Source organism: Patella vulgata, chromosome 3 (assembly GCF_932274485.2).
Source record: "Patella vulgata chromosome 3, xgPatVulg1.2, whole genome shotgun sequence".
Lineage (NCBI taxonomy): Eukaryota > Metazoa > Mollusca > Gastropoda > Patellidae > Patella > Patella vulgata.
Window position 1 is genome coordinate 58,419,026 of NC_065881.2, and position 267,721 is coordinate 58,686,746.

Below are 267,721 nucleotides of genomic sequence, written 5' to 3' on the forward strand. Positions count from 1 at the left end.
TCGAAAGGAACCAAGATCTGTGGGTAATAAAAAATGCATTTCCAGTTTCATCAAAATTGGGTGAAAATTGTGACCTCTAGCGTGCCCACAACATGATTTTTCGTACAATCAGGGGCCATAATCCATGAAGTTATGGTCCGATACATGCCTATATTTGTGACCTGTAGAGTGTCCACAAACAAATTGTGGACGGATGGGGCGACGGCATAATATGTCCACATGAAAATGTGGTTGAAACTGATGTTTTTTTGATATTGTATTCTATAAATTATTGTATATCACATGAAAATTTAGGCGTATAAAAACTGATATGAATTCATCTGCTGTGTTTTTAATACTAAAATACCAAACATAATTCGTCTAGAGCTGCTTGATAATAGATAAATAAAAGAATATAGTAATCAATTGTTTTATTCCATCTCATTATACACAACTTTCTTTCTATTCACAACTTCAATTGCAAAATACACTACATGGATTTTAAAAATTATGATTCATGGAAAAAAAGATTAGGAAAGAAAAGATGTTTTCTGGTTTATCAATTAATTTTAGTTACTGTTTAGACTATGAGAAATAACAGAAATAAACAATTTTAAGTTAAATCAAAAAAAAAAAAATCTGGGGGTGTTACTCTGTACAGAATTATATACAAAACTAAAATAATAAATTTTCTATCTACATCCAGATGATTAATTATCTGTTATATAGTATGAAACAAATTATCATGTAAATAAAAGCTATAATGGCAATTTTTTGGACTTGGGGTAAAACTAATAATATTGAAATATGTACTGGTATGCTTTCATTACAATGTAACATACAACTTAAATCTCCCATGCACAAAAAAGAAAAGAAAACCTAACAGAATATCAATAAAAGTGACTGATATAAATATATTTATAACTTGATGCAAATAATATATCAAGTATTAATAATTGCATACACAATTCAAGCAAAGAAGAAAGATAGGAGATCAATCTACAATCAGACTTAGCTCCCCTTTGTTAGCACTTTCCCACAATATTTTATCCTTACTCATAAACATTTGAATTTCTAATTTCCAATAGGTATTGCACTAATTTTCTTTTTTAAAGGGAGAAATTGTATTGTACAAAAGCTAAGCATTTGGTGTTGAGGAATTGTATTCCAAAGCAACTGACTGAAATTGATGTGAACAAATAAATTCTCGAACTAGACATTTACAGATTTGAAAGTTTTCAACATACAAATCCTATAGGTCAACCAAGAGTAAAAAATACAACTGGATGCTAATTAATTTACCTAACACTAAATGCTATATAACTATTTAAACAGGAAATTCAAATAAGTTATCGGTTAAAATTATTAACTTTTCAGAATTCATACAACCAATATTTCCCGTTCTTCCATTATTAATTTTTATTGTTTCTTTTTTCAATTAAACGACTGATATACAATTACTCTATAATTCTGAAGAGATAAAAAAAAAAAGCATTTATTTATTATCAATGAAAGCCAAAACACATTAAGTAGTGAAAATATTTCAATGACAACAAACTTTGGGCATGTTTGATTGATCTGTATTTAATCAGGATTCCCTTATTTATGGAAAAATATTTCATCTAAAGCGTTTAACCTCATATGCTATTATTGAAAAAGGGATTGGATTTCAAGTTTTATTCGAAAAAAATTAAACCTCTTAATTTATATCAGATTCACTATAATCAAACACACCCTGAATGTAAAAGGAGAAAGAAGACCATAAATTTCCAAAAAAATATAAAGCTTATGAAAAATTACAATATCACGAAATAAATAAGATTGAAGACTAAAAATATCTGTAAATAATAACATTTGTATTGTTATACTTATCATGGTATTCATACTGTCCTATCACAATAATCGCTCAGTTCATCATTCATAGGGAAACAGACTTTTCTTGTTAAACTTACATAAATTTAGAAAATAGGATTAACATTTAGTAAGATAAATGCAAAGCATATGATCATCTTTTATCTACATTATTCTTTCTGTTTTAATACCGGGCTGTTATAAGGGAATTAGGATCCATTTCATTGTATATACACTCAACTGTACAAACTTATTTTAATCAAGTAGTTCACATTTTAACATCTATTCATCTTTTGAAAGCAATTAGTGATTGTGATTTCTTAAACATTGGTTTGTTAAAAAGAGGTGTATGTCTGACAAAGGCAATGCATATATGATATTGGTCATTTTATAATAAGAAACCAGGTTATTCATACTGCCTGTTATCAATATGTATAACACTATTATACATTACAGTCTACATATTACAAGATTCATCATGTCAATATACAGTCTCTAAGGGAACTAATAAACTCCTGCTGTCAAGTTTCATTCAGGGCATAATATTTGTCGAAAATAATTTAATTAACACTCAATATGGAAGTAAAATATATATTGATAAATCAAAACGTTACGTTCATATCAAAGTTTGTTTACATATATTTTCATCTCTTTTCTTTTAGTTTTATGTTGTATTCTTCCTGATCCTAAATACCTCAATCTTCAATATCCCATGAATTCACATAAAGGGAAGTAACCCTCAAGTCTATAAATTAACTTCCCTAATACAGTATGCTAATAATTGTGTTGAAGATTAAAGAACCAATTTGCCAATCAGTAAGCCTAAAATAAGTGCTGCGATTAAATACACCATAGGAGGCAGCACCAATCCTGTAGCTTGCGCTGATTTAGTAGGAGTTGTTGAAATTGGGGTTGAATGCACTGTTTCTGAAACTGCAACTTTCCTTAGGCGTACACCCTCTTCCTGAAAAAAGTAAGTTTATCTTTCTATTAAATAAATCATAATTCACTAGGATTCTTTGTTTCAATAACCTGAATAATGAATATACATTTGAAAATACTATAACTTTGACATTCACAAAATGCATCATTTTAGCACAATAGGAATGCCTAGCAAACTAAAATATTGTGAAAGAAGAATTTCTAATAAGATCATCAGTCACTAAACGGCTCATCTAATAAGTAAAGGCTGTAGATAAGTGAACCGTGTGTTGATTTTTCAACGTATCTCGGGAAAGTGAACGGCTCGTCTAATAAGTAAATGCCATGGATAGGTGAATGGGGGGGGGGGGCGTCCATCTATAAACGCATCTCGGAGAAACTAAACCCGTTACCATTAAACTAAGCCATAGTACTAACTAAACCATTTTTGTAATTCTTAAACGATTTTATCAATTATCGAACAATGTTTTGAAAGTAAACTATACACATACTTTCCAGCGTCAAAAACCCCGTTCTAAACGATACCATATCTCCAGTGTAACAAGCCAACAGTGAGGCTGATGTCCCCCGCCGAAATCCCCAAATAAATAGATGACACATATTAATTAATCACACATTTATTTTATTCAAAAGTATCAAGCAATCAAACTGATTATCAACCATACACTAAGTTTCATCACTCTCTATCAGATAGAATAAAAGTTATCTTGTCTCAAAGCATCGACCAATAAAATTGCTTAGCTCCGCTTAGCTTTAGGTCGAAATGTTAATCATTGAACTCAGTCAAGACATTCCCCTAATGAACATCTACACCAAGTTTAAACATTCTACCTCACTATTACGTTCCAAAGTCTTGACCAATCAAATTGCTTATCATTCCTTTAATAGCCTAAGCAGAAAATTCTCATCATCGAACACAGTCAAGGTAATGATATAATGAATCTATACTCAGAGTTTCATCACTCTCACTTAATTATATAACCAAAGTTATCGAGCCCCAAGGCATCAACCAATCAGATTACTTAGCTCTGCTTACAGTAAGCAGACAATGTTTATCATCAAACTCCATCAAGGCATTCACCTAATGAATGCCTATACCAAGTTTGAACATTCTACCTCAATTAGAAAGAGAATTATTGTGTTCCAAAGTCACAACCAATCAAATTGCTTATCGCTCTGCTTACCCTGAACAGAAAATGCTCATTATCGAACTTAGTCAAGGTATTGATGTGATAAAACTATACACCAAGTGTCCTCACTCTGACTTAATTAGAACTCAAGTTATCGTGTCCCAAAGCATCAACCAATCAAATTGCTTATCTCTGCTTACCCTAAGCAGAAAATTCTCATCTTCGAACTGCATCAAGGCATTGACCTAATAAACACCTATGTAAAGTGTGAACATTCTAGCTCAATTAGAATGAGAGTTATTGTGTTCCAAAGTCTCGACCAATCAAATTGCTTATCGCTCTACTTACCCTGAGCAGAAAATGCTCATTATCGAACATAGTCAAGGTATTGATGTAATAAAACTATACACCAAATTTCATCACTCTCCTTAATTAGAACTAAAGTTATCGTGTCCCAAAGCATCAACCAATCAAATTGCTTATCTCTGCTTACCCTAAGCAGAAAAAACTCATATTCAAACTCCATCAGGCACTGACCTAATAACACCTACACCAAGTTTGAACATTCAGCTCAATTAGAAGAGTTATTGTGTCCCAAAGAGTGTGATGGACAGACAGACGGACAGACAGACGGACAGACAGAGAAAATCGGATCAGAATTGTGGCCTCTAGATGGTCCACAACCTTGATGTACATATTTACACTATCTGCGTACAAGAGGTGGCCATTTTGTACGGCAGTTTTGGTCGGATTTGCACGAAATTTGAACTTAACCATCATTAGGGTGTGACAGTGATATATTCAAACACTTTTTTTTACATAAAAATGGTGACCTCTAGAGGAACCACAAGCTATAAACGGGATTTTTCGTGTAATGAAGGGCCATAATTCAGGAAGTTACGATCCAATTTGCGCGAATATATCGAGCGGAACCAAGATCTTTGGGTTATAAACATGTATTGCAAGTTTCATTAAAATCGGATCACAATTGTGGCCTCTAGAGGGTCCACAACCTTCATATATCACATATTTACACTATTTGCGAACAAGGGGCGGCCATTTTGTCTGGCAGTTTTGGTCTGATTTTCACGAAATTCGAACTCAACCATATTACGGTGTATCAGTGACCTATTCCGATGTTGTTGTTTTTTTTAATTCAGGAAGTTACGATCCGATATGCACAAATATCGAAAGGAACCAAGATCTTTGGGTTATAAACATGCGTTTCAAGTTTCATCAAAATCAGATGAAAATTGTGACCTCTAGAGTGTCCACAAGCTAAAAAGGTAATTTTTTGTACAATCTGGGTCCATAATCCATGAAGTTTCGATCCGATACATACCAATATCGAAAGGAACCCAAATCTTTTGGAGATAAACCTATATTTGAAATTTTGTCAAAATTGGATAAGAATTGTGACCTGTAGTTCACAAACAAATTGTGGACGGACAGATGGATGTTTGGACGGACAGGGGTGATTCTATCCCTTTTTTTTTGTTAAGAAAATCTAAGAATCATTGTCAAAACATGTCCACGAAAAAAAAATACTGACTTTAAAGTGGTCACTTGTTAGCAAAATAAACAGTGACCCCAAAAAAGTTAGTCTCTGTCATGCAGAAAAATATTCTACGATGGGTCGTCAACATTTGAAAAAAATAGGTCACTGGCTAGATTATCCAGCCTTTTACATTATCATACACAGCGTCTAAGGGAGGTAACTTGTCCTAAACAAGATGATGACGCCCATGAAATTAATTTAAGAATGCCATTTCAAATAATCCATTTGATTGCATGCCAGTTCAATATCCAACACTCTTAATTTTTTTTTTTATTGTAAAATTTCTCTCTTCATGGTCCATGTTTTTAAAATTAATTCTAATTCGTCGTCACGATTCATGTTTGTTTATATTAATACAAGAATTATGGAATTTATTGCGGGAAGGGCGCAATTCTTACTTGACTTGGCCAAAGATACTGGAAAATCAAGCACATTTAAAACCAAACTCCAGGCTACGCATGGGCAATGGACTTTACGTCAAATATTGACAACAGTCCCAGACCCTCAGTAAGTTGAAGACTAGGAGGTTCTGGGTGACTGAGAGTAAAAAAAAATTTCCTTCTTTTTGGATGAGCTCAGAACGATCTTTTCTGATTCTTGATAGCTTTCCACTACTTTTGTTGATGTTCACTTTTCATGGGCGAAAATAACAAATGTCAACTGACCAACAAGCATATACTAAGCAGCAAAAGAAACGTCAGGTTGGTATGTTACTCTGAATAGACGCATTGCATAAAACTTGCCAAATATTTTTATTGTACATTTGTGACCACATCTCCAACTTTACCTGAGCAATAAGCCTCCTTCCCAAACACAGAATTGAACCCAGGAAATGTTCTCAAAAACGCAACCGGACTTCTGAGATGGTAATGTGTTCTCTATGATTTTCATGTAACTCATGCTGCACGTGCTGTTCACCAGGACCAGCCCTATAAAATGCACCCCCATACCTGGTTGAATCATTCACAATACAACGTCGGCAGCATGCTACGACAGCTCAGAGGTACCAGGCGCTTGGAAGACTCGACGCTGGCTACACTGCCCAAGCCGTTGCCATTCACTTCCAGGTCAATGTTTTTACCATCTACAGGCTTCAGCAACGCTTTCAGGCCACCATCACCATGGATGATCGCCCCTGAAGGGGTGGACCAAAGGTTACCACAAGGCGACAAGACCGCCATGTTGTGCAACAGCACGTGCAGAATCCCTTCACACAGGTATCTGAGACAGCACAGCGGACAGTGGGAACACACGGAAGACCCATCAGTACCGATACAGTGCACTGACGTCTCACCAGAGAGAACATCCATTGCTGTAGACCCTAAAGTTGACTGATCCTCACCCCTCGCAATCGACGTGAACGTCTATAGTTTGCCCAACAACACCAGAACTGGCGACACAGGCAATGGAGAACTATTCTGTTCACAGATGAGAGTCGGTATTGCATATCAACTACAGATGGCAGGACTCGAATATGGCATCGACGTGGCCAGCGTTATTCTGACCAATGTGTCATGGAACGAGACTCATGGGGAGGTCCAAGCATAATAGATTGGGGTGGAATTGGCCAGAACCAGAGAGTGGAGGCTGTGGTGTTCCAAAATCTTGGCGGCGGCATCACAGCAGTGCGCTACATCGATCAACCTCTCAGACCACACATTATACCACATTTCGCACGTCATCGAAACAACGTTTTCCAGCATGATAACGCACGTGCCCACACAGCCAGAGTTACTCTGGACTTTCTACAGATGAACGGTGTCAATGTTATGCTGTTATAGACACGCACGGTGGACACACCAGATACTGATGTATAGACTGTGTACAGACTCTAAACCTGCTTGTAATGTCTTGGAAGTGTGATGAATTAATCACTAATGTGTCAACATACTGTTCACAAAAAATTGCTTTGATCCATTTAGTAAGTCATTTTCTAGAATGATTTGATTAAAGTGTCTCTCTGATTTTGAAATTGTACTGACGTTTTTTTGCTGTTTAGTATATTTTTAGGAGTCTGAAGGCTGGATTTTTTATAAAAAAAATGTGTGTGTTTTTTTTTTTTCATACATCACAGTATAGCAAGTATGCCGATAGAGGCATCGTTAGCCCACAGCCGGTGCATGATACAGCACTAAACTTGACTTCATTTCAAATTATCAAACAATATACATACTCTGTTTCAATGGCATTTAGTAATTGAACTAGAGTATACAGGTCACAATTCTATGGAATACAATTACTGCTTTTTACTGAGCAACGTTTCGACTAGGCTTCTCTAGTCATTATCAAGCTATGATAAAAAATGAAAATATGACAGGACAATATATACATGTACACCACAATGCTAAGTTAATGATGACAAACCAGGGATGTAACTTAATTACGTGTACCTAATGGTAATCTGATTTAATTGTACGCTAATAAGTAATAATACCAATTAACCTAAAAAATTGACTAATTGATTAATGGATAAGTTGTTGTGGAGTATACACAATGATTAGTGGGTTTTAATAATACAAACGTTGCAAGAAAATGAAAATTGATGAAATGTTATCAACGACCCCTTTCACTGAAATAAATACAAATGGTAAAAGGATAGATTGTTGTGGAGTATTTACAACGATTTGATGAGGTCTTGATAATGACAACATCCCACGAAGATGAGATTTGATTTGTGTTATGACCAAAATAATTGATATGTGGATGTTGATGCGAGTGATTACACTGATATACGAAAAACCCTTAGAACAATGACTGCACAAATGATCAATAGTCCCCTGAAGGCTGACAATTTAAAATATTGAGTGGTACTTCACTGGATGTTATGGTGATGTAGAAAAGCAGGGTTAGAAATATTGAGTGCATTAAATTACAATAACCGCAGGCCTGAAAAGCAGAAATGCCTGAAAAGCAAAAATAGTTGGGAATTATTAGTTGTCATTTTTGCATATTATGATGGTTATTACAAACTTAAAGTTGTTACTGGAATATTGATAAGTATTAAATATGATAAAAAAGAAAAAAGTAGAATTATGCTTAGCCTTGATTATGTGATAAGAATATCATACGCCCTGGGAAGGAACAATCCTTGATCTCTGTTCATCGTTGGTTTGTGTCGTCGTATATGAATGGCTTCATGTAATCGGCGCGCTCTCTTGTTGCTTATATTCTTGCATAGTGGTTTTACGTTGGACCATTGGACTCTGTGGCGAGGGTTGGAGTTCAAATGTTCAGCTACAGCTGAGTTGTTGGTTGCTGCTTTCGACTTGTGGTCATCTATCCTTTTATTTAATGGTCGCTTTGTCTCCCCGATGTATGCAATCCCACAATTGCATACTATTTGATAAACACATCCCTTTGGTTGTGGTGGTTGTGTAGGATTTTGTTTACCATTGGCTCTTAATATATCTTTAGTGCTGTAGCTTTTTGTGAAAGTTACATCTATTTCTGGTTGTTGCATTAGTAGCCGTTTGATTTGGTAGGAGACTTTGCCGTTGAAAGGAAGGAAGATTCTGACTGGGGCAGTCGGGGTTTTTGGTTTAGCTGCACTCGCCGACAGGGTCTTGTTGATGGCGTTTGTCACAAACTTCCCTGGATAGCCGTTGAAATTTGTGAAGACATGTTTGAGATGATCAATTTCCTTGGAGAGGCTCTCAGGATCACATATCTTTTTCGCACGGTTCACCAGAGTTGAAATTGTGGCCGATTTGACGCTGTTCGGGTGATTAGATTTGAAGTGAATGTATTGGTCGGTGTGAGTTGGTTTCCTATAGACACTGGTGCGGATCGAGTTGTTGGTTTTAGATACACAAACATCGAGGAAAGGTAGTTGGTTATCATTTTCGGTTTCCATTGTGAATTTTATACGTGGGTGTTGCCTGTTGAGGTGTTGTAACAGTGTTTCTGGATCATCTTGTTGATTGATAATAACAAAGGTATCATCCACTTGTATTATTAAAACCCACTAATCATTGTGTATACTCCACAACAACTTATCCATTAATCAATTAGTCAATTTTTTAGGTTAATTGGTATTATTACTTATTAGCGTACAATTAAATCAGATTACCATTAGGTACACGTAATTAAGTTACATCCCTGGTTTGTCATCATTAACTTAGCATTGTGGTGTACATGTATATATTGTCCTGTCATATTTTCATTTTTTATCATAGCTTGATAATGACTAGAGAAGCCTAGTCGAAACGTCGCTCAGTAAAAAGCAGTAATTGTATTCCATAGAATTGTGACCTGTATAATATACATACTCGTAATTGGTTATTTTCTGTTTTTAGCTGACTTAATTCAGACTGTAATTTCTTGTAATCTTCCATAACTTTCTTCACTTCATTGTCACCCCCTGAACTCTGCTAAATAAAATTCATATCATATCAGCAACTGAATTCCGAGCTCTCATGTCATCACAGAACTGATAGCGATTCCACTAACTGTTAATTCATTCATCACATGATCAACAAATCGGAGAATACCGTAGAAGAAGCACCCAAAAGGCATGGTTGGTCTTGTCACAATTCTATTACTACATTATTTATTGTCAACATCATCGACATTCGTAAAGTGGATGCCTGCATTCGCTTCCATTTGTGAATTTATAAAGTTACATGACATGTCTCCTATCATGTGAAGTTATTTCCATGGAAACAAGTTGACACCAGTTGTAAGAGAGTTCATGTAAAAGGCAACTAGTTGCCTCGAGTTGCAGAAAGTGAATCATTGGCCACTGGCTTCAACTGACTGGAAGAAGATGCTTTGAGTAGTAAGAGGCGCTCAAGTCAACCTTTATCAGTTCCATTCAGTTGAAGCCAGTTACCAAAACTCCAGTTGCTCTCAGTTGTAAGGTCAACATATAAGTCTTGCTTTACATGTTCACTGTAAGTGTTAAATATGTTATCTATGCAAGTCATAGGCTCAATCCCAGGTTTTACCTTTTTTTCCAGTTGTTAGTCCTAAAAACCCGATTTCTTGTCGGCTCCCCAGCAGCAGTTATTCGTGCTAGCTCTATCATAAAGATCACAAGAGGAACTTTGTTGAGAGAGATCCTACGTGTGCCATAAAGAAAAGCAAACAAATTTAGTTTTCAACAGATAAGAAGAAAAACAAGCGGCTGCAAGAGATAGATAGAGAACAAGCTAAACAAAAAACGATTTTTCATACAATCAAGGGCCATAATTTAGGAAGTTACGATCCGATATGCACGAATTTTGAAAGTAACCAAGATGTTTGGGTTATAAACATGTATGTCAAGTTTCATCAAAATCGGATTAAAATTATGATATACCATATTTTTTACACTATTTGGGTACGAGGGGCGGCCGTTTTGTCCGGCAGTTTTCGAACTCAAGCATCATTACAGTGCAACGGTGATATTTTCAAACGTTTTTTTAAATCAGATAATAATTGTGACCTCTAGAGAGACAAGCTAAAAACGCAATTTTTCGTACAATCAGGGACCATAATTCAGGAAGTTACGATCCGATATGCGAAAGGAACCAAGATCTTTGGGTTATAAACATTCATTTCAAGTTTCATCAAAATCAGATGAAAATTGTGACCTCTAGAGTTTCCACAAGCTAAAAACGTGATTTTTCGTACAATCGGGGGCCATAATCCATGCAGTTATTGTCCGATATATGCCAATATCGAAAGGAAATGAGAGCTTTGGGAGATAGACACATTTTTTAAGTTTCATCAAAATCAAATAAAAATTGTGACCTGTAAAGTGTTCACAAACAAACTGTGGACGGACGTAAAGGGGCGATGACAATATACGTCCACACAAAAATGTGGGCGTATAAAAATCCCAAAACTTACTTTTGTTGTTTCAACAGGTTTAGTAACTTTTGCTTCAATATGATCCTAAAAGATAATTTGGTTAGTTTAATTAAAGCTCCAAAGCATTAAACATGTTGAAACATTGTATATCAAAGATAGGTAATAAATCTGTTAAGGTTGCCTTCAAACTGTTTGATGCAATGATTATCCCAATATTAACATATGGAGCAGAAATATGGGGTACATGTCCCAGAGAAAGCATTGAGACTGTCCAAAATAAACTGTGCAAGTGGATTCTTAATTTAGGAAATAAAACTCCAAATATCTTGGCAAGACAAGAATGTGGGAGACATGAATTGCATGTAATATATATGGCTAAACCAATAATCTATTTCTTAAAAATCCAAGAAATGCATGAAGATAGACTTCCTAGGCATTGTTATAATATGTTATACAGTTTAGATGAAGCTGGGCGTAAAACCTGGTGTACCAATGTTCGCTCACTATTGTATGAGATAGGTTTTGGTTATGTTTGGGAAGCTCAAGGGGTGGGAAGTATTAAGGCCTTTAGAGTGATCCTTAAGCAAAGACTAAGAGATATTAATATACAAGAAGTGAGTGCAAATTTACAAAAATCAAACAAATATAGATTTTATACCCAAATTAATGACAGGGGTATAAGAGTTGCAGAATATTTGTCTGTTGTGCCCCAATATCTGCGATTCTATTTATCTATACTAAGGTGTTCAACCCACAACCTAGAGGTTGAAGTTGGGAGAAGAAGTGGTGTAGAATATAAAGATAGGGTTTGTAAAATCTGTAATTTAAGACAGGTTGAGGATGAATACCACTTTATTATGATATGCCCTATGTTAGCAGATATTAGGAACAATTTTCTACCTCATAGCCTAGTCCCAAAATCCATCATTAGAAAATATGGTGTGTCTATTTAATGATATGTCCTGTCAAAGTAGTCTAGCATTATACATAAAGAAAGCACTACTGTATAGGTGTGAAATGTTAACTTTGTAAGTCTTCCTATGTATGGCACAAGCCATGTTATTGTTTATGTATTTGTTTACCATATTTAGCAGTATACATGTTCAATGAAATTAATTTTTACAATGTACAATGGGCTGAAGGCCTCAAAGTATGAATAAATTATTATTATTATTATTATTATTATTAAAAGATAAATCAAAATGTATACTTTTAACTATTTAAATACAGATCAACATTATAAAATAATAATTCTTTTATACCAAGGCCTATAAGGATATTTCATCTGTTAAATTTTTATGAAAATCCAAGCTTTGAGGATGTAATAAATAATTATCTTTATTATCTATTGAAATTCTGTATACACTAAAGCATACTAACAAGAAAATATTAACGGGCAGATTGTGGACAATATTTTTGAAAATTACAATAAATATCAACATACTGATTCTGGCATCTCAAAAACGCACTTCAGTTTAGAATCCATCAAATTTTCTGGTAAGACTTCCTTCCACTGAAAAAAATATAACATTGAAAGTCAAAAGAGCCATAGCAATAAACCATATCATTATTGGTTTTCTGCTTTCATAGACATTGATATTGGTATCACTGCCCCCTCCCCTAACTTCTATTTACATGTAACAGCTAAACAGCCTTTTGAGAGCAAACTGAATGATGAATATAAGCCAGTTAATAAAGAACTTCTGAATAGATGCAAAGTTTTTTTTTAAAAAAAGCTTCTTCCACACTGCAGACTTCTTCCAAATTTAACAAGAGTTTACAGAAAGGTCAAGCTATGTACCACCCATTCACCCGGTTTCAATTGTCTACTAGATCAGTTATTAATAATGGTACTTGGATATTCATTTATAAAACGCATCCCTTTTTTGTTCTGTTTATCAAAATTACTATATAAATTATTAGTGCAACACACTGAAATAATGCCAGCATTTTGCATGTAAGTATTCATTCAACAGATTCCAGGCTACATTCATTACTACAGTATCCACATTTTACTACAGCCATACATTTTCAATAATTTCACAATTCTTTTATTTTTAATTTCTTACTTTGTGTATTTAATTCATTCCATTTTTTTAAACACTTAATAGTACATTGCCAACATGAAGTGGGCTTCTTTTGAAAGCTTGGATGTCAAATCCATTGAGAGTACACAAGAGTACAAAGTTACTTGTTATTTACAGACCTGTGCCCCTAACCCACATCAAACTGGTCAGATTATACACATTAATTAAAGTTAAAATGAACATTTTCTCTCAGGCCATGGTAGCAGTTATTGATGATCCAATTATTGGTTCAGTGTTTGTCTGAGTTCTAAATGAACTTTGGTATTTCTTAAGGTTTGTCTGATCAATACAACAGTTGACATTAACTAAATAAAATCAAACAGAATGTCTAAAGTCTAAACCAACAGATGCTTCAGAAGTGACATCTCTGGAAAATGTACATTACAATGTACATGTACATTTTTTTCCTTCATTTTGTAGTATATGCTTACAATTAAGATTTTTCGAGTGACGTTTAGTTATTGGAGAATAACATACTGACACAGTAATATATAATAACAATTACTGGGTTATCAACAGTTAACATGCACTGTTTCGATGATGGTCCACTATCTATGGATCTTATTCTGTAGTACAGATGTTACTTTCTTTATAAATTTAAATTTAATAATCATTAAAGGGGCATGTTGGGCGATTAGATAAGAGTTGACTGTTCTCGCTATATTAGTTTAAAAATAGACAAATTAAATAGAAAATGCTGAAAACTTCAGTCAAATCTCTTCACTCTCAACTGAGATATTAGCTTTTGAATTTTAGACTAGCTTCAATCATCATTACTAAAGACGGTACGATAATAAGCAAAGTTTCGATTATCCATTTATCGATTTAATTATTTTTCAAAAAAATGTATTCCAATCCACTAAATATTGCAGGTTAGCAATGGCATCGAGAGTTGATCATGGTCTGGATAAGTTAATTAATGTCTAATTAATAACTTAGATAACATTTCACGGCTGAAGAAAGATCTGCAATAGGCAGATTTGGCTCTTGCATAATATAGTACTTGTACATTTATCTTTTTGCCAATCTCTACTTAGTCTAAGCAGAAAATCCTCATTATGGAATTTAGTCAAGATACTGATGTAAGGAACTATACATCAAATTTTGCCACACTCCCTCAATTAGAATCAAAGCTATAAATCTTTCCAGGCAATCTATTATTTTTTTTAAAAATAAAAGTGCACTACAAATTTGAGAAAATTTACAAATCAGTTATATTCTCACTTTATCCTATAGAATAGCCAATACTATAGAATTATCTAATCATATAATATAAATGTCTAATTATGCATCTTGAGCATACATTTGTGGACGGATTTACAAATATACATTATTATTATTAGTAGTATTAATCCTCCTTTATGCAAAAATGAATTAACATCCATCAACTTGGAAATATGCTTTCCTTATTGGAAATGGTCCCCAGAAAGGTTGTCCTTCTCTCCCCATCCCTTCTCAAGGGATCCTCCTAATATAGGTTCAGGTTACATTGATTAAACGAATTCTTCAGACGTAACAATCAAATAACAAGACAATTATTATACAAAAGGATAGAATGAGACTATTGACAAATCTTGGCAGCAAAACTGGGGATAGGAAGGGTCCATTTTAAGGATGCAAAATAGGTAATAATATTGAGGAATAGTGATTTTCCAATTATCGGTAATTGGCCAAAATGTGGCCTATATAACAGTAGAAATCAGTATTGGCCGATATTCAGCAATTTTCCTGATACAGGAGTAACTAAAACCCAATCAAAAGACAATGAGTAAATACCTTTAAAATAGCATCTGAGTTGGGAATAAGTCATTCTCTCATGTTTGAACTATTGTATCAGTATCGGCCGATATGATTTGTTCTCAGCATATATGTTGGTAAAACCGACAGTAACCATATTGGCAGATCACTAATGCAGAATAAACTGATTTGCAAGTTGGAGCAAGATTTCAATGTTCATAGACTGGAAGCTCATATCAAGAAAATAACCACACATTTTGCCGAAAATTTGAATGGATTTCTGATTGTAAGCTTAAACTACCAAACTTCATTCTCCGAAACCAACAAACTGTAAATAAGCTTACCAATTGTTCTTGATTAATAGGTCCATCTGGAGCAAAGAGTGTTTGAACCATGAACTTATGTTTGTTTGATTTTTCAGTCGCATCATATTCAAATGGCTGCAGCATAACTGTAAAATAGTGATATTTTTCTAAAATGTTTTAAGTGAGTATTATCGCTTGATTTGATAGTTGTCTATTGACTTACAATGACCATGTTTTGTCGCATGGGTCTCCAGTATGGTTTTCTGTTCTGTGTCCACTGTGTGTGGAACAGTCCCACAGGTCAGACTACTTCATGTGACTGATACCATGTACAGTATGGCAATTACTTTACATGCCTGTATTTTGACAATATTTTCTAAATTTGTAAACACCAGGACTGATTTTAACTAGAGAAAATCTAACACTAGCATTAATTTCAATTAGAGACATTTAGAGTATCGGTACAGACACAGTTTTGCAAGCTTACAAATCAATGTCAGAAATTCGATGGAATTCATTTACTATTCCATTACTTTAATCATTATATCTAAACAAGACAACATTTTATAGATTACCTGCTACAGTTATATGTGCTTTAGGTTCCAGAACACCACTGTTTGGTCTGACACAATATCTCTTGGGAGCTGTTGTTTTCACTTTGAAACATACTCGTTTGTCTGAAGGATTTGTCAATTTTAGATCTGCAGAAATAACATCAGTGAAAGGTCCTGAAATCACAAAAGATAAAATGTTAGATAACTAAAAGATAGTATTCCCACAGCAGCTAAGTCATCCGGACGGTCAACCAGAGTTGTTGCATATTTTTTCTTTTGTCAGTAATAAGAACATTTACAACACATGAAAATCTGATTAAGAGTAATAATCTATTAAGTAATTATCAGAAATCATTAGAATTTGTTTCGATTGTTTGTTTCGTGACCCTAAACAATTTACATTAACTTTAGCCTCTAGAGTGTCCACAAGATTTTTCAAAGTGATCAAGGGCCATAGCTCTGGCAGTAATTATCGGAAATTGTTGAAAATGAATAGGATTCTTCGTTTCATGACCTCAGAAACTGTGTGAGTATAAATTTAAAGTCAATCGGATATTAACTTTGCCCTCCAGAGTGTCCATAAGATATTTCAAACGGTTTCAAACGGATCAGGGGCCATAAATTTAAAGATGGGTTCCCGTGTACAAACTGGGTGATTTAATGGTATATATGGACCAAAAACATATTCAAACTAATTAATTTGTCATAATCATGCTTCAAATCCTTCTCAAACATTGTAATTACGAAGGAATGCCCTGCTATTAAAATTCGATCAAACCAGGTCATGTTTACGTCACGTCTTGGGAGTCAGAGGAGAATTCATTGCATACATAAGACGATGTTGTCTTTAATCGCTTACTATTTATTACAAATATCGAATCCTAATTAAATTCTCGGATTATCCACTACCTGCGTCTTTTTTATCTCAGAAAGTATTGTACGCCTAACTCTTCATAAAGTTTATCAACTTGTACATCAGGCGCTCAATGTTCGCGTGTGACCTTTGATATCAAGCGTGCAGAAGTTCCTAATCGTAGTGCTGTTGATTAGGGGAAGCCTTACATTTTTGTCCTGTATACGCCCCATGAGTGTTTTTCGGGGAATCCAGTATTTTTCTAGTAAGATTGGATATCTCTACTTTCCATATATACCAAAATTGCCATACTTTTATTGGAAATAACAACCCGATAAATACTTTTCTGGGAACCCATCTTTAAAGTCAATTGGATATTCGCTTTAGCTTCTAAAGCGTTCACAAGATTTTTCAAAGTGATCAAGGGCCATAACTCGGGCAGTAATTATCGGAAATCATTGAAAATCAATAGGCATCTTCATCTCATGACCAAATTTAAAGTCAATCAGATGTTAACTTGTAGAGCGTAAACAAGATTTTTCAAAGTGATCAAAGGCCATAACCCTGGCAGTAATTAACGGATGACCTTAAACACTGTGCATAAATTTGAAGTCTAGAGCGTCCACAAGATTTTTCAAAGTGATCAAGGGCCACAACTCTGGCAGTAATTATCGGAAATAGGTGAAAATCAATAGGCTTCTTTATCTCATGACCTTAAACACTGTGTATAAATTAAAATTAAATCGGATATTTACTTTAGCCTCTAGAGCAACCACAAGATTTTTCAAAGTGATGGAAATCGATGAAAATCAATCGACTTCTTCGTCTCATGACCTTAAACACTATGTATCAATTTAAAGTCAATTGGATATTAACTTGAGCCTCTAGAGTGTCCACAAGCAATTGTGGATGCCGGACGCGGGCGACAACAATATACGACCACATTTCAATGTATGTGGGCGTATAAAAGCACAAATATAATGTATAGTCTACAATGTATCTGGCATTTAATTAGGATAAATTTTGTACAGTACAAAAAACTTTAAACATACATTATGCAAGAGCTAAATCTGCCTATTGCAGGTCTTTCTTTAGGCCTGAAATGTTATCTAAATTATTAATTAGACATTAATTAACTTATCCAGACCATAATCAACTCTCGATGTCATCGCTAGCCTAAGACATTTACTGGATTAGGATCCGAGCTGCTGCTCTACGCTCATTTATGATTAAATCAAGAAATGGACAATCGAGACTATGTATTTTATCGTACCGACTTTAGTAATGATGATTGAGGCTAGGTCCAAAATTCAATCGCTAAATTCTCGGTTCAAACTGGATCAATTTGACTGAAATTTTCAGCAAATTCCCTTTACATTATCTAGTTTTTAACTATTATAGTGAGAACTGCCAGCTCTTTATCTAAACTCCCATAATGTATCTTTAAATTATATTATATAGGAATCTGAATAATAATACAATATTTATGTTATTGGGTAGGTACAATGACACCTTTAATATTTATTTAGCCCATTTGAAGTTTGAGGATAACTGAATTGTGCAGAAATACTCATTATAGGTAAATGTACATGCACAAAGAACTGGTGTTACGCTTGTCCATTGTCAACATTATTTGCAAGTAATCATAATAATCTAATATCTTTGTATAGATGTTGATTTTAGATAAATATTAATAAATTCATTTCAGTTTCTACATATATTGAAGGCATTGATTTTCTAATGTACATGTACCACTCAAACCTTTAATATAGTTCTGCTTTGATTGAATAGCAAAAATAACAAACACAAAAAATAAATTTCATCAATGAATTATGCCTGAAAAATTAAAAAGTACTATGCATAATTTCATTGAACCAGTATTAATTATAGTACTACTATAAATTACAGTAAGACTAAGAGTATGAAGAACCACTATTTTTGTCTATAAATTGTATGAGGCATGAGTCATTATGTTACTAAATGCATTGTTACCTACCAGCTGGTGCTTTCTAGCAATAGAAACTCATATGAACTATATTTATACCCTACCCAGTGCCACAGTAATAAGTGTAACCCAGATTAACCCATCTAGTACTATGACTGTACAAGCTGCTCAAATACCTTGTGTGTATGCATAAATTATATTACATACAAGAGCTTCCTAATTTCAGAATGGAGAGAGAAATCGGGTTTAACGTCCACTCGACACAAACTAGGTCTTTTTGGGACTAACATGTTTTTATTTTATTTCAATAATTTGCTTGCGTGTAGGGGTCTTTAGCAGTGGGAGGAAACCGGGGGACCCAGAGAAAACCCATGAGGTTGGACAGGCGACCCTACTCCTTGTCACGTACAACCGGGGAATCAAAACCACGCCAGTTGACTCAATGACAGACTTTATGGTACAGCGCGCACATGCTAACCATTCAGCCATCCAACCCCCCATTTCAGAATGGAAATTCATTTCCTTACTTTTACATTAGTCTAAAATGCATTTTATACATCAACACAAATTATACATGTATGTGTTATCAAAATATATATATAAATAGATATAATTGATAATAAACCAGCAGCTGCCAGGCAGGATATGCCCACATTTTGCAAGAGATGGATAGAGAACAGGCTAAAAACAAACAGGATTTTTTGTACAATCAGGGGCAATAATCCAGAAAGTTATGGTCTGAAATGCGCAAATATCAAAAGGGACTGAGATCTTTGGGATCTTCATATTGCATACCTTTACACAATTTGCATACAAAGAGCGGCCATTTTGTCAGGCAGTTTCATTTCGATTTTCCCGAAATTCGAATTCACCCTTCATTATGGTGGCATGGTGATATATTTAAACATTTTTTTAAAATCGGAAAAAAAAATTGTGCAAGCTAAAAATGCGATTTTTCGAACAATCAGGAGCCATAATCCAGGAAGTTATGTTCAGATATGCGCGATTATCAAAAGGAACCAAGATCTTAGTGTGTAATGGTGATATATTCACATGGTCTTTTTTTTAATCGGATAATAATTGTGACCTCTAGAGGGACCACAAGATAAAAAGTGATTTTTCATACAACCTGGGGCCATAATTCAGGAAGTTATCATCTGATATGCCCCGATGTGGAAAGGATCCAAGATCATTGGGTTATAAACATGCATTTCAAGTTTCATCAAAATCAGATCAAAATTGTGACCTCGAGAGGGTCTACAACTTTGATATACCAGATGTTTAGACTAATTGTGTCCGAGGCAGAGGTCGCAGTGGATCAATTTCGAGTTGCGTAAAAATACGCAGACATTCCAAAATTTTGCGTTTTTGCCCTCTACATCTGCGTGTCTTAGAGCCTCTCAAAATACTTAATATAGAAGCATGTAAAGTTGTTTTGTGAACAACCCTATTTTAAGCGTCCTTATTTCATTAATAGGCCTACAGTATTTAGTCTAATGACGACTGGAGGTTAACGGCATGTCTATGGTTGACGGCACAGTCATTTCAATCTTTCACTTCGACAGGACGTAAAGAGAAAACTATCGCTATGAAAGTCAACATTTGATTGGCTGAATGTAAACAGTATATGGTGTTCTAGCCAATCCCAAGTCTTGTATGAAATGCACTTATTGCTTCCAATAGGATAGCTACGTAGGCTTACTGCCATGAACTTATGAATGAAATAAGAGGAAATATAAAAAAACTACGGAGACTACAGTATGTGCAGTAGAGGTGTGTAAATGCCAGGTGAAGCACATAAATTGTACAAACTATGACATAGAATAATCTAATGTAAATTACGCAGCGTCCGGCAATATTTGCGTTTATTTTGAAAAATATGTGTGAAATACGCAGATTTTTGCGTGACTGCGACCTATGGTCCAAGGGGCGGCCATTTTGTCCGACAATTTTCGTCCGATTTTCACGAACTTCGAACTTACGAAATTCACTCAATCATCTTTAGGGTGATATATTCAAACGTTTTTTTAAATTGGATAATAATTGTGACCTCTAGAGGAACCTCAAGCTAAAAACGCGATTTTACGTACAGTCAGGGGCCATTATTCAGGAAGTTACCATCCGAGCTGCGCGAATATGGAAAGGAACCGAGATCTTTGGGTTATAAACTTACATTTCAAGTTTCAACAAAATCGGATAAAAATTGTGACCTGTATAGGGTCCACAAGCTAAAAACGTGATTTTTCGTAGTCAGGGGCCATAATCCATGAAGTTAAGGTCCGATATATGTCAATATCGAAAGGAACCAAGATCTTAGGGATATAAACCTATATTTCAAGTTTCGTTGAAATCGGATAAAAATTGTGACCTGCAGAGTGTTCACAAATCGACGGACGTGTAAAAATTGAGAGAGAAATGGGGTTTAACGTCCACTTAACAGAAACTAGGTCATTTCAGGACTAACATTTTATTTCAATAATTCGCTTGCAGGTAGGGGTCTTTAGCATTGGGAGGAAACCAGAGGACCCAGAGAAAACCCACGAGGTTGGACAGACAACCCTACTCCTTGTCACGTATAACCAGGGAATCGAAACCATGACGCTTGACTCAATGACAGGTCTTATGGTACTGTGCGTACGCCCTAACCATTCGGCAATCCAATCCACTATTAAAAAAATATTCTTTTGCGATTTAAAGCACATATGAATTGTCATTTTTATCATTAGAATGTCAGAGTCGGCTGGCCATTTAATTGAGGAAAACTTTAAAGATACATTATGGGAGTTTAGATAAAGAGCTGGCAGTTCTCACTATAATAGTTAAAAATAAGATAATATAAAGGGAATTTGCTGAAAATTTCATTTAAATTGATCCACTCTGAACTGAGATTTTAGCGATTGAATTTTCTGCCTAAAGTCGATACGATAAAAAACATACTCTCGAATATCCATTTCATGATCAAATTATGAATGGAAGTCGAACAGGAAATCGGAAACTAATCCAATAAAAATCGCAGACTAGCGATGCCATCGAGAGTTGATTATGGTCTGGATAAGTTAATTAATGTCTACTAATTAATAATTTAGATAACATTTCAGGTCTAAAGAAAGACCTGCAATATGCCAATAGGCAGATTTAGCTCTTGCATAATGTATGTTTAAACAAGGGCCATAATTTGGTGTATGTATACACCATGCAAGATAGCCATGCAAGATACATGTACACCCACCTTTTGCAAGTGATGGACAGAGAACAAGCCTAATAAAACGGATTTTTCGTACAATCAGGGGCTATAATCAAGAAAGTTATGGTCTGATACATTCAAGTGTCAACAGGAACTCAGATCTTTGGGATATAAACATATATATTTTAAGTTTCATCAAAATCAGATAAAAAGTCTGAGAGCAAGCGGGTCGCCAAGCTTGGACACTATTTGCGTAAATAAGGGGCGGACTCAACCTACCATTAAAAGGTGCAACGGTGATATATTTAAGTGATTTTTAAAATCTGGTAAAATTTGTTACCTCTAGAGGTTTCACCAGCTAAAATCATGATTTTTTCGTACAATCAAGGACCATAATCCATGAAGTTATGGTCCGATAAGCACGAATATCGAAAGGAACAGAGATCTTTGGGATATAAAGATATATTTTAAATTTCATCAAATTGGATAAAGATTGTGACCTCTAGAGGGTCCACAACCTTGTTACTACAATACATGTATTTACATATGAGGACTGGCTGAACTCAGCAATCATTATGATGTAACAGAGATATATATATTAGAATGTTTTTTTAAAATTGGATTAAAATTGTGACCTCTAGAGGGAGCACAAGCTAAAAACTTGATTTTTCGCACAATCAGGAAAGATACAGTCAAATATGCGCAAATATCGAAAAGAAGCGAGATCTTTGGGATAAAAATCATCTAAGGGTGTGACGACTAAGCAAAACTTGAACCGGTTCGGTTTAGTCGGTAATGAAAACTAACTGAAAAATATTAGTCTTCCATAGTCTACAATACACGCTAATATACTGGCCTTATATACTGACATTAAAACTGTAATGGCGACATACATACAGTTCTATGTTTTATGTGTCCAGTACATTAAAAAATTTGGTTTTGTTTGTACTATGTAGTTTGTTCAAATCTCCTGTTTAACCTTTTTAATAAAGGTAATAAATACAACATATAAAAAACTTCAAACAATGACATATTGATCAATAATATTAGTGATAAACCGACGAGAAAGCGTATCTGGGCATCAGCTCAGTGCGCATGCCTATTGACCTAACCTGGAGGATTGCTTGTTTCTGATTGGGCACTTCAACCATTGACCTTAGCGACCGACCAATCAAATAACGTATTCTTAAATTAACTTCATTAGGTATGCATAAACACACTCGCTTGTAATCGCGAGAATATTACGGAATATAGTATATACTGTCTCGTTATTATTATTGTCGACCATTTATCAATGATGTAGCTTATTGCTTATTCGCCCCCATAATTGTCGATCGTTAATACATGTATCTTTTTTTAAAAAAACTTGAACCGGTTTGTAGGTAAAACCGAACCGACTCTGACTAAACCGACTAATCGTCACACCCTTAAAATCATCTAAAGATTGTGACTTATATGGAGTGCCGACAAGCTAGTAGAACTGTGATTTATCGTACAAGTACAATCACGGGCCATATTTCATAAAGTTACGGTCGATACATGACAATATTTGTCGAAAAGAACCAAGACCTTTGGGATATAAACCTATATTTCAGGTTAAAAATGGGATAAAAATTGTGACCTGTAGAGGGTATACAAATATATGAATGGACGGATGTCCAGGGGCAACAACAATATACGTCCACATGAAAATAAAAAAAGAACAAGATTATGATATAACAGCACGGCTAGTCAATTTTGTTGAAGTCTCCAAGTCTTATCCATTAAATAGTACATAATTTTAAGCTTATACTGATATTAACAAGCCAACAGTGAGGCTGATGTCCCCCACCGAAATTCCAAAATAAATAGATGACACATTAATTAATCGCACATTTTTTTTTTAAAAAAGTTTCATCACTCTCTATCAGATAGAATCAAAGTTATCTTGTCCCAAGGCATCAACCAATAAAATTTCTTAGCTCTGCTTAGCTTTTGCTCAAAATGTTAATCATTGAACTCAGTCAAGACATTCACCTAATGAACATCTACATCAAATTCAAACATTCTACCTCAATTAAAAGCAGGCTTAGTCTAAGCAGAAAATTATCATCGAATTTAGTCAAGGTACATGTGATGATATAATGAATCTATACTCAGAATTTCATCACTCTCACTTAATTAAAACCAAAGTTATCGTGTCCCAGAGCCAAATAATCAACCAATCAGACTGCTTATCTCTGCTTGCCGTAAGCAGACAAGGAATTCACCCAATGAACGCCTACACCAAGTTTGAACATTCTAGCTCAATTAGGAGAGTTATTGTGTTCCGAAATCTCGACCAATCAAATTGCTTATTGCTCTGCTTATCCTGAGTAGAAAAGGCTCATTATCGAATTTAGTCAAGGTTTTGATGTAATAAAACTATACACCAAATTTCATCACTCTCACTTAATTAGAACTAAAGTCATCGTGTCCCAAAGCATCAACCAATCAAATTGCTCATCTCTGTTTATCCTAAGCAGAAAATGTTCATCTTCGAACTCCATCAAGGCATTGACCTAATAAACACCTACACCAAGTTTGAACTATCTAGCTCAATTCGAAGAAGAGTTATGTGTTCCAAAGTCTCGGCCAATCAAATTACTTATCGCTCTGCTTACCCTGAGCAGAAAATGCTCATTATCAAACTTAGTCAAGGTATTGATGTAATTTAACTATAATACACCAAGTGTCCCAAAGCATCAACCAATCAAATTGCTTATCTCTGCTTAACCTGGGCAGAAAATGCTCATCTGCGAACTCCATCAAGGCTTTGACCTAATGAACACCTACACCAAGTTGGAACATTCTAGATCAATTAGAAAAAGATTTATTGTGTCCCAAAAAGTGTGATGGACAGACTGACAGACAGACATACGCACGGACGAACCCATTTTAATAGTCCTCTGCTTTCTTTGAAAGGCGGGGGACAACAAACCTGAAAAGTTGTAAATCAGAATAACAATACTGAGTGAAAATGTAATGGTGACTGGCTATAGCTAAAGGAGACATGGTCGAAAAATCAAACTATTCTTCTACATTAAGGGTTGTTATGATCTCAATCAATATAATTGGCATTTTCACAGAAATATTGATTTAATATTATGATGTAGGCCTATCATTTACTACTATCAACTAAATCATGAACATCAAGTCTAATAAATTTTGTAACTTCAACTTGCTGTTTGTGTATGTAAATAAATTCTAATTTATTCATTTAACTAACATATCAATACACGAAATGACGTGTTTTTTTGATAATTTACAAATCATTTTCATTTTTTGGTAGATCAGAAATAAAAGAATGATAAACCGTGATTGTGTATAGATCTAAATGTGTGGTCAAGAGTGAAGAAGCCTGATATTTTTGAGGATGGGGCGAGAAGACATTCCGGTAAATCAAATTTACGCGTCCCGACTGAATATAAGAGCAATTACCTCTGAAGCGAAGCTCAGTAGACGGCTCCAGTTGCAATACTTGTTCATTCTTAGCCATTTCTTTTACTTATTAGTGCGAAATAACACCCTTTTTATGGAAATAAATACATTAAATCTTGCATCTGCTGTTCTGGAATCGTGGATTGCACATGCGCAATACATTCATTCTAAAACCGAGACGGTACATGTAAAATTTCATCTCGACGAATGCATAAAGCAAAACGCATTATATTTATCTAATATCAAAAAGTTATATATGACAACTCGTTTCTAATGTTTTTTTATGAAACCTTTGATTGAAGTTAGCAAATGTAACCCAGGATTTAATATTTGCCATGAAATTACACAAAATAACTCGACTTCGTTTCAGCATGGTTTATTAAATATTTTAGGACCTTAGCCTACCTAGCGATGTAAATAATAAATAATGTGATGCTGTTTTGTTTTATTTACAGGCCTACTTGGTGAACAGCCTTAGACATTATTATCAAAACAGCAAAACTCTTCAAGCTGAAGAATGGCAGATGATCTTGACGATTTGCTGGATGAAGTTGAAACAAAATTTTGTGTTAAAAAGAAATCAGAAACTTCGGCATTAAATTTGGATAGAAGAAAGGGAAAGAATGAATTTGTTCATGTTGACCAGAAACAGAATCAAAGGAAACATCAAAGGTTATAATATTCTGAGAGGCGCTCATGAGAACTCCAAGCTTGTAATATCGCAGACAAATCAGTAGCATACGACAGTTTTATTTTTTAACAAACCATATGTAGGCCTAGTTCAGCTCTGAACGTAGGTCTCATTACACTCGGCCTCTACGTTCAGGGACTCTTCTATTGAATTCAGGGACTCTTCTATTGAATCCTTGTCGACAAGATTTGGTTTCCCAGTCAATTTTACTGGGCAACTTTTTACTGCTAAACGGTCGCGTGTCAGTCTCTGTGAATGCCTGAACAATATAAATGAACATCTTAGTGAGAAAATAAGACCTTGCTTACCTCGCTAGAGTCAGTATGAGTTCGTAACTTTGTGCATTACCCTTTCAATGATGTCCGCCAAGTCGGTTAGAGGACGGAAACATATTTTTTAACAGCGTGTACTTTATTGTCAAAGGGTTGAAAATTAGGCCGGGAGGCCTGTCTTACATTTTTCCCTTTATAACAGAAGTTAAAAGAAGTTAACAATAAAATTTGAATATGGAAGAGAAATATTTACAAAAGAATATTAACAAAATCACAACTGAATATAATAATTACAATCACAATATAATAAAGTTGTCACACACGAATCATATAATTATCATCTAATAATATGCTTAAGGTACATGTAAATAGAACAAACTAATTAATGAAAATGACCATAATATATTTCTTATGACCGCTCCCAATGTATATAAGTACTACTACAAAGAAGACTATACTGGGTCTCTATGTAGTTACAAATTTAAATAATCGCCATCGAAATGAATAATATGATTTACAATTTTTATGTAGATCCATCAAATTAAAAAGGCATTAGTAACTTTTGGAGATGTTTGCTATCGGTTGTGAATTTTTCTTCCTTTTGACACAATTTGACTACACAATTACATAGGGCATGTTCATATTAGATTGAATACCAGTAGAGTTGACTTTCAGTTGTACAAAAAAGTGTCAACTAAATTTTAAATGATTTATGATAACAAGAGGTGTGTTGTTTGATTCTAAATACGTTGTATGTATCAAAACATATTTACAGGGTAAGAAGTAAACTAGAGGAAGATGTTGATGATATTTTAGGTTTGGATGTAGATCTAGAAATTTCAGAAGATGGCCAAGAAAAGGTATAATTGAAACTAGACCAAAACAATCACAAACATTGAAAAAAGCTACCTTATTTGACCGATATTGGTTTCCCATGTGACTGACAATGGTTTCACAAAATCCCCATAGGCATAAGTGGGATCTGCAGCTCGCTTAAAATGCATTTTTTTTTATAATGTGGTATAAATGCTAACTACAATAATATAAGGTGTTAGTTTAATTTGCGATTTCAGAATTGCTATGGTGTGACGCAGAATCTGGTTTTGTCCTGCATCAATAAGTGGAATAGCTGAACATAGTGTAGCCTACTTTATCTCATGTTGTTGAAAGGAATAATATGATTATCCAGTATCATTTATGATTGTTATTAGTATTTATTAGGGTATCATAAATGAAAAATGAGGCTATGCCACATTTCTGGATTCAGTCAATGTTTTTTTTTACAGAGCTTTAAGATATTTATGTGCTTTAATTAACGAGACTGTTTATATTTTTTAAAAATAGAAACTTGTCATGTAAGCCTTTTTATACGCCCACATTGAAATGTGGTCGTATATTGTCGTTGCCCCCGTCTGTCCGTCCGGCGTCCACAATTGCTTGTGGACGCGCTAGAGGCTAAAGTTAATATCCGATTGACTTTAAATTTATATACAGTGTTTAAGGCCATGAAACGAAGAAGCCTATTGATTTTCAGCGATTTCCAATAATTACTGCCAGAGTAACGGCCCTTGATCACTTCAAAAAATCTTGTGGACGCTCTAGAGGCTAAAGTTAATATCCGATTGACTTTAAATTTATACACAGTGTTTAAGGTCATGAAGCGAAGAAGCCTATTGATTTTCAGCGATTTCCGATAATTACTGCCAGAGTTATGGCCCTTGACCACTTCAAAAAATCTTGTGGACGCTCTAGAGGTCAAAGTTAATATCCAATTGATGTTAAATTTATACACAGTGTTTAAGGTCATGAGACGAAGAAGCCTATTGATTTTCAGAGATTTTCAATAATTGGAGGCAGACCACCATTAAATTTCATCATCTCGGTACCCACGAATTGTAGTTCGTCTATTTATAGCAATTCTCTCTCTCTCTCTTTTCTCCCCTTTTGCATGCCCATTTGTGTTGATTTTTTGGTCTAGAATGGAAGAAGAGGGTTTGAATTAACATTTTCTGCCAGGTTTTGGTAAATATTCATGATTTTGAGGCTGAAGGATAAGAGGGTTATCAGGTTAGCTACGGCGATATGTACGGCAACTAGTTACATGTTTTTAGTATGCTTCTTCAAGTTTGTGTATCTCAAAATTTTGGTGGTCAACCTCATACAAATTTTAGTGCAAAGACATGACCATTTGTTCCTCTGTCTGTAGTGAAAAGCATTCAGCCCAACGAAAATTTGGGGAAAAGTTGGAGGTGGGCAAAGAGGCCAGAATTAACATTGAAGTCAATGGGGAAATTAATGGTGGTCTGCCTCCTATATGAAAACAACCTGACAGTGGATGAAAGGCCTAAATTTGATGATATGATCTCCAAATTGTCAGAAAATGTGATATATGGCATTTTGATAGTAAAAAATGTGAAATGGTAAAATTTCAAAAATATTTGACAAATTTGGGAGGGGAAATTTTGATTTTAGTCAAAATTTGGTGATTTTCAGTGTTTATTTACTTTTCAAAATTAGTGGAAAATATTTTAATGTATGATTTTTACTTTTCTGCATTATAATTGTTAAACGGGAAGAAAGTATCATAATTTCACTCAATTTTGCCTAAAAATCATGATAAATTGTCTGAAATTCTTCAGATTACCCCAATATTGCTGTCAAAATTTTAATTATTCATCTGTTGTAAAATGAACCAAAATGTCTTGCATGTCTTTATTTTCATTGTTAAATAACTTGGCAAGGATCCATGTGTTTGTCAGATATTGAAAAAGTATTCATGTGTTTGTCAAAAATTTAAAAATTAAGAAATTTAGTCATAATTATGTTCTGCTTAGGTGTGTTAGAATTTTCAAAACATGAGTGAACTGCATTTTGCTGCTGTTTTCCTCAGGCTTAACACAATTTTAATCTTTCAAAACCTGAAATTGTTGCATTTCCCTTCTCGAGAAAGTAAAATCTATGTGTTTGCAGGGAAATTTCTCTGTCTTCATTTCATTTAGACTGGCTCACCCTCCCCACCCCACCCCTTTTCTTGAAGATGATATTTGGATATTCAATTGAACATTTGTTGACTCCAAATTAGCAGTAATCTGATTTTGTGCTTGAATTGTAACCGAGCATTTTATTTGACACAAACAAATAGTTACATATAAGATTTCAAGGATTTCTAAGACTTTTTGTTTATGGTCAAACATGTAATCCTATGACATTTCTTCCAAATGAGTCCACACCCCAAAATGGATATGTTGTAGATGTGTTTTTTGCAGCTTAATGTTTTACATTTTGAATGTAAATCTATTATTTGTGGTGATCTTTGAAAATGTGGCACTTACAGGGCAATAAAATATTAATTAATAGCCTTTTCATACCCCTTTTATGCTTTGAATTATGTCAGAACTCCCTTTTTCCATCTCATTTTGTCAGGACATTGATGTAAAGATTAAAACAACTTGCTTCCACATAATATTTACACTATGTAATTTCAAGGATACCTCTGATTGTTAAAGTATTTTAAAAACTGAAATATTCCCATTTTTAAAAAAAAAAAATAGTGCTTTGCGACCCTTTTATTAGAGTGGCTGGTTGTCACCTAAATACAGCATTTATTTTACATTTATCAATCCATATTTTAATAAATAATTCATACTTCTTATAACAAACTGTGTTTATATGTATGTATATAAGCCAGGGATAGAAGTATTACTTATGTGGACACAAGTGGGATTTGTTACCACACCAACATTTTTAGGGGGTGGGCTTACAGGTTTCACTATAGTTCCTTACAGTTACCTTCAATGCAACAAATTTGAAGCTTGTCTTCCTGTATACCGGCCCAGGTTTCTAGAAATAAATGCTTTTCATCTCAGACTTTCCCAGAAATAGGGAAATATTAGCATTTTGAGGCATACAAAGTGTCAAAAATGGACCATTTTGTAGAAAAAGGTAAAAGAAAGTCAATTTTTGAAAAATATTCCAATATTTTGAATATTTTTGATGTGACTTGTCTGGAACTCTTTAAATCTTTTCGCAGAACTCACATTTCGACAAAATTAAGAAAGAATCTTCAATTCTAGAACAAAAGGCCCATGGACCTGAGCTGCAATCCGGTATACAAAACACTACATAACTTTAAAGGGTCACCATTTCTGCAGTAATTATTTTTTTCTGATTCTGTATTACAATAATGTTGCAAAAATAAATGTGAAGCTATAAAGAAAAGAATTTTGATGATATATGAACTTATAAAACCATATAGGAGGCAGACCACCATTAAATTTCATCATCTCGGTACCCACGAATTGTAGTTCGTCTATTTATAGCAATTCTCTCTCTCTCTCTTTTCTCCCCTTTGCATGCCCATTTGTGTTGATTTTTTGGTCTAGAATGGACGGAGAGGGTTTGAATTAACATTTTCTGCCAGGTTTTGGTAAATATTCATGATTTTGAGGTGGAAGGATAAGAGGGTTATCAGGTTAGCTACGGCGATATGTACGGCAACTAGTTACATGATTTTAGTATGCTTCTTCAAGTTTGTGTATCTCAAAATTTTGGTGGTCAACCTCATACAAATTTTAGTGCAAAGACATGACCATTTGTTCCTTTGTCTGTAGTGAAAAGCATTCAGCCCAACGAAAATTTGGGGAAAAGTTGGAGGTGGGCAAAGAGGCCAGAATTAACATTGAAGTCAATGGGGAAATTAATGGTGGTCTGCCTCCTATATGAAAACAACCTGACAGTGGATGAAAGGCCTAAATTTGATGATATGATCTCCAAATTGTCAGACAAGAGGCCAGAATTAACATTGAAGTCAATGGGGAAATTAATGGTGGTCTGCCTCCAATTACTGCCAGAGTTATGGCCCTTGATCACTTCAAAAAATCTTGTGGACGCTCTTAAGGCCAAAGTTAATATCCGATTGACTTTAAATTTATACACAGTGTTTAAGGTCATGAGTCGAAGAAGCCTATTGATTTTCAGCGATTTCCGATAATTACTGCCAGAGTTATGGCCCTTGATCACTTCAAATATCTTGTGGACGCTCTAGAGGCCAAAGTTAATATCCGATTGACTTTAAATTTATACACTGTGTTTAAGGTCATGAGTCGAAGAAGCCTATTGATTTTCAGCGATTTCCGATAATTACTGCCAGAGTTATGGCCCTTGATCACTTCAAAAAATCTTGTGGATGCTCTAGAGGCCAAAGTTAATATCCGATTGACTTTAAATTTATACACAGTGTTTAGGGTCATGAGACGAAGAAGCCTATTGATTTTCAGCAATTTCTGATAATTACTGCCAGAGTTATGGCCCTTGATCACTTCAAAATATCTTGTGGACGCTCTAGAGGCCAAAGTTAATATCCGATTGACTTAAAAGTTATACACTGTGTTTAAGGTCATGAGACGAAGAAGCCTATTGATTTTCAGTGATTTCTGATAATTACTACCAGAGTTATGGCCCTTGATCACTTCAAAAAATCTTATGGACGCTCTAGAGGTCAAAGTTAATATCCGATTGAGTTTAAATTTATACACAGTGTTTAAGGTCATGAGACGAAGAAGTTTATTCATATTCAGCCATTTTCGATAATTACTGCCAGTGTTATGGCCCTTGATCACTTCAAAAAATCTTGTAAATGCTCTAGAGGCTGAAGTTAATATCCGATTGACTTTAAATTTATACACAGTGTTAAAGGTCATTAGACGAAGAAGCCTATTGATTTTCAGCGATTTCCGATAATTACTGCCAGAGTTATGACCCTTGATCACTTTGAAAAATCTTGTGGACGCTCTAGAGGCTAAAGTTAATATCCGATTGAGTTTAAATTTATACACAGTGTTTAAGGTCATGAGACGAAGAAGTTGATTCATTTACAGCGATTTTCGATAATTACTGCCAGAGTTATGGCCCTTGATCACTTCAAAAAATCTTTTAAATGCTCTAGAGGCTAAAGTTAATATCCGATTGACTTTAAATTGATACAGAGTGTTTGAGGTCATGAGACGAAGTTATGACCCTTGATCACTTTTAAAAACCTTGTGACCCTCTAGAAGCTAAAGTTATCATCCGATTGACTTCAGATTCATACACAGAATGTAAGGTCTTGAGACAAACAAGTATATTGATTTTCAATGAATTTTTATGACTTGAACAGCTAAATCCATGATGTTAAAAGTTTCCTATACTAAACGTTTAGCATGGGGCAAAACTTTATAAAAACCAAACAAATTCTAATGGTTTTCTGATAATTACTTAATGAGTTGTTACTCTTAATCAGATTTTAATGTATTATAAATGTTTCATTACCGAAAAAAGTAAAAATATGTGACAACTCTTGTTGACTGCCCGGACGAGTTAGCTGCTGTGGGCGTATGTTTCGTTACCTGGCAACCTATCTTCAGTGATTTTCGATATTTACTGCCACAGTTATGGCCCTTGATCACTTTGAAAAATCTTGTGGACGCACTAGAGGCCAAAGTCAATATATATGTTGTTTGATAATCTTTTCAGCCATGTGAAAATAAGTCTTCTACTTCTAGTATACAGTCAAACACTCCATTCACTATTCCTGCCAAAAAGTGAGTAAAATATACTTATTAGGAACCTTTCGCATCGGTACAAAAACGAATACGAAAACGAAAGCGTCATTGATTCGTGTGTACTTGTGACGTCAATCCGTAATGGATGTTCGGCCAGTGAAAAACGTTAGGCGTATGGAGCTGGATTTACGTAGGTATGCAAACGAATATGTTTCTTGTCTCATATATTGAATTTTCCACCATTTTTCGAGGCTTTGTGTATATTGTTCCTTTTTTATCTACGTAGAATGTGCTCAACAGCAATATTCTGTTTGATTTGTTGTACATCTGCCAAAAAATCGATTGAAAACTTTGCCTTGGCCGAGAAGTTCATGGAGTGGAAATTAACGCCATTTAGCCATTATCGTACATCGGATTGTGAAACCGCGTGTAAGAGGATATGAAAACGAAAACGAACATATGTTCGTTTTGGTGTTCGTTTTCGTACTGATGCGAAAGGTCCCTATTGTATTATCTTGCAACTTTCAGAAATAAAGATAACACATTAATTAAAGCTAAATAAGAAAACCCAAAGCAATATTTTGAAACATAATTTTATCAAAAAAATGTTTGACATCTGTCAGAATCAATGGGTAAGAAATTATATCTTGATTACGTGTGTTACTTTACATTATTTTGTCTGATGTGTCTAAATGAAAAGTTCTGTCGACTTTAAGCATTTTCTGATACATGTAATTACTTATATAATTATTGTTCTTGATAATACCAATGATATTATACAGTATAAAGGCTTGTACGACATAGCTCATGTTTAGTTGCCTGGCAACCTAGCTTTGTTGTGATCTCTTAGGTACCAAAGAACACTTTTCTGCTCATAATTTTTGCTAAATTTAAATGAGCTAAATGTTTGTTTTCATTCTAGCACTTTTTATTGTAACTCAATACTTTTTAGCCCTTATTTGTGAACAATTCTACTAATGCAAGTTTTAGTGGTCTGCTGATATGCTTGCCTTTTTATATGCCCACACTGAAATGTGGGCATATATTGTCATTGCCCCTGTCTGTCCGTCGGTCTGGTGTCCACAAGCAATTTTGAGAAACTTCCGATCTATAGAAACAGGTAACACAAACCAATTACAGATGGTTGTTTGATGGGATCAATTTCAATTTTGACTAAGTCAAAATGATGCATTTGATGTTTTTTTGAAATTGTAGTCTATTAATTATTGTACACAAGTAATTGTGGGCACTCTAGAGGCTAAAGTTAATATCATGTTGACTTTAAATTTATACAGTGTTTAAAGGGACAATAACACTCTTGCTGGCTTGAAAGCTCCAGAAAATAATTAATATCTCTATCTAAGTACTAGATGTTTAAGTGTCCTACCTGTTGTGTAAATTATCCATTACATCCTATTTTACTTGTCCAGAGGGTTCAAAAATATTTTTAAATCGAAGTTTCATTTGAAAAGGTTTACGTTAGATGTTTCAAACCATTATGTTGAATTTTTCAAAATTTTTAAATAAGGTGTGTTAAGATGAAATTTGTATTATCAATTAATTGAAATATTCTAAAATAGTACAATTTGTTGACCAGAATAAAGATTGGGACATATTATTCAGTTACAACAAGAGTGGTATTGAGCCTTTAAGGTCATGAGATGAAGAAGTCTATTGATTTTCAATGATTTCAACTTGAACAGCTAAATCCATGATATTAAAGGTTTTGTATACTAGACGTTAACATGTTGCAGAACTAGAAGCCAAACAAATTCTAAAGATTTCTGATAATTACTTAATGGGTTTTACTCTTAGTCAGATTTTAGTGTGCTGTAAATGTTGGTTTTTTTACCAACAAAAGAAAAAATATGTGACACTGACATCCCTTGTTGACTGCCCAGACGACTTTGCTGCTGTGGGTGTATGGTTCGTTGCCTGGCAATCTCTCATTGATAATATAAATTATTGACGTTTTTTTCTATGGGCAGCTAATTATCTTAATTAATATTAAATATTCTTCATTTTTTCCAGATGTTTCCCTATATATTTTGGAGGAACATTGTGTGACCAGGGCTTGGGAAGTAGTGTAAATAAAAGGTAATAACACTTAGGAAGAGGGGATTTTTGTAAACTAAATGTATTTATTAGATTTACACATAAGAACTAACTACTAAATTTGCAAAAATTAAACAGATTCTTAATTTATGGAGCAAAGAGAATTTAATCCCCAGACTTTGATTATTGTGTTTGATTACATCTCGATTCTACTCACATCATATCTGTTATTGAAACTGACAGAATTATAATAAAACTCAATTCTGTGTCACTCCATTAGGGTTCTTTTCCCAAATCATAATTGAGAACCCCAAATTTTGATGTTTAAAGTTGTAATACAATCCCTAGTATGTGCATTAATTAGTGTTCATTCCAAGAGGAAGGTTGATTATAATATTTGTTAGTTTGTTAAGTTATGCGTCCTTTAAATATTCACTTTTCTTATTTACAGGATATGTGATAAATTACGCTGTACTTCATGTGATTTTAAAGTGGCTATATTCTCTGACTATGAATGGAATCCAAAAACAGATTATCTTTTTCTACGTAATAATGCTCCAGATTTTCAAAAATTGAAATCTAATCTCAAAAGAAAGAAAGGTAAAAGTATAGTAGTATACCAGCATTATCAAGGTCTCCCAATATTTTGATAGTTAAATCAGTACAGTTTTAATATATTTTTACTAGTATGATTAATAATATAATTGATAGTTAAAGATACATTATGGGAGATTTTTATAGAGAGTTGGCCATTCTTGCTATAACAGTTCAAAAGTAGATGATGAAAGAAGAATATATTGAAAATTTCAGTCAAATTACTTTATTCTGAACATAGTTATCATTGTTGTAATATTTGATTAGAAATGGTAGTGAAATGTGCCTTCACCTTGGCCGATCGTTTGATTGACAGGCGTTAACTCCACCTACATATCTCGATTATCAAGTAAAGTTTTCAATGGCATGTGGAAACGCTTTACAGCGGCCTCGCTAAGTACACTCTATCATTTAGCCTCGATCTAACTGACGTATTCTAATCAGGGTGTGCCATATTTGAATTTATCAATAAGTGAAATCCTATTTCAATCCGAGCTGTAGCCGAGTCATCCGTGGGTCTACAGAGTTGATTTTGGGCTTGTTGTTTAAATAAAGATCTAATTTATAATTTCTATAACATCTGAAGCCTAAATTAAGACTTGCAATAATCAGATTTTGCTCTTGCATAATGTATGTTTAAGTAAGTACAGAAATAATAATTACATATTTGATAGTGCAATGAATAATAATATAATTGATATTTAAATAAGAACAGTAATATTATATTTGATAGTTAAATGATTAATAATATAATTGATAGCAAAATAAATACAGTAATAATATAGTTGATAGTTAAATGATTAATAATATAATTGATAACTAAATAAGTAATGATGAATTTCATAAGTCAAACGAGTACCAGTGATGAAAACTTTGGTAAAGCAATGAAGAAAGTAAATTGACACAAAACTGTTAAATTTGATGGATCTTTTGATATATGTAAGCTTATATTGCTGTACAGAGTTATCTAAACATGAACTATATTTAGCTGCACTCAGGTGAAGGTTAACAGTAAAAACACCACTTGTCTGACAGCAGTCCAAGTTCTGTATGTGAAAGCCTTTCATCTGTTCAACTTGAGAGAGAGAGAGAGAGAAATGGGTTTTTACATCCACTCGACACAAACTAGGTCATTTCGGGACTAACATATGGTTTAATTTTATTTCAATAATTCGCTTGCGCATAGGGGTCTTTAGCAGTGGGAGGAAACCCACAAGGTTGGACAGGCTACCCTACTCCTTGTCACATACAACCGTGGATTCGAAACCACGCCAGTCGACTCAATGACAGACTTTATGATACAGTGCGCGCACGCTAACCATTCAGCCATCCAACCCCCCTGTTGAACTTGAAGTTGGGTCATTTCAGATTGCGTATTCATGGCTTGCTTATCATTAATTATTAGAATTTGAATGATTTATTTGTAAGATTAACTACCATAAAGATCTCTAGGCATTGTATTTGTATCAATATTAGCATTTTTATATAAGAAAATAACCAAATATAATTTATTAATTTTGTCAATATCCTTTTGTCATGCAAAGGGGGGTTGGATGGCTGAATGGTTAGCACATGCACTGTATCCTAAGGTCTGTCATTGAGTCAATTGGGGTGGTTTCGAATCCCCGGATGTACATGACAAGGAGTAGGATTGCCTGTCCAACCTCGTGGGTTTTCTCCTGGTCCTCTGGTTTCCTCCCACTGCTAAAGACCCCTATGCGCAAGCGAATTTTTGAAATGAAATTGAACCGAACCATGTGTTAGTCCTGAAATGACCTCGTTGGTGTCGAGTGGAAATTAAACCCCATTTCTCTCTCTCTAATTCTCTCTTTCATGCAAAATGTGTTACATGAATTTACATGTAATGCTAAATTCTTATTAGTTTATTTAAATCTCTCCTTTTGTAATTAATGCTAATTTTAATGACTATTGTTATATTGAATGTATTTTAGGGAGTTGTGCTTATAGTTGTCAGTGTAGTTGGCAAAATGTTCACGAACTTACAGAACTGAAAGATCCAAAGTTAAAGTGGGTGTGTGGAAAACATTGATGAAATTGTTTGTAAAGAAAGAAAAAATTGCAGTCAAACACCAGAAATATATACTTTTCAAAAAAAGTAGAGGATATTCAGAAACAATACAAAACTGCAGAAATGCACTGCTGTTTTTATTTTAGATAACCAGTGTATGTTAATAACAGGCCAATTGCCTACACATGAACATAAACAGTTCATATGCGCGGCTTATCTGACGGCCCCTCCCACGTGTACCGCCCTATTGCGTGTCGCACGTACAGCTCAGTGGTTCTGTTGGGGTGTTAAGTTCTTCGTCTGTGAACATACTCTCAAACCATGTCAAATGTCCATGGCTATTTATCATATCGCAACCTGCATAGGTATTTGCATTTCGGTATCCCCTACTTTTTTTTGAAGAGTATATTATAATATAGTCTTACTATATAGTTTTAAACCGTCCATACTTTACAACTGTGAAACCCTCTCTACTTCCAATGGGCACACTTTCTAATTTGATCTTTATTTCATTTATATACTTATGTAAAGTCTGATTTGAGATTTGAGTCATTGTGATTGGCTAAAACAATATTTGCAAAATAAAAAGCATCTCTTCATTGGCTAAATGAGAGGTTATGTCAGCTTAATCCAACTAAACTTCTGAAGATTGTTAGATTATATTGCAGCCAGAATGTTAACCCACATACCGGTAATTTAAAGATAGTCATCCAGGCAGTCAACAAATATTGTCGCATATTTTTTCTTTTGTCAGTAATGAGAACATTTACAACACATGTAAATCTGATGACGAGTAATAACCCATCTAGTAATTAAATCATAAGAATGTGTTTCAATTGTTTGTTTCATGACCCTAAACAATTTATATTAACTTTAGCCTCTAGAGTGAATGAATGAATGAAATGGGAGTTTTAGCCTCTAGAGCGACCACAAGATTTTTCAAAGTGATCAAGGGCTTTAACTCTGGCAGTAATTATCTGAAATCATTGAAAATTAGTAGGATTCTGTGTATAAGTTTAAAGTCAATCAGATATTAACTTTAGCCTCAAGAGCTTCTACAAGATTTTTCAAAGTCATCAAGGGCCATAACTCTGGCAGTAATTATCGGAAAGCGGTGAAAATCAATAGGCTTCTTCGTCTCATGACCTTAAACACTGGGTATAAATTTAAAGTCAATCGCATATTAACTTGAGCCTCTAGAGCCAGTAATCAAGGGCCATAACTCTGGCAGTAATTAATGAAAATCGCTGCAAATCAATAGGCTTCTTCATCTCATGACCTTAAACACTACGTATAAATTTTAAGTCAATCGGATGTTAACTTTAGCCTCTAGAGTGTCCACAACGAATGGGGGCGACAACAATATATGACCTCATTTCAATGTGTCCGTATAAAAAGAAATAAAATTGACCTACTAGTATATGGTTGAGATTTTAGATGAGATCATCCTCAAATGATATTTGACATATCATGCACAATGTAGAAATTGATTGTAATGTAACCGCAAATTAATTTCAACATAAAATACTGATATTATTACTATGTGTTGGTATTATTATATAGATAATACATTAAGCTTAATTGTAGGCCCGACAAAATAGAGATTTATACATATCACAATACTCCTCTCAGTGTTTTGTTTAATTAGACCTAATCCCACTTAACACTGCCTTAATGAAAGGAAATTTCTGTTCCAAATTATGATTGGTCAATAGTCCCATTAACAACCAATAACTAACTGCGTAAAAATATCATTCAAGTTTAAACAGAGCTCCAAATATGTTTACATAACATTATGTCATGACTCACGAAATTTATTATGCCCAATTAACCATTGCATAAAAACTAATTGCGTGACAAACGAGGCTATTAAAACGGCTACAATGTAAACAATACTGTTTGGAGACGAACAATACTGTCCAAATTTTTAGGGAAGACCTCAGATTAAACAAAGGGCTGTCATGTTGCTGTACTTAGGAGAGATTTGACTGAACGGGAAGAATAGGCACACTCCCTCAAAAACTCAAGTATCAGAAGTCAATTCAGTAATGGCCAAAGAGGGATTTCATGGGCCATTGCTTCAGGAATATGACATATCATTATATTCACAATCTTTTTCTCATTCAGCACCTACAGTCATTGAAAAATAAATTATTCCCCTTTTATAAAGAATACTGTAGAGCATGTTTTGTTTCCAAATATTAAATTGCCACATAATCTTCCAAAAGTAGCAATAGTAACAGTTACAAATAGATCATGATATGAAAAGTTGAATGTATTTTGTATGGTATTAGTAACAGTGAGTATGAATGTAATCTCAAATACAAGTATAAATGTAATAATATCAAATGTAAAATAAATAAATGTAATATGAAATATGTCTGAATATAACATCAAGTACATGCACGAATGTAATAACAAATACATACATGTATGTGATATTGTATCGCACAGTATGATGACTGCCAAAACATCTCATCTTATATTTCGCACCTACGCAGTTCCTTCTTCCTTCATGTGGAACATATTTGATAACATCTTTATTTTATCATGTTAATCATCTGGAACACTAAGCACTATAACTTTGACAAAGTATCTCATTACTTATGATAAATGTAAAGAATTAGGATAGAGATAAAAGTTCTGTTTGTTTAGTTTGTTGTTGTAGGAAGTCATAGATCACAATATTTATATTTAGTACTTGTATATAGTGTAACATTAATTATCATTCATAATGCATTGCATGCTAATTTCTATTCATAAGATTTCTAATTGATTTTGTACCGAGGTGGTTCACCCCATATTTTTGTTTTTAATTATCTAAGATGTTCAACCTAATTTTATGAAGCATAATTCATTTATGTGGCTGGCATGCTTAGATATGTAATGTTTAATAAAATTTAAAATTATTGTTGAGGTTATATTAGGTTTGTTTTAACATTGGAATATACATGTATGTTTTAGTAAAAAATGTCCCATCTAATAACTAAGACAATTGTAATGGGATCCCTGTATAATTATAAATTGTAATATTCTTTTAGAAAGTACAATATTAACATCATTGAACTTTTACACAATGAGAATAGATTGTGTAAGGTTCGAATACACTGAGCTGTATTTCTTTTCGTCCGTTTGACGTTTTTTGAGTTAGTGAGTAAAAGGGAACATAGACCAGCAGATCCCAGATTTTCTTGTGTCAATCCCCCTCTCAATGGTGCAGGAAGAGGTAAAAAATGAACAAGCGGTTGTCATGCAAGATACGCCCACATTTTGCAAAAGATGGACAGTAAACAAGCTAAGAAAAAAAAGCAATTTTTCGTAAAATCTGGGGACATAATCCAGAAAGTTGTGGTTCAATGAGCGCGAATATCAAAAGGAATCGAAATCTCTGGGATATAAACATATATTTTAAGTGTCATCAAAATCAGATAACCAGCGGCTGCCAGGCAGGATACGCCCACATTTTCGAGAGATAGAGAACAAGCTAAAAAGAAAGTGATTTTCCTACAATCAAGGGCCATAATTCAAGAAATTACAATTCGGTATGCGCAAATATCGAAAGGAACCGAGATCTTTGGGTTATAAACTTACATTTCAAGTTTCAACAAAATCGGATAAAAATTGTGACCTCTATAGGGTCCACAACCTTGATATACCATATTTTTACGCCATTTGAGAACGAAGTGCGGGCATTTTGTCTTTCAGTTTTGGGCCGATTTTCACGAAATTCGAACTTAGCCATCCTTAGGGTGTAACGGTGATATAATAATACGTTTTTTTTAAATCGGATAAAAATTATGACCTCTATAGGGTCCACAAGCTAAAAACGTGATTTTTCGTACAATCAGGGGCTATAATTCATGAAGTTACGGTCCCATATGCCCAAATATCGAAAGGAACCGAGATCTTTGGGTTATAAGCATACATTTCAAGTTTAAACCAAATCGGATAAAAATTATGACCTCTACAGTGTTCACAAGCTAAAAACATGATTTTTCGTACAATCCGGGGGCCATAATCCATGAAGTTAGAGTTAGATACATGCCAATATCGAAAGGAACCAATATCTTAGTGTGATAAACCTATATTTCAAGTTTCGTTGAAATCGGATAAAAATTGTGCCCTGTAGACTGTACACAAACAGCGGCGACGACGACAATAAACGTCCACATGAAAATTTGGGCGTATAAAAATTCTGACCTCTAGAGGTTCCACAACCTTGGTATTACATACATTTACACTATTTTCGTACAAGGAGCGGCCCTTTTGTCGGACAGTTTCAGTCTGATTTTCACAGAATTTGAACTCAACCATTATTAGGTTGTAACACTGATATATTTAAACATTTTTTTAAAAATCGGATAAAAATTGTGCAATCAGGGGCCATAATCCTGGAAGATACAATCCGTTGTGCGTGAATATCAAAAGGAACTGAGATTTTGGGAATATAAACATATATATTAAGTTTCATCAAAATCGGACAAAAATTGTGACCTTGATATTACATTTGTGTTCAAGGAGCAGCCATTTAGTAAGGCAGTTTCGGTCCGATTTTTACTAAACCATTATTAGGGTGTAAACGGTGATGCATTTAAAAGATTTTTAAAATCGGATAAAAATTGTGACCTATAGAGGGTCCACAAGCTAAAATCACAATTTTTGAGTACACTCAGGGGCCATAATCCAGGAACTTAAGGTTTGATATGCACGAATATTGAAAGCAACCGAGATCTTTGGGTCATAAACACATGTTTTAAGGTTCATCAAAATTGGATCAATATTGTGACCTCTAGAGGGTCCAAAAACTTGATATTACATACTAATTGCATACATAGAGCGGTTTTTCAAATCAGATAACAATTGTGACGTCTAGTGGGACCACAAGCTAAAAACGTGAGTTTTCATACAATCGGGGGCCATAATCCAGGAAGTTGCGGTCCGATATGCGCAAATATTGAAAGGAACCAAGATCTTTGGGTTATTATATACTTAGATTTCAAGGTTCATCTAAACTGGATAAAAATTGTGACCTCTAGAATGTCCACAAGCTAAAAACGTGATTTTTCGAACCACCAGGGGCCATGATCCATGAAGTTTTGATCCCATTCATGCCAATATCGATAAGAATTGTGACCTCGAGAATGTCCACAAACAAATTATGTCTGGATGGGAAATATACCTCCACATGAAGATGTGGGCGTATAAAAACCAAGTTCTCATTGGCGTACATGTAAAAGAACACCTGGCAGTTGAAATTAGCAGAGATTAAAATCTAATATACAAAAAAATTTCAATAGTATGGATTTTATTGTACTGAATACACATTTTACAATAACAATGTGTATTTCATTTAAGAATTTTTATTATTTGGTGGATTTGAGCTATTTACAAGGTACACCACCTACTAATTATTACATTTGTCTTTTTAAATTGAAATTTTATAAAGACAATAATATACACTATTTTTCTGAATATTTAGTCTATTTCTTACTAATGACTTCCCATAGTAAATTTTGAAGATGAATAGTTTCTTTAATTCTGTTAACCATAGAATCTATAGGCTATATTACTCTAAATGCATTTTGGTAAATATTTTTCAAAATTTACTATGAGTAAAGTAAATTTAAATGAAAATATACACAACAATGATTTTTTTTAATGGTGATGATTGAATGAATAATTCTCAGTATTCTCAGTCTCTCATCCACTGCCTTTTCTCTACTATGAATATTTTATCTTTTGTAGTAGCACTGATATTATTTAACCATTTTTCTTCTTTAAAATTATGTCAAACTGAAAAATAGATAAGAAAGGATTAAATTACTATACTAGGTTTGTGAACTGTTGATAATTTACATCAATGGAAAATTCTTTGGGTGCACTCAGGGTTGTTCAGCAATAGAAGTAGCATGAATCTTCTGGTTCGTTCCTGGACTTATAGTTATTTTTGATTTGTCGGTCATATACAGGTAGAAAAATGTTTGAGGGAATTTTTCACCCCTCTCACTAGCATGACACAAGCATATAATTTCTCTTTTAATAATACTTTGTGGTGTTATATATCTGAGTTAGTCTACTTTCTGTTAGTTTTGCCACTGTGACCCAGAAAACTATGACTACTCCACTATGTGTAAGCAAACAATAATGGTCATTGTCGATTGATGCATTCCAGATTATTGCTCACCTTTTGAAAAGTTAAGAATGGTATGACTGAATTATAAAACAATCCAAATTTCCAAATGTGTCCCAGTAAGTGTATTCTGCAATGGAAGCACTCTAAATTCCTAATCAACTGTAAGATCGGAAAATTCCTAGAAAATGGTTACACAGAAGATTTGGGCTCTGGTTGGGAACAAACTTAAGAATTCTTGAAGACATCCTAGGATTAGTAGGCAGACCTAATCCCTGTTAAGTGTGGTCATAGGACTGACAAGTTTGCAATTTAAAAAGCAACACTTTAGATCATTAGGTTCTTAACATCCCAATTTGTATATGTGATATGAATATTTAATTGGACAGTATATAGTTGCTCAAGAAATGTTCCTCATCATGCCACGACTGTTACTTACCTATCTAATAAGGCATCTCTCATATCTGTTTGTATTTGTGAAGGTTGATTATCACCTAACTTAAACACACTTTCTACAACTGATACTTCTGTAGATGTTGTATCTAAACCACAAAATGCTATCCAATCATTGACAACCATACCACCACCTATCACATCACTACCTCTATTTACTGTACCAGCCTAAATAATATTTAATATAATTAATACATTTCAAATAACAATAATATACAAGTTGATGCATGTTCAATTACTTGTGTTAATCACAAGCATTTTTAATCTACATCTTGGAACATATATTTTCTGTCAAACCATTCATCTCAATAATTTACTCTCGAACTGATTGTTAGTCAGAATGAATACTCACTGGTTTACAATAACTTAATCAGTTCAAAAAATTTGTGTAGTCTTGTACGTCTACATTGAAAATTATGAATTAAGTTATTTCTCATGTCATTTCGTGTTACACACACTGTCATATCTACCTTACCATGGTTGTAAAATCTCTAGTGACTGGATTTCCCAGGTTTAGGTCAATAGCCTCCCTTGACATTTACAATATTATTTTCAAATCATGAAGTACTCTGAGTCTTGTTCAGGTACTGTAATTCATTAATAAATGTTAGCCTCACTTTCAGAGATAGACATTAAGACATCGATATAAACTAGTATGACTGGGAGGCTATATTTTTTTTCCTTAATTTACCACCAACATGTGAGACACAATATAGGAGTTAATTTGCTTATCTGTCAGTAAAACAATTTTAAAAAAAAGTGATAGGTCTGAATGTCAATAGTAGAAGAACTTACAACTAAAGGAACTTGTAATAATGAAGACAGTTCATCTTGATCTGCTATTGATGTTTTAGGATGTACCTTCAAAAATAAAAATTTATGTTTTAAAAACTATCCATGGTTGAAAGGATAAACTTCAAATGTCCTTTTTCATAAACAGTATGGCCTAGCACTTTTGGGCTGACAGGTCATTTAAGACTAACATTATTATGGTATATCTCTATTTTCATAATTCAATTTTGTGCAGGGGTCCGAGGTTAGGTAGGTGACCTATTTGTGTCACAAACAAACATGTGATTAATTCCAAGAAACTTGAATCATGACAGACCTTATGATCTAAAGTTTATGCATTACACCACTCAGCCACCAAACCAATCTAATATATAATGGCCATCCCATATCTGCACACAAAGTAAAAGTTGTTTTAACTTACCAGACCCCCTTGATTACTAAATGTACTGTAACTTCCTACTAAAACATTTCCTGCTACTGTTTGTCTGAACACTTCCACTTTTAAAACATCAGCAATTATCTCTTCTGTTTCCTAAAAAAAAAATAACACAACCAACATGTACAACTTTCACAAGGACAAACATTTTTTAAGTTGGCCAAATTCACGGGCCTGAACAGATGCAAGAACAAATCTGTGAATCTGTCATTGGTGAATTCTGTATGTTTTGCTCAATCAATGATAAAGACTGAAGATAATCTGAAATTGTAAGATCATAAAACCAAATCTCAGTCTTCCAAAAAAAAACTAATAATGATTTATTCCACTGAAACAGTACAGACATCTCATTCACAAATCTCACGCATAGAAGAATTATAAAGAAACAAAAGGATTTATCTTACTCTGTCTAAATCTGGGTGAACAAGAGCAACATAATCATTACAGGCTATCACATTTCCAAGGGCAGATAATCTTTCCTCTACTCTCTGAACTTTAACAGAATCAGGTAAGGAATTTCGTATGTGTTGTAATTCTTGATCTGTGGTTGTGTTTGGTACTAAGAGACCATTGCGGTTTCCTGTAAAATTAAAATAGGTAGTTTGTCAAATCTGTTATAATGGTGCTTTCCTTACTGAAAATAGCCAGTTGTCCATGTTCTCTACCAAACACAATAAATACATAGTTTTTCTCAATAGCCCTGACAACACTTATCATATGTAATTTTATATTAAAGATACATTATGGGAGATTTTTATAGAGAGTTGGACATTCTTGCTATAACAGTTCAAAAGTAGATGATGAAAGAAGAATATATTGAAAAATTCATTCAAATTACTTTATTCTGAACATAGTTATCATCGTTGTAATATTTGCCTAGAAATGGTAGCGAAATGTGTCTTCACCTTCGTCGATCGTTTGATTGACAGGCGTTAACTCCACCTACATATCTCGATTATCAAGTAAAGTTTTCAATGGCATACGGAAACGCTTTATAGCGGCCTCGCTAAGTACACTCTATCATTTAGCCTCGATCTAACTGACGTATTTTCATCAGGTTAGTGAAATCCTATTTAAATCCGAGCTGTAGCCGAGCCATCTGTGAGTCTACAGAGTTGATTTGGGTCTTGTTTAAATAAAGATCTAATTTATAATTTCTATAACGTCTGAAGCCTAAATTAAGACTTGCAATAATCAGATTTAGCTCTTGCATAATGCATGTTTAAGTCTCTGCATCATTTGCATTTTTTCGGATATCAGATTTCGATCTGCTTAATCCATGGTAATATGTACTTAGATTAATTGTTTAAAATTTAATCAAGAAAATAAAATCAAAATATCACCAGTAGATCCCGGCTTGGACTTAATAGGATTCAAAAGAGGCTCATCAAAAGATTTTCGTGAAGATTATAGGTGAACATATCTTGTATTCTCTGCAGTGAATTCCGAATGTTGACAAATTTTCATTTCATTCACATCTTTGTAAATACTGTACGGAATTGAACTGTTTGTGGACTGTATTTCTTTTACAGAATCAACTTTCATAATATTCTAATTTGAAACGGTTTACTCAATCCCTCAAATGACGTTCAGAGACTTCATGAATAAATTTCACTGACCAAAAAAATTAAAGAAAAGGGTGTCTTGCTTACCAACTGTGAGACGACCTATGATACGACATCCTGCTATACTGGCATGCACTACTGGTATAGTTTCACCCAATTCACCCTCAAATATACTGAAAATAACATCATATTTAATTATCATCAAATTAATAAATATTACAAAAAGAGTATAGTAGTATTAAGCTGCTACATTATAGATACATGAATGTCTAAGTTTGTCAAAACCTTCTGACACATACTAATAGAAGCTGTCATGTATCATTATGTCAATATAATAATAAGCAATATGATAATATAAAGCCTCTATTATAATTAATGAAGCCTGAGTCTGCTATCTAAAAGAATTCAATTTAAATTATAATGTTGGCATACCTATGGAAATTTTCTGAACTACCTATTCCAATAAGACAGAAAGCATTGGTTAATTTAGCAAAGTTACCAATCTCTGCTGATCCGTTAAAATGTAAACGCAGTGCCATAGCCACAATACGTCTTATGATTATAAGTTAGTCCTTTATATATGCACAGAAAAGAATAAAATAATTTTACCACATTGTGAAATGGAAACCTATATATAGGCCTAATAAGAATTGCACAACAACATGAAATAGAAGTGTCATATCATAATCTTAAATGTAGGCTATACTGTTCCATAATAAAACATTACATATATTCTAAGGATTAATCAAATTGTAGGGATCTTTAGTTTAGCTAAAGAGACTATTAATTGGACATTTTTTTTTTTTATCATCATTTTATGCATTCGCAATATTGATCTTCCATTAGTAGATTAGGCCTGTTGAATTATTGTAGGTCTGATTCACTCATCATATAAATAGTGTCATTTTACACTGTAGTCGGCTGAACTTAACCCTTGAAAGAGAGATTGATTTATATCAACGTATTCTTTTTTTTATATATATTAATTCGTTTGATTTAGTCACAGTCTTCTAAAATGTAAATAAAACTTGAATTCGTCAACACTGGAACACGTGCAACATTTCATTTTCAGTACCTGTAAAAATTTTCTGATCCGCCAATTGCAACCAAACAATAGGCGTTTGTTAGCTTTGAAAAGACACCGATTTCATTATTTCCCTCAAACTGGGCACGGACAGCCATTTTTTATTTGTGATTTATAACTATGTGATAATTCAATAACGTTATTTTCCTGAGGTTTTCTAAGAAAATTACAAAACAAGCATGGCACAATGTATGAAACGTCACTGTTATCTGTGCAATACGTCACATTTAAGTCTGGGAGATCTTACACAAAAATTAAGAACCAAAACAGAGTAACCTACCTTCAACTACCAGATTAAAGTGGTAAGTGAAAGTAGTTGTTAGAGATGGTTTTCTTATTTTCTAAAATAAACCTACTCCTATCCTCAAACACAAATCTGTAAGATTTGAGGCATAACATAACCCCAGGTTACTTTTATTTATATCCTTTTTTTCCCTTGAAAAATTTGCTAAGCCCCTAGAGTCTAACTCAATATAATATCTCCAAAGTAAGTCTTCGACATTGCTGCATTGAAAACACGAATTATTTGTCAATTTAAATCAACATTGGTGTTGTGATCTTACTGGGAAAAGATGGGCTTCTGATATCCAATATGTAAGACAAAATAAACATTTTACCATTAGTACACAAATCGTTTGACGTATTTGTAGGTAAAAATTATTTCCTATTTAGTGTAAATGGGTTTTAAAATGAGTAAAAGACACCATTCTGCCCGAACCAGTAACCTCTTATGTAAACAATGCACGCACCATTGAGCCAATGATTGATGCCGCATGATGAGAGGTCACGTGTTGAAGGTAGTCATCTTTTACAGAGATATTAGAAGACTTTCGTAATCCTCTGTGAAACAGATTGGAACAAGGCTAGACATATTTCACAAGTCATGTCAAACGGTGACACCATATTTTTTATCAATTATCTGGAGAGCATACGCAATAAATACTATCGGTGTAGACTTGAATAACCAGACGCTAGAGAATGCCATTCGATTGAGACGTCTGGCATATTTCGACGAACATTACTGCTTTGAAATTAAAGTAGAAATCAGAACGATTGAATGTAAACCAGTTTATATACATTCATATTAGTAGTACATTATTATATGAGTTGCGACCCATTTGTGTCAATTTCTAGGTCCCAAATATTGGCGATTTTGCTCCTTTAAGGCACCCAAACTGACCAAACTGGTTTCTAAGTACCGTACCATAGTGTAGCACATTGAAAAACCATATGATTGAGCATATAAAAAAGAAATTTGCAGAAATAAATGTGTTCTGATCTTATTGTTCTATCTAACCTGTACATAAAACACTTATCCATCCATGCATATATCATGATCGCATGATGACGGAGGTGTTGGGTGGCCAAGTGATCTAATGCGCGTCATGGTGTAGATGATCAGTCCTGTTATGCTTGTCATGGGTTTGATCCAACACTTGTACGTGACAAGGAGTAAGTATAGGGTCGCCCGTCTTATGTCATGGGGTTTCTTCAGTTTCCTTCCACATAAGTGACACTTAAAAGTCCCTGATTGTCATTTGAGGGTTTTTTAAGTTTAACCATATTTGCGAAAGTTGAATGTTTAAATGGACTATTAGTCCAAGACCTGGTAACTATAATGCTTATAATGGTTTTGATCCCAGTTTTGTGGGTTACATGACAAGGTAGTAGGGTTTCTTCCCACTCGTATAATTGACCTTTAAAGGATCTGAACCAGGGATTCCAATTCAAAATAATAGACAAAAACTTTGCAAATTACATTCATTTTCATGTGAATTCAAGTGTCTTTACCACTTTGTCAGTATGGTGTACACAAAATTTTATATATTGGACTAAGAAACAAAATCTTAATTAAACTTAGTATAATCATTTTATATTAAACATACATTATGCAAGAGCTAAATCTGCCTATTGCAGTTCTTTCTTTAGGCCTGAAATGTTATTTTAATTATTAATTAGACGTTAATTAACTTATCCAGACCATAACCAACGCTCGATGTCATTGCTAACCTGTGATATTTATTGGATTAGGATCCGATCTGCTGCTTAATGCTCATTCATAATTAAATAAAGAAATGGATAATCAAGACTATGTTTTTTATAGTACTGACTTTAGTAATGATGATCGACGCTAGGCCCAAAATTCAATCGCTAAATTCTCTGTTCAGAGTGGATCAATTTGAAATTTTCTGCAAATTCCCTTTACATAATCTATTTTTATACGCCCACATTTTCATGTGGACGTATTATGCCGTCGCCCCTGTCCGTCCGTCCGTCCGTCCGTCCACAATTTGTTTGTGGACACTCTAGAGGTCACAATTCTTATCCGATTTTGACGAAACTTGAAATATAGGTTTATCTCCAAAAGATCTCGGCTGCTTTCGATATTGGCATGTATCGGATCGAAACTTCATGGATTATGGCCCCTGTTTGTACGAAAAATCACGTTTTTAGCTTGTGGACCCTATAGAGGTCACAATTTTTATCCGATTTTGTTGAAACTTGAAATGTAAGTTTATAACCCAAAGATCTCGGTTCCTTTCGATATTCGCGTATATCGGACCATAATTTCCTGAATTATGGCCCCTGATTGCACGAAAAATCGCGTTTTTAGCTTGTGGACCCTATAGAAGTCATAATTTTTATCCGATTTAAAAACCCGTACTATTATATCCCCGTTACACCCTAAGGACGAGTAAGTTCGAATTTCGTGAAAATCGGCCCAAAATTGACAGACAAAATGGCCGCCGTTCGTTCTCAAATAGCGTAAGAATATGGTATATCAAGGTTGTGGACCCTATAGAGGTCACAATTTTTATCCGATTTTGTTGAAACTTGAAATGTAAGTTTATAACCCAAAGATTTCAGTTCCTTTCGATATTCGCGCATATCGGACCATAACTTCCTGAATTATGGCCCCTGATTGTACGGAAAAATCTTGTTTTTAGCTTGTGGACCCTATACAAGTCATAATTTTTATCCGATTTAAAAACCCGTACTATTATATCCCCGTTACACCCTAAGGACGAGTGAGTTCGAATTTCGTGAAAATCGGCCCAAAATTGACAGACAAAATGGCCGCCGTTCGTTCTCAAATAGCGTAAGAATATGGTATATCAAGGTTGTGGACCCTATAGAGGTCACAATTTTTATCCGATTTTGTTGAAACTTGAAATGTAAGTTTATAACCCAAAGATCTCAGTTCTTTTCGATATTCCCGCATATCGGACCGTAACTTCGATTTTGTTGAAACTTGAAATGTAAGTTTATAACCCAAAGATCTGGGTTCCTTTCGATATTCGCGCATATTGGACCGTAACTTCCTGAATTATAGCCCCTGATTGTTCGAAAAATCGTGTTTTTAGCTTGTGGACCCTATAGAGGTAATAATTTTTATCCGATTTAAAAAAACATATTATTATATCACTGTTACACCCTAAGTATGGCTGAGTTCAAATTTCGTGAAAATCGGCCCAAAACTGACAGACAAAATGGACGTCATTCGTTCTCAAATTGTGTAAAAATATGGTATATCAAGGTTGTGGACCCTATAGAAGTCACAATTTTTATCCGATTTTGTTGAAACTTGAAATGTAAGTTTATAACCCAAAGATCTCGGTTCCTTTCGATATTTGCGCATATCGAATTGTAATTTCCTGAATTATGGCCCTTGTAGGAAAAATCACTTTCGTTTAATCTTGTTTTCTATCTATCCTGCCTGGCAGCCGCTGGTTGGGTATTTAAATACCGTAGCTTTTATTGGTTAAAGGAAAATAAAGAGCTGATTGTCATTTAAGGGGTTGTTAATCGCTTGTGAAATATTGTGAAAGTTTTATCTCTAAATGGAAAATCAGTCCAAAAATAGTTCAATTCTGTTCAATATTTACAAAGATATCATGAATTGAAAACTTTCACAACATTTGGCATCATCTGCAGATGACAAAAACTGGAAATGGTCAAAATGGACATAAACCAAAACAGCCAAAATTCACCGTAGTCAAAAACCAAAATTTTTTAAAATATATATTACCAGCTCTTTCTGGATTCTTCTTAAATAATAAATATCATGTTTATTGTTCTGATCTGTTTATGGCCATAATGACCAATCTATGGTCATTTTAACCAATAGTTAAATGTCAGTTTTGACCAAACGTTGGGGCTGTTTGGTTTAAGGCAGCTTTTCTATGACCCTTTTAAACAAGACGGCACCATCTTTAAGTTTTTGCACAAGTCTTTTGAAGGACCTCTTTTTAATCTGATTGAATCAAAGCTGGGAGATTATTTGCTCTTGATAATATTTCTGAACTAAATGTTGAATAATTTATTTTAGTGTCAAATAAGTAAGTGGTGGTAAATTTGATATTTTCCAAAATATTCAAATGATGCACTGATGCTATAAAGCCACTGAACCTGATATTAGAAATATATAAATCTCTTGCAAACTACAATATTGTAAAAGATGAATTTTTAATAGGAATATCAAGTAGAATTACAAGTCTGTTTATTGTCGGATGACATCACGATATTATGACACACCCTCCACCCTTAACATGATTGATAAGTCTAATTGATGGACTTGTTTTTAAGCCGATTGATCTCAAGCTGGGAGATTATCTAGCATTGATAATTGATTTTTTTGATTTACTATGGATTAGGCAGTGATAAATTTGATATTTGTTGACAGAATGCAAATCACACAGTTACTTTTTTTTCATTATTGAATTACAAATAAAATCATGAGGTAGTCTCAAAATGACCTGGTTCATATTTTGTAAATGTTAACACCTCTCTCTCTCTCTCTGCGGGGTTAGATGGCCGAATGGTTTAACACATGCATGTTAGAATCTAACATTGTTAGATCATAAGGTGGCTTGATTTCAATTCTCCACTTGTATATTAATTTAGTGATTCTCAACCAGTAGCGGTAGTAAAATTTAACCATATCTCAATGTAAAACATTGAATGTGGTATTGGAGGGTTTTTTTAAAGGACCTGCAATACATTATTTTCTGTATTAAAGAGCTTGTCTAATAGAAGACTGGGTTGCAGTTTTTTAAAGTGAGATATTGTGTTTTACAGGTTCAAACATTGATTGATCTGCCTTTGAAGTGACACAGCATGGAAGCTGCCCACTTAGCCCGCCTTCGTGAAGAACAAGACAAGGCTATCCTAGAGACAGATCAGAGAATAGCACAATGGTTAGTCCAATCTTACATGCACCCTGTAGTGCTTAAGTTATATAAAATAAAACATTAACTGGTTCTGGCCCAAAGACCTACTTTAGCTTCCATAAAGAGGATCAAAGCTGTAATTAAAGTTACCAGTACTTAAATTTCTAACTCTTTTACTGAAGTATTTTATTATCCCTGGTAAAATTAAGTCTGAGACATGACTGATGACTATCATGGGGGCTGTGAGACATTGGGTGCCCCCTGCCCTTTTTACAATATATGTTTTCAATGTCCAATGTCACTTTGGGGGATCCAAGTGCATTATGGACCATAAATTGCCACATTAATTTACACAAACCTTCTCACTGCTGCAGTTTTAGTTAACCTAAATTAAAATCTGATGATTTAGTACTGAATTTGTAAAACAACTTATAAGACATTTGAATTTGGAGGCTTTTTGTGGGTCTTCATTAATGAAAACTGCTTCTGGGTTCAGTCATGCTATGGTATGCTAACTGGCAAACTGTTAAAGAGAATTTCATCACCATTATTCCTTTATTCAAATATATCCATAAATACATTTGAAATAAACATTAATCCAAATCTGTTAGTAAAAGCAAAATATAGGGAAGTGATGGTTTTGTAGATTTGAATACAAATATATCAGTTCTGGATAAACATAATTTCAAAATGGCTTTGAAATTAAAAATCCATCACACTTTTCAGAATTATTTATTTAAAAAAAAAAAACTTAATGAGATCATTAAACAACCATAAAGACTTTCGAACAGGTTTTTAAACAGGAGTAAGATAAATGTTTGACAACACATCAAGTGTTAATAATTATAAATGTCCATCATCAAACAACAAGAAATATTATTCAAGTTGAGGATGCTGCTTGATTAATCTTTCGATGTCTGCTAAAGATCATTACAACTGCGTTGAGTTTAAAAGACAATAGTTTGATGGTGATGAATGCCATATCTCCTAATGTGTTGTGGTCAAACAAGTCAACAGAATCCTTTCACACCCCCCAAAAATTACTGGATTATTTTTCAGATGCAATGGGTCATTAATCAAAATTAGGCCAGTCATAGGTCAATAGAAGCAGATATCATAATGGAAGACAAATGCAATACTTGTACAACTATTGTCACCTGTGTCATGATCAAAAGATTCATTGATGTAACACTTAAAACATGATTCCATTTACTCTTTTACAATCTATTTTACAAATAACAAAACACAGAATTATAGTCCGTAACAATGAATCATTTTAAAGATACCTTAGGAAAATTCAAAAGATACCTTTGAATTGGGCATACTATTTGGACAGTTCTGAGACAAAGTGATCTAACATTAGTTTTGCATATTCGCATTACCTTGACTTTTTGAGCAATTCTTTCATCATTAAAGGAACAGCCACAATTTGAAAGTCATATTATATGTCTTTCAACTGTAATGGTTTGTATTCTTGTATCAATTTGGAATTAGACTTATCTGAAAGTCATTGTCTAAGAATGCATTGTTACCTAAAGAAGATAAAATGAGGCAACCCCAGTATGCATTAAAACTGAAAAAGCTGGTTAAGTCTGTTTTATTATTGGGGGGATTTAAAAGTTACTACTTGAATTAAAGACGGAAGAATGGGTAAATGGTGTTTGCAATAAGATTTTATCTAGATCCTGTTGATCAAGCATTTAAAATCTCATTCAATTAGTACCAGAATTATAGGCAGGTGGTTGCTATTACATCATTAATGGCTTTTCAAAAACAGCCTGCCAATGGTTCTGATTTCTTGAATTTTCTTGAAAGTGTTTTATTGCAGGTGATCTATTATGGTCGATTACGACATTGTAGATTTTTACCTTTACTTGCATCTTATCTTATTGCAGGGAGGAGATGAAGTCCAATTACAAAGCCCTGCAGGATAGGCTTAACTCCCTGTCACATAAAACATCCCATGATATAATGGTAAGTGCTTGCCCTCCTTCCTATCAAAAATACTAGTTTCTGTCTAGCTCTAGTGATCTTAAACATAGCAGTTCAATGATCATCTAAATAGTTACATCATTCCAAACATCCCAAATGACTTCTTTCTTGACTTTTCATGGTTTTTCAAAAAAATCTAAATTACTTTTCTTCTATTGAATCTTGTCAATCTGGTTACGGAAGGTTTCAATTATCTTACGTCATAATATGTGATTAAGTAGGTTTTTTTACTCTATGTTGCTTTCTTCTGCCTGGGGCACTCATCTCATCATTTCCCCCCCACCCAATCCAACCCCTTGTCAGGCCATGACCCTATATCGTTTCCCGTACATAGGTGTTAGTTTTATAACCAGACAGAAACATAGTGGACAATGGTCAGGAAGTTGTAATAATGGTCACAAGAAAATCCTTGGACCAAAACTTCTGGCTTTGTCTTGGCCGTATATTTAACCTACCATTAGCCCAGCAGACACACAATAACATCAAGGCTATTTTTTTCTGTGCTAGTTTCTTTCTGCTCTGATAATAAGGATTAGCGTTTTGACATACACACCTATGGGACTTAAAGTGTCCATAGCCCTTTCTCTCCTGATTAGTACATCAGCTTCACACAGTGAATAAAAAAATGTTCTTTTGAAAGAAGGTTTCATTGAAGGGGGGAACTTATAGAATGCATGTAGCCTGTGTTATTTATATGTATTGTATTAAGTTAGTAAGTCAGTTCAAATGATAATTTATTGTAAATATTTATTTGCTGTAGAACCTTTCTTTAGTTTTTGGTTTATTTTTCTTAAAAATTTTAGACATGATTGACAAGACATCTGCTCAAATTGTTTGTTTCTGCCATTTTGATTTTCATGGCAAAAATATACACCAAAACTACACATTGGATAATTCATAACAATTTGTGAAAAATAGTAAAATTAAATTCTCTGCAGGAATTTTGAATTAGAATAAAATGACAGCATCTGGTAGAAAAGTACATATGTTAAATAACATTAGTATTTTGATGATTTTGATTAGTGTCATGTCCTGGTGGTTACCTACTTTATCTATTAATGGTTTTTTTTTGACATGATGACATGCAGACCAACATGGCATAAGTATAGTATAATATTCCACAATAACTGATTCATCAGGGATTGGTGTTCCACATCAATTCCTACTTGTTACACAAACCTCTACACAGAATTTAACTCAATAAAAGTAGTTTTTGGAAACATATATTTTGTACAGAGATTAATACTGTTTAGGTTAGCTTGAAGATCTCATACACATATATTCCATTGTTGATACAGATAAAAAGGAAAATAAAAACTAAATGATTATTTAAATAGTCATTGGAGTGGGCAGTTCCATTAGATTATTTCAAGAAAGAGAGAGAAAGAATTTCCACCCAGCTATGATTATTTTCTTCAAATAATTCATTTTAGCATATAAGTTTGTAGTGGTGTCTTGGGTGGAATGAAACTCACATATAACTAAATAAAATACAAAGAAAATCGTATGCTAGATGGTGTTGAAAACATTTAATGCATAAGTTACTGTATTATACATTCTAAATTTAACCACATAGTTAAAAGTTGCTAGGTGCCATGCATGAAGCAGTATATACTATGCTTACACCTGATACCTGTTCCTACTTGCTTCATCTGATAATGTCTCAGATATTATTAAGTGGCAAGTTCGCTTAAAAGTCATTAACTTGACATTTTATTTTAAGTGACATATTGTGGTATTATTCATTCTCCGGTTTTGTGTTTTGTTGGGTAGTTGAAGTGATGATGCATATTATTAAATAATGATATTAAGATTGGGATATAGGGTATCATGACATGAGTTCTATATTGACATGTTCCATGTATTAAATATTTATAGAATCTATACAAAATCAATAATCATATTTTGACTTGGATTTATTAGTTATTCATGAATTTTTTGACAAATTTATCAAATACATTACATTATATTTATACATAATTGACTAGAATTTCCCCCATTTTCGATGTGAATGCATTCTGCTTTATGAATGATTGATTATTTCATTGTTAAAATATGAGCCGGTGGCTATATATTATAAGAAAATCTTTTATAGAACAATCAAATGAAGAATTTATCTGAATTTATTTATCTTGAAATATTCTTTCATTGTGTGATCCATTCACAAGTTTTAAAGTTTACTTTTTTATCAGGGTATTTTTTCGTTAACTGACATATCGATACATTACCCAAGGCCACTTGTAAGATATCCCATGCATGAAGATTTCAAAGCAAGTATTGTAGGTGTTATTGTAATAGCCTGGGGTTATCTATACTAAACTCAGTAAACTGTAATTTATACCTTTTTTGTCATTTCACAAACATGTTGTTGACATTAAATGACTTCACAAACTTCTTCAAATCATTAATGTTTTACTTACATGGCCAGATGTTATTGAGAATAGGTTCCTACCCTAAAATCCCTATTGTTTTAAATGTCTTTCTGGGGTTTTGACTTTTGAAGTAAGATCATGGTTGGTAGGCTTAACCCTGTGTATACATGTTTGAGCAGACGTAAATGTTTTACTTTCACATCCAGACTATATTAAGAAAGGGTTCTTATTCAAATTCCTACCCTTAAATCCCTTTTGTTTTAATATATTTCTGGGTTTTTGATTTTTAAAGTGAAAACAAGTTGGGTAACTCGAGTGTGTGTTTGATCAGACGTCTCCATTTAATTATCACTGTCACCCCCAGTTACTATATATTTATTTTGTAAGATTAATTAATAGATGTTTGACATGTTTGATAGAACCGTATTGATCCTGGTATAGATAAGACATACTTACCTCTCTGTTATATTATATTAACATCTGTCTCTACCTACAAACAACCTACAATTTAATGTTTTCTTAACTCCTCTCTAATCATAGATTTCATTGAACGGTTTTCAAAATAATCCATTACCCATTAAGTAGTTAAAGAACATGTTTATGTCATGTTATGACATGTAGATTAGAACAGATAAGACTTCAACATCTGGAGACATAGGCCTACATAATTGGACATATCAAAACTTTACTTCTCTTGATCCCCTTGGTCAGATCTTAGAAGAGTCTTATGTTTTTTAGGGCCTTTGAAATAACTTTTACCTAACAATCATGATGTTGTCTTTTTGTATGTCAGTTTGATTTTATCACTTACATTTTTTTAAATGAAATTAGGTTTAAGTCCTACATTTCTGCACCAATTGGGCTAATGATACTGCCAATGGTATATACTGGGCTTTGTTTTTCGTCCCATCTGAATGACTAGAGACTTTTCCTTTCCAGGTTTAAATTCAGATGTCATACATAATCAAAGTACTTTTTATTAAAAAACGGTTTGGTAAAAGAAACTATTTAAACTAATCTTTAACTTGCCATTTAAAGTTTACATCAGTTTTTATTGATCACACCCCACCATTGTTATGTGTCTTACACAAATAAAGGAATAATATTTCTACTATCCGTTTTATGCAACTGTTTTGTTGTACATTTGCACATGATAAATCAATCAATTTATCTATTTGGTAAAACATTTCAGGTACCATTTGGTCCATGTGCTTTTATGCCAGGAAAGATAGTTCATACTAATGAAATAATGGTATTATTAGGTGATAATTGGTTTGTTGAAAGATCATCTAAACAAGCTGCTGAAATAGCTGGTAGACGATTAACAAGTTAGTATAACTTTATCATATCATATTCTTGGAGTATGAAATAATCACCCCAAAGTGGACATCCCTCTGATGCAAACAAACATATATTAATATGGTTAAAATTGCACAGCATTTGACATAAAAATTTGGTGAAGAATAAAGCCATACTGTCTACTGGAATAATTTGTCCCATTTGAAATTGAAAGGTCTTTAAATTATATTTGTGAATATGGTGAATTTATTTACTATAATAGTCTATATTTATATTTCTAGCCATTGATAAATCTATACATGATTTAAATGAGCAGAAAAAACTTTTACAACCTAGAGTAGATGTTACATCTGAACTCCAAAATATATCTCAAGTAAGTATACAGTCATGTTTATTATAAACATTTAGACATCACTAAATATCACAATCTAGATAGTAGATACTGTAAGGGAAGAAATTAATGCCTGATGGAATATATCTTCAGGGGCAACTTTACCCGGACAAACATTTCTGTACCCAAATTATAAGACAAAATCTTACTCAAATCTATATTTAATTACGTAAGGGTTATGCTCTGTTCATAAGAGTAACCTGTTGACCAACAGGTACAAGTATCAAGTTATATGAATAGTACATAAAATATATATCTCATCACCCAGATCTGTATATCCATTCACATCACATATATTGTGACTGATTTTCATATACATCCACCTTTTTATGGTTCATAGGTCAGTCTACAATATTTGAAAATACTCTACAGGTCATTTTGAAATTCAGTCACATAACAATTTGTCGCAGTGTTAGGCATAGTTATTGCCCCTGAAAACTTCCTTCAAAAGGCTGCTAGTGAGTGTGTGTTTGTTGGCTGACAATGTTATGCTTTACAATATTGCAGAGTTTATTCAAGAATGACCTGTATCAAACATCAGTTCTGGATTCAATAGTTTGTTTTTATTTTCAGGAAAAAGATGGTGTAAGAGAAATAGTAGAAAATTATGATTCTGAGGAAGAAAGAATTTGGAAAGGTTTGTAACAATAATATTAATAGTTAACTCAAAATGTATTATATGAAATATCTTTTTATGGCAATGATCAGATTGAGAAAAGACTGCAGCTTTATTTTATTTCAGAAAAACATCGAAAAAACGTGCAACTGCAAAAAAAGAAAGAAAAATTAGAAAGAGAGAAAATAGAAGCAAAGAATGAAAAAAAGAAGGTGTTAACAGATGAAGAATTGTGGGCTAGATTAGATGAATTAGAAGAAATTGAAACAAAAGGAAAAGAATTACAGAGGTTTGTGTCTGTTTGATTTTGATTTGTTTTGATCTTCATTAAATATCAAGACAAATGAAATATTAATTGTAAACTTATTTATTTTGTAAGAGAATATTTTGTTTAGATGACAATATGTAAAAGTCTGTGTCATTTATGGAAATTGTGATTTCAACTCTTCATTACTATGTGTCCATGTTTAAGGTCAATCTAATTAAAACACAGATCCTATTTCGTTTTCTTTTTTATGGTTAAAAATCTTGTTTTACTTGTCTTTACTACACTAGGGTCTGGAAGAGTCGTTATATAACCCGCAGTCTGGCTGATGTGAGTGATTAGCCAATGAAACGGTCTGTTACAGCGAGTTCTTGGCATGCGATGTACGAAAATGTGGGTATCCTACTAGAAACATCAACGCTGATTGGTCAATCAAATGTCTTGACGTCGTAGGGTCAAAAGTCGCTTGTATGACCTTCTAAAACGACCTTCCACTAAAACTAGTCAGATCTTCATGTAGTGTAGGCCATGGAAAGTTTAAAAAATCAAAACGAAATATAGATCTGTATTTTAATCAGATTGGTTTAGGGTCACCTGCTTTACCTTGTGAGATTTTCCAGGTTTTCTGATTTCCTCCCAATTCTCTCTTTTTCTCCCAACTGAAAAAACAAGATTACAAAATACTGAACAAAATTAAAAAAAATATAGAAATAACACAACTTGAAATCTAGATTCAAGTTTACAAAATACTCAACATAAATAAACCTATTAAAAACAAACACACAACTTTGATACTCAGCATGAACATCCACTCGACACAAACTAGGTCATTTCGGGACTAACATATGGTTCAATTTTATTTCCATAATTCGCTTGCACGTAGGGGTCTGTAGCTGTGGGAGGAAACCGGAGAACCCGGAGAAAACCCACGAGGTTGGACAGGCGACCCTAATCCTTGTCGCATACAACCGGGACATCGAAACCCCGCCAGTTGACTCAATGACAGACCGTATGATACCGAGCGCTCGTGCTAACCATTCGGTCATCCCCCCCCCCCCCCCCTTGAACTATGGAACACAAATATACAAAGATAAACATAGAAAACACACAACTTGAGATCAAGATTAGAAAACACTCAATCATGAAAAGAAAAAAAAGGAGCATGATATTTAAATTAGAAAACACCTGAAATATTATAGACAGATGAATTTTTACAAAAATTAAAAAAGAATTTGGGTTTCAAATTGTATGATTGACAGATTGTTTGATAACTTTTCAGATTGAGGGTGGAGGAAGTGCCATCAGTACCAAGTTTTTTACAAACTCAACCAATGTTAGATGAATCAACCAATACACAAACTAGTAAAAAACATATACAATGGCAGGATAATGAATCTGATGATAGTTATGATGAACAATCAGATGATAATGATATAGTCAGTACCTGTTGTACAAACCGTATTACCTTTACTCATACACCTGTACAGGTATGTTCTCTTTTATATCATATTCTTATCCACATATTCCTTTATAACATATTCTATATTCTTTTATAAAATATTCTTTTATACTGAAATTTCATATTAATTTGGTGGATGTTTATGACTTCCGGGTACTTACTGGTGCATTCATTTGGTTTGATAATTTGTTAATTGCTTACTGTTTTTGACTGTGTCTAATCCCAAAGAAGAAAAACTAATATGTGTATGAGTATGACAAGCATTAGTTTCATTTTGTAAGCATTATATTATGGAAGATTGGAACAGCAGTCTAATGTCGGGTAGGTATATTTTGAAGGGGGTCAACTCCCAGCCACAAAAATATCCTATTTTGGAACAGTTATTTGAAATTTTATGGATTTATGCAGTATTCATTCATTTATAGATTCAGATTTAAAACATGTAATTTTGCAAATCTTAAAGGGTTTCAATTGCTTATGTTTTAAATGAGTAGCCTATGACACTTTTGTGCTTTATTAAACATGCATTATGCAAGAGCAAAATCTGCTTATTACAAGTCTTTCGTTAGGCCTGAAATGTTATCTAAATTATCAATTAGACATTAATTAACTTATCCAGACCATAATAAAAACTCTTGATGTCGAGGCTAGCCTTCGATGTTGGCTGGATTAGATTCCTATATGCCGCTTAACGGCCATTGATAATTAAATCAAAACAGTGGATAATCGAGACTATGCTGTTTATATTAATGATTTTAGTAATGATGACCGAGACTATGCGAAAATTTCTCCCGCTTCGTTCTCGGCTCATAGTGGATCAATTTGACTGAAATTTTCAGCAAATTACCTTTACACTATCTAGTTTTTAACTATTATAGCGAGAACTGCCATCTCTTTATCTTATCTCCCATAATGTATCTTTAAAGTATAACCAATACAGCTTGATGTACCACTGTCACTAACTATTAGATATAGGAATTAGTTAGATTGTATTAGATTGATTTGTAACCCATTTCCATTCTTATTTTTAGAATAAATCAGAAAGTAGTGAAGAATGTAATGAGAGTACACCTGAAAATATAACCAGTCCATCTGATGTTTATAAATATTTTGGTCACCTGACTCAACCTAAATCTATTTTAAAGAAAGAAAAGAAACAGTCTGTACGTAAAGCTAGAGAAGCTGAAATAGAAGAAACCAGAAACAGAGCATCTATCAAAAAAATGTCTGATACCGTAAGTTCTTGATACAAAAATATAATATGTCATTCTTTATAGTATGTATCAACACAGGGCAATGACCTATTCTGATGCTCCATTTAGTAGTAAACTGCAACAGAAATAAGGCCATTAAGTTTTGGGGGGGGGGGGGGGGTTGGAACAAAAATGTTTGATTATTACAGCAGCCCTAAAGGACTTGGAATTCCATTGTTAAGTTTTATGAGTGGCTTGGTAATATCAACAACCACTTACAACTATAACATAGCCACATATGTAGACATGACTATCTAGGCACTTGTGAGATCGTGACATTTGGGTATTTATAACATATAGAAACTGAAAGTTTGAATTTCTGTACAGAAGTAACACCAGAATTATGCGGTTTGATTCATTAAAAAATTGATCTGAAATGGCTCCTTTATTCTCTAAACAAAAAAAATTTACTAAAAGTCTCATGGATAACAGGTAGCAGCTCGTTTAACTTTAGTAAATTATAGTTAGAATATTTTCTTACTGAAGCTGGTCTAGCAATAGATTACCAGATTCCAGGCTGTTTTCAAGGTGCATATAAAGAGCATTGTAGGGCTACTTTTAACAAAAAGTCATTCATTTGATAATTACATTGTAATATTGAGGCCAAGGCCCTATTTCAAATTTATTAAATAATCATTATGATAAAGATTAACAGGACTCTGTAAGAAAGTTATACAGTTATATGTTTTCAATATCTACCTGGTACTCATACTATGTTTTTCTGTTTCCATTATTTTTAGGCTTTTACTGGAACAATATTAGAAAAATCAGCTGAAACTTTACCTAAAGTCAAATGTCCAACACCTATGATTCAAACAACAGAAACAAATAAACGTCCAGTTTCCAAGTTCCGTGCTTCTAGACAGAAATAATATATTGATTACGATTTCATCATTTGGTTCAGTATCTTAAGACACAAGATAAACTGACTGTGTGAAAGTTATGATAATGGTTACAAATCATTAGTGATATTTGCTGATATATTGGTGCTACATAGTTTATTTGTGGTGTATTTTAACTTGTTGTTGCGGTTTGTTAATATGTGAAATGAAATGAAATGAAATGTGGTTTAACATCCTACTGTTCTACACCAACCGGTCTAATGAAGACAGGCAAACACCATGCAGTGTGCTATGAAGGAAATTTTGCCTGGTTAGCAGCGCTTTGGCCTACTCTAATTTTAAATTCCATCTGTTTAGGATTCTTTCACACACGACCTCATTTTTCGTCTCATTTAAATGACTCTTAACATGTATTTCGAATTCCATCTGTCAAGTTTTCTTTTACCGGCACGCCTATGTGTACACATGATCTCAGTTTTCCATCCCATTTGAACAACTAGGCACTCTTACATGCCAGTCTGGTTAAAATACAGATCTATATTTCGATTTGTTTTTTTATACTTTCAATGGCCTCTACTACATGAAGGTCTGACGGTTCATTTCAAAATGGATTAAGAACCAGACTCTGACCGGTTGTAGTGGAAGGTCGCGTCAGAGGTCATACGAGCGACTTTTGACCCTATGACATCAGACATTTGATTAACCAATCAGCATTGATGTTTTAAGTGGATTACTCACAGTTCCATGCACTTCACACCAAAAACTGTGTTTTAATCAGATAGTCTTCCATGCCAAGCCTTCCATCTGCACCACAGACAATGGCCAACACAGAGTCCTGTACCTTCTGGTTAGTGAGCTGATGCCAGGCCCCCCCCGTTAGCACTGATAAAATATAAAATGTAATAAACAGTAATTGTATTCTATAGAATTGTGACCTGTGTATTTCAAGTTCAATTATTAAATGCCTTTGAAACAATTTAATCCTGTTTATGTTTGGGTTATTTTCTTCTAAATTATGTTGGCAGAAATATTACAACTTGTTTTACATGTTAATGAAAAATGATATTGTTAGTTTTATAGCCATTGACATGTTATTGTTAGCTTAATGGTTTTTCACTCCAAAAATCAGAAAAACTATAATTAAACTGGAATGAAATAAAGAGATTTTTTAAAATAAAGTTTTATGGTTCATTATTACACTTCATTAATGTTAAATTATTTATTTTATATTCTTGAAAGAGCTGATCTTCAGATCTTATTTGTAAGAATTCTTTAGATTTGGAGAGTTGGCATAGTTTTGAAGTAGATGTGCCATGTTAAAATTAGATCTGGTTCTAGTTGGAATGTTTACCTATGATGGTATTGTCATTACCTTCAAGACTTTATCTCTTTTTTTTCTGTTGACTTTGACAGTGTATCATAGACACCATGTTTCTTCTCTCTTTATCTATTGTTCAAGGTTTAGGTTTCAAATTGACACATACTCCATGTCTAAAAAAAAATGGTGTAAAATGTTTCAAAGTGGCATTTTTATTTGAAATATTTGTCAAATTAGGATTTTAAAATGAGATGGTTGGGTGTCAGTAGTAGTATTACTCAAAACTTACAAATTTTTTGTACCTTATTGGGCAGTTGTCTTTTTATGCAAAAAAACACTCCCAAAATATTGATCTGAGGCCTGATTTTTTAATACTCTTTGAAACAATTGTAATTTAAAGAGAATTAATTTTGAATTTTTTCATGATTCACCATACACTAAGCGTGTTCAAATTAGATTGTATGAAAATCTGAGAGAAATCTGCCACATACATAGTTTGAATGTGATATACAAAATTCATTATATTGAAAATGTGATAACATAGTCATAGATTGTTGTTTCACAACCAACGTAACTGTTTAAGGTAACTTTACCATATTGTGTTAAGATTTGTCAATGGAAACATCATCTAAAATTCCCAGACATTAAATGTTTTATGATGATTCAGATCAAAAACTTTGGTCCCACATTATTACTAACTTTTCTGGCTAAATTTATAATAAATTTAACAGAACAAAGTGCTTGTTTGAGAAATGTGTCAGAATACTTTGCTACAACTATAGTTATAAAACAACACTATGAAGTCATTATGGCTGATTTAATTACTCAGGAAGTGTTTCACACCTTCATGCATATTTTAACATTGAATAATGACAGGGGCCTTTAATCAGGGGAAATAGTTATGTCAGATATCCTGAAAATTTACTCAAATTGCTAACAGGAATCAATGTAAATTGGTTAACAAGGCTTTAATACAGGGGGCTGTATATCACATTGATGGGGGTCTTTGAAATGCGAGTAGTCATGTATTACATCACTATATATCATAGTGTGGTTTAAAATTTAGAGGGAGCCACACACTGATGAAATTTTTATCACACTTTTCTAATTGAAGAGATAAGAATATCAATCTGCAGTGCTTAGTTGCCTTTTAGTATCTTTTAATATCACGGGGATATTTTCTTTAGCAGTGGACCCATGTTGTTTATGAAACAATTGGAGTGTGGGCAATAGATTTATGGCACTATGTTTCAGTACCATATCAATTGATGACCCAATGGTGTGTAACCATGTACACCATATTTTTACTGAATCTGACAACATGTCTCTACTTGATTTATATGTGTCTTTCCCTCCAAGATAACTTCATAAATTGTTTCATTCATTTTCGTTTCGGACTTTGAATCTTTGAAATAATATATGGCTTTACACTGTGATTTCACTATAACACCCACACCAGTGTGGTAAATCTAGCAATATTGTTAAACCATTAGAATTTCTCATATATTTTATTCATTTCTTTTCATTTTTCTTACGTGTTTGAGGCCATGGCATACTTTCAAATAGATCGTGAAACATTATATATACTCTCATTGTGAGCCTGCTGAAATTGAGAGGGACGCAATGACGAGCTTGTGCCATGGTTTTGAGTTTTTGCGCCCCCTCGAAAATGGCAAAAAAAATCACGCGGTTTCAATGCGGTTTTCAACATTATAATCATAATCATAATGCTTAATAATACAGTAGTCTTAATAAAATACAAATCCGTACGAACGTTATGAAAATCATCCAAACGTAAGTTTATAACTAAAATAAACACAACAGTCTTATAACTATCTAAATTCACCTTGATTCTATTGATTCTATGCCATCATTATTAATTTATTGTAATCGTCTGTCGACATCTCAACGATAACTACATTTATAATGTCTTTTCAATAATAATTTACGATTTTGTTTTAATCATCAGAATTACTAAAGAACATTAATTGTCAACGATTGTTTTTGAACCTGACTGAAACTTGTGAAGAAGTATTCAAATTTAGAAGCAGTACAGTATTTGACTGAGCTTTGTGCAATAACCAGAATATTATCACCAGCCTAACTTGAGATAATATGTAAGACAAGCCAACGTCAACTAACTGACGCTTGATAGACTCCTGTGGGGTTAAACAAAGAAGCATTTCACAATTTGTAACAAGTTGATTGAATTTTTTCTAAGTTTAGATGTAAATTAATGAAGTATGTTGCTAAACATTAGATATCCATCCTACATAGGGGTGGTATAAGAATAAAGGCTCTGTCCAGGCTGTTGCATAACCAACATGTCCCCTAAGGTCACATAATTGACAGGTACTGGGACCAATGAAATGTAAGACCTAACTGATTTCAGCTGAATGTAAATTTCAGACACTCTGTGAAGCACTCATCTGTGCCCAATTTAGAATTTCTAGAACCAGATAAAGCTGGCCAAAAAGTATAAACCCATTGTTTTGACACAAAGCCACGGGTTTATTTCTTTTAATATAGAACAATGTTAATTATAATTTAAGAAAGCAACATTTCAACTTATCCAAAATTATGTACTGAACGTTTTGTTCCCAAGTTATCAGATCAAAGTTCATTCTTCATCGGCTATTAGTAATGATGTTATTTCTCTTAATTTCATAAATGGAGGTATTTTATTGCAAAGATTGGCAGCTAACCTTTGTGACATGTTTGGATAGAGTGATATAAAACGGTATAAAAGAAAATATATTTATGTAAAGAGATAAGTAATGTGGGAGGATGAGCTTAAAACTGATCATCATTATATTAAATTACGTGAAATAAACAAATTAACAGAACCCTGAACCTCTCTCAACCTCTTGGAACCTTTTAAAGTCCACTGACAACTTTCATCTCTCAACCCAAAGATGTTTCAAAACAATCTATGGCTTTGCGCAAGAATTTAATCTAATTAATCGACCTTTTTGTTATAAAGTTAGTATAATGCTAACAACAACAACCATGGGTCCTATAAGAGATCTATTTTAGGGTACATGCAAAAACTAAATGAATGAAATAATCGTTAAAAGACACGTGTTGTATACAAAAGCGCGCGAAAATCTGTAGCTCTTTACTCCCCGTTATAGCTCTTCCGCGGCATAGTTCGTATTATGGGAAAATCAATGATTAGGCAAATCGTTATTTTGTGCATGTGGTGCATAGAAGATTATTTGATATTTCTTTATATTTTTGAAAAAGTGGTGTTAAAAATATTCTAATCCAGCTTTGTTTCAAACGTTCATAGGCCTAATTACACCTGAAGCCTGTGTTACTATAACGAGATAGGTCACCTTCTTTTCTTTTTCTTTTTCTTTTTGAATTACAAATGGAGCAAAATGGTAATAATATAAGACAGGGGGTAGCCTAGCTGTTCCCAATTCTGACACAACAAACACAAAGCAGACGTATGTATGATCTGAGGGACGGAGAATAACCTGCCAGTAGTAAAAATATAACAGAAAGTAAAGTTTATTTGTTAACAAGGTGAAAAGTGACTTTTAATGACATAGTATCTAGAAACGAGTAATCCCTACACACCAGTAGTAACCATCTATGGGGAATACTTACTATCTGGCTAGTATAAAGATTATTGTATAGTCACATCATGCTTCAATGAAATCTAATTAAAAACTCTCATTAAGCTGGCCATGTATATCTTTTGATGTATTAAACATTTATTTGAAGACTTATCATGTAGGATTAGAGTGTAAATGGTTTGCAGACATCTAGCAGGTGCTATTAGGGTTGGTGTCAGAATACAGTTGGTAATGTAAGCTGTAGAAGTTTGGGGTTTTTTACGCAGATTTGTGAATATTGTGTGTGTGTAACATATATTTTAATGTTGGATACAAAACTCAATTTGTGTATTATGTGTATGTATGTTTTATAAATAAAGCTTATTTATTTATTATTGTGGGTGGGTGTGTGTGTGTGTGTGTGAAATAGCTTTATTTTACGCCCGCTTCCACTAAAGTGATATTTTATTATAAGCTCTATTATAGTTACGGTGATCTCTTGAAAGGAATGCCAATAGACATTTGGTGTTAATTAGGTGTTTGGAAAATACATATACCTTATGAAATATACAATATTCCTTATGAGATATACAATATATACCTTATCAAATATACACGTATCTTGTGTATACAATGTATATACCTATACTTTATCGAATATACATGTACCTTCCGAAATGCAACTTTTTTTTTATTACATATCAAGAGAAAAGAATAATTGCCTTTATTTGAGTGAAAACCTCAAAGGACTGTAGACAACTGAAACATCTTGGGTTAGGCGGTACAAGTAAAACTAGACCTAATAGAGACTTTTGAAAAGCGTAAATTCCTGGTCCGTATGAGTATCCGCATCGATTTTGCGTGTGACGTCACCGATGTGTGTGTATTTCTCATACGTAAAAGATCCTTATAACATTGTCGTTATTTTACCGTCCTTTTTGCTACTTTTAGACGCTGCAGATGTTGTGCCATAGCGTTTTTATGAATCTATGTGTTTTGATGTGATTTAAACCATTATAAAGACTTGAATTTAATCATTATTTGTCATGAGTTTTTCTCTGAATTTTCATATTTTTCCTGTCTTCATGCTGGTTGATGTAAGTTCCAAATTTAGGGAGGTGTGACCTTTCAAATCAGTAAATGATTTTATTCTATAGCAAAGGGGTATAAACTTCCTGAAATGATACCATAGTGAAACCAAAAATTGCTTTTAATAAGATTCGACATTAAATTTATTTTTAATAGCTCATCGACTGTCGAGCGACTTTACTCCCTCCAAGAATTTGTAGGCTAGGCACTTGACTGCCATCATGCTGTAATAGAACTAAGCTCAGCTCAGCTACTCATACGTACGCGGCGCGAAAATCTGCCAAAACTCTAAAACTACATTGACGCAACGTATCACGCGACGATACGGATGGGAAAAATTCGGCTTGCCAAAAGTCTCCATTGATTTTCAGTTAACGTGTGTTGTTTTTGGGGAGGAAACTCGTATCATTTCTGAATTAAATTCAACTGTAAAGTTGTACCTATCATTTCTAAATTTAAAGTAAACTATAAGTTGTCCTCTATCATTTAGATAGATCATTTAACAGTGTATAGTTAGTCCTATAACATTACATAATACATCTCGCTAGCTGTAACATCAGTTATTATACTGACTAGGTCTTCAGGGAATTGACTTTTTACTTAGTTGTCTATTTTTGTTTATAGTTGGTTTATAAGCCAAGAATAAAGTCTATTGTTATTTCACTTGGCACCTCTACCATGTCATCAAATCTCTTAGATCCCATTGTTATACACATTCTATCATTATCTACTGTTTTTAAACGAAAGACTATTTCCTGAGATTAACTTTTAGACATCTTTTGATTTGGGTTGTAACTGATGTAAGAGGTTTGTCTTTATTAGCATCTAAACACCTCCTTTTCATCCTGGACGTTAAACCCCGTCTTTGTGTGTCCCGTGACGTTAAAAAGATGAATGGTGCCTTCACCTAAAGTTTCATTTATATCTCAAAAGCCTACTTCACTCCATCTAAGTCACTGTTTAGCTACATCTTCAGATTGTATAACTTTACTATTTTCTCAAGTTTAAAATGTTATTTTACAATCTAAATTTGTCCGAAATGTTTCAAGACGAATCTTCTCAATGGTATATTAGCTTTTTCAGAGCTTTTTACATTTAAATATCAATGAAATTCAGATGATAATGTTGTGAAATTCCTCATCAATGTCCAATATTTCATCCTGTTTGAGTGTCAGAGAAGAATACAACGACGAAGGTGATGGTCTGTGTAGTAATTTTCTCATGAAGATTATCGCAATAGTTAATCTTAATCCTTATCTCGGATAGTGTGGTATCAGCTTTATAAAGATTCATTTACATGTGTTATTTAACTTTTAAATTTTGCCCAAGAATAGAGGGCAGGGGGACGTGATACTTTTGTAAATGTGGGTTACCTTTTATTAACCGTGATATGCAGCCTATTTATTGGGTAGTTTGATGATACACTATCCATTTTTCTGAATCGCCATTTTAGCATTCATAGCCCTTCAAGGCTATTCAATCTGACCTTCGATGTTGTGAAAGTTCAGCATAGCCTTCATGGAACTTCTTGGCAGTGAAAGATTATCCAGAACTTATTGGTACTTCCAGGTAGTGAAAGTTAATCTTGACCGCCATTGAACTTCTTGGCAGTGAGAGATCATCTGGAATTTCATGGCACTTCCAGATAATAAATTTTGATCCCCATAGCACTCCCTGACAGCAGTGTTTATCTTGACCATAACAACCAGGGTGTGACAATGATACTATCTGTATACATTTAACTTTCAATAGGTAAAACTTACAGTGGGGATGACTAATTTCCCTATTAGCATAATATTTTATTTATTCTTGATCATTCTTTGAACTTTTAACAGTGTAATGAATATAGCTAGATTATGCACAGTAACTGACATACATGCAGTTACGATTTGTGTGGGATATAAATGAGATATGTATATTTATGAAATACGTGACAGATTTAAATCATCTTAAGTCCATGTGAATAGGTTGAAAAGAAGAAATCTTTTTTAAAAAAAGAAGAAATCTTTTTTAAAAAAAGAATTGTGTCAAGTGAATTATAAAGCTTGAAATTTATTGATACAAAAACACATTCTTCTGTCTTGTGGATTTTTTTCTTGGTTACGATCCCTTTTCCCACAGATGATCACACACCTGATAAATTAGACTATAGCGAACAGATAAATTAAGGGTCAGCCAAGCAGAAAACAATTCAAGGTCCCTTCAATGAAAGACCGGTCGTGGGCGATTGAATCGAGAGCATCTCTAAATACCCATTGGTTGAAGGCTCAAATTGATTGTGATGCTTGACTAGTGGGAGTCAAAGTGAAAATCTCGCCTGATTTCTAACCTTTTCTTGTCGATAGACACAAATATTTTCACAAAGCTGCCCTCATATTAGAAAACAGACATGATTTCTGTATCAAATGTTAACTAATTTGAAAAGGTGACAGTTCACAGGTCGAACTCGCGGTTTGATATCAGTTTTTCTCAGGGTTATCAAATGTTTGAAAACTATAGAAAGTAAAAGAATATGTTATAGACAGTTACGTCACGTTATTTGGGATCATAATTTGATGATAATGTAAATGATGGTATATTATGCGAGAGTCAATGATTCAGTAACACTACATAAACAAAGTAATAGTGTGGTGTTATAGATGATGAGATCATTTAGAAATTGGTTTAAACTCTACCATGATGAGTTTATTGATAATCAGGGCCGGTTTTGGCACATTTGACCAATTTTCCCAAATTGGGTTCCGCACTAGAAAGAGGCCCCGCAGCTCACCAACTTAAAAAAGTTCCAGGTAATCTGGCAGGAGGGCTGCTAGGCGTGGCTATTTCCAGGTATTAATCAATTACTATAAGTAAAGCATAGTTGGCATTGAATATGCATTAATATAGGCCTAGTTAAAGTTAGTGATACCCTGCAATGTATTCATATCCTGTAACGTCGGACCTCCCAAACTTGGTCCCGCATTTTCTACAACTGGCCCTGTTGATGATCCTCCTGTGCACACTTTATCATCTATTAATTTTCTAATTTCAGTTCGTGGAAAACACAGACTTAAAAATCGGGTTCTGTTTTTAATATAGTTAAACACTGATTTCTAATCGCGATTCTTTAAGGTTACTGAAAGGCGAAGTGTTTTATTTTGTACATAATGTAGATTTCGCATTCTATAACGAATAAGTAATAAACTTGAATTTTCCTCACTGAAACTTATCAGTCGATAATTCCTCAGAATTACAGAATTATCAAATTAAGCCAATAACATCAGAATGAGATGTGTTAACAATATTATATAATATTACTATCTATGACAAACACCCAACACATAGTCCAAGAAATCGCCAGTTACCTCCATTTTTCCCCTTTTGTTTGTTCATCTGGGGTGGTTATAGGGGAGTTCATCATTCAGCTTTGTTCTAAGATTAGATGGTTAATAGCATCTAATCTGAACATTAAGATAGACAATTGAAATTGATGCCAGTTTTCTGGTAGTTATAGACCCTGTTCTGATAACAGTCTTGATAATTCTATCTTAGAGGAAGCTCAAGTTTTTTCTGTATTAAGACATAAGCAGATGTAACTTGGCAATAACTTATGTTCTTTAAACGTGTTTGTAAAGATCAACGACCCAAAGAGTATGACAAACTTTGGAATTATGGAAGGGCGTATAATTTTTGTCACAATACATCTACTTGTCTTGTTCTCAAATTATTTTCTTTTTACATTGATGTAAAGAATAAGTTTGTATACGAAGATTCAATGTTGTAATAAAAAAGTCAAACAACCAACCGAGTTAAGGAAGACGGGCATATTATGCCATGGAGTGTTCCGTTTCCACCTGCTCTTCATTGAATTCCAACTGCCGGGGAACAACGACCTTGTGGTACCCCCCCCCCCCCCCCCTTTGAATAACACACGAAATAATGGATTGGGGTTTAAAGTTTGGCATCACAATACTTCCGACATTTTGAGGCTATAAAGCCTATGGTATTTTATTTTTTTATGGTTACGAGTATAACAGTATAGTGCAAGTAAGACCATTTTGCCTAGACCAGCAAAAACTATACTCTTATTGTCAATTTTGTTGGAAGATGTAGGTCAAATCTAAGCTGCACCACTGACATATAGGCAGGGCCCGTGAGAGACACGTATTGGTTCTGATTTTGTTTTATGCATGTTCTGTGGGCCCCCACCCCTTAATTCTAGGAAACTTAACAGCCCGTCGGACATATTTCGGGTACGTGCACGGGAACTGGTGTTTTGCATATAAAGACCAAAATATCTGAGGTTAAGTGGTCTCTAAGACGAACGAGAAAATCGAATCAAGAATTTCTACTGCTTTTAAACTCCCATAGATCAACATTGATTAGCTTCATAAGCCGACAGAACGTAAAACCATGCAGGCAACAATTTTAGTTCCTTTAGCATGTAACATCAACTCATAAAACATGTGACAAGTTTGAAATCACAACTGACCATACACATAAAATATTCTATTTCAAGCGCCCAGATTGTGTAAGGAGGGTTTAATGACTGAAATTCTATTATGACCAACTGGCCACTGGTAACAAAAGCCATGGGGTACCGTACCTTCAGGACTACTGACCAACTGCTCGACCAATTTGTACCAAGGTGTTATTCAAACTGTCATAAAAACAGACGCAACACAGCCTTGTGTTTCACGTTTTACCTTTAAGCTGTCAGTTCAATGTAAATTTTTAAAAAGGGAATCTTATCAGTTTTAACTGGCATCATGAAAATAACCTTCGAAATAAAACGATAAATTTTTTGTTTGGCTGTATGAATTCCCCAAAGAATCAACAGAACTCTGTTGTAAATCCACCAACTTTCATTGCACCTAAACTCACTTCTTGCAAAGACAACAGAAATGTTACCTTTAATCCTTCCCCCATTTTTTATTAAAATTGATAATTGGTATGCAAACACAAATTAGGCCCATGACTTGCTATTGTTTCTGCATATTAAAATGGCAATCTAGATATATCCAGATACATATTTCAAGATATTAGCAAGTTATCTTGAAGCAGCAAATACAGTCTTGAGATCCTGCAGGGCATAGTTTAACATTTTTGTCTTCCATCAAAACCCTTTTGAAAGTGAAATATTTCAATAAGATCTCCATAGATTCGGCATAATTGATGGATTAGATTCAAGTCCCATAAAAAAGCAAACAATGAAATGATTTTTGTAAATTTGGTTGTCATTTTATTTCATTCTATATATTACATTTTTTTGTTGAATAAAAAACATAGTAAAATAACCCATTACAAAAAAAAGATAAATCACTTGTTGCCTTTTTTTTATTTAAAGACATATTGATGTGATTTAATTCTATTGGTGCATTTCATTGATGGTGAATAAAATACCCTCAAAATAATTACAACAGTTGTATAAAAATAGTTTCTTTTTCATAAAATAAGAATAATATCTGGTAACCAAAAACAAAAACTGGTGAGAATATTGGCAGTGTTGAGTTATAGAACACTTTTATAACAATATAAACCAATCATTCACAACTCACAACTAACATTCATAAACATTTAATCACATGTAAAATACAGCAATTTACTAAACTCAAGTCTTAAAGTGACTGTTTATTGTTTTTGTCGATCTTAAACTATATCAAATTTTAAATTCCTTTGTATTAATAAATCTCAAAATAGTAGAATTCATTGATGACAAATGTCAAAAATTTTTAAATTCAATATACTTGAGTTTATCTAATTTTAAATCAAATAACTATTTTTAGTAAATTTCTACCAGGTATTTTGCAACTATTTTACATGGTGCACATTACAATTAATCCTGAAGATGTTAGAATATTGTTATACAGACAGTGACTAGTATGTATATAATGTTAGTAAGAAACATGACAACATATTCTCCAATGTATTAATCATTTATACCAAGGGTCAGGATCTTGTTGGGACACATTTTTTAATTCTTTCAGACAATTTTTAACTTCATACAACTAATGCTGAACAATAATTAAGGCATATAATATGTTATACTTTAATCATTCATATTATAATAATATTCAACATTAAATAGTCGAATTAGCCAATTCAAAAAACCAAAATTATTTGAAGAAACTAGATATTAACTGTAAATTATGTTTCTAAAAAGATTCATTTTATGTATTGTTATTAATGAACCTGTATGAACTCTTTGAATACATATATTATGAAATACAGCGACATTTCTCTCTTCATTCACTCTCCACAACTATTCTACCGTTTATACAAAATACTTTTATATAAATAAGGTGGGCATTAATGTAGGCAGTAGAAAATTCATCTCTGGGTACATGGTGTGTTTTGGCATAATTTTTTTTTTTTGACAATTTTCAAATCTTACAATGATAGATTTAACTATTTTTTTAGGCAATTTTTAAATCCAATTTTTTTTCCTAAACTAAACAGCTGTCTTCAGACATGCGTGTACCTGCATACCATAAGAAATTTTCACCATCAAGCCTAGAATAATTCCTTTAAAGTATTGAACTTAAATAAAAAGATGCAAGAATTCAATGATAGAGGAATTGTAATGTGAGGTAAGAAATAAACCAATAGTCTACTTACTAATACTACTATTGTTGATTCTACAGCTATATAAATACAATCAGTTTTTTTTTACATTTAAAATTAAATTATTATCACTTATGACAGTATAAATAATGAGATTATTACTTATAATTATAATATTGTAAAATTAGTAATGTGATTATTACACTTTTATTAACATAGTGTAACAAGATTCACTCCATTTTTAAAAATTTCTGGTATTAACCAAAAATTGGTTAATTAAACAAGAGGAATTCAGACCAGAACTACGGTGATTTTGCAAGCCACAGGTCCAAAACAATATTTGTTATACATGTTAAATATTATCTTTATTCGGGTCATATCATTCAATGGTCATGAATGTCGGACTAAGATATTGGTCTGAATATCTCTTGATTTAAACACTAGAGCACTGTACAAACTGAACTATATTATTTCTTTATATACACAATAATAACGTTATTATAGTTCAGATCTACTTCTCATCTTAATATATTACTATTAATGTTGAAATTATCTTAATTCTTTTGTAAGATTTGAATCGTGTTAGAATGTTCCATCAACAAATCCTAAACTCGACTCAAATGCAAAATGGTAGTAGTTATTGCACTGACATTTATTGCTAAATGAAAATATTGTATTCGATGTTAGAATATCACAAAGTTTAAAAGAAATCAGACGTGTTATTATATAAATAGTGGAGAATTCATCACATATTTTCATCACAATTTAAATAACTTCTTTAATCTTTAAATTGTACTGATCGTTAATACTTTATGTAAATACAGGGTCTTACAAATTTATTCTCCATACATAAGTTTGTGGAGTTAATAGGCAGCATATTTAGGACACTACTAGAAATATATGATTTACAACCACATATATCAGTTATACAATGTTCAAATATATTATAATATTGCAAAAAGAGACATTGCACATGTCAACATTAATTTTATTTTTTTCGCCATTTTTAAATATATTATGATATAGGTTCAATATATCAATACAAGGTATACAGTGACACACATACATAAATGATTTCATATACACTAAATGTCTCTCACTTCAAATACACAATACAAGTAAGCAATATGGTCATTCAACATCTGTCTAACTTTTTCTTATAAAAAAGTCTTTTCACTGAGATCAAAGATGGCAGTGTAATTTAAATATCTATATTACAATTTTAAAATGTCAAATTGTCTTTTCTTCATTTGTGTCTTTATGGAACAATATCTTCCATTAAAATTCATTTTTAAGAAACCATCTTTAAAAAAACGCTCTCTCCTCCATGTACATTAACTTCACTTCTGTTTTTTTTTGTATTTTTAGTATTTATATAGTCATTGTGGTTTTGATTTTCCCTGCCATTTTGGGAGGTTTTCCCGTCGTTTGAAGCACAAACACAAAAAAACTGTTCAGTCGGAGCAAAGCAGATATCTTTGTACAGCACTGATAACAAAATGTCTTTACCCAACGACTAGGAATAGCACAGAACACGTCCAATCTTCAAGAAGTCCATAATAACACCGGCTGAACAAGGACGATTTGATTTCATGTATTAGGAAGCTTCGTAACCTTGTTTATATGTGTTCGTGGGTAAAGGTTTTTTATCACTCTGTGGAGGTGTTAATAATGTTATAATTCGTGCTGCCACATCAGGATCAGGACTTCTTCTACCACTCTCATTGAGCATTTCTTCTTGGCGGGTTTGAGCTTTTTCCTACAAAACAAAGACCATCATATAAATTAATAAAAGGAGGTGGCTCAGTTCAAAAACGACTTCTTCCAAGCCCATTTTCTGGAAATATTATAGGCTGTATGTTAGGACACCTCATTACTAAATTACTGTCAATTATACTTTTTGTTTACATATAAGCATGCACCACATTGAGACCGACAAAGTCCAAGAATTTGAACTTACCAATAAAGCTACAGTAACAGAATGTGTTTGTATATTGTGACTATCATCAGATGCTACAGTAGAGAAGAACTTAATTTCTAATGGTCCAGCTTCTCTCATTGTTACAGCAAATGGTGCCATCCATTGTACACAAGGTAAAATATCTGGCCACTTGAAACCTAAAATAGAACAATTCAGTTTGAATAAACAAATTAAGACTTGATCTCGATAGTTCCTTCCTCATTTACATCTGAAGACTAATCATTTTTAATACAATGTTATTGTTCTAGATGGGGGTTTCTGTATAATTATGCCAAGGGCTTTTTTGTCGTCCTATCTAAAGAAATTGACAAGTTTCTTTGCAGTTAATACCTCTCCAGCAGTTTGGTACAGGTTATTATCTCTACTTGTAAGTAATCACAAAACCACTTTTAGACCCGTCACGTAAAATTGTATTTAGACCCCTATCTAGATAAATGATTGGTTAAATAACTTAGGCCAAACAAATCTTATATTAATATCAGAATTTCGAGAACATGTAGGTTTTTTTTTTCAATTTCAAAAATTACATATCTAATATAATATGTAAGAGCTTTTGAGAACAATCAACATTTTTTCCAAACAAGTGGAAATATTCAACTGGTGTGATACATGAAATGGTATTATAATATTAGTAGTACAAACCTGATACAGATAAAGCTATTTCTTGTGATGACATATGGTAAAGAGCAGATGCTGCTACAACACTATAGGAAAACTGAAGACATCCAATATCTAACGTACACAAATCAAGCAACTACAACACAGAAATAATAATGGATGATGATTTGTGAAGCATGAAAATACACAGCAACATTTAAACAAAAACACTTGTCCATAAATAAAAATTATGCTTTATATAGTAACAGATTTCACTGAAACATCCATGGATAATCTCTTTTATTATTGGAGTCAAAAATAAAATTTGTCGATTTCATTGAAATTTAGGTATTTATTTGTCTAGTGGGGCGAGCTCTTCGTTGAAAATATTATATCTACACTGGCAATACATTAAAGTAAAATTTTTAACTAAAATCAGCAAACAAGACAGCTGATTCTTAATTTTTCGAAACAACAGTTTAATAGAGCTTGCCACACATCAGATCAAGCCTTATTCAATATTTTATTTTAACTTAAAAACTGTTTAGCTACTGTAAAGTTTCAAGGAAACTTAAAATTAAAATATCAATACACAAACAAACAGTTACAGAGAAAATAAGTACATTTAACATAAGCACTGGCATTCTCAAAATCACATTTAAAAATAATACAACTTACCCTTGCTATCTGTACAAAGGAATGACCAGAAAATTGTGGATAAACAAAACTATGTTCAGTTTCATTAATTTGTTCTAAATTTGAAACTTGTAGATAGATTCCTAACCAGTTATTAACCGTCATAGGTGATAAACCCCACCTTAATGACTGAAAGAAAAACAATAGGCTTTATGAAAAGAAAATCATCAATGCAGTCATTCTAAATAATGGATGATGTTACATATCTTCTCCTTCCTTGCATTGGGACAGAATATATATTTTCTTTATAGTTGACCAACAATCAGTAAATTTAAGAAGTCATTTCCATATTTCAGTACCTACCTTTAACATAACTAATTCTTGATCTAATATTTCATTTTCTGTACAAGCACCATCCGTAACATATGCAAAATCTGTTAACTTAGGTGGATAAATTTCCTAGGGAAAGAAAAGATACAAGAAAATAATTTTTATGACTTTAAACCTTATATAGCCAACAAAATGTAATGAACTTTTTTTTAAAAAAATACATAATCGATTCAGTTATGAATGCAAGTCCTTATCTAGTTCAAACTGTACTTACTTCTAATTTAGCTGCTATAAATAAGGCTGTAATTCCTATTAACTGTAACTGATGTTTAAGAACATTATGTTTCTCAGACATATATCTATCTAGAAAATCCATAGCTAGATAATATGTTTCTCTATGTAACCTATAAACTTCACATACCTGAAAAATACATTGAGATAAGCTTTATGTTTGATTAACATTCTTCAACCAAAAGATTTTAACTCTGTAAAAATGTTTACATCACTACCATAATGTGAAAGGAAACTTGGAACAGAAGTACAGTACTACAATCTTATGAGCCTTTTGAATTGTCAATGCTTATTCAAATTTTAGAGGACAGAGTCAAACTCTTTCTACTGTGTGTATATATATATATATATAGAGAGAGAGAGAGAGAGAGAGAGAGAGAAATAAAAATTAAAGAGTTATCTATTTTCCAGTCACAAAGTTTTTACCAGATACAATAATTCAGAAAACAATCTCCTAATCAAGGAAAACTAAAGTTTAATATTAAGGGAAATAAGATCAGAAATTAAGTGTAGGCATTAATTAGGTGAATAAGATTAATTAAGCAACTTACTTCTATTAACCAGTCTAATAAAATAGTTCTCATTCTACTCTGTAACGCTGGATGTCGATCAAACATATTCGTATCTCGAACATAGAATTCTTCTTTCTTTAACATTAGCTGCCATACTTCTTTAGAATCAGCCCAGCTGAATTTAGGTAGTGGTGAAAACCGTAATGATTTAGGTGTGGTGAAGTAGTTCTGAAAGCGGAACTGTGCACCTTGGAAAAAGTCTTGGGGTGTTGTTTCTTCGACACTACTGTGATATTCTACAGAATCCATGGCAGGAATTATAGAACACGATGTCACAGAAGAATCCTCAGAAATTGGTATCCATTGATTCTGTAAACACAAAACAAAGACCATAAATTTGCCAGAAAACACAAATACATAAAATTTCTTTCAAATGAACTAATAGTACCTTATGATCAGATGGGGGTAAAAAAAGTTTGATAAATCTTATATTAATTAAGAGACTAGGAGTAGGATAGGGTGAGAGACAGGTGTCAATCAGAATAGCATGATCCAACTCAAGTCATCTAAACTGTCTATAAGTCTGTATAGAGTTTACATACATTATGTAATATAGTGTAATACCATGTTATAACAAACTAGTCAACCTGTTTTCACAATCTGATTGATGGACTCCATTAAACTTCAACCAACAAGAAGTATGGCTCATATCAAATCTTACAGTCTACATGCCATCTTCGCTTGACAAATTGAGACAAGTGGCTTCCAATTTAAAACTTAAAGACAAAGTTTGTAATTAATTAATAGGAAAGTTGTGTCATCAATGACATCATATGGTTTTTGTTCAACTTGAGAGTCACTTTTCTGACAGTCACTTTAGACTCATGTTACATTGCTACCTTTGTTTAATTAACTAGTCATTGATCAATATTTCCATTCATTCAATCAATCAATTTAATAGTAAACAGTAAGAGTTTTTACAGGTTAAATAATAGCCACAGGTAGCAATTTTTTTCAAAACTAATTGGTTTCAATCAACATCAGATTTATAAAATGCATATTTTGTGTGATACAAATTGCCTAAAGGAGCACAATCTCAAATATTCTTAATGATAATCTTCATGTTTTGTTTTTTTTACACAAATTCAAAGCACTAAGTTCAGAAGATGTCTATCTTTATGATTAAAGTGTCATGAATTATATTAAGAATGGGATTACTAGTCAACAAGGTTCACTATGTCGCTGTCTTTCACAATACCTATTAGAAAATGACCAGTGCAAATAATATAAATTGATGACCTGATTAGAACCATAATGCAAAAGTCAATGACAAGACACAAACAATGTCAAGTTTGCATATTTTAAAACCCACTCATCCCAAGCATGTCCTAAAATGGCTGAAATGACCCGAAGAGGGCTTTGACCAATACATACCCCTTCAAAGTGGACAACAAGTGGCCAGCTTGCAGGTCAATGTTGTATTTAGTCTATGCATGAAACTGGACAGTGGCCTGAATCCCACATAAAGGGTAGTTAGTGGACAAAACCCTGTGAAACAGTTAAAAGGATAAAATATGGAGGAACAGGTGATGATGTGATCCACCTGTCACCCCAGTTCAACCTGTTCTATGCTCTTAAGCTGATCATAAAACCAGTCACACCTCACCTAACTAATAATTACTCATGTATTAAAACAATCACATAAAACTTCTTGTACCAACGCCACTACAAGTACTAGAATTTTTATAGTTATTGCTTGAAAATAACCAAATTAAACAGTTCAGTGGTTAGGTAATGAGCTATGGAAAACCCCTCTCCCTTTTGAAATCTAAATCGGAAATGAAAAAAAAAAAACCACAATACCTGGAAGTTCTGCAGATTTATCAAATTCTATAGACTCAAAAGAAATTTTTGTGAGCTAAAGCTTTGTCAGTGAATGATAGTGCCAGCATTCCTTTACACTTCAAGCCTTACTAACAGAGCAGACTGGAGATTTTAAAGCTGACACTAATGAGAAGAGATGGGATAAAGTGAGCCATTCAAGCATGACCATTTCCTATCCCAACTGACCATACACTCTCCATCAATCTGACCACTGGCTATTAGCATTACACACTGACCTATACCTTTACATTCAAGACCAGAAACACCCCTTTCTCCCTGCTTTCGGATTATGATTTCCAAAGCCAAATCCTTTAATACAATTTAAGGGATTAACTTTTCTGGGTGGGATCTTGATGGTGTAACATATCTGACAAGATAACTTTACAAGAAATATGCCATCTTTTATCCAACGACACATAATTCATAGTGATAGAAGGTGATAAAAGACACACACCCATCATTTGATTACAATTTCTGGGCATTAAACTGGATGAAACTGATAACAAGGATTAGCAAACCTGTCTCTTCAATGATTTCAAATATGTTTCTGGTCTTACATCATTTTCTCAACACATCAATCTGAATATATCACATGCAGAAATCACCAGAATTATAAGCTTATGTATGATAACTCCTGGTTAACCTCAAAGCTAGAACAGTCAGCAGGTTTATGAGAGCAATAATTACCCTTATTTCAATTATAGAAGAACCAACATCATCTAGTTAAGATCAACTTCTACAAATATTCATCATGATGAAGTGTTTTACTGCTAGTATAATTTTGTGGACAAATATCAAATTTATGTATGTATCTCCCTTAGACAAATGGAACAAGAAAGTCCATAACATACATGTATTATCCCTAAGAACTACTCCCATTTCTAACTGACCCACCTAAAATATAACAGATTTAACACATCTTTTTAGATTAGATTGACTGGATACTATTTTGATTTTTATTTTAGTAAAAAAAAAAGTCAAAAAAAAGCTTTATGGTCCTGGGACCCGAAAGATGGTGAAAACTTACTGACCTATGTAGTATGTTTGTTGTATACAGTGTTCAAGTATCATACTGGTATAATTACTTACTATCTACAGGTATCTGTATTTATCTAATATACCCCTGATACTTACATAATAATACTTATAAATTATAGAGGGATTAAATTAGTATCCTGTATCTTAAGTCTAAGGGTACCCTTCAACTTAAATTTACAACAAACTGTTTGTACTTAAGCTAATGTTAAGTGACCAGTCCTGTACAATCTGGGCAAGGTGTTATTAGCCATCTGACAATAAAACTATTGTTTTACCAACAGCAGGTTTTTAATCCGTATATTGTAACAATTAAATAATACCACCCATGGCTCCTCTCAAATCAAAATGTGTCCCCTTTTGTTTTAGGCTCATTATCAGAAAATCCCCTACCCATTAAAGCCCCAGGGATCCGACACATCTGACCAACATAGAATTTGTAAATAAAAGAGTGTTATTGAGTTTCAGAGGACAGTGAAGGAATCTAGTAGTTGTACATGCAGACCACTTAAACAGAGTGAATACAAGCAAGGGTCACTCACTCTAGACTGTACTGTCCAGCCTAGTAATCTAAAAATAGCTCAGATGCACTTTCAACAGTCCCCATTATATTTCATCAAAGGGATTCTGGAGTAATTGTACAATGATGTGTTAAAGGCTATAAAAAGAAACAATAACATCATTTAAAGCTTTTATCAGGTGGCACCAGAAACTAAAACTCCTGCTTCACAAAGATTTTATATTTATTTTGGGGATTTTATCTGTTTACAACTTTAAAAGACTTAAATCCAATATTTAAATCATGGTCAAACACCACCCAAGCCATAGATCAACATTACTAGAATACTATCCCCACGCTCTATTACTGTTTGAAAAAAGTTCCAAGAACAAAAGAAACGTAAAGTAATAAAGCACACATTACACAGGTTATGTTAACAAGTTATATAATTAAAAAATCTTAATAATCAATCAAGCCGTTCTAATGTCCAACTCTCCTCACCCCTTCATGACCTTTCAAGTGTTACTAAAATTGTTACTTAAACTATAAAACAAATAACTATATTTTTTCTTAATTTTACATTTGTAACATTGACTTGCATTTGCTTGCAACTAGATTAATGAGCCTGAAAAGAAAATTGATGACCATGGAAACTACTTTCACATGTTACAACTAGTGGAATGTCATGGATCTGACCATTCAATGACCTGGTCAAATCCCAGTGGAGGTACTGACCACATCTCATGTCTATATTTTATCTATATGGTCAACTAGTAAATTTGTAGAATGTTCTAGATTTCCAATGTTAATGTTAAATATCTGAGAAATCAAGAGGCTATGAAGGGCATTGCCAATGAATTCAAGATGGCTTCACAACTCATGCTTTATCAGAGTACAGAAATATATTTTTGCAAGTTGGAAGAGAGTCGATTAATTAGTGTTTTAAAGTTTGATTAACTGCATCTAGTAATTGGGAACATAACAATTCTGTTGGACAACAATCACTGGTTTATTATACATATTGATAACATTATCATTAAGCGTAATTTTTTAAAGTTGCCAAATTTATAACTAATTTCCACTTTATACAAAAAAAAAACCACCTAAGCCAAGGAAGACGTTGAGTGACATACAATATCTGAGACAGTATCAGTTCAATTTATTTGCAACAGAAGATAAACTCAGCAATGAAGATGATGACAGACAGTAGTCCGTTTAGCATCACAGTCACAACAATCTTACTCAATTACACACTAACTTAATAACACCATTAAACTAAAAGTAGCTACCTACTTTAATCAAAATCTCATTAATAATTACTTTTAATTACACTTGCCTGAAAGACAGATCTACTAATTTTCCAATTTAATTTAATCTTGTATGGCTTGAATGAGGTAATTGCTATTAATTTGCATGCAGACCAATTTAGAAATTCACATTCTTTTATATACCGTGCTGATAAGATTAAAGAATAAGGATTTCCAAATTAGTCTGCATATAGGACAAGGCCTTTTAATCAAGGACTATTTTCTTTTTCTTTTTTTAATTACTGTGAAAATAAAAGTTTCTAAACCAGACGAAGCTTCAAAAACCTGATGAGACAAATACTATTATGTGAAACAGAATCCAGATGCTTTGTTGCTCATGAATACATTAACTGGACATATTTTGGGTCTCAAATTTTTACGAGCAGATCAAATAGTTGTAAATGAGTAAAGGTTGGAGTAATGACCCAAGCTAGATGGATCCATGCCACAAGATGGCATTATATAAGAATGTATTACCAAAATACAATCCTATAAAACTTCAATCGGAATGTTTTCAATGCGACATGAAATAAGATGTATTGTCTGCTTGGGTCTTAAATTACACCCTGACCAATAAAATAATGTTATAAAATCAACTCATACAAGCGTGCAACAACCAACTTTTTCTTCATTGGACAATTATATGTATGATTCAAATCCATGTCTCCAGACACTTGGACCAGTCTTTTTTTTTTTTACATTTAAAAAGGTGTAGAAAAAACTAATGGACAATTAACACCTTTTGTTTAATTACCACTGTACACTAATTCATTCTTCAAATTGCCAATATAGGTTAGTCTCCTCTCAACAAGCAATAACTTTGCAGTTACAAAAGGTGTTGAGCTTTTAATTATAAATCATTTGCTGTATAAACAATGGATAAGAGTGTATTAAAATAGTTGAAATAGAAGTTTAAGGCCTGGCTAAAAAATAATTACAATTCAGAACTGATGTTTCAATTAACAATTATAGTAAATATAATTTTACCAATAATTTGTAAACCTAACAATGTTGTCCAATATGTTTTTTTGTTTGTTGTTCTTTTATTTATTTTTTTTTTGGGGGGGGGGGGGTATTTTAAATTATAAATTATCTGACCCACATGCAAAAGAACCGCCTCTTTTTATTCCTTTCTTTCATTCAATGTTTACATCTTTCAACTTGGCGCGTGCCAATTTCCCCCAATACGCCATTTCATTGGTCAAAAATCATAACAGAAGCCCAGTTAATGAATATGCATGAGAAACAAACATGGCTGTACCGTTGGCTTTGCAGATTTGATTCAAGTTTGTGAAGAAAACAAGAAATAAAAGTTACAACTATTGCAAATAATATATGCAATAAGCCAACAGTGCTAGAGCAACCGTATACTATGAAATTTAACAGAAAAGCACAATAAATTAAAGTTAATAAATAAATAACCCGCGAAAAATTTCGCGCGAGTGGGAGGTCGGCCATGGCGCGAAGTTCTGCAAAATTACTTCAACTTTAACAATCAACTACTCCAAAATATCTACAAACCTGAATTTTATACTGCTGTCTTCGTTTAGATACAGCCACTTCCATATCTTCTACCTTAAATTATTTAGAAATAGTCTGTAAATATCGTTATAAATTGAACTTAGCATGACCAACAAAGACTCGACATATTCTAGTCAAATATCGAAATAAAATGTCAAAATGACAGTAAACACAAAATCGTACCTCTTCAGCTTTCCGTTTACGATTTATTCTTGTAACCGGTGCATTGTCTGTCTTAGATTTAACTGGATTTCTAGAACTGAAAATACATGAAAAATAAAAACAACTGAGGCTTTACCGGTGCACAAATGAAATGTCAAAATTTGGAGGCATTTCTCGTTCGCCCGGTTCTTTGTCAATAAAACGTATCCCGGTACACTACTTCCTACATAACCAGCATTATACAATCATGTATTTTACAAGAAAAACAAACTTGACAATAACTAATTTGTATAATTTTGAGGCATGGTTAAAAGCTAAAAAGTTCAACTTTAGGCCTACATAAATAAATGACGAATGTGTGACATACCTTTTCCTTGACATATTCCGACTGGCAGTATTTGTCTTATCTGTTGAAATAAAAGAAAGACATTTAGGCCTAAATGCATTGCTAACTATGGAAATAAGAATTCAGTTTACTAAAATAGTCCCAATATGAGGTATTCTTTCATAATTTCCACTTGCAAACTTGATCTAAACAGCCCAGCGTTAAATGATCCGGTTGACTTACTCGATCTCGCAAGAATCTTCACTTGATGGTCCATCCCAATGAAACGAGCTTTGCACAAGAAATAGTTGGATAAAACCAGGTAACGGTTAATATATATACATTCTGACCTTGTATACTTTCATTGAACACTTATCATCACACAAGATAAGCTTCTGAGTAGCTAACAATGAATTAAGAACTATCCCCACAAGCAGTCTATCTCCTATGCCAGCTGTGAACAGACTGAGGTGTCATTGCCTCGTCCCGCCAATTTAGTGTGTCACTACGCATAGCTTTGCGCATGCATTATTTCTGTTAATTTACAGGAGACATGGAAATTAATTTTCAAAATAAATATATTGGAATGGTTTCTTTGATATTTATCTCGATTATTACTAATTTGTTTTTATAATGACAAAAAAAAGCTTTTGATTGTATGCTAGTGTTATCACTTACCCGCTGTATAGTTTTAACTTCCGACGAATGCGGCGCGAAAAACAATTTTTGGCTCGAAATATATGTTACAAATTTATTTTTATATTTGCAAATATTCATAAATGAATGTATGTAGTGTCAGAAATGAAAAAGTTTATTAAAGGTGCGTATATTCGAACTCGAAACAAAACATAATAGATCTGTAGGTAAATCAGATTTTTAACAAAAGCAAATCAAGTCAAGGGTTAAAGAATAATGTTTTTAAAACGTTATTTTTGCACTAAACACATGATGTGGCACCTCAAAATAATCCTTATGAAACGAACTACAACTTTTCATTGATCGGAAGTTCCAATTTGCCTGCAGTTTTACGGATTTTTATAAAACACGATTGTAAACACACTCCATTCATTCAATCCATGTGCTCTTACTATTAACAGATTATACGCATGCTCAGTACAAGTCATTTTCTCATTTGTTAAAATTGACACCGCCCCCTTAAGTCTCGAGTTTTGTCATTTCTCCTCTCAATTGTATTAAATAGGAAATACTAAGACTTGTTGATCGAATCTATAATATTGTCAACATCAACAACAATCATGGCGACTTCCATGGAAAGGTTTATTCACACGTTTAAGCACAAATCTGCTGCAGTTATTGGAATGATACACCTGAAAGCATTACCAGGTATATTTATTTTGTAACATCTGTCTGTAAAATATCTTCATTTCACCTTATTGCATGACACCATGTGTTACAAATCATCACGAAGACTATAGACCCCTTTCACATCTACGTCACGGCGGGTGGCGCACGCATACAGGCAGGCAATATCGCGCAATATTTACAATGTCTGAATACTATAAAGGTCTAACCGACAACGATAAAAAACACGTCCCCTAGAGGGAATCGCCACCTGTCCTACACCACAAATAAAACTATTAATTAATAAATCAGGGTGATAGCGCAAAAATGTCCCCAGAAGAGGGAAACGCTACACACCCTGAAATATTCTTTACACTTTTATTTATTTGACTAAATAAGTATTGATTGTAGATCATATTAAGCCATCATATATGATGTATTATTGTATTTATTAACTCCTAATACATTTTGATTGAATGTATATCATACTAACTTGCCATAAATGCATTTTTTTTTTTTTTTTTTTTTCTTCCTCCAACCCCAGCCCCCCCCCCCCCGAAGCCTTACTAGACGAAATAAAAACAAAACCATCACAAGACCAGCTACTCTTTTTTCTCTAGCTTTCTCTTTTCAGGCGCTGGATTCTTCCTTCAGAGAACCAACAACAAAGGAATGAACAACAGAAATAATGATGAAATCAACCACCATACCGCACAACAAAACCAAATGGAAGGAAGAATGGTCCAGGCCTTACACTCACCAACAAGCCCCAAGGAAGAGTTGCACCACCCTGCCATTCAACCGGACAAATCGACCAGACCGACAAAAATGACCTAAATATATATATATATATGTACATACTATGTCTAAATGTTTGTCTCTGTCCAAATGTTCGTCCACATTCATGTCTGTTTTGTTACAAATTCGTCTGTTTTGTAAACGTCCACTTGCACCTTTTTTTTCATTGCACCTGCTATCTCATGTCTCTTGCTGTTATCTATTGTCTTCTGTACATATATATAAAAACCTAATTATCCTCTTTTTCACTAATCACATTGTAAATTATTGCACCTTGTATACATAACATGTTATTGTCTGCGATATCACCTCGGTGGAAGCGGACTTAAAATACAACTAACTAACAACAACAAACGATAAAAAACAATACGACTATAAATTAACATTAAAAAACGGAACGAAGCTTGACGACCCTTATACTCTTGTTGATGGGTGGCGCGATGACATAAAAAATCTACCTAATATTACGTGGATCAATATTACAAAATATCTAATAGAAACACCAAGTGTGTTTACACACGAGAGCATAAAGGCCTACAAATCATTAGATGGTTATAACTTTTTTAGAGAAGGCCATGTTCAGGATTGTTTTTATCATGAAACATCAACAACAAAATCGTTTTGTTTTATAAAATCAAAGGCAAGATATTGTTAGAATAAACCATTTATTAATTTTATTGTTGTGTGAGATACTCAGGGACAGCAGACTGGGATCAATCACAATGCCATGGCCAAAGCCCCAAGTCTTGTTGAGTAAATCTGACAGCAAGCAATTAATTTTGAATAATTGATGAATTTATTTCCATAAAATAAAAAGCTGGAGATATTTAGACAGAGTTTATTTTTGTTATTGTAATATGTCAGTATTACTTTATTTTGCAGGAACCCCATTAAATAATCATGGTGTTAAAGAAATTATTGATATTGCATGTAATGAAGCTAGAATATATAAAGAGGCTGGGGTAGTAAGTATATAACAATAAAATGTCGAGATTGTTAAAGGTGTTTTTTTTTTCTCTTTTCTTAAAGTATCAATGAAGGGAGTAGATGCTCTTTGCAATTAAATCTAATTAAAAAATAAACAGAAATTTTTCAGAACCATGAATATAATGCTGTAAATTATATTGAATCTGGATTTGTTACACCATATTGATATAATATGAACATGCTTGGTTTAATGATATAATCAAATAATATTGAATCTAGAATATATTTTCACTGATCTGTGATACTATCCCTAAAATATATCAAAGATTTCATTTAACATAAAGGATTAGTTGTAACAATAATTTGTTACCCCCCCCCCCCCCAACACCCCAACCCTTAATATGTGCAGTTTCCAGTATTTATGATTTCAACTATGTTTTATCAGGATGGTGTTATGGTTGAGAATATGCATGATCTACCATATTTACACACTCAAGTTGGTCCAGAAATAACAGCTACTATGGCTATTATATGTTCAGAAGTCAAAAGAGTATTTCAACCAGGTCCTGTTGGAGTTCAAGTTCTTGCTGGAGCTAATAAACATGCTATGGCTATTGCTAATGCTGCAAGTAAATATCATTTTTTTAATATATGTATACCAGTGGTATATATAATACACAATAAGTCGAACTGATGTTTTAGCTAAATCTCTAACAGAAAAATTAAACAACATTGGCAATTGTAAAGGGAAACGTCCTTAAAAAGTAAGCATGCACAGCTACTTACTTGTTATATTTTGATTGTGTCAAATGGCTACGATATAGATTAAGAAAATTAAATGTTAGATATCATCCTGGGTATTTCCAGTGGCAGCGTTCCGTTCTACTCCACGAAGCCCAGGGTCCAGTCACAGGTTTTTCACAAATTCAAATTATCTGCTCTTGATGATTCCATTGGCACGTAGTTTGATTCTTTTTACCAACAGTTTTACATACCAGTCCTAGCGTCATTGTTTATGTTCACTACAATAAAGCATATTGATAGGTCGATAAAAATAGCAAAACAATCAAGGGCAGATAACTTGACCATGTGTCTCCCCCGTGAATAGACCTAGGGGCTAGTAGAGTAGAACGGAACAATATCACTGGGGAGGCTGAGGATGGTTAGATATGTGCAGTAAATATTGCTTGTGATGGAGCATCAAGGGAGATAACTTCGTTCAATCATTGTTGTTTTGCACTAAATGTTTTATTCCCAATGACAATGTGGGAATTAGTATCACACTATAAATATGTCTGTTATAACGATAATGACATAACAGACCATTAGAAAAGTGCTATAAAGCTACACCTGTATCTATGGTAGACCTACATCAAATTGATTATAAACCATATCACTACTGAATCTGCTAATATGAAACTATCCACATTTATTTCTGTTTGTACAACACTAAAGACTTTCCTAAGATTTCCTTTCCCAGCATTATTCCCCCCTCTTTCATATCTGTGTAGGTTTACAATTTTTATATGCTAACATTGAAATGTGATCAAATATTGTTGTCACCACTTCGATGAGTTGTCCACAGTTCTGGTAGATGTTCTAGAATCTAGAGGCTAAGTTATTGCCTGATTGTCTTGAAATTTATGTTCATGTTCAAAGGATGAATAGGTTTATTAATCCTCAACAGACACTCTAAAGACTAATGTTATGATCTGATCGACTTGAAATTTATACACAATTTAGAAGTTCGCTAGACATAGAAACATTAATTTTCAACAATTAATTACCGTCAGATCATCAGATCAGTTTGAAAAAACTTGTATTCGTGTTGTTAAGTGGAGCAGATGGGTTGATTTTCAGATAAAAACACAGTATTAATTTCTAGTAAAAACTCTTTTTATCAATCAATAATACACAGTACAAATCACACAACATGCTGGCTTACTTATGTCATTGTTGAAACTGCTGAATCGTGACCCAACAGTTGATAAAAAGGCTTTAATTAAGGGATATAATAGGTGTCGATGTTAAATTATGATTACATATTTGACAAGCTTAAAGGAGAAGTTCACCCAAGCAGGTTATTTTTCATAATCATAATAAACACACTATTTGAAAAAAACTTCTGTTTTGAAGTATTAATTATTTATGAGATTTTAAAGACTCAAAAGGCTTATTTTATATGATAAAGAATCAATGGATATTGTTTTATAGACTTTGCAACTTCGATTCTTCAAGTAGCTGTTTTTATCGTGTTAAGATGCTGGGTAAGACAGAACCCTGACTTCTAAACCCAAACAAACTTGTTATATGAGAGTTATCTTGGAGGTTAATTCATGTAGTCCTGAAAAATAATTAGGGGTGGGGGGCAAATTTAAGAAGGTGGTGTATCAAGAATATTGGTTGACTGTTAGCTGTCAATTAATTTGGTATCGTTGATATCACATTGCTTTCATTGTTCAATTTTGTCTTTTTTCTGATTGAATTGTCCCAACTGCTTTCCATTATATCTATGTGTATGGTTTTGTTGTAGATTTGCAGTTTATCCGTGCAGAAGGTTTTGTGTTTTCACATGTCGCTGATGAAGGTTTAATGAATGCTTGTGCTGGTGAATTACTTCGATATAGAAAACAAATTGGTGCTGAAAATGTCATGGTATTTACAGATATTAAAAAAAAACATAGGTTGGTAATACATATCTTTATTAATTTTTAAAGTGTTATTCCTGAGGATAGTTAGAGCATATGCAGGATTTTTTGAGGGGCAAAGGGAATGTATTGGCATAAATGAAAAGTACTTTTGAGGTGTGTTTCCTTACTTGAAAAATTAATCTCTGCAATTGTTTTTGTAGGGCATCTGTTAATAAGCTTGCACATCAAACAATATGTTCAGAATTGATTACTAAAATGGTTCAACAGGGTTACTTAGTCATTTTAAGACAATCGTTGTTCATTAATGACCAAAAAATCATGACAATCACTATAAAATTTTCAAGAAGCTTGTATAGACATATGGTCATCTAGGCACTTGTGTAGCATATAATTTGAGGACTGCCCCCATATGAAAACTTTAAAGTTTTGTATTCATAAAAAAAGTGATCACAGAGCTTCAGATAGTTGTAAAGGGCAAGGATATAGGTTTTTAAGGGCGAGACTAAAGTAAGCTACCTGCCTACCACTTTAGTTGCTTTACATGTTATATCTCCTGCTTTATGATCTATTGAAATGAAATGAATGGAGATTCAGTTTGAAACATAAAATGTGACTTCAAGCACTCACAGTATTTTGATTTGTAAGTCTGCACATGAAAATAGCAGTTCCTGTCTTATTCTTTGTTGTATTTCAATCAATACACAATGATTAATTATAGATATAAGATTGCTTCTGAGTTTAATTAGTTTCTACTATCTATTATTGATATCGAGATTAGAGAATTCTACTGGGTATAATAAGGCCTGCAAATCAGTTATGAGTTTTATACCGTTGCCCCTGTCCGTCTGAACGTCCGTCCACAATTTGTTTGTGGATAGTATACAGGCCTATCTCCCTAAGATCTCTGTTCCTTTCGATACCGGCATGTATCGGACCATAACTTCATGGATTATGCCCCCTGATTGTACGAAAAATCATGCTTTTAGCTTGTGGACACTCTAGAGGTCACAATATCGACCCTATTTTGAGAAACTTGAAATACATGTTTATAACCCAAAGATCTTGGTTCCAGTCGATATTCCAGTCGATATTCAGATTGTAGCTTCCTGAATTATGGCCCTTGATTGTACGAAAAATTGTGTTTTTAGCTTGTGGTCCCTCTAGAGGTCACAATTATTATTCGATTTAAAAAAAAATAACACGTTAGAATATATCACTGTTACACTGTAATATTGGTGGAGCAAATTTCGTGAAAATCAGACCAAAAATGCCTTCCCACGTACGCAAATAGTGTTGTGGACTCTCTAGAGGGTCACAATCTTGATCCGATTTTGATGGTTCCTTTCGATAATCTCGCATATCCGAACGTAACTTCCTGGATTATGGCCCCGGATTGTTTGGAAAATCGCATTTTCAGATTGTGGACCTGATAGAAGTCACAATTTGTATACAATTTTAAAAAATTTCACCGGAGCAAATTTCCTGCAAATCGGACCAAAACTGCCTCCCCACTTACGCAAATAGTGTTGTGGCCCCTCTAGAGGGTCACAATTTTGATCCGATTTTAATGGTTCCTTACGATAATCTCGCATATCCGAACGTAACTTCCTGGATTATGGCCCCCGATTGTTTGGAAAATCGCATTTTTAGATTGTGGACCCGATAGAAGTCACAATTTGTATTCAATTTTAAAAAACGTTTAAATATATCACTGTTAAACATCAATGAAGGTTGAGTTTGAATTTCAAAAAAATCTAATCGAAACTATTGGACAAAATGGCAGCTCCTTGTACGCAAATAGTGTAAAAGTATGTAATACCAAAGTTGTGGACACAATTTTTATCCGATTTTGATGAAACTTGAAATCCAAAGATTGTGGTTCCTTTTGATATTTGCGCATTTCGGACTGTAACTTCTAGATTATACTTTATAGCACCTGATTGTACAAAAAAACACATTTTTAGCTTGTGGACACTCTAGAGTTCAAAATTTTTATCCAATTTTAAAAAACATTTAAATTTATCACCATCACACCCTAATGATGGTTAAGTTCCAATTCGTGAAAATCAGACCAAAACTGCCTGACAAAATGGCGGCTCCTTGTACCCAATTAGTGTAAAAGTATGTCGTACCAAGGTTGTGGACTAACAAGATTTTGATGAAGCTTAAAATATTTGTTTATGTACAAAGATCTCGGTTCCTGTCGCTATATGCACATATTAGACTTGTAACTTCCTGGATTTTGGCCCCTGATTTTAAGATAAATCGTGTTTTTAGTTTGTGGATTCTCTAGAGGTCACAATTTTTCATCCGATTTTAAAAAACATTTAAATATATCACAATTCCACAATAATGAAGGTTGGAATCGAATTTTAGGAAAATCAAAACGAAACTTCCCGACAAAATGGCTGCTCTTTGTACGCAAATTGTGTAGAAGTATGTAATACAAAGGTCGTGGACCCTTAAGACATCACAATTTTTATTCGATTTTGATGTAACTTAGAATATATCTTTATATCCCAAAGATCTCAGTCCCTTTGATATTCGTGTATTTCAGACCATAACTTTCTGGATTATGGCCCCTGATTGTACGAAAAATCGATTTTGTTTTTAGCTTATTCTCTATCCATCTCTTGCAAAATGTGGGCGTATCTTGCCTGGTAACCACTGGTTTAAAATGTAGTTATCTCCCTTATAACATGTTTGTTGCACACGATAGCTGCTGACTGAGTCTTGTTTCATCAGTTTTAATCTCCACCAAAAAATGTTTGTTCCTGAGATTTTCTTAACAAAAATCAGTGGCTGTAAATGATTCACTTATTTATTCAATTTAACTTCCTTAATATGAAAAAGAAAAAAAAAATACTCCATATTGTTGGGTGGGGGCCTTAACATATGGATGTGCCCATTGGTGCTAAATATCATTGGGAGCTGTGTTTCTGTAATGAACTTGTCTGGCTTCCCATGACATCATTGAAAATCATATAACATCATTGTCAATGCAATCAGTGCAGTTTACCTATCTGAGTCAAGGCTAGTAAATATATGTTACAGACCATATGCACAGATCATTATATTTAAGTATATGATTTTGGTTGCATAAAATGAATAGCACATGACACAATTATATGGAATACAAGTTACTTGTAGGGTTTTTTTCAGCAATGTTTCGACAAGGGTTCTCCCGTCTTTATCAAGCAAAGAATGACAATCATGGTACAATGAAAATATATATTTATATGTATTCCATATAATTGTGTTATTCTCATCCAGTTACTAAATGCCGCTTAAACAATTTAAAATGAATCGCTTTGCAAGAATCTTTTACTGCACTGGTATCATATCCATTTATACAATTATGTAACTGTGTATTTTGAATTTTGTTTTACCTTGTGTTTCAAGGTCCTTGACTTGTGTTGGATTCATTGATACAATATCAGATGGGTGCTATGCACATGGCAGGGAGTGTGTCCTCTTTTGGAGTACTTGATACCACTTGTCTAGATTCAGTTTATTCTGATATATTGTTTTATGTCAGTCTGAAATTATGTCAATATGTGACATCTATGACTAGTTTATACATATTGTCGGCTCACATCAATGCGATTAAAATGTCCGACCATGGAGAAATCCCAAGGTAAACATGTAGATTAAAATGATAATCACTCTTATTGGATTGATGAAGGGGAAGATTGATGAATTTTCCGACAAAGCATTGAGTCAGTCAATCATGGCAGATTAAGTAGTTAACCAAGGTAGGTGTATAGGAGGTATAACACGATAAATACATTGATCACTTAATTACCTAATCAAACCAACCTATTATCAACGATAATCGGGTTGAGTGGTAGTTATACACTCAGTACACTATATTAATTTTGGAATTTTGAATATTATTCATCATGTCTTGTCCGATTGGGCATCTAGTCGGACAATTTAGGACATTTGGAAAATAGCGTCGGACATGTCCGGAATATACAGGCAAAATCCCATCCTTGGTCTGAATGGTGTTGCCACTCACCTATTACCATTTAGTTGTATGTTCTGTGTCTGTATACTGTTGGGTGTAACAGTGCAGTAATATTGTACTGATCATGGTATCCTTCACACAGATTACATGATAAAAATTTATGACATTGATTTTATGCTCATTTAAACTGTTGTTATAATTACAGTGCTCATGCTATAACCGAAGATGTTAATATAATAGAGACTGCTAAAGCTGCTGAGTTATTTTTAAGTAATGGTGTAATTATAACTGGTACATCTACTGGTCAACCTGCTAGTGTTAAACAAGTTAAAAGTATGTTCATTTTCTTGTAGACTTTTTTTTTACTTTTATGGATTTTAATTATTTGATTAAAAATAAGAACCTTGATTAGAAAGCACACAATCAAAATTCATTCCATGAATAGAAAGCACACTTTGTAGTCATTTATAACAAAATATATGTGGTCAAAACCTTCAAGATTTTTTTATCAAATAATTATAATGACATATTTGACTTTTTGAGGGTAAAAAAAAAATTATTATCCACAGAATGTAACAAAAAAGGCTTAATGTCCATTTACATTAAAAACCCAAGGGGAATGAAATGTGGTGTTGTTCCTGAATTATACGATGACTGTGGTTACCTCCCTTATATTAATTAATTCACACACACCCTCTATAAACAACCCATTCACACAACTGTTAATACATATAGACCTTAGGTCCATCCAATATGTCATGTAGCATACACAGCTTTGAGTAGGCATATATTCCTTCAAATTATTAGCAAAAATAAATATGAAATATAACTATTAGCAAATTAAAATTTCTAGGTGTTTTGGATTCTGTTCATGTTCCTGTGTTGATTGGATCAGGTGTTACTATGGAGAATTTAGATTCTTTTAAAGCAGCACAAGGTCTTATAATTGGTTCCTATTTCAAACGAGATGGTAAATGGACCAATGATATTGATGCTGATAAATTGAAACGATTTATGGAGAAAGTTACAGCAATAAGAACTAATCCTATAAAGGCAACTTATATAATGTAATATTCAGGGGTAGATATAGAGATATAATCTAAAAGTATGAAATGAGATGCATTTATAAATGGTAAACTTTGGCTTGTTTTCAAATCCATTGTATCAGTATTGTATATACTCATGTCGTATTCGAAATAAAATATTATTTAAACCAAGAAAGAAATGATGTTTTTGTATGTTCTCTGTAAGCTATCTTTTACACTTTTCATTATAAAGTAATTTTTAAAAGTGTATATTATTATGAATTACAGTAATTGTAAAACTATATTTGGATAGAAACTCCTAAATGTTTTTTTTTTATACATCTGACTGAATATTTGTTTAATCAGTGATGTATATTTTGTCTTATTCTAGAATGGATATCAATTCCAGTATTGTTGTATACAGTATTAAATTATTTTCAAATTTATAAACATTCAAGGATGTCATTTATAATGGTTGTCAAAAATTTAATGGCAAAAAAATATCCAGTTCATAAGTTATTAATGTTGAGTATCTTAATTAATTTATATGTTTTGTTGTATGTTTCATATTACATTTATATCTTTTCTAAAAACAAAACATAAGTTTTATTATCATTAATGACTTTTATCTGACTTTGTCATTATTACCAATAAGATATTTTTCAGCATTACCAGTTTACCACCCTTTGCTTTGTTTTTACAGGATATTGTCATAACTAACTGTACAAAACTGATATTTAATCACTTTTCAACATGTAAGATTTAGTAGCTTTGACTCATTTATTTACATTCAGTATCTCTCTTGAAAGAAACATAATACATAATTGATGAATAACTGGATTACTTCATGAAGATTGGCCTGTAATTGTTCCAGTTATCATTAGCTTCACAAGAGTAGTTAGTCATCTTTTGTTGGTATTATATGGCAATAGAAGCTGAATATGTGTCCATATATAAACATCCACTAAAAATATTCTTTAACTTTCACCAGCACAATAACTTGTCATATTTTAATCATTCTCCTGCAACAATGCGGTTTGGGGTTAAAGGGGTAAAGTAAAGAATCGTCTTGAAGGAGAACTGATTCCATGCATATTTACTTAGATAACTGACAGTTGATAAAGTTTGTTACACTACATATTGACAAGATTGACATTCATAGACTATTTTTCCTTAGCAACAAGAGAGCCACAGTGGTTAAGTGAGTAAGACGCTGGCTCCTAGTCTGGAGGATGTGTGTTCGATCCCTGCATTGGCAGAGAAAGTTCATCAGGATTCTCAGGCGTGGTTTTGCCTTGTGCAGGAAGAAGGGCCTGACAAGGACAGCTGTCTAGTCATTCGTATGGGACAAAAAACTGAGGTTTTGTGTATGCATTGGGGTGTATGTAAAAGATCACTTGGCAGTTGGAATTCGATATAAGAGTAGGCCATAGTGCCGCTGCCCGGGGAAAAATTTCCTTCAGCATATACTGTATGGCATATGCTGTCTTCATTAGCCCAGTTGGAGCAGAACAGGACATTAAACCCCATTTCATTTCATTTCCTTAGCAACAACTTGCAATACCAGTGCAGGGTTTGATTCTGTAAGTACATGTAATACAAATCAGCAGGTGGCATACTTTCAACCAGATCTCTGGTAAATCCAACACATGGGAAAAAGATACAGGCCTTAGATAATAGAGGACTGATAAAGGAACGGAAATAAAACAAAGTACAAATATATGAAAGGACTTTATACAGTCTAAATAGTTACCTACACCCAAGTTTGTAGTTTTTTTTTTATTTCAAAACAGCCGAGACCATTTTTATATTTATCATGTTATCTTCATGAACTAGTGCTGTTTACACATTTTATAATAAGGTTTTTTTGTTACTTGATCAGTCCAGCTTTTTACAGTTTGGTAAAGTCTATTTTATACCAAACATTGTTATTATTTTTTATTTCAGTTTTACCTAGCAAAAAATGTTCTTTAGGTAGTTTAGATTTCAGGCTGCTGTGTTGATGTTAACTATCTTTTTACTAATTATCACCCATCTGTCAATCTTGGACTGACTTTTTTACGATTTTAAGTAAAGATTAGACTATATCTTTCTGACTTTTCACAGATTGAAATGAGGAAAGATGAATTAATCATGTCATTTGTTTCTAAGTTATATAACATTTTTTCTCTTGTTGTGTTACGGATAAATTTGTACCAGTATATCTACATCTGGGTGCATCACGTTTTTCTTTTTAAAATCAATTATCTTCAGATGATGCATTAGAGTCAAGGGTTTTTTCTTGAACAAAAAATAAAAATTAGTTAGATGTTTTATTTCATCAGATGCCATTGAATATTTTTTTGAATATTTTTCTGAAAGTTAATTAAAATCTTTATATAAATTCATGAGAATTGAGTTCAAGTCGAGCGATAAAAGATATGTTTATATTCAGCAAGTGCTTATTCACGATCTGTGATTTATCATCTTCAAGTTGTCAGTAAAATTTCCTATATCTAGATACAAAGGTTGATAAAACTTTTTATAATTAAACTTGGAGATTTGTGAGATACATCCTGTGTCAGGCATATGTTAATTAAAGTGAGTCCTTATTTCCGATGCTCTTATAAATTAAAATGATGGCAATCACAGGTGGATATTAATTTGTTCATATTTAAAACATTTAGATAATTCTGAACATATCCATAATTGCTGATTAAGGCCCCAGTGGCTCATTGAGTATAGCACTGGCTCACAGATCCCGGGTTCGATCTCAGTGTTGGCCAAGACAGTTTCTTGTGATTTTCCAGCATAGTTTTCTGGATAGAGTGCCTGCCAGAGTATCTAGTCATTTGAATGGGGCAAAAAACTGGGGGCCACTCGAATACTGGTTGACCTACACATACAAGAACATTGACAGTTATTATTTGGGAAACACTGCTTTTCCCATCATAATATTTTTTATAAGTAATTCTACCTAATGTTAATTATTATCCAACTCAACTATTTATATTGTAATTTTACATTGGGTTTTATAGGAACAGTGTGACTGACAACCTTCAGTACATTCATTTAGTAAAGAGCTAATAATGAATGATTGCAGAAGTTAAGTGATTTTAAGATTTCATAGTTATTGGTTCCATTATTTTCTACAAGTGTCATAAATCCTGTATTGTTTTAAATATTTTTTATTCAATTTGATAAAATCATTATTGTATTCAATTTATTCATATAAGAATGTGAACATTTATTTTCCTTTATAAAGCAGGATGTTATGGTTTATAAGTATTCACAAAAATAACAAAAGAAATGTAAATATAGTCATTGTTAATAGGTGCCAGCTGTTATCAGGCATGTATTAAATCAACCAATATTGAAATACAGCCAGAAATTTCATATTCAATAATTATTATACATCCACTGGATGCCCTTGTCAATAAATAATTTATACCTGTGTTTATTTAACAATCATATTTTATTAACTGTATAATATAATCAATTATTCTTTTCTAACTTGTGGACATATGTTACAAAACATAAGTGTCTAGAACTAGTTTCCTTAAGATCATTTGATAGTTTGTGTGACATGTATAATGATTGATAGAAGTTTCTATTAAGAAAAAATGGGAACCTACACATTTATATAACTGCAGTGTATTTGTGACTGTATTGGAATATTCAAGTCATAATTCTGACTGCATTTTCTTGACCCAAAACCTGGCCATTAAAGATATATTTCCTTGTAATTATATATTTTGCAAGCTAATTCAGTTTCAATTCTAAAAATCAGTGCCATTGCAAGTGCAGTCATTAAGCAATAGTTGAATTGTCTGTCTATAATTTTATATTTATAGATCATAAGAAATACCATAATTTTTCAGGTTGCATTACTTGACATGATATACCTTAAGGCAACATTATATATATATATATATATATCTTTATAAAATAGTAAACTTTTTTCTATGAAGTACTGTATTCAGATATTTATTTGTATTGATTTATATTGATAATATATCTAGTCAGTAAAAATTCAGAAATTACTACACAACATGCCCTATGTAACCATTTATTACTCATTCATAATTTGTATATTTAAGTCTTCTTATTCTATTTTAGACTTGCATTCATTACCAGGATTAGGAAGTTGTGTTACAGAATAGTAGACAAATTACCACCCTTTCTTCAAATAAATAATACATTATATCTCATAATTGCCATTGATTTATTGACTGTATGATATATGTTGAGATATTACAATTATCCTGATATTTTAGCACAGCATTGAAAAGTTATAATGCTATTTACCTAATGGTTTATTAAAGATTGATTTTTATTTGTTACACATTATTTTTCTTGTAATCTCATAATAAAGCTTACATAAAATTTAAGGATTTTTAATGTGGTATATACACCTACATACTGTCGTCATACCTGTAAGTCCATTGTTCACCATGGTTTGTGGATCGTATAGAGGCTAAAATTTAAAGTTGTTACCCACTAGACTTAAAAATTCTGTTAATTTTTCCAATTTCAGAACAGCTAAAGTTATGTGATTACAAAATTAAATGAAATGGGGTCTTAATGCCCTACTGTTCTGTACCGACTTGGCTAATGAAGACGGGCATATGAAGGAAATTTTGCCCGGACAGCAATGCTTCGACCTACTCTGATATCAAATTCCAATGCGTACACAGGACCTTGGTTTTTCGTCCCATCTAAACACTTATGTTGACCCTTGCCAGGCCCTCTGTCCTACACCACTGACAAGGGGAAACCATGCTGGAAAATCCTGATGAACGTTCTTGGCCAACGTGGGGATCGAACATGGGACCTCCTGGTTAGCAAGCCACCGTGGCTCCCATCTAATTACCAATGCATGTTTTGTTTATATTAAGGCTAGGAAGAAGCCTATGAAATGTGTGCTCAGGATGGAAGATGATACCAGATTTTAATATTTCACCCACTTTGATAGGCGCAGGATAACATTTTGCCAATGTTCAAAATTATTGTCAAATAGCGATTATTGTGAACTGAATATACAGTTGATCCCCCAATTATTTAGCATAATGTGTACCTCAAGAATTCAAAAGAACAGGCCTCATCATCAAATTAAGATATAAATCACCTGACAAAAGCAATGGAGTAATTTTATTGTATAGACCAATCCTTAATTTGACCGTGTCCAATCACTTGCTGTAAGGGGGCTGTTTCAGTGTAAGTCTTGCAGCATCCTTGCAACTTTTTATTATCACCAAACCCACTTCAATTCTCAATACAAATTCCTTTACAACCGGTATGATGGTATGACTGGTTACCTGGATAGTCTTGGTTCCTTGTGTATGTGACTCAAGTGAAACTGTAACAGCTATTTTGTTCCAGTTTTCTCACTGTCCTTCTGAAAGTGAAACACTCTTAAGCAAGCTTCAACTAGTATACTATAAGTTTAATGGAACCTCTTTTAAAACAACAGTAGAGAATTCATTGACATGTTGCTTCATCATTTTCTTTATAAATGAAACACTGCTAGGGGCTTTTCAACAACTTAACAATGTTATTATAAGTATTGATCTTTGATTTGGGGTTGTAATTATCTATTTACATATTTTTCTTCTTTACATCTTCCTTTCAGATTTAATTAAGTCTGTTGAAAATTTTATCGTATATATTATGCATGCCTACCATTTTACTTGCATGATAAATACCGGTAAGACAGACTTAGGAAATGAAATGAAATGGGGTTGAATGTCCTACTGTTCTGTTCCAACTGGGCTAATGAAGACAGGCATACACCACATAGTGTGCTATGAGGGAAATTTTGCCCGGGCAGCGGCACTATAGCCTACTCTTATATCGAATTCCAACTGCCAAGGGATCTTTTACATGCATGTCAATGTGTACATGGGACCTTAATTTTTCGTCAAATCCAAACGACTAGACAGATGTCCTTGTCAGACGCCCTATCCTGCACCACTGACAAAGGGTCGGAAAATCCTGACGAACTTTCCCGGCCAATGCAGGGATCAAACACGCGACCTCCAGGCTAGCGACCCAACGTCTTACCCGACAATGTAAAATACTAAACTTTCAAGTAGTATTATCAACCATGAAAGCATTTTATTTATTTTACCATCAAGTATGTTTATATTAAATGATATCCACCACTTCAGCCATTTATTAGATTCTATAATATACATTAGTGAGCGAGAAACACAAACTAGGTCATTTTGGGACTAACATATGATCCAATTATATTTCAATAACAAGAGGAGCCAGGGAAAGCTCTCAGGATAGACAGGAAACCCTACTCTTTGTCACATACAAGCTTGAGATCCACTGGACTCAATGCCAGACCTTGTGATCTAAAGTGCATATTTTAGACCATTGTCAGGTGGCTTTCAAGATTCAACAGTAATTACACTAAGGGGTAGTGTCACCAATATCGAAAGTAATCCATGCATGGGCTAATCACAGCTATTTATATTTTTGTCACTAGGTGTCTGAGAGTAACTTTAGACAAACTAGTTCTTTGGTAAGAAAGAAATGAGGTTTTACTTCCTTTTTATGGGACAAAACTAGAGACACCAGGTAAAATCCAAAATTGAAACTAGCAACTCTACCCCCTACATACATTTCTGGGGTCACCCTCTCCAGTCCCCCAGCTCTGTGCCAGTTATGGTACCTTATAATTGTAATTGTGACCAGGGTTCTGTTTGAGAGCTCAAAAGGTGAGGAAGTTGGTGATCCAATTTCACCTTTGTCACTTCAAAGTAGAGCAGAAAGATAAGGATTTGTTTTAAAAGATGAATAATTTAATTCTCTTTATAAGCAAGATAATTTACAAGAAGGCAGTTATATTATATAATCATATATATAATACATACCGCACAATATCGCAGTAAATATTTTGAATTCAATTTATATATATACATAACTTGACCTTTTAAAGGTTCACAGATACACAGAACTAATACTTAAATAAATAAAACAATACCTACATTATAGGCTTTTCTCTAATGATGTATTCAACAATTATTGAACAAAAATGTCACAGCTCATTTGTAAAATCATTTTGGCCCAGATGAAAATCTATAACAAATAAAATCTCCAAATTCCCATTAAATCAACTATAGTTGAGTTAATTATAATTGTTAAATTGTCTAGTAAATAAATTAAAACACATTTTCAATACCCTTAAATATAACTAATAAATAACAAACAAATGAAGGGACTACAAGCTCTATTAAATTTCCAGGTTCCGCTGAAGCCAATTTCATCTGCTTATTTGTGGTCTCCAAGGGTACACTTTAAACATTTTTCATCATAACATTATATTTGGTATTTTAAAGCAGATTAGTGCGATATAACTACCCCATTTCTTCCAAGTTCTGCAACCCTCTAAAATCCTGCATTTTTGTTAAATAAAATCAACAGTTTTGGTCTTAACCATCTAATAATAAAAAGTCTAATACTAATATGGGGATGTGTAAACGACGGATATCATATCATTCAATATTCAGTTATCTTTCGAAATATTCCAATTTATGATGATAAAACTTATTCTTAAAGTGATTTATTTGGAGACCAAAAAAGTGGGAACAAATGGCAATTCTAATCCAAGCCTGTTCTCCCTTTAGTTATACTGCCAGCAAATAATTAATAAATAATGCTTTACAGATTCACAAATAAATATATCAGAATAATATTAATAACTCTAAAATTCTTAAAGGCTCAATACCACTCTTGTTGTAACTGAATAATATGTCCCAATTTTTATTCTGGTCAACAAATTGTACTATTTTAGAATATTTCAATTAATTGATGATACAAATTTCATCTTAACACACCTTATTTAAAAATTTTGAAAAATTCAACATAATGGTTTGAAACGTCTAACGTAAACCTTTTCAAATGAAACATCGATTTAAAAATATTTTCGAACTCTCTGGACAAGTAAAATAGGATGTAATGGATAATTTACACAACAGGTAGGACACTTAAACATGTAGTACTTAGATAGAGATATTATTTATTTTCTGGAGCTTTCAAGCCAGCAAGAGTGTTCCTTTAATAAGTTTAATTCACTAATACTTAGCACAATTCAAACTAAAGTTAAACATTATTGATCTCTTATTAAAAATATATATATAAATACTATATGACAAATGTGATTAGTATTGGTAAGATATTCAGATGTGTTTAAACTAAATTGGTAAGAATGAAAGATTCTGTTAAATTAAATTGGTAAAATGGAGGATACTATTTAAATCAAATTGGTTAAAGATGAAGGAAGTCGTTTAATCAGATAGGAAATATTCCTATTCCTATATTCAATATATTTCCTTGATAGAAAAATTTACCAACTTTAAATCATCAATCCTAGATATAACAGGAAACTAAATGCCAAAATGAGGCCCTGTAGATTAATTACCAGGGTTACGTAATTCATTTAAAGAACTTCATTTTTCAATTGTATAAATGATTTGAAAATTGTGATTATCACTATAATTTCACAGTACATAGACAGCATTTCTTTAATAACAAATACCTCCGAGCTTCAAATTAACCAGTTTTATTCACTAAAATATATCCTTTAATTCATCCCAATATAATCTAACATTTTACCTTACAAATAACATGATCACAGAGCAATTGCACTGATAAATTATAGCAATAGTTTGACATTTTTATCTGCATATTATATCACAGGAAACAAATACTATAATTAGATATTAGTTGTGTGACATTCCATATCTCATTTATATCTTGCCATAGATGTTAAGCATTAGACAAAATTACATTTATATGAGCCAGAAATATTTGAATTTAACAAAACAAAAGTGCCCAATGGCATTCTATTCTTTGGATAGTAATTTAAGATGATTACGTCAAAAAAATAATTATACAAAAATTTAATAATTTATACCTTGTTTCATACTGACAAATAGTTTGGCAAATAGTGTGGGAGGAAATATTCAATTCACCCACTGTTAACTAAAAATGTTTAGATTAAAATACTTTGGGTTATTACTGGCAGAAGGAATAATTCATGTGTATTGGTGGATCACTGGTAGAAGAAATAATTAATGTGTATTTGTGAAGGCCATTCCACGTTTAAATCTACCTGCATGGGTAAGAATGCCACTTTGATAAGGCTACCCCAACCCCCAGGTAATTCTAAATCGAATAGCACTAATATAATCCAATGTGAAAGGAAATTGGATTATAATTTTATATTGCGAGGTACTGTGAAATGTTAATCTCACATTGGCCTGGTTGAATCATTAAATCCATAGATGCAATTCTAGTGGAAGGGTACATGACCACTGCAGCATAACAATTTTGACAATTTTTGTAGCAGATGATGAATTCACAATTCAGTGAACTTTATTTGGCAATGTGAATGCAAAATATTATTCGCACATAAAAGGTGCAGGTCACAAAAAGTTTGGCTAAACATTCGCCAGAAGACTCCACAAAGTCTTAATATTGAAAATTAAAAATAAGAAATGTATTCTTTAATACAACATTCATTCTATGGAATGCATCACATATATATAAAATATATATAATATAATGTTTTATTCAAATTAATCATTATGATTAACTATTTAGTGGCAGCTTAATTGACTGTCAGTTGGTTAATTTCACTGCCAGTCAGTCAAAACTGACAAAATAGGACTGAAATGGGAGCCCTGCAACAAATGCATCAAAATTATTAGCCATTTCCATTTCCCCCAAAATTTCAACATAAAAGACTTAGTCATATTGTCAAATAAAATCTTCAAGGTTTTGGATTTTATAGAATTTAACAAAGCAACATATTCTATAAATATCACTCGATTCTTTACCCTGGTGATTCATTTTGCTTCCAATACAACATTCTCAGACCTCTATTAAGAAAATATATTATAGATCTAAAAGTTACAAATGATCTATTACGAGCATCCTGTGTGAATGCATGTAGTCAAATCAAGTAAAATTGATCACTCTTTCCTCTTTAAACCAATAAACTGGAATCAATATATGACATATCTAACTATTTTCTGTCTACTTGCAATATATGTATTTCTTACAACCAATGATGTATGTGATGTTTTATTTTGAGTGTAACTATGTGTGTGTCATCATGGCAGGCTTATTGTTATCTAAGATTCTGACAAGTAGACTTGTTCTATTCTGTAAAATTGATGACATTTTTTAAATAAAAAAACCATGATTTATAGATTTGTTAAAAACCATACCACATAATTTTATACACAAGGCAGAAAGTCATTCATCTGTTTTTTCACATTAATTCTTGATGGTAAAAAACACTAATAAATTTTGCTGCTATGAGACTTCTTCGATTACATTATTGACAGTTCACATTAATTGAAACAGTCCTTTTTTTTCTTGTTAAAAAGGTGAAATGTTTAAAATGAATAAAACAATATATTTATAAGATCACGTTAAAATATCAACAGTTAGCTGCCTCCACGCGCCCATTTACAGCTAATAACGATGTAGAACTCTGTTCCGGTAACTGTGAGGTATCGTCAGCACCATCTGGTGGAGTTTTATTTAACAGATGTTGATAATGATGAACCTCCACGTTATCTCGCACAGGGTCTAATAATTGTTCATAATTTGAGCAATTTGAAGTGTTTGATATAGAATCATAGTCGTTAGAAGATTTCGGGTTCAGTAAGGAGGGAGAATCTTCAGCACTATTAATGTCTTTTTTCACACCACAGTTATAATAGTTTTTCTCAGTATCTGAGCAAATGTCATCACTTGCGTTTTGTTGTTCCAATATTCTAGCCGTATCAGTTAGAACTTCTTTTACTTGAGTTACATTACTGCCATTGGCATAGTCTATATCCCTGGTAGCAGGGGTAAGCGGGGGAGCCGTAGCATTATTAAAAGGATCGGAGGCTGCCATAAAATCTTGTTGTGCTGCTAATTTTTCTTTTTCTTTGAATATATCGGTATAGCGAGGAACAAGATCTTCCTGGCCCGATTTATCTACTTTACTGTCACCGATCTCTTCATACATGGCTTCACATGGTCTCGAATCATGTTCACCTACGCATATGTCTAATTCTCCTTCACCTTGTGATTCACCTGGGTCATCTACAAAAAAAAAAACAAAACAACAATTTAATAATAGTGTAATAATAAGAATTAAATCAGATACATTTACATTCCTTATTTGTAGGATACATAGAATAAAACATACCTTGTCAGGTCTCCTAATACACCCACTAGAAGCAAAGTCTCCTTAAATTATTTTCACCAAATTTTATAGAGCAATTTTCACAGAATTTTTGAATTATTTGTTGATAATAAATGGTGAGGTGTATATATTTTTTTTTCATTTAAATTACTTTAATTCTTTGCGTCAGTTATTGAACATGTTATTGGATTTCACTTAAAATAAATAGGTTATTTCTTTTCATGAACATGAATATTGTGAATAAATTCAATAGATAAAAGAATTAAAAATAGATTGAGCCTATATAATGACAACACTTGATATTGTCCTTGACCTAGCTTGCTTTTATTTCATTTTAAAAGCTCCAAACATGCTAGAAATATAGAGTTTCACACCATACACAATCAAAAGAACTTATATTCAATATAAAATTGTTCAGAAATTATTAAAATCAGTCTATTCTAAGTTAAGGCCATTTAGAATTAACATTGGTTTCAATTGACTTGACATCACCATCTTAGATAAATATTAGCAATAAGAATTCTGCTATCTCTCTCATAGAAGCTAGCCCATTTATGGTATTCCTGGAATTATTTTGTATGTACATGATGTGCTTAATTACACAACAATCCTCACATTAAAATAATACATAAATTTAACTTCTGAGATAAATGTGAATGATCTGGTTGCCTTGTGCTTTTAATCTGGTTATTCTAAAATAAAACTGCTTTGAAATGTAGCTTGAAGTTCATTAAGAATTTATTTGTTCACTGGTCTATTCCACACCTGTAACTTATTTTCTGATAAACAACTCATTTTGCCATTAAATTAGAAACTTGGGGCTATCTACGTAATGATAACAATATTGATATATGTAGCGCAAAATACATAATAATTAACTTTCTTGCTTAAAATCCTAGACCCCTTTGATTTTTGTAATAAAAGTGTCAAGTTAATTTGCTTTATGAAGTAAACTTTCCATCTGTCTAAATCAAAATAGTACCAAGTTTGATATTTTATTTCAAACAAATGAAACTAAATTTAGTATGCAAGCTGACTTCCACTAAATGTAATCGCATCAATTTTGTCCCATCAATAATAAAAATAAGAATTCAGATAAATCTATTTTGGCCTAAATCAATGTGGTTCAAAAATAAAAACATTGAGAGGGACTTGACAGGACCCCAACTTCACCCACCAGCAGCCAAAACATTGCTGCTAGCAGTAAAATCCTTGTCAATTAATCCTAAAGGGCTAGTTTAAAAGAAAACAGACATTATGAAGTTTGTTTCAAATGACAGACGGATGTGACAACAATACGCATCGCAATATTCTTCTGAGCTACTTTGTTCATTTATACTAAAAAAATCAAAAGCAACATGGTTCTCTCATGTGACATAATAGCGTGAGCCCATCATAAGTTGTAATAAACTTACCGTCTGCTGTCTCATATATGTGACTGTTTTCTTCACAAAATAACGGACATCTGAAAATATACATGTTGATGAGAACCAAAAAATAATACACATAATGCATTAACGGCCACATTATTTGGCAACAGCTTAATGTGCACAACTAGTAGTATTGACTTTTACTGGTGGTAGGTTGACAATAAATAGTCTATACGAGTAATTATAATTCACTAACTCTTTATTTTTCTATTATAAATGAATAACAGTTTGTAGCCTTAGTTACAAAACCACAAGCTAATTATAATAATCTTTAATGTTAACTAAATATAGTTTAAGCAATGTTTGCATTATCACCCCATTAACCAATCAACACATGGCTAATTTCTTAACTAATTAATTATAACTAGACCTGCAAGCAGCACTGAACCGGCTTTCAGGAATCAGACAGGAAGTGTGTCATACATTAATTAGCCCATTAATTGAGCTACCAAACGATACTTTAGTTGTTTTGATTCAGTGACACCCGGCTGAGAAATCGCGATTTTTGCAAAATAAAAGGTGAAACAAATTGAAATTGTACCCAAATACCACATAGAATGGAAAAACGACTTTGGTTGATGCAGTATGAAATGCACAGCGTATACTTTCTTTTGGACATGAGTATATATTGACGCTAGACCACCTTAGGACTCCAAGTAACAGAAGTTTATGAAATGAATTAAGAGTAGTTTGCGAAATAAAAACGTCTGAATAGGCTCCAAAAAGGAAAATAAAAGATTTTCAGCGTCCCATAATGTATTGCCTAACCAGCAAATTTTTACGTCTAAAAAGGCTCCAAAATCGGAAAATACTAGATTTTCGGCGTACCACAATTTATTTTCTAACCATCGAAATCGTCGCATTGAGATGCCATATAATAGTCCATTAATGGGGCTATCCAAAGACACTTTACTTCTTTTGGTCCGGTAAAATCTGACCGAGAAATCCAGCTTTTCGCAAGAGCGACAATTTTTTAACCTTTAACCTTTGGAGATTATTGTCGGAATAGTTTTAATAACCAGTTTGGGCAATTAAATAGCGGCAGGGCTCTGTAATGATATATTACATTATCTGATCAGATAAAATGACCATGAGAAATCCTATGTTCAAAGGTGCCAAAAATGCAAAAATGTCAAAATATCGAAAATTAAATTTCAATAACTCAATACATATTATACATCGTTAGAATCATAATTAGATCAGCTATCCGAATCTGTAATCTTTTTGTAAAAATTTGTTTAAATAATAAAGTAATAGAGCATTTTGCAAAATTTCACGATTTTTCGACTTTTTTCGTTTTTCAGTCCCTTTTTTATCGTATTCCAGACGAAAGTCTGAAAGCCTAACTAGCTTTTTTATTCCTTGTGGACATTTTGTACTGTTGAGAGAGATTATTGTCTGCTGGGCTCAGAAAGAGAAAGAGAGAGAGAGAGAGAAATTGGGTTTCATGTCCACTCGACACAAACTAGGTCATTTCGGGACTAACATATGGTTCAAATTTATTTCAATAATTTTGCTTGCACATCGAGGTCTTTAGCAGTGGGGACACTGAGAAAACCCACGAGGTTGGACAGACCTTGTCATGTACAAGAGGGGAATAATAGATCTTCTGATCCAATGCAAACACTTATAAGTTAACCATTCAGACACCTAATGGTTTTGTTTTTTGTAGCCTACTTTCAGTCATTCTTCTTTATCTGATTTAGTCAAGTGACATGACCGACAACCTGACCCAGTCACTTGTCAGGATATTATCATAACACATAACCTCTACACTCCCTGAGTCCCTGTTATTGCACATTGTCTTAACAAGTAGGTTCTTTTTCACAAGGTACTTGCTGATACAAGTAGGTTTCATTACACAAATATGAAGAAACAGTTAGAAAATTTTAGCTCAAAATATTTAGCAATTTGAATGCGATTGTTAGCTTTGCTTAACCCTTTCACTGCGTATACCCGGTATTACCGTGTACTCAGTAAAGCCCTCGCTAAAATTAGTACCGTAACTGCAAGTGCCATCTATTGTATTTTCTATACACTAGAACATATTTCCACGTGTTTCAAAGCAGCAAACCGTAAAATGGCGGAGTGCATTGTGACAACGTAGACGATGCACTCTCGACGAAGTCGTGAATGACGTCTTGCTGACCAACATGTGGACAATTTCGAGGCGGGTGATACACATAATTCGTTTCCAGTTACTTGATAATGATAGTAGTCAGGACAGTGATTGGTATTATGAAGTGTGTGATTTGTTGCGCGACGTTCCGCCCATGGCTAGCTATGTCTCCCGTGCATGATGAACAAGCCCAATGTGAACACGATAGCCCTGTGTCTGCAGTAGATTCTGACAATAATTCTGATGTTGATAATAATGCTGGCCTGCTGGATCGTAAAATACGTAGGTAATTCCTGATTCCCGAACGTGTAGATCTATTGACTGACTATATTGATAATGATATGGGACTTGGGGATGAAAGTGAAAGTGAAAGTAAAAACAAGGTATTGCAATCCGCACGTGGTCATGGCAGCGGGAGACGTGATGCGCGTGTTCGCGGCGGCATTGCTCATGGCTGCTATTGATATTTTTGTTCATTTTATATATCTTTATCAAAATCCAGTAAAAAAAACAATATCTTTTAAGTATTTCATGGAGAAAAATTCGTTTTCGTGTTAGCTTTAGTGTGAAATGAGAAATCCAAAATGTCCGCCATGACGTCACGTGACTACATTATTATGCAAATTTCCAAAATTCTATTTTTTCCTCTTAGCCCAACCTCATGCCCATCCCAACAGACAAAAAGATTTTTCATAAAAGCTTCCATAAGTACTGCTTGGCATTCAGTTCCAACCTCCCTTTTTTCCTCAAAAAAGGGTCTAGCACAGGCAGTGGATTTACGTCTAGCATTGAAAGGGTTAATGCATTGCATAATTCATTGAAGGTATTTCATAATTCAATTTTGTGGGGCATGATCAACTCAACAATCAATTACCACAATATATATTAGCAAAGCGAATATGAAATGAAATGGGGTTTAATGTTCTACTGTTTTGCTCCCACTGGGCTAATGAAGTCGGTATTAATTAACAAAGCATGCAGACATGGCTATCCCAATACTTGAGAATAATGTGGAATCTACACACTTAATGCCAACTACATACATGAAAACTAAAAGTTTGTATTCTGAGAAAAAGTACCACAGAAATTCAAATAGCTGTTCACATTAAGATAAAGATTTCCAAGTCTTCCACACATAATTAACCCTGTTTGATTCACTTAAATATCAGGAATGGTAATCCTGGTTTTCTCATGTAAAAGTGAAACAGAAGGTGAAATTATAATTGATAAACAGCTGGTTTTGCATCAAGTTAAATATGTTTTTTCCCTCCCAAAAGTCGACTACACTCAGAAATCAATAGTACATGGAAAAGATTGACCCTCTTTAAACATTGACTGATCTGGTAACAAGCATGTGTTCACTAGTTCAATCAACTTTACTCAACATCATTCACAATTACAATCATTGAAAAATAAAATGTTTGAACATTCTCTTTGTCGTGGTACCATCAAAATGAAGAGTTCGAATGATGCCTGAATTCTGTGATTGAATTTGCTATTATTCTCATTCAATTAAAGGTCAAGTAGTGAAACCAGTAAAGTGGAAGCCCACACATACTATTTGATGTACGGCACACACGACTTGTAATATGACAGCATTTCTCTTGACTTACTTATAACATTACAATGTTAAAGAAGTATTGGGGCTTGACACTGGTTGGTAAAAAAAATAATTTTCAATTCGGCAAGATCTGACTAACCAGTTACATTATACACAATGAAATCAGATTGTATGACAAATCAAATAAATCTGCTAAGCAATTATTGCAATTTACACATTTTAAGGAGTCGTCATGGTTTGTAGGCGGGTCAAACGACAGTTAAATTATGTCGTACGTAGAACAAATTGCAACAAAAGGTTTTTTGTTTTCTATTGACTCATTATAATGTCCTAAGTAAGGAAAAGAAAGTTTACCAAAATAAGTCCAAATAAGGACAGGGGCCGATGCCTAATCCAAGATGGTGTCTGTCGATCAAAAATTGCAAATATCTCTAAAACTATTGGATTTAGATGCCATAAATGTATTGCGGACAGATAGGAAGTCGGTACCAGCGAGTTCAAAATTGGCGACGTTATATCTCTACGACGTCATGACGTTACTGTGACGTCACAACGGCATATCAGACGTCGCATTTCTTCCAAAATTAGTCCATTTATGCATGTTAGCACTAGAAACGAATTCTGATTCAGAGAAGAGGATTTGCCCATTATGGGCACAAGAACAATGTGTTACAATAATGTAGAAGGAAGCTAAAAGTATATAAATATGGCTGCATTGTCGAAAGGTGATACTATTACAGTAGCCGATGCAGTGATGGGATTTCAAAATTTTACTTGTCGGACATTTTACCGAAAATAAAGGGGCATAACTCTTATCGTTATTTAAGCAGACGAATTCGTACCACAATTAAAAGTCACATGTCAAAATATTCAAATCCCGTACGTAATAATAATAGGTGAACCTCGCTATTTTTCATATTTAATTCCCGTACAGTATTCAATTCATACCACAATTAAAAAACACATGTCAACAAAATATTCAAATCCTGTACGTAATAAAAATTGGTGACCTCGCTATTTTTCACACTTAATTCCCGTACGGCATTCAAATTTATGTCAGTAAATGTCCTACAAAATTAAGCATTTTCGTGATATGTTAATATGTATCACCCCATTTCATTTCATTTCTTTTTATTGACATCGGCTGCCGATGTCAATAAAAAGAAATGAAATGAAATGGGATGATACATACGTCCTACTGTTCTGCTCCAACTGGGCTCCATCAGTATGCTATGAGGGGAATTTTGCCCTGCAGTGGCGCAAAAACACTCTTATATCGAATTCCAACTGCAAAGGGTTCTTTTACTGGAGAAGTGCATTAAAGGTTGAATGGGCGGGGCTGACTAATTTTCATATTTGGGCCACTCAGAAGTAGGTTAATCCCAAAAATCATCATAAGGATTCATATTTTGACACAGGTGCACTTGAGATGTGTTAGAAAAAAACAAAAAACAATTTTGGCTGTAATGCGAAAAGCGCCCCCTGGTAGTTTTCCTAAAAGCTACACTTAAAAAGTTACGTTTTGGGGGTCCCGTACATGTGGATAGACAGGAAGTCAATACCACAGAGTTCAAAAAGATGAAAACTGGTCTACCCGATTTTTTACGTTTTAGCTGAAAGTCTGTTGGGATGTATGGCTAATGAGCATGGCTAATGGTACTACTCCGGTAGTCAAACACCAGGTTAAGCCGTGCAATGGAAATAAAGCAGGGCCCGTAAGAGGGGTGGGGGGGGAACTGGGACACTTGTCCAGGGGCCCGGAGTCTAGAGGGTCCCAGAGGTATGCCGCGTAATGGTAATGTTTTAAAAAAACATTTGTTAGTGTATAAAGTAATTAAAAAATACACTATTACTTGATCGTAAAGCAGAAGAAAACAGGTAACTTTGCTGAATGTGGGTATCTAGTTCCATTGGTAAGATTAGAATCGGATTCTGTCAGTTCATCTTTTTTAGAAAAATTGGTAAATTTAAAACTATAAGTCACCTGCCCAGGCCTTAGTGTCGTGGAGCCCTGACACGTTCTCGTTCCGTTTGATGTTATCGTCAACGTCAGGGTATCTAATCCAGCATCTGACTATGGTTCTGTAGGAAAGTTTGAGTAGGGAGAATTTTTTTGAAGAAATGTTTAGTGGGTACCGAAGTAAGTATTTTGAACTTGGGTGGACACTCACCACGTGGTAGGTTATTCCACAATGACGTCATCAAATATAGCCACCGATATTATATCAATTTTATCCTACCCGCTCTAGTTTTCCGTCAATTTCTATGAAATAAAGGCCAGAATGAAGCTGTTTATTTGAACTGATTTGAAGAACATGTTTTTAGTAAATTTTTTTATTAATTTTCAATAAAACACATACCAAATTTTTAAGCGAAAACGTGGAAAAAGTTTAAAAAAATATAAGAAAATTTGCACATTTACAATGCTGCAGCAATAAGAATACTTTAATAACACCCAAAAATGAAGTTCTGTCTTTTTATATATAAAGAACTATCTGTGCATACTAATTAATGATGTCAAGCATAGATACCGCAAGATGTGATGTTACAATACATAGTTACCACAAGATGTAGCAGGATGTAGTATCTTCTGACTGTGAAGAAATACACCGAGCGGAATCTCTCACACGAATTCAAAATGAAATTAGCAAACATATACCTAGCGTGAATAAAACCTATATATTTATATGTATCACAATAATAATTGTTACCTTTATAATAGAAGCATCTTAAGACATGTTATTACATACTAAAATATTGCAAACTGGGCCCGCAGTAAAGGGTACGTTCACTTTGCATCAAACAGTATTCAAACCAGCTTTGATGGCAAAATGTTTTTTATTTCTCAGAATCAAGGGATGAATAAACTACAAGATTGCAAAATTTCATAAGCCGCCTATGTTGTATTGTATTCAAGACCAATTTCACACAAAATATTATTTTATATCCATGTGGACCTTCCATCTATCTGCATAATAAGTTTATGAAAAATATGCTTTTAAACAACATTTTGATATTATCTACCACCTGTAGCACTTTCCCCTCGAACTAACAATAAGTTGTTTATTGGAATTTTCTATTAAACGAAAGGTGCTTGTCGCTGTAAACTAGTCGATCAATATACCAAGTGTTAATTTATATAATAATTTAAAGCATACACTATTTAACACCATATCTTTCTGCATGAAATGACAATAAAATGATTTTTGAATAAAATGGAAACATACTTTTCCTTCGTTATTGTAGCTGTAAAATAATATACAAATTATTATTTTATATAGCGTATTTCTACTGATGATTAAAGTAATCAGGTACTGCAGAAATTTGCAACACGTTAAAACATCCCATCTTTCCCCTCCCTTTTTAGGGATGGGTTGGACAAGAGTATAGTAGTTTCAGGGCTCTCAAAACCAGTTTAGGTTCTTTCGTAATTTGGTGTCCCCGTTTAATCATGAATTTATGTCATTTTTGATGAATTGCTAAGGTTGCCGCAAGTTAGATGTGCAGAAGCTAGAAACACCAAGATATACTCTATAAAGCACAATTTACATTAAAATCGAAACTGAAAGCGAAACTTTTACTTTCGTCTTCGTTTTATTAGGCGCTAAAAATCTGGAAGTTTTTCGATATTTTTTGCAATTGCGGACCTTTTACCAACCAATGTGCTTTAGCAAAGTGACTACCAGGCTAGAGACTATGTGTCTTTCAAAACGTTTCGTCGAGTTGCTTGTCCCAGGACCTGGATGTCGCTGTCGCGGGCCATGAAATAAAGTCCAACTAATGTGTTTTGATGGATTATATATCTTTAATATGTGCCAATTCAGAATCTGGATGATGCCAATACAAATTAGTATTCCAATATAACGACTTTAATCAAAATATGGCAACATTATTTTGACGGGAAATTTCGATGTTAGCAATGTTGTGGCATAATACGTCAAATAGTAGGTTTTCGGGGTAAGCAAATTAACATCTGAACCCCAAAATGTGCCATGACCGAACACAGCACCAATATGTTCAGTAGACCATGGAAGAAAATATTACATTTAGCAGTTCAGATATTAATTCGGCGACCTCAAAAACCTCCAGTTTAACGTATTACACCATCACATTACTACAATTAACATTGAAATGTCCCTCTGTCTTCATTATACTAGTTGGGGTAGAACTGTAGGATGTTAAACCCCATCTCATTTCGAAGTGTCCCGCCATTCCTGACCGCCAATGCGAATATAGTGGTCATATTGCATGGAAAATATTTTATGTTAATACCTGAATTAGGAGACCACGAAAAACTATACAGGGGACTTTATGATTTTCTCTCTAAAATGGGTCCCATTTTGAATTTGGCTTCCTAGCGGAATTTGTCGTAACTTTTGTGGGCGGGGGGATGCCCAAGCTCTTTGGATTCAGCGAGTCGTATTCTTATAAAAACCAACCTTCAAACCGACGTCTGAGATAAATAACCAGAAAATGTATGGGGACTAATATTAGAACTTCTTCAAAATGTGGCCTAACATAACTAGTATAAAGACGATATAATCAATTTTAAGGATGAAGCTGAATGAGAGCGACGATGTAGTGGCCAAATAGATAAAAAAAAAGCGACATTAAGGAGCCCAGCGACTCAACGTTTGACACCCATTTTGTGCTTGTACTGTGGAAGTGCATTGAATGTTGCATGGATAGGGTAGACCGATTTTCACCTTTTTGGACTCTCTGGTATTCTGTTCCTATCTGTCCACATGTGATCTGGACCAGTGATGGGATTTTACCCGTATATTCCGGACTTGTCCGAATCTTTTTTCGAAACGCCCAAAATTGTCCGACCGGGAATATGCCCAATCGGACATCAAGACATGGTGAATAATATTCAAATTCCAAAATTAATATAGTGTACTGAGTGTATAACTACCATGCAACCCGATTATCGTTGATAATAGGCTGGATTGATTAGGTAATTAAGTGATCGACTATTTATCGTGTTATGTCGTCTACACACCTACCTTGATTAACTACTATTCTGCCTTGATTGGCTGACTTAATCCTTTGTCGGACAATTCATCAAATCAATCCTGAACAGATGTCATTGCTTCTCCTTTGTCGGACGATATATTAATCCAATAAGAGTGATTATAAACTTAATCTGATTAACCCGTGATTTGTCCATTGTCTCACGTTTTAATCTCCTTTGTGTCGGACAATAACACGTAGAAATTAGTCATATATATATGTCACATATCCTGATAGTATATAACACCTCAAATCAACATACATTGTATGCGATAACTTGTCTGTGATATATTTTCGGTGGAAGCCGAAGTTAAATAAAGATATTTCACACACACATATGGCGCTATAGTTCAGTAATTAAAATGAAAGTACAAATCTCGCGAGACACGTGAAATTAAGAGGTGTATACGTGCCGAATCAAATACGACTGATATCCAGGAAAAGATTCTATTTTGATGGCATATTGTCAGATTTATGATCATATTTTGAATGGGGTTTATGTCTTTAAATAAATAAATAAACACGCTAAGAAATGTTGACGAATATTTCGATTGGAATGACGTAAGTAGTCAATTGTTTTAGACGATAGCCAATGCTACAGTCGAATGCAATTATTTAGCAGTTGGTGTCACACGCTCGTTGTATTAGAGCGTCGTTAACTACAGTTTACGGCCAAATAAATTTTGGGATGTCATTTTTTTACCTTCCGTATATAAATCGAAACGTAGTATCAGACGAATGTCGGACTTTGCTGAAAAATGTACCGACGTATGACCCGAAAAATACGGTAATTTTGGGGGAGTTTGAAACAGATCGGCAGCAGTTGGCACGCTGCCATTCTATATTATTGATGTCATGTAATTTTGTAGGAATATTATTGACATAAATTTGAATACCGTACGGGTTTTAAACATGAAATATAACGAGGTGCACCTATTTTTTTTTACATATGAATTTGAATATATTTTGTTGACACATGATTCTTTATTGTGTTTTGAAAACGTCTGCTTAAATTACGATAAGAGTTATGCCCCTTTATTTTCGGGAAAAAATGTCCGACAATAATTTTTTTGAAATCCCATCACTGATCTGGACCGACAAAACGCCACTATAAAGTAATGCTTTTGTGGACACCACCAGGGGGTGCTGTTCATATTACCGGAAAAGTTGGTTTTGTAACACATCTCGGGTACATCTACGAAACTGGTGTCAAAATATAAATTTTTCTGATGATTTTTGGGGCAAATGTCAAAATTGATCAGCCTCACCCATTCACCTTTTCGTGCACTACTCCAATAAAAGACCTCTTGGCGGATGAAATTTGATATATGAGTAGGTTGTTGCGCCATTGCAGAGCAAATTTTTCCTCATAGCACACTAAGGGAGCCAAATCGGAGCAGAACAATAGGATGTATAACCTCAGTTTATTTCATTTCTGCAACAATTGAAATGAATCCGTCTTCCTGCAGCTACTCTGATAGTATCGCCTATCGGCAATGCAGCAGTAGTTATGCTTTTAGCCCACCCCCCCTCTCCGTAATTGTAACACATTGTTCTTCATTATCAACCCAACATAATGGGCATGCACCCTTTCCTGCATCAGCATTCGTTTCTGCTGTTAAGATGGTGTAAATGGACTAATTTTGGAAGAAATGCGACGTCTGATATGCCGTTGTGACATCGCAGCGACGTCATGACGTCATAGAAACATAACGTCACAATTTTTGGACTCGCTGATACTGACTTCCTATCTGTCCACAATACATTTATGGTGTCTAAATCCAATAGTTTTAGAGATATTTGCAATTTTTGATCGACAGCCGCCATCTTGGATTTGGCCACGCCCTTCGTCCTTATTTGGACTCCGATTTTGGTAAACTTTCTTTTCCTTACTTAGAACATCATAATAAGAAAATAGAAATCAAAAAACCTTTTCTTGCAATTTGTTCTACGTCAAACGTTAGTTTGACCAGCCTATTGTAACAAATTTAAAGGGACTATCCCGATTTTAACTGCGTCTCAAAAATAAAAGTCTGAGTACATATGAAATTTAAACGCCAAAATATAGAGGAATGGTGAATTTACCCCGTCTCAAAATTTTAGCTCAAAATACTGAGTTGTTTGGACGTGAACATCAAAACTGCTTATCCGGGCATGTAACCCTTTTAAGATTTCGGGTCAATTTTTTCGATGGGTGACCTGATAATCGATTCCCGTTCCTTTTGAGGTTTATACAGTGAATGACCCATGTGCTATACTTGATAACGAAAGGTAAATTTCACCGACACATTATTTTTATAAAATAAAAGTCTGGTTTTATCTAGACACCGCATAATACAGCTTGGGACACCGGTCTCCATTTCCAGATGAAGACTGACAGGTTTAAGTTGTTTGAAAACGTATCACGTATATTGAGTTAGTTGCTTGGCCCTAATGTAGAGGATTTTAGGGATTTTAATACAAAATTAAGCAGTTTTATTCTCCAAAATATTATCGGGATTGGCCCTTTAAGTAAAGCGTATGAAAAATACTTTACTCTAAGTTGACCAGTGCTTAGGTTTTTTTATTTAGGTAAATCAAAATAGAAGGAGAGAGGTGAAACCAGAGAAAACCGTATGAGGTTGGGCAGATGACACTACATGCCACTTAACTCAATGACAGACCTTATGATCTAAAGTGCATGTGATAGACCACGCAAACTCCCCACCCCACCTCTCTTACTCTACAGGCAACCTATAGCAAGCTAGGTTAGAGAAATCAAGCACATTATTTATTTTAAATTAATTACAACTTTTTTCCTTGGTGAGAGTGATAATACCTCTTTCACAAGTATTCATTGACAATCAGTTTTCTTTATTTTAGGGTTATGTATTCTTTCAATTCGCATTTAAAAGCTAGAATTTGGTGCAGCAGTCTTTGATAGAATTGAGATCTTCTAAAATAGTCCTCTGATAGACAGTCGTCGTGAGGTATCTCAATTTCATAGAACATTCTTCTTTTGATCGCAAACTCATCAGAATTCTATGGAGAATTAGAAAAGACATTAAAAGCGAAATTCTATTCCAACCAACCATTCCTTGCGCATGTGGACAGTGCCAATATAGAAACTACAGAATTCAACAATTCTTTCAAGTCAGATAACACTACTACAAAAAAGTTTGGTTAGCTGAGAGCTAAATACTGAAGCATTTAACTTTACATTACCATTGGAAATAAAACTGTTTATATTACATCACAACCTAACTGAAAGAATATGCTAGTGATACCCACTGAAAAAAACCGCGTCAAAGCCGAAATTTGTGTTTTGTGTAAATTGTATGAGTGTCTGCCGTGTGCAGACCTGCAGCAACCTGCATATAATCTAAATAAGTGCCAACACCTAGCACATTGTGTGTTATAGATCTACCATCCGTCTAACATTTAGATATTTACGTAGCTGGGCCCTATCAAATACCGTGTATTTATTCACATGACTGACTAGATCTAACATGGAAACAGGGACTGTAAGTAACTAGTAACAGTTGTTGTCCTACACACCCAAATTATACACTAGAGAAATCATTGGTCATCAATGGCTATCATACTTATGGCAAGTGGTGAGCAAAGGTTAGCAAGTTGCTCTCTAACACATTTCATTAATTAAAACAAAAGTAGAATCTATAGCCATATTGTATTATTTAAGTTTATGTGTTAAAATGTTTTTTGTTAAATATTTATGTAAAATCAGGGCAAATGCAAATTGGTTAATAATTCTGACTAATTCTTCCAATTACAGTACAATTGGTGAATTAACTAGCGTATGATCACATATAAGCTATAGGCCAGACTATTCTAAATAGAAAATTATACATTTCTGACATTTTGGAAACTGAATTAATTCAGAATTTTTAAAGTTTTTATATACTGCTCTTGAAGATTTCATCAAATGATTGATTCTAGGAAATGTCCAAATTATTAATAAAACAGTCATTTTTCCAGTTCATATATTTAACTTTCATTTTTGGAAAGGGTTTGAGTATATTATAACTGTAACAGACAGGATTTCCCTTGGAACATTTGAACCACATTATGGTGGGTGAAAAAGGGGACCTATTCACTATTCCTCAAATTTCATGTTTTTTCAAAAACATATTGGGGAGCAGAAACAGGATGTCATAAAATTAATAGTCAAAAGAAAATATTCCTAAAATTTCATAGCATTTCATCTGTGTGCGACTGTGGAAGCAAGTATCACAAGGTATATCTGAAATACATTTGTTTGAATGAAACAATTCTGCTTGCTTTTATCCAAACCTCATCATAGAAACATACTCAAAATATTGTGTATTACATTATAAACGTCTGTGCCATAGCTTTGTGTTATCATTAATTTTGGAAACATATCTTTCGCTAGCTACAGAATATCGTACCTTAATTAATATTTCACAAATAAGATTGCAACAAAGTTAACACATATAAATATTGATTTCAAATGATGAGTTCTATTATAAGACATTCTATGGTTTAAATATTGTTAATGTAAGACAGTCCTTAACACAGTATTAAGCTTTTTTTTTCAAAAACTTTTACAGTATGTCTCAATTTGTGCCTTACAATATTAGTGAACAGAGAGAAATCTTATCAAGAAAATACAGGTCCTGCATTTCTGTATAGAGTGGGGCAGGATTCATAAATATTACCTTTTGGGAATTATTAAAGATGCATTATGTAAGAGCTAAATCTGCCTATTCCATGTCTTTTTTCTGGCTTCAAATGTTATATAAATTATTTAAACATTCATTAACACAACAAGCCCATAATCAATTCTCTTGGCCATCAGATCGCTCTGATTTTAAGTAGATTAGAATTAACAGCACAATAAAATAAATAATTACGACTTAAGTCTCGATTGTCAAGTATCATTGCTATGATAATAAACCATCTGTGCTACACTCATAACTTGGCACAGAATAAAGTAATTTTACTGAAATTTTCAGCATAATCATTTTTTATTATCTATTTTTTAACAATTATAGCTAGAACGACCAGCCCTTTATCTAATTCTTAAAAATGCATCTTTAAAGATAAATTATAAAGATATACTTACTGCAGCCCTCTTCTTTTATGACAAAGACTAATGGTGATCACTATAACCAGTATGATGATGGCAGCTGCTGTAGAGCCTAACACAATGGCCAGAAACTTTTCATCTGAAGTATCAAATCCCGTGGCATGGAGACCTATATCTAATCAGAACATACTGACTTCACATACTCTTGGAAATGCGAAATTTTCTAATAGTATCAATGTGCTAAATTTATCATTTAAAATTATTGTGCTAAATTTATTATTTAAAATCATTGTGCTTCACTGTGCTAAATTTATTATTTAAAATCATAGCCAATGTTTCCTTCTAAGCGCTCTTCAAGACCATTCATAGAGTTGCCGAGAGATCCAATACTGGTATACTATTTTTGCTACATCTTTTGCCTTATTTTACTACCATTACCTAATTTCATCTGCACTTACATTATTTTAAAGTTTTACTATCAAATTTGATTTTATCAATAAATTCCCCTGATATTCTATTTTATTAATGTATATAAATGACAAGCTCTGCAGATTCTATATGATTAATATGTGTCCCACAGTTCTATATTTTCTATAATGTTTAACATAATTTACATATCCTACCCTTCACTTTTATCTATAAATGTTCTATGTTATCAATAACAGTCCTACAGAGAGAGAGAAAAATGGGGTTTAATGTCCACTCAACACAACTAGGTCATTTCGGGACTAACATATGACTCACAACATGGGAGGAAACAAAAGGACGCAGAGAAAACCCACGAGGCTGGACAGATGGCCCTACTCCTTTTCATGTTCAAGCGGGGAATCGAAACCATGCCACTTGACTCAATGACCGACTTTCTGATCCAACGTGCATGCGTTAAACCACTAGACCCCCCCCCCCCTCCCCAACAGTCCTGCAGATTCTATAGTTTATCTATTAATGTTTAAAAGATTAGATTTTGTCTGGACATTTCCTACAGATTGACCCAGATACTAATTTATCGATTAATTTGTTATGAATTCTAATTTATGAATAGATAATACCTTATAGATTCTTTTTTTTTCTGGAAACTTCATATAATTTATATTTTTTTATAAATGTTCTATAGATCATATTTTATTAAATATACTTGTCTAATGTTTTGTGTTTCTTCTTTTATAATTATTTATTTTATTTTAAATAATTTCATCAAACATTTCAGTTAAGGTACTGCTAAATAACTGTTTTATAATCAGTATTACTTATATACATGTATTCTTTTTCTACAACTTAAATATTCTGGAAACTTTTTAATTCAATGCATAAAAATTTTTCTTTGTAAATTAACTATTTCCAATCCTATTGTTAAAAAATATTTAATATAAATTCTCTTTGAATTATTAAATCCAAATCTTTATATAATTTGCTAGGAGATTGAATCATCTTTTTTATTTTACTTTTTCATTAAATTGTTACATAAATTGTAAGTTTAATTTTTTCATCAAATAACAAATCAACATACAATTATTTTATAGTTAATTATCTATCAATTCTAAATTTTATTTTTCTAATATGCAATAAATGTTTATGTCAAAAAAAGGATTGGTTTTTTTTTAGAAGCAGCACGAATGTTTCACTTAATAATTATTGTAAACATGTGCTACACAAATGAAAAAAATAGTCACTTTGATAAATCAAATATTTTTTTTCCCCCGAGTATATGGTAGTTAGTATCATCTAATTTACTTAAGTCCTTTAAAATCTTTTCTAAAAGGAACTGAAATATTTGGTCTACGATGGCAAAAGAAATGCATTTGCAACTACTTTAAATAAATCACAAAGCCATAACTTAATATATGTTAGTTTTTTGTAACATTATACTGAATATTTAATATTACTTTATGTAAATGATGCTATAATTAAATTATGTATGCATTGGAAACAAAAATAAGCAAGAAATTTCTACAAAATTAAAATAGTAAAAAAACTTAAGTAATCACCTTTTTCACAATTAGGATAACCATTACAACATACATATTCCAATTTGTATTTTAGAATTTCTTTTGGTGCAACAGTTACATAATCTAATCTGAAATAAGAGAAACATACATAAATATATACTAAAATACACCTAGTGAACTATATTTATATAATACACAGGGCAAAGCTTCTAATTATTTACCCCATCACCTGACTATGCAGGCTTTCTGAAAAGGGTGGAGCTATCCATTTTTTTAATGACTTGGAATGATACCAAGTTGGGGATGGACTGGAAAGGTCAATCCGCAAAAAGTGATCAGAATTTAGAATCCTACAATTCTTTTATTCAATAGGGTTCTTCCTTTCTTTTAAAAAATATCATATCAAGAACTCTGTCCTATATCAGGGAAATAACTCTGATATTATTTACTCAGAAACTCTGACATTCGATAGTATTCTGCCTTAAGATCTGTCAAGAACCCTGACCTGTAGAGTGTTCACAAGAAATTGTGGATATACGACAGACACAGGTGACAACAATATATGTGCACTTGGCACTACATATTATTGGTGTATAAAAATACATAAATGAATCGATCAATTTTCATATCTTCAATATGATATATATTAATTAAGTATAGGGTGTGTTAATTTAAATGTTGATAAATCAATTAAACATGTAAATAAATTTGAATGACTGGCATAATAGAAGAATGGATGGCTGACTTTTGTAACCTCATTACACCAAAACCGTATATAGATAAAGTTGCGACAACTGTGAAGCCAGAAATTACATATGACGTCATGAAAATATGACGTCAAATGTACAAAGACGCCATCTTGGGTCCCAAGTATCTGTACCTACTCACTATCTACTTTATGCCCTATTATTGTGTCGAAGTTGGCTGCCCCCGACAGGGATGTGGATAGATATGTCATAGAATTCCGCGAAAAAGAATCTATAGGAGATAAAACATAATTTTTTTAAACGAAAGGTATATCTGAATAAACAATTATTATTATTATTATTATACAGCAAAAAGTGTACATTATTGTTATAAGAATATAGCCTAATTCATAAGAAAGTGAAGTGAAAGATACACCAGATACAAGCGCTATAAAATATATTTAACTTGCATACGCTTTTAAAAATCAGATTTTTTGTGCAGGCGGGTAAAGCCAAAAATAAAAATATAATTAATAATTTGGGAGATAAAAACGTTTTGCCTTCTAGCCGGCAAATTAAGCGCCTGAAATTCCATGATTTTATGGTCTGGAGCCATTCCGGAGTGTGTGTCATTTATTGTATCGTCAATTTTTTCGAAAATTGAAATTTCTTTACATTGACTGATGAATAAAACATTTAAAATTAGTGTAACTTAAAATCAGTGTAATTTAAATAAAAGCTGTCTAGCGCCACTCTATGCGGGACATGTGTTTATGGCATATGTTTCATCAGTGTCATGTGATACGAGATATCACTCTCCGAAACTTTCTGGTTTCTTTTGCAATTTGTTTGGGGTAAGACGTTATCACTCCCCGCCTATGTGTATATAATAATATTAATTTGTCTAATATATAAACCGCACAAATTTAACATACAAACGCATGTTATTCCACAGGTAGACAGACAGTGAAGGGGACACACTTAGTTATGTGTTTGTCCGACTCCTTTCGGTATTTGCGCCCCATTTCCAATGAAAAAAATGAAGTTGTTCTGATGCTCAACCAGTATTTGTTACAAATTGCCTCGAGCATTTTCCACACATCTCAACATTTATCGGCTTTTTGTTCATCTTTAAAAGCATACATTCCTACAAAATGTGTTGTTTAGTCAAGTGAAACAAGAAAATTCAAAGGCTTAAAGGAATGCCTAGGTAAGACTGAATAAAAATAAGATATATATTTTTATGATATGATTCAACCGAAAGGTACATACATGTACATGCAACGTAGATGATTAATATCTACATTCAAGTTAAACCAACTGTGTCTATATATTTTTAAGTTTTACGTCAAGCTGAATAAAGTATATTGTCATAAAAACATCTATGGGTGGTTAACATTGTGTACCTAGAATTTTTTACAAGTCTATTGCATCCAGGCATTTGAAGCACGTTAACAATATATTCATTTAAGAGAAACTTTATCATTTTGCGATGAACATATCGTACAATTCATATTCATTTGAAGATCGACCTCCTATTTACAAGACCATGGTTTATCCCAACTACAGTGTAAACATGGTTTAGAGACTCTATCTGAACTACAGGGTACATCATGTTTTAAAGACTATAGACAGGGGGCATGATTTTTTTAGTGACTATCTCCGAACTATTGTTTAGTCAAGTGAAACAAGAAAAGGCTAAATGGAACAACAGAACAAGTATTAGTACACCTTAATGTCAACAAATACCTAAAACTATGAAATAAGATACTTCTATGATATGATTCAACCGAACGGTCCTATATATGCAACATAGATATATAATATCTACATTCAAGTTAAATGAACCGCATCTATTCATGTTTTTCCTTGCGTCGAGCTGAATGAATTATGTGATTTATAACATCTATGGGTGGGTAACAGTGTATAACTAAAAAACTATGATTGGACCTTTATTGCCAACATTTCAATGTGCCTAAAATTTTCTACTCTAAGTCTATTGCATCTTGATGTTTAAAGTCCATTAACAATATACATGTATTCATTTAAGAGCAAGAGAAAGAGAGAAATGGGGTTTAACGTCCACTAGACACAAACTAGGTCATTTCGGGCCTAACATATGGTTCAATTTTATTTCCATAATTCGCTTGCGCATAGGGGTCTTTAACAGCAGGGGAAACCGAAGGACCCATGAGTAAACCCACGAGGTTGGACAGTTAAGAGCAACTATGTCATTTCCTGATTAATATACCACATATTACAAGTCATACCCAACGGAAAGAAATGACGATTAATGAAAATTCCATCATTTTGGATTTCATTTTGCCGGCCATTTTGAATTTCTATCATCAAGAATTTTCGAAATTAAATTTTTGAGATTATCGCTGCCCTTTTATTACCAAATTAATGAGGGGGGGGGGTAATTTTTTTTTTTTTTTTTAATTGTTTTTTCTTTTTTAAATTTGGCAGTCATTTTGAAAGAAATGCCCGCCACCAAATGAAAAATACATTTTTTAATTGATGTTTGTCAAATTCGATAATTCCTGAAGAACGCCAAATTGAATTATGTTAATCATGTCATTTTGCCTTGGCGGATTTTGAGTATGATTTTGTCTGACAAATTATCATTGAACCAAACTGCATTGGTTTCTTTTGCAATTTTTTTAGGATAAAGTGTAGCCCGTAAAACGTTATACCAAGAAAAAAATAAAACGTTTTGTTAAGTAAAGCTATATGACGCAATGACGTCATAGTTTTTATGGCGTCATAGTTGGGACCCAAAATGGCACCTGTAAATGAGTTGTCGTAACTTTCCCTATACAGGGCTTTGCATTACACTATAGGCATAACGGGTAGTGTGATTAAATCATTCATTTCTACTTATAAATTAGTATCTGTGTAATAAATCTATATTAAAAGCTGATATATTGTGGATTACACTAAGTAGAGTAACTTTTATGTATATATTTGATGACAGGTCTGATACTAGTGTGTGCTTGATTTTTATATGCCCACATCTTTGCCGTTTTTTTGTTGGTTTTTTTTAAATCACCGGAATTATTCGTTGGACATACGAAATAACTATCGAAATTAAAAAAATTTGTGGCAAAAATATTGGTGCTATCGACCCATAGCTAGGTCTTTGTATAATACATTTCAACGGTATTAGTTGGCAATGGACTCCTGAAGTTGCAATACAGAAGCTTTTTGATGGTAACATGTTTTATTTCATAAACTGTTTATAAAAAAAAAAGTGTGCATCCATTTGCAATTTCTACAGCAAGTGTTATGGATATTAATTATCTTTTGGAGAAAACTGTAGACAATACTATCAGTTTATTCTGACATGACATTCATTATTTCTCCACCAGAACCATTGTACTGGGAATTATGGCGAGAATTGGACTTTTCCAATTTCCGAGCAGAACTGAATATGTCAGACGCCAGGCCATCATATGAGACAATTTAATTTATATATCACTCTAGTCCGGAAGAAAATCAATAAATCTTAATAAAGTAACTCTTATTAGAAAATACAATTACACGAGTTGGTCATCTTAAAATCATAATTTTAGCTAAATATGATTGCATTAATTACTAATTACATCAAAGTTTTATCATTTAATGACTGGGTAGACATGTTGGAAGACCTCAGTTTTCAGGACAGTTCATATCAATAGCATGAATCTTTAATCATAAACAAGTTTCAAAACATATTATAGTGACTAGCTAAACGAACGAATAGGGGGGAAAAAGACATTTATTATATAACTAGACATTTTATAATAGTTTCTTATTGATTATGTATTTATTACAAAACCAAAGAATATTCTACACAGATTAAATCCTTGATAGAATCATTAATTCCACAAACTGGTGGATCTAATGAGGAAATTCGTTAACACTTCATCAAAACCTCATTACATACACAGCCTCTAGTTTTTAATCAGAGTCCAAACTTCTAGGCAAGATGGCAACATTATTTTTTATATTATCTTCAGTGATTTAATGAGCAGGAAATGATGCAGGTTGATGCTAATAATTAATGACCATGATTTAAAGAATGATAGGATGAATAATTCAAGATAACTTCAAACCACCTTTTCCCCAGAATCCAAACTAAATTAAAATTTCAAAGCATCTCTATTTTTCAACTTAAACTAGAAAAGTATACAAAAGATCTGGGTTGTAATAGTATTTTGTAAATATGCTCTATATTTAGACAATGATGAGACATTAAGATAAATTTCATCTATCTATCTATAGATGTCAATCTATCTATATTTAACTGTGGAAATAAAACTGCCTATAAGAACTTTTTGCTTAAACTGAATGGTGCATGTTAATGTCTTATGAAGCAAGTCATTTTTATATGCCTGCAATAGAAGAGCCTGAAACTTGCAGAGGTTTATAATAAAGATGTACTCTATTTCATAATTATGAGTTATTGACTATTGTACTTTCATAATTTTGTAGAATTAGGATAATTATTGACAGATGTATTGCCATTACTAAAATAAATCAGTTCACCATTTTTTATCTGTTCAAAAACCCCCTTCTTCTAATGGGCATTTTGTTTAGCATTTACTGTATGAACAGAAATACCATCGTTTGACTACCCTTGTCGTTTCTACAAAATTATGAAAGTACAAGTTATAAGCCCAATGGACATTATTCAAGATAACTTCACTTATTCTACAATTTTTGTCAAATTACCAATTAACATAAAATTACTAATGTTTTCCTTGCGTAACATTTCGAATCAATCTACTGTACAAATAATCTCATATAGTAGTCACTTGACCTTTTTGGATTAATCTATCTGCAGTAAGAACATACACAGGAGACATAGACATATCTCTAATAGTAAGTTTAGCAGAATCGCACCACACATAATCTAATAGAAACATAGAAAATAAACCTGCACGCAAGACAAATCACACACTCAAACCAAGTAAGCGGATCCAGTCCAGTGTCTGGTCCACTGTGATGTGCAGTTCCAGGCCTGTAGTATCACAAGTTTCACATAAAATGAAAACAACAACCGAGTTCACCCAAAAATACGCAACCCCACAGAAAGGGATCATTTCCCAATCATTGACAATAGTATGTATAGCCATGGTTAATGGTTTTTAATATCTCCAACCATTGCTTTGGGTATATGACATGCAGTTTGGTGAAACAATTGTTTGGATGAAGAGATTTATATAATTCTCTTATGGTCACACTAACCTTGCAGCGAATTCTACTGAGTGATCTGATGAGACATGATAACCATAAATAGGTTGGAAGCATTATGTTATCATGGCCTTTTTTTTTAATACCAGAAAACTCATTTTAACAAGCCACTATGAAATAGAATGAACTTCAAGCACATCAAAGTGTTGTTTGGAAAAGCTGACATGATAACAAAAGATACCTTCTTGTAGATAGATTTTGAAATTGGTTTTATATAATGCATGCAATGGGTAATCAATATAATATTTATTAAATATGCTGGTTGTCTATATCTGTACAGGTGATTTCTCTTGACAGAGACTACAATACAATAAAAATCAAAACATGTATCCAGAATGATCATTAAAAATAGGTTAGCATGTCAAAAATTATTGAGGACTGCGCTCCTCTAGATTCTCCCTTGCATTATTATTCATTATATTTCTGCTCAGCTGCTTATTACTTTAACATGGTTTCCACAGTAAGCAATAAGCATTCTAATTGCACTATGTTCCGTGGATGGGCCATTCTTCCATTGAGAATTGTTATTTTGTTGAAGAACATTGTCTGTACAATAAATGTATTTCCATGGTAAAGCGTAAGCAAAATAACAGATGAAGGTGGTAACTTGAGTACATTTCAATCTATCACAGCCTTTATTACCCAATCATATTTCAGGTAACATGATTCACCCATAATGTTCTAACAACTTTATTATACATTTCTTATAAGTTATGTTCTGTGCATGAAACCCTGTGGCATTGTTGACTTAAAAAACATACTGCACTAGCTTGATATTTATCTAAACTAACATATAATCTATAATATATTATTTGATGTACAGTAGATAATAAAGAAAACATTCATTATTTTAATAACCTTTTTTTTTTATCATTTTGTTGAATCACATGTAAAGATTTGTATGATGATGTTTCAGTATCTGAATACACCTGATTGATATAGCCAGTGAGTGTTTCACAGGAAAGGTTGAAGATGCAGAGACTTGATTCGGAGGTGGCCCAGAGTACTCAGACATTAGGATGCATTGTTTCAAGGCAACTGTGTTCAGTACTACCTCCACAGCTGATGGGACAGAGTGGATGACAATATGAAATGAAATGAAATGAACGTCCTACTGTTCTGCTCCTATACTGGGCTAATGAAGACAGGCATACGCCATACAGTGTGCTATGAGGGAAATTTTGCCAGGACAGCAGCACTATGGCCTACTATTATATCGAATTCCAACTGTCGAGGGATCTTTTACGTGCACGCCAATGTATACACGGGACCTCGTTTTTTTGTCCCATCTGAACGACTAGACAGCTATCCTTGTCAGGCCCTCCTCCCTGCATCACTGACAAGGGGAACCACGCCGGAAAATCTGGATGAACTTTCTCAGCCAATGCAGGGATCAAACACCCGACCTCCAGGCTAGCGAGCCAGCGCCTTACCCATTTAGCCACCGTGATCCCCAGATGACAATATGATTATGTAGATAAGTCATTTATCTCTCATCATTGAATAAGTTATCTGCAAAAAAACTGCTATGCTAAGTAGTTTATTTAAGGGGAGACTCATGGTTATGAAATGAGAGAAGTTGTCAACACAAACTAAATCATATATTTTATTCCTTCAATAATTCGATGTGTGCAAGGGGTCATTCATTAGTAGTGGAAAACCCATGAGACCAAACTCCTTATTACACATACCAAAGACAGACATGATCTACACCACACATGTTTGACCACTTGGCCACTACCTCTTGTCTTGGTTGTAGTTTCAACATCCAAGCCAAAGACCTGATCTGGCTGTTAGAGACCAACTCTTATTAAATTGGTCTGTTACAAGAGCCAAATTAATTTACTGATACATTAAACATAGCCACATAAAAAGCAATCACAAATTTTCATATCTTTCAGTTGTGCATTAGCAAATAATGAAATCATGTTTGTGATCTTGATGTATTAGTTTTTATAAAACTTGTATTTCCTTCTTGTAATTAGAACATTATCTGTGTAATTGACAAGATAAATGAGCGTACAAGTTTTCTTGCTATAAACTAATGGACTTTCTTCCCATGTCTGTATCAAAATCCATTACATGACTTCAAATGATATCATAGGTTTTCTGGTGAAATCACCTCACAATGATGGACAGATCAGGCAAAGAAATTGATCTCAACGAAAGAAAAATGTTTTAATTCAAGAAATCTGAATGGATTACTAGATAGTAAGTAATGCGTTTCATCTGTTGGAATTTGTCCGACTGCTTGGTTATTTTATTTAATTATGCTCGCAGCTTTTAAAAGGGGGGGAACAGAAACCATAAATCCTCATTACATTGTATTGAACAGCGAGCGGAATTACTCTTTGATCAATGCATTCTTGAGGCAATTTGGCACAAAGTTATTTATTTTACTTCCAGCCAGTTGAAATTAGGTGAATAATAGAACACCAACTGTGGACAAGTTTTATCATGGTGTTTTCACTAGACCACATGAAATCAAATGATGATATAGTGGATATAGCTCCAAAAGTTGGCACTAATAGCTGGCACAGGTTTCAATAATAAAATCATCCAAGTCAAATTAGAATCAACAGTTTCACCCAAAAATATAGTTTTGAGTTTTAAAGGAAATAGTCAGCAGGATACTGGTTGATAGGTATTGACTCTAATGTGTCACATTGAATAATTATAAATATATCTGTGTCATCAACATGGCAAGCATGTTCTGACACTTTTTTTGTGGATTCACCCTTTTCGATAAGGTGAGGTTGGTCAATGTTTACTTGACAACTAACTTGAAACATAACTACGATCACAGGCAGAGTTATTATTCGTGAATCTCATGAGATTCATGATATGGGTAAACTTGGAACATGATATGGGTAAACTTGGATCGGAACATATGAAAGGCACCACTGATTTGACTGAAATTACTGGTAAGACATAATTCAGCTGAAATGTGATTTTTGACATGTAGCACCATGGGTCTTTGGTCAGACGTGAAAAGCGGGCCTTCGACACCCAGATCGCTACATCCTACGTATGCCCAATGCACTTTCTTCTTACTACATATCTTAATAGCCTTGTGATCGTCTAGTATTTGTAATTCTCTTCTTGGATTCCTTTTCATGTTGTGTATTTTCTTCTTACTATCTCCACAGACATTTATCTTCTCGGTAGTCAAGACGTTTGTCCTACCAGAAAAAACAATGCAACAGTTTGTTTCCACATTTTATATAAAGCACTGAGTTACGTATATTACTAGCATTGGTTACAATGCATTATAGATTACATTAGCATACTTAAAATTAACGTCTTTCTCTCAACCCCAACTCCTGTAAAAGTCTAACCAGCATGGCTAGACTCAGAAAACCGCTACATCAAATATTTCAATATATGATTACATATGATTAACAATCTGCTTCAATCTATTTCAAGAATAAAAGTATCAAAGAAAAACACAAATAAACAAAAATCAAAATATAGTTCATCACTGTCCTTCAAAGTCCTATAATAACCCACTTTAACCTAAACACAGAAAAACATAACTCATATCTAAAAGTTTGTTGATTCTGGAAGTATCCTAATTTCAAACAATATAACACTGCACTTCTAATTTATAAAGTTCATTTCTCACTTTAAATTCTGCAATTAATTAATTTGATTGGATAGTTACAGTGTATGATGCAATTAGTAAATTTCCAATCACGTGTTAAACATGATATTCTGATTCCAACGGAACCTGCTATGTTTACCAAATTATAACTATTTTTATGTGTACATCCATCACTCATTATTTGAGTGCATTAAAATTAGGTATGACTTCTGTACAATGTGTGTATGTGAACCCAATAATTAGTTAAAGATACAAGGCCATAGTGAGGTCATCTGTCAGGGCATAGTTGGCGAAAAACAGTGTCACCACCAATGAACCCATGTGACGTCCTGCAGATGATACCAGATAATGTGCTGGTCTTGTCAGGCACTAACATACATTACCGCCCCTGCCATGGAACAATCTCTAATGAACCCTGTCTGCTGGAAACATCAGCCAGTCTCAGAATGTGTGAGACCATCCAACCCTCATGCACTCTTGAATCAATGGAATGATGCTTTCTCAGTGTTCAGGTGCCAACCCTAGACATATCACAGTTTTGTCCACAGACCCATAGGAGTTGCATTGACCCTAGTTTTCTAAATCTCACATTTTATACCCCCATGTCTATTAAATTCGATTTCTTGTGTTTGAGAGATAAGTTTAAGCGATTGTAAAAACATCATAATTATATTATGATTTGATGTTACAAGATTAAATTGTATCTCGTAATTAAACAAGTTTACAATCATCCATATAAAAGAATTGTGTTTTCATTGCATTTCATATTCTTATTTTTCATTTTTAAATACTCATATACCTAAAATAATATGATACATGATTATTGACTAGCATGGTTTATTAGTTTTTATTGATGTATATTGATATACTATTTGTGTTTATGTTTAACATGCCTTGTCTTGAACACCATATGTTTGGTGCAATATAGCCCAGTTGCTGTCAAACACCAATTCATTTAATAAAACAAACCTTAAGATATACTTCTATTTTATTTAGATGGGTAAAAACAAAAACAGCAGGAAGTAGATAATGGGCAATCTTACAAAGAATAGATTTGAACAATTTGGTTGTCCTATGCAAATTAACACAAAAAAACATACTATAAAACTTTATTGTAACATCATGATATCACAAGGTAGTGTAATTCACATAGCTTTCTACCTCCATGAGTCAAGTGACGTGGTTTTGATCCCACACTTGTATGTAACAATTATAAGGAATAGGATCGCCTGTCTAACGTCGTGGGTTTTCTCCAGGTTCTAAAAACTCCTCCCACTGCTAAAGAAAAAACCTACAGGCATTCAAATTACTCTCTCTCTCTCTCTCTCTCTCTCCCCAATATTTCTTTTACAAAAGTGCTATATTTAGTAGGTAATTAATTTGATTTATCGCCTATTTGAAATAGAGTACAAAGTTATCCTCTCCTTCACTCCAAACTCTATTTCTAATTACTGTTACATTACTTTAATGTTAACATTTCTTTAAAATTGTAAATTTTCTGAACATGACTACAATACAGTGAGTACTTAACATTCCTGTGTTTTGTGTGAAGATGATTAAGTGAAAAGGGTTTAAAATTTCTTGAAAAATTCTAAAAACATGTTGGAATGAATTTTGAACCTATGTGAGAAATTGTATATCAACAGGCACAGGTGAACATCAGATGTTGATATGATGTGTATACTATAAGCATACTGGTCTACATTACCTATAAACTCTGATCTGACTTTACCTTTTAATATCACACAGACTTTCCTCTACCAATTACTAACACATTCTTACTGTTTATACTTTCTACTCATATTACATAATATTTAAAACTACCTTTACTTTACAACATTTTACCATATATCAAATAGATACTTTTTACTCTTTTTTTATTGGTTTACTTTTAAATACTTGTTTCAGAAAATAAACTATAAAACATTTTTAGATGAATCATTTGATTTGTCTCTAACTTAAAACTGAAATCAGAATATCACAAACATTTTTCAGGATTTTCTTGATAAAGAGAGGTATCATTCTATTATAAAATAGTTTAGTTTTATTACTAATTAAGAGAGAGAGAGAGGGGGGGGGCCGGATTAACTCCACAGGACAAAAACTATGTCATTTTGCATCCAGAGAAAGGTAACGAGGTTGGGCAGACACCCCCCCTCCCCACTCCTTGTCACATACATTTTTGGGATCAAAAGCATGCATGTTAGACCACCCAAACACCCCTTTTTTCCTTTGAATGCCCTGTGAAGACTACTTATTATTTATTTCATTCTGTTTTGTATTTACATATATACAAGTTAAATAATAATGAAGTGTATATCTTCAACAATATATACAAATTCTCTACATTAATTTTCCAAATAGGCAAACTTTTTCTTTAAAAAAAGTAACATTACAATATGTATTTGTGATCATAGTATGCGGGTTACTTTTTTTAAATCTTATAATAAGCCATGTAGGTAATTTATATTCTTATGTGATGTAGGTAAAGAAGTTAAACTGGTGATGATAGAAGGAATGTAAGTAAAAATGGTTTATATGATAAATAGTCTAGTTTTATCTGTGGTATTATCAGTTTGACAAGGCCCCCCAACGTGTCTTATCCACTATAGTATGAATATGTTAGTAATGTGAATATGGTAGCTAGGAATGATTTCTATACATTTTTACATACACAGACATAATATTATTAAATTACCAAACTAACTTCATACTTATTCAAATTTATACGACTGATCACATTCTACTCATTCTAGTGCTGAAAACAATAAATTAAAAGCAGAGAGTCAGTACATATGTATTGCGAAATGAAATGAAATGGGGTTAAACGTTCTACTCCGACTGGGCTAATGAAGACGGGCATACATCATACAGTGTGCTATGAGGGAAATTTTGCCTGGGCGGCAGCCTACTATTATATCAAATTCCAACTGCCAAGGGATCTTTTACATGCACGCCAATGTACACAGGGGACATTGGTGTTTTGTCCATCCGAATAACTAGATATAAATAAAATAAACATTCTAATGTGTAAGGATAAGATATTGGCCTAATAGTGTGTCCTTTGCGGATCAAAAGCAAGCTTTATATTGCAAAATACAGTCCTAATTATTACTATATCATCTATTTTAATGTCATTATGATCGTAGTACCCTTGCAAATACTGAATGGATCAGGGTTGATGGCGAAGTAATATTAAATTTGTTTGGGCTGTATTTAGTGTCTGTAATTTGTACTCTTCAATAAAAATAAGTTTGGAGAGTTGAACAGATGACCTAATTAAGCTTGAGGGAACATATCTTTAAAAGAACAGTCTATAAATTGGTTTGTATATTATCTATTGTTTTAAAGTAATTAAGTGTCATTAAGTTATACATTTTAATTAAACTGCAGACTGACTGTCAGGTTTCTCAGTGGACATTGGATGCTGAAAGTGAGCCAAGTTATTGCCCTGATTTATACTCCTAGCCAATATATTTTAAACTCTGTGGATGTAAATTAAACTTTATATGTTATAAATACCAGGTTTGTATTGATCAATCAACTGCAAATTTTTGTTTATGATTTGAAACTAGATTTAAAGTGAGTATTGATTTAAATGATAACCTCCTTCCAACAGATAAAATCTGACAAGTAGTTTAATCAATAGTTCCATTAGTTAATAATTTAACACACTTTACATTTTACATCAAACATCATGCACTTATCGTTTATTCAAAGAACGATTTCTACTCCCAAAATACACCCTGAAGAAATGTGGACACTATTTTAAGAAAATCAAAATACTTTTCCTGATGGCATTATCCTTAATTAAAATGATTAATAAATCGATTAAAAGGCTCTGACTTAAAAATATTGCGAACTTGGCAAGACTTTTTCGGTTTTTCAGACAAGAAAATGACAATCTTGAGCTTTATCCCTGTTTAAAGCTTTAATTCTTATTTCATGTAATCTTGCTGACAGGACAATTTTCTGATTGGTCAATTTCTATGCCATTGAGTCTGTGAACAGAAATGAAGATCCCCAGTGTTGAAATTAAACTTGCGAAATGCTCTCGCAACACTGCCCATATCATAGGAAAAACAATATATGTACTGTATACAAAATCTACATTCCATTCTAATAATGACACATGATATCATACAGCTGAAAAAATATCGAACATAGTTCATTTTATTTTCATCAATAAATACCAATTTAGGTTGTTTTTATTGCAACTGTTTCCTGGAGATTGACAAGATTTACTTGTGCACTGATTAAATTCAAGTATTTGCTCATTGACACTCAACAATTTTGTGGATCGGTGGAAGAGCATCCATTTGCTTTTTAATATCAGTAACGAAACTCGAAAACACATCAGACACCTCATATATGGTTACTCTGAATGTCATTTGATTTTGTAGACGAATTTGAAACGACTTTGGTGCCAAGACACCGGAACTAATGTACAATTTCCAATTATATCTTCTACTAGGTATTACGGTCATGCTACGATGTTCACTCAAATAACACGACTGGGCCAAAATGGCAAGAAACTTCGTATTGATTGCTGACGAACTCTTGATAAAATATTGACTAACCCCTAACAGAAAGTGAAAAAGCTGTTAAATATGAGAGTGGGAAATGACAGACGGTCATTTCTAATGTATCATGCTACTGTAATTCTCCTGTTTCTACTAGATTATATTTATCATACCATATACGGTCTTCATCTTTTTGCATGATGGGTAGGTCAATATAGGTCACTAATAATCATTTGTGTAGCTGTTAAGTAAATAATCAATATGAAGCGGTAAGATGGTCTCTTAAGGTATTAATTGATGAAGTAAAACAATTATGTTAGCCCCCTGGTATCTATTATTATCAGTATCTATTTACAAGTGGTATCAATGTTATAGTGAAATATTCCAGTCATGTATAATCAATATATACTCATATTTATTACTCTATAATTCTTATTAATTATCAAAGTGTTTATATAGAATATTATCTTATACATAGATAATAACCACTTGAAAATGATGTCTTTCAATAAGGAAATACTAAATATTATTTATTTACATGTTTACGGATTCAAAAAGTTACTAATCTGGGAAATATTCATTTTCAAATCTATAATTAATTATTCTCAGTGGCATGCAGAGTTTGGAGATGCCAGGGCCAACTTATTGATAGTCTGCCCCCAAGACTCGAGTGGTATAAAGGAAGACATTTTAAATAAACTTTTTATTCAAATTGAAAAGGACAGATTTTGACAACAAAGTTTTAATTTCCCACTTTGATTTGATGCTGTGAGCCCCTCACCCCTTTGCCCCCATGCTACATATTATTCTAAACAGAACTTCCAAGTACTATTGCAGAATTTAAGACCTGATTTTATACCCCCTTTTTCCCATTGCTCACCAATTAAGATTCTAGCCATTCTTCATGAAGCAATGGAATTAAAGAATCTTATGTCAACTGAAGTTCAAGACCTGTTCTAATTTACGAAAAATTATCTTTTGCCTCTCTAGATAATTAAGTAAGAAGAGTCATAATGTCAAGTCCTGTGATGATATAGATGTGCTCTATGTGGCCTTATTTAAATAACTGAGTGATTGGGGGCTGCTCTGGGATGTCAGTGTAGTAACCGATCATGGCTGACAATCTATCATAGAGGTCACTTATATTAAACTATACCTGACATTTGATTCCATTTAGATATTGGTTTCTGATCAAATTCCCTTAAATTCCCATGATTGATGGCATGCTTTACTCCTTGTCTCAATCAAATTCTCTCACAATTAACCAAAAAACCATGGTGGATTGGGAGGTTTACATGACGTTATCGCTCGGCTGACCTGATGAAGCGCTTCCGTAACAAAAAGCCAACCAAATAATCCAATAGACTTGAATTGAATCAAGCCAATATTCACTCTTTTTACAATCACTTAACAAAAGCCATTTGTTTAATCAACACTTGTGACCTAGTGAATCTATTCTTTCAACCAAATTTACCCAAATCAAAGAATCGGTTTCCATTTTTCTCACTCTTCAAATAAACTCCAACAACCTCCTAATCAATGCCTGGCTTTTCTGAATTAATACCCTTCACAAAATTTAATTAATATGATTTACGGCAAAACCCGGTCAAATCTCTATTGGTTAAAAGAGTTAGAAGGAAATGACGTCCACACAGACAAATATTTAGAATACTAATTTGCGTAAGTGTTTAATTTGATGGCCATTGTTTGGCTTTATGCTACTTTAACTCTAGCCTTGGGGAGTTATCAGAGCTTATTTATTCAAGGTATAAATTAAAGTTGACAATGAATATCTACTTCATTGTCTAAGCCATAGATTACAGTGGTCTATTAACCCCTTGGTGCCCACATTTAGTAAATTAGTCAATAAACCAACAAGCTTTTATACTTTAAATTAATCGACTAGGTATGACCTCAGTTATTAGTACTGCTTTGCTTGTCCACTGCAAGAGACATCACATTAAAGTATGTTTGTTCCAGAATGTAACCAAATATTGGCATTATCCACTTTAAAGAAGCCGTCCTAGATGTCACAGGGTACCACCCTATTAAAGTGGGTTTAAACAAAAAAAAACAAGGATTTAACTGGATACGGCTTGACTGAAACTTTTGGCCCAAAATTATGATCCATTTGCAAATGATCATTACAATTACTTAACTTGGTTACATAACATATTGTTCAATTCTATAAAAATCACAACGATCACTTAACACTGTAACTCAGACAAGTACGTAGATATGGCTATCTAGGCACCTGGAGATAGTTTGGAATTTGGAGAAGTTTATGTTTCTACCATATAACTTTAAATAGCCAAGGAGTCTTCCATGCAGAATTCATTAAAGTAAATTTGGTACGGCTCCTTTACACCACTTCAACCTACATTTTATCAAATACTTCTCATAACTCTCCAAAATGCTTCAGTTTTTTCCTTCTTTTTGAGCCAAGAAATTCCAAATGAGATATATCACAATAAAATTGTGTAAACATTGAAAACTTTTGATATATCAGAATAAACAGATTAACAAAGGTATGTATTTCAAAGTATGAATTGAATTTATATTAAAGGGGATCATGTACACTTGAAAATATTACAGTCTTTTGATTTGAATTTCATCACAGACACAGAAGGATCTTTTAGATGGATGGTCAGGTAGCCATTGTCTTACTTATAATTGGTCAATTTGAATGATTTTTGGACCATTATGATTTTTGGTAAGACAACTTTTGCTATATCTATCTATATTTGTTTTTATTGTATTCTGACATGTTGACCGTTTATGCTTTAAATACAGCTCAAATTTCAAAACAGAAAGTTTCTATTGTTTGTCTCCATATCGCTCTTTCAAAATAGCCTTGTAAGTCATGTGAGAAAATTGTTGAGAAAAGTTTACTAATTTAGTGTTTGCTTGATGATATCAATCATCCAATGAAGGAAAATAAAGGCTACAGGTAATTATTGGTCTCTAGAGATATAAGCTTTATGGTAATTCAAATATTGTATAAGGGGGGAGGGATAATCTGTGTATAAAAAATATTGTTCGTTCCATCATCAAAGTAACCAATTAAAAATCATTTTTCCAGTTCTTACCTATATTTTGTTCCGCAATCAACTTTAGTTAACCAGGTCCATGATTTATCCCAATTAGAACAGGCTGCTGGTACACGCTTTAATACATGAACTCTTTTAGCTGGAGTCTGAACCCTGAAAAATACAAGATAAATTACATGTTTGGAGGTAATTTTTTTTTTAACCTATCAACTTAAATAGAAATTTTATGTCTGTCGAAAACATGTAGGGTAGCAATCAGAGGGTATTGTGTCTTTTTGTTATTTAAAGAGCTTTTCAACTGCATCCGACATTATTAAATACAGCAGACACAAATCATATTTATTGACTTTTCTGTCTGCTCAATTCAGAGGGAAAAGAAAAGGTACATATACCCAAAGCCATACAAAAACGCTTAATTTTTCAATTATGTTTTCCAATAAGTTTTCAGGTACTTTGATCACAGTGTGATCGATACAAAGATTATTAATATTTCTCCTCTTTATCTGGTAGTCTTTCTAACTAAATGAACTTGTTGTTAAATCAGTTTTAAAATGATTGGTTTATTTATAGGGATGATATTGATTAAGGACGAAGGGGTAGCCAAGTAAAGAAACAAGTTAGATCACTAAATACAATTACTTCTTGTAATTTCTTAAATTCTTACATGTCAGAACTTCCTGCCTTAATGGTGTTTCTAAGATGGATAAAAATTACTTTCCAGACATGAATGGGGAAAAAAACTCTGTCCAATTTTTATATTGTTGGCGTTGAAGAGGATACGAAGGTAAAGCAAATTATCTTCAACAATAGCGGCATGTACAAACAATAGTCATCAAGAATCTAATGTGTACATATAACTTGAGAAAAAAGTCAATGTCAGAAGGGGTAAAGTGTATTGGAGAAACTGTCTGATTGATTGGACAGACAAATTGCTCTTGAAATTTCTGCTAAAAAATGCAATTGAATTTGAAGGGGTTTTCTCCATATGGATTTTCTGTCGAACAATATTTAAACTTGTCAAAAAGTACAGAAATATGCCTTCCCAAATCTGATTGTGTCTTTAAATTGGATGGGTACAAGTATTTCCTGGGTCTCAAAGGTCCCCAGCACAAATATTTCGAGTACTTCTCAAAACACATTGCTTTCAGACCCTGACAAAATAAAAGTCTTTTTCATTTAGTCAACTTGAGTTCGTTATCAAATTAACTGTCAAAAAGGTTTCTCCTCTCAGGATTACATCCAAGAAATGAAGCAATTGAAGACTTCTTCCAACACACTACTTATGTTGAAGCAAGTACCATGGATGACGTATTCTAGACTTGGCTAACTTTAGTTCAAATGAATCATGGTATAAAGGGTTATTTAGAGAAGCGTTAATAATTTCTAACCGTATACCACTATAGTCTATCTGATGTTTACAGGCCAGACTTCAACAAACATGTATGGTAACCTTCAATATATATATATCTAACTTCTAGAAATTCTTACTGAGCAAAACATAACGATGTATGGTACATTTGCAACAAGAGTAATTGATGCATTGTATATACAATCTATCAGTCTTGATATATCATAGTATGACTATAATCAAAATATTGGTTAATCCCATGCAGAACAGCTAATGTCAAATAATGTACTTTACATTTCGCAATGTTTTAAAATTCTATTGTTTATCTTTGCTCTTGATGTACAATACTAATGGATTATTGATGCCATAGAATGGAATTGAATAAGGCCAGGGCAGCAAAAAAGCTTGCTGAAGAATTTAAAGGCCACAGAATAGCTTGCTGAAGAATTTAAAGGCAAAGGAATAGGCTGCTTTCCTTTTCATCCAATGTCAGATATCAAGGAACTCTTAAGAAATGAGATGGGGTTTAATGTCCTACTGTTCTGTTCCAACTGGGCTATTGAAGACAGGTATATGCCATACAGTGTGCTATGAGGGAAATTTTGCCTGGGTAGTTATATCAAATTACAACTACCAAGGGATTTTTTATGTGCATGCCAATGTATACATGGGACCTCTGCTTTTTGTCCCATCCAGATGACTAGGCAGCTGTCCATGTCAGGCCCTCCGTACTGCACCACTGACAAGGGGAAGACAAGTCAGAAATTCTGATGAACTTTCTCGGCCAATGCAGGGATCAAACACGCCACCTCCAAACTAGCGAGCGAGCTTCTTATCTGCTTAGTCACCATGGCTCTGAACTCTTTAAGAAATTTGGGGGGGGGGGGGGGTGGTGGTGGATGGCTGAATGGTTAGCGTGCACGCGCTGTATCATAAAGTCTGTCATTGAGTCGACTGGCGTGGTTTCGAATCCCCGGGTGTACGTGGCAAGGAGTAGGGTCGCCTGTCCAAGCTCGTGGGTTTTCTCCGGGGCCTCCGATTTCCTCCCACTGCTAAAGACACCTACGCGCAAGCAAATTATATAAATAAAATTAAACCATATGTTAGTCCTGAAATGACCTAGTTTGTGTCAAGTGGAGGTTAAACCCCATTTCTCTCTCTCTCTCTCTTTAAGAAATTTCAGTAGGACGTTAAACCCCATTTCATTTCATTTCTTAAGAAATTTAGGTATGACATGTAAGACTTGCTGCTTAACCTAAACATCGCTTCACCCTAGCACATTATTGAAATAAATATGTACCATATTTTAGTCTCAAAATGTTCTAGTTAGTGTCAAGTGGAGTTAAATCCTCTTTCTGCCTCCCTCCATCTTTGTACAAAGATGAAAATCTATGTATTAAATCACTATGTTCCATCTACTAAACTACATTTATTTTCATGTTTCTTGCTAGCTTCAAATCCTACTTGTGAGAAGTACGAATAGTATGGATTTCCTGGGATCTGCCTCAATTAATGCTAGGTGTAATCTGGCCAACAAGTTTTACAGCTGCCTCTCACCATTCTGTTAGGATCCATACAATGTTGAGCAAGTCTTGCTGCTAATCAATGGTGTGTAATTAAGTTAGTACTACAGTAGTACCACGATGATCTATACATGAAACAAGTAAATGTGTGTACAGTACATGTAGAATGTAAACAAAAAAGACCGGTGTATCCAGCCTTATTGATCTAATTATAAACTCAAACACTTTTGTTGTTCTTCGGAAATTACATGTCAGTTTCCCATTTAGCAGACTTGAAACTCTAATCGAGTACACAGTATGCATAAATGCAACTCTTAATTGTTTTTCATATTGGGAAGAAATTAACCCTTGTTTTATCTAATACAACACTAGGTTCTACTACTCATCTTTGATTTAATGAGTCCTTCAAAGATTCAGATAGGAAACATTTTAATTTTGTTTGATAGCATGTAACATCCAACCTGAAAGTTGAAACTACATGTACATAAATTTATTAAGGCAATCCCTAACATTTTAAACATTAAGTTGCAATGAAGATGTTCAGTGCATGCCCATTACAAAGCACATCATTTTCTTGTACCATCTTAAAAATACCTGGGAGCCACGGCGACTCAGTGAGTAAGACGTTGGCTCGCTAACATGAAGATCCTGTGTTCAATCCCTGCGTTGGCCGAGAAAGTTCATCAGGATCTTTCAATTCATTAAAAGTTGGTTCTTGAAGTACAATTAGTCTAAATAGTTCTTTTCTTCTTTCAGCGTGGCTCAGTGAGTAAGACGTTGCCTAGCTTATCTGGAAGTCCTGTGTTTGATCCCTGCATGGTTCCTCCTTGTCAGTGGGACAATGTATAGTTGTTCGGATGGGACAAAAAAAACGAGGTCCTGTGTATCACTTCCTCAAATGGTAACCGATGAGACCATTTTAAGGAATGGTAGCTGATTATTAAACCCAATTATATCATTTTTTAACAAATGGTAACCGATAAGACCCAATTATATCACAGTAAGGAATGGTAACTGATTAGACCCAATTAAATCACTTCATCGAATGGTAGCTATATATCACCTTAAGAAATGTAACCTATAAGACACAATTATATCATTTTACCGGTTAGACCCAATTACATCACTTCATCGAATGGTAGCTGATTATATCACCTTAAGGAATGCAACCGATAAGACCCAATTATATCATTTTAAGGAATGATAATTGATAAGACCCCATTATATCATTTAAAGGAATGGTAATTGAATATAAATAGTAATTGTAAACATAAAATATACTTACGGAACAGCTTTAGTGCATCGTTCAGCGGCAGAGGTGATTACAAAGATAAGTTGTAATGAAAGAGTATAGAATACTGCACCAATCATACCCTTGTATATAACTGTAAATAACATGTTGTTGGTTAGAAATCACATAACAGTCTCTCTACATCTAAACAGGCTGTAAAATAAAAACATTAACATTTATAACAAATTATTCTCATTCAAATCAAATAGTAATACATTCAAGCGGAAATTGAACAACGTGAATATCATATGTAAACAGTACACTGTGTGAATCATATCATATCCAATACAAAACTGTAAAATGTCAACATTTACATGCACAAATGCTGTAGTATATATGTGTAGACACAGAATCCACTAAATGCTTTTAAAAAAAAAACCCACTGAAATTCTGAATTCATTAACCTTTCAAGCTTGAAAACATTTTCAGCTTACGGTGCTGAAATCATCAATATTCTTGTAAAGGGTACTCTTAAACTTTATTGTTTTGTTTATCCTTGAGATTCTTATCATTATTTTGCATCAATTTGTGCAAACCTAAGCACAAAGTTATGAAAATAATTAGCGGGTACTGGAGCCTGGCCTCCTGAATTCCATTTTTCTGAAAGCAGGTTAAATTTGCATTAAGATACAATTTTGTGTAATTTAGAATAATTTACTGAGAAAATGTGTCAATTTGCCAATTGTTTGACAATAAAGGATAGATTTGGCTCATATTTTCAACTTTTGGGGGAAAATTTATTTGGGCCGACCCTCTTACTGATCTGAAATATATGTATAAAAAACACTTACTAAAGCTACTTTAAGGTGTTATTAACTTATTTCCTAAAAGAACCATAAACTTTTTAATACTAGCACCATAAAATAGCCTAATATTTATTATCATAATAGAAAATTATCAGGTTCTATTGTGTTCATCATAGTTAACACATTATTTAATAACTAAACCTGATAATTTCTAATGTTACACAATATAACTATGTTAAAATTCACTCAAGTTATCAACCAATTATCTCAATTATCATTAATTATATACTGGTACACATATATTCAATGCTAAACATCGTTGTACAATGTATAATTAAATCTCTTGGCGCAGCTGGAACCACCCCTGTGTTTTAGTAGTCATGTAATCAGGAGAATTAGCCTGGTTTCTGCTTGTCAAATCAAACAGTATTTGAGGGAAAGTGCAGCATTTAGAATGATAGTTGTAAATGTCATGAGGTATAATTGTCATGCAATCATCAATAATCAAGTAATAGATGGATGATTGAACAAGAATTATAGTTAATAGTGGCTTTTAATGAATGATTGACAAATTCTACCACATCTTTTCACTGTCGTCAATGAGGTGTGAGTAATCAGCCATATGCTGGAGGTTATTGTCACAGGTATAGACTAAAAGAACTATAGGCTATAGTCTTTGATGTTCATTGACCAAACATTTTTCAAGTAGAAAATACGATGAAAGTCAATTGTTTGTAAGCAATGAATAATTTTACAAAGTAAACACAGCTTCTTTATAAATTTTTCAAATAAATTGTTATAAGTCTCTATCTTGATTGTCAACGAAAATAAAATATAAAGCTTGGTCTCTCCTCAAGCATTGGTTGATTTCAAGACCTCTATCTGGGTATTCTCATTTTCCTATGGCAAGGAGTCAAGAGCTATACGGCAGTCCCACTAATGTGTTGTGGGATATTATCTATGGTCATTTTACATCAGTAATAGGACAAAAGTTAACAGCACACCTAATCATTTTGTATGCTGAGTGGCTACATATTACAACATCTATGTCCTTGTAAGTAGTTGAACCATCAGAATAAATATCAGTTTGATATTAAAGGTGTATAGCTTAGGCAGGGTCAGAGTTTTTTCATTGGTCAAATTTTCAACATTTATGATTATTGCATTACTTGCTGACTATTTGGTCTTGGTGACCCCGACTAATTAATGGTTAATTGGACGTCTTGTTTACCAAGACTAAATTTGGTTCGTAAATGAGATATTTCAGTGAAAGCACCGGGTCTTTATTCATGTGGCACAAAGTACCCAAAGTAAACCCTTGAGGTTAGGCATGAGACCCCTACTCAAAGTCATGTCAAATCCTAGAAAATGAACCTATGACTTGCATAGATAGAAAATCTACTCTGTCTCCCAAGTCCCAATCCTCCATTTGTTAAACTAAAAGAACAAAATGCTTCTATACTGAACGTAAATCTTATAATTAAATTGCTTAAATCTTCCTTTTTTCACATCTCATAAATGTCTTACACAGAGGTAATTAAAAAACGCCCATTAGTTATAATAGATTCCATATAATATAATTATACATTATTATCAAATTATACACCAATCCAACTTTCTATTATCTTAATGGTAATTACCAAAAGATAATTATCACTATTTTCATTACTGCGGAATTTCTTAAAATGAAAGTTCTGTTAGTTCTGATATTTGCAATCACAAAAACTGTTTCCATTCCAAATTTCAAAGTCAAAACTCTGTCTGCTACAAATACTTATAGTTGACACAGATTTGTTAAGTACCAACCAGCAAGATACAAATGGGTGTTATCTTATATGTGCAGAATATAATTAAAATTATGAGATGGCATAGGGTTTAATATCTTGTCAACCCATTAAGTGTGTCATTTTGGGACTAACAAGCTTTGATTTTGAGACTGACATACTTTCATTTTTATCATTCAAAACTAAAACTAGATGATTTTTACTTCCATTTATTCGATTGGTCAATCCATTAACATTTAATTGTTAACATTCTCATTGTACCATTAACCTTGATTAGACAGCCAATCAAATGCCTGGATAATAAAAGCCTTTCAAAAGATTAGTCCCGAAATGACCTAGTTTGTGTCGAGTGGACATTAAACCCCATTTCTCTCTCTCTCTTTCAAAAGATTTGATGGAATTTTCTGCATCACTACTGTTAACTATGGTATATCTGGAGATGACCTATCCCAACCTTTGCATTGCTACCAGTAAATGTACTTTAAAAATAAGTATCTTTAGAACTTGGCTTTAAGAAATCATAAAGTTCTTCTGCACACATATGCTGGGATTAAAATGATGGACATTACGTACTTAAAGAATGCAGTATACTTTTACATTTCCAATCATAAAATAGTTTATTATGATTGCTTTAGAGATTTCTATTCAATATTTGACAAAAGGTTACAAAAAATAAGACAATACATAGCATTTAAGAATAATAAAGTATATCAATCTATACTGCAGACTGTGTTATTGAACTCCCCAGACAAGTTTATTCACACAGCAAATAATAAAATTATATTTGTAATTTATTTAATGAACGGTTTACTTGTACATCAAAGCTGCGTCTAGATGAATCATATTATTGAGTTTCTGATCAGTATCTTAATATGGGCTATAACGTTGATTTGTTCCACTGTAGGTAGTTTATCAACACTGTAATACAACAACTATATCACTGTTGTTCATTTGGTGCAACCTCATTAGAAAATTAATTGTTAATATTTGTTTTTCATCATTACTGAATACTTAAAGTTTCCATTCCCAGAAAAGTATTTATCGGGTGGTTATTTCCTATAAAAGTATGGCAATTTTGGTATATATGGAAAGTAGAAATATCCAATCTTACTAGAAAAATACGGGATTCCCTGAAAAACACCCATGGAGCGCATACAGGACAAAAATGTAAGGGTTTCCCTAATCGGGAGCCTGACGATTAGGAATGTCTGCTAGTGTGACGCCAAAGGTTGCACACGGTGATTGAGCGCTTGATGTACATGTTGATAAACTTTATGAAGAGTTAGACGTACAACACTTTCTGAGATAAAAATCACGGAAAAAGATGTGGGCAGTGTTTAATCCGAGAATTTAATTAGGCTTCGCTATTTATGATAAATGGAAAGCGATTTAAGACAACGTCGTTTTGTGTATGCAATGAATTCTCCTCTGACTTTGCACCCGTTGCTAGGTAGTTCGTCAGCGAAGTCACGTGACACAAACATGGCCTCTTTTAATAGATTTTTTTACAGTGGGGGTATTCCCTCGCGTAAACAGTGTTTTGAGAAGGATTTGAAGCAAAATTTTGATAGATTAATTAGTTTGAATATGTTTTTAGTCCAAATACATCATCAAATCACCCAGTTTGTACACGGGAACATATCTTTAATGTTAAAATATTCACCACCGATTCAGAATTTATAGGACCAATTTACACAAATGTAGAAAGTACAATTCAATAGTGTGCAAAATGAACACTGAAAAAAGACCGGCAACTGCCACCCACACCTCAAATTGGAAGCAGTATTATGTGTTCTGGAAAGAGTTAACATACCCTGCCTCATGTACAACACCCACCACTGCCTGTTCCATAATGGAGAACTAGTGTTGACTTGGAAATTACTTAAAGTTACTGGTTGGAATCTAACTGCAAAACTGGAGCGGCAATACTATATACCGGAAAACACCGGAAAACACCATTTTATACTGAATACCGGAAAACACTCGGAAAACACTGGAAAAACACTAAATACCGGAAAACACACTAAATACCGGAAAACACACTAAATAGGTAATCTGGAGACTGGCACCCTAAATAGGTAACCAGGAGCCTGGTCCTCTGTGTGCCTGGGTTAGGGTTAGGGTTAGTTTCCAGTTTATAGTATAGCCCTTCTCCGGGTTACCTATTTAGGGTGGTTTCCGGTATTTAGTGTTTTTCCGGTGTTTTTCCGGTGTTTTCCGGTATTCAGTATAACATGGTGTCTTCCGGTAGTTTTCCAGTTGTTGTCCGGGTTTTTCCGGGGTGTTTTTCGGTGTTTTCCAGTATATAGTATAGCCCAAACTGGAGTAGTACTAACTTTAATAGTGTAAGTCGGTTCAACTTCTGGAATTTTATCATGGCAAGACCCAGAATTGGTATGGCAAGCGAATAGAATATATTGGTGAGCTAGATCAAGTGTTTATGAGACATACTGTCTTTCCACTGCTTATCTGCATATATAGTTGGCAAGGGTGTTACACATTTTTTCATACATCGGACTAATAATTCCTGCACACAATTTTCCATGACATAAAGGATAATGCTACATGTAATAAAATTAGAAGATATATTCTATTTCTTTGTTGTATAAACGCAACTTTTCTTTGATGCAATAAATCAATATATAGAACATACATGAGCATGTAACTCACCAATTACATGAACAAAAAGACAGATTTCAAGCAAATATCATCAATATTTGAGCTATGCATTAAACAATGGTGAAGTATACAAAATTTGTCTAGAGATTTTGTGTTGAAATCGGTAAAACTCATAAAAGAGTCTTGGCAGTCAAAATTTGAAGAAGAGTAATGAACTCCCTCAATTGAACCTTATCATCATGCACCAATTGTTTTAACTGTTCACTGGCTAGCAAAAACAGTTGCCAGCCATTGGAAGCCTAAATTCAATTCTATAACCACAGTAAATATATTTCATACGTTAGCTAGTTAATAGCAACCCCTCGTCTTGAGATGATGAGGGAAACTAGGCTGTTCGGGCAATATGTTGTTGTTCTTACGTCCACTTCCACCGATGGTGATATCATAAACAGGTTGTCTTATTTTCTTTTTTTATTCTCTTAGGCCATGCGCAGGGGTCTTTCCTGGGGGAGGAAACCAAAGTACCCAGAGTAAACCCATGAGGTGGAGAAGACGCCCCTATCTCCGAGCAACATATGCTCACACTAGGGATCGAAACCACGATGGCAAGCCAAAGGTGACCGGCCAGCTAGAGATCGAAGTGCGACACTCTAGACCACTAGGCCTTCCCAACCCCCGGCAATATTCTTGCATTGTACTCATAAACCCATATTCCAGAATCAATGATCACAAGCCTGGTTATATAGCTTATTAACAATCGCTATACTTCGTATGGTAAAATCACGCTTCTAATTAATTGTCTTCCATTGGATAAACTTCCTATGTCGACTTAGGCTAAAGCTGCTAAACATATAAACAAACTTTCCCTAGGAGTCTAGACCTTGTAACCTGCATATTTTGTTACAATATTTCAACTCACTATTTCTCTCCCAATGCTGTTTGGATTGAAACAAACTATAGATATCCGAAAAGCTTAATCAGTGCCATGCATAAAGGTTATAGGTTAAACCTACAGAGAAGTACAGATATGAAAAAAAAACATCAGAGGATGATGTATCAGAGAAAGAGAAATGGGGTTTAACGTCCACTCGACACAAACTAGGTCATATCGGGACTAACATATGGTTTAATTTTATTTCAATAATTCGCTTGCGCGTAGCGGTCTTTAGCAGTGGGAGGAAACCGGAGGACCCGAAGAAAACCCACGAGGTTGGACAGGCGACCCTACTCCTTGTCACATACAACCGGGGATTCGAAACCATGCCAGTCGACTCAATAACAGACTTTATGATAAAGCGCGCGCACGCTAACCATTCAGCCATCCAACCCCCCATGATGTATCAGCTATTTTGATTAGTCAAGAAACTTAGTCGACCCATGAAAACAACCACCATATAAGTGCTATACAAAATATTCCTAAATATTACTTAAATATGCATTATGCAAAATCTGTCTACTACAGGCATTTATTCTAGCTCCAAATGCTATTTAATTAATTATTTAGACATTTATTCACATCAACTCTATAGACTATAGGATGGCCAAGATATTGAATGGATTAAAACACCAGTGTCATTTAATAATTTAACAATGGATAATCAAGACTTCATATCTTAGCAATGGTACTTAACAATCAAGACTATCTTGTCAAAACTTCAAACAGTAACTTGAATGAAGTATATTGCATGAAATTTTCAATATGTTCATTTCTCATTTCGAACTACATGTATTATAGCAAGAACTGTCCTAAATCTTACATAATGCATCTTTAATCATAAAAAAAATAAAAGTTATAAGTTAGTCTTAAAATGACAACCACATTGCATTGACAAGACTTTAAACCCCATATTTTTACCTTGAGATGAAAATACAGACACAAGAACTAGTTAAACATTAACAAATGGAAGTTAGATTGATCTGATCAGCTGATCATGTTCATTAAAGGCCACTCTTCTGTCTAGTTATAGTATCTTAATGTATCTACTAAATACTATCTCAATCTGCTTAACACATCTAAATTAATTAGATAGCTCACCTTTCTATGTTTTCACTACAGTTTAATACAATACTTGTGAGAAGTTCACGAACTTTTTCACATAAACATTTACCATGATCAGGTCAAAAGAAAGAAAGATTATTCTCTATTGGCCAAACAGTTGCTGAAAGGTATATGGCAAATTACACTTTGAAAGGAATTTTGAAATTATTCAATTTATACCATTGCCCTGAATGAAAAGTTCAACTGAAATGGATAAATAAATGAGAAGTGGCGGGGCCGGCGGAAGCAATTCTTGATTGGGGGGGCTTCCATCCTAGGTCCTTATAGGCAAGGGTCCAGGGGCCGCAATAACCTGGAGAAAAGAATACTTGCGGCCGGGCCTGAGTGGTATCAGGTATTATAAACGAGCAAATATGCTTCTAGTGTTTTAAAATTCAGTATTATTTACACAATTTGAGAATTTTGACAATGTTGAAGTTACTTTTGTTTAAAGATATTTCACGCAAGTTTTATCCTCACCAAACTTATTACATTACAATAATGTATGTCACCAACACAACTTCCAAGTATTTCCTCTTGTCCGCTCTTGCCTCTAAGGCTATCTGAGATAATGAAATGAGAGCAAGCAAAAAAATAAAATCAAAAAACCTCACATAGAATGTATTCGTGCATTTCATGAAGCCTTGCTATTAGGAGATGAGTAAGAACTGATCAAATCAAATAGGTATGAAAATGTCCTGGACTGGGACTTAGGTACATGAATCTGACTGTATAATAATTTTATTGTTCAACACATCTGGTAATTTTATCTACTATATTCCATATGACTTATTGTCTTTTTTTTCATATAAAATAAAATTCATTCTTTGATAGATAAAGAAAAAAAATGTAAATCACTATTTATCAACATTATACAGCTGTCATTTTACAATATTGAATTTTGATAACCAAGCATATTTACATATTTTCGACTAGAAACATTAATTATGTAGCTGTCACAGTCACATATGCCCTATCCAATTCGTAACAACCTAATCATGTACAATATTAAACCTATTCACTATGAAGATATATTTCCTGATTGATTAATATCAGATATCAATTATGCTTATAAGTTATGGAGGGTTGGGTGGGGGGGGGTACTTATTTTCTTTGAAGTGGGTGTTCAGGTCACATGATCTTAAAGACTAATCAAATGGCAGGTGTGCAGGACTTTATTTTGTGGTGCATTATGGGGATTTTAAACTTTTTAATTCTCATGTAGTATTTGCTTGTCTTGTGCGATTGTATATTATACAAAAAACTAAAAACACAGGAATTTCAGCTACTGTTGAACCAAATGTCAGAATTTTAGCAGATTAAAAGTTAATTATTGAACACAAAAAATACATTTAAGTGTAGTAACTCTACAACAATTATAGCATCAACTTGTACAAATATGGTGTTCAAATGCATTGCAAGAACACTGACATCGCTGAAAAAGTTGTCCAACCATGGTGCAGTGTACTGTCAAAAATGTCAAGGTATGCTTGATTGAAGACATATTTAAAAAATAGATAAAAAAGTACCAAATCATTTATTTCTTTTATCTCATTTGTTTAATCACAATGTAAATTTTAAGGCATTTATTTATTCTGTGCTCATAAACATCAACTGTTCACTTTAAATTTAATGGCATTTCCTAATTCTGATAAAAAAAAAAGCACAGTAAAAAGTCCACAATAATCTCAGTTGCATGTAATATTAGATTTTTAGATGATAATAAATGTTAAAACTTGGTGGATGGGAACATTAATATTTTTAATACCAAGATATCATCTATTACAGGTTCTCTGGTGGTCCATCACATTTCGAACAATGGTTATTTAATTTCATAATGGATTTTATATGTTATGTTAATTTTTGACAACAGCAAGCCCTACATAAATAGATAGAATTTCAAATGTTACCAATACTTTTAACACAAAATGTCATTACATTATGTAGAATGAAAAATGACAGTCTAGGGAATTGTTTGACTTAGATTAATAAAATGCAAGCTGAGAAAAATCATTACTTTTGTTATTTTATACCAGTGCCTTACTGTAGTACATGAAATTATTCCAAAGCTCCATGGTGACTAAAACATAGGGAGAAATTATTGTTAGTAACTCAATGTAAGCTAAAATCCTTACTATCAGGATTCCTAAAGAAAGCAGTCAAAGAGTGCACAATTTACACCTTGATACAGGTGTATTTAAATATCCAAATCAAATGCAAAGATATTATTTTCTTTGATTTTATTGAGCTGTTAGAAGTGATCAACCAAAATGTGTAACAGGCTTACATAATCCAGAAGAGGCCTTTATGTTCATTTTTTTTTAGTTTTGACTGGACAGAATTGACAATTAGGTATTCACCCTTCTTTGGAGATAAAACTGAAAAAAAATCTAATGAGATAAAAATTAATTTAACTAAATTCAAATAAATTCCCTAAGGTTAACTTGATCATTGATAAGAATTTCCCTTTAAATGATTTTAAATTTCTGTTAATAAACCAATTTAACAGTATTATTTCAAATTACTCTCAGTGTATATTTCCATTTGATTGTCTATATAATACCAATTAAACCAAAAAAATACATATTGATTGTACAATTAATTATCTTTTACAAGGAATATATATCAATATCATATAAAATGCATTCAATCATTATTGTTTTGTGAAATCACTGTATAAAATATAGGCTATTCTAATAATTCATTTTATTTATTCAATACTATGGATACAGTCAAGTAAGCCATTATTCACATGCTATTATTGCTTATTTCACCTTTTATATTAGATCAATATAGCTCTTATATGTGTATACATTTACATGAGGACTGCTTTTAGAGGCTAATATCAGCTAAATATAATCATTAAATGTGGCAATTTGTTTACATATTTCCTGGTAATAATAGTAATAAACTCACACATAAAAAGGCAGAGGCATAAAGCTTTGAAAACTAAACATAACACAGAGACAAAAGAATTTGGTTGCTGTTTATTTAATCTGAATCCTAAGAATAAAAAAAAAAGAAATTTGAGATTTAATCAGATTTGACTACAAAATTCAAGATAAACATTGGATGAATAGAGGATGAAGAAACATGGCATCAATTCTGAATACACAACTAGTCAAATTACTTTGAATCAGAATTGTTTCTTATGGGTATGTGTGGACCTCTGAATTGCCAATACCTCTTTGTGCTTTTTAAGTTACGCAAACCACAAGAGTAACATATATAAGGTACTTGCAAAAAGTAAATGCAATGGGTGCAGTGGTGTAGCAAGGATTCGTCCAGACTAATATCTGTTGTGGTCCAAGCAGAGACAGTATCGACAGAAAAAAAATCGAGACCATGCCATTGGATTAAAAATATAATGAAACCTCAGATGATATAAAGTGGAGAAATCTATTGTCATCATGATGATGTTGCTGAAAACGAGCCGTAATCAATCGACCAGTTCATATTTTGTCAATCAATATATTTTTTTCAGTGTTTGGAAATTACAGAAAACCCTTCACTGATAGGAAATGGCAATAAAATTATTCTTTGATCATTCTCTGGTTAAGAGATTAAATTAAAACGAAATGCAACCATTGCTCATTAAATTCTAATTTTCTAGTCTTGTTGCTTCTAACGGAATTCTAATGTACAAATCATGATAGTTTGACAATACATTTAATAACGGTCATGGTAAACTGAATTTGATTATAAAGAGTTGTGGTATCAAGAACCGGTCATTTCCACATTTGTATTATGTAAACCATGCAGTGGGGAGAGAACTTGAACTGTGCAGAGGCTTTATCACAAATGTAGTAATGTCAGTTCTAATTGAAATGTTCAGAGCTATTAGTGAGGTTCACCTTACAGGGTAAATTTGAACAATCCACAGGGGCCTTTTTTAACATAGGAAGGGATGTTGGTGATTGGTTGTCAGCCGATCATAGCAGAAAATTTCTCACCATTTTCATGTATTTAAGTGTTTTCATGTGTCGAATATTTATCAAAAATTTTTCTGTTACACCTTGGCTTTATCTTCAAACATATGTTTTTTTTAACCCAGGTTTAGTCATTGGGAATGCTAGTATCATTGAACAAATGACTTTAGGTGGGCAACTACATTAATAATATGTTAGTTATCCTGAAAACTCATTACTCTAACACTTCAAAACAAGAAACTTGACTGGTTACATCTTAACCTTTGACTTAAGGTGAGAATTTACAACTAAACCCTTCTAGAATTAACACCCACTATCTTATTTATATATCTTCCTGAAGTTCCTGTAATTCTGCTTTCTACATTAAAAGTATCTTCTGGTACACATGTAATCCATCATTTCTGATAATAATAATAATAATAATCACTTTAATGTACCTGGACTTGCAAAATTACTGACATTATTTTCATCTGGTGTAAAGAGAACAGGAACATGAATTAAACATTAACTTAGTTTCAAAATTAAATGTCTGAGTAAATGACATTAGATGCAAATGCAAATTCTGCATGAAATAAATACCACAACACTCAGCCATAATCTTCTCCATATTACAACATGTACATTTACAAATAGCCACACACTCTTTACAGCACCAAAAACTTAACCCTGTACAAGCTTTCGGAACCTGGCGTGACAAACCAATTTCTGACTAATTTATAATAATTTGATATCACAACTTAATTCTGAAATAGTATTTTTAAGAAACATTTCAAAAGTCTACTCTTCTCCATATTACAACATTAAGAGGCATACATTTTCCCAATTACCAATAAAATATTATTGAATATTCAATTTCTTCAGATAATTCAGATGAATTATTAATATTGCATATATTATTATTATCTATAAAATATTGTATACATAGGGTGATTGTAAATTATATTGTGTTAATGATTTTATTAATAGTGTATTTGATGAACATAAATGATTTGGGTTATAAATTCATATTTGGTATTTATTATATTCATCAAACTATACATAAAGTTTATGGAATAAATTCAAGTTCTGTAATTGATTTGTATAACACTGGCAAATAACCCATAAATATTTAATATTCATACTTGAATCATGGAGTTGAAGTGATTAGTTGATGGGATGGAGTGCAAACATTAATGCAATCATCAAATTTGAACAGAGCTGTATCAAATAACATAATAAGAGTCCTAGACATCTCTTGACATCAATTTGATGTGTTTTCTTCCATTTGAATGTTCATTTTTCAACCTTGATTTGCCAATTATACCATTTAATCATTAGAATTTTATCGATCATTACATTAAGTTTTCTGATTATTATATCATGTCACTTCAAATGCATGTGGTTGATTGATTTCTAAAAAATGGAGCATTTTGAGCATGGCTTAGTGTTTCAATAATATATAAATACTAAATTCACTCACTTATATAAAGATTAATAACTTTTAAACCTTGATCATACCAAGAAAAGGATTTTAAAATAGTTTGTATGGATTAACTTTCAAGTGGACTTATTTATTAATGCTAAAATTATATTCCAATAACATAATTCGCTAAATTTATATTTTATCAGCATGCTTACTGACTAAATATTCAAATTAAAAAATATAAATTCTAAAGTTTATTTTACAGTAAATATATCTAAGCTTTCAGTTTTTTGGTAGATTTTAAAATTCAAGTGTTCTGTCTACTATAGCTTTAGGTCTACAATCATATACACATTAAAAATACAAACATGTAAAGTAGATTAAGCTGTTGCCAAGAAAATCCATTCAAAATCAAATCAAACTTCATTTTTAATCAAGAAATAATTAGTGTACAAATTCTGAAGTTTCACAATGATGCTATAAGCAATCTGAATAAATTGTAGTATCAATCAAAATTCTTTCATTGTCCAGTGAATGTGCATCTTAGACAATAATTCATTAAAAAAATATTAATGTCATATCTAAAGCCCTATTCATTATCTTGACCAAACAGTTCACAAAGCATAGAACCAAAGTTACCCAAATACAATAATGAGAACTGGCAATCTTAATTTACTTCTGAACATCCCTTTAAATTTTGAAACACTGTAGCACTACTGGCGGAGATAATAGAACTCTACCAGTAAACCTTATCTTCTGAACAACAATGCTGTTAATATAAACTTATTATTTTCTACAACGATAAGCGAAGTGATTATATGGTCCATAATGATTGTCAAGTATTTCATATTATAGGGTACATGATGAATGGAAGGTTATCACACCAATAACAATTTCAACCGTGAAAAAACATTATAGCATTATTTCAATTACTGACGTACAGAGTTGACATGCAGACTGTTAAGTCTTGTTAATATTCTAACTAGTTGTCAGAACATCTCAATCAATTATTGAACGTGAATTCTAAAAATATAACAATAAGCCCCAATAACTTCACCGCTTTGTTTGCTGTCAGAGAAACCGTTATTCCCCAAACTACTCAAACTATATAACTATACCTTTATAAAACGCTATCTGTTAGCTTGCACGAGATAATCGTGTGCGTGCTGTCAAATAGAAGAAAAGGATAAACTGTTACTTCCAAACCATGTATGTCTGGCACAAATTTCTATAAGAAGTCCGACAATGAACACACATCTCTCAAATGGTATGGTAAAATGTACGAACCTTTTGTCTTGTAATCCAAATATCGAATAATGGCACCACCATCAGCTGTCGCGCGCTACTATACACGAACCGCTCTCGAGCCAGAGTAATATCAACCGTACAAGGGAGACAAGCTATTAGAATCGTGTATCGAACACCGCTCACTTTCAGTAACTCATTCAATTTTCTATAGCTTGTTTCTGAAAAGCTTAGCGGAACTTGGTACTTAGTAGGTATGATTCACCCTTTCGTGCTTCGTTCAGAAATCATCCACTAAAAACTAAGAACCATTGGTAGTCTACTTGAGTTTTCTGAAATAAAGTCAAATGGTAACTAGTCAAATAAACATTATTAGGTCAACGGTAAATTGATTTTGGGTAGTTGTGTCAAATAACGATAATTATTGAATCATCGACCCATTTTACTTTTATAGAAAACACTTAATCCCTATAAATTATTGACAACGTTTTGGGAGTTTGTTGGTTTCGAAACAAAAACCTTTCAATATTTATTACGGTGTGTTTTATTTGGAAAGGGTGCGGTAACAGCCCCTCATCCCCAACCTAGGTCATTTTGAGACCATATCGTAGAAAAATTAAATTATTTCTATGATTTTGTGTGCAAAGCCAGGGAGAAGATATTGCCTGGACATCTGAGTTTTCGGCCGTTTTTCTTCAAATTCTATCAGTACTTTCCTAGACAACCCAACAGGCGTTTCTCGTCATCAGTTGGAATTCGTACAAGAGTAGGTGGAAACACCGGTGACAGGCAAACATTCCCTTGCATTGTACTTATTTGTCCTAAGTAAAGTTTTGACGGGACAATCCAACCACGGGATAGATCTTTACAGCATAAATGTTCAGTGTTAAGTGTAAATCTTGACTTGGCGATTTAAGTTTAAGTGATCTAATTAAATAAACAATAGTCATTCTTATATCGCAAACCCTCTTAAAAGATACAGTGATCATCGCCTACTGTCTTTCTTCCGCCGGAGAAAGACTACATGACAATCAGACTTGTAAGTAGCCGTTATACCCATGTTTTAAACTGAAAAACATACATTAAGAAAAGACGCGTGAGTGGAGTCGAGTCGAGTGGATTGGAGTGATGGCACCAGGTGCTTACGGAAGAAGCTGTGGTGTAGATGTAGCCAACAATTAAAACTTAATGCTACATGTATACTTTGGTCAAGAGATATCTATCTTTGTAATTGGTTTGATTTATTAAGGAGGGCCGCAGTTTTAAATCAACAGAATCATCACTCCGATATCTTCTTAATTTCATTCTTCAATGCTTTCGGGATCGTTGTGATTGTGTGGCTAAGATTGTTGTTTCACAAGTAGTATACCTCTAGTTCGATTGTCTTAATGTGGATTTTCCAGGTATTATTCCCATTTGCGCAAAGGGCAAAGAAAGTGCGTCTAATAGTTCGAAAGAGACGAAATTGCAAGTAAAGACCCCTGATTAGGAAATGTCTCTATCTGGCAAAAGTAACCCCATTTCCCCAACTAACGCATTACCATAAAAATATATATAAATGGCAAAGTGACTGAAGTATTGTGTTGACCAGAAGTTAATCTCTCATCCCATTTCTGTCTTTAATTATACTGCCATTCTCATTATATACACGGATAAGGGTATTTTAAACAAACTAACCGAGACTATAAAATATAGAATTAACATTATTAGCTATACTCCGTATATTATTCTTTTGGGCTATGACCGGGTCCATCATATCTGATCTAAGCTGGGTAATCATCCCAGAGCGGTATTGGAAATAGAAACACGAGAATGATACTAAAGTACACACAGGTGGCACCTTTTAATGATATAATAGGATAATGAGCTATAAATCTGTCTTTCTCTTATAAATGATGTCGTGCTATGTGAACCGATATGATGGATAATATTCCTATTTGCATAGTTTCGGTTCTCCGTGGCATAAAATACCACAATATTACAGTTGTTAAGTCATTACAGAAAATACTACTCTCCCCTGTCATAAATATAGGAATACTAAGGGGGTTAAAATAGCATCAATACATTGCACGGGTCATTTTGAGATTAATGATCTATGCGCGCAAGGGAGTTATTGAAATATCCACCTGTCTCTCTCTCAAACTGCTTCTGTTATCTTTAATTCATTAATAATCTACTTTTGGAAAAGAAAAAATCAGACGTCTTTGAAATATTAAAGCAGAGTAAAAAAAAATCAAAACAGAACAAACCCAGGGGCGGATCAAGGAATTTTTGCAGGAGGGGGTTTGCCAAGTACCTGTAAAGGAAATTTGACAGTTGACAATGCATGATGCCATCATCGTCTTCATATTACGTAGGCATGCATACACACTGAGCTTTATAAAAAGAGAAATCCAATACTCCATTTGACGTCAATATTTAGTATGAATTAATAGGATCCGCCCCTGAAATCAATGTCTTTCTTGAAGAAGAAAATTACAAAATGACATACACTACGTATTTTAATGTCCTGTATAAATGTTAATTATACCAAAACAATTCTATAACATTTACAACATGTTAGTAAAAAAACCCCCCAAAACTATCGATTTTTGATGTAATTATTAATGAATAAAAAACTAAAGAAAATAATGTGTAATTGTTTTTCTGGTTAGAAAGCATGGTGGTTATAAGAGGTAATCAAGAGTTGGTTATTACGGTAAACTAAGTAAGATTAGAATGATTAGAAGAGAATATGAATTAAAAGAAAAGTTGGCATTTAATGGACGGGGGATGTTTTAAGACAGATTTAAAGATCAGGAAATTAATCGAACGACCGGTCAAATTAATTAAAGTTAACGTCAGGGACAAAAGGAAGAATTTTCCTGACGTTGCATATGAAGTGCACATTTTGAAGTGTCAGTCAGTGTCATTTTTTGTACAGAAAGCGAAAACACGTGTAACATCATAACGATAGTCATAACAATAACAATAAGTCAACAATCATGAAGAAGAATTGTTCATTTGTTTACATAATCATTTACATGTTAATACTGAGTCAATTACAGGCGACATTTGAAAGTTGCATATCTTATCCTAATATTAATGTAAAGCTAAATGCCATTGAGGTTCAAAATATTCATATTCATAGAGTAGGTCACTCGTACAGGAAATATTTACATACATCATCACCCGCTCTTTCCTGTATCAAGAAGTTTTCCGCTAAATCATTTACATGAAATTTAACAATGAATTACTTGTCGCATCTATACTTATTAAGAATGAAACTTGAGTCATGTAGTCTATGATTATAAACTAGCCGCACTGTTATATACATGCGGCCAGCTATATTATTTTATAAGACAAAGCGACAATAAAAAAGAAAAATCACTAGTCTGAGATTAATGTCCAAAATGGAAATAAATTCACCTTTTCCACTCGAAACCGCGGCTAAAAACACCGGCTTCTTGTTTGTTTTTTTTTTAATTTTCATATTTGTCTAACATTTAGGTGACGTCTCTGAGATTGCATAACACGCAGTTTTAAACTGGTTTTAAAAACTCCGGCAATCTTAAAGCCAGCTTAAATTTCGCGCCTGAATGCAAAGCTGGGCACTAAAGCCAGATACAAAAACGCAGCCCGCTGCCTTTCTTCGAGAAGGGATTTTTATGACTATCTGAACAGATCGGCTTAAAAAAACGCCGACTTCGGTGGGCATTGGGCATGCGCCGGAGAGTGCATATATACCTGATCTACATTTTTGTTTGAATTGTCTTAATTACAGAGAGAAATACGTTCGAGACAAAACCCTGGCAATTAGCAGGGCTATAAACCTTCTTAATAGCGAAACTTTCCCGGCAACCGTAGATGGTCATTATTTTACTGTTACTGCCCTGGCAACCCCAGTCACGGATAACTTTGTGACACCATTCTATAAACCGGTCAATTGTGTACAAGTAGGCTATCTCAGAAATCTACTTTCCTCCTCTAAGCAGAAAGTCGGCACCAGTTTTCGAGTGGGCCCCACACTACTCGTTTCTTTACCTGTTCTTTTATATGGAGACTGGTCCAGGCGACTGTAACAATGTCCTAGTATAATTGGCATGATCGTATCCATATTAAATTTCAAATTTCTATTCTATGATGCCTATTATTTTTATGTCCACACTCTCAATTATAAAATTCGGGAACTGACCATTAGCAAGAGAGGTATATTTCGGGGTATATGTTGAACGAAGAAGGGCGTCTGTCTAAAACGTCTATCTTCATTAGGACGTTAGACTCCATGTCATTCATTGTCTAAAACGTATTAAATACATTCTTCAAGAGATTAAACATAGTTTTAAATACGTTTTATACACTACTTTGACAATGTATGTGGTTATATTGTCCTTATCTTTACACCGCTCTTAGTTTTTACATTACATATTGCAGGAACAACATTTAGGTAATGTTACCTTTGAGGTTCAAGACTTTCCGCATTATACAAATTCAACCTGATTAACTGAAGATCGTGATCTAAAACTATAATAAAGCTATCTAGAGAGAGAAATTTAACGCCAAACTATGAATAATTCATACAGCCGTATATAAATCTGTTCACTTGAGATATTAAGAAATTTACTGCAGCACATGTATAATTGAGACGAAATTTCTCATTCCTGGCAATTCACGGGGGATCCATTTTTGTCCAGGAGCTGTCAATCCCACCTTACAACAGTCCAAGAATTAAGAAAAGGCAATAGAAACAGGAATCATAAAATGTATAGGAAGATGTTATTCTAGAAGATATGGTGCCGTTTATTAATACTCTATGGTACCACGGTATCTTCATATACATCATCTGTAAGCTATTAAATTTTCCTTTCTAGCTGAACCGTCTGTAACTTCTACGTCTTCAGGGAAATACACAGACTTTAGGCAGGCTAATTTAGATAGTGTATCTGTATATACTGTTGCGATGATAAGAATCTTCCCGCGTCGATCTCGCCCCATCTTTATTTTTGAATTAACGTAGCGTTGATTGTAGAGATGTTGTTGATGCCTATTTTATTTTATTATGATAAGACGATTGTTTATTAATATACAAATATAGGAAATTTCCATACGACCAGACAAAGTTCGCCATTCAACATTACAGCTATAACTTTTGTCCGCACTTCCGATCAGTAGGCTGTGTTTAGTCGTCCGATTTAAACCAATATCCCTATAGAGTTGTTGAGATTTTTTTTATCTTTCTAGGCCAATTTATGTTCCAGTGTTTGGATGGCTGAACAGAAGAAAGAATTTATGAGGTAGTTGAATGCAGGAAGGCGACTGTCTGAGTTTGGCATATAGATACAGCCAAAGCTGGTAAACTTTCTGGAAGCTTTCGCTGATTGACAATTGGGTGAATGAATGAAGGAAAGCTTAAGTAATGGACGAATGAACGATTAACAGCGCATGACATATAATAAACATGCGTTAAAATGGCCCGTCACCGGGTCAATATGATTTTTGGCTTGAACCCATTCTCAATAATTTCCTGCTATTCGTACAATTTGCTGAAGTCGACGAGAGTGATTATATAGATATGACGATGGTTTCCAGCCTAGCAACTTCTGGCGTATTTTGCATCATTGCTAGTGCATAAAATATCCCGCTATGTCTTTGATGTATTAGTGTAATAAAATGGAGATTTATTTAGATTGGTACAAATTAAATAACTGCATGCCAAATGGGTAATAATGTGAACACTTGCAGAACACACAGCGACAGTTTATCAGGAGAAAAATAAGATGATATTACAAACATGAATTTCTTATATATACCAGATGGTGAACGAGGCGAAGCTGTTTAATCCCAATATATTTCATATAAACAATATTAAGATCAAGATTTATGAAGATGAAGAGGAAGGTGCATTGCCAGTGTCTAGGATTTTTACTCGAAATTAACGCATTCGTTGGTATCAAACTGAAACCAGGAAAGGCTTTAAATGAAAGTGCTAATGAATATTGCAGCTGAATAAAGCCCTAATGCATGGACGGGGTAAGAGTCGCTTTTTAATCAATAACCCCCTTAAGTTAAGTGTGTTACATTTTGAAATATATTCTGAAAAGTGTTAGATTAAGAGAGTTCACAAAAAAAACGAAAAACTATACTTTTGTGCTTCTTACAGCGGAGAAAATCCATCTGTCAAGAATAGAGCTCCTTGAAAGTATCCCCATAGCTTTTAGGTTGTGAATTTTACCGATAGTCAATAGCACCAGGGGTATAGGTTTTTCTTGAAATAATGATCTTATACACACTGATACCGACTACCATTAACCCACGTAACAGGTAAAAGGCGATGGATATTGAACGGCTTACAAACCATTTAGATCATAATCGATTACATGACGCCTCCCTGTATTCAAACAACAATTGAAATGGCCTGAGTGTAACTACCCATGTATCATCGGTTCCCATGGCGAACAGCACCAATATTCCCTACCCGTCTTAACCCGATAAGTAATTTTCTCACCACGGTAAAACGAGATAGCGAGCGATTGCCAAATTAACTAGCTTTTCAATAAACGTTCATCCACATGGGAGGCTATTGAATTCAGCACATAATAAGAGAAAAACAAATTGTGCTTCTTGATATAACAAATAATAACCTTTTACAAATTTAAAAGAAAGTTTATGGATGTGAAAATAAATGTGTATAACGCTGAGAGGCAAAGTATAAAATATACGAGGTTTTCCGCCAAGTTTATAGATCCGACACACGTATAGTCCCATAAACGCTGTAGGCTAAGCACTTTCTGCTGCGTAAAACACTAACAAAAGAAAAAAAAATCCCTATATGAAACAACCATACTTTATAATATATCTGCAAGATAATAGTCTATGACGAATTCTGTTTCACTTGTTTGATGGCAGAACATATCTCTATACTAGAAATTTATTGGACTGCCGAATGACTTTGGAAGGGAACGAACCCTTTTACAAGCAGAAACGATTAACCATACATGGTACAATTCAACAGGCACAGCAAACAAGAATATATTCGACATAAGTTAGTTTCAAAACCTTAAACTGTGATTGTGTGGATAGGACAATGACCTTATAACGAAAATATCCATGTTTCGAATTTCGGCATGGGCCGAGAAAAGTCATCGGGATTTTTCTATCCCGGTCCTCACTTGTGGTGCGGAAAATTTGAATAGACAAAAAAGAAATTGTAAAAGAAAGATCGAATTCAGAGTTAGCAGAGAAGCCATTTTAAACCTGCACCATACCCACCCTCTCGAATTCCGCACGTTAACCACAGAAAATGACCTAAGTAAACTGTCGATTCCATTCCTCCTCTATTTCTTTTATTTCTAATAACAGCGAACACGAAGAAGTTAATTTGTGCAACGGTAACTGGGATTTCACAACTCGCCATTCTTCTTTCAAATAAACGTGACAGTTGAGGAGCTACTCAATCTGTAATCACAGGGGGCTTTCAGCATGATTCTCAGTGCAACCACCTACCAAGTCATTCGATAATGCACAAAACATCTAATGATTTTTAGCCTTGTGGCCTCCATCTATACACTGAAAGACCGCATTCAATAGATGGGATTTTCATGTTTTGACAGTAAAGAAAAGAGGTTCTGTAGGAAACCTAATTGCAGATTGAATGAACATCACAATTGTGACCCAGTTTATCCGGAATAGTTTAAGGGTCTTTATGTGTAATCAACCATGAAGCAAGCAGAAAATTAAAATGGCTAACGTCATCATCTGAGTTGAGGATTAGAAAACCCCGCTGGTAAAATCAATGTTAAAATTTACTTGTGTGCTTTCAACAGAAACACTGGTGCAATTATTGGGAACAATTACTGTGGAGTAGGGTGGAAAACATATCCAACTAATTGTTATTAAGAAGAGGTTTCGGGTTGCTTCTAAAACACTTTCCGTAGATTGGATTGCCTTAAGGTCACTTCAACAGCTAATAGCTTTTCTTTTACACCTCGTGACTTCTAACAAACACCAAGAAAGGTCAATATCTACATCACGCCATTACTATAACAAATTTCATATAGAAACATTAAGAAAATGTCAGCCAGTATATAGACTACATATTTTGTTATCTGAACTTTTTGTCTGAATTAGTTTATGATCTGGAACATTATTCAGATATTCTGGCACCCAGTGAATGAAGCCCATTTGAGTAAACAATTTTTCAAATAAAAGATTTTAAAATTTACCTCCATCTAAATTGGGTTATCTAGTATGATTTTTTCTTATGTGCCAGGAAAATAATATTGTATTCTGATAGATAGTAAGCTCACAATAAATTAAATAGATTTGAAATTAAATGGGGTTTCAAATTCGTAGCTCGCAACGTGTCTGTTGGCAACAAATGTATTTTCTCGAAAGTTTGGATATGGTTTTGAATAGTATTCAGGGGCTCTCCGATTGCCGTGGAAATATATTTTAAAAAGAACAAGAATTACAAAATCGCTAGTCGAGAATAAGGGTGCACTAATTTCTAATATTCCTATTATGGCAATATTATTTCGAACTATCCATTTTCCACTGGGTATCGTCAAGGAATTAACACTCAAGATAGCAACAATTTCTACGTTTAGGAGCAATAATGAAAACATGAAACATTAAGAGCAAGAGATTACAAGAACGTAATACGAACTGGATTCTAGCATGATCGGCTTAACAACAAATTTACAGACAATCCTACCATGGTTATATTCACTAAAAGGATAAACGAGCAGCAGAACATACAGCAATTATAATACAAAATTCTCAGTTTTCACCAATAGTTAATTAGTGAAAGAGGATCTATCTTTGTCGCATCTGTCGGATTAGAGTTAAGCTGCCTGAAAGTCCGTTACTTATCTATCACGAAACATATTAATCATATATAATTATGCATATGTAATATTAATATACGATGTAGGTATATCTGGCACACGATCAGTTTTCAATAAAAGTAATACAAAGGAACTGAAAAACACGCATCGGAAGATTAATATCAAATTCCCAGTCATCATTATTATTAATTTTTATCAAGGATATTTAATTAATATCATAAGGTTTGCCAACAGTAGAGATAAATTCGGTTTTTGTTACAACCGCTGAGTTGTTAGCATTCTGTTCTTTTGAATATATTGCAATCCTCTAAAAGTGACTAGTTGCCCTAAAAAGGAAATTGTACGGCACAGTGGAGACCTAGTGGCGAAGGTTCTAATTCTATTATATGTACATATGAGTTGCAACTGGCGATAAACCAATTACTGCGCATATTGTCACTGTTTATCTCTGCACCAACCAACTTCCATAACATTGATGCAAATTTATTAAAATATCAAACTACCAAACGCAGTTTCAAATAATATATTTGATTTTGTTCATTAAATCTATTTAATCTGTATATCACAAGTTGAAATACCAGCTCCTATTTCAAATTTTAAATAACGAAATTCTCCAGATTTCAGATAATATTAACGCACACAGCTGAATAAAAGCGGTCTCGTTGTGTTGGTATCAGAGACCCCTTTTGCACATGAAAAGCCGTCTCTAACTTCTATTTCTAAATTGATTCGCTACTTTGAAAAATCATACCTTTACTTTTTTTGGAGGGGACAAAAGACAGAATAAAGAATAAAAGCAGAATATCGTGATGTTTCGTTTCATAGCGTATATTTACAAATATTATTTAACTTATACAAAAGGCTAATATTCTAGTTTCTGTACAAGTATTGCAATCTAAACAGATTAATCATTATTAATTTATAATACCGTAAAGTTGTTTCATATATTTGGACTTCCGGTGTACACAATATGTAACGATACATGATCATTTGAAACCGTGTGTAAGTAACGGCACAGTCAGATTAAAACACAGATCCTATTTCGTTTCGTTTTTTAGAGTTCCAAATTTCGTTTTACTTGTCTTCACAACACTAGGATCTGGAAGAGTTGTTATATAACAGGTGTTCTAGTTAATGTGAAATGGTCTATTACGGCGAGGTTTTGGCGTGCTCTGCACGGAACTGTGGGTAAACCTCTAGAAACATCAACGCTGATTGATTAATCAATATCTGACGTCATAGTGCCAAAAGCCGCTCGTATGACCCCTGAGTGACCCTGACGCGACCCCCAAGTACACACTGGTCAGATCTTCATGGAGTGTAGGCTATCGAAAGTAAAAAAAAAACGAAACGAATTATAGATCTGTAATTTAATCATATTGGTAACGGCAATGACCATCTGAAATTCAGTACACATACAAAGACTCGTGAACTATCTTTGGATGAAAAGATAAAACAACCTCCAGCATTTATCAATATAAAAAAAACCCAAACCGTCGGAAAATCCAAGGTGTTAAACTCATTAAAACCAAAATAATCTCCTAACGAAAATGTTAAACACCTTTATGGTAATGAGAAACAGAGCTCCATACTTCCTTCATCATCATTTCTAGGGGCAGGTGTAAAACATGTAATTGAAAGAACGCAACCCAAATAAATTTAATTACACTGCGCTCAACTCGAGCGTTATAACTGTATTATTAGATCTCAGTAAACGTTCAGACATGCCTTTGTTTCGGCAGTCTATTGTTACAGAAGTTGATATATGTTATTAGCAATGCCATGTGGTAAATCATATATGACTGGTGTTGATTAGGATGTAGTATATCATGGTATAACAAGGTTTGCTTCCCATAAAGATGGTAGACGTGTGATACCTCATTTACAGCATCATCTTGTGCTCTTTTTAATGATAATGTTTCATATTTATAACTGGTTTTTTTGGTTGTCAAAAACGCGATAAATCGATGCGATCGCCTTAGTAGCATGCTAAAATCACGACAAGGGCATTTATTTTTAAGTATGGGGGTTGGGGGGGGGGGGGTGCTAAAAAAATACCCAAGTAGGGCAATACCGATGATGTTGGCAAGAGACAATAACAAACTTTTGGTACTATTTCAGTGTTTGAGAGAAGGTAGCATATTTAGAGAGATCACCTTTGTATACATCTGATCCACTCTAAGGTATGCTGAACATTTCTTGCGCCGGGCAGATTCCTAAAACAAATGCCCTGTTCACGATTATTTAAAATTATTACATCCTTTTGATTTGTTTTTTTTTTAAAAAAAAGGCATTGTCGATTCTATTGGATTTTATACGTTGATTTGTTTTGTTGACTGATTCTTCACTGAAAACTCTGTAACAGAATGTGTATTATTGTCGTCAACAACATGCTAACCACCCAAAATTAACTTAAATTATAGTAAACAAGTTGAATTCCGCATAATGGTTCGAAATCAATATTTAATACTAAAAACTTGCTCTGGCAGTAATCGAAATATAAGTTTAGATCAACCTAATTCAATAATTTAATTTGACTTAAGTCAACGAGTTTATCTCCTTTGGTAGCATGCACGGTATTTAACAGTTTGAAAACTTATCTGATATATAGTATACATGAGTAACATGACAAATGTCCTATTAGGGCATTCCAAGATTTATGGTTAGACTCTTGTCCTGTGACGTTCCTATTATCAGATTGGATTAATGGATAACCCATTCCAATGTTAAACTATAATACTGTGGAACAGCTGGCAGTATTTAATTAGATCTTACAACCATGATTTTAAAATTTGTCTGAAATCCCAATGTATTAAACTATTTTAGATGGAACAGTTTCCGCTATTACTAATAGTTTTGAGGTTTGAAAAGGAACATACAGATGATTCGTGTCGCTGTCAAAGCTAAAGTAACATGTCAAGATATGTATGTATCGATATGAAATGAAATGAAATGAAAAGGGGTTAACGTCCTACTGTTCTGCTCCGACTGGGCTAATCAAGACGGGCATACGCCATACAATGTGCTATGAGGGAAATTTTCTCCAGGCAGCGGCAGTATGGCGTACTCTTATATCGAATTCTAACTGGCAAAGGATCTTTTACGTACACGCCAATGTATACACGGGACCTCGGTTTTTCATCCCATCCGAACGACTAGACAGCTGTCATATTATATGGTGTTGTTAAAGAGCTAAACCTCTTTGATTTAGGTCAAAATAAACTATTCAATTGTGTTGATCTTTTGTTTCGAAAGATTAAGCGGACATCCGCTTGTTTATTAATTTCAGTTTCATATTTGGCTCGTTGTGTCGACAGTGGAACACAAAATCGGTTATATATCTAAAATGACTTTACCAGGCGTGAATACAGATTGTCACCACACAAAATAATTACAATGAAAGATAATGAAACCGACAAATTTATTTTTGGGGCAAAATAGCTCATCAAAGTGCCTATAGGATGAACACCGCCGGGTTTTCTGGATAGGTAATATCAGGCATTCCAGATGCTGTAACAGTTCTGAGACAAGTTTTATCAACATTTACACGTCTTATTTGTCGAGTCGAGTGGTTAACTATGGCTATACAAGTATGCTATCTTTTATATGATGATTATAACCTAATTTCATGATATAATCTATATTAATGGCAGAATATTTATCGACTCTTAGAGGAGTCCCACCTTGGCTCTGGGCTACTACATATGGAACTATAGATTTCCAATTCTTTATCAGTAATAGACAAAGATTATAGTGCTTGTTTCTTTAACTACTAAAATATTTTTGTACGTTTTTCCTTTATAAGAAATTGTTATGGCCACGGGTCTATGGAGACATAGTGTAGACATTTATTGTATAGCCTATATTTTCATCTTGAGAAATTATTATTTTTTACTACCGACCTTCAGCAACCGTAAACACGTTAAACATACAAATATATATCCTAAGATCGAAAATCTTTAATTTGCGCCATATTTTGTGGTGATGAGAAAACATATTCCCAAATTAAGTTTTCTAGGCAAAATGACCACCTTTCTCAGACAGTTTATTTTCATAAAGTAGGAACCAAAATACAAATGACCCTTGTCGTCAATAGCAATTTCCGAAATTGTGATCTTTGGCGGTCATCATCCAGTGAAAAATAACAATTCTCGTCGTTATGATTGAAATTGACAACTTTCCATCCATCGATACACCAGCAAATCCTCTGGAGGCAACGTTGGGCATCAGTCGTCAGATAAAGTTCGGGAAATTGCACGCGCAGAAAACCCAACAGATCAATAAACGGTAGTAAGCACGATTCCACTAAAATGGAAGGATTTTCTGGCATGCTGTTATTAATTTGGCACATTATGTCTAATAGAAGGCAAACGCTTTCTAGAAAGCCCAATGATAAAGGCTTAACAACAGGAGAAACACAGCATTATTTACTCAAGAACTGACGCTTCTTGTCTTCCAAATGAAACTCTTCTCGAAATCAGGAAATTGGGCTTACAAGAGCTCTGCTGGCCAATATAATAATTCCTTGAGAAATACGTCTGGAGTGACATGTAATGCCTCTTGACGGGTCTTACTGGATGAAGTCGAACAGTGGTTCAATAAATAAATAAAAATTTTTTGTACAATTGTACTGAACGATAAAGTTATATTATAATTAGTCGAAACTTCTCATAATGGTGCCACAAAATGGGGAATAGGCTACTTTAAATTTAAAAAAAACCCATCTTTGAAAATGCTTACTCTGGATTCTTTTTATCTGTATTTTTCTCTCAAACATTTGTGATCACGATAATTAAATTTGCCTGTCAAACGTCTATGAAGTGCTGATTTTGACATGTTATTATTTTAAACAGTGTATTTATTATTGGTATTGGATTACGTTCCATGCGTCAAATTACGTAATGATTACAATTTTTTGGCTACGGAGACAAAAATTAAATTACAGACTACTTACCTACAATATCAGCTTTCGTCTTTTAATGCTTCCAGGAGTTGTGTCTCTCGTCAAATTTAATCATTATTGTATTTAATTCAACACTCAACTGAAAAAAATGGAAACACAATTACTTTAGAAAATTAAATAGATAGGCCTAATATTAAAAGCTGTTTAAACCCATGTTAGATTTTGACTAACACGCTGCACGCATGTTAAGTGGTATAAAGTAGAACTTGATTGGTTGTTATTTATGTGGACTTTGAGGAGATATGAATGAACGAGGCCCTGAGTTCTCAGGCTGAAATGTTGGTAGCAGTTGCCACCATTTAGGATGTCTGTACTACAGATCTATGCTTTAATCTGTTCTCTTCACGGAAAGTATTAAACCGAAAAACAGGGCAACACATTCCCCAAAAATATTTACGTATTGAGAAACTGTTTATTTATTTTCAATATTGAACTGAACGAAAGTGAAATGGGGTTTAACACCCTACTTTTTTCGGCACCAACCCGGGTAAATGAAGAAGGCAATAGACCGTGTAGTGCTAAGATGGACAGTCGGTCCGGAGAACGGCGTTTCCATCTGTCAAGGCTATTTTGCGTGCACTTGCAAGGCCCTTCGTCCTGCACCACTGACAAGGTGAAACCACGATGAAAAACCTCGTCCTGCACCACTGACAAGGTGAAACCACGATGAAAAATGCCGAGGTACTTTACAACTTTCTCGGCTAACACCGGAATCGAAGCCTGGAAGCTACCTGGTCATATATAGTGAGCCAGCGTCCAACTCACTGAGCAAAATTCGCTCCAGAAATAACAAAATTAGGATTGTTAGGTTTTCTGTAGGTTTTAACACCATTTCTGTTACACATCCAAACCATATCAGAGCAAATCCTAATTTACGATTTCGTTTTTGAACAGCTTTTATTGGCAAATTTTATGCAAGATAAGACAATAGAATATCCTTACTTGTTGTATTTTAATTATCGTATTGATGTTCCACCAACTATACTTTTTAAATTTTATCGCCAATAAATCAATGGCGAGCTTAAAATCCAACTTTTTTTCGCAAGATTTATTCTCAAGTTTAAATCGTTGTAATGCTTGAATAACAGTGGTCAGAGGTACAAAATATTATCGATAATTAATGCCCGGAACATTTGTGGCTTTGGAGTTTCACAATTGATAACACAGCGATAAATTGGGTAAAAAGATATCTTGGTTTTAGCTCAAGGACGGGTTTCAAATGGTTTGGGCCAGAGGTTCAGCCCGGCCCCTTCCGTGTAAAAAAAAGACAAATCAAAAGTATCTAACCCAAAGGCGGTTCTCAGTGATTCTGGTTAAGTAAACTATTTTGTGACTTAAGACCGACGTGATCAAACGGTAACTGTCTTGAACGATTCTTCTTATATTATACCATGAAAAGGGTTGAAATGACAGAATATGAGGTCAATATTATTAATCTTTCACCGACTTTATGATATCTACAGACCTATTCCGTGAATCGTAACCTATTAAACAAATATACCCTCAATGAGGACAGTCTTTACTCAACTATAGGTCCAGATTGTATTTGCAATTGTCAACCGTGTCTATGGACGACAATCAGACGTGCTAAAGATCAAATTATTCCAAATAAATTCCCTTTCATTGGTCTTCATGGAATGTCAAAAGTGAGTAATGAAAAGTACAGTTTGACGCTTCGCTTAATTAAGCATGGAAAGCCCCATTTTAGCATTGAAAGAGAATTCAGAGTTCTGTATATAAGTTGAATAGTGAGGTCTGACGATTTCTCAAAGCAGTGAGACATTGATTAATTTACTGGTTAGGGGTTAAGTGTTGTTAAACCCAGCTTATTACCTGTCAGACATAGAACGGAGGGATTTTACCGTATTGGATCTCCTGATAACAGGAACCGACGCCATCTTTGGAATGGCGGTCACGTAAGACATATAGCCGTCTGAAGGGATAATATTAAGTAGGACCCGCACTTGTCTATTAAATGGAACTGACCAGACAAAATAATCACTAAAAGAATATAAAACGATGATTCTCTAACATTATGGATTTTTAAATCGACAAAATGACAAATTTGACGAAAGTTAGAAGGTTCATACGGGCTATTGTTCAAAATATAACAAACACATTTATTTGGTTAGCATGTATCTTCGTAACAACCAAAACGCCAGTTCAAAATTACCAATAAATCACACTCTATTGAAGTAAACTTATTCCATAGGATCCAAAAAAATATAGATATTGATGGGTCCAGAAGATTCCGTAATATGAGGAATAGACCCTATGCAAATTATGAAAAATACCCTTTTACGACAAGCGAAGGTTACTGATATATCTATGTGTATACATTGGTCATTATTGCGGAGGGCGGGGACAAAATGTGGAATACAAACTTTTCGGGCAAAACAAAACCCGATTTCCTTACTTACATTCGTGCGATAATCAGAATTCCTGGTGCCAGCGAAATTTCTACACCACTTCTAATCAAATAGGCCCGTATGTTCGGGTGACTAGTATCTGTCTACATATATTTTAAGGAACATGGTTTGACTATAGTGTGCTGTTCTAAAAATTATATTAATGGTCGCCAATAAAATTTTACAAACTATTGTGCACTTCTTCAATTTCAAAATATTATCCACGTTCATCATTATTTCTTTTTTATGACGCGAAGAAAATAATTAGTCTTAAGTAAATGTACTAAATACCACCACAGTTTTTCTCATACCACTAATTGAAATGTGATGGTTTGTTGAAAAATAGGGTAGTTCTTGTCATTATTTAATTATCGTGTTTACAGCCAACTCGTTTGATATAGAAAACTACATATTTTACATCCTGTCAGGGTCATTTCTAGCAGCAGACGAACATAATATCTGTTTCATATCTCCTACATAACCATTTATATTTATTACATTATATCATTCAGTTATACCGAATCAATTTAATTAACAGAAACCATACTACCGAGCGTCCGGGGCTCAAATTGGACATGTTATAGAAATTTGAAATAACACAGATGCAGGCTCCATAAACCCTAGGGCGGCGTGTAAAGGTTCGCCTCACGTTTGATATTTCAATCATTGCCAATTTATTTAGATTGGAAATTACAGACTTGTGTTTCTTTAATCTCGCGTATTACTCAAGTCTTAATTCTTTCTGTACAGAAACCACACACACCATTCTGCTGAAACCAAACGTCTAATAATTTCATTGCCTCAATAACCTGACAACAGTGAAGCTAAAGAATAGAAAAATTTTCCACCTCAGGCTCAGACATGTATGACTTCAATATCCACTCCACTTATCTCCTTTTGAAAATATCGGAAAATTCAAACTGTTGGCGGGAAAAATAATTATAATTAAATGATACGCTAGAATACTTATAAGCCTATGTTAATTAGCTTTGTAGAAGGCCGAAAATGAAAAGATTGCAAAATCATATTCTAAAAACAGGAAGCAGCTTCGGCTCTCCTATTTCTTGTCTGCGATATCACTTATGTGGAAGCAGACGTAAAACAACACGATACTACTACTACTACTAGCTTTGTAGGACTTTCGGTAGACTCTTCCGCAGGTTTGGTCCGTACCCATTAATTGATTAATGAGGATTACAAATGTATTTTCTAATTTCAAGGTGGGATTTTTTTTCAAACGCCCTTTTACAAATGTTTTATGCTCTTGTTTACCCTCCATTATATACTAGAACTTCTGGTTGTATTGGATGTTATATACCAGGAAGATAGACGGAAGTGTCTGTTATGCAGTACAGTAAACCACTGATCTTAAATCAAATTTTATACACAGTTAACACGAAACGATTTAGAAACAATTTAATAAACGATATTATACCACAGAGATAACACCTGATATTATTTATAAATAATTTGTACATAAATCAAAAGGAACAGGCGTAACACACTTTTTCGGTTGCATGCTCACATGGTTGTCAATGAACTGTTATTGAAGTGGTGTCTAAGTGCAGTGCAGGTGAATGACGATGGTCGGTCATTCCGATGGTACGAAAAACCTAGGCCCCGTGTACATCGCATACACATAAAGGAACCCTTGACAATTGGAATTTCACGGAGAGTAGTCGGAAACGCCGGTGTCCGGGAAAACATTCTCTTAAAGTACACTTGATTACCCAGATTGGTCCAGAAACCCCATTTCATATCATTTTTACAAAGCAGACGTTCACAACTTTATCCATGTGAAATCAGCGGGTTTTTTTCTATTTACCGTGTTGTTCTGTTCTAAAGTATGATTTGATTTTATTTATTTTGGTATTTATTCTTCGACCAAGACTCCAAAATCACCCACATGTTTTGAACTGAAGTCAACGTTATTTTGACAATTGTGGATTTTCATATTTGGAAATCATTAATCATCTCTTGAAAATATTTGGAATTAAATGAACATTAAATTTAGTTACCAAAGAGGGATGTCATTCTTAATATCAACATTTTAATTTACCATCAATTTGAGGAGAATTAAGCTTTCTTGAATTTGCAGGACCCATGAATTTCAAGAATCGAAGATGTCTCAATGGGTATACTTCGATCGGGTACCAGAAATATAATACATAACAGTAAAAAAAAGAAAATTCCATGTCTTGCTCATTGGATGTCTGGTTAGATTGCCGGAACAAAATGTCTAGGATTTTCTCGTCAAGAAAGAAATAAACTGCTACCGCCAACTTTTTGTAAGAAATAACAGCCAAACTAACTCATGGCTAGCGAAAGTGGCTTTCATAATTCAATTCCACGATTTAAACCAAATCAACACAGATGAAAACAAGATATCACCATGGGATTAACCCGTGTTCATAGAAATGGAATATCTCTCTGCTTGATAAAATAGTCACGATACGCTTGATTTCCCTTCATAGTGCTTAGTGTACAGCAATATGAAATATTTTATTTTGTTTGGGGAATTCCAAGTTAATTCTCCCGATTATCCACAAATGATCATTAGATTATTTTTTTGGCACCAGGACAAAAACTAGCCAAATATCAGAATATAATCTAATAATGAACCAGAAACAAAACTCATTTGCCGTCTGCCACAGAAATAGTAAATGATACAGGTTAAAATTAGTTCAGTTTCCCTCACACAAAGGTTTTGATTAAGTTTTTTTTAATGTACACCAAGACACACACAAATCTCCTTACCAAAAAGGGGGTTGGATGGCCGAATGGTTAGCGCTGTATCATTACGTCTGTCATTGAGTCAAATGAGTTGGTTTCGATTCCCTGGTAGGGAGTAGGGTCGCCTGTCCGGGTCCTCCGGTTTCGTCTCACCGCTAAAGACCCCTACGCGAAAGCGTAATGACCTGGTTTGTGACGAGTGGACATTAAACCCCATTTCTTTCTCTCTCCCTTACCAAAAACATCCACGCCTTCTTTGATAATAATAATACAATGTCTTGGATTCATTACGATTTAAGGTACCACTGCGATGCAAGACAATGCCCCCATCTTCACCAATCACAATTTCAGGACTATACTAAAACTGCAAATAAATGTTCAAATATTGCATTTATATTTACTTCCTATCCCATGCAATGGGGTCGCAGTGACTCAGTGAGTAAGACGTTTGGCTCACTAACATTAAGGTCCCGAGTAAGTTCATCGGGATTTTCCGGCGTGATTCAACCTTGTCAGTGGACAGTGGTGCAGTACGGAGGGCTCGACAAGGAACATTAAATCATGTCTGATTCAAGAGATAAGGCCTCCATCTTCACCACATGGGTTGCAAACTGCAATTTTGGGCCTCGCTAAAACTACAAATCGGACGAACTGTATTTATCAAATATTGTGTTTATAATACTTCTTATCCAACATACTAAAATTTCACAAAGATTCTAACCCCACAGGAAAAGTTAACACTACAAAAAAATGAAAGTAGCTCATAGATATGTTGCGGTTACGCCAAGGGTGACCAATCAACATCCACCCGCACCCCTCTATAAAACTTCATCCATACGGCCATGTATACGATTATTTTTTTTATTATTATTTAACCTGATAAGGTTTTTTTTTCTTTAACACAATACTTATAAAAAGCGTAAAAGATATAGATAATCGTATTAAAAATATTGTTCCTCGCTAACAGTGCTCTTTCACACGTTTTTTTTATAAAGTGAATATGAATTGACGTCTGTGTAGAGATAATCAATATAGAATTATATTCCATATATCTAACTTTTTATCAATAACTATATCTATATCAGAAATATTGGCTAACGGGTTCAGTTACAAATACAGGGTTTAAAACAAGGACATGATAACTGAGATACAATTTAGAAAACAATAAAAGTTACCAAATATTTAGCCTGTATCGGGCTGTTATTCAGCAGAGAGATTAAGGCCTCAATCAGCTGCTTATAAGTTGTTTTCCTTATGTCTATTTCACAATTGAATAATAAACTAATCCTGGGTTAATTGTGATCATGACCTAAAGTTTCGTGCATAGAAATGCGCTATACTTCAGTATCTAGCTTACACTTCCAGACAGAATATGATGACGCCATGAATTCAATATAGGAGTTTTAGAAATCCATAACTTAGGATTGGGCGTTTTAAATAATTTTGCCAGTATGCTTTTCGATAAGACTTCCCTTTAATGTGGAAGGACCTACATATTTCCTTTAGTCGGGAATACTGTACACTTGAATTTGATCTATAAAAAATACAACTCAGAACATGAGGTCTAGTCATACATCGAGTTTTGTTTAAAGTATTCACCTTTTTAAAAGACTGTATTGCATTCTACAGTTAACAAAACTTAAAAACAATAAATTCACTTTCATTTTATATCAATTCATTAGGGAAGCATATTGTTGGCTTTACTAACCGTTTTGTGTGTGGTATTTTCACACATTTAGTATTTTTGATGTCACTTGCAAACAAAATAAGAAAAAGTTCACAGAAACCACATAAAAGACTAATAAAATGGGTTTTTATTGTGATGCTGATTATTTCGATTTGGAATGTTTTTGGAATTATGTGAGAGACTTTATACTCCCATGGTGTATGCAAAAGAATTCAATATCTTTAAAGATGCATTCGCACAAAAATATTTATCGGTGGTTATTTCCAGTTTAAGTATGACAATTTTGGTATATGGAAAGTAGTAGTAATATCCTGGTGTTTAACGTTTGCTTCCACATAAGTGATATCGCAGACAAGAAATAGGAGAGCCGGAGCAGCTTCCTGTTTTTTAGAATATGATTTTGCAATCTTTCCATTTTCGGCCTTAGGCCATGGATTGGGTTTTGTGGGAAGTTCTTTCCTTTATTTTCTTATGCTTCTGGATTGGTAGATGTCTTCGTTGTGGGATTAGTGTTTAGGTGCCAGGCCCGTCTTATCGTGACCTCCCTTTACTCCACAATCCCACTCTATGGGTTTGGTATCTGTTTCTTTTGCGGAATAGTGTTTAGGTCCCGAGTCCGTCTGACCGTAACTCCCCTTACTCCACTATCCTGCTAGTTTGGTAGATGTCATCTTTGTGGGATTTGTGTTTAGATGCCAGGCCCGTCTTATCGTGACCTCCCCTTACTCCCCTATCCCACTCTGTAGGTTTGATGTCTATTTTTTGCCGGAATAGTGTTTATATGCCGAGTCCGTCTGATCGTGACTCTCCCTTACTCCACTATCCTGCCAGTTTGGTATAAATCCCCTATGTAGTTTAGTGTTTAGATGCCGAGCCCGTTTAACCGTGGCCCCCAACTGTGTCCATTAGGGCGTGGATTTGTTCGAAGATTTGCAGTTTCAGATCTGGTCTCGGGAAGAGTAAGTTCTTATTGTTGAATGGTATGTTGTTAGTCTCCATCATTCTCACTAGTTCCCTTCTCTCCTCCTTGTATACCTCGCAGTCTACCAGGACATGGTTGGTGGTACATTCTTCTCCGCACTCACAGACGATGACTTGGTGTTTGTAGTCTCGCAGCCGCTCTTTCACCCTTAGTTTCGATATAAGTCTGCATATATCTCTTCTAGGGTGATTGAACGTTGTCTTCGTGTAGATTTTGTCATCCAGTCGGAATCTGTATGTTCAACGAGTTTTAATTCCCAGAATGAATTGACCTGTCTTTTAACCATACTGTAGATTTCCGTGGTGCTGTAGTCTATGGTGCAGAGTGGTGCTGTGTTCTTGAGACATTCGTTGGCGAGTCGATCTGCCTCCTCGTTTCCTCTAATGTTGACATGTGATGGAATCCACACGAGCTCTAATTTGCTTCCCTTCTCTAGGACCCCCTGGTACAGCTGCCTGATTTCCAAAATGACTTCTGGTCTTGAGTCCGAGTTGTCATTTTGGATTGAAATCAGACTGCTCAGAGAGTCGCTTGGAATGACGAACTTACTAGTCTTTTGATGGGAGTAAAGACACCCAATCTTATTAGAAAAATGTTGGATTCTCCGAAAAACACCTTTGGAGAGCGCACAGGACAAAAATGAAAGGATGTCACTAGTAGTCAGCCCGATGATTATGGCCGTCTGCTTGAGTGACGTCAAAGGTTGCACGCGCAGATTGTCTGACAGCTTTGCCGTAGGGAGCGCTTGCTTATTAGAAAAATGTTGGATTCTCCGAAAAACACCCTTGGAGAGCGCACAGGACAAAAATGAAAGGATGTCACTAGTAGTCAGCCCGATGATTATGGCCGTCTGCTTGAGTGACGTCAAAGGTTGCACGCGCAGATTGTCTGACCGCTTTGCCGTAGGGAGCGCTTGTTGATAAACATGATGGCGAGCGGACGTGGAAAAGGTGAGAGACAGATTCTGTGGGAAGGAAAGTGGGCAGGGGATAACCCCAGAATTTACTTAGGCTTCGATATATATGGTAAATGGACAGCGATTAAAGACAACATTGTCTTTTATATACAATGAATTATCCCTCGCCATGGCTAGTTCACGCCAAAGTATTACGAATTAAATCGTTAACGAAGGGAAATTTTGCGGTCTAAAATTTCATATTAATTTTTATAGGGTTTTTCTTAGATGAAATAAATCTTGCCTAAAATTGTGGATTGGCGGATACAAAAGAGAGGATCGCATAATACATTTTAATAAATAACCTTGCAGACATATAAATACGTACTTTTACTGATCTTTGATAAAATTAATGTAGTGGTATTTTCTAAAATGATTAGTCACACCATTTTAATTCCAGGCATTGAGACATTTATGAAGATAGAGGATAAACACATACGGGTTTTCGTTGTCTGGGCCGAAAAACAAATTGTTTTTTTTTCCTGTATTTGAATTATAAACTCCAATAGTTAATTAAATCTTTTGTCTATATAAACTCTCTTGGGTCCTCAACCTTTGTGTTTAAAATTGCTAAAACCTACTGAATTTAAATTTTATGCCACAAAATTAGTTTTTAAAATGAAAAATGTAATATTGTACTCATGAATTTTTCATTTGATAAAGAAATAACATTTCTATGAATTTAGACACCTTTGGCGAATCTTACACCTTAACAGAAATGCCAAGCAAAATTATACAACATTTTAAGGAACAATAAAAAATCTATTTATGTGCGTGGCATTGAAGAAAACGCGGATCCAGGAATGTTTTGGGGGCGTTGGGGACGGGGAATAATGGACACATTTTCATGAGGACTTTCCCACGCCACCGGAGGATAAAAAAAAACCCAGCCCAAAAACGGAAACGGGCCATTGGCCTTTTAACTGGACACAGCATTCCCACACCGTCACCCACGAAACAAGGGCCAAATCTATTTTTAGTCTTTCTTTCTCTTTTCCTTTTTCCCCCTTTTGCATGGCGACTTTTGTTGACTTTTTGGTGTAGAATCGAAGAAAAGAGTTTGAAAATACATTTTAAGCCAGGTTTTGACGAATATTCTGTTTGTTATCAGTATTAATCTTTGATTTGTCAAGGCTGTGGTCGACTCGGAAATGCCAGTGGGATACTCATTTTATGTAGCCTCTATAGGGTTTCTATATACCCCGCTATAGGAAGCCTACCGTAGTCTTTTGATATATACTGATGTCCAAAAGAAAGTATACACACTAAAAGTATGACTAAGTTTTGTTTAGATTAAAAACATTTGATAAAGCATTACTGAGTTTGTCTCTTGCGTCCAAACTCAACATTTCTAAGCAAAATAAAAATGTGAAACAAATTGACATTCTACCCAAATACCGTATACCATGGAAAACGACTTTGGTTGATGCAGCACAAAATGCACAGTGTATACTTTCTTTTGGACATTAGTATATATTCAGTATTTATAAATCAAAACAGAGAAACTCTCCAGTAAAAAGCTCTGCACAAAAAGTAAAAGGGGGCTTGGTCCCCAACCTTATGTTTGAAATCCGATGAAATCCGTGTTTATGGGGGAGGAGATCAAAGATTGTGGGGTCGTTATGACGTACTGTACTGTATATAATATTATGTAATAATAAATACAGTGCGTATAATAATAAATAACTTTATTGATAAAGTTACCCTTACCGGCATTCTCATATTTAAAATTTAAAATTCGGAAACTCGACCAGACAAGAGTATCATGGCAGCAATCTGTAAAATAGCAAATCACTTATTCATATATACATGAAACATACACAGAAGATACTTCTCTGCTTCTTCCCGTCTTTAAACCATAAATCATGGAAGATTATCCAGACAGATAAAGTAGTGTTTCGTGTGTGGTTTAGCTATAGATTATAATATTTTGTAACATCCACTTAGTTATTTATATTGATTCTGTCTAACCAGACGCTTTATAAGTCATTTTAAGAGCATAATAATGGTTCTTATTTTTTCTATGTAGATATATTTCACAGGAGACCTATAATAAGAGACCGACTTAAAAATCCGGATTCAAGGATTTTGAAAAAAAAAATATTCAGACGTTTTAGGAGTTATTTTCTTCTCTCGTGAGTGTTTCCCATTAAACACATTAAATCATAAACGAGAAGATCACTCTATAAGTTCATCTTTAATTTTGGTCTATAAACATACTTGATCAATCAAGACTATGTAGCAATATATCACGTGACGTCTAATTGGAAGCAGGGAACGTGTAAATTATGTTCGGTTGTCAAGTTACAAGAAAAATCTGAAGCCGTTTGCGTTAGTGACTATATGCCTATCTGATGTATAGTGGATCCCATTGACATCAATTACTTAGGTTAAATAGGTACACATGCCTTACTATCACTCACTACTAACCACTAATGCTTAGTAAATAAACAAATTACAAACTTCTAACCAGCCTACAGACATACGAATAGGTCTTCTTCAAATAATCAACGCCGCTATCTACTACAAACTAGCCAGATTGCTTCTAAAAGACTCCCATCCTTTGTACTGATACACGTAGGTGGATTAAACATATATTATAATTATATTATTAGGAATGGTCTCATTATGGTTATCAGTCCGTGATGGTTCTGTAGTGCCGTCCATAATCTGACTCACTTTGTCAACCGTATTATTAGGTGGAATCAGGTGTTTCAGTCAGGATGAGCACCCATTCAGCACAGCATTCAATTTCTTAAGGAGACAGAAAACCATATTCACTATCGTAATTGGGCGACCTTCCGGCTTCTCAATTCACTGCGGGAATCTGAATTACTATAGATGCAGTTGACCCGAAGTAGCGATGGCAGACATTTTTTAAATTACTTTTTTTTTTATAAACAATAGTTTATTTCGTATGAACACAATGGAATTGAGTTTAAACGTCTCGTCAATACAATAGTTTGATTATTTTTAGACTAAAAGTCATTTCTATTGTACAGGGGAGTATTCTACACATGGACAGCGACATTTGCACCCAAGCTTTTTCGAATTCCAACTGAACTACCAATTTGTATTTTAAAAAAACCCACCTTTTTCGTTCACGCTGGTCGACGAGACACAGTTTCTTCGTCAGCCCCGCAGATGCCAACATCAACATAGTCGTACGAAACTTACACTGTCTGTCAACAATATTACTTCCAGTTGAGAACAGACACGAAGATGGTTGACATTTTAATTCCTAAATCGACGATTTTGCTTCCATTTAATAAAATTACAAATGTTTATTTAGTCTCTGTGTAGCCTATATGGAAGATGTGAAACGAATTAGAACCGCTTGCAAAATATGATACTCTAATTTAAATATGGTGGCTATTTAGAACAGAGATCTATTCTCTTAAGTAGATATGTAGTTCTTTGTGTAAAGAATGCAACATGCAACAGCAGCAACATGCCCCACAGTAGGTCAGTTGAAATATAATTTGGGTACAGACTAAGCCTAAAAGTGATCCTAAATCGGATGTTGCTGCCCCCAAACCTAAAGTCTTAGCAATCCACTATCGTTATAGACCTAGTGTACAATATGAATCACAAGCTGGTTGTGTAGGCTAATATAAATTTCAATTCTAGTCAGGTGAGCTGATTACACTTCAAAATTGTGATGCATAGCGAAAAGTTTATCTAATGACTTTAAAATAATTAATATTAGTATACTTGTCACTCGTCTCTATCTGTAAAACATTTAGAGAGAAAATAAACATGCATCGAACTACATAATGTTTTGAAACTCATTTGGGATCAGATTGGGTTTCAAACAGCACCTGATATGACTACAGGTTATGTGCAACCCATGAAAACAATGGCCATGAACACTGACATTGACTAATTACTATGTTTTTCAACTCTTACCCCAGGGTATCATTAATCTTGCCATTGGTTCGACAAATACAAATATTTCCTACTTAGACAAATCTATGAATCATAATTAATTCGAAATGACGCTTGCCAATGAATGATAACTGGCCACCATGTTGGTTTACTGGAATAATTGAAATGTATTTGTATTTAGACAAGTGAGAAGCTATTATGGCAAGTTGATGACACCCTACCGACGATATACACATATTTATAGTAATGTGGTCATTTTAATGTCAACCCTTTGACGTATGGATTATTGGTTCAATCATTTTATAAGCAAGACAATTGTAGGCGGATTTATTTATGGTTTCAAAATTTTTCTTTTATTGTTTGCCCATATGTTAACTGAATGTGTCCGAATTAGAAATAACAAAAATTCGCAATTATTGAACAACCATTTTGCAGGCGTTGTTAGTCCCGGAATGACCCAGTTTGTAACGAGTGGACGTTACACTCAATTTCTCTATCTCTCTTTGCAGGCACTCCCCCGTTAATAATTCCAAAGCATATGTCCAATTTATGTTCAGGTGAACATTCGAAGCAAATTTCAAAGAGGTCCCCGACGAATCGAGTAAATTCGTTAAAGGGGAATAAGATGACTCTACGATTTAGTTATTGTTGTCCGGGATACCGGCCTTGTTATCATATAATCTGACATAAACTCCCTTTTTTACACTCAAGAATTATATAAATAAAACTTTCTTAATTAAATACACAGAACACATAGATTTTACCTCTTTAAATACTTCGCTGTCTATGTATACAAGAACTATACATACAAGGGAAGATAACTACCAATATAAAACACGAAACAGGACGCTGTAGTTCAAGTGTTCTTCTAATGTTCAATATTTGAACAGATTCAATAAGGAAATGTTTTTATGTGAGTAGAAGAAGTCAATAAATCGACAATAAAGCAATGTGTTGTATGTATACAGTGGAAGACGATTACGGGTTTAGCTGTGTCGGTGCTTAACTTTGTACATAGCCTCATTGCGAATTATTGAAATTTACGATTTTAAAATAGCCATCGCTTGGCCATAGACTCATAATTCTAATTAATTAGTTCTTTACACATAAATAGTACAACACTTATAGTTTAACCTAGGAGATGCTAGTCTAGTTTGGTTCAAGGAGCCAGACAGACAGTTTAAAGGTTCAAAGAGAGGCGAGGCGACGGCAAAACTCTACCTGATTAAACCAATGCTATTGTTTAAAAAGACCTCTTTGATTCCGGTCAGAAATAAAATTATCGATTTCATTTGATTATATATGTTGATTTGCTCTGTGTAAGGTGTGGTGACTGTTTTCGTTGAAATTTTTAAGCATACAGGTCGAGCCAGTCTTAACATATATCCGATTTTGTGTTCCACTGTCGACACAGTGAGACATAAATTAAACTAAAACTAGTAAACACGCCAACGAACTAAATTTTTTAAAAAGTGGTTAGAGCTTTCGCGACCATTAATCGAAATAACACCAGATTAACCCCATGCAATACTTTAAATTGACCTAAATCAAACAGGATTAGCCTCTAGTACAGTAGGTCCGGAAAGTTTCGAATTGACTGAATTATTGTCGAGAGACATGTAATTCAGTTATGTTATAGTTCTGCCAGTTCCGGTACTTAGTGTGGTGTGAATAGAATACCATCGTCAAACCCGAGTAACATACATAACCAACAGCTATTGTCATATTCCACTATAAATATATAAAATATTCAAAAATCCAGGAACTATCCGATATGGTTCGGTCTATTCAAACTTCCACAAAATCATTTTTCTCGTTTTGAAGTTTTTGTGGGTTATCTGGATTGTTTAGATATTTTCTTAGCATATTTTGTGGATGAAATCCTCTTATTCACTCCATTGTCACTGTTCTTGTGATTGAGAGGATTCGGTTCCGGAACATTCAATCAAGTACACACACCATTTACTTGCGGCGCTCTAGTTCTGCTGCAAAGAATGTAGATGGACTAGAATGGAAGGTGTTAGGTTTAATAGTACCAATAATAAAGTAGAAACACCAAACATACCGATCTGTCTTTATCGTTAATTATATACAGTCTATTAAGATTGTCAGTGTTAATTATACTACCATCATATACCAGTCATTTATATACACCAGATGGGTTTGTACCTTGTTAATGGTAGCAATTCATGTTTTTACCTCTTCTACAGCAACAAAACATCCTTAATACCACACTAGATTCCACGCGGCGTTAAAACCTGACCACTTCAAAGGAAGTCTGCGTCTAAGAGATTAAAAGATAACTTTCATTTTATACCATCAACTAATGATTTCTTAATTAAATTATCTAAGGTAAGAAGAGGGCGTATGTTTAATTATTTAATGTCCAATTACGAGATCTTAATTATGACTTGTCATATTTAGATATCATCTTGAATGGTTAAATGGTTCATATTCCTAGATAACTGGTCATGTCAAGATTGAAGTTTGTTTCGATACCATTAATTAGAAAATTCGTCGTGATTTGACTATAATATAGGTACGCCGGGAGATTCAAAATTGAGACAAATCAGTAAAAATAGTTTTCGATTCATCGTGATTTGACTATGGGCCTATAGGAACGCCGAGGGATTCAAAATATTGAGACAAATCTGCCAATCCATCTCTGTGTACACATTACACTCCAGGGCGGTTTTATGGAGTTCAGCGGGCCCCCTGGTGCAAAATGTTCTATTCTAATCAGACCATAGCTCATAGTCTATGTCGAGTGGACGTTAAACCCCATCTCTCTCTCTCTCTCTCTCTCTCTCCCTCTCTCTCATATCTCTGTAAAAGATGACTGCCTTTAACACGTGCCGTCACAGCACGCGGCGTCAATCATAGGCTGAATGTCGCGTGCATTGTTTATATAAGACGTTGCTGCTTTGGCCAGAATGCTGCCCTTTAGTCATTTTTATGCACTAAATAGGAAATAATTTTGACCTACAAATACGTCAAACGTCTTTATTTATTTTTCTAATACATAAAAAAAATGTTTTAGAATTTAATTTGTCGGTGGAAAAAAGTTAATATTTGAGACTCATTAAGTAGCATTGTTGTCATCCTTATCATATCAGTGATTGTAGCGGCCTAGCGATTATTCACTGCTGATCAGTGTGTCCCTAGCAGTGTTTCGTTTTTTAGAAACAAATCCCAGTCAAACACTGCCGTACCGCAAATTTATGTTCCAAATTATGATTGGTTTAACAGTCCTATCAACAACCAATACATTGCAAGGTAATAAAATCAGTCGGGATTAACCAGCTCTAAATATGTCACCGTAAAGTGTCTGGTGACAATCGCGGCCATATTACGTCATAACGCGGACAATGTATTACGCTCAATTAACTAGTGCATAACAGAATATTGTGTGATAAACGAGGTTATCCAAAATTGCTACATAGTAAACATTGGGTAATCGCCGCGCACGTGGAATCTTTTTGTCACCTCTTGGAGCACACAGCAGACGAACAATATTTTCACCATCTTTTAATACATTTATTCAACTGTCCGAAGACCCCAGACCAAAGTGAAGGGCTGTCATGTTACGTATTGTGTTTCAAAAAACTGTGTAGAAATATGGTTAGAGAGGGATTTCTCTGGCCATTGCTTTAGGAATATGGCCTGGCCAAAGCTTGGATTTTCGTGTATATTGTCGCTGATACTATATAAAAAACTGGTCGTGAAACACGTATTTGTTAACATATATTTTACTTGAATCTTGGGTTATTTTGAATATATTATATACAATTAAGCAACTTTATTTTCTTGTTCAAGGTGATAATGCCTTTAGCGATCAAAATCGTTCGCGCCTGGTTTCGCTCGGCGGTAGCAAGCCCGTAATAGAAAATTTGTCAACAAAGCAAGGAAACGGTCAAAGAAAACGCTAATAAAATTTAGAATTTTTCAATCTGAGCCCTATCGTTATGAAATATCCAGTGGTTGCGGATCTACAATCAATTTAGCATAGGTGATTTTTTAAGTAACAGTAAACCTATATTATAACCAATGCCACAAGAGGGGGGAATTAATTTTGCTGTTCTGGCTTATTTCAGTTCATTTAAATGTCAAATATATAATTGCATCTGTTTATGTAATGGAAGATTAATATTTGGCAAGGCTACGTAGTTTCTGCTTTAAAAAAAAAAGTGTGATAAAAATGGCGGAATGTGTGGTTGATAATGTTATCAGATCCGCAGTAAATAAATCCTTATCTAAATTTTACAAGTATAAAAAGCAAACCTTATGCCATGTATTTAAATCCCAAATGCATTGTAATAAGGAAAATAGTGCTAAACGTGCCATTTAGATGGTTGATTCTGGTGAGATTTACTATAAACTGTTTCTTCAATCAACTGTTCTAATTGATTTACATAGCGAATATTAAAAACACTTGAATTTCGAAATCAGTAGTAGACAATTCGTGGTAGGTTTTGAGTCGAAATGAAACGTGTACACGGGACCTCGTTTTTTGCTGTATCACTCGAAGGACTAGACGGGGGTTTCGGGGTACAGTAGGTTAAAAACTTTAAAGAAATCTGTCATGAATATCTCTTTACTTTTCTGTGATTGTTTCTCATAGTATATATAAAAGATTGACATTTGAAAGGATATCAAAAACTGTTGATAGGAAACATGCCAGAGAGAATGTATTTATCTAAATTCAAGAACAGTTTCTAAACATAATGCGTGCAAAGAAGAAACGGATAATCGAAAGCCAAAACCATTGATATAAGATAACTTCTACACATTGATAGCAACTTACATAATTTGCCCTCGCATGCAGGTTTTGGTGTAACGTATCACCGGTTGGCATACCGACCAAATTCTCTTCCTGCCAAGATTATCTTGTAGTCTATGGAATTGTTTGATAAATATGGCGGATAAAATAACAGTAACATCAGATGAGTTTCATATCTCGCTGATTTACTCCTAATTCTCTTTTCTTCTAAACAAGAAAATAACAGACGTGTGCACGTAACTATAAGTCGATATATTCCTAAGATACATAAGAAACATGATTTTTGTTTTATTTTTGGTTTCTAGGCAATAAAACAACAATGAGGTGCAATTTAAGATGTGGAACAATAAATCGTAATGGAGTTTGAAACATGCCTTTCTCGTGTTTCCTGTTATTAAGATATGTATATGAATTGTGTTGATAACGGCCATGTTGTTGTTCAACAATCTACACCTAATAATTTTATCTATATCTCCTTAATAATAAATCTGCCTCTGCAGGAACCAAACGGATATCTCGCAGACGACATATTGTGGATCTATAGAAATTTATCAAAATTGTAATTGGTTTAGTTTCGTATTTAGACATGCGAATTCCTGATGTCTGTTGTTGTTAAGAAGATTTCCCGTCTGCTACTAAATGGATAAACTCACGATAATAAAATATCAAATATTTTCTGTTCCTTGATTGCTGACATACATCATAAATATAGATTACGGTCCGATATCAATTCATCAAGCTACTATCGGAAGGTAAAACATTTCATATTGTTTTTCATCCAAAGGATATTTGGACAATGGCTATTCAACATTTAAAATTTAATTTTGCAACATAATTTATTTTGAACAGTCATGACGGAACTAAGTCTTCAAATGCAAGTGCGCAGTTTAAAGTTTAATTTGAATTAACGAATACGAAGAACTTCGGCCGAGAATACACATCGCAGGCGACACGCGATCGCGACCATTTCAAAAACTCCCATACGTCTCGCAGTTGTTAAGATATATATTATTTAATCGTGGAGTTCCTCTTTAAACAGCCTAAAGGTACAATCGAACGTTGAAAATCTATAATGCAATATTTGTATAGTTCATCGTCATCGTGTTGGAATTAGTCCCTTGCTGTAGGGCATGATACCAGAATAATGGTGAGATCGTGACCCGGGGATATTAATAGTGACAGCAGGGAGGTATATTCCAGGTGCAGTATGTATAACTAGCATATAGACGTTCTCTGTGTTCTAAAATAAATCCAAGAGCTCGCGCTCGATCTGACCACTTACGTATAAGTACTATGCAGTTTCTAAAACCCGCAGTTTCTTTTTCTCTGTGTGTGTTACACGAATTCTTAATCTGAAGTTGGGAAATACGACTTTCAATAGAGATTTAGCGCCTTTAGCCATCAAACGGACACAATGTGAAGGAATTGGGGGGGGGGGGGGGTCTCGGTTGCCAGTCCAATACGATAGATTTGATAGATTTAGCTCGGCTGCTTGTGCAGGCAGTGTACAGTGTCGTCGTTTATCCACTTGATTCCCCGGATTCGCACGACACCGATTTGTTGGAAATAAATTGATACTGTTGTTTTATCTCCCTTCTAACAAGGGTATTTTTTTTTAATGTATAAACCTTTATTTGTTAGTTGTATTTTTATGCCAGTGATGTATGACACAGATGGTTCATCGTCACGTATTTATACCATTTCATAATCAATCATTAGGCGAAAACATTAAGATTATTGCCATGGACCCTTTTAGACCATACGATAGGTCTATATAGTGCCTGGTTATATTTATATGAAAGGATATGGTCTTGTAGATACATAAGGACGATTTTGTTAAATATGTTAGAGAAATAAAATGTTTAAGAGAAGAAAGAGAGAAGAAAGAAGAGCGAAAGAATGACTTTAGGCCTATATATAGACTTAAAATGTGTATCATACCTAATAATAGGTAGACCAGAAGTCTGTGTCTAGTTCATCTCTCTAGGAAATATATTAGATCACACCTTTTTTGTCCGGTCACAGTTCTGTCAGGTCAGTGCCGACGTGATGCGGGATGACTTGTGGCGCAATGTTTGAGCTGTTCTCATTGTAGTCTGAAATTATCCGTTCGACTCGATTGTTTGATCTATTCTTGAGATTGAGAGAATCCCGAAACAACCAATCGAGTATCACACATTCAACATCATCTGTATCGATTGCTTTATGATGTAATATGAAATGTTTTAACAATTAACTTTTAAACTTACCGATTTGATGGATATATCAAAATAGTTCTCTAGATAAATATAAATTCTTCTGAAACCTGAAAAAATAAACATATACATAAACTTAAAAAGTAATAAATCAACGAAAATTCCAGTCTAGTATTTGTCGAGTCCAAGAACAAAACAAAACGTGCTTTTACAAATATTTTAGTCTAATTTTGGTAAGAACTTTAATGCTTATACAATTTTAATCGCTCGACCCCACCACCATTGATATGATTCTTTCATCATGGAGTTCCAAATATATCAACCCGTAGTGAAGTAATTATTTTGGAGACCTTAGTGAAAAGGTTGAAATATCGACCCCTAGTGATATTGTCTCAAATAGAACAATACATCGTAAAATAATAGTACAGGATGAATGGCCTGGCAAGGAACAGCACCCATTCGTTCATTACATTTCTTATTTCATTAAGGGTTTAACATAATATGAAGTATAATGAAAATTGTTTGAAATTATTTGTTTCCCCTGGGTATATTTAAAACCAGTTCCACAAGTGTAACACCCACTCAAATATAGTTCATTCCAGAGAGAATACAGATTGTAGCTGATTATAATTTGTCATATTGTCAAATAAGACGAATGAGAGTCCAGATCCAGTTGTAATGGTTTAATAGGAGAAACAATATATCATAACAAATGGTTTTTCTTGATAGATTCGATTTAAAACTGCCATGAATAAGTTGCAGGACATTGTCTCTACTCTTTATTTCAAGGGAGGGTGCCAGATTTCTCAGGAAACCTAAAATAAAAAGTTGGTTTAACTATACAAATCAAAGGCCAAATATGAAAAAAATAATAGCCTACTAACATTGACCGAGAATTTCAAATACAAATATTTTGGGATTCAGATGTAAGAGTAACTTGATAATCGCGACGAGTCGACGACTATAATTTAGACAAGAATATAAACCTGGTGATTAAGATGATCAACAGATGCATAGTTATAACATCATAATAATATCAATCTTCAGCATGTTTGTGAAGTTGCTTTTGACGCCCTCTCTATATAATCAACCCCGCACGTCTGCGAGAAGTTGAGAAGTTGAGTATTGTTAATATGGATATTTGTTTTAATAGTACCAGAATTTAAAACTAAGCTGTTTATGATTTATGAAGAAATCTAAATTTTACGTTCAGTTTGAAAATATATAGCCATTATAACCATTGTCACTGCCCAGTAAAAGTATGACTCGATCATCTAGTCCGACTTCATCTCGAATGAATAGTAGTGGCTATGGGTTCATATAGGAGACAAGATACCAGACAAGGCAGTAATCCCTAACTTACAGAATGCGCCATGAAGAAAACGCCATTGCTAAGACCAAATGAATTCAAATGGGAATCATGCAACATCACGAAATGTAACTATAAGTATCTATTAGAGATAGTTTGGTGCTTAATTAGATTCATAGAGAGTTTTATCTGGGACTACTTTGTCATTTTCTACTAAAGATACCGAAATTAATACTGCACTTGTGTGTGCTTGGGTAATCACGAAAAGTGCACAGGGTATATTACCGAATCTATAAGTTTTATTTAAAGGGACAGTGCCAGATATTACAGAGGTGTTTAATGATGCCATTTATATTGGAGATAAAAGTTGTTTTTCTGTCAATTCCCCAAACTTTTTCTAGGTTTTTCATCAGATCGAGGCCCATTAATCGAAGAAGGATACAGACACAATTTATTCTCAAACGCGGTAGCCGTCATTATTAAGTTTATACCAATTAATTAAACTTTTGAGCCGATAACTTTCGAAAGAGGAAATATTCTGAAGCCACATTTTTGTTATTATTAAAATCAATATAAAAATATATCTCTAGGTCACCAAATTCTGCTATGTCCCTTCAACTGAGATATCAGTGAATATAAAAACAAGTTACTTATTTATTACAGTCGACTCATCGTATTGCAGATAATTTGAAAATTAACCAAATATTTTGTTTTGATTCGAAAGATAAAATTTAATGCCCTCGGAAATATTTAACGATAAAACTAGTTATAAAAGCCATGCGGAAAATTCATTGATGGACCGTTTGATATACAAGTATATATATAATTGCAACAATTAACACGTGATTAGTATCTGTAGTGCAGGACTAACGTCTTTTAACGGTGTAACGAGTAAGGTGTTAACAGCTCTAGAAGGCAGAACAGACATCGTTGGCATCGTAAATATTTACCACACGAAACAACAGATATTTCAGACATCTTTAAATACATTCCCATAATTATATCATCTTCCACAAAACAAACTATTAATGTAAAAACAGAAACAAAAGAAGAGCGCTTTAAGATACTGAAATTCGAGATACTATCCGCACTCGCGAAGATGCTCCAATTCGGTGATAATGGCATGTGTGGAGTGGCATTTTGTATACCAAATCGAAATGGAGCATACAATTAAATAAATAAATTAATAAATTACCAGGTAGGTTAAAATATCAAATTTATATTGGTGGCATGCTGAAAACTAGCGGTAATATACCTTTAAAGCAGAAAATTTTTCTCGCTGTCTTGTTTTCTTGATGATTGTTTTGACAGACAGAACCGGTTTTTTTTCAACTTCCAGAAAATATACTTTTTATATTTATACAATTTTTCGAGCTGTAAGTTCAGATAATAGTTGGCCATCATGTCAGACAAAATGGTATTATTGTAATATACCTTCTTTATAAGGTCTAAGCTGTACAAATTATGATACGTCTAAGCCGAACATCAGTCAATAGAATTATTGATGAAGAGATAACCATGTCGATATATTCACACTAATCATGTAGTTTATGGTCAAATGTCCGGCTTAGGCCTACTTGACCACTCATTGATTGTCCATTATAGATAACCTAGATGAAAGACCCGTTGGTCACCCCCTCTTTCAACTTTGAATATTGTTGATAATTAGGGAATAATTGTAATTTATCAAACGTTTTATCAGAACAAATAGTCAGAATGTACGACCATTATTTCAATTACAGAACATCTGCATTTACACCGCGACATTATTCCAGATTAAAGCAACGGTGTTGTTAATTACAAATTCGCGAGGATTTATTAGTTAAATTATTATTAAAACAGTAATACCCCACGCAACTGCATGTACATGCATAACTCTGGGCAATTAGATCTAATTAATGGAACTGAACGATCTTATACGATATCCTGAGCTCTAAGTATATATTTTTGGGAGCTGAGACTGAATTGATGACGTTGTTGATCCCAACAGCCACAAGTTTCATTTACCCATTTTAGCAAATTCTAGTGTGAGAGTTAAATTTATTTATCGCAGAAAGTTTCAGTTTCATATTTTAGCAAGTTAAGGTTTGCGAGTTTCAATTGTTTATCACAGAAACTTTATTAAATTACTTGAAGAACCAAAAGAGTCGAAGTTGGAGAGCTCAGTACAGCGCTGTGGCGAATATTTGGTTTTATATTATGGAGAGAAATTGTCACTTCAATGAACACAATTTACAATGTGTCCCTTGGCCATCGCCAATTAAGTTACGTAATGTGAATACCATCGTTACGTCGCCATTTAATGCCCAATTTACGATGTGACATTGGTAAGTTAATACAATTTTTAGACGCCAGCATAGCAAATGCCATTAACCATTATTACATAAATAAAATAATATGTACTATAGACCAACATTATATAGGAGAAGTTATTAATGATGCAAATAATAAAAATGACAAATAATTTCTCTTTGCTGGCCTAATCTATCAATTTACTGTTATTATCTATATAGTTGAACTATTTAGGTATACACCATGTAGACAATAAACCAACGATTAAACATTAAACCTAATGTATAGCTCATTTTATTAGACATAGAACTCCTGGGAAAGTAGATAACTGTTAAATTCGGTTTCTGGAATAATGGTCTCTAATCGTTAATTAAACCCAATATTTGCGATCTAGCAGTACTGCATAGTGGCTGCACTGTGGCTACATTTACATACAAACTCATACACCCTCAAAAGCTCACATCTGACCGAACTTTGATCGCCATGAAATAAAGTGACACTCCAACTTAATATAAAAAACATAATTATTCTTTTCAACCATACATCTCCTAGCCGTATTCGGTGGATTGTGGGGAACATGCAGCCCCGCACACCCTAAAAAACATAACAACAAAAGACCCATTCTATTACACCAATATGTCTAAAGATACGATTATTCGAGCAAGAAAGGGCATTCTCGGGCAAAAATAACATTTACTGAGCAGAAGTAACATTTGCAGTCGATACAAATTTTACAGTCCTCCAAATAATACAGGATCCCAAATGCCTCTGATACACCATGGGATAAACTTCAAGGCAGTTTACATCTTCTCTTCATTCTCAAAAGTCAGATGTGTCCAAATCGTCAACGTTTACTGCTAGAAATAATATCGGTTTTGTGAAGGTTTTCATTTAAAACAGTTCACGGACCTAACAGATGCAATGAGTGGCTTAGAAAACTTTATAATTAACAAGAGGAGATAAAATAGCCAACATTCAAAAATTAAAATGTCAAAGAAGGGCAATCAATGAGAGTGCATTACAATTCTTCAAATCGCAGTATCAATGGGAGTACGAGATGTTCATTTTAACAAACTATCGATGAAAGCGCAACTCCTTCAACGAAATCGTAGTTTCAATTTGTTACAGTCAGTTCGATCTTTGTCTTTTTTCTTTTCCAAATAAGTGAACTTAATGTCAATGATGAAATACATCTAACACAAGAACAAAGACAGGATCAACTTGATTTTCCCATGTCATTCATCCCGCACGGTATCTGTATACTCTGTCAGGTCACTCCGGTGTAATTTAAATTTCCAATTACTCGAAAAGTAGTTAAGAGTTTGAGCTATTGGCTGGATTCTCATTAGGTTTGTGATAGTAATTACTGGAAAAACTAACGAGGAATCGACTACAGTCCAATATGTATGCTTTAGTCACGATCAAAAGGCGAAACAATAAAAGGAAGATAAACGTGAAGATATGTTATATACGTTAAACCAAGGATCATATAGAAAATGGTTAAACAACCCTATATATATAGCTTTTCTGTAGGAATTCCAAATTTTACGTCAGTAATAAGACAAAAGAAATTTATCAGATTGATGAATAGGCAAAATATAAAAATTACACACGATACCAAAGAACTTACCGTTACCCTTCTGGCTTTGAGACCATGCATTTTTAGTAAATATTCTTACTCATGAATAAATGCGCATATTCCAATGCATCGATTTTGAAGTTCAAAAGAGGAATAGCGGTTGGTTTCAGGATGTCCAGAATGCACGACTTCCGCTTTCATAACTATTCTGTAAAGCCTAAAGTTCCATGCAGAATTCCTGACGTATTTTGAAGTATTCAATAGTGTCTTGTCGTTGTTCAGTTCAGGGTGAGACACCGGAAACGGAATATCGTAGAGATTTTATAATAAGATTCTACTCGAGTATTCAGTGTTTTGCCAAAAGGCGAAGTCTCGTAAAACTATGGCTGACGTCATTTGGATGTTCGGGCCATTTGACTAGATTCTTCTTTGACCATCGGCACTGAACTCTTTCATTGTCGGAGAGAAATGATTTCCGTCAACAAAAACGTAATTAACTGGAAAGTAATGTTATCGAAAGTTTATTTTTCGTATATAAAGAGTGGTACATACTACACGAGGCGGTGTTTTTTCTACTTTAGCCACCATTTGATTATAACCCCAGGTCGTGCTTGTGAACAACATATTACGCCATCAGTAAATATGGACATCGATCCGCCAAAAGAAGAGATCTTGTTAAATCGCTCATGTCCAAATTAAAATACTCAGGTTTTCTTGTCTGATAAGGATAATTCGTTCCAGAAGACATTACCGAGAAAGTGAGAGACAAGATTTGCCTTAAAGGTAATGGAATCTTTGTCGATTTTCCGATTTCGTCCTTTGTTGTGTCGCATGCGGTACTTCTTATTTACTCAGATACACGACGTTTAGCCCTGGGGCGAGATTATTCTCTTTCTTGGGAATCCTGTATCGGATGTACTAGCAACTCGCCTAATGCCTGAAGAGATGTTGAACTTTCTAGCAGTAATAGGGATAATGATGGCATCTCTGTCAGTTCTAAACCAGATCTCGTCTGGTAGTAAGCTTTTCTGCAAACGAAACAAACTTGTTAAACGATCAATGTGGTGCTGAAACGAAGACAGAATTTAGCATGGATCATTTGCAGCTTTTATATTTCCCATATTGGCCTATAATAGATCAATAAACATTGAGTGCGGAACTGAATTGTATCCTGCAGATAATAACATCAATGGAACGAAACCTTTTGAAAAGGAACCAAATATCATAGATTAACCACGGGTTATCTCCATTTAAATAAATTGTGCCTTTCTTATACAAGGGGTTTGTCTCAGATACTGATTGCATAATCTGGTGATTTATCGTCTTAAAAGAAAATCATCCATCTTCGCGGTTAGCCATTGTTTCTCAAACCTTTTGATTCTAAAAGTCTATTAGAGTCGTTCGACCGTGTAGAATAGCGTTGGATATGTTCCTTTTATCGGTTGAATACGATATTGTTTTTTCTCATTCTTTGCATAAAGAAGTTTTTTTTTAAAACCTAAGCCTGGAGTATGGTCACAGAATTTTGTAATCTTATCTGCGCATGATTTTTGGTCAAATCGTGACTGTTGATACAAAGTGTATCATATCCGAATGAACGATGGGTTTAATCCCATCCACTATAAATCTATTTAATCCTCGGGATTATCGTCTCATATTACTTATTATAACTCATAAAGTGGTGGGTCATACAGGTCAAGTTGCTCAGATGTGGAGTTTTATGTGGAGGTCAAAGTTAACAGAACAGAACAGAAATTTTCTAATCCCCTTCTTCCGATCTCCTTGCATGAATCTAAGTTATAGTAATTTTCCAAATTCGATATTATTGTTTTACGTGCATGGCTGTCTCAATATTTGTTACATCGCAACTGCATATGACGTGTGTGAAATTTTTGAAATAGAAGAATAAATAGTTACGAAACTAATGCAATGAATGAACATTACGTTAAGAAAAACGGCTACCGAAGAATTATTCCGAACAATAGACTTGATAAGGGTATTTATAAGAAGCGAACGGATCACTATGATACAAAAATCACTAGATAGCCGAATGTGACGCACAATCGGTTCTCCATATGACAGGACTTGAAAGATTATCAAAGTATCTGGATTATTAAGTAAACATAGTTTCCATATTAGACCTCTTAAGGAGGATGCCATTCTAATAACACTTGAAGGTAACCAATAAAATGTACGAAATTTATTCGCGGCTTCTCAGTGTTTTCCTATTAGTTGTCACAGATGACAGACATCAAGTGTCGTGTAAACACGGCTTTATACTATAGATCCAGAAAGTGTGACTACGCAGTCATTTTCTTTGCGGTACGGAATGACGTTTGATGTGAGGAACTAAGATAACTTCCGTTGTTTGGTTTACGAGATGGTAACGATACAGGTTTTAATATTTTTCTTTGTAAATAACATTCACATGTCTACAGCAATCGGCAATCATGTTTGAAATATAGTTTTAAAAAACAAATAAGACCAATGTTCTGAAAATTATTAAACAATGAAATAATTCTATGAAATGTTTATATACATGGTTAGTTAATATGAGTTTAAATATGAGTTAAAAATGAATTATGTAAGATTTAGATAAACATAGATAATGAAAAAGGAACATATTGAAAAGTTTAGTCTCATGGAGAGGGGGTCTATAGACTTCTGTTTGTTCTCCAATCCAGTTTATGTGAATAAATATTGTTTAGAAAAAAAATTTCAGTCAAATTACTTTATTCTGAGCGAAATTATTAGTGTTTGAAGTTTTGATAAGAATCTCGATTTACATTGCTACCATTGTTACGATAATAAACGAAGTCTCGATTATGTATTTTTAAATTACATTATTAAATGGCAACCGTGTTTCAATCCATTAAAAATCGCAACCATTCGATGCACTAGGAAGTTGAATATGGACGTGTCATGTAGATAAATGTCTAATTACAACTAATATAACTTTGTGGCCTAAAGAAAGGCCAGCAATAGACAGATTTAGCTCTGACAATATTTTTAAGTATTGACTTTCATTTAAAGGAATAAGACGATGTCCAATTAATGGCAAAAACTTCATACAGGCTATTTAATTTTCATTGCTGGCAACCGTAATTGGTAATGCAGTGGATTATCTGTGATGTCTGGAAGGTGAGGCAGGGGTACCAGTTATTTGAGGTTCCTTAAATATAGATTTATGAGTTCATGTGCCTCAACCCCGACGAGACTTCAAGGCGGGTTTAATACCCCAATAATGCTTTAGGAAAAATGGACTAGTAATTATTGTTACTATACTGATCTAAAGCAAATAAAGATGGCGGTGTAAAATCAAAAGAAACCATTATAAACTTTAAATGAACGTAATTTAAATCAGAATAGACCGATATGAACAATATTTGGATCAGGATGTTGTTTAAAATAAAAATACTGGCATACCGGGGTCATGTTTCTTTGGCATATAACCACTATTAACATAAGTAAACCCAAAATTCCCTTGATAAATTCTTTATTTCAGATCAGTCATAAAACAGTGATGCAAATTTTAATTGGTTAAATATTTAATCAGTAGTACTAGATAATTCTAGATAATCCTAATAATGTCTTTCTTGATTTTTTCAACTAACGCTAATTAAACGCACGTTATTATGCTTTTTGTTTAAAATCCATTCGAAAAAAAGAATCCTTCCAAACAATTAACGTATAAATAGCGCAGTTTGTCGTCCTTGTTTGAAAAATACTGTTCCTTCTATAACTAAACTTCGTCACTGTACTAATGAATACAACTAATTATATTATTTAAATGTGAATCTTTTTACGACAGGCGTTAAAAAGTCGTTACACAACTGTTCGTGACGTGAGGCAATTATTTCCAGTAGAAACGGCGCATCTCGGGAGTATGGAGATTATTGAATTAATCAAAATAATTCTTCTAGTTTTCCAGACCATTTAACAAATTCAAATATCTGGCGACAAACAGAATTACAACCAAAACTAATTTTACACATCAATGGGTCGCAGCAAGAACATGTGAGATATACATTAACACCTAAATAGTTATAGGTTTAACGGTGTTGGCTACAGACTAACTGCAAATACAGTGTAACAATACATCTGACAACGGTCTATATTCGTGTATTTAAATATAGGTTCCGATACACGATGATTAGTATCTGAATTTAACTTGGTGTATGCGAACGCAGGCAATTTGAATCCGGGTAAAACGCAGGATGTTGATCAAAAATTTCGTGTAGCAGCACACTTTGAACTCAATGATATACATTCTTTAATTCCTTAGAGGAAGCATAACTGACACAATGTCTAAACATAAGCATTAGCCTAGTGGATGATCTGTTTTTAAAAGGGTATGATGGGTAAGGGCGCACACTTTCAGTTGGGCTAAAAGCAAATCTTATCACTTCTAGAAAACAACGTGAAGGTGCCAGACGCTTCCATTTTTTATTGGTATATGGGGGATCGGATTGCCCATTAAAATGGCATAGCATCTGTCATAATGCTGATAATTTGTAAAAACAAGTACATGTAGCTGATTTTTACTCGAATTTCAATATCTACGTCAGTTCGTAGGGTTATCTCCCCAGCTTTGTCTATGAATAAACAGATTGACGACGTTCGTTCAAAATGTGTGTTCCATCTCCGCAATATTGGTTCCATCCGAAATCTAATTACTCCTTCTGCCAAGGCAACACCAGTCCGTTCTCATGTATTTTCCCGTTTGGACTACTGCAATAGTTTACTGGCCGGAATTAATAAAACGTCAATTTATAAACTGCAGCGCATACAAAACAAAGCAGCGCGGATCGTAACACGAACTCCTTTGAGAGACCGTATCACCCCTGCACTTAGGTCACTTCACTGGCTTCCAGTGCAAGCAAGAATTGACTTTAAATTGATATCTCTCACATATCAATGCATATACTGTGAAATGCCATCTTATCTGAAAGAACTGGTGGTACCTTACATGCCATCAAAAAATCTAAGATCAAGTACTAAGAACAACCTTGTCGTTCCAAAATATAAACTAAACTCCATTGGAGCTCGCTCATTTAGTGTTGTTGCTGCCAATATGTGGAACTGGCTACCTGAAAATCTTCGATCCAGTCCATCATTAGACTCCTTTAAATCCAGATTGAAAACATACTTATTTGAAAAATATTTGCAAGAGTGATTATGTGTTTTTTGTAGCGCTATGAGCACGACTATATGTGGAATTAGCGCGATATAAATGGACTTATTATTATTATTATTATTTATATTTTGACTTTTCAATAGAATTTTTATATTGACATTTGATAGGATTGTTTGTTTGGAAATAAGGAAGATCTGGTTTCCGACATAAGTTTCATATAACTGTATTTCCTAAACACTCTCTTCATTATAAACCCAAACCACGCAAGATGGAAGTTTGTTCAGAAATGAGGCAAACAGAGAAATTAGAAGCAATTATTGATATAAATGTCCTAACGTCTTATTTTTACCTCATTAAGGCAATCTTGGGAACTGATTAAGTGCACTCAGAAAGAAAATATCGTCTCGGGATGTTTTCTTTCATAATTCCAATATTAAATGTTCTTATCAAGTCAGTTATCGACGATTCCATGGCAATAGTCTAATGGTATTTTTGATGATGTAAGTATAAAGTTCATATATTATGATGTCTATTGTCATTTTGATTATATATATATTCAATAAAAAGAAAGAAATCTAAGACAGCTAGATAAAGAGTTTCCTCTTAAATCCACATCGAGCACGTCTCGAAGAATAAATAGATATCCAAAAGAATCAATTCCGTTCCCTGTGTGCTGAACAAAATCTTTATTTTATTAATAACAAACATATCGTGTACTGCTCTTATGGGTTCTTCAAAAAACATTTACAAATTGATCCGTTTATTCGAATTGAAAATCAACAAATATTGAAGACTCCACAATATGTTTATTTTACCATTCTCATCTTTCCCCCAACGCCTACATCAAAGACGGTTCATCACCTGTGGCGAAACTCATCTTTGATCTTGGCACCGGGATCCATATTCGTTTTAATATGAATAAAACATCCGTGTTATTAAACTCTAACTCTGACGAGAATTCATGACTGATATAGTATTCTCATATTCCATTATTTCGTGGATAAAATTATGTCTTAAAACCATTTTTTCGTTTGCAGACAGCTAAAGAGAAGAAGAAAGAATATTATTTAGAGTGGTGGCTATTGAAAATGTCATCGATTCTCGGCGTCTGGTCCAACTTGATTGCAAGAAGCCATTGTCGCACAATTTTTATTAGGTGTATGTTAGGCGTGTTGTGTAAACGACGAATCCTACATATTAGTACAACGTACTTGACGTACAAATCAATTGAATCAACTTGTAGAATAACGGTAATACAAGGCTAATCACAGAACTCTTATCCTTCCTTATTAACTCACTCGCTTTCGCTTCCACTATTTTTCGTTCTGCTTCAATGGTGATTGGTTCTTATTTTCGGAATTAAAATCGAATTTGTCCATCGACCCAGTGGATGCTAGAGATAATAAGCAAGACAATTATTGATAACTGAATAAAGCATGAACGACGTCGTTACCTTGAGCGTTCAAAATAATAACATAACCGATTAGTCTTGAGGAAAGATGAAATAACACAGCAGCCCGCAGCCAGGGGTCATTATAAGCTCGGAATAAATGTTGTAATCGATATTTCACAAAGAACAATTTTATTACCAATGCTTCATTTGTTGAAGTACGTATGTTCGATTAGTGTCTACGTACGATTTGATCAACCGATAAGTATAAAATGGTGTCGTATCATCAGATAACACTGTCCTATATTTTAAGTTAAGATGGGGCATGTTGATACAGGTGCTGCTAGGTGTGCTGATTGCAATATCTTGCTCAAATTATTCTACAGGTATTATTGGCAGGAGAGGAGTGATGTTTTTATAAATATGGTCAATACTAGGGAGGGCAATTTTACCTGGAGATCGGCGTTTCCATCAACCTTCAACTAAGTCCAACTGTCAGGGGTTCTTTAGATGTACACAAGTGAACCTTGTTTTATTGAACATTTTCAGGGTCATAAAATTTAGTTCTTTATCACCAGTTTGTCCTATATAAGCTTGCGTGCTGCAAATTAAACCAATCGTGCCAAAACTATAACGATTTTAGAACCATCTTAGTTCTAATATCAGTCATATATTTTAGCTCGTCTTTGGATTTCATTCTGAGATTAGTAAAAACACACGTCATTACTGAATCAGGAGCATTTTCCCTTTTTGTTTGTTGAAATACCTCATGACTCCAAAATATTTACCATACTATGATTATTATATAATGAAATAAAGGAAAACTCAGCCCTTTCAAATTATGGCATTGACAATTCGCACTATAATCGGGTTAAATAGGAACAGACTGTTCTGCCTATATAACATGTATTTTGTTCTGTTGAGACGTGGTAACTGGCAAAAGGCAGGGAATCAAAAAAGGCTAAGCTTGTACTAAATGTATCGATTTTCTTATATGCGTCCATTAAGATTGGGTAAGTCATACAGATAACCAGGATTGTACACTGCGTAAGAATACAATCAATCACGATTCTTTTTCACTAATTCTCAACTTCACGTGCTAAAACGTGCGCCAAATAACCTTGTCGTCTGTTACTACCAGGAGACGAGACATTTTTTGCCACCTTCTGTAACTTCATCGGTGAAGAACTGGGTTTGATTTACCTATTAGCAGCCCATGTTCGTGATGTTTTTGGCGGGAACTGTCAGCAGTCGTAGTTGAGAAAACATCATCTGTTGCTTTATTTACAGTTTCTAACCTAGCGGCCATTTGTCCGTCTGTCAAATTCCAGCCAATGAAGACATAGACAAGCCAGCGGTTACAATTAGAAATATTTCCATAATTCCTGGCGTAATCAGCAAGACCGGGTACCAACCGAAAAACTCAATAATGCGAAAGCAAACAAAATTGACCAAGCTCCAACCTTTTGTAGATTGAAAAGCTCCACACTACGGCGGTTCGGCAATGTTTGTGCTTTCAATTAATTATGGTTCCGCTTGCCAGGGCAGGAGCTGAACTCGCACATTAGCCGGTGGTGAAGATGTTACAAACGAAATCAAATATGTACTCAGAGAGACGGTTAGAAGTTTACTAGAGGAAGACAGCTTGTGATTTTAACTGTTGCTAGGGTCAATAGAGCCACAAGTTTCCTCCAAACCTTTCCTGGTTTCTAATTTATAGCTTGACTTCCAGTTAAATGATTCATTAAAACCCAACTGACGAATCACAGAGTTAACAAACCAAAAAAAAAGTCGCCATGTTTTTGCAATGTCTAATCAATATACTTTTAGTTTTCATAAATCCAGTCTCTAATTTCGATGTCAGAAAATTATATAACAGTGCCCAAAGGTTTAATTTCAAACCGCGACCATAAACCTCACAAGTGATTTTGATTTTCTTTTACAAAAAAAGTCATATTATATTTTCTTGTTGCTTGCGTGATTCAGAAAAACAGAGTTTTTGTGGTTATTTGGCAATTTAATGAATGATGTTGGTTTTTACTGCAGCCTAACTGGACAGATTAATCAGGCCCAGATGTATATTTTGAGAACATTATGTATCATAAAGAGCCATGTAAAAGGAATTTTGCTTGAATAATCTTACGCGCGTTTTCTGAAATGTGCAATTCTTCTTTAATAATATGACTACCCCAGCACTTTCTTAATCGCTTGATATGATATTACTTGCGATAAAAATGGAAACTTTTTTTGTATCAATCTTTGGATCAATATTTAGTAATTAACGTTCCTTCTATCAAATCGTAGAACACATTTTGTGATTAAAAACTTTAAAAAATATTTAAGATTAATTTTAATTGATATTTGAAAGAACGTTTAAAATGTGTTTGTTCGCTGCAAGATGGTCGTATAAAAATAGCCATCCGAGCATTGTAATGCTACGCTGTATGTAATCCAATAAATTCCATTAGCTATCGCCTAAAAGAAATTACAGCCCTTCGGGGAAGACTTAGGATGCCAAGAAACTATATCTGTAAGAGTAAGCGTTAATTATGCAAAGTTAATGTGGATTCGTCACAGAGTTCGAAAAAATAACTTCGCGTGATCTATAATATAGGCAAATCTATACACCAATTGGAATAAATTATTCACAAATTGTAGCCTACCAGATAAACCAATTCAAGAGTACATATTTTAATTGTCCGCACCTTAAACCTAAATTAAATCGTTGCCAATGAATAACTTACGAGCCAAACCCAAGTACATAATCTAAAGTGCTTTATGAATTATTAAACACGCCGTGTATCACTTGCATGAGATGGTCGTTATTTTAAAGAATTGTTAAAAGTACACCTCGGGAACGCCTGTAAACAATTTCTTTCTTATAGGCAAAAAACTTATTTAAAATCCAACAAAAGTTCCAAATTTTTAAGTTTTGAAATGTTTAAACAAAACATCTTTTGCATAATTCATGTGGCTATTTATATATCAAGAACCCGGAGAACATAAATTCAAATTGGTGTGACCATGAATTATGCCTAGATTAAGTCGAATATGCCAAGGCCAAATAGCCCAAACTGGGCCCCGGAATTAAGGAGTCCTGATGCCGAAGGTACAGTTATTTTACCAGTAGGTGTTGTGCAGAAGGTGGGGTAAAACGCCTGTTATATCACATCTCTTTTACTTGATTTATTGTACAGCTTATAATGTGCGTTCAGCACTCTTCCTCACATTTTGGACCAAACACACAAATTCAAAATATAAAATGCCTCTTTTCTTGATAACTGGAGCTTGTGATTGTGTTGGAATGTACAAGAGAACGGACAGAATGTAACGCGTACCCTTTCGGACCCGGCTTTCAGTTTTCAGGGTCAAAGGCAATAACGCCACATGAAATTGATGAGGGAGTCTGAATTCCGATAGTGTTTCTCCTTACGATTAGCCAACCAAATCATCTATAAGTTGTACACGGTTTACAAAGTTTCGAGAACATGGGCATAACAAAATATCATTTAACGACCGGATTCATCCTCAGAACTCAGCAAGATCGAAAACCATACCTCAAAAACTCTGCCACCACACTCGGCCCGAGCCCCCTTATTTGCCAATCTGCTGGGCGATCCCTGTTGGTGGTATAGATCTGTCGAAATGAAAAGATACTATTAAATGATTATTCTGTCTTCAATATATTTACTCATCTGCTCGTCGTAACTGTAAGAAAATACATTCCCTGTAATTGACAGGTTCTACGACCACTTTAGATTTCCTAAAATTTTCTTTTCAAATTTGGTTGAAATGATTCTTACCTAAATGCTCAGCTATAATGGAGATATATAATGACGAGAAGGGCGACTCGGCCATCGATTAGCAGAAAAAGCAATAAGTTTGGGACATTGATCACAATAATCTATATTTACTCTAAGTCTGAGAGGTTAATAACTATGTCCAATGGTTACGTTGATATGGTGGCTATAATACGGATCTGTACACAATCTGCAACAATAGAAGAAAGAGAAGACAACACGCTAGCTACGTGAAATATACCCTCCCTCATCAAACAGAACATCTTTAATAGAGGGGTAGATTGGAAATATTAAACTTATGCACGCACCGTTAACAAAATGTACATACAGACATACAATATTCTATCAGGTCATATTCTATTCTATCTTTATGTAATTTATAGGCCTGAAGGATTACGATAGACCAATCAGACGATAGCCCCAATCCCATACAATAGGAACAGCTTTGATACACGAATATCATTATAACTGTTAATGGAATTCCAAGTCCCCATTGCCTTTAATCTCCAACTGCGTGCGGTCGGAAATACAGATATCTTTAATCAACTTTTTTATTCTGAAATGTATCCATCCTTTTGCACAGGAACACCTTGTTTTTTTATCCACAATTGATGTATTTGTTATGAATTAGGATTTGAATACATAAAGGAGCTAAATAGCTACTATTTGGGATCTAGCAATTGATACAAATGGGTCACAACGCATATAATAATGTAATATGAATGTATATAAACTGATTTACATTCAATCGTTTCCGTTTTTACTCTAATATCCAGTCAGTTATGTTCGGCGAAATACGTCAATCGAATGGCAATCTCTACCGTCTGGTTATTCCATTCTACACCGATAGTATTTATTGCGCATGCTCTCCAGATAAGAACATGCCGTCACCGTTTGACATGACTTGTGGAACATGTCTAGCCTCGTTCTTCGAGTCCCTTGTTACAAATGGCGCCGAAAAGCATTATGGTACACGATTCGTGTACCAATTGTAAAATGTTTATTTTATCTTAAACATTGGATATCAGAAGCCTATCTTTTCCAGGTAAGATCACAACATCAATGTTGACAAATAATTCGTGTTTCAACGTCGAAGATATTGAGTTAGAGACTTAGCTACTTAAATAATTTACCGAAGAAGAAATTTTTAAAAAGTTTAATGTTATTTTGAACTCTTGTTCTAAATACATGTAAATAGTTTTGCTGTCAGCATGTTGCTTGAAATGTTATCCGTGAAACATGTTACTTGACATAAATGCAAAGGGTTTATAAAAAAAATAAACTCTTCTAAGCGCCAACCGTGTTCGCCATTGTCTGCAGAGTACTAAAGGAGTAGTATAAGAGCAATCTTTTTTTTCTTTTAAGGAAAGGGAAATGGATGTCAAAATTGAAATTTAGTCGATTTCGAGATATTAGTGTTTTAAGCAGGTATTGGGGCATGGGATACAAGAGGCGATTTAACCCTAGACAGATGGAAATAGTCCAATAATTACCAGCTTTTTACACGCTAACTTCGTTGAAGCGAGGCATATAGAAGGTTGAGAATGTCGCAGACTATGACGCTGTTGTATATTATTAGTTCCTAACTACTAATCTCGCGTCAAATTACTTTAAGCAAGCAGTCTACAAACCACTCACAAGAAGCAGTGATGAACCATTCTTTTTCCAGACAAATTTCCAAATACTAGGATCATTTTTTTTATTATTGACATCTTAAAACAGTATAGTAAAGGGCAAGAGAGAACGAAAACGTTGGCGTGGAAACAACATACACAACTCTCTTCTATGTCAAGTCATCCATACGGTTACTTGTCGGAAGCCATCTGTATTTCACGGAATGTACTTTGGCGTTGCGCTTGGCATTGTTACATTATTCTCTTTAAGAATGGCAGCCTGATCAACCGAGTCACATATTCTACTACCTCCAAGCTCCCACTCCACCCCAAACACTACTACCTACAATTTAACTCAACAATTTATAACTATCGTTAAAGATGCATTATTCAAGAGCTAAATCTACCTAATGCAAATATTTCGTTTGGCCTCAAATGTTATATAAATTAATCATTAATTAGACATTTATTTACATGCGAGGCCCATAATCAACTTTCTAGAACTTCGAATGGTTTTGATTTTCAACAGATTTAAATGCTATTGGCAGTTAACTATTTAATTTAAAAATGGATATTCCAGACTTTGTTTATTATCGTAGCAACGGTAGCAATGACTGCAAACGACGATAACTCAGGTTAGAATGAAGTAATTTGAAATTTTCAACATATTCCCTTTTCATTATCTATTTTCAACTATTATAGCAAAAACTGTGAGCTCTTTGTCCAAATCTTACATAATGCATCTTTAATATTTATTTAGAAATATATTTGATTGCTCATGCCAGGGTGGGGCAGGTCTAACTTTAAACGTATTATTCATTAATTATAAGAAATAGAATTGGCTATAATAATGAGTCTTATTTGTTACCAAAAATAACGATGTTAGATAACGGAAACTGATATTAAAACATCGTAATCAAATTACCTACACGCAACCAATTGTTTGATTGATGGTCCATTTTTTTTTTTCAACATCTGTAATATTTTTATTATCAATATAAATATCAGTTTCGTCTTCTGGAAATAGAGTTACAATCCCTTGGCAATAAATGATTTTGAAATTACAAAACGGAGGCTACGGAGTTTACAATGCAGAAAGAAATGAAATGAAATGAAATGGGGTTTAACGTCCTACTGTTCTGCTCCGAACTGGGCTAATGAAGACGGGCAATGCAGAAAGATGACAATGCATTACTGCTGCATTAACCTAGGACAACAAACACTATCTTGTGGCTGGAGCAAGTCTAGGGCAATGTTACATCTGGGCACAATTACAAACGGGTATATATCCAATAAATGTGGTCGGGGCTATGGGTGCATAGAGAGGTTTCCTCGCCAACCGGTTCCTATTTGACTTTAGAATCTGTCCAGCAATCGCATTAATCGTATTGCATGTATAGCCTCGGTAAAAAATTGTTATAGCTGTTTTGTTTTTCAATTTAACTCAGAATATATAAATAATTTACCGGTTTTAAAGACTCGGTCAATGAGACCGTACTAAAAGAGAAAGATAGAATTCAATTTGTATTTTTATGTTGAATATCAAATCGGCGTAGAACAAAAATTACGGGATATAAAGTTAAAGGGCGTATGGCTCTATTCTTTATAACCTTAAAATAGATGGAAATGGACCTAAAAGCACATATTAATGTAATATGAATGATATAAAGTGTTTTCTATTCAACTTTTTTAAAAACAATATTGTAATTTCTATTCAATTATGTTCGGTGAAATACGTGAACAGTCCAAATTGAACTACGGCCCTTTAAGTCTGCTTAGTCCATTCTAGCGTATTGTCTTGTAGGATATGTTTTTCTTTGTTCATTACAAATGGCGCTCGAAATAATAGAATACACGATTCGTATACTTATTATAAAATGTCCACTGTATATTGGATATTAGAGTACCATATTTTAAGGCAAAATAAGAACATCGATACTAATTTAAATGGACCAATATTGAATTCTAATTCGTGTTTTACATTTAGAATATTATGGAAAATATTGAGTTAGAGGCTTAGCTCCTTTAAAATGTAACGAGTAAAAAGTGAATAATCGGAAGATTGCTTTAAATAAATCAATAGAAAATACAAAAAATTAGTTGAAACTTGAATAATAATGATTACCATGTATGTAAACCTCGCAGGGTCCAAGCGTAATATTATAATTTTAATGATATAACCAAGTCCGGCATTATGATGTTATTGGTGATTAAATAAAAATAGATACATACTGTTCAAGGTCCATATAAATCAGAGATTTGTTGTATATAAATACCGCGTGGTATTACACAATCTTAAACTTCGTGATATATCGCTCTTTTTTGTAAGAGAAATTAATCTTTTTTTTAAGTTCTAGATATATACCTTATTTACCCTTAATTAGTTGTGTTACCCTTTACAAAGCCACTCAATGACATTCCTAGCAGATAAATGTACCTTAACGCAGCAATTAGACTTACAGTGGGTTTTTTTAGTTCGGAAGACAATGTGGTTTATACGTACCGAACAATAATAAATCGAACTTGCGCAAGAATCCTTCTTGATAATAAGCTAGGATGAGATGATCTACGCTCCCACATACATGCCATCTGAAATTATTTTCACTTATCTCTGATCCCGTTACCGTGTTTCAGTTTTAACATGATTATTATAGCTCCGTTTCGTACTTTACACAGATAATCGTTGTTAAATGAACATGATGACTAATAGTTTAGTTGTCAATATTTTACTTTTAAAAACTTGCTTTTCTTGCAAAAAATGATTACTTCGACAAATTAAACACAAATTGCAGCTTTTTCTACCAAAATTGCTCCTTTAATTAAATGAAAAAAAGGCTAAGAGTGAATTTATGTTTCTAGATAATGACTTGTAAATCAATATGTGCTTTAATTATACCCCTAACGTAAATGGTGCTTCCATTTGCCGGTTTGTGTACACGAAGCTAAATTTTATTATTATTATTTTTTTCAGTTTTAAGGAACGGGGAAGTTATTTAAATCTTAACGCCCTGATTTGACTATGTAATTTGTCAAGTATACGATAAGTATAATATAAATAGCCTTAATAGATAGTTATAGGAAAACGAGTGTTTGTTTAAATTAACAAATTAAGGCCGTTTATAAACAGATAACACAGGAGAAAATCAATAACATTGAGACAATGTTAAATTTTCGTTTAGTTTCTTCAATTACCTTACTTAATAGAATGGTTGACTTGTTGCAGTCAAAAACACTAAAACATAAACTTATATTACATAGCAAGCAGCTGAACATGGTAGAATAGTTGATTGCATGTTCCTTAACAAATAGATCACAGCAATGCATCATGTTTTAGTAGCAAGGCTTGCATGACGCCGCAGGTAAATCTCTTCAACCATCTCAAAAACAGACATATATATAAATCTCTTAAACTATAAATCATTTAAGATGAATAAAATACGAAACCATGGATGCTGATAGGCAAATATTTAAGGGATGTAATATCTACATTCAGAGAGAAAAAGATAAGAATTTTATAAATATGTTTGATACCTGAACTTAGCAAGAGATGTAACAGAGTTTAACAGTTCATCAACACATACTTTGGTTGTTTTGAGTCTAATATTTGAATAACTATGGTCACCTTTCCACGTATACTTTTTCAAATTACAATTGTCCAGCTTTCCGTCTATGTTCACGGAAAGGGCTACTTGGTTTTTTTTATACCGAACGACTAAGCAACACTTCCTTTGTCTGCCCTACAGGCGATACGCCTGGGAAGGTTGTGGTCGGTTAAGTCGGTATTGAAGCTTGGAACATTCTAAAAAATCTAATGTCATGATCGCTCTACTACTAATAGATAAGATGGGATATCGTGTGTTTTAATGAAAGTAAGAATCCATGCCTCTTCCTGGAACTCGACAGTACCTGAGAACCGATGGTAAATTATGTTATAATAACTACCTTTAGGAATAGGTGAATCCCATCATGACGCAGTTGTCTCTGATGATAATGAATATCAGTATCATAGGATATCTACAACAATGACTAATGCAATCCCAATAATTAAAAATACGTCTAGTTATTTCAGATTATATAAAGGCATGAATATAAAATATACAACAAACTAATGGATTAATATAAAGATGATCGAGATAAATATAACACAGTAAATATCAACGTTGCATTTGAAAACCGATATAAATCTACATGCTAACTAAGTCTATGAATTATTCATAAAATTGATGATTTAATTTGAACAAAAATATATTTGAAAAAAATATATTTATTATGTAATGTATAGGGCTCATTGTTGGATTTTCTTGGTTGGATGACTGATATCACAGACCTAAAATAAAAAGTTGGGGAGACATCGACATAGATTCTAGATAATGATTTATAATGTACATTGACAATTTCAGCTAAAATATTTATATTAATCAGAAAGCTTTTGAAAATAATCAATAAATCGCTCTCGTGTCTGGGTTTATCAAAATTATCAGTAGAGATGGCCAAATGATGTACGTTAAAAATAACAATCAAAAAAGCACAATAGATAGGTCTACTACAAGAGACAGGAGGTACAGAACTCAATTTTATCTTTCTGAAAACAACAAATAGCCATTGGAATCATTTGTATTAAAAGACGAGTATTTGTACTGTGGACTTTTGAAATTAGCTAAATAGCTTTATAGCCGATATAGAAACAGATCCTTTGAAATGAATTATTGGTGGAAATGTAAAAGGAATTTCGAACTATAATTTTTATACAGATCTATTCAAGTATTTGGTCAAGGAAGGTTGCAGGGTTTGGGCGTCAGTTTTCACTAAAGTTGGGTTTCCACATCTCCTTTAAATAAATAAAAGTTTTATTATGGTCGGAAGTAAACGACAATTATGATTAACATATTTTGTCTGGAAAAAAACTGGTTGCCACTCCGAATGTCTTTGGGGAGTATATTTTGAAAACGTTATAAAATTTGAATCAGTTTTCTTATACTGGGTTACTCCCAAGATGTCTGCGTTAAACCTAACGTACACGAGCGATTCTTTTAGGCAATTTCTAAGCGATGTTTAGTTGCCTATATATTGTTCTGAAATCGTACATCATTGTAAGACAGCACACAGTTTCTTTGTGAGTAATTTTTTGTTTGAACCATCTGCGCAAGCCTTAACAAGATATTCATCACAAGTTCAACAGTTAAAATCCATGGGGTGCAAATTGCTTGTGCGTGCAAACACATAGCCGTGGTTTCTACAGCATCGCTTGCACACTGATCAGCAGTGAATATTCGCTAGGCCTCTACAATCACTGATAAGGATGACATCAATGCGACTTAATGAGTCTCAAATATTAACTTTTTTCCACCGACAAATTAAATTCTAAAACATTTTTTTTTATGTATTAGAAAAATAAATAAATACGTTTGACGTATTTGTAGGTACAAATTATTTCTTATTTAGTGTATTAAAATGAATAAAAGGCAGCATTCTGCCCAAAGCAGTAACGTCTTATGTAAACAATGCAAGCGCCATTCAGTCAATGATTGACGCCGCGTGCTGTGACGGCACGTGTTAAAGGCAGTCATCTTTTACAGAGATATTCGGTGCTTCAAAAAGCGGGGAAAATGGCCCGTATGCGCCACGTTTTATCGTTCATTATTATCCGAATAGATCATCAAAGACTCGGTTAAGTTCTGGTCAAGTTTAAATAATTGACAATGATTATTGTACTCGTGTGATCTCTGAAAGAGCTTAGAAACAACTCAGAACTAACTTAAACTTCAGAAGCAACACAATCATATTGGACATTGTTTTATGTCCACGAAAATAAAATGACTGTCGCAAATATAGCATACATATCGTTTGTCAATTTTGACTATTTTATTCTTTTAAACGCTTATTTTATTATAGATTTGTTTTTTAAAGTTTCAAAACGTCTGTATTATCTTGAACAATAAAGACAGGAAAACAAGACATCCTTGTGGATTGCCATAAAGACGCATAAAGGACGTAGATTTTACTCAGTAAGTTTTTGTCACCTATTCAGTGGCGTGCAATGAGAGGGAACGACGACCAAGGGCATTCATTTTGGGAGGGCATTCGATCAGAGAGTAAAATTAAATTATTCAAATCTAAAATTATCACTGTTAATTACTTTGTACAAGCTGCCCTACTTCATTTATGTATTTCATCTGTTTAGGCATATTTAAAACAGGAGTTTTCTGAAAAAATACCAATCTCACCCACAAAAAGCAAGCAAACAAACCAACAAAAAACTTTTGATTTCTGCAAGTTTTTGTACGACATTTTGACTCGTGAAAGCTACTGAGCAACAGAAACTCCTCAAAAGGCAATACTTTAAATTAGGTTTGAGTTCAAGGAAATTAAAAGCTTTCATTACAAAGGGCTTTAATTAAGCAGAAGAAGATTGGGTATAGAATTGACAGTTTCTATTGGGTTCTTTATCCTAATCGGAAAATGTTTTGAATGTTCGTTCTTGTGGGGTACTGATTTTTTATGATAAGAAAGACTTAGTGTTAGTCCGCACGCAATAGAGCAGTTTAAAGATTTGAACAATTTCTTACAACATATCAATGTTTCCGATTACAAAATTATTTTGTTGTTATTAAGACTTAAGGTTGCGTGATGTGAAAAACAAAAGAAATGAATATATCAATGTGCATGTATCTACAGTGTTCAGTTTAATCTCTGTTTATGGCGTAATAATAGCAATGTATCATAAAGATCGACGTAGAAGAATTTGTATGGACCACATTTATACATTAAACTGTCACTATAAAAGACATTATATAGGATCCTAGCGTGACTCAATTTCTCTTTGACCACACACACATTCAATAATTCAATGAATCAACAATATTATTGTTCAATATAAAGCTTCAATAACACCCATCACCAATCAAATCCTATAAAGATAGAAACATCCATTGTTACTGCCTGGCCCGCAATTTCGTAGTTTATGACGTAAACAATTTGACGCCTGCTGAGGAAAACTAAAGAACTTATAATCAAATCGATTATCGTTTGATTATATGATACTCGACTTAAGATCATCGTAATTATTGCATTAAAATAAGAACTATAGAAGATCGATATCCACTCATAATCAATCAACAAAAACAAATTATACCGTGAATAGATCCAATATTATAACATGCAACCAAGAGCCGCCAGTCATAACAATACAGTTTTCTAAAGCTCCACCAAGGCATCCCATTGTCTTGTCTAATGTTTTGTTCATTAGCTTGAGAGCTATCTCGTTTTTGGTAATGTTTGAAGTTTTTCTTATTGATCGTTTATTAAGACTAGTGTCAGCCAAAGTAAGACTTCCTGTTGGCGGTGAAGTGAAAAAAAATAAATAAAAAATAAATGCACCGCTGAATGCAAATTGTGTAGTTCCCAACGATTTGAAAATTTTAACCTTGCAACACGTTTTAGCTACAGAAGAGCGTTGATGGATTTGTTAGGAATCTACAATATGGCGGCTAATTTCTATATATGTAGAAAAAGAAGATATGATCAATTGCATGGATAAATGGTTAGATGGAAGGACATGAGATATTCGTCTTTTAATTAAAGATATCTATTATTGTTCATTAAAGCTGAGCAGTCGCCAAACTATAATTCCTCTTGATACCGCTATCAATTCCATGTAGCCATTTAACATGTATTCCCCGAAATAGTGACGTAACATGTTTATGTCTTTGAACCAGCCGTCGTTATACTCATGGTTCTGTATCTCGAGAAATCCTTTAGACGGGGATGTTACAATAGTGCAAATGTTATTAAAATCCAATTCCTTTCCTCTTTCGGAACCAAAAGCTTAGATCATAATAATATTGGCTTTGGTCATGTTTGAGCTAAAATGAGTCAGTGCAATCTGAAATAGGGTCATAGTGATGCTGCTTCGCGGCACTAGTTGCTTGATGGCGAGTTCTCTGCTATAAGTTAACAATTTTCAGTTATAAACTAATATAACGACAATGTGGAAAGCAAAAATGTCGAACTGGAACAACCAAGTTGTACCTGAGCACCGATTTGGTAGTACCATTTCAAATTTAATGTAATATAATGTTGTATAATGCAAAGGATTGTCTTCTCGTGAGAGGTAAGATAATGTTCTGTGTCGCAAGACTGGGACACTCAAATGTACACTATTGGACGAAAGACGTTAAGATAATATACTTGATAACATATATCATTGTTTAACTTAAACATAATACGCACATTACTTTAAACAAGTACTGTGAGCATACTATGGACCGGGGACGAAATATGACGTCATCGTCGCCATCTTGGAATTTTGACATTTTGTCAATCGCACTTGAATTGGCTGAGTCTTAGGCTCTCTTCAAAGAGCATGTCCTGGTCTAAAAAGAAATGTAATGTTCCTAAATTGCCCACTTGCACATTCATGTCAATATAGTATTCTTTTCCTGTATATACAAAATTTAATGCTAGTCTACCAAAAATAGAAACTAATACTAAAATAAATCTTACTGCTGAATAAGATTTCTTTTTTTATAAACGAGAGCTTGACAACCTCGGGTATTAATCTAAGAAAACAAATCAGAATAGGAAAAAGAAACAGAGACTTGATATAAAACTCATTGTGAGGAAGAAACAATTCTCATTAGAAAGTAATAGATATTAGAAAACGTAGCCACAGGCTTTGTACAAATAATTACATGCCAATGTATCTTTAGAAATTAATCTTAAACTAATGGTATATACTAATCATTTCCATGGGTATAAAAAGTTAAAGGGATAACATCATGTTTTAAAGCATAGATTAAATTTTGTATTTTCCAATTTTCAATCAAATCGCAATTTTACCACTAGTAACCGACTGAACTAATTCTGCAAAGATCCGATTTTATACAATATTCGAATAACCATTAAACTTAAATCTCGATCTCGACCGTAAATAGACACGGATACAGGACTATAAAAACGAATTAGCCTGCAGACAAGGCCGTGTGACTAAACCCAGAAAGTCTTGATTTTCCTGTAATAAATGGTTGATATCTAAGTTATTCCAAACAAACCCAAAAGTAGTAAAGAAAATAAAGCCCATTTCATCGAAGGCGTCCTCATCAGTGGGCTTCATCATGCGACGATTATCCATCTAATTTCTCGGTTCAGCCTTCCACAGACATAATACCCGGGCATACCTTCAAAATGCCGGAATACCGTAATAGAATAAAGCAATGATATGACATATATTTTTGGCACACATGTTAAGTGACTAGCAAATGTTTACTATGAAACAGTCAATGGAATTTCAAATGGTTCACATTATAATCGAGGCGTCCGATATCATTAAATCGTATGTATAATAACAATTCCTTGTGATTCACTTTGTTTTCCGGTTGATGTAAAATGTCAGTCTGCCTTCCAAGTCATTTAAGTCCTGGGTGATCAATTTACTATGCAGGGCCGGTAAAGGCTTGTATGGGCCCCTAGATGGAATGTCACTGGGGTCCTTGCATCAACAATCACTGATAAGGATGACATCAATGCGACTTAATGAATCTCAAATATTTGATGAATTAGAAAAATAAATAAAGACGTTTGACGTATTTGTAGGTAAAAATTATTTCCTATTTAGTGTAAATGGATATTAAAATGACTAAAAGACAGCATACTGCCCGAAGCACGTGTTAAAGGCAGTCATCTTTTACAGAGATATTAGAAGACTCGTAATTCTCTGTGAAACAGATTGGCAATTTGTATGCCAGAAGGGTAGACAGACATATGTATTTGGCACATAATACAAAATATCATGAAAGTCTAATGAAAAAGTAAAATGTCAACCCGCTCTTAATTGCCAGAGTGGCAAACGTCTGAAGGTGTTACCCAAACGGATCGAGTTCTGGTCCAGAGTTCACAAAGCATTCTCAGACTTAAGTTAAGAATTTACTCAAAATTGTCGGCCTTATTTTAACTAAAATATAGCCCTTTACAAGAAAATATGTGAACATATTTGTGTTTCTGGATCAAAAATATTTTTACGTTTTAAATAAATAACCAGCATAATAGAGGTTTTTTTTTGTTTTAGGTCGGGCTGTTATCATATTCATATTATATTAGACTTCTATATGGCATCAATCCCTAATTATATTACAGTAATAAAAAATGTGCGTTGTGTTGATCACGACAAACTGGTGTTGCTCTGCCTCCCCATGCCGGGTTTCATACTTTTTATCATAACCTCAGCAATTACGTCAAATAATTGGATTATCTATGCTGAGTCAAACGACGTTACCCTTTTCACGTTGATTGTCGCATACACTATTATGGTTTACATTAGCAATTTATCCCAAAAGTTTGAAAAGATGGGAGCACCCAGGGGTGCGCGATAGAATTTTGCACAATGGACAAGTAGTTATTTGGGATACAGGACAGACAGGTCCGAAATAACATTCTAAAATGAACACACTGTGCCTTCTCCCGTTCGAGGACCCTGGTAAATACATACAAATGTACAACAATATTTCTAGATGCTGATCATGTTTATCCATCAACGATGTTAAAGATTATCTTCTTGCACGTGACATTAATTTGATATATATGAAAACTTGAATCAACTTCAACCCAAGATGAATACCGAAAATAAACAGACGGCATACAACAACATGGTGGAAAAGAACCCCAGTAAAACATCAGCATGTCAATATCTGATAACTTTAAGTATGGTGCTTAGAAAACTAGCAGGGCTGCAAACAGGAAGAGAAATAAACCTATTTTTTTACCATCTCTACGAAGATAATAATTATTGAAATTTTCAACTGAGTTATCTAAATTTGATGTTTACCTTTAAATCAGCATGGTTACGCGATGCCTTTTCGGAAGCCTTTTCTGCTTGACTGATCGCATCCTGCATCTAAAGAGGAAGAACGTGATTAGTCTTAGAAATTTTACTAATGGTCTTTTAAGTCTCATTTGTTTTCATAAAAGACATTTGTTAGCCGTGAAAATTTTAATGTCTTTTTAGAAGAGGTTGTGTTGAAAGTAACGTGTTTCTCATCTTTCATAATTTTTAACTTTTCATCAAATTTTAAGTGCAGTTTCAGTTTGTATCCCGTTTCTCTTCTTTTCCTTTCTGTTCAGATTTTATACTCATTTTATAGCATTTTATTTAAACCTCTTTGATTTATTTCAAAATATATTGCTGAATTTGGTTGATCTGGTGTGATATTTCGATTTGATCCGACAAAATCTAAACGATTAAATTTTGTTTCGAAATATGAAGCCGGAGTCGATTTAAATGTTTTAATAATGACTGGTGACGGATGTGGTCTTATTCACAAGTCGTCAAAGTTTCTCTCTTTGTGGAATTTCAGAAAGATCTTTACTGCTGTCAACATACACTTGCTACTGAACCCAAATACTCGTATACCATAGTATCAAATATACCCGTCCAATAGTTGCTTCATGTAAGTGTTAATGACAGTTAACAATTAACACCAGTCTTATTTGGCTTGATTTTTCCCAAACCTCGGTTGTGTGCAGGACTGGTTAATCATGTTATTTTTCAGAAGGAGTGTGAATATGATGTTTTATTTATTGAGCTAGAGTGTTGTACATTTTATGCTTTGACAAAAGGCCATCTATTATTGAGTGATGAACTCTCCGTTTGCATTGACCTACTACTTATATGGATCCAGACTGGCGATTCTCTATCCGTGGACTTCTGTTTTAAATCCTTGCCATTTCCTGACTTAAATTTCCGTTTTGAACATTACGATGATCTGTATTTTTATAACCACAAAGGGCTCAAGATGGAACAATTATGTGATAATATATATCTGGAAAGGGGTTGACCTTCTCGAATTCACATGAATCTCTACACTGCGACTTCGTTTTCGTATTTTCTTCCCTTTTAAATGTATATTTACCCCTTTTCACATCAAAATGATGAATATTCGTAATAGATGGTGGTAGTGGTGTGCGTGTTTGTTGGAAGGAGTGGGGGATACAAATACACGAAATACATTCATGAATAAATATCATATTTAGTCCATAATAGGTAGACTCTATACCAAGCGTTAACCATTTCAGAGAATTGGTTGGCAGGCTGAGACTAACAAAGTCCTTTCAAGAAAAATAATGAAACAACTGATTATCCGAACCACATTGGTTCTCAGTGATTGTCGTAGGACTTTAGGAGAGGGTCCAGGGGCCGCCTGGGCCCCCGGAAGCCCCCGGAAGTCTAGATCCTCGGAGACGCTTTCTGGCTAGTAAAATTACTCAGCATTGAAGTTTTTATGTTTTCTAATCCCTTACCATTGAAAGCACTGCAGACGATGGTGATTTCCTGTGAAGCTAAACTGGGCAAATATATGCATAATAAAACCAAGGTTATGGACAATCTAGAGGTCACAATTTTTATCCGAATTTAATGAAACTAACAATGTATGTTTATAACCCGAAGATCTCAGTTCCTGTGGATATTGGCGCATATCGGACCGTAACTTCTTGGATTATGACCCCTGAGATCAAATTCAAAGTTCAAATGGCCGCTCCCATTTACGCAAATAGTGTAAAAGCATATAATACCCAGGGTGACCTTCGGATGTAAACTGTGGTCGCAACTTCATTCTGAACCAGCACCCGAACGCAATATCGCGGCGCCCATGTCAGTTGTTTCGCCTGCTATATTTTCTGCTATTTCATTTTTAAAACTATATTTTGACGATGGAGATAAAGAAATGCTTTTAAAACATTTTCTTACGAAGCTGACTCCATCCGGGTTAACTGGTAACATGGATCATTTCACAAAGATTTTTGTCGTGGGCCTATATATATTCTCTAACTTCTGGGTGTTACCAAACAAATCTACACACGTGTTAAGCCCGGCCCATACCGCCACGACTTGCCCAGACTCTACCCAACGCAACGTCTTGTCTCAGATAATCAGTGCAGTGTGGATAGCCCCACGACCACGATTCAATCGATTTCCGTCGCGTCGTGGCCCGTCGTTCAATCGTAGTCGAATGCAGTTGGTTGCAGTCGTAACTTATCGTGTTTGTGTGGACAATCACACGATGCGATCATTTGTCTTACTGATGTTTAGCCAATTAGAGAGTAGCATTTAGTCATGTGACTGTGCAGGTCATGTGCTCCTTGTTTAACTGATGGAAAATTCAAGATGGCAGATTTTTGGACAGAAGAGAGAGAGGATGGGCATCTTGGCAAAATACAATGTCACTTTTATGCTTCCGGTTTACTTTTGGAATCACTCGCTAGAGGGAAGTGGCGTAACTCACGACTCATAATCTGTGAGAGTCGGGCTTGTGTGGACCGGTACCGTCGTAGGCAAGTGAAGTAAAGGCGCGACCCGATTTTTTTTTACAACTACCCAAGACGCCGAGTCCTGTCGGCTTGTGTGTAGTCGTAGCGGTATGGGCCGGGCTTTAGTCTTTTCAGTCATCTTTGAACTATCTCGACCGTGCTCTATCGCATGGAACGGCTGGTCACGGCCAGAGGTTGAACTAAAGTCCGGCCCACACCGCCACGACTTGCCCAGACTCTACCCAACGCAACGTTTTGTCTCAGATAATCAGTGCAGTGTGGACAGTCCCACGACCACGATTCAATCGATTTGTGCTGCGTCGTGGCCCGTCGGCCCGACTGAGCATGTTCAGTCGTAGTCGGATGCAGTTGGATGCAGTCGTAACCCATCGTGTTTGTGTGGACACTCACACATTTTGAATTTCGGCAACCCTCAGTGGGAATTCGGTATGGGAAAGCCCTGTAAGCAGGGGCGGATTGGGCCCGAAGGGTCCGTCGGACAAAAAATGGAAAAAACAATTTTGTCCAATTCTTCTAAAAAACCTTTTCCTGTTGAACATTATATGGGGGGGGGGTATTGGAGCGGCCATGGAGCGATGATGATCATGTTGTATGTGGCCGGTGGCTTTAATCAGAGAGTAGTATTTAGTCATGTGACTGTGCAGGTCATGTGCTCCTTGTTTTCCCGGGAAAATTCAAGATGTCAGATTTTTGGACAGAAGAGAGACGCTAGAGGGCAGTGGCGGAACTCACGACGCATAATCTGTGAGAGTCGGGCCTGTGTGGACTGGTACCGTCGTAGGTAAGTGAAGTAAAGACGCGACCCGATTGTTTTTTACAACTACCCAAGACGCTGAGTCCTGTCGGGTTGTGTAGCAGTATGGGCCGGGCTTTAATGTCATTCGCATGCAGATAGTTCGACTTGAGTACGGAAATCCGTGCAATCGAAGGTCGCCCTGTCGTGGACCATCTAGACGTCACAATTTATTTCCGATTTGCGCTTATCGGACCGTAACTTTCTGGATTTTGGACCCTGATTGTACGAAAAATCACGTTTTTAGCTTGTGGATCCTCTAGAGGTAGCAATTTTTATCTTATTTTCAAAATCGTTCAAATATATCAATAATTTCGGACCGAAATTTCCCGTGAAATGGCTGCTCCTCTTTACGCAAATAGTGTTAAAGTATGTAATACCAAGGTTGCAACAATTTTTATCCGAGTGTTTAAGTATGACTAGTTCTTGGGCGAGGTTCTGGAGCTATGCCAAATGCCTTTTACGCAAAATGTGAAATATGAAAGAAGTTTGTGGACCTCCCAGAGGCGACAATTTTAGTCCAATTCATGAGAAGAAAATTAGACTATATGTTGAGGATCAAATGTTTTTGGTTGAGTTTCACTTTGGTACGCATGAAACCTTCCATTCTAGAGCTTTAGCCCCTTCTATTGAATGTTCGGAAAACTATATCCCGTCGTGTTTTAATTAGCCAATGTCATAATACAATGGATATGAGATGGAATGAGATATTCGACTGCTCAGTGTTAAAGTTCACTAATCGCGACCCTCGCAACTGTGTCTGTGTGTGTGTGTGTGTGTGGGGGGGGGGGTCTCTTAACCCAGGTTTTTTTCTTCTGAAAGTCTGCGTTCTACTTCTAGAAGTCTCACTTCTATGTTAAAATCGGGTCTCTTCCAGTTACGCCTCTGTATCTAACTGAATAGTTACTTGCATGCAATAACCTGGAGAAAAGAGTACTTGAGGCCAAATTATTGGGGAGGCCCCCACCCACCCCACCCACCCCCACTCCACCGGGCCTGGTCCACTACTGACACGTAATTCAGAAATAAAAACAGGTCAGTCAATAAATTTCTTGTAAAAGAAACGTCGAAGTTTTTGAATTCATTGACGTCAACATTAATATCTGTACATTAAGAATAAAAATGGTGAAATTTCGATGTACTCGGATTTTCACCATAAATATGTATTTGATCTTATATACAAACAATTACACAAGATAAACCTAAAGTTAATGACATAATGGCAATGAAGAGACCAAATCGTCTGCTAAATCACTGATAAATGGTATGAATAAGGATATCAGTGTACAAGGGATACAATTAGCCTCGTGTGTAACTAAATGAGTTTTAACATCCACTTCCGCATATAGAAAATCCACGTGTGTCAATGTACTGTATGTTGTTTCTGAAACTGTTAACGTGAGGAATTTTCTTTAACCAGTATGGTTACTTTAGCAGAAGTGAATTTACATATCATGAGTCGATAATTGGCGGGTATCTTATCAGGCAGACGACAAACGACGAAGGCAGCATTTGAATATTGACTACACAACACACTGATGTACACAGAACTTGTTTTTTCAATAACTGATAATCAGTTACAATTATCTGATATTAGTTTCGTATTAGTTGCTCTTTATAACTCTAAAGATTGTATCACAATAGCCAATCTTTCGTATTTTACAGTTAATGTTTTACATAATAAAACTAGAAATAGGTATAGCGTGATTCTATATGGAAATCTTAGTGGGCCTGTAATACAATTATCAGGAATCACGCAACATCTATACAACATGCAATAATATAATGTCATTCAGCACTAACTTTGCAACTCGAAGAGGAAAACTAATTTTTATTCCTGAACTACCATGTCATTCCCAGTGGAGCTATTTTTACATATCTAACCTATGTTCAAAAAAAGAAAGAAAACGTAAGCAGCTCAAAAAACCCTCTACTGTTCCCGCGGCGAAAAGTAATATTATAAATGAAACTTGTAATAAGTTCTCAATGGGTTTTCTATTAATCATGATTACCTACCTTGTTCAGGAAACCAAGCACGGCGTCTACTCGCGAGGATACCTGCCGTGTGTTCCGTTGAAACGCCAACTTAATAACTCCAAATTCCTTCCTTAAAGCTACTTCGTCTCGCCTGCCGCTTTCTGTTTATATCAAATTAAGGAAATTTCATTCGCCTTTACTGTTCACTGTTTAACACGATGGCTAGTCTTTCGATAGTTTTATTGATTTTGCTTCTCGCTTATGTCCAAACGTTTACAGTAATGCAATTCCTTTGTACAAAGGCAACGTCCATCATGCAGACTACACGAGAAAATACTTCGGAATATTTCGGTTCTTTTCGGAACCTCGGTTCGGCAACACAATGCCAGTTCAGCGAAAACATTTAATTATCGTTATTTTTATACAACTGCTGCCTCTTGCATTGATCCTCTTAGAGAGTAATTAGCTGCGAGATGGGTGCGATTGGCAGCGGCATTAGTTTTCAATTTCCTCTTCTATAGAAAAACGCGAGGCAGTGAGAGGTAGAACTGGTGTGAAGAGGCTAATATCTCCTAATAGTTCGTCTTGTCATACCAAGTCTGTATCATCTTTAGAAATAACCTAACTATGGCGTTAGGGTGATCGATTCTCACCGATACATCCAAATATTTCAAGTGGGTCTGGGTTAGTAAAGAGTGCCAAGATGGACAGGTCTTCCAAATATCGGGTGGTAAAAGAATAGCTATTGATTTAAGCGAGTTAACTTATTTCTACTCAATGCTAACTCGCTTAATAAACGGGTTCTCAAGAGAAATTCAGAACTTCAATAATTACCCGGGACAAAGACAACTCAAGCTTAAGTTTTCTTGATAATTTTCCTGCTTTAGATAGTGAGATAGATTTGATGGACAGAAACTTTTTTATGTAGCTCTATCGCTGTTTTCAATGGTTTCCAACAGATTTCATCGGAAGTAGTTTAGCGCGAACATGCACGTGCTATTTCCTGTTATGATACAAGCGAATTAGCCAATCGTTATCTCGCTTTATTTTTGCGGCTGAATTATAATGACGTAAAATGGCTTTTGTAAGCGGCTAATGGTGTCTTGGAAACATCGAGATTGTTAAAAACGGTAGCTGAAAGAAAAATTATATCATCGTAATAAAAAATGGCGGTTAATGATAACGGGGTCCTTTGGCCATCAAGGTATTTTATCGAGCGGAAAGTTAATCAAAAGCTTTGTTTATTAAAAGCTACGGAAATATTACCGTTTTATGCCGGTGGGAAAAAGAACTAAGGCGTAGAGAAAGACATTCGCGTACACAATATAACTGTTGGTGTGTCTATTTAATATAGACCTAATCTTATTGATCCACACTCGAGATAAAAGATATATATAAGCGCAAGAATCAATGGATATGAACTAAAAACGATACTAATTTTACAGTCTTGTAGAATCGATAAGAGACAAATATATAGCTTTCTATTATTTGCCGACCCTTGTGGAATATATCATACGTTTATTAGTACTTGATGTTCATAATAAAATAATGTAAATATGTATCATTAAATCTACTAATTGCGTAGAGTGGCGGCTTATAGAAACGTTTAGATTGATAAAACAGCGAATAAAGGGTTTATTATAATGCCATAAATATAACAGAAACATTGGATTTAGCTCGGAGTACAGTGCTACTGAAGTTTAATTAAATGATAAAATATCGTGTAATATAAATGTACTATGAGAATATACTGTATTAAAGGGCGACTGTAGAGAATCGGAAGTGCAATTTGATTATGGAAATCGAAAGGTAATTAAATCTATAAAGTCTTCTAGCTGCTACTATAAGAACACTGTGCGAAATAAGAGTTACATATTGTAGTTCTACAAGAAGAATTTTAATGGTCTGCTTGGTGATTCTACATTTGGACCCTCACTACTGATCTAGTGCGAACTGTAGCTGATGCTGGATGCTTCTGAAAACCATTTGACTAATGGGTGTTTCTGCTAGCCTTTGGTATATTGCCATATAATGTAAATACAACCAAACTGGTGGCCATCACATGATATAAACTCATTGGTCGGGTGCCACGGGAGCCGAAACGTCTCAGTGTGTAAGACACTGGCTCGCTAACCAGGAGATCTCGGGTTCGCTCCCAGTGTTGGCCAAGAAAGTTCCGCGGGATTTTCGGACGCGGTTTCCATTGTCGGGGGCCACGGTGGCTAAGTGGGTAAGACGCTGGCTCGCTAGTCTGGAGGTCGGGTGTTCGATCCCTGCATTGGCCGAGAAAGTTCATCCAGATTTTCCGGCGTGATTCCCTCTTGTCAGTGATGCAGGACGGAGGGCCCGACAAGGACAGCTGTCTAGTCGTTCGGATGGGACGAAAAGCCGAGGTCCCGTGTACACATTGGCGTGCACGTAAAAGATCCCTTGAAGTTGGAATTCGATATAAGAGTAGACAGTAGTGCCGCTGTCCAGGCAAAATTTCCCTCATAGCACACTGTATGGCGTATGCCCGTCTTCATTAGCCCAGTTCGTAGCAGAACAGTAGGACGTTAAACCTCATTTCATTTCATTTTTGGTTTCCATATTGTCTAGTCATTCGGATGGGACGAAATACCGGTGTCCAGGGTACCTTTTGGCGGGCACGTAAAAGACCCTTTGACAGTTCGAATTAGAAATGAGAGTATGTCGCAGGGCCACTGTCTTGGCAATTTTTGTTTCTTAACACACTGTGTGCAGTAAGCCCCTCTTCATTAGCCCAATCACTGCAGAAAAATAAGACTTAAACCCCAATTCATTTCATTTCGGGTGCCACAGACGGCCGACATTAGTATGTTATTAGACTGAATCAAGAATGTCCACGAAGCATTCTTAGGATCCTGACAATGATCAGATTAATTCTACGAAGAACGCTTTGAAGTCACTTTAGCTATTCTGTCGCTTTATATTTAAACAATCTGAATAGTGATCCTACACTGGCTGTCATTACCCTGTGGCCATCTTCTAACAAACTAACTTCGAATTCGTCAGCTGAACTTTGTATCTGACCACCGGTAAGGATCAGCGAAATGTGTGGTTTGCTAACAGATTTGTGGTACACTGGAAACACTTACTTTAAGACCATTGCTTAACGATGATGGCTATGCAGAACACTTAACTGACGACTTCTGTTACATAGTTTAACCGCTGGCATGCTTAACTGCTTCTATATTATAAAACAAAACTGCTAGACCAAATGTGTTTTACTGGATACTGAAGATGCGCTGGGCAGATGTATGCCTTTCTGCTGAAGATTTTAGTTTTGAGAAACACATATTTCGGTATTTAAGGGATTGAGGGAGTTAGGGTGTTCTTTCTAGGTAGACAAACACGCATTTGATTTATTCGGGAACATATAATTCTTTGAATTATAACAAACAAACAATAAATAGTACCCTAGCTACCATTTGCTAGATGAATGGGTTGAGTTAGTTATAGATTTCTTTTAAGTTTGATAATTTCAAAAGAGTTGGCAAAGAGGAGAAAACTATTTTGAACTGGTGTTAAGGTAAATAATACGATCATTATTAACTTTTCTGTTTCTTTTGGAATAAAGTACCCCTTTAGTTTCAAGAAGACAAACAGTTTCCAGATAAAATTTTACAACATGTTCAAATGAAAAGTAAACATGTTGAAAGAAAGACCCGCGAGTTATTTAACAATACAAACTCCATCAAGCCAGATATTGGATAGAAAAATATCCAGATGATCTAATACAAAGTCGAGACAAAAAGCTTTGTCAGACTCAGCCAAAGGCAACTTATTTTTGTATAATTGTTAGACAAAGAAATGAGCCCCATATATATACGTACACAAGTACCGCCTTCGTGAGAAGCTTAATAGCAAACCCATATCTTCAAGAACCTTAATACAACCTTTCTATGAAGTAATAAGTTTGTTACCAGGCGTATGGTAAAGTTCAAATTTTGTCTTGTTCAAAGCGGATAAATCTCTTGATAACATGCGACTTGTTGAGACAGTGTTATAAAGATTTATAAGAAAGGTTGGTGGTGTCTACAAGAAGCTACGTAGCCTGATATAAGTGCTATATTGATACTCGAACACATCTTGTAAATCATTCTAAAAGTTTCTGTTAACGGTGTCATTGATTAACGACCCCAGGGCGTTTGGACCTAGTACACCACATGAAACACCATTTATTCTGATTATATGTTTGGTGTTTTATGGGAAAGTTCTTAGAGATAGTAGATGTTCTTAACATGCTTATTTTACCAGCTCAGTTTCAAGCATAGGTATTAAACTGTCCATCAATGATGTGTATTTACAAATTTCACTTGTGAGACATATACATTACTTTCGATGTATTCTAAGTCCCCTTCTGTCTGTGGGAACTTGCAGATAAAAGAATATATATAAATTAAAACCTACGCCTCTAAACTTAAAATAGCCACACACAGACAGGAAGTAGTTTTCAGTCGAATGTCAAGGGAATAAAATGAAATGAAATGGGGTTTAACTTTCTAGTTTTCTGCAATGACTGGGCTAATAAAGACAACGAAAAGGGAATAAATGGAACATAATGCTGTCGATGTATTTACCTATAATCGGGCTGTATTCAATTTATAATGAAATTGAAAAAGTGCATGACGTAAATCGATTCCGTAGAATTGACTTAAATTATACACTTCAAAAGATTAAGTGGCGAAAGATCATCATCAATTCGGACATGTTTTATGCAAACGCATGGAACGCTAACTGTGTCTAGAACATCCGATACAGCTTAACTGGAGACGCGGTACGAGTTCCATTTAATATTTGGAAGAGGAACTAGATGTCTCCAGAGCTCTTCTTATCTTGTTGTTCTTCGTCATCTTCTAAAAGGCCCAACACTACGCCAATTCAAGTACAAAAGACGTCGTGCTCGGTCCGTTATACTAATAATACGCTCGTACTTTGCGCACGCAAAGTAAAGATGGACTTAGTATACATAATCTAAAATAAGAACTTTGTTACGCAAAGTAATTAAATTATGAATGTTGTGAAACTATGAATTAGTAAAATAGATTTAAACAGCATTAATAGCTGACGCTTCAGGTAAGATAAAACCTTGTGGATAACTCTATCTCTTATTCCATGGATTAACTTTACTTCTAACTAGATTCTATTTTCAGAATGTTCGATCAAGTCGCAAATCGGATCAATGGTTATTTAAACCTACCATCTCTGCTTACAGTCTTTGGTAAGAAAGAAATGTTTATATTTGTTTACAAAAATGGTGAAATTAGCTGAAATGTAAATTGATGCTTCTTGTTGTTATGGTTACAAAGATATTTATCATCCTAAACAAGCATCTTTTGAAACTGTTATATTCCTTTTATGAAACCTAAGACATGGCGTAAGAATATTACAGCTTTATAAAGATTATTGAGGAAGTTCATTTCATAGTGTAGACATTTTGATTAATCTTCTTTAAAACAAAAGTAAACACAGTCGATAATAGATACATCTTTGAAATCTGTGTTCGCCCATCGATGGTTAGTAATCTAATTTTCACGTGGACGTATTATGTCATCGCCCCTGAATGTCAGTCCGTTTACATTTTGTTTGTGTAGACTCTAAAGGTCACAATTTTTATCCGCTTTATAGGTTTATATCCCAAAGAACTCAGTTCCTTTCGATATTGGCATGTATCGGACAATATCGTCCTGGATTATGGCCCCGGATTGTGCGAAAAATCGCGTTTTTAGATCGTGTACACTCTAAGGGTCACAATTTTTATCCAATGCCGATGAAACTTCAAATGTATGTTTATAACCCAAAGATCTCAGTTCATTTCGATATTAGATTATCGCGCTCAGTGTACGAAAAATTGCATTTTTAGCTTATGGACCCTCTAGATGTCACAATTTTTATTTGATTTTAAAACTCTACCAAATCGTAACACCATAATTACAGTTGCGTTCTAAATTCGAGAAAATCGGATTGAGACTATCTGACAAAATTGCCGCTCCTCTTTACGCAAATAGTTTAATAAGCATGTAATACCTAGGTTGTGAACCCCCTAGAGGTCCCAATTTTTATCTGATTTTGATGAAACTGAAAATATATGTTTATATCCCAAATATCTCAGTCCCCTTTGTAAATAGTATAATAAGCATGTAATACCAAGGTTTTGGACCCTCTAGAAGTCAATTTTTTTTTATCTGATTTTCATGAAACTTAAAATATATGTTTATATCCGAACGACCTCAGTCCCTTTCGCACCGTAACATCCTAGATTGTACGAGAAATATCATTTGTTTAGCTTGTTGTCTGTCCATCTCTTTCAAAAATGAAATGGGGTTTAACGTCCTACTGTTCTGCTCCGAACTGCGCGAATGAAGACGGGCATACGCCATACAGTGTACTATTAGGGAAATTTTGCCCGAACAGCGGCACTACGGCCACTCTTATATCGAATTCCAACTGTCAAGGGATCTTTTACGTGCACGCCAATGTGTACACGGGACCTCGGTTTTTCGTCCCATCCGAACGACTAGACAGTTGTTCTTGCCAGGTCCTCCGTCCTGCATCACTGATAAGGGGAAGCCACGCTGGGAAATCTGGATGAACTTTCTCGGCCAATGCAATTGAACACCCGACCTCCAGGCTAGCGAGCCAGCGTCTTACCCACTTAGCCCACCGTGGCCCCCCTTATCTCTTGCAAAATGTGGGCGCATCTTGCATGGTAATCGTGTGTTAAAGTTAATACATGTCGTGTAGTTAACTGCGTTTGAATTTACTGGTATGTTTAACACACGATATATATATAGTTAACGGAGTTTGTTTAGATCAAATTGACTGCATTGGAGTAGAAATAAGTAAAATAAATTGTCGACGGTGGACGAATTAAGGTGATGCATTATATTTTGATGCATAACAATCCAGGATAACCGTATATTAGTAGTATTATAATTTAAGTAAGTCTCGAATACCCAAAACCTCTAGTCTTCAAGTTGCGGTGCATTGGCGACATGACTTCAAAGGTACGGAGGGTCCGGGTCAGTTGTCCAGATTTGACGAAATTTCACTGGGTAATCAACAACACAAAAAATCAAACTCCCGGTTACGCATGGGCAATGGATTCTTTAAGCTAAAGAGTTGTGCCCCTTCGCGAAATAAATCCCATAATTCATACATTAAAATAAACAAACATAAATTAATTAAAAAAAAAAAGATATGATCCTTGAAGAGAGAAATTTTACAATAAAAACGTAAGATTTTGAACAGACAATGCAAATAGATTTTTCTGAAATGACACTTTTTGAATTAATGTCATGGGCATCGACATCTTGTTTTAAGGCAATTAACCTCCCCCAAAACGCTCCCTGACTGAAAAATAGGGAGATCTCAAATCTAAAAGTAACAGAAATCTGTTGTGCCCTGCTAACATCGATAATTCTGTTCCTAAAAACAATTTGCTTATTATAAACAGTTGATATATTTTTTAGATAAATAATTTTCAAATGCCAATGCTGGTTTTTGGAATTTGTTTTATAATTTGAAATAACAAAATTCCACCTTTTTTACTAATTTTTCAACAAATGTACTTAAACAAACTTTCCCTTTGCGACTGTAACTGAATTATAGTGTTTTTGTCATGATCCGATACCAGTTAACTTTTTCATCCATTGATGACGACATTGATGCCAATCATGTCTTTGAACTATGTATAAAGAATACGGCTTTGCTTCGAGAAGATTTAATTATATCATCGCTACTCTTACGGAACTTCTGAACCAAAACTAATAACCTAAGATGGGCTGAATATACAGGAATTAGCGAACAAAACAAGCAGGAACGTAAATAGCCGCACTTGATTTGTATGCTGAGGGCTAATTCTTCTCTCCCAAAAGTATTTCGTAGGATTTGAACGGCTAATCATATTTGTCAGTCGAACGATTTCGAGTCAAAATTCATTGCCAATAACTCAAGCCCGAGGGAATAAAAAGGGCACGAGGAAGACCATAAAACATGGCGGATGTAAAGAAACTTGACGTAGCGTTCTACAATAGCAGTTAATTTAAATGACTTGTTCAATAATTCAAAGACAAATATATAATTTCCTCTATTTCCCGTCAACTGATGCATGTAAACCCATTAAACATCACGTTGCCCTTTTCTCTTTTCCGTTTACTTTTCTACAAAATCAAATAAGTTTTTTTTCTTAATTTGAAGGTTCTAATACATAGCGCATTTCTTGCGAAACCCATGTCTTAAATTATGTGACGCTATAAAACGGTTTTGTTAAAGGAAAAGACAAAGTTCAATTGCAGGAACGGGAGCTCTGCCTAACTACAAAAGGGAAGAACCAGGTACGTAACTTGAAAATCATATAATACATTCAGTAATATCCTATTCCAGGGGATCACATAGGTTTATGTTTGGGGATTTTTTTACAATCCCGACCCGCACTTCGCAGGGGTAGTGACAAAGGGGCTTACAAGAAGAGTGTGATAGGTCGTATTATTGGATTACAAACCCAATCCATATTGAAGGCTGGAATTTGAAGTAGGTCCGTAATGTAAGTAGAAACTTTGTTGAACGGTCGGTATTCTTCTCCTCGTAGAAATTAAACGAGAGTCTAATTTTATTAAAGATACATTATGGGAGATAAGATAAAGAGATGGCAGTTCTCGCTATAATAGTTAAAAACTAGATAGTGTGAAGGTAATTTGCTGAAAATTTCAGTCAAATTGATCCACTATGAGCCGAGAAAGAAGCGGGTGAAATTTTTGCATAGTCTCGGTCATCATTACTAAAATCATTAATATTTAGTCTCGATTATCCACTTTTTCTGATTTAATTATCAACGGCCGTTAGCGGCATATAGGAATCTAATCCAGCCAACATCGAAGGCTAGCCTTAACATCGAGAGTTTATTATGGTCTGGATAAGTTAATTAATGTCTAATTGATAATTTAGATATCATTTCAGGCCTAATGAAAGACTTGTAATAAGCAGATTTTGCTCTTGCATAATGCATGTTTTAACGTTCAGTATTATTTGTTGGCTTTTATCATTTTCCGTTTCGAAATTTCTACACAAATAAAAATTAAAACGTTTTAGCTTTTGGCACAAAATATAGATACTTGTCTTGTCTACATCGTCTACATTAAATAATAATATATAAATAAATATTAACCCAGCATGACATACTTCCCCTCAACTTTATATTTTCCCGGATTTACAGTGTATTTATCTTTTGTATAATATCAGACAATCACTGTTACTGGTTACTACCGTGGGCAAGATGATTTAATTCCGGATGTCTTTATCGTTCCGGGTTGCAGATATAAGTAAGACTATACTTTTTCTGTGCTGTCGGGAGTACTTACATTAATTCTGTTGTGTGGAAGGTAAAGAAAGCGGTTGTTCTCCTCTTGAACGAATTTGGTCAAAATTATATGACGTGACCATCAAAGAGAAATATTATGAGGAACGTAAGATATACATTACGGCATTATTCATGTTAATGTAAGAAGCCATTTTATGCTGTAAATACGAATAGCTTAAAGTCGTATTGCCCTGTATTTACAGCTTTAAACCACTTAAAGCTAAAAGTAACCCCAATAGCGCCTTACTTTGTTCCTCCGACGACATGTGTAATAGAACAACATTGTTGGCCATGTGAACTGCCCAAATGAGATGTGGCATCAGGTGTTTATCTTTTCCGATTCAATATATTTAAAATAAATACTATATTACCTACTATATTCAGTGTTTCCAGTACTATATACAAGAGGTAGACATCACCAGTAGTTCTGACAACATAGAGAATTTGATAGACGAAACTATGATACCACCATGTAAAATATACAAAACAAACACACATTAAAGGCACAGGACGTTTCATGCGGTATTCAACATGAGGAGGTGTTGACATAAACAAAATCTTTTACTGTATTAAAATATTAAGTATTGATATTAACGAAAGATATTTCTGGATATTTAAATGTTCTGAAGCTATTGTGCGCGCTGCATACTAAACTTATTTAATACACGTAATTGTAACATGAATTGCGCATTCTTGATATCCTTGATATTGTCTCTTGCTTACTGTCTCCTTATCTTTTGGTGCCATTAGTGCCATAATCAGTTTGATTGGACAGCCTAAAAACTGAATTCACCCAAACCTGTCTACCCTTTTATTCAACTGCACCCACCCCCCACCTGCACATGAGTATATCCTCCACATCGAGACATTGGTAAACCACCTATAGTCTGGGATTCTGAAGATTTTTTTTAACGAAAAGAAAGAAACAGTTCTGAAGATTTTTTTAACGACAAAAAACAAAACAAAAAAACAAACAAAAACAAAAAAAAAACAACAAAAAAATACAAACAACAATCATCGTAATTTAATGCTTTTATTAAAGTTAGGATGGAAAACTTCTTCTAATTTTACTGTCGCCCCAACGGCAAACTGTAAACTGGCGGTGATGGAAGTATCGTTGTCTGGCAACCAATGTTACTGTTCTAGACGAACGCCTTTAATATCGTGTATATCATTGTGTTAGTATACTGTCTTGCCAGTCTCTATTTTCATTGCCCGAACTTTGAGTAGTTGGCGTCATCAATCATAATTAATCGAAAAACTTGTTTGTACACTTGAATTAATCCTGGGGACGTTTCGTTTATTGATTACTAAATTTATGACATGCTTGTTAAGAGATGGATGATCTATATGGATTTTAGGTGCCGTGCTACCATAAATGATTGTTCTTCTTCCAAGTGCCACATAAACTCTCTTTCTCCAATATCTATGTTATACTCTGGTCAATTCACTATGATTTAACAGCGACTTCCAGTCACTTCACTGGGATGTTAACGTATACATAAATATGTCTCATGATTAAAGAAATAAAAAGCTGGATCATTTATGTATAATTGTTATACAGTAAAGTTCATAAAGTAATCTCTTGGCGTGAAAGGGGGTAATAATATAAATTTCTTTATAAAGCTAAGTGCCTAGATTAAATCATATTTGTATACAAGTACATATATGACTGGAATGAGCCAACAATAATGGCAAAGCTGCGTTACATGTACAAATCTAGCAAAACAAACCGTAGTCAGCATAATAAATACGCCCACCAGCACCCAGTGGCGGCGCCAGCCGCCGGTGGTTAAAGGGGCAAAGCTGGGGCAAAGTCCAAGGTTAAGGGGCAAAGACACGAGCTTCAAGTAGGGGTAGGATTCTTTGAAAAATCGGCTGTCGGAAATGCAGCCTGGCAGTATTTCATTGAGATAAAGTGTCAAACGAACGGACTTGCGAACCTCACGAGCGCAAAATGCTGTCTGACAGTATTAAGGCAACGATTGTCGAGATAAATAGAACTGATCAGATACCGTCTGTCGCCTGATCACTAGTTTATCCGACCCCAGAGAGGAAAGTGTTAAACGAATGGACATGCGAACCTCAACGAAGCCCCAAAAATCTGAAAAATAGACTGCAGTCTGGCAGTATTTCAGACATGGTTGATCGCCGAGATAAATAGAGCTTACCAGATACCACCTGTCGCCAAATCACTACACTAGTTTATCCGACCAGAGAGGAAAGTGTCAAACAAACGGAGTGAGTGAATCAAAGTAAATGAATATTTTCGCCACGATATTTTGAGAAATAGACTGCCGGAAATTCAGCTGGCAGTATTTCAGACACTGGTCGTCGAGATAAATAGAGCTGAGAGTATACTGTTCGTAGCCAAATCACCAGCTTATCCGAACAGAGAGGGGGTTGTCAAATGAACGGTGTGAGTGTATCAAAGTGAGTGAATATTGTCGCCGTGTTGAACCTATGCCCAAAAACTTTGAGGATCGTAAAAAGCACTTCTCAAGTGGTTCACGTGTTATTGTTTATAGTAGGTTTACAGCATGGATGGGCTTGGTAAAAATCACTCAGTCTCTACAACAGAATGTGTGATTTAATCAACGTAGAAGGTATTGATTACCGAAAATATCATGTGCAAATACCGAGGGCAGTCCAGATTTATGGGGAGGCAAATCCCCCCCCCCCTCCTTGATGACGCCACTGCCAGCATCTTTGTCCTTTGTAAAGAGGGTCAGTATGGCCGTGTCAAAGGATCTTGACCAGTCAAAGAGGCAATAACTCCATCTCAAAAGCTCTGATACCTGAGAAAACTTCGATGACAGGGGCAATAACTCAACATCTCTGAACTAAAGAACGTTTACACAATTTCGATATAATGTATTCGTTCGAAATCAATGTGCAATCCATAAAACGTGGACGCATACGAGTCTGCGTATATGCCCGTCTCCATTATCCCAGTTGGTCCAGAAGAGAGGTGGTTAATCCCCATTTATTTTCATTCGCATCGGGGTTTTTCTTCAAAGTAGCTTGTGAGTAAAGTTAAAGAGAAAAAAACCACCGTGGTTTTAAGGATTTTTACGAGCGTTCGCTAAAATAGAGAGAGAGAGAGAGAGAGAGAGAGAGAGAGAGTTTAACGTCCACTCGACAAAACTAGGTCATTTTGGACTAACATATGGTTTAATATTATTTCAATAATTCGCTTGCGCGTAGGGGTCTTTAGCAGTGGGAGGAAACCGGAGGACCCGGAAAAAACCCACGAGGATGGACAGGCGACCCTACTCCTTGACTGTCTAAAATACCTTACTCGAAGCTGGTCATTTTCTGTGTTTTCATTAATAAGGCGCATATAAGATTATTTGGAATGTGATGTTATTTCAAATTAATTACAGTACATTATTCAGACTTCATAATGAAGGTGATAATAATTCATAACTCCAGCAATCAATGTGGGTTACGTTTTTATTTACATGAGGCAATCACACGCCGAATGACAAAACAGTTAAAAATCAAAACACAAAAAAGGTACAAAAAAGCTACTAAGAATCTGGTTGATTGAATTATGACGTAAAAACTTAATGTGCAACACGAGAGAAATATGCAGCAGCAGTCATCGCGGTATCATCGTCGGCTATAAATCTAGGACTATTTTCACAAGTTACGAAACTAACAAACTGTAAAGATTACATCTCCCTGACTTCCAACTTCTGCTTGATTAGCACAGAAAAAGATTGGCGGAGTTAAGGTCTATGATATCAGCGTTGGGAATTGTGAGACGAATCATAGTAATACCCCTTTCCCGCCTTTATGACATCTAGATTGGTCTGGCGTTGAATTGGCAAAATATATTTATGGACATGTAATACACATATATTTTTCTTTCCAGTCATGCAAATTAATATTTTAATTAACAAACTCGACCAAAAATGAAATCAAAGTTAAATGAATGTTGGCGCGAATGGTAATAAATGTAGAATATAAATCACAATGTTTATAAATCAATGAACTTTTGTTGTAATTCTTACTCTTAGACCAAAGAATCAGAGAGAAAATTGGAATAGTGGTTAACATCCTAGTGTTCTGCACAGTCCGGGCTAATACGCCGCAGAGTGTACTATGGGGTGGATTTTGCCCTGACAGCGGCACTACGACCTAATCTTATTTCGCATTACAACTGCCAATGGTTCTTTAGAGTGAAGGCAAACGTCTTCGCGCTCTTCCGTTGTTTGTCCCATCCGAAGACAATACGCTGTTCCTTGCCAAGCCTTCTGTACTACACCACTACCAAGGGAAAACCACGCTGGCAATTCGCGGAGAACTGTAAGCCAGCCCCTTACCCATTGAGCAATCCATAGGGTCAGAAAATACTGGGTAAAGACACGAACAGTGTAAATGATCGGCTTTGTAAAATTGTCTGTAGGTATGTATATAGTGACAGTGTCAGGTAATGTTTAACTTCTATTGGTAATAAGAACCACCGCCAGTTTCACTTCAGTGTGGCGTGCTTTCCCGTTATCAACTACGCATGCCTAGGAAACTTTTACTATAGCAATTAACTTATGTTAAATAATAAAATAATAATCCGACTTGATATATTTTTTCTGAAAGCAATTGACATTTCTGTCATTTTATGAAATAGTTCATATAACAGAAATTCCATTGGGTCTTACGATGAATTATTATTGTTTGTTTGTTTTTTGTTGTTTTTTCCCAGTATGTTTGTTTTGCGTGTACAATATATACATGTCTATGGACATTCATTTCAAAATAAACCTTTTCATCGTTGTATTATATTAAATCCCTAAATTATATATGTAGCTTAAAACACTTGTTCTACCAAGTATCAAAAATCAATGACATTTTTGTGTTCTTCTGAACGATGCTATTTATAATTTTTAGAAGAACACATTATCTATATTGGAGAAGATGGCTAGAAATAATCTTAAAAATCAAAGGTCAAAGTTTGAAGAGTATTTTTTAAAGTAAGTTACACTTTAAAAAGTTTATATTTTAGAATGTCACAAGGTTATCAAAAATAAGAATAGGTACTTTATTTCTTTCAGCAGCTAAAATCAATTCCGCAGTCCAAAACACGCGGCACGTGTATCTGGAAATTAATTGTTGGGTCAATAATTTTGAATTACGAAAAAGAAAAACAACATAATCGTCATGATTTTTTCCCAACGCTGCATTCAACCATAAATCAATATCATTCACTGTTTTTAGTTTCGTTTTTCGTTTTATTTTCTTTAATATTATTGTTTTGTTTTTATTTTATCTGCGAACAATCTGATAAATTTTATATTAAAAGATTTTTTCAATTTTAATCACCAAAAAATCTCCCCCAAAATAGAAAGGAAAAAAAATAGCACAATCAATAGCAGGAAAATTGATAATGAATAGAAAAAAGGGCGACTGTCTGTTAATTGGCAAAAGCAATTAGTTAGTTATGTTTTGAAGAATAACGACCGGAAGTGAGATAAATGTTATTAGCAGAGACTGAAGAAAATGAAAGTTGGAGAATTGTAGGTTATAATAGAACTATAGATAATGTGTTTACTCGTGTATGGCAATACAAGATTAATAAGAACTTTAATTTCCCCCGTTTTGATTGTTTGCTGTAATTTTCAATTACAGGTTTCTTCCGTTGACATCCTACCGTTAGTAATCGCCTTAACTACGTCCTGGGATTTATTATTAATTGGTGTTTGTTGGAGGTTATAGATCTATAGGCTACAGCTATAACTGGCAAATACATAGGTGATAAAAAGATTCCTATTATTATGATTTACAACCATTCCATAGTATTGTCCCTAATTCCATTTCCCTGCCCAAAATTGCTTTAAATCGCAATCCATTAAAGATATATTGTGCTCAATGATTCAAATGAGAAACCCTGCATAACCCCGTTTATTTGGATCAAGGTGTCACCTCAAAAAGACAATGTGCAAAATTTGAGATCCACCCTTCGACGCGTTTTCGAGATACAGACGTTGTTGGTGGAAGTATATGAATTACATACATGGTGCATTGAGAATATTTACAACTTTAACTTCTCACCAAGCTTTGAAATCTGAAGGTGTTGCTGTATCGTGGGAGAGTCAGATGGATCTGATGTCTGTTAAAACCTTGTAGCTTAAAATCAAATTTATATTATTGACGTATTTACTTCCTTTTAATGTGTTATCTTAACTGAAAGAAAGTGTAAAGCGATTGGTGCTCGCAGATACAAAACAAAAGTAGGCTAATGTCTGGAAAAAGTGATATTTTAAACTCAATCATGTAAAAAGTTAACCCCAGTGTCGCGTAAAAACACTATATAAGAAAAAGAACACACGTTTTATAAAAAATGATCTATACGAATATTTGTTTTTTGGCCATTGCTATTTTAATTTGGAAGTTGATTCCACCAGAGACCGTGGAACAATTTATTGGCTTTTTGATTTTTAATGGAATTCATCTCATGTTATAGACTGGTAAATATAAAGTCTAATCTGGCATTAAAACACATTAAGGCACGTAAAACCTTGGGGAGTTTCTCTAATAATTTGAAGTCTATCGAAGCCCTTTGCTCACTAAAGACTGTCACTTCGAATTTGTCCGAGGGATATTTCATAGTCTGTACATCACGCGAAGTTATGTGAAACACGCTAATTTTATACTCTAGACACTTTGAGCTTATAAAACTCGTGAAATTCTATAGGAATTGTAGATACCGATTTATAAGCTTTATTATAACCCAGATCATATAATACGCTATGAAATAACTTCTTTATTCGGAGACATCGACTTCTAATCATCAACATTTTATTGTATAATAGCACTAGTATACATTTTGTCTACACTGAATTATTGGTCAAATTATTTAGGAGAGGGAATTAATGTGAATCATTATAAAATTTCCTCCAATCAGAATCCATAATGATTGTGTATATCTTTAAAGAAAATTAAAATGTCACATCTTTATATGGCTGGGAACTTGCACAATCTCATACAGTAGATGTTTACATTTCGAACATGGACAAAATGGAGAAAATTCATTCAAATTCTGCAATATAGACCTGGAAGCCGACAAAGTTTTTCCGGTTTCTGCTCGTTTTACGGGTTTTCGTCTTTTAACTTTTAGGTTTTTCTTTTTAATTAAATAATGTACAGGCCAATGTGTATATATTATTATACAAAATGTTTTATTAGAGAATCACACTGATCAATGAGTAAGACAGCTTCTTGACATCCCGTATAATAATAACTTATAGCACATACTGAGATTCCCGCCATTATTCATCATGTAACTCTTACGCTACCTTGAGGTAAAAGCACCGAATAACGCCTATAATTGCTTAACCCAGGCCGTAAATTTATAAATATACACACGTTTCCTGTTTTCGTCCTATAATGAAGCACTAAGTTTGTTGATGTAATAACAACTTCATCTCACCTGTTGGCCATAACCATTTTGTTTAATTGATCAATTTCAAATTTATAAGTTAGCCTACAGATATTTATTAATGGGTTCCTTCATACACTGAAGACTAGGTTATCAATGACATTTTCAGAGCATCGAAGTCTTTACAAATCTACACGACCTGTCTATAGGATGTCATCGCCACCCACAAACATTAATCATCTCCCACTAACACACACCCATGTCTAATTAATACTCTTAGCTAACACACCATCTCTGGCTACCATACTATCATCTCTGACTACATACTACCATCTCTGACTACCATATACTACCATCTCTGACTACCATATTATCGGCTTTGGCTACCATCTGGGACTACCATCTCTGACGTCTATACTATCATCTCGAGCTACCCCACTAGCGCCCCTCTCATTATCACCCACCGTATTTCGTTATCACATTATAAACTCTAGCTAACAAACACTTCCATGACTTCGAATGGTTAAACGGGTGTACTTTAGATCATACGTCTGCCATTGCACCCGATTAGATTTTATTACATACTTCGAAAAGGTATTTGTTGAGTAATAAAACCTTCTAGTAGATTATCGAGGGCTGGCCGTCCTTACAGCACGGTACAAATAAAACCTTCTAGTAGTTTATCGAGGTTCGGGTGCTTCCGGAGTCCAAAATGGCCGCTTTATATAAATGAGAATTTTGGGGATAACTAACCCGAACCCTAAGCCTAACCCTTTTTAAAAGATTGAACTTGGGTCTAATTTAGTTTTTACTTCTCTTAAAAGGGTTAGAGTTAGGGTTCGGGTTAGTATTCCCCTAAATACTCATTTGTATAAAGCGGCCATTTTGGTATGAGTTCTGGCGTGTTCTGGAATTTGTTGCTTCTAGTGGTGATAATATTTGTACCGTGCGGTAAGGACGGCCAGCCCTCGATAAACTACTAGAAGGTTTTATTACTCAACAAATACCTCGAAGTATGTAATAAAATCTAATCGGGTGGACCATTGAGTCAAATGTCGTGGTTTTGATCCCATATATTTATTCTTGCGCCAGTGCCGGTGCTAATGATCATCGTCTCCGAATTAATGTAAATAAGATAGTAATATTATGATAGCTCGAAAATAACAGACTTTACCTGATACACATCATCTTTCCTCATTAACATTAGCTAAAATAATATTGTTTCTCGTTTACACATCTTTAGCTAATACATCACATGCATTGGCTCTCACTGAGACGTTTCTAGCTTGCAAATTATCTACTCTCAGAAACACATTAACAATCTTTGTTAACACACTATCGTCTCTCATTAATACAGTATCGTTACCCACCAACACACCGTCTACTGTTAACAAACACACCACCAGCTCTAGCTCATTGACACATCACCATATTCTCTAGGTAATACAACAAAACCTGTAACTAATACACTATGGTATCTTATGGACACGCCATTCATCAAAATGAACACACTATTGAATCTCATGGACACGCCATTCATCTGTAACTAACACACTATCGAATCTTATGGACACACAATTCATAAAAACTGACACACTATCGAATCTTATGGTTGCGCCATTCGAATCTCATGGACAAGCCATTCATCTATAACTTAACAAACTATCAAATCTTATGGACACACCATACATCTATAACTAACTCATCGCTGTCCCTAAGTACATGGCTTTAGCTAACAAAATATCCCCTTTTAATTACAGCGCTAACCCACCATCGTTCTTTCTGATATAGCATCGTCACTTGCTAACAGAACATCATCTCGACAATCTACTATCAGCTCATATACACCATCTCTTCAGCTAACACACTATCGTCTCTGATACAAGATAATCGTTATCCTAACAAAAGAAAAGAAAAATATAAGTGGGGATTAACATATGGTAAATTTTATTTCATTTAGCAGTGGGGGAAGCCGGCGGACCCTACTTAACTCAATGACAGACCGTATGATCTAAAGCGCACGCATTAGACCACTTTGTCGCCAAACTCCTCTCTATCATAATAAACCAATGTCTAGAACTAACACGCTATCGCCTCTCACTGACATAAGACATAAGACAGATCTATTAAATATGTTCAAAGCGTCTGGCGCGTCGACGATGACTACAACGTCTATGTCAAACAAATGGCGAATCATCGTCTACAATTTGCGATAAATATATTTGATATAATTTTGATGAACAAATCCGCCAATCACAATTGTTTAAACCAAGATGATACCAGAAACAAGAAGATGGCCACCAGATCTATTTTCTATAATTGTAAATAGGTTGTTAGCATGTAGAAACTGCAGATAATGAATGTATCGTCATGGGAAGTCTTTGATAGCTTGAATTCACAACAGTAATTACCAAATCAGCCATTACGATCCAGGAAATTTGTCCTTTTCTTCTACAAAACGTCACATTCAATTATGGCCAAATCACAATAAATGGCCAACTGCGTCATGTAATCTACAGACCACACGCTGTGTAATAATAGGACTAAGAATTAGTTTGGGATTGCCTTAAGTTAAGATTTACTTCTGTTAGCTATCTATATCAGTAAGGATAAAATGACTTCCGACAATAATGGGGGTTTTGAAACTGTTTCAAGTGTTTCATGTTGAGAAAGTTTTGTTTATTTTAAGTTCATTATGGGTTAACTACTTACATAATAACCCCTATACGTCATATGCGCCAATCCGAAGCGTTTTAGCAGTAAATTATAATAATTGACAGCGATATCGCAATTCAACATGAACATTGTTTAATTATTTAAAGCACTTAAATCCTGGAATCAGATTGGTCCCTATGCTCTCCTGGAATTCGTTTATAATTTCTCTCATAATTAATGAATTAAAAAATGAGTTGATGAACTTTGTAAAAAAACGAACAAGTCCATGGGCCAATAATCCGTTTCAATATTTATGTTACTCTACAAGCAAATTCTACCTCATAGTTGGGTTCGGATTAAGTTTGCATTTTACGAACTGCAGGCCAGAGGACTCTGCCAAAGATTAAGTGAAACGTTATTTCATTTGTGAATGCCGGGTCAAAGTATACGTACTTTAAATTATATATTTAAAATTATATACTGTATATTCAGATGGTAAATTCAGGACTTCTATATAGACACAGTCATTCAGTCATATGGACTTCTTTGTATGTTTTTTGGATGGATTAATTTGGTGGCTGGGTGACCGAGAGCGTGCGCTTCAACCCATAAGGTCTATCATTGAATCAAAAGTTGCGGTTCGACACCAGCCTTGTACATGGGACCTCTGGATTTCGCTCTGAACATCCCTGCGTCGAAATGACAAAGTATTGGTAGTATGGACGTTAAATCTCCATTGACCTCTGATTTTCATTCTTCCTTATATTAATGTTCGGAGAACCTACAATCTTCTGTAGATTTAATTACGATATTTTAAATATAAAATGAATTTCATATGATTTCCCCCAAGTATTGTTGATATATAACATTTTATATTGTGTTTATTAATAAACTTTGTGTCAATTAAATCCGTCATGTGCTATATTAATGAATTCAGTAACATTCAGGACCAGTCATACACGTGATGTATAAATATCATTAATCTAATGCAATATCTGTTTTAAGTTTCAATTCTACATTTACTATAACAAATAAAACTGCGTCTTATATAGTATATGCCGGATTGAACTGTCCAAATAAAATAAATGAGAAATGGTATCTGGTGTTCTGGGCAGAATAGGTATATATATTTTTTCATGCAAGTAACCCGGGTGGTTTCTACTTAGATTACTTTTGCCGATAACGTTTGAAAAGAAATCGTGTGTCAGTGAGAAAGAGAGTGGATACCATTTCGTGACTGCCATATATGGTAAAACTTTAGTTCAATATGTGCGCGCAGGGATCTTTTGCGGTCGACGAAGTGGTACTAAGTGTTGTACGCTAATGATTGATTACCCCCAAAACATAACCCATACATTTTATACATTCAGGAATAATATTACAAATTATTAGAATTATTTTAGTTGAAGACTGAACAGAACAATTAACAATGACTTTAGGATAAATAAATAATAAAACAATAAACAAAAATACAAAACAATTTACATTAACCCACAATATCTGATTCAAACCTATACGGAATGTTTTCAGGCGTCATTTGATATTTCGACTTACTTTTTATTTAACTAATTTGTTACAAAATATGATACAGTGATATCTAGCTCATCAATCAGAAAAAAAAGAAGAAAAATAACAAAAGAGACATAAAAAGCGCCATTGTGAATATCATATTAATCCCAGTAATCTTTGTTTTTAAAAAATAACCCCAAATCTGATCTGTGTGAAACTTCCTGCATCTGAGCCGAGCAGAGATAATTTAATTATAGCTCAAGTTTTAACAGATCAACTTTCTCACTAATTGCTGGCGGAGTGACGAAATTTTTTGCTGAATATAAAAATAGAGATTTTACCGTTTACCTTGATCTATCTACTTATAGTATACTATTACTTAGTTTACAGTCGACTGGATTAGGCTGATTACCAAAACTTAAGGTAAAAATCTGTAACACAATTTATTATTGATGTTCCGAGTTGTTTCTGTGTTACTACCAGTAACCCGGTGGCGTATTCTAGAAACAGTAAATATAGCTGAAGTCTGTTGTTAATTTAATATTTTGTTTTAGGGCACAAGACTAAATAAGACTGGGGTACTATGACAAGATAATCTATAAATCGTATGTTTCGGATAACATTGGCTGTTATCCCAAGACGTCAAAGAAACTGTGATGGAAGATGTATGTTATGTTCAGGAAGGCCCCAATAATATAAGCCCAGGAGCAAGAAGGGGTCAAATACTAAAGTACTCTATTTAAAATAGAACTAAAGTGATACCACTGGCGTCGTACTATCAAATATAAAATATAAACAAATTGGATTGAAAATAGCCACGAGATAACATCACATAATCCACAATATCTTTGTTTATGACAATGTCACTAGAACTGTGGGCTTTCATTTGGTAACTTCAGACAAATTAAATTGTAACAAAAAAGGTAAGTTTAATAGATAATAGGTCGCCACTAAACGTTTAATTTTAAATTCGTATCAAAAATGCCTACGATTTTTTTAAAGTTTCAAAACTAATTTCACCAAAATCATAGACAATTTTGAAAAAAAAAAAACCCAAAAAAACCCGAGATACTCCGGCATTGGCCACAATTAGTAAATGTGAAACGTGTCGGAAATTATACAATGGCTTAATTTGACAGATAAAATGTTCCATTTGGGAGAGCTGTACCGCCCCTCCTCGCCCTCATAACTTTGCCTAATACGCCCATGGTTTTCCCCTCTTCTAAAATACTATCATGCGCAATGATAATATTGTAGTATGTGACGGACAATAAGGAACAATACGGTGGCAAAACATAAACTTTCAGTCAGTAAGGTAATTGAAGGCTAATCTCTGTATTATCGTGCATATCTTTATAAACATGACATATCACAATGTAATTTGACTATCGTGTTTTCATGTGATAAGTAATCTTATTACACATGTACCCCCACTACCCGGTCGATTCTAATTAAAACTACACTCTAGAATCCTGATATTAAGCTCATTAGCTGACTGGCTAACTAAGATAAGAAAAACAATATGTCAGCTTTCCTTTGAAAATGATCGGATTCTCATCTAGGGAAATTGATCGCTATGGAGTTCTGTGTTTTATGTTGCTCCTATTTTTCATGCCGTCTTTTTTGTATTGGGCTATGTAATTACCGTTTTATAAAGTTTGGTGCAAATTAATTAGTTTTAGATAATATTATCATAAGGATTAAATATGTCATTTTTTCGGTAATTATAACCGGTAATTAATTTCATGTGATGTTTTTCTTTCAACGTTTTATTAAGACATAGTTGAAGTTTGAGTGTACTTAACATGGGTTGAATAACGATCCTTTAACAGATAATATGTACCTAAAATCTTATTCATACATCGGTTGGTTTATCCTTCATATCCAAATGATTTACTGCGTAGATCGAATTAAATGACAGACTCCTATCTAATTCCTAGGAAGACATGGGGCCTTGTAGTTCGATAATAGATATTAAGGAAAGCTTCAATAAAGGTGGTACTAGATTTGAATGGTTGTACAATATTATCTAAATCATATTTACAGCCAAACTACGGAATTGGAAATATATTATATATTAGATCTGAGTAGAAACTATTACACAGAACTAAAAATGTAATATGACTTAAAATTGAACATGTACTATAGATATATCAGATCTGAATAGAGACCGTAACTCAGGTCTGAAAGGGTACTATTAAGTCATATCTGAATATAGACTATGAGAAAGAACGTGACTTGGATCAGAAAAAGAACAATAGTCTATGGATATGTCAGATATGAACAAAGACCATGACTCGGATCTGACTATCATAGCCAATAAATACGATTTGAATAGAGGGGGTGAAACATATGAATGAACGAGACCTGTTTACATCTTCGAGAAGAATTATATTCTAAAAAAAAGTAACTATGTTGATGTTAACATTAAAACCATATGCTGACGAAAAAGGCAACTGCATCACCGTATTGTAATTCGATAGTAATACAGTTAGATTGAAGATGAGAAAGTGGGGTTTTTTTTGGTGTTCTTTACACCTCAGAAATATCCTTAACTTTACAAGATCTAATTTTCACACTTCATTGTTCCCACTTAAACGCCTTAACGATTTCTCTTTTCTTCTCCTAATCTTAGAGCTGGGTTGGCCGAATTGATGGAGACTTTACCAATTTCAAGCATGTGTGTATAAACATGTAAAACCTTATCAGTAGAGAAAATATCAAAGTTAACCGAGAGTTTGGAGAGCCTGTGATGTTGTTAATGGGATTGGCGCGTTTGGGGGACTTAATGGGTTGGCGACGACATGTAACAAGGTTTGTATGTTGAGTAATTTTATTAGACACGAGTGTTGGCTATTTATCGATGACCAGCCAATATTAATGCTATTTGATTTTTCAGGAGTGCCGATAATTTGAAGGATTTGTTAAGTCTCTCTTGTCACGATGCTGGTCCTTGAAAGTCTAGAAGACGGTGGTTTCGTCCTTTTCAACATTGTTACCCTGATGCTGTAGAATACAAAATGTGTCCAAAAAACAAAGGCAAAATCGAGATAATAGAAAGCAGATTCATCCCTTTTGGTGTAAGCGTACACAGGGAAGTGGTGTGGAGTATTCCCAATATCTTTTAAGCAACACAACACAACTTATATGGAAAACAATCACTGGTTTATAGACATATAGCACGATGTTTCGATAAGTATTCTCTTATCGTTTTCAAGCACAGAATACTTGTCGAAACGTCGTGCTATATGTCTACAAACCAGTGATTGTTTTCCATATAAATTATGTTGTGTTTTTAATGTGCTCAATCACTAAATGCCACTCAAGGATTATATTCGTCTTTTAAGCAGTAAATTTTTTAAAAGCCGAAGCAAAAACCATACTTGTAAGAAAAATAATAATCTTAAACGTGTTATTGTTCTGTTGCCAATGAGCCCTTCGGCCAGATTATAAGCATATTCTGCATGATAAATGTTAAATTTCATTATATTAGGAAGATTATCAAAAAAATAAGTTGTTAGTATTAAAAACCGACATATTCTATTAATTATTTCCCTGTTTTTGTGTTAGAGGAGACAATAATCCAAACCCTAGAGCAATCACTGATATTCACCAGCGGGACATTTTTGGACCAGGAATTGGTCGCTAACCGCTATCCATCTTGTTCTTCTTATTGTTTTTGAGGTGACGCTCTTCGAAAAAGCTTAAGGCTCCGTCAATGCAAGTCCGATGGACATGAAAATTGGCTTGCTTGTTCTCCAAATAATTCTACATCGATGTGGTGACTTAAATATTTGCATTTCATCCAACATGACCAGTTCCTGGTCCATAGTACGATCGTACTTGTTAAATTGTTAATTAGTCTGAAAAAATTCTCTTGTCAAACATTTCTTATGCTCGTGGCTTCTTTTTCGCACTAACTTATACATCTTATTCCTGAATAACAATACACCTGTACTCAAAGCAATAATTGTTAATTAAGACAAATAATTGTGACATTTCTGCAATAAAAATGTCAAATATTCTTTCTTTGAAAATAAAATTAATTTGACAAAATAAACAAAACCCCTTTATTATTTTTTCTAATTGGCATAAAACGTTATTTGACATTACTATTTTCATAGAACACATAGAGACCATTTAATTCTTTGACGATATAATGTTACTTTGTAATTAAATCTGAGCGGTATTGTAAATAACAAAAGAAACGTAAAGGCTTGACTGAAGTTGTTGATTTTGTAAATTTACTAATTTATTTCCAAAGCAAAGTAAATAAACAGATTTATACAAATGTTGGCATTTGTATATTACGACCTGGTTCGTTATAAGGTTGTAATACAATAAAGCAACATCAATCCCAAAGGTCAACCATCATGAATCACCCATCAGTTGGTTGGTGTTGGTGTTCTCTTTGAGAATAGGTTTACATTTGCCAGTTTTGGGGAACAAGTAACTGTATTCTAAATAAGTTTACCAGTATACCTAAGCCAACTTTCCTAAAAAAAATGTATTAAAAAGAAATTTATTACTTGAAAGGATCAGAATAATCAACACTAAATTTGGCTGACATCCACTGAGTGGTTTAGATAAAGAAGTCGTAAACATCTTTATTTATCTATTTTTGCAAATGACCAAAACAATTTCAGTATTTTATATTATATTTGATATGTCAGTATTTGTATACAACCGACAATGCTTTCCTTAATACATATATTTTATTATATACTAAATAGCAAAACCCGCAAAAACACGTCAGTTCGATTTCAAAATCGGAGAGGCACTTTAATCAAATCATTCTAGAAAGCGTCTTACTAATTGGATCAAAGCAATTTTTTGTGAACAGTATGTTGACACATTAGTGATTAATTCATCACAATTCCAAGACATTACGAGAAGGTTTAGAGTCTGTACACAGTCTATACATCAGTATCTGGTGTGTCGGCCGCGAGCGTTAATAACAGCAGCGCAGCGTCTGTACATGGAGTGGACCAGACGATTGATGAACGCCATTGGTACCTGGAACCACAGTCTCAGAAAAGCCTGGCGAAATCCGTCGGCTGTGTTTGGTTTCGGTACGACGTTATTAAGTCTTCTCTGAATTTCATCCCAAAGATGTGCAATCGGGTTTAAGTCCGAACTAAGGGCTGGCCAGGCCAGTGCATAACATTGACATCGTTCTGCTGTAGTAACTCTGGCGGTGTGGGCATGGGCGTTGTCAAGCTGCAAAACGTTGTTTCGATAACGTGTGAAAGGTGGTATTACGTGGGGTCTAAGAACTTGATCGATGTAGCGCACTGCTGTGATGCAGCCTCCTCTGCCTGGCAGATTCCACACCAAACCATTATGCTTGGACCTCCCCATGAGTCTCATTCCATGACACATTGGTCAGAATAACGCTGGCCACGTCGACGCCATATTCTGGTCCTGCCATCTACAGTTGATATGCAATACCGACTCTCATCTGTGAACAGAAAAGTTCTCCATTGCCTGTGTCGCCAGTTCTGGTGTTGTTGTTCAAACTATAGACGTTCACGTCGATGGCGTGGGGTGAGGATCGGTCCACAGTAAGGTCTACGACAATGAATGTTCTCTCTGGTGAGACGTCGGCGCACTGTATGGGTCTTCCGTGTGGCCCCACTGTCTGACGTGCTGTCTCAGATGCCTGTGTGAAGGGATTCTGAACATGGCCGTCTAGTCGCGTTGTGGTAACCCTAAGTCTACCAGTTCGGGGGCAATCGCCCGTGATGTTGGTGGCCCGAAAGCGTTGCTGAAGCCTGTAGATGGTCCGAAATGAAATGAAATGGGGTTTAACGTCCTACTGTTCTGCTCCTAAACTAGGCTAATGAAGACGGGCATACGCCATACAGTGTGCTATGAGGGAAATTTTGCCCGAGCAGCGGCACTATCGCCTACTCTTATATCGAATTCCAATTGCCAAGGGATCTTTTACGTGCATTCCAATGTATACACGGGACCTCGGTTTTTCGTCTCATCCGAAGGACTAGACAGTTGTCCTTGTCAGGCCCTTCGTCCTGCATCACTGACAAGGGGGGACCACGCCGGAAAATCTGGATGAACTTTCTCGGCCAATGCAGGGATCGAACACCCGACCTCCAGGCTAGCGAGCCAGCGTCTTACCCACTTAGCCACGTGATCCCCTAGATGATCCGAACATTGACCTGGAAGTGATTGGCAACGGCTTGGGCAGTGTGGCCAGCGTCGAGTCTTCCAAGCGCCTGGTTCCTCTAAGTTGTCGTGAGTCGTGGCATGCTACTGACGTTGTAGTGAGAATAATTCAACCAGGTATGGGGATGCATGTTATAGGGCTGGTCCCGGTGAAAGCACGTGCAGCATGAGTTACATGGAAATCATCTAGAACACATTACATGTAACATCTCAGAAGTCAAGTTGCGTTTTTGAGAACATTTCCTGGGTCTAATGCTGTGTTTGGGAAGGAGCCTTATTGCTCAGGTAAAGTCGGAGATGTGGTCACAAATAAACAATAAAACATTTGGCAAGTTTTATGCAATGCGTCTATTCAGAGTAACATACCAACCTGACGTTTCTTTTGCTGCTTAGTATATTTAAATAAAGTACAATATCGTTATCAATTAAAGCATCAGTATTGTTGGAGTTGAAACATACTATAGTATGATCATTTACAAACTTACCGAATCTTACAAACATCCACTTTTCTCAATACAACATTTGAAAACTCAAATTTTTAAATTAGTTGACGTTGTAGAGTAATACACAATGAACATTCTAGAATACCAGAGCTAAAACATTTAGAATTTTTAATTTAATATGCATTAATCAGCATTGAGTATGATTAAAAACTGATAAATTTTTCTTTGCTTTCATAGATTTGTTGCCGCTTTTAAAAGACTAGCCCAGGCCATCATAATATTCATGTTAACCATAATTTCAAAATCCAATTCTAATTATTTTTCTGTTTACTAATTCATCCCCAGTAGATATGAATAAATATATACAAATGTATGGAAAACATGATGTTATATCCTTTGGTGCTATTTAAAATACAAAAAGCAGATGCATTTGAGTAAAATTCAAATGCATAACTAATCATTTGTTGGCGGAGCATGAAATTTGCCCTAATGAAGGTGCAACATCTGTATTCGTGTTCAGTCTGTGAACCCAAACCAATATCTTCATGAACCTTAGAAATATGCACAAAAATAAGCGCATGGTAAATCGCTATAGCCTGTATTTTAAAATGGTAAGATTGTGGAAGTGTGCACAAACATGAAAAAACGCATGGCTTGTTACTAGGTGTAATGATTATAACGCCTGTTTTAAACATTGCTCTAACTAATATTTGTACAATCATTACATAACCATCATTCCAGTGAGTTCTTTACAAGAAGAAAGGTGCAAAGATGACTGATCGAAGCAGTAGAAGGCAGAATACAGTTCACTTGAATCAGTGGGGATTGACGCCAAACAAAATGTTTGCCGCTCAAAGAGTCTCTTCCATATAATATAATTGCCTTAATTGAATCCTTACATTGATTAAAGCTACTATAGTGGGTGGTGAGCTTATGTGCTAGCCAGTGGTCGCTAGTTCCGGGCAAAGACAGGGAGATGAAATACGGTACATTAGAAATGATGACAGATTGGATGTCCTGTCACCATCAACATCGCAAACAACCTCATCACTACTTACACGGACATGACGAGGCCACGATAAAGGTTGATGCTTCCTTGCCGTCTTGAAGGGTCCTTATTCTTGACCAGAATACAGAATCTACGAGCAAGTGTTTAACAGAAGAGATAACCAATTAATATTAAAATGTTTAAGTTCAATGTATAGTGAATTAAAATTGTATTATAACCATCCTTTTCGCAAGAGAGAGTGAGAGAGAAATGGGTTTTAACGTCCACTCGACACAAACTAGGTCATTTCGGGACTAACATATGGTTTAATTTTATTTCAATAATTTGCTTGCGCGTAGGGGTCTTTAGCAGTGGGAGGAAACCGGAGGACCCGGAGAAAACCCACGAGGTTGGACAGGCGACCCTACTCCTTGCCACGTACAACCGGGGATTCGAAACCACGCCAGTTGACTCAATGACAGACTTTATGGTACAGCGCGCACGTGCTAACCATTCAGCCATCCAACCCCCCCTTTTCGCAAGAACCCCAGCATATACCAGTGTGGCCGATGTTCGGCTGCTCTACCCTACTAGACTGTGCGACATCTAGGACTCTTTGTTGAATGTGTCAGGCGATAGACACATGGACCAAGAACCACGAAACACGCGTAAGGGTAACACGTTCATCTGCACATGTGAACAGAACTTTGCAAAAGTGACTGCTGTTGGGGAACAGTGGTACCAACAGGGAAATATCGTCGCATCTTATGTGGCTGGGTGATTATGGCGCTGACTCACTAACCAGTGGGAACAGTTCATATAGAGTTGTCGTTCTTCTAAAACTGCTGTTTTATATAAAACCGTTAGTGGATGTAATGCAATAGATTTTACCTATTGACTTTAATATTTGCTACCCTTACCAATTTGTGTCAAGATGTACAGGTTTCTCTGTTTGATCTCTTTCGTCCAACCTACAATTGTTTTCTGCTGCACGAGGCCTCAGATTATCACCACCTCTAATATGCTAGACTTTCTACTGTATTCTAGCATATATCTATATATACAATGTAAAGAATTTGATAGGTTTTTTTTTAAGTTGTGTCTATGTTGGTTTAAAATAAGAAAACCAATGTTAAACAGGTGTAAATGCCTTTACTCCATTCTACTTTCTATACGTTAATGAGATATAAATTAGGTAAATTCAGGTAATACAAGCTCATATCAACAGATTACACACCCAACATCAAACATCACCATAACATTTATATATAGTAACATTTGATCTTTTTATCGTTAAAACCACATGTATCTGATCACTTTCTCACCTTACTTATAACATTGTTTTATAAATAAAAAGTTCTTTAATTATTGCCTGCAAAACTGTATTGCAAGCAGTATTCTTAGTTTTCCTTAGGATGGTTTCTTATCGGGGGTGGTCTTGTGAAATCTTACTAGTAAACCAAAAGAAAATGAAAATTCGGGTAGGCTAGGTGGGAATATTCCAAATGCGGAACTCGGTTTATAATAATAATAATAATATTTATTTCTTATTTGACGCATTACATCATAGAAACAGTCTCAATGCGCTATACAAAAACATTAAAAAGGATTTAAAGAAACTAAAAGCAATACTAGTGTAAGTTAATCATTCAATTCAGTGTTGTTGGAAAAGATGTATTTTGAGGGAGTCGAGAATGCGAATAGAAAGGGGGAGAGGGTTCCACAGTCCAGGGGCAGAATTCGCGAAGGCACGCTTGCCGTATACGTCTCTTGAAGGAAACGGTCGCGCTGGTTCCACAACTGAAAGAGCGAGCCCGCATCTGTGGAACTCCCTCCCTGTGTTACAAGATCAGAAATATGGGGTAGTGCTAGCTGATTGAGACATTTACAAGTGAAACTGGGAATTTCAAATTCAGGGCGCCTGTGCAAAAGTAACTGGTAGAGATCATGAAGCCTTTGATGCCGAACCGTTTCTGAAGTTCAATGATCAGTGGTGTCACAAACCTCTGACAAATCTAAAAATACCAGAATAACTTCCGAATGACCATCTAGGGCTAGCATAATATCATTATGTACTTTGAGTGACGCAGACTCGGTGCTGTGGTACTTTCTATAGGCAGATTGGAATTTTGAATACAATGAAATCTGACTGAGATGATTAAAAGATCACTAGGTACACATTTTTCAATCAGTTTGCCACATAAAGAGGGTAGTTCGAAACTGGATGATAAGTTTTCAGTACATTAGAATCCAAACCAGGCTTTTTCAATAATGGCCGAGCAATGACATGCCTAAATTCACAAGGAAACTGTCCGTTAGCAAATGACGTTTTGATGATCTGTGTAAAGCGAGGAAGAAAATGTTGAATACACGATTACAATTGACTAGTGGGGAGTGGATCACGTGAACAGGACTTGGAGTTCATTGATGAGATAAGGCGCGATAAAAAGGGTTCAGTTACATGAGTAAAATGTGTAAAAGAATTTCCAAGATCCAGATCATTGAAAACAAATTAGACTAGATAATATGGAGTCCAATGAATTTCTTAGCATTCGAACTTTTTGTGTGAAGAAATCTGAGAACCATCGTGCTAGCGCCTGTGGATCTGTGTTCTGGTAAAGTAGCAGCCAATGACTTATTTCACCAATCATGTCATCGGTTATTTGGATCGGCGTTCTGGATCTTGTTGCGATGGTACAAATTACGAACGTCTGTTGTTAGGCGACTGTGTGCCGATCGCTTGTCATGAAAAATCTGTCTGTTGATTTCCGTTCCAGGCGCAACAGTTCAACCTTGCCTTTATGAATGACGCCATTATGCCATTATGGGGTTTCTCTTGTAACACTTTCGTTTAAGCGGGGCGAGGTTAAGAAGATTACTCAAGAAGATTACTCAATCTAGCATTGTAGTTCGACAACGCTAGCACCGGGCATTGGCTTCAATGGTCCAGAGTTTATGGCTGTATTGATAGCATCGGCGCCAACACAACAGAAGAAAGTTTCCCGGTCTCACGTTTGGCTTTTTTAGACCGCGGACGGGTAACGTCACATACAAAGTTCACCAAGCTGTAATCTGAGAGCAATGTATTGTCAACAACAAAGTTCATGACGAATGTCTTCGACGACCGCGTAATATTGAGGAATTTCTTTGCATCTGGACAGATGGGGTTGTCAATATGAAAATTAAAGTCACCAAGAATAACCAGCCATTCGGGTAGCATGATGGCCCTTTCCAACAACGAAGACAAATCATCAAAGAAAGTTCTGAGTTTCTGCTCATTCGTTTTTGACAGTGACGGTCGGTACACAACCAGAAAGCGTATGAGATCAGGACTCAGTTTGACAGGCAGATTGGTATAAACCATTCATAAACATTAAGCCAGGCCACAGATACAATTTTTCAGTAAGCTTAGAATATTTAAGCAAGGTTATTTCCAATATGATTTTAATATGCCTATGAAATTAGAGGCATTTATTCTTTGATATAAATGATATTACACTGTAAGGAATCCCTCTCTCTCTCTCTCTCTCTCTCTCTCTCTGTTAACCAACTGGAATTGACGGTTGAGCGACAAGGTCCAGTCCATTATGAACCTATTACAATAATAATTTAAGTCTAATTTAAGTCTTAACATATTTATCCACTGAGGTATTGAAACTAACTAAATCTAAAATGGAAATATACACTGAGCTTTTGGCTATTACCGCTTCGTTTGGGGACATTGAATTGACACAAGCAGACATGATGATTAATTGGATGTCAATATCAGACGAAATGCTGTTGTGATTTCAAAAAGTTTAAATCACCCAAAAGACTGTAAAGCTATTAGTTTATCTGACAGTACGTCAGAAACAAGGGGGAAGCGTGGAGAATGTTAAATAATGGATAATTAGAAATAAAGTGCTAGACTATATTTTCTCAAGCGTTAATTCATTTTCTGTAAGAATTATGAAGTCTATGTCCAAAGCAGAAAATTTGATCGGGGTTAAACTTTATTGTTCACTTTCTGGAAGATCGTCCGATATGGTATAACTCCGTTTTAGTAAGTTATTAAATTGAACGGACGGGTGTCTTAATTGGCAAGTAAAAATGTGTTGGCATTGGAAAATATTAAATGGAAATAGTGGTGGTATATATAATTATTTTTTATTAACTTCTTTCTTCTGAAAGAGTAACGATTAAAATCTATCATGGTGCTTAATGAAACATTGCGCTAGATATCTTTCCAATCACCCAAATGGTATAAATCTATGATTTCGTGTTGTATTTCTTAGTGATTTACATATTTTTATTTATTTATTTATATATTATAATTGGGTCTACAGTGGTCTCTTTAGTACTACATATTTGCAAAAATGTCCTGTAGTTGCTAAAGAAAAAAGGTCCTGTGTCGTAGCCTATAGTACTGACTCACACCGTGACGCCTAGTATATCTACTATACATTAGTTCAAGCTAAAAATGGAGAAGCGAAATATACAGTGGAAGAGAAAAGGAGAGAAGTTTATAAAATGTATTATTTTGGATTGTTAGTCAGCATTTTGTTGCCACCCTCTTGGAAGCTAGCCCAGTAATATCGTGATGACAGTCGTAACAATCTGATATCGCCTGACAAACCTGTGTTTATACTTCACGAGATCTCAAACACTTCTCTAATATATTAATTATTTAAACATAAAGTTATCCCAACTATGATCAACATGAAACCTAGATCAATAAAAAAAAAAATCCTGAACTTTCTTTACTGATAATATTGAATAAAGTATTGATATTAATTTGTTGATAAGGCTACAGATTTTTGATCTGTACTTATTACCTGTGTAGGGAGCCACGGTGGGTAAGACGCTGGCTCGCTAGCCTGGAGGTCGCGTGTTCGACCCTTGCAATGGCCGAGAAAGTTCATCGGGATTTTCCGACGTGGTTGTCCCTTGTCAGTGGTGCAGGACGGAGGGCATGGCAAGAACAGCTCTCTGGTCGTTCGGATGGGACGAAAAGCCGAGGTCCCGTGTATACATTGGCGTGCACGTAAAAGATCCCTTGCCAGTTGGAATTCCGTATAAAAGTAGCACACTGTATGGTGAATGCCCGTATTCATTATCCCAGTATAGAAACAGAACAGTAGGGCGTTAAACCCCATTTCATTTCATTTATTACCCGGGCCCTTATTCACGAAAACTTAAACTAAGTTACAATCGAAATTTTAAGAAATACTGCAACTTCATTGGATATATGCAAATTGATTTTACTGGTCAGCCAATCGATTTGCAGTATTTCTTAAAAATTCGATTGTATCTTAGTTTAAGTTTTCGTGAATAAGGGCCCTGTAGTTAATTACATAATTTACAAAGCAGAGCAATATAAGAAAACGTATTCAACAAATTAAGAAACCGTATTAAGAAAAATCGACGGTAAGTTAAAATTTATTACTTTTCTCTGTGCACTGGAAATACAAGCGAGAGTTTCAAGAAAAAGGCCCGTTTTGCCGGTTTCATGGAAACGGTCCCAGTACATCTGCATTAGACCAAATTTTTCGCCAGCGAATACGCGTGCGGAAATGCGTACATAGAAAACAGGCCCAACAGTGGATAACATTTTATATCTATCTTTTTGTAAACAATTTAAATAATATACTTTTAGTATTTATTATCTTAAGTTGTTTTCCCTAAGAATAATATCAAAATGATGATAGTATTTTGAATAGGGTTCTGATTGATGGGGTTTAACCAACCTTATCATTAATTAAGATTAGTATATTATGATTTATTATATTGTTACGTTGCGTTATATGATTCCATATTGTAGTAATAGACTGATAAATAATACCAGATAACATTTAACATTAAAGAAAGCATTAAGAGCCTCCAACTACTGAATAATATTTACCCCTGATAGTAAATAATCTCACGTATTATTTAACTATTCGGGCTGTTATGGAAATAGTATACTGTATATTTATATAGAAAACAAAGTTTGCTGTTTAGGCTGCAGTTGTGAAAATAATCAGAGGGGTTTGATTAAGCAAGGGGCGACAACTCCGCATTGTGTGAGCCATACACTCTGACTTGATCGATGTTTAGCTTACTATTTCCAGAAAACATTATATAAGTAAATAATAAATAATTAGTCTCTGTCGTGCAATCGGAAACGCTGGAAATATAGCAGAATGACTAAAAACTGATCTCGCGGCACTAGGTATTAATAATTTCTTCTGACCCCTGCTAGGCAAGTCTTTCTTCAAATTTCAAATACAAGTTGACCAGATGAAATTAGGTAAGTTACGATGTGATGAAATAAGATCAAATTTGTGGTTAGAATTGATGTCCAATTATATGTATGTTTTAATGGACGAGAGCGAGACATTAAGTAATAAATTGATACCTCACGCGGCGTCAGCCGAGTGTTGTTTCAATATTACGAAATGTCTTTAGCTCGAGACCATTAAACAACTTAAAATACAGACACTATCCCGCACGTGCTTTTTAATGAAATACGTCAAGCGAGTCCAATATCTCATCTAGTATAGATAATGTACGATTGGCAAGTTGCCCGTACATTATTGGAAATAATGGTACGCCAACATCAAAGGATGACGTCACATCGGTATTTTAAATATTTATATTCATTTTATGGGGGTTTCGGATATGAAATAATATACATGTGTTTTATAGAACAGACTATTACAAATTGCTTAATGACTTCATTTTGTGAACTTGTCTGTAACACGAAAATCTTTTTACCGTAACTGTTTAGTTTGTGTATAATTCTATCACTTTATTTCACTTGAATACATCACCTTCAATTGAACATCGTTATTGCTATATGATAATCGATTACTTATTGTTCTTACAAGGCAGTTTGATTAGTAATCAAAATTTGATTTGAATCATATTTTTTTAATGCTCTCATCATGCCATTTTAACATCGCCTAATTGAACGCTATAACTGTAGTTTTATTTTTAATGGTACAATTTAATCTGCCATAGTATAAGCAAACAATAAATATCCTTTCACCTGCAAATTAATAGTCTTTAACAATTTGGCTTGGTGTATGGTGCTGACCTGGGTACCATTTCACAGGGCGCACTTAAGTCTTGCGTAAAGCTGTAGAGACTTTTGGCAAGCGTAAATTCCTGGTCTGTATTGCGTATCCGTGTGGATTTCGCGATACGGCATACGGATACGTCAGCACGTATCGAACAGCTTTCATACGAAAAAGGTCCGTATAACATTGTCGTCTTTTTACCGTCTTTTTGCTACTTTTAGACGCTGAAATGTTGTGTAATAGCGTTTTTATGAATCTATGTGTAGGCTATCCCAGAACACGAGGGTGTATATTTGATGTGATTTAAACCATTATAAAGACTTGAATTTAATCATTATTTTTGATGGGTTTTTCTCGAAATTTTCATACTTCTCCTGTCTGTCTGCATGCTGGTTGAACTACGTGCTAAATTTAAGGAGGTGGGACCTTGCAAATCTGTAAATGATTTTGTTCTATGGTAAAGGGGTACAAACTTTCTGAAATGATACATTAGTGAAACCAGAAATTGCTGACTTCACTTCATCCGGGTAATTGTAGGCTAGGCACTTGACTAGTACTGGTGGTGATGCTGTATAATAGAACGAAGTTCAGCTCAGCGACGCATGAGTGCGCGACGCGAAAATCTGCCCAAACTCTAAAACTACATTGACGCAACGTATCACGTATACGATACGGATACGTGATACAGATCGGAAATTCCGCTTGCCAAAAGTCATTTTGTATGCGCAAAATTACGTACGATTCATGATAGGGAAACGGGGTTATGGTCAGTTCCATAAGAGAAAATCGGAAAGGTCCCATCTGGTGTGTCGCATATGATGTGAAACAAGAAATTGATGCGCTAAATTCAACCCTCGTCGGTAGTAAAATAAAAATACCGCTATATATATATTTCGAATGTTAAAGATGAATTGTGTAAGATTTAAATAAAGGGCTGACGGTTCTTGCTATAATAGTTCAAAAACAGATTATGACAAATGTATATATTGAAAATTTCATTCCAATTACTTTATTCTGAGCGAAGTTATGACTATTTGAAGGTAATCGAGGCTGTCCGATAATACATTTCATCATTAAATTTTTATATTACGCGGGTATTTTAATCCATTTAAATCTCAGCCATCCGATGTTCTAGTGGGTTTATGATAGGCTTGTCATGGGGAATAAATGTCTAACAAATGGCTTATATTACATTTGAAGCCGACGTAAAGACCTGCAATAGACAGATTTAGTTCTTGCATAATGTATCTTTAAAAGATGCTCCTTGTGATTGTTATCCCGGTCGCTGCAGAACAGTTTAAAGACGTTAAACTCCACTCCATTTCATCCTATTTTAATGTACGGCACGAACCCTAATTGTACTGATTTTTTTATTAATGAATATATCTTAATATGGAATTTTCATTACCAGTCAGATAAGACTCTGTTTAAAATAATATAATATCGAATATCAATACACTTGATTGCCCCGATACCAAAATAAATAACATTACATAAACAATTAGTGCTAGACAAAAGCAAGCGATAAAGGGCCATTAAGAAGATTAATTAACGGAGAAAATACTTCACTGGTTATTAAATAAACACATCAAGCGTATTCTTCAAACTTTTCACTGGTGTTCAACACACATAAAGAGACTATTTTGACTAACGGAAACACAGCGCCGCCATTTGTTAGTTCTTAGAGCGATAATTCTTCGGTCAACACCATATATCAAAAATACCAATACCCAATACAAACATCTCACCAATCTGTCATGTATTAGCAGTTTATTTAATGAAATAATTATGGAATTGTTAATCACTATTTGTAGAGCAATTTATTCTGACTCGGTAAAATTACAGTCGCATAAAAGAAATAACACGTAACATATTAATAAGCATAAATAGATTTTTAGTTATTAAAAGAACGAGGTTGGAACGTATAGAATATGTATTTAAATCGAACACCATCTTAAAAACTGTCGTGAATTCTTCTTTTTTTTATAGTTAACAACTTAGAGAATGTAATTTACGACTACGATGACCTTCTAATATCCATTGTTTATTGTGGTTTTGAACATCCGACGATACTTTACAACTTGAGTCTGTCGATGAACAGACTGGTATCTGTCTTGCTCCTCGCCCTCTCCCGTAAATTGGCCTTCCAGATAATCAAGGATTCAACAAGTGCGTGGTCAATGTAGATTGCAGTATTCTTTGATGGCTACGCATTGGCGTGTAGAAATGGTTCCACTATTGATGTCTTCCGTCTTGCTCCAGCCACAGTACTGGATCGTTCTAAGGACTTTCTTTGAGCAGGTTATTTCATGATTTGATGACAGAAAAGTTACTGGCCTATAACTCCCTTAATTTCCAATTAAACCGACCCCAAATTGTACTGTACACAGCTTAACATATAATAAACCAATTCCCATTGAAATAAAGGTGAAACCATAACGCATAATATATGATTTGATCAAATCCAACTCCTACACGAACCAGAATTAGAACGCGCACGTGATTTCACGTCACCTCGAAATAAATACAGAACAACTGTTGGGTAAGATAAGATTATGATTTCAGTGTTCCCACTTTCACTATTTATTACATAATTACTTCTTTTCATGCACACAGCTAGTGGTGAAATGTGTTGAGAATTTTGCAATCGAACCTATTTTTACTTGAGCAAAGCCTCGAATAATGTACTGTGGGGGATCACGGTGGCTAAGTGGGTAAGACGCTGGCTCGCTAGCCTGGAGGTCGGGTGTTCGATCCCTGCATTGGCCGAGAAAGTTCATCCCGATTTTCCGACGTGGTTCCCCTTGTCAGTGATGCAGGACGGGGGGCCTGACAAGGACATAGTGCCGCTCTCCGGGCAAAACTTCCCTCATAGCACACTGTATGGCGTATGCCCGTCTTCATTAACCCAGTTCGGAGCAGAACAGTAGAACGTTAAACCCCATTTCATTTCATTTCGAATAGTGTGTCAATTGTAGCTGCGAAAAAGACAGGACGCAGCTACAATATTGCAGCTAATTGGCGTGCTGCTCATAAAAGAACCCTTGACAGTTTGAATTCGATAGGCTGTAATGCCGCTGACTGGGCAAAATTTTTCTCTGTTTCATCAGTTTATGGCCCATGCCAGTTTCTGTTAGCCAAGTCAGCGCAGAACAGTAGGGAGTTAAACCTAAACCCATTTCATTTATTGTCCTTCCTGATTATGTTAGAATTCATGTACAGAAGGGAGATAACTCCACTTTATGACCTATTCTATTATTTTTGAATGTAGTGAACTACTTAAATGCACTGTCAGTTTTACTGTTAAAAATAGTATATGAAATTTCATTACAGCACGAAATTAAAGGAAACATATTACATTAAGGAAAAGGAATAGCTTTTTCTTTTTCACTCTAAAATCTCAACCCTCCCGACCGAATAGAATCATCCCGAGCAAAAAAAAAAAAAAAAATAAAAAAAAAAATATTAAAGAAATATTAAAGATAGATTGCCAGACTACGAAACATGCACCCATAGCAGCTATGTCATCCGGCAAGTCAAGAAGGGTTGTCGCATATTGTTGCTTTCGTCTGTAATCAAAACATTTACCACACTCTAAATTCTGATTACGAGTAATAACCCATTAAGTAATTGTTAGAAATTATTAGAATTCCTTTCGATTGTTTGTCTCGTTACCTCAAACACTGTCTAAAAATTTATTTTAATTTTAGCCTCTAGATCGTCCACGAGATTTTTCAAAGTGATTAAGGACTATAACTCTGGTAGTAATTATCGGAAATCGTTGAAAAGTTATAGGCCTTTTTGTCTCAAACTTACACGCCGTGTGTCAATTTATATTCAATCAGATATTAACGAATTTGATTTGATTTCTGTCCATCTAGAGCACGTTTTATGCTTTACTATAATAGCAGCTTTCTGTGTACGCCTTTTGACTATCTCTTGGTTTGGAGAACCTTTACGGCAAAGTATTTCTCTAATTTCCATACGAATGTCAGTGATGCAGGACGGAGGGCCTGACAAGGACAGCTGTCTAGTCCTTCGGATGAGACGAAAAACCGAGGTACCGTGTATACATTGGAATGCACGTAAAAGATCCCTTGGCAGTTGGAATTCGATATAAGAGTAGGCGATAGTGCCGCTGCCCGGGCAAAATTTCCCTCATAGCACACTGTATGGCGTATGCCCGTCTTCATTAGCCCAGTATAGGAGCAGAACAGTAGGAATGTTTT

At 34.3% G+C, this 267,721-nt stretch overlaps 7 protein-coding genes across 20 annotated transcripts; 3 read left to right on the plus strand and 4 right to left on the minus strand.

Moving 5' to 3' along the window:
- Window positions 1-395: 395 nt before the first annotated feature.
- Window positions 396-25,552, minus strand: LOC126816583 (vesicle-associated membrane protein/synaptobrevin-binding protein). Of its 5 annotated transcripts, none has more exons than XM_050543266.2 (7): window positions 25,378-25,550; window positions 15,958-16,110; window positions 15,422-15,528; window positions 12,698-12,766; window positions 11,293-11,337; window positions 9,729-9,827; window positions 396-2,794 (listed from the first exon to the last, which is right to left on the minus strand). In XM_050543266.2, exons 1-7 carry the CDS (start codon window positions 25,433-25,435, stop codon window positions 2,624-2,626), a joined length of 702 nt encoding a protein of 233 aa, XP_050399223.1. In that variant the 5' UTR covers window positions 25,436-25,550; the 3' UTR covers window positions 396-2,623. The 5 variants fall into 5 exon arrangements, with proteins under 5 accessions (XP_050399223.1, XP_050399222.1, XP_055955727.1 ...); XM_050543265.2 differs by having other exon boundaries at window positions 9,729-9,830; XM_056099752.1 differs by lacking the exon at window positions 9,729-9,827 and having other exon boundaries at window positions 25,378-25,552.
- A 212-nt stretch (window positions 25,553-25,764) lies between these two features.
- Window positions 25,765-42,381, plus strand: LOC126816587 (cilia- and flagella-associated protein 418). The gene is made up of 6 exons (XM_050543275.2): window positions 25,765-26,049; window positions 27,116-27,200; window positions 32,851-32,918; window positions 34,911-34,976; window positions 35,386-35,534; window positions 37,481-42,381. Exons 1-6 carry the CDS (start codon window positions 25,895-25,897, stop codon window positions 37,576-37,578), a joined length of 621 nt encoding a protein of 206 aa, XP_050399232.1. The 5' UTR covers window positions 25,765-25,894; the 3' UTR covers window positions 37,579-42,381.
- A 464-nt stretch (window positions 42,382-42,845) lies between these two features.
- LOC126816582 (eukaryotic translation initiation factor 6) lies at window positions 42,846-48,236 on the minus strand. Of its 2 annotated transcripts, none has more exons than XM_050543264.1 (7): window positions 48,009-48,236; window positions 47,021-47,106; window positions 45,773-45,948; window positions 45,354-45,464; window positions 44,936-45,001; window positions 44,127-44,308; window positions 42,846-43,350 (listed from the first exon to the last, which is right to left on the minus strand). In XM_050543264.1, the coding sequence occupies exons 1-7, from the start codon at window positions 48,113-48,115 to the stop codon at window positions 43,341-43,343; spliced, it is 738 nt and encodes a 245-aa protein (XP_050399221.1). In that variant the 5' UTR covers window positions 48,116-48,236; the 3' UTR covers window positions 42,846-43,340. The 2 variants fall into 2 exon arrangements, with proteins under 2 accessions (XP_050399221.1, XP_055955518.1); XM_056099543.1 differs by lacking the exon at window positions 48,009-48,236 and adding an exon at window positions 47,366-47,566.
- A 45-nt stretch (window positions 48,237-48,281) lies between these two features.
- On the plus strand, window positions 48,282-64,833 carry LOC126816565 (unconventional prefoldin RPB5 interactor). 2 transcript variants are annotated; one of them, XM_050543238.1, is made up of 10 exons: window positions 48,282-48,319; window positions 53,097-53,215; window positions 55,084-55,162; window positions 58,745-58,880; window positions 59,133-59,224; window positions 59,816-59,879; window positions 59,985-60,147; window positions 61,403-61,610; window positions 62,614-62,817; window positions 63,576-64,833. In XM_050543238.1, exons 2-10 carry the CDS (start codon window positions 53,136-53,138, stop codon window positions 63,705-63,707), a joined length of 1,158 nt encoding a protein of 385 aa, XP_050399195.1. In that variant the 5' UTR covers window positions 48,282-48,319; window positions 53,097-53,135; the 3' UTR covers window positions 63,708-64,833. The 2 variants fall into 2 exon arrangements, with proteins under 2 accessions (XP_050399195.1, XP_050399193.1); XM_050543236.2 differs by lacking the exon at window positions 48,282-48,319 and adding an exon at window positions 48,323-48,424.
- Window positions 64,834-74,849: 10,016 nt separating this feature from the next.
- Window positions 74,850-87,760, minus strand: LOC126816558 (G1/S-specific cyclin-E). 2 transcript variants are annotated; one of them, XM_050543224.2, is made up of 11 exons: window positions 87,621-87,760; window positions 87,313-87,352; window positions 86,967-87,042; window positions 86,784-86,837; window positions 80,577-80,906; window positions 80,009-80,155; window positions 79,768-79,863; window positions 79,447-79,593; window positions 78,814-78,925; window positions 78,151-78,308; window positions 74,850-77,949 (listed from the first exon to the last, which is right to left on the minus strand). In XM_050543224.2, exons 2-11 carry the CDS (start codon window positions 87,324-87,326, stop codon window positions 77,788-77,790), a joined length of 1,296 nt encoding a protein of 431 aa, XP_050399181.1. In that variant the 5' UTR covers window positions 87,327-87,352; window positions 87,621-87,760; the 3' UTR covers window positions 74,850-77,787. The 2 variants fall into 2 exon arrangements, with proteins under 2 accessions (XP_050399181.1, XP_050399180.1); XM_050543223.2 differs by having other exon boundaries at window positions 87,514-87,750.
- A 688-nt stretch (window positions 87,761-88,448) lies between these two features.
- LOC126816575 (uncharacterized protein F13E9.13, mitochondrial) lies at window positions 88,449-102,303 on the plus strand. 3 transcript variants are annotated; one of them, XM_050543252.2, is made up of 7 exons: window positions 88,449-88,614; window positions 90,253-90,335; window positions 90,743-90,926; window positions 92,831-92,981; window positions 97,124-97,251; window positions 97,772-97,998; window positions 98,335-102,303. In XM_050543252.2, the coding sequence occupies exons 1-6, from the start codon at window positions 88,527-88,529 to the stop codon at window positions 97,987-97,989; spliced, it is 852 nt and encodes a 283-aa protein (XP_050399209.1). In that variant the 5' UTR covers window positions 88,449-88,526; the 3' UTR covers window positions 97,990-97,998; window positions 98,335-102,303. The 3 variants fall into 3 exon arrangements, with proteins under 3 accessions (XP_050399209.1, XP_050399208.1, XP_050399210.1); XM_050543251.2 differs by lacking the exon at window positions 98,335-102,303 and having other exon boundaries at window positions 88,450-88,614; window positions 97,772-98,257; XM_050543253.2 differs by lacking the exon at window positions 98,335-102,303 and having other exon boundaries at window positions 88,516-88,614; window positions 89,207-90,335; window positions 97,772-98,256.
- A 1,854-nt stretch (window positions 102,304-104,157) lies between these two features.
- Window positions 104,158-228,201, minus strand: LOC126816564 (uncharacterized). 5 transcript variants are annotated; one of them, XM_050543234.2, is made up of 10 exons: window positions 227,951-228,201; window positions 194,756-194,811; window positions 175,065-175,152; window positions 161,328-161,617; window positions 147,517-147,675; window positions 143,400-143,513; window positions 126,299-126,387; window positions 124,350-124,482; window positions 110,556-110,605; window positions 104,158-109,037 (listed from the first exon to the last, which is right to left on the minus strand). In XM_050543234.2, the coding sequence occupies exons 5-10, from the start codon at window positions 147,627-147,629 to the stop codon at window positions 108,382-108,384; spliced, it is 1,155 nt and encodes a 384-aa protein (XP_050399191.1). In that variant the 5' UTR covers window positions 147,630-147,675; window positions 161,328-161,617; window positions 175,065-175,152; window positions 194,756-194,811; window positions 227,951-228,201; the 3' UTR covers window positions 104,158-108,381. The 5 variants fall into 5 exon arrangements, with proteins under 5 accessions (XP_050399191.1, XP_050399192.1, XP_050399188.1 ...); XM_050543235.2 differs by having other exon boundaries at window positions 104,159-109,037; window positions 124,350-124,452; window positions 227,951-228,200; XM_050543231.2 differs by having other exon boundaries at window positions 104,159-109,037; window positions 124,350-124,488; window positions 227,951-228,200.
- Between the last annotated feature and the right edge of the window lie 39,520 nt (window positions 228,202-267,721).

Coding starts and splice junctions, on each gene's coding strand:
- LOC126816583 (XM_050543265.2), bottom strand. CDS start 25,435: ATGGCTAAGAATGAACAAGTATTGCAACTGGAGCCGTCTACTGAGCTT. Junction 16,111..25,377: donor TACTGAGCTTCGCTTCAGAG/GTAATTGCTCTT, acceptor TTGTGATTTCAG/GACCTTTCACTGATGTTATT. Junction 15,529..15,957: donor AGCACATATAACTGTAGCAG/GTAATCTATAAA, acceptor ACTATTTTACAG/TTATGCTGCAGCCATTTGAA.
- LOC126816587 (XM_050543275.2), top strand. CDS start 25,895: ATGGCAGATGATCTTGACGATTTGCTGGATGAAGTTGAAACAAAATTT. Junction 26,050..27,115: donor AATCAAAGGAAACATCAAAG/GTTATAATATTC, acceptor ACATATTTACAG/GGTAAGAAGTAAACTAGAGG. Junction 35,535..37,480: donor TAATCTCAAAAGAAAGAAAG/GTAAAAGTATAG, acceptor AATGTATTTTAG/GGAGTTGTGCTTATAGTTGT.
- LOC126816582 (XM_050543264.1), bottom strand. CDS start 48,115: ATGGCTGTCCGTGCCCAGTTTGAGGGAAATAATGAAATCGGTGTCTTT. Junction 45,949..47,020: donor CATAGGTCGTCTCACAGTTG/GTAAGCAAGACA, acceptor TTAATTTTACAG/GAAACCGCAATGGTCTCTTA. Junction 45,002..45,353: donor TTAGTAATCAAGGGGGTCTG/GTAAGTTAAAAC, acceptor TTATTTTTGAAG/GTACATCCTAAAACATCAAT.
- LOC126816565 (XM_050543238.1), top strand. CDS start 53,136: ATGGAAGCTGCCCACTTAGCCCGCCTTCGTGAAGAACAAGACAAGGCT. Junction 58,881..59,132: donor AGCTGGTAGACGATTAACAA/GTTAGTATAACT, acceptor TTATATTTCTAG/CCATTGATAAATCTATACAT. Junction 59,880..59,984: donor GGAAGAAAGAATTTGGAAAG/GTTTGTAACAAT, acceptor ATTTTATTTCAG/AAAAACATCGAAAAAACGTG.
- LOC126816558 (XM_050543223.2), bottom strand. CDS start 87,547: ATGGACCATCAAGTGAAGATTCTTGCGAGATCGA. Junction 80,907..86,783: donor GACAGCAGTATAAAATTCAG/GTTTGTAGATAT, acceptor TTGTGTTTACAG/AATCAATGGATACCAATTTC. Junction 79,594..79,767: donor AAGAATTAGTTATGTTAAAG/GTAGGTACTGAA, acceptor TTTTTCTTTCAG/TCATTAAGGTGGGGTTTATC.
- LOC126816575 (XM_050543252.2), top strand. CDS start 88,527: ATGGCGACTTCCATGGAAAGGTTTATTCACACGTTTAAGCACAAATCT. Junction 92,982..97,123: donor GATATTAAAAAAAAACATAG/GTTGGTAATACA, acceptor TTATAATTACAG/TGCTCATGCTATAACCGAAG. Junction 97,252..97,771: donor TAGTGTTAAACAAGTTAAAA/GTATGTTCATTT, acceptor TAAAATTTCTAG/GTGTTTTGGATTCTGTTCAT.
- LOC126816564 (XM_050543233.2), bottom strand. CDS start 147,629: ATGTTATTTACAGTTATATACAAGGGTATGATTGGTGCAGTATTCTAT. Junction 143,514..147,516: donor CGATGCACTAAAGCTGTTCC/GTAAGTATATTT, acceptor TGTATTTTTCAG/GGTTCAGACTCCAGCTAAAA. Junction 109,038..110,555: donor CATATATGAGACAGCAGACG/GTAAGTTTATTA, acceptor TTTTTTTTGTAG/ATGACCCAGGTGAATCACAA.